The sequence below is a fragment of the Diuraphis noxia genome, unplaced genomic scaffold, assembly GCF_037042655.1.
Source record: "Diuraphis noxia isolate RWA-SAM2 unplaced genomic scaffold, SU_Dnox_SAM2 contig0002, whole genome shotgun sequence".
In the NCBI taxonomy this organism is placed as follows: domain Eukaryota; kingdom Metazoa; phylum Arthropoda; class Insecta; order Hemiptera; family Aphididae; genus Diuraphis; species Diuraphis noxia.
The window spans coordinates 9667748-9956105 of record NW_028301712.1 but is presented as its reverse complement, the minus strand read 5'-3'; the positions used below and the strand labels follow the sequence as shown (position 1 = coordinate 9956105).

Genomic DNA, 288358 nt, shown 5'->3' with positions numbered 1-288358 from the left:
ATGTCATAGACATAAAAATCACTCTTAAAACAAAAGAAAATTTTAATAAAACAATAAATTTCAGATATCAATTATAAAATTGCAATAATACCTGAGGATAATCACCAATAAATGATTGAACTTCATAAAATCTTCCTAAAACAAAAATTTGCTTTCGTTCCATGTCAATACATATCTTATGACATGACCGTGGACTTGGCCCACCCTATGTAAAAGTAAAATGTATTGGTTCAATAATTTAACACAAAATTCTCTAAAAAAAATTTACTTGTTCTTCAACATTGATTGAAATACAACGCCATATACCAGTGGCAATAGTAAAGCACCATAAATCGGACAAATCCTTATGTCCGTCCCATCCACCAAGCAAATATATCATTCCATCAGCTGAATCAATACACATTTGATGACCTCCACGCATACATGGCCTTCTTTTACCTGGATTATTATGTTCTTTAACTAAATTCCAAATAGGTTTGAAACTTTGACTTTTTAAAAAATCTTCTAAAAAACCATCTAAAAAAAAAAATTATAATAAATGTTTAAAATTTTAAATACTAGAGGGATAAAAAAATTAACCATTAATAGCTTGATCCATTGAAATTTCAGCCATCTCATAATTTCCCTGTGTAACTATTGTATCATATAGTTGTGATAAAAAAGGATGTTCTAATGTTATATTAGAACTCTGTAAGAGAACATTGGCAGCTTGGTCATAATGATTTTGACGAAAATGTTTGAGACACAGGCGAATTAATGTTTCTTCTCGAAGCTAATAATAACAACATATTTCATAACAATTTAATAACAAACTATTTAATAGTTTTAAATCATACTTGATAAAATCTAGTGATTTCATTGGATATAATATGAGGATCATCGATGCCATGCAACTCAACATACCAAAGACTATAATTAAAATTTGAACCCCAGGATTCAAGGGGTTCTAATTTAATATATCTTACAGGTATCATTGAACTATTATCAAGAGTATGACGTAAATTAAATGTTTCTAAGTCACTGTTATTGTTGAGGCCACTAAACAAAAACAATAAGAAAATATTCAAGGTATATGATACAAATATATAATATTAAGAAATTAAATAATTGTTAATACCTATAGAGCAATTCAATTTTTGTATCTTCTCCTAGTCCTCCGTAAACTTTGAATCTTTTTAAATTGCATACATGTGGTCGTTCATATTTTCCAAATTTTATGTTCTTTACAATGGAAGTATTTTGTAGTTTCAAGATTAAATACTGAAATTAAATAAATAATTAAATTATGTAAAATCACAAAATATACCTAAAACATATATGGTAAGTAATATTAATTGTACTTGAGGTGGACTATTGGACATTGAAGACCATCTAGAACTTTGATCTTCCTGATTATCATGTAAAATGTTTCTGTAAACATATAAAAACATACAATTTTAATTGAATATAAACTAATAAAATTAGATTAATAATTTAATAGCATTCTTTAAGTTTTTTTTATTAAAATTAATACTAGATTCTGCTAAAAATATACTGGTTTATCCAGCCAAACTAGATTTATAATACAGAGAAACTTCTTTATTACAGTCACATGGGTAAAACGAAAAAAAATAATATTACACAGAATTTTGTTAAACAGATTTAAATAAATGTGGATCTACTTTGGTTGTTCTCAAAAATGTATTGTTATACAGAAAATTGAATCAATCGGAAGTTTGTTTAATGGAATTTTCAATATATTAAGATTATAAGACACTATACCAGCATTGTCAACTTTATACAAACTTTATTGCCGTAAGGTTAAACAAGGTAAAATTGTTGGATCAGTACCAAGAATATTAATTTTTTAAGGTTGTAACATGTATTACAATGCAATAATTACAGTAATACTATCAAATCTTTGATTTAAGTAAAATAATAACCTTAACTAACAATAATTAATAAATAAATATTAAAAAAACTAAATTATATGTTTTTTAGAGATTTTTTTTCTTGTTTTATCAGATACCTGATAAAGAAAAAAATATTTTCTAGAATATCATATTTTAAATGACTAATTTAAAATTTTACTAATTATATAGTAATTTATAATTTACCTATTAAATTATTTCTACTATACACACAGACATATTTAAGGCTAATTAAATGTTGGCTATGTAGCTGTAAGGTCCATTATGAAACATTATGGTGTATCTAACTTTTTATTGAACCTACTATAAAAAATCTTGACATAGTTTGAAAATAATTATAATATTAATAATTTGTACATAAAAATACAGTAATTTAGAAGTAAATTCATAAAAAATAATTAAACCGTGAAAAATATTTTTGAATAACTCAACAATTAATTGATTTAATTAGTTTTTCTGGATTTAAAACAGTTAACAATTATACTAAAATGTATTAATTTTCAGTCAATTACTTTTTGTAATTCATATACAATCATCAGGTACACTACTCTACAATGTTTATTTAAATTGTGTTGAATTCATTGAAAATATAGTTGTGTTTCCTAGTTGAAACAAATTTCGAAATGACCATTTTCTGATGAGTGCACAAACAGATTTGTAGTGAAAAACGATAACATTAGAAATAAGTGATTGGATAATTTTAGATTAATAATAAAGAATAAGTGTAATTAAGTAAGCTGTCCTTACTCTGGTACATAAGTTGGCAAGAAACTCGAATAAGAATGAATTGAATACGATAGTTTCTTGCATAAATCGGAACTGGTAGAAGGTTCGCCCATTTTTTGAACACAAACGATGGCGGCGGATAGCGGATTAGACAAATTCGCAATATAGGTATCTGCTAACTGTTTCTACCCGGGAACACTAAACGAGATTTGAGAGTTTGTCAATTTGAGACGTGTAGACTATGTAGACGACCGTTATGCCCACAATTATTCTTTCATAATATAATATTACGACATCGTTTCATATTTATTATACATTAATAATAGACAGCCGAGTGTCTAAAATGGTATTCCCGATTCCGTCGTAATTTCCGAAAACAATAAATAAAATTGATTAAAATGTTATCTTATCGTTTTTTATGATAAAGGATCATCGTTATTCGTTATCGTATATTTTCATTTTGAGTTTTTGACGACAATCTACTAAGTTCATATTTTAAAATTTACAATAATATAGAATTTGTGGTACAAATAGTATTACAAAATAGAATTACGAATATAATAGGCCTAGAAAAGAAATGAAAGTGGTAGGTGTTTAATTGATGTTATCTATATTACTATATTAAATATTATTTTCCGTGGTCTGGCGTCCGTAGGTACAGTCGTGGCCGTGATAGACAGTGTAACAGAACAATAATAGTGGTGGAACTATCTATAATCGTGGTACCATTTGGTACCAACAACGTTTATCAGTAAAAATATTATTCACGTCGTTCGGGTTCAACCGGATAATGTTGATAATGAATTATGATTAATGTTTGATCTGTTGTAGGAGTGTTGTAGTGTAATGTACGTAAAAATAATCAAACAACGCTTATAACGACTAACAATTATTATTATTTGTTATTATTTAATTTCGTTTATTCGATTGTTTTCTTATTCCGAGTTAACTGTCCTACCTAGTTATTCAATTCGATCGCCGCCGACGATATGCTAGGTAGACTTCCACCATGCGTCATCGATGTGGGAACTGGGTGAGTACCGGTTGGCCCATCCTTCAGGCCATAATATTTTTTGTCATTTTATTGAAATATCCTGGTTGAATCGGCACCCTCACTCATACTTGACAATTTATTATTATTTGTTAATCATGGCCGATGTACAGGTATACAAAGTTAGGATTTGCTCCCAACAAAGAGCCGCAGATGATAATACCATCAGCGATTGCCATCAAGGAATCAGCAAAGGTGGGTGATCAGACGGTTCGACGACTTACAAAGGGCGTAGAAGATTTGGACTTCTACATAGGAGATGAGGCATTTGATGCCAAGGGCTATTCCATTAAAGTATTTACCTACAGTTTTAATGTTGCTCATAAAAGACAAAAAAAAAAATAAAACTAAATATTAATTGGTATAATTAAATTGTCTAGTACCCAGTGAGACATGGTTTGATTGAAGACTGGGATCTGATGGAAAGGTTTTTAGAACACTGCATTTTTAAATATTTAAGAGCCGAGCCTGAAGATCATCATTTTTTACTAACCGAACCACCATTAAATACACCAGAAAATCGTGAATATACTGCTGGTAAGTAAAATATGAAGCAAAACTAATAGTTATCAACTGTAATATTATTTTGTTTTATGATGAAATAATTATTGTTGGTTATTTAAGAATTAAAAATATTTATCAATATTAATAACAAATAATGTTTTATTAAATAATTAATTATAATACCTATTGTAACTATAATTTTTTTTTCATTTTAGAAATTATGTTTGAAACATTCAATGTTCCTGGTCTTTATATTGCTGTACAAGCTGTATTGGCATTGTCTGCTTCTTGGAAATCACGACCTCTTCATGAACGTATACTGACAGGTCTTGTAGTGGATAGCGGTGATGGTGTAACTCATATAATTCCAGTAGTAAGAATTCACACTATTTTTTTATTATCACATTAAAATTGAATAAGCATTGTTTTGTCTTTTATATTTGAAATACATTTAAAGTGTTTATTGTTTATTTTTTCTTTAATAATTCTATGAAAGCTTCATTTTATTAAACTAAAACGTTACATCTTATTTGATAGTTTTAGGAAAATTAAAATATGTTAAATTTTGTAGCGTGCTGCTTTGCCATTAGTTTCTAATAAGGTACAATCTTTAGAGTAAATATATGGATTTTGTTTACATATTTTTAAAAACATTTTGCATTGTGTGATTTATATTTTATTTTGATAGCTTGAATAACAATAAAACATCTTAAATTAAAATGTACATTAGCATTAACATTTTTTAAAGCCTTTATTTAAATAAAGTATTTAAAATGTTGTTTCCATCTTATAAATGAAAAACATAGTAACAATTTTTTTGCATGAGAAAGATTCGACAGTGTTACAATCATAACAATGGAAGACATTTTCATACTATAAAATTGAAAATATACCATAGTAAACGTTCTTTTATCTATAGTGTGAAAATTTCTGGATTATTTTCCGTGAAAGATAGCTTTTACGTGTTTTACATTTTCTTAATGTTTGGTTAAAGAAATATAATTGTGTAGACATTTTTCAAAGTTTTTTCCAACGGTAATAATTTTAATAGCAAGGAAACACAAACTGTTAATGAAAAGTTTTAGAATATTATATTCTTTAATGTTTCTAAATAAATATAATTCTTTGATTTTGATCTTTTGCTATATTGTCTTTAACTAAAAAAAATTTAAATTTGCTTAATATAAATGTACAGTAAATTTCTTGTTTAAATTTTTTAAACTTTAAATGATTTTACATTTCTATGGCACATTATCTCAAAAAAACTAGACCGTGGTTTTTTCTATTAAAAAAATTAATAATTTTAGTATATTTAAGTGGTAATTTACTATTTTAAGAAATATAAATAATAAGTTTCTTATTTAATGTAAACCTTATAATTTTTTGCTATACAACAAACAAGTTATCTTACAATTTTATATTTGAAGAAAAATATTATTTTTTATGTATGGTGTTTTCTATGCACTGAGATAATGTGAGTGTATATAAATTGTAACTTATTATTTCCTACCACAATACTGCAGAAAAATAATTTAAAATTTGCCATGCAATATTTGTATGAAATTGTATTGTTAATTATTACTTTTTATGAAATATCTATGATTTCAGGCTGAAGGCTACGTAATTGGTAGTTGCATCAAACACATACCAATAGCTGGTCGTAATATAACATATTTTATTCAGTCTTTGTTGAGAGAAAGAGAAATTGGTATTCCGCCAGAACAGAGTTTGGAGACAGCTAAAGCAATTAAAGAGCGTTACTCCTATATATGTCCTGATATTGCTAAAGAATTTGCCAAGTATGATTCAGAACCATCAAAATGGTTAAGAAAATATGATGGTATTAACAGCGTGACTAAGCAACCATTTTCTGTAGATGTTGGATATGAACGGTTCTTGGGACCAGAAATTTTCTTCCATCCTGAAGTTTGTACTGTTCTTCTTTTATATTAAGAGAGTTATAATTGTGTTATTTTATAGTTTTCAAATCCTGATTTTACCACTCCCATATCTGAAATGGTTGATACAGTTATACAAAATTGTCCAATTGATGTGCGGCGTCCATTGTATGATAATATTGTTTTATCTGGAGGTTCAACTATGTTTAAAGACTTTGGTAGACGTCTGCAGAGGGATATCAAACGTGTAGTTGATGCTAGATTGAAACGTAGTGAAAAAATAGCAGGAGATAATTTAAAAGTAATTCAAAGCAAAATAGAAATTTATGCGAATGGCTTATAATATCTTTTTATGTTTAGCCAAAACCTATCGACGTTCAAGTATATACTCACAACATGCAAAGATATGCTGTTTGGTTTGGTGGTAGTATGTTAGCTTCATCAGTACGTATAATTTTTTATCTTTTTCAGTTAATGTTTGATAAAAATAATAAAATGAATGTTTTTTATTAAATTAATTTTTTTAGCCCGAGTTTTATACAGTGTGCCATTCGAAAAAAGATTACGAAGAATATGGGCCGAGTATATGTCGACATAATCCTGTTTTTGGGACAATGATGTAACCTTTCTTCATGACTGGGTCACAATAATTTAAATTTATTAAAAAATCATATATTATTAATTATTATTTATTTATATATTTATATATATACATATAATTTTTTTTACTTTTAACAAATAAAAAATTATTATAATTTACTTATAATTATTTTCAATTTATGTTTACTCATTAATTTAATATCGGTGCTCGATACTTACTTTAACATTTTTTTTTTGTATTGTTATTTACAATGAACATTTAGGCTAAAATAATGCCATTTTATGGAATTTAGAATTAAATGTGTGTACAGAACTCAACATCGGATATTTATGTACATGTGAAAATTTCTCTTCCAAAAGCAATTCTAATGTTGAAATAAATTATGGATATTATTAATTAATATTCTTGTATTTTTATAATCTCACACTAGTTAATGTTTCATTAGGTACAAAAATCATCTCAAGTTAATGAAAACATTGAAAACGTATATTTTACTGGGCAAGAAAAATAATGATACAAATATTAAATTATACATAGTTTAATCGTATGATGAAAACAAAATATTTATCACCTAAGTTAAAATAATTAACAAATAATATAATAATGAATAAAGATAATAAAAAAAAATTATACAATAGATTTATAAGAATCAAAAGGAAATTTTTACAAATGTGTATAATAAACATTGCCTTTCATAATTTATAATTTATATTAAATAAAACAATATTACAATTTTTGTTATAGGCTGTTTTAAGATGAAAGGATGAATAAATAATAAACATTTTAGTTACACGCCAACAGAAGGCGGTAAATTATAACAGCTGATTTGTCAAGAGTCTGAAAACTGGGTCAATGCAGTTTTTACTTTGTCAAATAATAGTGAATCCGATGTTGTTATCAATTGCTGCAAGAGTTTAAAAATACCCATTTCCTTTAACTTGGCTTGTCTGTCAGCTGCACCACTATCTTCTTTCCATACAAGATTTGAAACGCAAAATATTGCTGCAGCTTGTAATTTTGCATTACAATTTGTCATGTATTCTTGAATTTTTTTCAGGATTTCGTTATTTCTCATAATGTAATCTTTGGCAATGTCACCATCAGCAATGTTGGCTAAAATACACAATGCTTGTTCTTTTACCTCGGGCAAATTATCACCTTCGAGAATCAGCATTACAGCTTGTATTATATCACCACCACAGAGGTTCATAATATAATCAATATGTGGTTTTGTTGAAAGCAAATTTCTTAACAGTCCTAATGTTTTCATTAGAATGTTGATATGAGAATCAGATAACAAATTGAATATCTGGTCAGTTCCCAAAGTACTTAGGATTTGCGATTTAATTTTTTGTTCGGCTTGGAAAGCCATATTCATTAACGCCCATATCCCATTAAGTCTCAATGAATGATCATCTCGTTTGGTTAAACTGCAAAATAACTCTATAGCTCCAGACTCTAAAATGGGTTCTTTAGATGGTGAAAATTCCAATAGAAGATTACACAATGTAGATGAGGTTACACTTAGAATTTCATCTGAAGCACCTTCTAATAAGGTCATTAAAGGTTTCCAAACAGAATGATCTTGAAAAGTTGTACGTAGTTGCTGGACAGAACGTGACAAAGAATGTAAACATCGAACAGCAGCCAATTGCACTTTAGGGCTTGGATCTTTCAATCCTAAAACAATGTGATCAATTAAATTGTCAGTTTCAATAATTCGCTTACGAATTTCTTCATCATTTGCTCCAAGAGATGCAAATACCTAGAACATACATGATTATATAATATATATAATAAAGAATTACAAAAACAAATATAATTTAATTTTACTTTAAAAGCAGCTTGTTTCATTTCTTTAGACCTATGTTCTCCAAAAGTACCACCGTATTCTCCCAGGGGGTGTGCTGGATAATTCACAAACTCTGCTAGTGTTTGTAACAGGTGATTTGATATGCTAGCTAATGACTGTAGTTCGGCATCATCCTCAATGAGTACAGCTAAAATTTCAGCTGCTTCTACGCGATGTTCCCATTTTTGATCGTTTTGACATAAACGCACAAGAGTTGGCAATGCTCCAAACATTACTTTAGAATCATTTACTTCTAATGCTCCAGCTCGATAAAGGCACGTAATGCATTTTGATGCCGCTAAACGCATACTAGTTGGTCGGTCACCACCTCGCATAGAGTCCAACATTTCTGGCATTGTCTTGCCATTATATTCAGTCTTTTCTAGAGCTGCAGAAATCATTGGGTTATCTTGGCAAACACAAGCAAAACATTTTAACGTGGCAATGGACAAATCATCCAGTTCAGTATTTAATAGATTAGCCAAAATAAAGCCAATTCCTTCTTCCCATAGTGTATTTTGATGAATTGTTGTACGGCAAGAATAAGATAGAATAGACATGGCACAAATACTGTTGCTAATAGAATCTTCAATTGTTTTAATTAGCTTTCTTATAATTGCTGCATCGCTAAACACTACAGAATAATCAGCAAATGGAAATTGTAGAATGGTACATATGCAACGAAGACATGCTTCTATAAATTTTGGTTCATCGTTCATAAGGAAAGCGTTGAATATATACGTCACAACATTGGCATCTACTAGTGATTTAACTTGGTCTTCAGTTCCTTTGGCTAATGAGCCGAGTATCACAACAGTTTCCAGACGGATATCTGGTGTTTTTGTTTGGTCCGGTAACACCTAGAAAACAATAATAAATATTGAATGATTAAATCAAGTATATTTGCCTAAGGTATTTTCATTTATCATTCATATTAAAAGTATTGGAAAAAAGCAATAAGTAACTTTATGACATACATTATATTGGGTAATTCGAGAATAAGAATGAAAAATACACAGTATAATACAATAGTAATTTTAATGTTCATACAGTCAAATGTGGCCTACTGAAGGAGAACTTATTTTACTCAATTTAATAAATGTTACATTGAAAATCTGATGTGAATATTATATTATACCCATCCATGCAAGGATTACGAGCCTACAGAAGTAAAACATTAACAGAAATTATTAAATAGGTAGTTCTAAGTTTGTTCTTGGCACTAACAAGCCAGAGGCAGTGTATTTATTTTTGCAGATAGTCAGCCAAACAATCCTGATCAACAATTTATGTAGAAAGGAGGAAATATTAATCACCTGCAAAAGCCTGGGCAGTATGCCGTTGGCAATGACTATGCCCTTCTGCCTGTTGCTGCCCATGATGGAGTTCTTGACGAAGTTGAGCGCCTGATAGCATTTTGCGTTGTCTTGCGTATACAGGTTGTCGATGTAGTAACGAGACGTTTCAGCGTTCATGACGAATATCGGATGGGGCACCATATTGACAATATTAAAGATAATAATAATTTACTAATATTGTAGTCGTTACTTTGTTGTCTGAATTCGCGTTTGGTCAGAGTGACAATTGTTAATGTATCGTCGCGAATGGGACCACCATCGGGAGTCTAAGAGCAGCAAGCTGGGTATGAGGACAAAAATATGATTCGCCTACCGAAAACAAATTGATGACTCCGAATAAGAATTGGATGATGATATTATATGGAAATTGGAAAAGTTCATGGATTTAGTTAAGTTAGAAGAGACGTAGAATACTAGAATAACAGAAATATGGAAAATAATAAAGACGATAACAGTTTTTGTTTTCCTTTTGTTATCAAAACAAACTTGAAATTATTTGCGTGACATTATGGTAACAACAACACTGAACAGTCTACATACGTGTGGTAATAACAACATATTACTAACATCTATTTTGAATTTTCCATGATTTATATATTATTATATTTTATCGTACTCTTAATATTAAATATACTTATATTATTAGTAATAAATAATAATCCATAATGTAAATTTAATATCTTGTAGAAATTTATTACTATAATATTATGATTAAAATAGTCAAGTTGTTATATAATAATAACTTATATGTTTAAGAACCACATTTTAAAAATCTTTAACGTACTTGTTCTGTGGTACGACGACTAGACCTCGGTTTGTTCTCAGAATAAATACAAATTTGTAAATTTTAGTCATATTAATATATTCTATTAAATGTCAGCAGCTTCAAAATAAAAACTGCATTAGTCCTATTCATATTGACAAATAAACTCAGTCAATGTATCTAAAAAATTACTTTATTAATTCTATATACTTAACTAGAGATTTATAAATGAATTAACGACTAAAATGTTTTTTTTTTTCATCAAATAGCTTCAAGTTCATAACTAATTTAACTCAAAAAATATTTATTGGACATAAATACATAGGTATGACGTGATTTTTATCCTTACAGTTGAAGTTGCTTAGCCCACCAATATAATATATTTGTGCACCAGTATAGCGACTAGCGAGTGATTGTGGACAAGAAGTAGCAGCAACACTGTTGGTTTGTGTGAAATGTATTAAAAGCAATCAAGCATCATAATATGAGGATCGTAAAATTGGCTGGTAATTTAAGACAAACTGCCTAGCAATTGTCATAGGCAGTTATTGGGAGTATGAGTTTATGGGGTCTCATGTCCTCATTTAAAAATAGAAAGCTTTTTAGATTTAAGGGAACAAATGTTCCCACTCATATCGATGTTAAAAATGTTATCCCTTCTAAAATTTTAACAGAAGCCACCATGGTATTGCTAACATAACATAGGGAATATCAGCGCACTATTATATTTACGTACCTACAATATGGACAAGTACACAACTCTTTTTGTTTATAAGAACATATCTTTTTCAAAACGATGTTTGACTTAAAATATAATGTGTGTTGAGTCTTCCAAAATAATCTACAAGTTCTAAGTTCTTTGCTTGATTTAAAACAAACTTCAGTATTTATCTTGAATTTCAGTTGTCGGAGAAACAGGTTTTAAAGAGAATATAAAATTGTATTAGTACCAATATACTACACACATGCAAATAACATATTATCACTGCTACAAAGTTATTTTATTTTAATCAACAGCATACAATTGTAAATCAGGTTAAATACATTTTTTATTAAATTATAAAAAAGAATAAATGTAAGATTTAAAAGTACAGGAATTCGTTAAATGTCATGTATACTAATACTTAATTTCATCTTTACAGTAAGTTAGGTACACCACCTGATATTGGGAACTCTCTATTTGTTGCTGGACATATGAGTATACCATTTATAATATCTACCTAAAGAAAATAAATAAAAGTGTTAGAACATCAATCAATAAACTATAGTAAAATATCAAATAAATAACATTTTCAAATGAAATCAACAGATATATTATTTTGATCTTGACATCAAGATTGGTTACCTATAAGATCTGATATGGAAATTAATTTGTAATAAGATAATCATTTTTGAAAGTAAATTCATACTTCAAATAAATTATAAAAATGTAATTAGTTTCCAACTTAAAATGTCAGTTAATAAAGCATCAAGTGTTGATAAATATTTGAAAGGAATATTTTTACAAGAATACTTTATGGATTATAGAAATGATTTGGCAAACGATAAGTTACTATTAGACCAATATATGAAACAAAATTATTCTATAAAGTGTGAAAGTGTCTTACATATTAGAAAAATTATAGTTTGATTTTAGTATTTAATAAATTCGGCCAGACTTACTTCCAAGAGTAAATGGTGAACTTTTTTGAGGAACTCTTCATCATTTCCAAAGTTATCAATTAACTTATCAGACAGGTCTTTGCCTAATCCAATCTGAAATGGAAATAAAAACAAAAACTTTGTGAAACCTGTATATATGAAAATCATGGTATCATTAAGAGGTTGTGATACCTGCATGTGTTGTCTCTGTCTTACAAGTGCGTGACATTGCAAATTTAGCGCTCAACAGATCACGTTTAGCTCTATTAGTTTAAAAATTTGAGTGAATTGTCCGTGTATAAAATTTAAAGTAGTCTTTAAAGAGTATTATTAAGACGACCTTTTTCACAAAATTTTAATTTTGAAGCAAGTTATAAGTATTTTAAAATTGTAAATTTACACATCTTAAAATACTTATAACTCGCTTCAAAATTAAAATATAAGAATAGGATAAAGCCCATGAATTTATCATATATTACTACAACCTTTAAAATTTAAAAGAGGTCAATTCACTCTAATTTTTAAACTAACAGAGCTAAACGTGATCTGTTGAGCGTAAAATTTGCATGTTACGCACTTGTTAGACGGAAACACATGGGAGTATTATGTCCTCTAATGTAAATTGCTGGCGTTACAAATCTGAAACAAGCACGTGATAAGTGATGATCTTACTTACTTGCTTAGCTGCGTTAACAAAAACTATCCAATTAATTTTCGGAATCAATCTCTGTAAAAAATTCTTGTTGAACTCAGAATGAGATATCCTGATGTCTTTAGCCTGCCGAAAATAATGAGTAGTACATGCAACATAAAAATAAGGAGACAACGACATTAAGTGGTTATCGACAACAGAGAACACAAACAATGAAATCACTCACGACAATGCGAAACGGATATCCCACAGTGCCTCCTTCTAGATTCTTGGACGATAGCATATTGTGCGTCAACAGTTTCATGGTTGGAGATCGCGTGATTGACTTAAGAGTGTCGTCAAAATTAATTAATTAACAATTATATCGACGGGCAAGCAAAAATTGAGGATAGACCACGTGTAACAGCACAACAGCAGAGAGATAGAGAATTAAGATGACAAGATTGTCTAAATGCAACTATAGTCTGTAAGACACGTGAATATGTGAGTAGTGAGTGCTGACTGTTGAAGTATTGAACTATTGACTATTGTGACTGAATATGAATAACGCCAAAACAAACAAGTAAAGACGCAACCGAACAAGTCTCGAAAACCGCGGCAATAGCCAATAGGAAATAGGTACGAAACCGATTGGTGTGTTCGGTCGCGGTACTATAAATAACTGTTTCTTATCTAATATTGTTCTAAGCAGCTCATGTCACGGAAATTTTAATCAACCATATGACTATATTTAGAATCACGATTATAAAGAACAGGTTATGACATGTGTCGGAACTTGAAAGGAATATTTTCGGTCAGATTTTGTTACAATTACAATGGCCAATGGTGTAGTATATAGTGTAGTACTGTAGTAGGGTCTAGGACTTTTCGGCGCTGCCATTTCGGCGCTGCCGTTTCGGCGCTGTCGTATCGGCGATAGATATTTTCGGCGCTGCCGTTTCGGCGACGCCGATTTGGCGATAATGACAATATTCACGTTATAGTGAACATTTTTTTAGTACAAAATTATGTTTAATTTATGGTCTCATGAAAAATATTAGAAAAAAAAATAACATAATAACAATAATATAATAGTCAAATTTTTTTAGTAAAAAATTATGTTTAATTTATGGTCTCATAAAAAATATTATTAGGAAAAAAAATAATATAGTCAATTAATATCAGTGTTAAAACTTATAATTTAGAATGAGACGGTATGACAAATTATCATCAATAACAATTTTATCATAGCTAGGCCTTTCCGTTTAAATTATTGCCATTACTATTGGCTAGGTATCTGTTATTATTATTTTTATTACACTATAGGTACATATATACATTACACATACATAGGTACAAATTATCTTCGATAACAATTTTATCATAGCTAGCAGTAATAGTAACCAATTAGTACGTCCAGAACTAAACAACTAATAAATATTATAGTAACAATACTGTAAAAATAAAATATAAATTTTTTTTCCAATTTTTTTGTTATTATAATAAATATAATTTAAATGCAATTTTATAGTGCATTTTTATTTTTTTATTTGTCTACTTATATAATATATATTTTGTCATTATCGCCGAATCGGCATCGCCAAAACGGCAGCGCCGAAAATATCTATCGCCGATATGGCAGCGCCAAAACGGCAGCGCCGAAATGGCAGCGCCGAAATGTCCCATTCCCAGTGTAGTACTGTAGTTTTTCAAACCACCGAGCGCTGCTATTCATCCGTGTTACGTATGAATATATTCCTATACAAACCATGTTAAAACTAATTTTTTAATTTTAAGTTAATACACTTTGGGTGTTTATGTTAGTATTAAATTCATAGGTAATTTATAGATTTACATTTTGACTATTTTGAGTGTATAAGTGTATAGCGGCCTACTGTATTTTTAGACCTTTCTTTTTTATTTAGGCCCTATTAATAAATATACCATAAAATTTTGATAACAAACACGTTCACGAATCACGACCGCATGTCAACTATTGTTTACATGGGGATCTTACAAAAAACCAATGTCAACTATAGTTGACATACAGCCTATTGAAGTATATAGGGTTTCCTGATACGTTGTTTCTTTTAACACCCATATACATTTTTGGTTTTTTTCAACACATTTTTCTTTATCATTCGGTATCATTGGTTTTTGAATGACTTCATTAGATCGTGTTTTACTTAATTTAACAAATTTTTATAAAATGAGGTTGGTTTTTTTTAAGGATACACAATTTGCACGTGGTTGTGAACGTGCTGAAGTATAAAATATAAATAACTTATTGAATTATTTTATTTTAATTCAAAAAGCATTAATATTTTAGTCTTTAGGTCTTTAGGCATTCATTTATATTTTTTCAAGAGATAGGCAATGGCATTTTAAAAATAATTTGATAAATTTTAAATTATTTAACATTTTTGTTTTTGTTTACCACGGCATAAAATATTATACGAAGTTTTACAGATATCAAAAATCCGGATTTCTTACGGAACCAGACATGAATCTTCTTTAGAATTTTGTTCATAGGTGTTTTTACAATAAAACCACTCGGTAACCTATATTTTTTGAACGTGTAAAGTATGTTTTATAAGAAAACCGTAGAAAGTTACGGTCTGCCATGACGGCGACTATATACAGAGTGTCCCAAAGAGATCTGACATTTTGACAAATGAAATAACTTTTGGTCTAATCAATATTTTTTAAAAAATTCTTTAAAATATTATCCATAGACACTTGCACTACATTTTTAGAATACATTTTTTATTTTTAATACTGAAAATAAAATTTTAAAAATTGATAAATTTTTTTTTCGAAATATTCAATATAGCCAATTTGTAAGTTTGATTTTTAGAAAAATGCATATGGTAAAAATACTTATTTAAGTCAAAAGGCTGAATTTTTACAATTTTTTTTAATATCAATATTTTCGTTAGGTAAATTATAATAATTTATAGTTTATACATCACATATTATTAAAATAGGGCGACGAGGTGGCCGAGCGGTCTAACGCGTCAGCTGTGGCTCAGCCGAACCGGGTTCGACCATCGGGCGACATTTTTCTCCGGGCAAGTCACGGTGTCCGGAGAACAAGTGCCGCCATCCCCCACTCTGGGGCATGGCAGAAACCTTCAAACCTACGGGTGCCCCAATAAAAGTTCTGCCAAAACTCACCCACGTGTAACACACCTTACCGTTCCATAAACCTACAGTACCACCCCCTTCCCAATGGCCTTAGTTGTCGCGGTATAATTGATAAAAAAAAAAAAAAATTATTAAAATAAATACAATAAAAAAAATAATTAGATTTTAACATGCACTTATTTAAAAATGTTCTTATAAACTATTTTTAAAAAACTTTATTATTATTTGAAATTACAAGGTTTCTAACATATACTAGATCGTAATTTACTTAACGAAAATATTGATATTTAAAAAAATTGTAAAAAATCAGCCATTTGACTTAAATAAGTGTTTTTACCATATACATTTTTCTAAAAATCAGATTTGCAAATTGGCTATATTGAATATTTCGAAAAATTTTTTTATCAATTTTTAAGTTTTTTATTTTCAGTATTAAAAAATAAAAAATGTATTCTAAAAATGTAGCGCGAGTGTTTATGAATTATACCTATTTAAAAATTTTTTTTTAAAAATATTGATTAGAACAAAAGATTTCATTTGTCAGAATGACAGATCTCCGTGGGACACCCTGTATAGTGTGAGTATAATATGATGGCTAACAACGCTATGTCACTATCTCTTGAGCGTTATATGTCTCCACGTATCCGTGCGACGTCCTCTTATAAAGACAAGTACACCTTAAAAATCGTAACATTTTACCATGCTATAAATAACATGAAAATATTTTCATTAGCAATCATTGGCGCAACTGTGGGAGAGTACTTTGGGTCTTAAGGACCATCTAAGTCATAATTAGTACCCTAAAAAATCGCTTAAAAAGTTAGTTCCCATTAAGTCACAAAATAACCTAGAGCTTAAGTCCCCTTTTTCAAATGTCTAGTAGCGCCGATGATATTAATAAACTAATTTAATCCCATAATATTAATATAGTTGCATTTATGTAGGTACCTACTAGGTAACAAGTGTACAACATTGGGTGATTAAAACTAATAAAAGTATTTCGGTGGTTCATAATTTCAACTATAAATGTCCCGGAGACGAAACAAATACAACCCATGCTAATTTATTTAATTAATTTAATTAATTATTCTTTTAGGACCTATCTAGATACATTTTTTTAACAATTCACAGAAAGGTAGAACACGATTGCGTACGTTTGTCCTTTTTGGCAACGCGATTGCGAATGTTTGTAGATGGGTTAAAAGTACGTTTAAGAAAAAATAAATAAACACGATTGCGTATGAAATTTTATGCAACGTTGTCAAATTTTCTAATTTCATCGTATATAAAATGAATAATAATATAATATAATATATAATAATAATAAATAATAAGTAAAATTAGGTTATCTTAATAATAAAAAGTAATAAGTAAATAAATAAAATCGTCAATTATTATTTAATAAAATTATCATAAATACATTTTTTAAATGCTTGAATTTAAATTTCTTGACATCTATATAGCCTACTAATTTTAAATATTGAATTACATTTTTATGGATTTTATACTCATCATAATCCTAAAATGTATTTTGAATTCTGTTTAAGTCTTTTTTGCCATTTTCTTTACTCTCCAATTAATAACCGATTGTATAATTTTGGACATCTGGTCTTTCAATATTTGAATAACAACATGTGTCTCGGATGAGTAGGTACCGTGAAATTGTCCATTATAAGTCTTATGAAATATTTCAGGTCCATTTGTGGTACTAAAAATACTTGATAATTCGATTGACAAAAAAAATATAATTTCATAAAATAAGATCGATTTTGATTCAAAAACAGGTAAAAATGCAAAAAGTCTCAAAAAATGGAATAATAAAATTTTTAATTTGAGTTCTCTGTATCGTGAAAAACATTTTTCTGCTATTTTTCAAGCATCTCATAAGAAATATGTAAATGCTATAAAATCTCAACCCTGGTTATATAATATATATAGTATATATACCAATATACCGGTATGAAAATTTGCAACAATACCTAAAACTTCGTACGCAATCGGGTAGGCGGAAAAAATGGCCACGGAAACCCCTCCCCCCCAAAAAAAAACCCTCACTACAAGTAATATTTGTCAATTGTCATGGTAAGAATACTAAGAACTAAGGACAGAGTACATTAAACATCTTCTTCGCCTTTGCCTTCCCCCCAACTATTTAGGGTCGGCCCCTAAGTTTTGATAGAGACTTCTCATCCTGTTTGACACTTATTTTACACCAGCTGTCAACTGAAGCAACCTCATTAGTCGTCTCTTTTAACTGGGTGAGGTACCGTGGGAGTATATTTTATTAATATTTAATATATTTGTTCTATCTATTTTCTACTATTAGTTGTCTTATAGATAGTTTTAAATACTATTGTAAATATATATGAATTCAAATGGCCGGCCACCGTGATGGGCTATTACGTCCAAAAATTAAATTCGAAGTCATGGTCTAATGGTATTGGTAGATTAATCTATCTATATGACTAGGTATATACATTTACGATGGTCACTAAATAATTTCAATGCTCTACTCAAATGCAATAATTGATTAATATAAACCGTGCATTATGGTAAATATGTAGGTACTACTACAGATATCGTCATAATAATATGTCAGGCCGAGGCGGCGAGGCCGTGGTTAATTTATTGTACATAAAATATGTATAGGTATGTAAAATCAATGGTTATGAATACTATATATCATTATAATTTATTACTCGAGACGAGCTCCATTTCACCCTAAAAGCTTTTAATAAGTTTCTTTGCAGCAACCCAGTACCATATTTTAATGTGAGTTATAATGGCGAGATCAAGGTATAAATTATATAAATTACCTGCCTAAATAAGTTCTATATTATATAAAAGATGTCACTAAATACGCTCACCATCTCACCGCCATGTATTTTATCTTCTAATAACAAATTTATTTAAATCTTGATTTTTGGAATTTTTAAATGGGTATTAAGATAGTCCTTAACAATTTGTTTTAAAAAACTATATAAAAGAAATGCAATATTGAATTCAGTAGATATAGGTAAGTACTTATATTCGTTATTATAGTCATTATACTCTGCAGTCTGCAGGCAATTTTTATAAAATATAAAATGTTGTTAGCTTGACATATATTAATTTAATTTTCAAATTATTCGGATGACCAATTTCTTAATAATTATATTTAATTAAAACTAGTTTAAACTTCGATTAGCACACATCGAAATTTACAAAATAATATCTACCTATAGTGAAAAATGTATAGGGAAAAAGGAAATTCTCGTATTATGAAAAAAAGTTAGTCATCACAGGCATCATAAATTACAAAATCTAAGTATCATTAATAAATGAAAACCAATTAATTATATAAACATTTATAATACATTATATTATACCATTGATTATAAATACTAGTATTTATAATCAATGATTATACTAATATATTTTAGTATTATCAAATTGATAGAATTATACTGTACCGTATTGTATTGAATTATATGTGTGTAATTTGTAAATACTGCAGTTATCTATACCTATACCTAATACGCTATATATATGCCTATTTATACAACAGCATATTTTCGTGGTTAATATAGTAACAAATTTTCAGTGGTGTTACTATATATGTAAACGGTGATATACTGATATATGAGGATATCATACAAAGGTGTTTTTTGCAGTTTCCTACAATTTATTAATTTGGTACCCGAACCAATATGTAAATATAAATCATATTATTGTACCTACATATCTACCCAGCTTTTTGGGTATAGTGATAAAGTTATATAAATAGGTCAGTATCAGTAGGTTAATTTTAATGTGGGTATAATATATATAATATATAATATTTGATTATATATTAAATTAAATTTGTTGTTTATATTTTTATTTATTTACTTATAGGTACTCGAATGCGGAATGAGCATCTCAGGTACATGAGTTTTAGGTGGAACGGTGAATTATTTTTAGACCTGTATCATTGATTATTAGGTATTAAGAATATTAGATGTACCTTAAATGTTGTTGTATAAAATAAAATAATTATTAATTTACATGCGACTCACTTTACATTGTATAGACAAATAGTATACCTACACATTTATCGGTGTCTGCACTCTGCAGTGTTTTAAACTCATCAATAAATTATTTCCTATTTTCCTCCACATTAAATGATTTAGCAATTTCTTGCTCAATAAATAGTCAGTAAGAGGCATCTAATCATTTTTGAGCTATTCACTATAGTACGGGACAACTTATAAACTTAACCATGTAAACTTAACCATATAGACTTATTAATATATGTACTGTGGCATTATGCGTACCTTATTCCCTACTTTAGGTAGCCAAGTGCAAAATTATTAGTAAGAGATTATACTATCATAGATATGTTAATACGTAAGTATAACGTATTTGAAAGAGATTATATTATATACATAATCATATTTAAAATTATTTGTTAAAAAAAAAACTCATATGAATAAATAAATAATAATTATGTACTTAGTATCATTATCTACTCGTATATCAAAAAATCAAACTATTATTCATACAAAAAAAAAAATATACATCGTTTGTCATAATGATTCAAATGAAAAATTCAATAATTATTAATTATAATGTTTATCTAGTAGTATGACTTATCAGTTTAATAACTAGCTGCCGTCAAAAAAAAAAATATAAAAAAAAAAAACAATAATAATGTTTATCTAGGACTTGTTCTGATATTATGGCCAACTTTAAAATTTTTTATTCGAGAGCAAACAACTAACCAACTAATAAAATGTCGAACCAATCTAACAAAATTTCGAACTATACTGACAAAAATTACAACTGTTCATTTATCCGCATATGTACCATATGATACGAGCAGGCCCGTCGCTAGGGTACAAGCCAGTTATGCGTTGCTTTAGGGCGGCATCACATTTTAAAAAAATGAGGCGGCAAATTGTAATATTAAATTTCCAAAAAAGACAGAAATTTAACTATTATTTTTTTTCGCTTTAGGGCGAAAAATATCTTACGACGGGCCTGGATACGAGTATGTACACGGTGGATATACCTGTTACCATAGATATCTCTATATCTTTATTAACTATATCAGATGTATAGCCTAACGAGTAAAACTCAACAATAACCAGATAAAAGAAATAGTAGACATTTAATTATTACATGCATCCAAAAAAGTTAAGCAGTATTCATTGTTTAAAAAAGTAGTTATTGGTTTACAAGATTGTTTATTCATTTTGTCAAGTAAATAATTTAGTTACAATTTATTTTAATACTAATTGAAAGATTGATTGTAGGTACTTTGTCACATCGTATTTTTAATTTTACTTAATTATATGTAGGTATATGGTAGGTACTTTTTCACCGTTGAGTATACCTTGGACTTTTTGGTAGTATACAAAAGAGATAGAGTAAAGCTTAAGAAAATTATAGTCTATGTATTATCTATGGTAGGTATTGAGTATTAATAGTGTTATACATTATATATAATATATGATGACGAATAGATAAATAATTATTCACTCAATAATGAACGACTGGTTTTCAGTTTTAAATATATGAATAATTTTTCAATCAAACATTTTAAGTAAGCACGCATGTTTGAAGCGTACCGTCTACGCAACTGCACACCTAGTGCGCACGTGTCTATGAAAATTATTGTGTATGAAAAACGATTCTGAGCGAAGAGTTAACTTATAATTTTATTAAATATATATTTTGTGATATTATTGTGATAAAAGATATTTATTTTAGGTTTGGAATTGTTATAACAGTTGATTAAATTAATTTTTACGAAGAAATTAGATTTGAAAATGTCATGTTTATAAATTATTATAATAGTACATTTTAAAAGTTTCCAGTATACTTAGTGGTGATATTTTTTAAATCAGAACAAAATAACTAAAATCGTTATTCTTGGTTCTATAATAGTAGGTAATTTCGTCAAAATTTGAACTTAAAACGTTGGTAAAGAGAACTCTGTTTATGTATTTTTTACATTAAAATAATAACCGTAAGTATTCTGTGCCTTTATATTAAAATTACGTGGCGAGCTTATTTCATTTATTTTGTTTTTGATTTCCTTAGGAGTTGTATTGTTCATAATCCAATTCTATATCTATTTTCTGAATATTTTAATCGTTTTCAAAGCTTGTTCTCCACTGTGTTTTAATTATCATAATTTAAAGTCCAAAGTATTAAGTGATGAAACAGTAAATACTAAAATCAGTGACCTGCCCGAGCCACGCTTCAAGCCTGCAACTTACTGGCTGCGCAGTCTGCCGCGCCCTTGTTGGTAAGCTGGTGAGAATGTTATCAATCACTATCGTTATCAGTCGTCTGCTATCAACTCGAATTATAAAGATATCGTGCTATCAGTCATCTTTATCAGTCATCCGTTATCAACCGGGACGACCGGCGGCCACTTTCTCAGTTGCAGATACCATCGTCTCACGCCGGATTGGCGCCATTCCGAAATCGGCAGCCAAACCTGGCTCTTTCGAATTTTCGGGAAACGACTTAACCGGTACTATGTCTGCGTCTATAGTCGTGTGCACGACGTTTGTGACAGTATTTGCTCTGGCTTTGGGATCGGTCGTCGATAACCGCAAGCCAGATACCGTATTCGTGGCCATACTCATAAGGAACAAGGCTCACACTCTTCCATACTTTTTCAGCGCTCTCGAATCTCTGGACTATCCCAAGGATCGGATGCATCTATGGTGAGTTATTGAGTTATTTGTTGGAAAACAAAACTTCCTTTTTGTTTTGTCTTCAAAGTGGTTTTACTTTTGACGCTTTGAAGTGATAACATTAGCCATAGCGTAGTGCTCCCAAAAATAGCATGGCATAATTCTAGTTGTTCCTATTTATTTATCAATACTTTGACCATTGATGTGTACATTAATTATTATGAACATATTGAGAAACCTGAAGTCTAAGAAAACTTATACTTCATTAGTAATGCATTACTCCTTAGTTTTCATACTCTACATTCTGTGATATAGGCTAAGTAATAATGTAATTATTACTATACCTATAATAAATATCAAGTGAATTTACAATTATAAAAAAAAAGTTTGGTGTGCAGGGTGAAACTACATTTATATAATCTTCTATTTAAATTAATTTTGATTTTATATTTAAGAGAGCAGTTATCAAAAATCAAATATTTAATTTAATTTAATTTTAAAATCATAAATAATTTCATTCGTGTATTAACATGGTTAATATAGAGTTCTCTTGTGCTTTTTAAATAAGAACTCAAAAACTTTTGTATTAAATTTAAGTTTTATTTAAAATAACTACCTACCTAGCCTATGTATAATGTATAATACATTATGTGGATATGGAATTTAAAAAAAAAAAAAATGTTTTCCTTCAGTTTTAGGAAAATTTGTATATTATAACTTGAATTATCTAACTTAAATCGATGGTTTCATTTTTTTCTGTTTCATATGAATATAGAGTATAAAACTAAATTGACATTGTCATATCTTAAAATGTTAAAGTGAATTGTTACATTTTATTACAAATATTTTTTTATTTTGTAGGATTAGGAGTGATCATAATATAGATAACTCAACTCAAATTTTAAATAAATGGTTAAAAACATCAGGAAAAGTTTACCGTTCAGTCGATGTTAAAATAGATAATAATTCAACAAAGTATGATGATGAAAGTGGTCCTGCGCATTGGCCTCATTCTAGATTTCAGCATATTGTTCAGTTAAGGGAAACTGCTTTGCGAACTGCACGAGATAGTTGGGCCGATTATATTTGGGTAAATAATAAATAATTTTATATTCTGTTCAAAATAAGATCGGTAAATGGTGGCGACCAGTTTTCTTTGCCTTCGAACAAAGCCATGCCCATGCGCAGTAGATGGCACTTGTGCCGTTCTCATTTTGAACAGGCTATAGTTTGATTAGTATATATATTTTTAAATGTTTGTACTCTCAATGAATTAATTTTTTTACTTATAGTTTTTAGACTGTGACGCTTTTATAATCAATAAGTCAACTTTAAGACATTTAATAAAGAAAAAATATCCAGTTGTTGCTCCTATGTTGAAGTCTGATGGATTATATTCAAATTTTTGGTGTGGTATGACTGATAATTATTATTACAAGAGAACTCCTGATTATGCACCTATAGTAGAGTGGAAAATCAAAGGGTGCTATCAAGTGCCAATGATTCACAGCTCAGTTTTAATAGATTTAAGATTCCAGATCACTGACTACTTAACATTTAACCATAGTTTATTGCCTAACTACATGGGACCAGTAGATGATATAATTATATTTGCGATGTCTGCAAATTTCTCTGGTAAGTTGTTAATGGTTTTAATTTATCAACATTTTGTAGAATATTATTATTTTAAATAGGTATTCCCTTATACATTTGCAATGATGAAATCTATGGTTTTATAACTATACCACTTGAAAAAGATAGTTCTTTAGAAATGGATATAAGTCAATTGACAAATATAAAGTTAGAAATAACAGGTAAGGATCAGCATTTTAATATTTTATTTGTGATAAAAAATATAATGTATTGACTAAATAGTAATATAGTATATATTTTACAAGTACATTGCTGTCTTTTAATATTTTCTAGTTGACAATGAACCCTTACATATTTCAAGTAATTTATCAGATCTTGATTTACCAAGTGCGCCCATAGACAATATGGGTTTGGATAATGTTTTTGTTATTAACTTAGCCCGAAGAACAGAAAGACGAAAACGTATGCATTACTGTCTTAATGAACTTGGTTTAAATGCAACGTTTATCGAAGCTACCGATGGAAGGTTAGTAATTTAATTTCAGAGTATTTCAAATAATATAATAAAAAGGTAAAATGTATAATAGTATAAACAGTTTTTTAAGAAATAAGTAATAATAGTCATTTATATAAGTTATAAACACAAAAATGTACATAAAAAGTGATAATAATAACCTTAGAGGTATGTAACCGTGTTAGGTGTTTCATTTTTTCTAGGACAACTACTAAAGTTTGTTAACTCATGATTAACATTAATATTATCCTGGTTGATTTCTGTTTGGTCTTCATCTTTATTTTGGTGAACTGATATCCTGCATATGACTGTTCTTCTGCTTTTTGCTGATGATCTACTGTATTTATATTGGTCAAATCCAGCAATATCCATTTCATTGTTACCACCATAAAGTTTTTGTTTTAATGTACAGTACATTTTACGTATTGCTACCTAATAAAAATATTAATACAAAAAAGCGGGTAAGTCGTGGATGTCGCTCTGCTGTAAAGTAGGTTACAAGTAAGTTACTGTAATGGATGGAATTAAATTTGAATCCAATGATATTATATCATTGTGTACGAAAAACGATTCTGAGCTGAGACGGTTTATCTGTCTAGGATATATTATAGATTATTAAAAATGTTTAAATCTAGTTCAATAGTTCAACTTAAGTCGACATTTTTTGAAAATTGCTTGGTGGATGGAATATACTTATATAAACATTCCGTGAAAATTTCATGTATCTATGGACTATGGTCATTTGTTTTAAAGTTACATCAAAAATCAAAATTGATTTTGTCGAAAATTGATTGTGCGTAAAAATTCCCGTTTTTTCCTTAATTTTTAGTTTGTTTGTTCTGATTATTCAGAAAAATATTAAGCAATTTTTACTTATGATCTCAAAAGTACCAACTAGATTCACTTTTTGATCTAACAAAGTACTGAAGTCGAATATCGAAGTATTTTTACTGCCTTAAAACGTGACGATAGACACAAAAAAAGACACACATCATGGTAAAATCAATACCTACCTACATTCCTCGCTCCGTTCAGAATCTAAAAATTAGAACAGTTAAATTATATTTTGAAATTTGACATTGGTTTCGACTTATAATTCAGTAATTAGTTTGTGGTCTTACAATTCAATAAAAAGTTCAATTTATATTATTAAAAAACTAAGAAAAACTAAATAATAAATTAAAAATAAATCTTTATAAGTGAAAATATTTACCTGAATTTCTTGCATTCTTGCTGCGTAAATATATGAGTTAACTGCTGATTTAAGAATTACAAGACAATTAGTTGCAAAGTATGTATAAAACCTCACAGTGAAACTAGCCCAATTTGGTCGAATTATACAATCAGTACATATCAGGTAGTATTGTAAACATGCTGGCATCCATCCAACTACAACACTTCCGACAATTAATAATGTAGTGTATAGTGCCTTTTCGTTTTTACTCTGTTGCGATTCCGTTTGTCTTCGTACCTACATCATTCATGTGATGTTGCGGACATTAGAGTATAATTTAGATATTAAAATAAATATATGTCTATAATATTTTACTTGATTTGGTTTATTGAAATGCACACTGCCACTCTGTTTGTACAAGAGACGAGAAGCTTGATGTTTTTTAACCAATATAAATATATGGTAGTACACTATTCCCATAATGGCAAGAGCAGCAAAAAGTACAGCCGAAAATGTACTTCTGAATTTAGATTCTTTTAAAAAACTGAAAAATACATGTCATACAAATTATGATAAGATTATGTATAATTTGATGAATAGTGGTGGATTCAGAGTTTGATTTTATTGGACGTATATGAATATAGTGTCTACTCCATTACGAATGAATGTACAGAAAAATCATAGAAACCATTACAAACACGTTACTCAGTAATTCTGCAATCAAATGTCTGCATCAGAAATAATTTGATCTCGTAAAGTTAGTAGCGCACCCACAAAAGAAACATATAAAATATATCAAATAGGTTTGTTTATACTTGATTATACGAATTTATTTTAGACAGTAGAGCTTTTTCATGTTTGTACTGCTAACAGTATCAGCGCGTAGATAAACCAACAATATTAAACAAGTTACCAACACATTTGGAGAATATGTTTCAAATGCGTCTTCTATGGTTGTGCTTCTAACATTATGAGGGTTACAATTTTTCCACATACAAGTTATACTTATTTTTGTTGGGCGTGAAGTGTTAGAGTTTTTAAAGCTTGTCGATAAACTTAATTCGTGAAAATGAGTCGAATAATGAACCACTATAGCATATTTTGTTTCTCGCGACATAAACAGATTTAAGAAACTTTGTCGAAGAAACATGTTGCAAAAAAAAATGGTTGCTTTTTTGTAACTTGCTGCAGTTCGGCGTGGACCGATGGCCTTGCTTAACATACTTACTCGTATAGCTGACACTGCGGCGATTGGAACGCCTGACAGGGTATCATGTTGAAGTAGGCGAACAGAAATGACGGCGGTAGCGTCCACAGGAAGAACATGAATACGGTGACGGTGCCGTGCGTTACGGTGGCCGGGTAGTGGAGCGGCCGCAGGATGCCGATGTAGTGGTTGAACGCCAACATGATGAGATGTCCCGCGGTGGTGACTATGGCCCCGAGCCGGAGCGCCTCCAGTCCCAGGCTGGTGCACGTGTCCATCAGGTACACCTGGAAGCCTTCGGGCAGCAGACTGTTGACGGTGAAGCTGAGGCCCAGCAAGAACGATGTGTAAAGATCGGTGCCGGCCAGGCTGAGGCTGATGTACAGGGTTGGCGACAGCGGCCGCCGGATCCACAACACCGACAGCAGCAGGATCACGTTGAATATTATAGAGAACACGCACAGCGATATCAGGATCGGCGTGAACGTGATGTACAAAAAGTGTGTGTAGTGCGGGTCCACCACGTCGTTTTCCCACGTATTGTTCGGCACCGGTCTCGTGTAGTTGCATCGATCGTTGATGCTGTCCACCGTGTTCATATTGCGCGCTCTGCAGCAGCTCTCTTGGACGTTGCCCGGATCAGTGACGACGTGTCTATATTTGATCTGTTCTCGACCTATGGGCAGACATTTGAATATTTTATCGGTGGTTGAATGGTCGGTGACAGGCCAAATTTAATTAAGAGGACGCCACAACCGTATGCGTTGTCTCCGTCTAACAAATGTACAATTAGGTATAGCAAATATTTTACGTTTTCTATAAACCATTTTACCCTGTTATTTTTAAAATTATAATGAATTGATTATGTAATCAAATGTGAAGGTAAGATTTGTATATAGAGCAGTAGAGCTGTAGAGCAACTCAACGCTGAGGATTTTTTTGATATTTTAATTTTAAAGAAAATTAAGCTCATTAAAAAATGTACAATTTTAAAATTTCTTTTTACTTGGTTTGTGATTAAAATATCAATAAAAGCCTTCGAAATTCTCCTGATAACAATCTTACCTTTTAAATTTTTATGATACATCAGTTAATTTTAATTTTAAAATAACAGAATAAAATGGATTATTGTGAACGTAAAATATGGTATGTTTAACATTTGTAAGACGGATACAACACATATAGGTGAAGCCTTTTAATATCATATCGTAACCGTTTGTTTATTGCTACGTACCTAATATATTTAGGTACACTTGTGCACAAGGGAAGTAGTATTTCCCAGTTTTTCCGCATCGTCGATATCTATTATAAACGATAGACGAATATAAGTATTAAATAATCTCAGTTTGATTAAAAATACGGCGCAGAGTTTGTTGTTAACCCTACGTGTTTTACATAAAGCAGTATTATAGTGACACAACTAAAAACTTGGGGTTACAGGCACTTAAGTCAATTAAAAAATAGGGTTCCTACTCAAAAATGGTTATGGTACTAAATAATTCAAGGTACCTCACTTCCTTCCCTCTCATCATGCAATCATATAATCCTTTGCATAATTATTATAATTTTAGAAAAATTAAAAATAATTCTATAAATAAGCCACAATAAGAATAATATTTATATAAAACATAAAAAACTTTTTTTTTAATTTTATAAATTTATAAATAATTAGAATAAGAGCAGTATTAATATAATACCAGATTCAAAAAAATAGTTTTTTATTTTATTAGAATTTATAGTAGTATTTCTATTTGCAGGGAAAGGGATAAGGAAAATTTGTTTTTAAATTTATTTTATATTTGGAATATTTTACGTGTTATAAATGAATGAACTTTAATAGCACGATTATATAATATAATTTGTATTGTTCTTTTTATGTAATTCGTACCTATTTAGGTACAGTAGAACCTCGATTATCCGAACCAATTGAAACTGCACCTAGTTCGGATACGTAAAAGCTTGGATATTGGAAATATAAAATTAAAAAAAATTATAATTATATACTAATTATTTTTATAATTAAATATTTATTATTATAATTAATATTTTATTAGAATTACATACATTAGATTATCAAAAATACATTATACTATTAGAAATCATCAAACGACATTTCCATTGCTTTGTTATTTAATTAAAATTATATGTTGCATAACATGTTATGAAATTAAATAGGTATAGAAAATTATTTAAAATGTAAAAATACCTATATATTAACATTATTTTTATATTAATATTATAATTAATAATTATTTACGAAAATTGTATAACATTACTTTATTATTTTAAGTTTATTATATACATTTTTGTTTTGATCGAAAACGGATTCGTCTTTAATAATAACTCATAAGCGAGAGTATGGATTTATGATACATTCAATAAATCGGTCGGTCTGTTGGCCAACAGTCCGACTGCCCGGATACGAGTTTTCACGTTCGGATACGCTAATTATAGTTCGAATAATATAGGGTTCGTATAACGGAGGTTCGGATAATCGAGGTTCTACAGTAATATGTTAACGTTTAATAGAAATATAACTTTAACTTAATTCCTAGCTTTCAACTGAAAAACTGATTTATTTATCTAAAAAAGGTCTAGTAAACGGTTTTTTGGGAATTACACATAAGACTTACCTAGTGAATAATTAAATAATATATGAAAAATTAATAAACTTGTATATCTAATAACATAAATTGTGATGATAACAAAATGAATTTAATATTAAGTATATGTATGTAAATGTACTAATATTATATGTATTCACATTGTATGGAATCAGTAGAGAACATAATATAACATATCATTAAATTACAAATCTCGTTCATATACATAGTCACATAGACGTCGTTATACTATAAAACAACATTCGAACTTTTTGGTTTTGACGAAAATCGGATCAAATGCAGTTACTGGCGTTAAATAAAGTTTTTAGTTAAATTAAAGATACTACACGAACATATTATTATTTTCATGGTGTATATTTTTCATCTTAGAGGAAAATTAGTTTTCTCACAAATGTGTTCCTACATGGGCGTTTGGTTGAAAATGGTTTTACTGTTATAATTTTATAAGCATTCATACATTCATAAATTATTATATTTATCAATTTGTATATTTTAAAACTGACTTTATAGTGAATTATTGTATACAAATATAAGTTACAAACACATACAATTGAATAGTTTAGTAGGGTTTTCTGGTTTATTTATTATAGTAACATCAAAATTTGATTAATCTTATACGAAGATGTTAATAAATCATATTATTATTAGTTCCTAATTAAATAAAGAATGAAATCACAAATTTAATTTAAAAAAAAAGTTCATTTATATAATACATATTTATAATTATATAAAACTTTAAACTTTAAGAAAATATTTCTTATTCTTAAAATAATAAAATACGCAATTGACTATAATTTCATGCATGTATATAGGATTATTAAAAGTTTTAGAATAATGCGAACTACATTTACACGAATTAATGTTTCCAGCTATCTACATAATATATTACCTTAACGGCTACTAGTTTTTTTGAAATTTTTTACAATTTTACGTTCTTGTTCTTTTTGATATGAGTGAGCGATATTCACGTGTCCTCCGCAAAATATGTTTGTAGACGTGATAAACGCATCCTTTCTAAACACTGCATTGACGTGTATTATTTATTACAGTTTTAAAATTAAATAAATATTAGTGAACGCGTAGGTTAATGAAGAGTGTAGGATATAAACTGCACCCTTTACTATAACATGAATCTAAATATCTACGTAACATTAAAAAAAATGTTGACATATAGGTATTTGATTTTTAAGATGGTTAATATTTTTCGTTTAAAAATACATAAGCGTAATACAAACAATACAAAACGAATGATATGTGTTAAGTTTATTTTGTATGTTATAATTATTTTGTTGGATTACTATCAAGCAATTTTATTTGTATTTTCTTAATTGCGTAGGTATGATAAAAATAAGGGAATAAATAGTCATAAAATCTTAAATGTTTTTATTATTAATAATTTTAAAGTTTAGCAAGTTATAAATATTTGTTATGGTTCCTCAGTAAATAAGTTTTATGGTATCAAGTGAAAATGAAATACCCCATTTTCAAGCGTGATGCTCTTCTAAATTGGTATAAATAAAGGTAATTGGAGTTTAAATTTTATTTTGTCTCTGATGGTCTTAATTTTGAGTAAAATTTGAAATAACTAATCTTGTAGCATTATATAAACTTCGATGTTTCTTAAATATTATATATGTTTACCTAGATAAATATTTGTTAGTTTAACAAAATCAATCTAGCCGCCGATCCATTTTACACGTATGACCATAATTATTTCAAAAATTGTCAACGTTATATTTTTTTGAAGTTTTTATTCTTTTGAATGACAACATAAGTATTATATTTTAAATTTTATATTATGAAGCAGAATAATATTTGGAGTATTTTGATCTATAAAAATTAAATTTTGGACTATTAGGCAGTTAAAATTAGTTATAAGTATTTCAATAATATTAAATGAAAATAGGGAACTATTGCAATATACAATATTATTATTTATTAGTAAATAATTATTTGATATATACCGTAACATCAATAATTACTACATGAGAAATCTGTGAATGGCCACTACACAATTTTTTCCAAAAGATTTTTTAATTTTTATATGTTTTAATTTATATCAATAATTTAATACCAACTGAATTTTTGACACTATTTTTTTTTAAATTTATGAGTACTTAATTTAAATTTTGTAGTTTTGCTTTGTAAAACTGGCGCCAGTTTATATAGCCAAGTCTGTTATATGCTATCTGTGTTAAATTAGTTGTCTTACAGTGCATCAGTGCATGGTATATTTGTACGTAATTTATAATAATTTTATACTTGATAGCTTAAGAAAATTCGTCGAGGGAAACGATATCAAGTTGCGTACGATTTCATTGAAAATGATACATCATCACTGAAAAAATATTGCTCTATAAAAGTTTAAAATGATATCGTGGCAATCACTTTACTAACCATTTGAAATTTTCAAAGCTATTTTGTTACGCGAATTAATTATATTAATTGACTAATATACCATCTAGTCAGAATATTCATACAACGATTTTTTTTCGGAATAGAATGCTTCTTCCTATATTTTTTACATAACGCAAAAGGCAGGAACAATGAAAAAAATAATGTTTAAAATACTTTAAAATTATTTTACCTAGAACTTATTAGGTATTGGTTGCTATGTTTTATTTTATTATTATACTATATATAATAGAATATTTTAATTAGTATTTTAATCAAGTGTGACTTTGTTAAGCTATCACTTATTTTAACTGAGATCGAGGTTTGTTGTTTATAATTTTTCTTGTGAATCTTAATTTATTTTTTAAATAAGAGTGATTTATACTGAGTGCTAAAAAAATATATATTAATTTAGTATCATATTACTTTTATTAACAGTTTAATAATGGCTAGCAGAGTCATATAATATAAAATTCTATAAAAATCCAATAAAGTCACACGTATATAAAAATACACAATGATACTGTCTACAAATTAAAAAGTATAGAAAACTTGAAAATGGTAGCAAAATTGAAAAAGACTTCCATTATTCTTAGACTCACTACTTAGTTCATATATATATGTAGCTACTGAAAATTAATACTGTTTTAATTTTATTTCCATTAGGTATATACTTATATTTTATATCATTGTGTTGCAGTTTTCATTCGTAGAATAGATGAAATGGGTACTTATAATAATATATATTTAGTAAGAACCTACTTGAATGGAAATTGTAATGTTTATATAGCCTAATATTAAGTGTGAAGTTTTAGCATTAAAGAAATCATTTTTTACCAAACATTGTTAAAATATGCACTAAGTATAGTATATTAATGTTTTAAACAGTACGAAATATGGAGTGTATAATATATGGATTTCAAAATATGATTTATAATATATATATAATATATATATAGCGTTGGATGATGATAATGAAACCAATTCTTATCATTTAATGTCATTATTAAATTTATCAAGAATAAAAAGTGTCGTAGTACCATACCATAAATGATATAGTGAGGACAATCTACTGATAGATTTTACATGGGCATGAATTCGCTACAGTTAAACATCCGGCACGTGTCTTGATTATAATAACTATCAAATTTTTTATAGTAATATTACAAATATTTTCAAACGATAATATGATTTAAAAACAGAATTACATCAAATCCTTTCGTATAAAATGGTTTAAAGGTAAGATTCATTAGCTGGTTCGATACGTGCAGCTCTAGCAGATCGTGATTTACTAGATTTTATGTGAACACTTTCACACCGATTTATTTGTACTTTTGATTTGTAAAGGCATTCAATTTTATATGTTCCATACATTTGATTGAAAGTTTAATTGTTCTTTTACCACTCATTTAATTTATATTTTACGATTGAGGCGTCTAAACTACTGGTGCAGTTTCACGTAATAACTAGTATTTTAGTTTATCGATCATAATAATAATGATATATGAGATATCGATTACCGGTTCAATCGAGATGTAATGAGAATAATTCGTACGCTAAGATTTAATTTGTAGTTTCAAATTTTCAATTGCTCAGATTTAAGGGATTTTCCGCAGTAATAGATGATATTGTATCTATCGGTCAGTAAGCTATATACGTAAGTCTCGAGACACGGCGATGACTCCGCCAACTCGTAAACTAATTCGCCTGGGAATTGTTAGAACAACGATTTAACCTTCTATCAGGGTCTATAAAGATGAGACGAATCGTAGCTCAAATGGCTTGAGACCAGTTAAACACAGTCAAACAAGTCTTGAGCACAAACGGTAAAGATACTCGAAAAATCCGATCGTATATCACACTGTTGTTTGTCAGATTATATCTGAGCTAATATAAAATAAAACTGTGTTCTCATATTCCGTAAATTAGAGTTTAAAATAGGGAAGAAATATGATATATATTTGCTCCTAATATGAAACTACTTTTCCCTCCCTATATGTTATGCATGATGATTGTTTACCTAATATTTTTATTCATTTTATTAAATAGATTCCTACTGGATGTTGTGAAAGTATCTGCTTTTACAATTATGTCCAATTAAATATTTTACAACTATACAATTTTCCAAAAGATTTATGCTTTTTTATTGAATTGAAAATTGCTTTAAGTTAGGTTTTATAGAATTGGAAAATTGCCACCTACAAAGTATAAAAAAATGGCGTAACTTAAATTACATTTAGGTACTTAATAATATGTGATGAAAATGTCTTTAAATTTCAATATGACATCCCATCCGTTTGCGAGACCACTAAAGTCTAAAAGTAATATAATTTGTTCTTTTTATGAATTTCACCATTTGATTATAATCTTTGATCGTCTGAAAGTTGTATTATAATTTATCGCTGTATTAGTTTTATATTTTATAGTATTAATATAAATTATATAAATGATGTATATTTTTTTATAATTACATTATTAAATAAGAAATAATTCTTTCTGTTACCATCATATACTGCAGTATTATATTTCATTCAAATCACTTTAAAAGCGAGTATTTTAAAGTGTTTAGAATACTGCATTTTTGAATGGATTGACTTTACAGCGGATGTGTGTTTTTTTTTGTTTTTATTAGAAATAATGAATATATTTATACTGAAAGGTGAAATTGTGATAACCCGTGATGACCTAATAGTGATTAATCTAGTTCGTATTTGTATAATATACAGTCTGTAAATGTGTTATATGCTACCTTTAAACATTTGATATTGATATCGCATATAAAAATACGTGTAACCAAGAGAATATCAGTATGTGTACAATTTACATAATATACCTATAATTATTGTTGTGGTTCATTGTTAAGATTTAAAACCTTATATTAAACATAAAACTATATTGTAAGCTAATATACAGTGTATAGTGTTTGTCAGGTTTTAAAATATTATTTCAAATGTTTACTTTATTGTGAGTGGATAGCGAAGAATATTATTTTTTTTATAAAAGTGCTTAAACTTAAAATAAGTGGGTATTTTTAGCAAAAAATGTAATCAAAGTTAGTTAATTGTAAAAAATATTATTGAGGCGGGACTAAAAAAAACCTAGTGTGTAGGTAGTCAAATTAATTGGGATGAATCACGGGATGATCACGAGATATGAACAAGGATGAACACCTCTGCCAAACGATATACACTAATAAAATTAATAATATATGTTTTTGTTGCTTACATAAATTGTGTGCTGTAACTTTTAACCCAAGTTTATTAAAATAGTTAAAATTGTAATTGAGTAAACCTTATACAATATATTCCATCTATGGTTTTATATTTAGAGTAATAGTATGGTTGATTAGTTTAAGTTTACGTTTGTGTGTGTATTTGTCTATACTGTATGTCCGCCTTACAAGGGAAGTAATACGTTTGTGATACATTAGTTGGTAATGGCATGATAAGATATACCGTGTGTCCGCGGAAACAGTGTACACTTTACCTGCACTGTACATATTTTTCAATTCTGTTTTCGGGACATTAAATTAGACTATTGGATCTTTAATTTCGATGACTTTCAATTTTTTTTACTCACGTATTTTACACATGCGCAATACAACTTCACGTTTTTCTAATGGCAACCCCTATTTTGAATATAATTTTCGGATTAATGGATTTTTTAAAGTAATTTTGATCTAACAACTACTATACTCTCAATCCAATATTGACCGAATGAGCGTTTTAAATAATGGAGGGACTTTCGAACAATTTATTGAGTAATTTATGTTAGTGATTTTTGTAAATTGAATTGTAAATAAAAAATGTGTAGTAGAGTTTAAAATAATAAAATTAAAATTAAAAAATAAATGTTAACAAAATAATTTTTTTAAATGTTTTTTTTTTTTAAATTTTAAATCGCTCTCATTCGGTCAATATTGGATTGAGAGTAGTAGTTGTAAGATCAAAATTACTTTAAAAAAATCCATTAATCCGAAAATGATATTCAAAATAGGGGTTGCCATTTAAAAAAAGTGAAGTTGTGTTGCGCATGCGTAAAATACGTGAGTAAAAAAAATTGTAAGTCATCGAAATTAAAGATCCAATAGTCTAATTTAATGTCCCGAAAACAGAATTGAAAAATATGTACAGGGTAATGAGTGGTAAAGTGTACCCTGTTTCCGCGGACACACGGTATAATATACCATTTCTAGTATTTTGACCTTAGTTTAATTATTTACTACTACTAGCTGTTTTTTTGTTTTTGAGTATGTAGAGATGCGTTGAATTACCGATAATCGTGTTCATAACGAATATACTAGAAAAATATTTTTAATTTGTTAGAAGACCCGCTAATTTCTAACCTCTCCTCCAAGACTCTCCCGGATAACCCTCCCCGTCGACTAAAACGTAATTGGCCTCGTGATTTACTTCGCTAAATAATAAAAATAAAATAAAAATAAAAATAAAAATAATAACCAGTTTGAAGTAGTGTCAATGGACGCTCCCTTCAGTCAAGCCTCCTAACCTTGTAAAAAAAAAAAAAATCTCACATTTACTTATTGTTTTATTTTTATTACAGATTGTAAATTTATATTATATTAAATAAAAAAAAAAAAAATTGTTAGAAGTTCGTTTAAGTTGGGAAATTTTCATTTTATCTCGGTAAAATACCAAGGTGGCTTTGCTGTGCCTATGTGATAATATTATAGCCATTTTAGTTATTAATATTACTTAATATATTGCATGCGGTTAAGTGGCGTACTCTGCTTGAAAAGTATATCAGAATTTGTTCCTTGATAAGTTACGCATATAGAGTTTAAAGCAATTAAAGGCCCACTTTTATTATATAATTTATGGTTTGCTATAAGAAAAAAATTATTGTGTAATTTCTTCCCTTAATATAGTTTATTATATTTGTTTTTTGGGAATTGTTTTAAGTGACAATGTATTATGCAACCAACTCTACTCATTCGAATAGTGGTTTATATTAGCATAACAGTAGTGGGATTACGGTCAGATAGTAGTTTTATCTAATTTCCGGTCTTGAATAATATATTATTTAACATAATACACCATATTTTTCTAAAAATTAAAGATTTTAATTATAATTTATAGCTGTTATAACGATATATGCCGTAATCATTTAAATTTAAAAGCGTTTTATTAAAAAAAAAAAATGGTCTTAGTATTAAAGCTTATTAGTTACGATTTTGTACTCGTTTAACATATTTTAAAAGTATTTTAATATTATTGATGTTTGAAATATAACACTGTATAACAATAATACATTTTTATATAAACAATAGATATTTTCGTTAATATATAAAAAAAAATAATTGATTTAGTACCTACATAATTATATTAAAATATACATGTTAAAAAGAAGTCTTCCAGTGGTAAACTTTCTCTTTTTATTTATTTTTATTGAAAGATTGGTATTTGATTTCTTTGAAGTTTAACTTCTTATACCTAAAATATTTTAAATATAACGTAGGTACTACACGATACTTAAATTTAAATTGTAATTGGTTGTTTTAAATTTGATATGGATTTTTTTTATGGATTTAATTTAATTTAATTTGCATTTTTAGGTATTCATTTTTGAAATATTAAGACAAGTTTAACTCTATGAAATTATTTATACACTCTGTGATATTCAATATTCATTTCAATATTCAATGGAGTTTGAAAATCTGTAATCGTACATTTTTTTCATGTACACTGCACTTAAAATGTTCGAAACGTATTATATATAAATATTATATGTATAGTAAACCGAAATCTGGTCAGTATTGTTTTTGGAATGCAATGATTTATTATTGCTTTCAAATATACAATAAATAATACCATCACTATCATGCGCAAAGGTGAGCGATATAAAACTATTGCCTAACACCACTAGAGTTTTATGTTTTTGTATTCGGTGCTGATTTAAAAAAAAACAATTTTTTTAACAATTCATAATTGCTGTTCACTTCTCTGTTTATAATATTATGTTGTTATTTGTTAATAATGTTAACGATAAGTTAATATGGACTCGTCTAAAGTTATTGATGAACATTAATTTACTCATAGATATTTACGTGTTTGTAGCTTTGTCGTAATAGTAAAATAACTTTTATTTGAGTTTTATAGTTCTTTATTTACATTAATTCATATTTAAGTGCTAACTAATTAAATTATAATAAGTATTTGTCTAGTTAGAAGTATTAAGTTAAAATTTGCGTTTTGTTAAAGTATAAATTATTTATTGTTTATGTATTTTGTCATGTTTGGGGTTTTATTAAGCTATTTGAGCATACGTGCAAATAAGAATTCATCGTTAGAAGTTATGTTCAACAATATGTACTGCATTATTTGCATACCAAACTAGATGCCTAATAACTAAGTCTTTGAATTGATCCACAGTGGATTTATATATTAAAATAAAAAAATATGTAATATGTATTGGTAGCTAATGAAATACGTGACTAAATTCTTAAAATATGTTAAAATTATATTATTATTATCGTTAAATAATTTAGAAAGTGTAGTATCAAATATTTTAAATCCTAAGAGTATAGTAATAATATAGTATCAATTTATAGAAAATAATTATATTTATTATAAAATTAAAAATCTATCAGTCTAATAAAATTATAGAAGAATTAAAAGAATTAGTGGTTTTAAAGGTTCAATAGATACATATAATAAAATATTCTTGACTGTCGAATTTTAGCTTGATCATTTCTATATTATAGTTGTTATTTTCGAAGTTTGATATTATATTCTTAGATCGTTTTTACCTATTTAGAAATTGCACATTTTCCTTTAAGTATAGCAGTATGTTAATAAACTGCAAGATATAATATCATACTACAACAATTCTGAAATTCGAATATGCATATTTTGCAAATTTAATTTAAAATTTTGTCGTTAAAGTGATTAAGTAATTTTTCGTTTTAATGCTTATGAAATGAGTTAATAAACGGCTTTAATTTTTGATATGATAAAAATGAATAACTATTCAAATAGGCATATTATAATATTCATATAGTTTATGAAAATAAATATTATATAACTGTATATTGCATATTTAGATATACCTACTAAAGATATTTCAAATAAAAGTTACGCATTTTAATTTATCTAATCCAAAGTTATAAATATTAATGTTAAAATACTGTTTAATATTAATTAAATAAGTGTTGGATAATGAAATATAAAATAAATAATGTAATAAATGTTTGGTAATTTTATTTTGATTACAGACAAAATAATATAAGTACTATCAAAACACAATTTGAAGTGTGACAAATAATTCTTTTGCATTTTGAAAAGTATTTAATTTTCAAATGCAAATATACATCTAAGATAATAGTACGTGCCCATTAAAAATACTTTCCAAAATATTATTAATTTTAAAAGTACCTATTCTAAATACTATAAAATAATTTTATTACATTTATTCAAATACTTTACAATACTGATATTTCATTACTGATTAGGCGTACGAACTATATTAAATATAAGTACTATAGTATATTGGTCATCATTACCAGTATATATTTAAATTTGACTGCCGGAGTGTTCCACAATTTATTGTTTATTGGCTCAGTTTGCCTTGGTTATCCGTCGTAATTTAATTTAATAATAATGATTTTTTTTAATCGGATTTTAAAATACGGATTTTGTATTAATCTTAAAACATTGTATAAATACTTGGTGTATTGACACAATTAAATAAAAAAGTATTATTAATTTCTGGTTTAAAGAACTTTAACTTTGGTTGGTTTATTATTTACTTATTTAATTTCATGATTTGTTATTGATTTATGGGTTTAGTTAATTTGTCATACTATATGAAATGGTATCTAAATTTATTATAACCTATACTCTAGATTTATTTTATTAACAACAAATAATATTTAATTTGTGGAAGGCGTTGGCTAATGAGTAATGACTATAGTTTGTTTGAATTTATTGTTATGTATAAATATATGTTATGCAATTTGAGAAAATTTAAATATTGATTATATTTTACACAATGGAGGTTACGAATAAGACATTACATTGCTTGTTTATTTTGTATGAATAATTTTAGTCATGAGACATTAAACGTTATAAATTATAAATTATGCATGCATGGACAAAACGTATTAATTCATATTGTATAATAAATAATAATATGTAAAGTTGGTTTATTTTACTAGTTTTTCTATAATTCTGAATCCATATTGTATGGGCAATTCGCCTGAAAATTTGTGATAGATACTTCTTTAATTTTTTTTAAAAAGCGAAGTTGTACTAAAAAAAAAAAATATAATAATAAACCAATCATAAATAGTTATTAATTTTTCAAAATTATATAATTTTGTTTGGTTTAAGAAATGTTATAGATTTTATTTCTGTATTATGAGCTGACTGATTTTATCTGATACAATTTGTATATTGATGATATTCCATCTATTTTTTATTGGATTAAAAATATTACTAGTCAAGTTGGTTGGGGTTTCGATTATCTCTTATACTAGTGTACACAAAACATGATATTGTCGATTAGTAAAACGTAATACGAATCGGTGTTGAGTTATCATTTTCTCGTTATGTTCGATCTCAAACGGAATTTCGTTCTTTAAACATTGTGATAATCTAATGCCGTGATGGATTTTTCTGTTATTGTTTTTAAATTTGTATAAATAACTATTTATTAGAAATGTTAGTAGAAACTTTGACTTACTCTAACTATAGGCAATATTCATATTTCGACTACTGTTATAAATATGTAAACATGTGGTTGAAATTATATATCAAACGAATTATGCATTCACAGTATTATCTCTGTAATTTTTCGCTAAAATATTCTATACTAAAAAGTGTTGTTCTAAAAAATAAAATAACACACATTTTTTTTTGAAACCTTAAATACAATTACTGTGTCAATTGACACTATGAACTAATATGAACTCAATTTAGTTTGTATTAGTGATAAAATCACGTGGCCATTTTAGTTTGAAGCGACGGGAAGGGTTATCAGGCAGTTTGATAACTATTAGGTTGGCAATGAGAGGATTAGTGTGGTTTAGAACGTTTTTGTGGAATTTATTATAAGTCGTAATGCCTGTATTGGTGGTTGGAATATTCAGGCCGTGATGCTGGGATTTATTTGTTTATTTTTATAGATAAATTAAAGCTAAAAATGTATAATAATTTGACCATAGAGGTACTGCTTTATTATTTATCACGGACATTCAGAACATATTTACAAAAATTATTTTCAGTCGGTTTCTGTTTCCCGCGTTTCTCGTATACATAGTTTATAATCTCACGTATGTTATCAGTTGATACGCGGCGTGTTGCACTAGATTAGAAATATTGGTGTGGTATTGAACGTAAATGTATTTGTATATACTTAAGTGATACATTTTAGTGGCGATTGATGTCTAGTGTATAAGTGTATTATATTCATTATATTCTGACTTTTGAAAATTAAAGCTTTAGTTGCTTCATTAAGATTTAAAATATCTGATATGGTAAATTATTTAAATGAGTTATTCATAATATTTACCAATTTTTTTCGCTTAAAATTTCCAGAAAATCTCATTTATCTCTCATAATGGTACCTTTAGTAAACAGTTGTTATATATTATATTTATTTAGTATCAAGTTAGATAATCTAACAAATTATTTAAATAAATATTTGAAATTTGAATTATTGTCTGCGTTTTTTTTTGAGCTGATAAAATCAAATAACGTAATTGAAAATCCTAGTACAACGTGCTCCAAGTTTATATCAATGTGAACATGTCAAATATCTTGTAACTTTGAAAAATAATATCATTTAACTAGATACTAGAATATTCGTTAAAACCAGAACTCAGAAAATAACATCATTGAATTTAATAATTCACTCAGAAATCCGATATAGTCATAATTTTCCAACATACAATCAATGGGCTGTTGAAGTAGGCTCAACAGCGATGTATCTTTCATAATCTCACCACGTTTATTTAGACCGCTTAGAAAAATCTCATTATATATTACATAGGTATCCTTGTTTATCTGCCAAACAATCTTAACCCAACAACTATATACATATGATTTTGGATACATATATTTACTATTTTAATTTATGTGTAAGATTGTATGTATGATACTCTTTATAATCTAGTGTTAATAATTTATATTACATGCAAGTTAAACATTGTCAAGAGTGTTACCATCTGTTATTTCATTAAAAATATGAGACTCTTGAACATTGTTAGTGAATAATAGTAACAACTATGTATGTAAAATAAATTTAAACACATAAAGTGACAGTACAATTAAATACGTAGGTATAGGTAGTAAAAATGCTTAAACATTATTTACACGTAAAACTCATGACGTGCAACAAAATTGTGATAGAATTTGTTTATATAAACATTAATCAATAATTAAAATAGTGTAAATAATTCTATTACTTCGTTTTACAACCAATAAAAAAATATTTTATTTAGTTTTAAATAAATTATCGAATTTATAATTTTACATTAAATTTTGTCGTCAACGTGGTATTATTTTCTTCAGTAAACGTATTTTTATTTTTATTCCGCACATTTTTTCTCCAGTCAAATTTCTAATGATAAGGAAAAATTATGTTTTATATGTATTGGATAGTTTTTTTTGTTTTCTTTCTTTGTATAACACTATTTTGTTGAAAAGTGTGTAAAAGAATAAAAAATAAAATGAAAATGCAAGCATAATTCTTCAGCTTGATGTTTTCAAGTGTTTAACGGAGAAAAAGTTTTTGGTTTTTAAAATAACTATATCTTTTTTCTATTTATTATAAAAGTTTTTACCGCAATAATGTCGTATGTTTTTTTTATAAGCAAATTACTATGAAAGTTCTTTGGTGATTTGAAGTTTTTAAAATATACTTATAAAACTTACACAAAAGTCTGTAACTAATTAACTGAAGGATGCATAAAAATGTCAGATGATCTATTTGTTTGTTAACTATTAATGACTGAATTATAGTAAACATATACTATGTTTATAACAATATATGCACTATACCAATGATAGTTATCTTTATTTATAGTGTCAAATAAACACTGTTTATATGTTTTTGAACAGTGCATTTTGCATAGAGCTTTTGTAGAAAATAATCGGCCTGTTAAAATCTGAATGTCCCTCAGTTTGGATCCGAGCCAATGACTCTGTGGAGAAATCTGTACGATTACATAGCTTTAAATAATCAAAAGAATTATGTTGATAAATAATGTTAAATTATTGTTTCCTTATTTTAAAATGTAACTATTAATGTGTATTATGTGAATTGTATACACATATATTTTATTATTATAATTATAAATAATTTCTATTATCTAAATAATATTTATTGAACCTATATTTTCACTCGGTATCCATATAAATTACAACCACGATAAAAAAGTTTATCAATTACCATATAATATGATAAACACGATTATATTTTAGAATAGTTGCATTTTATATATAAATTATTGTGTTTGCATTGAGGCGTTATTGTGTATTTGTAATAATATGTAAGCTTAATCCATTTAAATTATCTTATCTGCGATATCAATTGAATTCCGCAGAAAAAAAATTTTAAATTTAATTAGATTTTGGTTTAATTATATAGTATCGAGGAATAATATTTAAATAAATGTATTCATTAGAAGTACCTATCTAACTATAACATACATCTACACAATAAAATAATTTAAAAAACTCTCGGAGATTCGTTTGTGAGTTTTGTAAAACTTCATATGATATGATATATCAAAATATTTAATGAGCTCAGTTTTCAACGGACAATAAATATTTTAGAGAATATAGTTAAAACTTTTTGATTAAACGCGTTTATATGTTTTCACCAAACTGTTCTTGTCAAGTATGTAGTTTTGTGTATTTTAAGTTCAATAATTATGTAACACAGCGATTAAAACCAACAGATTTTCTGTGGTGATAATTCATAATTTCGCCAAGTTCAGTTTAAATGTTTACTACTTTAGTGTCAACTTTTCATTTTATACCTAGTTTTTTACATTCAATTTATCACGGCGCAATAGATAGGCAATTTAGCTACATCATTGTCGTGGGTGTTTTTCAGTAGCCCATCGTAAGAGTGGAAAATAATATAATATACCTAATACATTTATTTTAAAGACTTAATATAATTTAAGGTAACTGAGTATGGAGTAATACGCAATAGTTTTATTTTGTTATGATAAAATTGTAAGTTTATTTTATATTCATAAATAAATAATAGGTGAAAGAACAGTTTAATTAAAATTTATGTGTAGTAGGTACCTTACCGCTATTTTTTGTTCAGAACAACGCATTTATATTATGTGCATTCACTAAAAGGGTTCAAGGTCGTGGTTTTTTTATTGCATACCTATTTGTCTGTATTTAATGGATATATTTGGTTTGTACGCGTGATGTAGGTACCACCGAATAATAAGTGAGAAAAATAAAACTCAGTTTTTCGAAAAATAAACCCAAGTCGAAAAAAAAACATGAACGACTAAAACATATACGTCCGTAGTTCGTGAAGTTTAATTCACCATCGTGGGTCAGCTGAGACAAGGAATCAACCTATGGAAACGTTCCAAAACCATAAACGATTAGGTTAAGTTTTATATTCAACGTATATATCAAAATATAGCACCCGTTGTGTTTATTTAGAAATTACGTATCGTGAAATTGAACTCGACGATTAACTCGAATTCGTTTTAATGAATAAATTCGCACAGATGAGTCCCTGCAGTAGATGGTTATTTATGCGGTTTGAATAGACATTCATCCATATTATGAAGGTGACAGCGGGCAAGAAATAAAAAACAATTGAAAGCGATTTACTCCGCTCTGACAGGAGGTTTACTATACGTTCAAGTGTGCATGGGATTTATTTCATTTTCATTTCATGCAGTCTTTCGTGTATAATATATGGAGGTACACATTTATTTATTTGTATACACATATTGTTGTTTAATTCTCAAAAACGAAAAGTTGAATGCCATGTTCGCCCGCCAGATCGTGCGGCGCTGGGCCTTAGCTATATGAGAATGTTTTAAATAGGTCCCCGAAGTCATATCATGCATGCATATATATATATTATTGGTATATACATATTTGGCGAGGTGTGGTAATGCGTATAATATATTATATTATAATATACACCAGAAAAACGGTTTCAAAGACGTCAGTTGCGACTATGCCCTGTAATGTATGTTTATAACCAAAGTTTCGTACGCGACTAAACCGTGACCCTGGGATAAAAAACGATCAAGAATTTTTTCAAGATGTGGTATTGTTGTTATACGTTCTGAATACTGATTGGATAAACGGTGACACGTGACACTTACGAACGGATCACTACTAGTGCCTCATCGCGTCGGACGTTAAGAATCATCGGCATAGGAGTTCGGCTGAAATTGCTACGATATGTTTTAATCGTGGCGTTAAACGTGTTTTGGTGCGTGGGATTGTAAAGAGATAGTCTTTTGGCGTTTGGTTGATTTTTATTCGATGTTGTACATATACGATTTCTAAGGCATGCCAGTGGTTAGAGACCTGGCTAGAGACTACCATTATTATATGTACATGTTGTATATAAACTAAGTCCTACACGCGACAACACCTTGGCTCCGGGAAGAAAAATCACAGATACCGTTTTTTGAGACGTAGCTATTTACTGATGAAAGTTGTGATACGCGAGACTTATATACAACGAAACTCGTATTAAGCCACGGTGGACATCAAGAATCGTCGCAAAGATTCGGGAAAACAGCGACATGTTTTCATTGAGTTTTGTGGTGTGGTTCAAAGTAGATAGGGGGGGGGGGGGAGTTGCTAGTGGATTTTGGTGTTTGGTCGACTATTAATAATTATTATATATCGATAAGTCTGATGTCCGTCTTAATTTCTGTTGGCGTATCACAGCAGGACTAATGATTTTTAAGCTGTATAAATTGCAAGAAGTCTACAGGTAACATCTTATAACAAGGTCGTTTAAGAAAGGGTATTCATATTTTATGATGACTATGAAAATTTTAAAATTTATGAAAATTGTTAATATTATATGATAAGTAAATAATTTAAGAAATATACTCATATCAGAAAATTCTCAAAAATCATATTTTTTAAAAATGTATTACGTTCCAAATTAATTTAATCGAAAAATTCTAAAAAATAAACTACATGACTTAGATAAATTTCTTTACCATCAAAATTGTTCTTATAATCAGATTCACAAATAGGCTATTTTGAATTTATCTAGACATTTTTTTATAAAATTATTTTTTTTATCAGTAGGTACTAAATATAAACATAAAAAATGTATTATACATTTAGGGTCACTTAATGAACAAAAATAAAAATAAAAAATAAAAATATTAATTTGAACAAAAAATATTCCGAAAGTCAGTTCTATACTCGTATATTCCACCTTGTATACGGAGAACATGTCAACTTAAACATTTTAAATCATAATTCGTAATTTATGTTTTATAAATAAGTAGTTTTTTCAAATTATGTTTTCAACGGATTTAAATTTTAGTATCTTATTGTCAAAAATATTTTACCTTAAAGTTTAAGGTTTAAACAATCATCGTTTATTCTCTGTGAATAATAAAATATTATTTCAACCAAATGAAATCAAATTTTTAATTTTGTAAAATTACCATAGACTTAATTATCGTGTTCTACTATGAGTATTAATAATATAAATTTATTAATTGCATTTAATAAGTGGTTTCATGTACAAACTACAAAATTTTACTCGACGGTTGTACTGGTATTGAATTTATTGGTATATATTAGTATAATACTATAGGTATATTTAATTTTGTTTCAGTGTTTATCATTTTAAATTTTTAAGTAAAAACGAATTTATCTTTGATATTTTTATCAATATAAAAAATATGTTTTAATATAATTGTTGATTTGAATTCTCCTGTACTATTGTGTTAAATATTATTATAGTCGTAATATATAATATTTTCAATCTGGTATAGTTATGTGTGGGTTTTTTTTTGAATTTTAGTATATATATTATTTGAAAAACACAATACAATACAAAGTATTTAAATAAATAATAATAATTACCTACACCTTTAAGGTAGCTTGTGGTGGTGTAGGGAGTAACAGAACATATATTATGTGATTTAATTAATTAATTAATTTAACAAAACACTGTAAAATAATTAAGAGATAGCAAAAGTATGCATTTTTCTAATAGATATTGCCTTAGTTTACTAAATAAAAAATTATTTATACTTTTTTTTTAATATTATTTGACTATTAAAAATATTATTTTTTTACATCAATTGTCAAGGCATTAAAAATAACAGGACCCAGATAATTAATAAACTTTTGATTAAAACTTATATTAGTAAATAACATTTTAATATTACATAATTTATTTTCCTCACTAGGTTTGTCATTCTGTTTAATAAAGAAAAAGTTTGATTTTTTATATACAAACATTAGTGCGGATTTTTGTAGAGCAATTCAATCGGAAACACATTAAACTCTTTATAGTTTAACAAGGTAGACCCAATAAGATTGTCTTTTTTCAGACATAAACGAATTAAACTGTTTTGTTAAACCCTTAATGGTTTAAGAACATTTATGGAGGCACCACCCCAAATTACCATGTCATATTGCAATATAGATTGGTATAGAGAAAAATAAACTATTCTCACTGTATGAGATGATATTATATATTTTAATACATGACATTTAAACATTAAAGATCGCAATTTTACTATTAAACTATTAATGTGAACATTCCATTTGAGGTTATAATCGAATATTAGACCTAAGTATTTTATTCTTTTGACTATATTGATTTTTGGGCAGTTACTGTTTGATGCAATTGAACATTTATGTAACGTAATTTCTTCAAACGGTGGTTAAGTATAATTTATTTAAAAAACCATGAACATTGTTTTGTTGAAGTTTAAAGATAGTTTTTTAATATTTAACCTCTTTATTATTTTCTTGAAATTTAATTCCGTTTTTTGTCTAAGAGTTTCCCAATTACTACTTAAAAATAACAGACATGTATCATCCGCATATATAACTATTTTTCCATCAACATTCATATCACATAAACTATGAATATACATAATAAACAAAATTGGACCTGGAATACTACCTTGAGGTTCACCATACATTACTTCATTTACCTATCCCAAAAATCCATTAATATTTGTAATTTGTTTCCTCTTATTAAGATAGCTTTTAAACCAGCTTAAACAAATACCATTTATGCCATAACTACTGAAAACTTTAATTAATAAACTATGAACTACAGTATCGAAAGCTTTCGCTAAATCTAGAAATATACCTAATGCCTTATCACCTTTATCAAGTGCTTTAGATATAAATGTTGTGACAGCGAATAAAGAATCTTCGGTACTTCTCCTATGTCTGAATCCATATTGGTTTTTAGAAAGAAGACTATTATTTTCCAGATAATCTATCAAACGAGCTTTGATAATTTTTTCAACAATTTTTGAAAAACTACTCAACATAGATATTGGTCGGTAATTATTAATATTTTCTTTATCACCACTTTTATGTAGAGGTTTAATTATTGCTATTTTTAATTTATCTGGAAAAATACCAAGTTTCAGACTTAAATTGAATATATGTGCTAAAGAGTTTATTATATAAGGTGCTAAGTTTTTTAAAATGTTGACATTAATTTTATCAAAACTACAGGCCACATCGCATTTATTATATTCATGATTTCCATCGAGTTTATTTTTACCGAGAATAAATTCAAATTAGATTTAGAATTAAGTTTTCAAGACTTTTTGAAATATTTATAGCATCAAAAATACGTGTAGGTATATAACAAATCCATTGCCTCATTTACGTTAAAAATACTTTATAAATCCGTCCATTTAGCATAATTAAAATTATCAATTGACTTTTTAAAATTTATAAACTCTAATGTGGTTGATTTTCGTTTCTCTTTAATTACATTTAGATAAGATATAATGGTAGAATAATGATCAGAAAATACTGTTTGAAGTACACCAGCTTTAATGTTATAAAGGTTTTTTTTGTTGTTTGATTTGACAAATATATGATCGATACATGAGTCTTTTTACTAATACTTGCAGGAATTCTCGTATATACGTTTATAAGAGAACTAAAACCAATTGATGATAATAAGTCAGGGTAATTATTCTCAACATTATCATTACCTATTATATTTATGTTAATATCGCCTAATAAGATAGTCATGATGTTATCAACAATGTCCTTATCTGACATTAATATAGCTTCTAAACGAGTCAAAAATTCATTAATTATACCCGAAGGTGACCTGTATATACATATTACATTTAACGGTACAACAATATTATTGATAACTAACTTAATAATATTTGCTTCGCAAAAATTGAATTCATGAAAATCAATATCTAAATGTTATCTTGCAAAGACAATTATGCCATCATTCTGGTTTCTTTTTGTGGTGTAGTACAATTTTTTATACCCAGGTAAAGAATAATTACAATTTTTAGGATCGTGTTAGGTTTCCGTTAACACAATTACGTCTAAATTCAGCTATGAATCATTTTGTAAAAATAGTAGTACTTCATTTAAATTAGCATTTAAGCTCCTAATATTAACACATATTATTGAAATTTTTATAGCTGCTTAAGACAGCAACAATTTTTCCAATTTTATTTGGCACTTTAGACCGGTAGTGATATGCAGATAAACTGATACAGCTTCTCCTAATGCCAATGACATTTCTTCTACTATTTTGCAACAATCTTCATTTTCTTGTTCTGGAACACCGACTATTTCAATATGATTTTCAAATATTTTTTGTTCGATAAAATTAATTTTTTTATCGGCCACACATTTCATCTATATTAACTTTTGATTTTCTTATTTTAGCTGTTTATTTTCGAATCTAACATCATTATTTGACTTGATAATATCACTCAATTGCGATTTAAAATCGTCAAATTTCTCACTTATGAAATTAACCGAATCTTTCAGATCCGATAATATTTTATCAGAGTGAGAACAGTCTTTTACTTGACTTACTACATCACTTGATTCAGAATTAAGATCTTTATAATTTCCACAACACCATTTCATTTTGTTTGTAGCACTCATTTTCCTGAAATTGACTTCTCTAAAACTGGTGCATGCAAAATGAAAAAAACATTTTACATTTACTGCATTTGATATCTTTAGTATCGTATACATCAGCTTCATTACAAACGGAGCACACCAACATAATTTTAATTAATTAATATATCACTAGGTACTACGAAATTTAGATAAGCGAACAACACAAACGATCAACGTCCGTTTGCATCAACTGTTAACTGTACACTGAAGGTTTGGTTTATTTTAAAGTTTTTGTGATTTTAATGTTTTTTACGTTTTCCTGTTATAATTTGAAACTTATTGAAAAAATTTAATTTTAATGTTTCAAATAAAATTCTGAAAAAATACTCTTGCACGTTACTCTAGTAATAACAAAATATATAACTATAAGTCTACTGATAACTTAAATTGTTACCTTATTATATCGTATACTACGTAATTTTGTTGTCTTATCTAACCGGGGGATAATAATGATTTTTTTCAATTTAATATCCTCCAATAGTTTTCGTGTAGAAAAAGTGCTCAAAAGTTTAATTTTGATTTCACGATAATATGTTGAATGTCGTTCACAGATGGTACTTTACGCGGGTAATTGTTTTCATATCACAGTAGTTTTTCAGGAAATTGTAAAAATTATTGAAAACTTATATGCCGGAAGACCTGTAATTTTTCTTTTGAATAAAAAACTGTTTGATGTTTATTTACAATTTTTTTTGTTTATTTTTACTAGTTTACTTCTAAATGTCAAAAGTCCTTGAAAACACTCAGGCCTCTTTAATTTTATTCTTCATAGCTTTTAAATTAAAAAGTATAATACATTACAAACCAACATAAAAAAATAAAATATATTTAGTAAATGTTCGTAGAATAGATTCATCGATAAATGAGTTTAATCGTATTAAGTCGTTAACGGTGCTATAAAATAATGAAACCAGTGGTACTAAACTATCTTATGATATGTGATATACTAAACAGTTAAAGAAATGAGTTCATTTTACATTATGGAAATATATATATATATTTTTTATATTTATTTGAAAGAATTTACAAGAAATATGATTCTTGAAATAAATTATACTGCATTTTAAAATATTTTTGTACATAAAAAAATATTACCTATAATATGTAATTATAATACAAAAAATATATTTTCCAAAATTTGATTTATCGATGTGTTGTACGGACATAATAATTAATAAAACGTAGCAATAAATATCTCTTTGATGGATCGTACTTCCGTTTAATTTCACATTAAAAAAAAAAACGGGTTTTTAGTAATGTAGGTACTAAAAGGATATTAATTTGAAAGATCAATTAAGTATCTCATATGATTCACGTGCACGGAATATCGTCTAAATTAATTATATAAAATCCTTAGTATGATACTTAATGATATTCGAGGTTATTTGTAAAGAATAAAAGTGTAGAAGTAGTAAAATGTGGATCAACACGTATACTGAAAAAACGTCGAATAAATAATCTAATAATATTGAGAATGATATTATTTTTCATTTAATTTGCATAATATTTAATATAAATTCAAAATGCAAAAAATTAAAAAGTCGATTTTTACCAAACGTGGTATAGATGTATACAATGATAGCATTTGAAAGCTTCCAAATTTATCAAATAAAAAAAACTTTCGAAGAATAAACACATCCTTTTAGGATCTTGGGCTTGTTTGAAATTTAGAACAATAATTTAAGAACTGTGTAAGTTTTTACAAACACTTTCGTTTAGTTAAATATTCCTTTAATTGCTGAAATAAATGATTAAATATTTTTTCAGATTTTTTTCATGTATTGATTAAATATATGATTATAATATACTATTGAAAAATAAAAAGTTTTATGTTTGTAATAAATTCATAACGAGTACAATATATTATTGGTAAATTCTTGAAATATTATTAAAATGTAATCAAACGCATCTAATAATATTTTAAATTATTAATATTATTGTAACTTATTCTCTTAAAATATATTTGGTTCTTTTTGAATTTAATTTTTCGCATTAGGCGTGTGTATGTGGATACATTTTTATCTCAAAGTTTCATGAATTTGTTTAATTCTCATACATGGTTTCTAAAAGCGCGGGTTTATATAGCTGTGGATTGGGTATTATTTTATATTATGTTGTTATATCATATTACTGTATTAGTGTATTATACACATTTAATATTTGTTCTGTCAGAAATATGGTAGCATATAAATGTTTTAATCATTTTTAATACCTATTGTTTGCATAACATATTCTTATATTGGAGAAGACAATTCAATATGTATATACTATGTCATATACTTCCATTTACGTTTATTTAGTTTTAAAAATAAGGGGGATTTTATACTTTACATAGGATTGTGAATTAGTGAGTTTAAATTTACCACCCTTTATGTTACTAAAATCGTTTAGGTTTACTATTCGTTTGACGTCCTACATACCACACTCGTATAGTAAAAAATATAACGACCTTTAAACTTATATTTGTTCGTGAATTTTCAAAGTAAAACGGCTTTATTTATTTTTTTTTGCATTTACAAAAATAGTAAATTGAATGCATTCAATCTTATTGTGACATCGTTAGTCAATCTCAAAAGTGATACTTACCATCACGTCATCTTTAAGAAATTGATAAAATAATGTTAATTTTATTTTATCAATGATACTACCTATCAATAGGTAATGATTGTAAATGTCAGTAAAATTGTATGAACAATTCTATAAAATATTTCGAAAATAATACTGAATCCTATTTTTGTGAATTTTACATCTGACACAATTCCCCTCGAGACATGCCATGAGGAAAGAATTCAACTAGTTTATAGATTAAAGTGATTTACAAATCAATATTATTTTATTTTAAATTTACTTTGTCGACATTGTTTGAAGCTGCTCTTTTGATATTCAACTTTTCAACACCTTCGGTATCGTCTCTAGCTGATTTATTTACATTATCATAATATATCTTTGCTAATTTCCAATTATTTTGTAAAAATAAAATAAAATAGGTAGTAAACCTTTAGGTAAGCACGATTAATTATAATATAATATATAAATTATTATATCATCAAATATTGACAACGGAGTCTGCAGGCATAATAGGATGATAAGATTTTAAATAATTTAATAAAAATTTGTATTTGTTTTCTTTTAGTAAATTTTCTTTTAATATCGTATGATGGTTTGCCCTCTACTTTTTTTTATTATTGCTCTAAAAGCTTGTTCGATAATATTAATTACAATTATTAATTTAAGTCACTTGACGTTCAAAATTATGAGAAACTATTTAAAACCAGTTCCATATACTGGTACAGTTGTTGTGGCATTTGAATTATAGAAATTATTCATGTTTCAAAATTAAATCATATTAGAAGCTTTTGAGAAAATTGAATTACACTTTATTATATCGTAATATTTTCAGGTCAAGTGTCAACTAATCCATTCTCGATGAATGAAATAGGTCATGCAAGAAATGATTGTACATGATTTTGTTATAAGGTAAATAGAAAAGCTTTGTACAGTTGAGTCGTTGCTGATCTTGACGTCAATATTATAATATTGCTTAATATTGCAAATGATTAAACCATGGAATAATAATGTGTTGAAGAATTTATTTGAAATAGATATCAGGTTCTAAAAATATATAACGTAACATGAAAAAAATACGACGAAGAGGATAAAGAATAGAAAATTATTTCTGTAACGTTTAACAACTGCAATATATTATACCTGTAACCAAAGCTTTATAGATGCGAATGTCTATGCGGTCATCGTAAATTATTAAAATATTAAATGGGATATTGTATAATAGTATATCGATTTTGTTTTTATTTAACTCGCAGCTTAGAACCATAAGGCGGATCTGTGTTTGCTACAGATTATATAATAACATGTTTTAAGTATTTGTTTTATAAATAAAATATAAAACAAAAAAACAAAATTATTACTTAGCCAAATGCTTCTAGACGTTTTGAAATAATTCATACAAGAACAATAATTGGACATATCAACCTCACCCACATACACATGATAAAATATGAAGAACAACCTATCTGTATTCAATGCTACGAACTTCTCACAATAAGCAACCCTAGATTGCCCCTGTTTGCAGTCAACGCAAGAATCATCCTCAACCAACCTTTTTCAATGAAGGAAGCACTTGGAGAACACAACACCCACCTGATCCATAGCTTCTTCAATCCATTGGTATCGACACAAAAATTTAAATATTAATATTGTATCTACAACTGTAGGCTAATGACCTAACTGTTGAAACCTTATTCTCAATAATAATAATAATCATAAAAAAAAATTTAAAACATGCAGGTATATTCGTTCACATTCAAACACACGTGTACTGCAACTGTTTCATAAAATTGAACATTTAAAAAAGAAGGGGTGGTTTATGTTAAAGTTATTAATTAAACGTGTTAGGTATAAGTCTTAAAAATATTCAGACTGAATGATCGTACCTAATAATTGTAAGCTAAATTTTATTTTTATTTTATCAAACGTACCATGCTTGCTACAATGCATTAAGAAAAATAAAAGCAAAAATGATTTTCATACGTATTATGTATTTTAATCAAAATATTAAAATATTTACTGTGATACTCATTTTATTTTTAGTTTTACTTGAAAAGTAATTATTTAATATTTTAACAAAAATCTACATTAATGCGTTTTATATTATCTAGAACAATGATGATTTTTTTATAATAATTCTTTTGTTATAAACTATTAAATAGCGAAACTGTTCCCCAATTAATCTTATCTTGATATATATTTTTATTTTTTTTAATCATCCGTATTACATATATTAATACCTACGCATTATATAAATACAAACGAGATTTATTGAGACGGATGTTGTTATGAGAAATAAGCATAGTAGAACAGCAAACTGTCTGTTTCCAATGTTTATACGTATATAAAGGTACAACTGTCATTGTGCGTGACTGCATGGCATATATTTACAAATTACTCTTCTTCGTCACGGTACCCAAATGTTATCGCGTTGAGTTTGGTAAACTACAAGTGCGACTAAATTATGACCGTTTTGTATTATCAGTTCAGGTACTCTTTTGATAAGAGCGGCCCAAGTGTTGACAAGTTCCTTTCACAAAAAATACAAATTACCTATATCTACTATATATACTTTTAGATATTATCACGACCAACCTGTCCGTACTTGACTGGAGAGGCCAATATAATATAATCAATGAGAAGTTTGGTAGGTATATAAGTAGTTCCAAAATTTGCGATGAATATTTGATATGATCGTAATAATGAAAAAATAAGTTCAAGTAATATACCGTGATCGTGGTGAATATTATATTATAATTGCTATTGTTATTATGCACAATCATGCATAGTTTATTATAATATTGTGTTTTGTCGAATAAGCTGTAATTTTTTTATTGGGTTGATGTCAAAATATATTTTATCATTGACCCAAAAATTAATATAATTGTAGCATATCTATGTGTTAAGATAAAACCTAGGCAAAGCCCAGATATAACCCTATGCTTAGTTGATAATAATTACATAATTTTTCTGTTACATGCAAGTTGAAAACTTTATAATGTTGTTTAAAAAAGTAAGATGGGTTAAATAATAGTATTTTTTCGGTTTGGAACCTTTTCAGTCATTTTAATCACATTATTTATTTATAATATATATATATATATATATATTACAAAAACTTATTTATTACTATATTTTTTAACTTAATTGGTTGTTATACATTCCATTGTTTTCGAAGATACTTTTTTTCCTAACGAGATTATGTTTAAATTACCTTAGTGAAACGTTAAACGTTAAACATTAGATATATACTAATCTTATATTATTTAAACTATAATAATATGTTTATGCTTTAATTTTTAACAACAAACATTTAATGAGGCAATAAAATTTATTATTTAGAAGTGCAATTTATGAAAAATAAAGAGTATTAATTATTTTGTGTGCCAAAAATTGTTTTTTTTTTTTTGTAAATGATACAGCAATTCATAACTAACTATTAAATTAAAATGTTTCATAATTTCACGTAATTAAAGATTTTAGTATTAGAAAATATGTCAATAAATAAATAATAATAATTGATTTTAAATTTTTACTTTGGAGTATTAAGAAGAAATATTTATTTGAGCTTTATCGAATAATAACATCCTCTGTATTTTAAAGACCAACTGTCATTATTATCGAGAATTATCTAAATAAATAATATATATTTTATTCGATCTATTTATTATTTAAATATGTATTATTGTATTATTGTTTTTAAATACCAACAAACTGTTTTCACATATTAATTACTTTCATGATAAGTATTGACGAATATGATTTATATAGTTATATTTATAAATATTTTTATAAAAATAGTTGATACATTCAGTAACGATATAATATGTTGTTTAAAATGTAACATCATAAACTATTAATTATATTTCAGGTTATGAAAATAATTTAACTTTGTTAACTTTTATATATAACTCTGAATATATTAAAGTTAATTTTGGCGATTAGATATCATCATTCGTTTACTATATTGCTATAAACTATTGAAATTAAGGAGCTTAACAATATTTTATTATTTTAAATATTTGGTATGAAATATTTTATGATACATATTTTAAAGTTATATAGATATATTTTTTTGAAAAGAAATTCAAAAAATTAAACATTTAAAAATTGAATGTATCATAGCTTTGTATAAGATACTATTCATATAATTTATACTTACTTGAGTATTACGTACATATGGAATATAGATAATATGTCAAAATGTTAACACTTGTGAAGATGTTTCGATTAAGTTAAAAAGGAAAGATAATTGATATTTCAAGTTGAATATGGAATTAAAATAATTTAAACAATAATATTGCACATGACGTTTAAAACTTTTAAACGTAGTTCGCATAATTAATACGATAGTTAACCTTTTTATTAATTTTAATTGAACCATATTGGTATTATGTAAATATTTTAAATTCATTCAAATTGTTGAATATATAAATAGTCAATGTTAAATAATAATAATTTACTAGCATTTACTTCGCTAAATGATATGTTTATGTAATTTATATCACTAAAACTAGTTGTTATCGAAAATTCTATGATTATTATTTTTTTAAGTAGGTATAATAATAATTAATATTATCTATTTTTCTGAAAAAATGGGGGGCATGGCATAAGCTTGACTGGTTTTTCAATTTTCCTGTATTTTCACTTACTTTTAAGAAAAACTAATCAAAACTTCAAAAATAAACTCTTTAATTTATCCAATCGATAACCATCCCAATTGAAAATCTCACATAAAACTTTTAAAACCCTCCTTTTAGTAAAGATGATAGCATACAAAAAAAAAAAAAAAAAAATTAATCATTATAAAAAAATAATAATATTACCTTTAATTTAAAATCATTTCTAAAAGGTGCATTTTGTTTTTTTATCTAGAAAAATAATATTGGTCTTGCCAAATTTTAAGTTAAATATTAAACAATTTTAAATGTTAAATTTGGTTAGTTTAGGATGTTTCTATTAAATTTTCGGGGTATTACATAAAGCTATCGCTTTGTTTACTTTATGTTTATGGTTTGAAAAAAAAAAATAATTTGATAGGAAACTTTAATCGTAAATTATTTATTTTAAACTGTACGCAACAAAAATTAATTTGCAATTCAATTTTCAACTTTCATTGTTTTTTTTTCTTTTAAAATTATTGATGATTTTCAAATACGAGTTAGGATGGTTAGATATGTAGTTTTATTTAAATTATTGAATAAATCAGTATTTTATTTGAAATATAAAATTTAAATATGGTTGTTATTTATAGTTGAATTTGAAGATTTAACAAATATTTCATTTAAGTGTCTATTTTTAGATGGATGTTTTACTTTTATTGTATCGTATTTAGTGATTTGGATAATATGAGATTTTTGAGCTAAAGGTTTGAATAGGATAACAATATAATATTATACTAATTGAAGTTTAAAAATAATGTATTAAATATTGCAATTTTATGTATTCTTTTAAAATTATAAAAACAATGAGATATTAATTTTGGGAAGGAGGAACTTTATAATAATTTACTTTTAAATTATAATGTTAAATTGCTTTAGTTATCGAAGAAAAATAATAATTATAAAACTTAGTGTCAAGGAAATACATTTTTTAATTAAATAATCAAATTTTAAAACATACAAGTTATAAATATTTAAAATTTTTTTTATAGTACTTATTAGTTTTTAATCATAAAAAGTGATATGCCTGCATGGATCTTCATTATAGACAGTATAGTATCAGAATAATGTATTATTAACGCTTTTAAGAGAAAATTAAAAATAATTACTTGAATTTTTTTTACCTTGTTGTTTTTTTTTTAATGTTATTCTTTCGAAGAGCGTTGCATTGAATCGTTTGTTGTGAAATAATCTGATTGATTGAAAATAGATTCTTTTTGCTGTTTGTTTCTATTGCTAGTAAATAGACTAAAAAAATTGTGTTCTTACCTAAGTGTGATACGATTTGACTACGTTTGCCGACGCGGTGTTCTACCGTACTGTTACGAAATCTACTGTTGCGGCGGTTTTCCGTACCGATGCGCCCTCAAAAGTTAGTCATTTTTATGACGCGCTCTAATTTGCTAATAAAATATAAGAAATTACGTATACAATTTTTTATAGGTAGTTTTCCTGATTTTTGATTTTATTTATATAACGATTTATACGAGTCAATCGACTAATTTTTTTTTACTTATTGTTTGTGTATTGTTTTTCAATAGTAAAAAAATCCTTCATAATCTTAGAACGTTTATTCATTTAGTAACTTTTATTTTTTTATAGTTCTGTGACGTTTGGGTATCCACGAGAAAAACATTATATAGATTTGTAGATCAGTAGTAATTTAGACAGCAATAATACTTAGATTAAAGACAATTTTTAAAAGTTACCATGCATATGTATTATTTATTTCTAGGTAAACTATCAGGTTTATTATATGGTAAAATTCACTGTACCTGGTGTTTTTTTTTCCGAAATTGATTATAGTTTTGTTGTTAATTGCTTTAAATTATTAAAATATTAAAATCGTTAGTGAATTTGTTAAATTTAGTAATTTACTACTTATTTTACTATTATATAATTTTTTATTCTCGTAGTACTTTTTTTATGTAATATAATGTTGAAATACAAACTCAGTTCTAGTTATTGTATAGTCCTAGACTCTAGAGTTTAGACCGAACTCAGTTATTTTGCATAATTTTTTGTATTCGATGGTCTATCACTTTTTTCAAATTTTAAATCATTACTATTTATTCGGATAGTATGTTTTTAAAAATATTTTCCGGTATATCTTCGTGACGATTGTATTCATTTTCTATATGCTTTTTGTCTACAATTATTTTTTGATAATCCAAATGAAGCATTTATTTTTCTTTTATTTATATAATAACTTTGTGTATGTTGCTAAATATTATTTTGTATATTTTTATACCTGTTTAAGTCTGTTTAGAATTCAAAATAAAAAAAATACTTTGTTAGGTAGTAAGGTTTAGGGTGATTACATTCAGTTTTCATGTCATATAACTATATAATTCTCCGCTTAACGTTTATGTATCTATATAATAGACTATTTATTCAATATCGATTATCGTATGCTGATATATAAAAATATACTGGACTATTCAACTATTCAACGGTATGCAATTTTCTACAATAAACCGTAGTTATACTGCAGTTTGAAAATCAAAAGTTGATTTTAGTAGGAACCTTTTTTTTGGAAGTATGAAAGCTTTATAAAGATTTAAGTACCCTCTTATAAATTCATATTTATTATAAATTAAATAGCTGATGAAAAAATCAAAAAATCAATACATTTATTATTTACTATGTATAATGAGTTAATTGGTTTTAAAATAAACTCATGCGTATAAATACGCAAAAATTAACATCTAAAAAATATCTTTAAATGGATTTTCATTTAAGTTGTCTTACTTGATTAGTCACTTTGTTATATTATACTCCTGAGTGGTAATTAAAATTAATATAATATACTTAAATTGCATTTTCATATTATGTTTAAAATATCTCTTTAAGTAGTATTATTTTACTCAATGGTAGTATGTTAATGTGATTTTTAATATTATTTTAGTTGGACCAACACAGCATAATTAAATGTTTTTAACGTGAAATATTTTTTAACAAGCAATTGATGATAATGTATATTTAGCTGGTATGTTAAGCACTATGTAAATTTGAATTTTAGTAGTTGCACAACAAATTTTAAGCTACAATGTATTTAGAATGAAATCTCATATTATACCTACTCGTTTAATATGTAAAGAATACAGATTAACAACTATAACCTATAATTGTATATAACAATGTAAACCTACCGCAGGCTAATGACCTTGTTGTTGAAGCCTTATTATCAATAAAAATAAAAATAAAGTTTAAATCATTTGCGTACAGTGGTAGGTTTATATTTTTTTTTGATTTTCAATTTATTATAGGTTATATATGTATTTTATGCAGTTTACGGATATGTTGCGGTTGTAGTGCTTTTCATAAAATGACGATTATTATGATTTCGTAATTGTTATTTTTTCATTATTATTTTTATCTGTTTAGTTGAAAAACTTAATTATTCAATTAGTACTGTAATATTTACACGATTTTGGTCTGTTTGATCTCCATAATGCTTTATACAATTTGGCTTACGGAATATTGATAGCATTATATGTATTAACTCATCTGAGTGTTATATACAACTTAATTAGTAATGTCGTTTAAATTGAAAAAAAATAAGCTTTTTCTTAAACTACTAACCGTTATGCGTGGTCATTTTTTATTCAAGCCGGTACATCGTGTATGTACTGTTAACAAAAAGTAAAAAATATATATATGTAATTTAATATTGTATAATATTATTATTTATTGAGTTTGTTGAATTGATTTAATTAAAATCTATTAAGAGTATAATGATTTTGTTGTTTATTTAAAAAAAATATTTTCTTTCATCTTAATATATACATGTAATTCTAGGATCGGACTAAAGGTGTGATGTGATTGGTATGTCTGACTTACAAAAACGTTATGAATTCAATTAGTTAAAATAGGTTTGAATTATTTGAAAACAATACTTTTGTAGGGCGTACCATCATTGGTAAAACATAAACAGTTATGACTCTCGTACCATTTTGGGTCGTGTTAACTGCCTTAATTCTTATTAGGGTACATATTATTATTATAGTTATGTGGTCCGATGTGATCCATTTAACATGGTTATTTCGTAAATAATGACTGAGCATAGTGTGGAATTATCGACAGTTTCTTACTTGGCGCGTGTTGACGTGTTTATATAGGATAGCATGGACAGTATCTGGAAATTTATCACAATAAAAGGTTTCCCGCTTGGCCTTTAACACATTGAATTTTAACTCATACCTATTCACTGAATACAAAAACTAGTGTTGGTATATTTACTACATGTTCATTTGAATAGCTGCACTGTATAAATAGTAATTACCGCCTTGGATTAAAATTACATTTTGTTCTATTAAACAATTCCCGAGAGAAATTTTGAAATTCAAATTATATTATTTCATAAAGATCTCTTGTAATTCAATTTTATAACCATTATATTTATAAGTATTTGGTATACCCGTAGATAAATAAATAAATACAATTTTCAAACGATTTTTTTTATTTAACGAGTTATACAAATAATACTACGTACGTGTGCGTTTACAATGATTTAAGGTTGCGATGTACTTATATTATACAATTTGTTTTTAAACTTGGCATAAAGCACCAAGTCGTTATACAAAACGATAAATTATTTGTTCGATGTAATTTGTCGGCACCGAATGTAACACTACGTACAATTGTGTAGTTGTATACATTTTACGAATTTATAGTGGTTATATTATTCGTAATGATAATCGATACATATAGTATATACACACAATGTTGACATTTATTTATACATACGTGTTTTTTTTGGTTTTTCACTCATTGTTTAATTCTTTCACTCATCCTATCCTTTTTTCACTCATCAATCGTAGGGTTTGTTGAGATATCATTAATTTTGTGTGTTATAAATAAAACCTCACGAATAGATTATATAAATTAATGTTTACGAATTGTTTTTTACATGGTACCTACTTAAATGTTTTTATGTGACGATGATTTTCAATCATCTGATACGAACAATTTATTAGTGTAATTAATCGTTAATTTTTTTGTGCATACGTAATAAACGTCTGCAATATAATTTAAATATTGTGATTAAATGTATAGTAATATATAAATATGTTGTCTTTAATCTTTATAAAACAAAAGACGGGTAGTAGATGTCGTTCTGTTGTACAGTATAGTTTATAAGTGGGTTACTGTAATGGATGGTATTAAATTTGAATTCAATGATATTATAATATCATTGTATACGAAAAAAGATTCCGAGCGAAGACGGTTTGTCAGTTTAGGATATTTAATAGTTTTCTACTTCATTACTACATTGCTATAATTAAAAAAAAAAATAAATGTAAAATAAATTCCAAATTAATCAAAAATCAAATTCAGATACTCGACTCACTCAATCATCCATAGTAGGTATATACAATTTATTATAAAGTATTAATGTAAGTCATATTAACGATTTAAACTATTATAATTAGAATATAAAGTATACTCAAGATATTTTAAGTACCCTCGAATAATATGTTTAAATTATAATAATATAGCTAAAATTGTTATTCTTGGTTATTTAATTAGTAATTTCATCTAAATTTGAATTAAAAAAAACTAAGTTTGTATAGATTTTAGATTTTTTTTGGAGCAAAATTAACTACTTACAGGGAACTTTGTTTTTCATTTTAAATCCTTAGCTATAAAAGTTAAATGTTTTATACATTTTTAACAACCAAAGAATTTGTGAATTTTCAATTAAATAAATGTTGTTAAAATTTTAACTTTAAATAGTTATAAAAAAAAACACACCAATGTATTTTTAACATTTTCTACCTACATTTTTAAGTTTTTTGACCCAATGAATAAAATTTTATTGGCATTTATAGAATAAAAAATTTAAAAATGGAAAATTTTATCAAGTATAGGAATTGATAAAATAAACATTTGTAGTAAATTTCAAGTTCGGTACAAGATAAATTGAGTGAATATCCAATGTTATAATTCAGACGTACACAAAAATTTTAAATAAAAATAAAATTTTTTTATTTGATAAAAGTAGACTTACTAGACAAACTCATGAAGAATCTTCTATTAAATTGTTATGAATTTCTAACTCAAAATAAATTGAAAATTTTTGTGTTTTTTACGTATTTTGTCAAAATGTGAACTTTAAAAATTGTGGCTATGTATTTTTAATATTTTTTAACTTCTATTGTAACAATATTTTAGGAGTCTTGTATTAAATGTTGAAGCTTTTTTACCAAACGAATAAAATGTTATTATTATTTATAAAAAAATAACTAAAAAGATTGAAAATTTTAAAAAGACTTTAAATATTTTGAAAATTTCACGATGTCTAGAAAATTCCAGTGTAAACATCCAGTGAAAATTTCATGTGTCTACGGTAATTTGTTTTAATGTTATACCAATTTCTAAGATCGATTTTCTCAATACGCTTGATTTTGCGTAAAAATTCCCGTTTTTCCTTATTTTTTTCATTTTTCCCGGCGCTTTTGAAAAGTACTGGGAATTCCAAAATTTGATCTCTCTAGTGCACCATGCACCAAATAGATTCATTTCCCAGCCGGAAAAGCTACTGAAGTTGAAAATTGAAGCATTATTTCGACAACTTATCGTGTACACAGATATAAAAAAAACACTTTCTTTGTAAAATTAATACATTCATCGCTCTGTTTAAAACCTAAAATACTTTTTTAATATTACATTTTTATATTTTAAGTGAAAAGATTTTGTAGCTTTTTCAATTGTCCTAACGTTATTTGAATTAAAAATGCCTAAATTCCTTTTTTTTTAGAAAATGTTTGTTGTGTTTGAAAAAAAAGAAAAGAAAAGAAACTGTGATATATAGGTTACGCTCTATACAACATAATTCTCACTATGTATGTCTGTGCGCGCGTCATTTAATATTTCAGAGAGCCCTCGCATCCAAATTAGAGTTGTATTGTGTTTTACTGTTTTTTTTTTTATCATTTTATTATTATTTTTTTCTCCATCGTATACCTTCGCTCTTACATTATCTATTTTATAGATATAGCAATATTCCAGTAGTTTATTGTTGTTTATGGAAAAAAAAAATCAAAGGATGTAATTTATACAATATGAAGTTCACACATTCCATTCGATATTCTTATATCGAATAGTACTTGATACCTACATGGTGTTTTACCATGTCTGAATATCAAAAATTGTAATTGGTGATTTTAGAGGTATTCATTGCTGAACTTCTCTGCGTAGCATAATAATTAAGCTAGTCAAATTAAAAACTAGACATATTTAGTTTACATATTATATTCTATGTGCGTCTGTTAGATTGCCAGTACTTTTTTTTTTTCACCTTGTGGTGGTGTGGTGGAACGTAATTTTGTAGGATTAAAAAAAATATCAACTGTTGTTGGTTCTAAAAACACCAACACGGTATTATTATTATCTGGAAATTAAGCCCGGAGATTAAAATTGATAATAGTCGCTATACACGTTTCCTCGGTGCCAGGTGGTACGTGGTCTACGAGTATATCTATACTAACATTATAAAGTATAAACATACACTAACCAACTTATACATATACACACACACACACAGGTACACTCAAACTTGTAATGTTTAATATATTTATATATAGGTACCTACTAATCGTACTGGTACAAATTACTTACGCTGAGGAGAAAATTTCCTCTCACATATATATGGGGCCATCGCGCCGCCGCGGACAAACCCTTCGTTTGTCCCCTCTCTTCCACACCCCACCCCATCTTCGCTACAATTGTGTATATCACATTTATTATAACACACTAGAGTCACGGTACGCGAATAATAAGTAATGTAATTCATATCGTCACCTGCTGCCATTGTTTTCTTATAAAGAGTGTGAGAATATTTTTTTAAAAACAAACTATTTTTGTCGAAATGCTTGTTTATTTTTAAATCCTTCACAAATACGAAACGAATGTTCTAAAGAACGAGAGGATAAAGAGAACCGTGTATTCGGCTCATAAGAAAAATAGTCACTCGTCGCCGATTTTTTTCTCCTCCTTTCTACCGGTGAAATTGATTTATATATATAAATATATTACATTCATACAACGGACAGCGTTTGAGTATTGTGTTTTGTGGTTATATCGATATATATATTATATATATATATGAAACACATTTACGATATACTTTAACTCCACCTTATATACGTGAGTAGAACTTCACTTAACACCGCACTATATGTGTACGTCACGTTTTAAAAAAAAATCCATCATTTATATTTTGTACTTTTATTTTTCCTTTTTATTATTATTATTATTTTTTAAATTACTGTCTATGCATGTTACGCATGTATAATGTATTCATGGGTTTATGGTTAATGTATACACATTGAACATACGATGGATCATGAATGTAATATTTCGTATAATACTTACTTATTTCTCAGACAGTTTTACAAGTTATACAATCTGAATGAACATAGATAATATTAATAATTATAGTTTTCATATTGTCAAAGTCCACTGCACTTCTAAACTATTATTATCAAGGATTATTGAACCTAATTGAAGTTCAATTACTCGGAAAATCGTGCAAATTTTGATTTCGATGCAACTTTTTTCTTTTACTTTTATACGATAGGTACCAATCAATTGGGACGAACGGTTTTACTTGTGCTTCACACTACTTATCCATGCTGACTATCGTTTATCGAATATAAAAAACTATACATAACAACATTTCCAAGGTTTACAACAACGACTTTACAATGAATTGAAGAGACCCTATAATCTCCTAATCTTCGGATACACCATAACTGATTTAATTACAGTTACTGTTGGATGTGAACACAATACAATGCTATACACAACATTACAATTATCAATTATAACTGTACAATAAACAGAACCTGTTCTCATTTTTACTTCGATTACCATATTTCAGATTTAACTACGATTGATTGGTGGATTAAAGTATACCTTCAGGTCAGCATCGTATCAATGAATTTGACGCATTGGCGTAATAATATTTAAAAAATTCAAGTTCATCTCGTTGGAAAAAATAACATTTTATCTCCGAAATACGTTTGCAATACTATGTATTTGGAAATATTACCTTTAAGTATAGGTACGCCTAGTTAGTTATTCTTGCAAAAACCAGAATTCGAATAAACGCAATTTAGAGAGCAAAACAGGGTTGTGCGTTATGCTTGCTGAATCACTTTGAATACATTACATAATGCGACACCATTTTCCGACGTTAACAGTTGTTCAAATACCCAAAATGTTTTTACATATGAGCTATGAGCCGGTAAAAGATGAAACTAAGAACGCATTGAAAATAAAAAATACAAACTTCAATGTTATGTCTTAATTTGTAAAATAGAAAGCCGAAGGCTGAGATTTATTCTCCTCATCCTATACCGATGCGCGTGCAGCTAGTTGCTTCTACCGAGTCAAAAACTATTTGTTCGTTGTATAAAGTGAACTGCAATCTGAAAATGAGAATAATGCAATTTATATACACTCACGTTTGTTTTTTTAAAAATTATTTCTACTGCTTGCAACTCGCACACTATTTATTATCTTTGTTATCGTATTTTCTTTTCTTAAATTCGCTGGAATAACAATAATAAATTGTTAAGTGTATTTTACGTAACCAAACATCAGTACTTTAATCTTCTTACGTTAGTACAATAAGACATATTTAATGATAATTTTACCTTAACTTACTTTCAGCACACAAAGTTAAAAACAACATCTGTCATTGTTGCTGTAATTAACGTACCTATATATTTACAACTATACAAATATTCCTCTTGTACATTTTGCTTCATTTATTATGTCTCATTTTTATGTGTTTTTTTCGCACTTATTTTGTACTAATTATTTTTAAAAGAAACGATTCCTTACTGTTTTTCTACATGTTTGTTTTGATTTGATAATCAAACTTTAAATGTCGAATCATCTATAATAGACGAGTGAACGTCATTTTATTAAGCTCATATATTTTAAAATTTTTTTTAAATCTTGATAGTTCAATCACCGTACAACAGTGTAAATCTCAAATTATTTTAATCAAATTTATTTTTATATTGAGCTATTTTAACAGATCACAAATGGTCTTATTGTAGTATGTAGGTTAAATGTTACACCGACAAACGGTGATTTTTTTATAACATTTTTATTTTGGACAGTTATTTAAAATCATTTTTAATATTGGTATTAATAATATGTGTTATTCAATTTTAGTCTTTATACATTTTTATATAGTTTATAAAATGGTCATAGGTGCCTCTGTCTCTCTCAAATTGGTTACTAACAAAAATGTTCAGAAAAACATTGTATTTCAAAATTAAAATAATAATTAGAAAATTTATTTGTTTGTACAATCATCTTGCAATACTTAAGCATATAATAATTACCATTGAAAATTGCAATAATTATATTTAAGACTTATAAAAACAGGTGAGATAATCAGTTAGTAATTAATAATCTGTTCACCCTGTTAACCGGGTAGTTAATATTGTGGGTAAATATTATTATTATTAGTAATCATATAGTTACTATTCATATAATGTGAGATGTGAGTATTTGTTAAGGCTGTATGGTGCAGTACTATTAAAATGTTGTTTGGTTTTTTTTTGTTCGATAACTACTGGTGCAAATACGAATCGAATCTCGAAATTACTAGTGTAATTTTGGCTTTTGGTTTGGAGTTATGAATAATTCTGCAGAGTATTAAAAAAAATATGTTTTGAAAATTTAAAAGTAACAATCGACAAACAGTCTGAGTCTGTTAGTGCTTCCCATTTATATTCTAAACAAAAAAACATTGCTGTTTACTAGTATAAATTAACTTTTGTGGCTTTTAACATAAAATTGATGCAATTTTTTAACATTTTGAATCGCGCTAACGAGTGCCAGACACTCAAATAATATTCAGGTGTCGAGTGTATATTTTATAAGCTACTTCGCGGTTAAAATTTAGACAAATTAAATTATAACATTATTGATCGAAAAAGTTAATATTGTCGTACACATACGAACGAGTTGTTTACAATTTGTTTGTTTGAGTTGCGTTCAGTCGGGAAAACTTTAATTTGGGCGTACGGTAAGAGTCGTTTTAGAATCTTTTATAACATATGGTTTATGCGACGTTTGATTTGTATGAATGCAAACTACAATATTACACAAACCAAACATTGACCGCACTATGTGCAAAAATAATTTGTATTCACGCAAATACTTTTCTTTTTAATTTAAAAATGTCTTTCGCTAAACAAAATAAATTTTTAAAGTTTCTGTTTATTAATTCGTATGCTGTATATAATATGTATATACCTCTGTAATTATTTTTACATTTTAAAACTTAAAATGGATTTTGATATGATTTGTTTATAATAATACATAAAATCAAACTCATTTATGCTGATGTTTATGATCGGATTTCGAAAGTACCATTATGTGAAAACAATCTAAATTTAGGGCATGGTTTATAATATGATTTATATAACTTGTAAAATATTTATGCTAACTAACTGTATGAAACAAAACATTTCTACTGTAGTATTATTCAAAGTATTTCCGGGCAAGATGATGTTTTATGCTAAGCTTAATTATTTTTGATAGTCTATAGTGTTAGTGAATCAAAAGAATAACTGTGAATAGCTTTATGATATTATGTTCGTTGTGACATAACATTTTGCGCTGCGGACATCACTTTAAATTTAAACCTCCCCATTAGAGTGATAAATATACAACTTGAAACCATTTAGGATGCCAACTGGCCTATGATTAACGTTGTTCTATTATTTTATTATCATGTGGTACAATCTGTTTCCATGTAATATATTTGGTCTGCAGTGTAATATATTGAACCTTAAATATTTACCCAATACTCTTCCACTATTCAGTTTTATAATACTTGCCTAAACTATAATACATTTTTACATTTTTTGTCATTTTTTTCCGGTTGGTTATATATTTTTATAGCAACACTAATAAGTTATATATATGTAGGTACCTATAAAAACAATGTACTTATTTATCGTCAGTTTTATTTATATTGAAGGAATTCTTAAGTTTTTGTGTGTCACTTAGCTATGATTTAAAATAATATTTTATTAGATAAAACTTTCGTCTTTTTCAATAAATTTTCCGGTACTAAAAATTTGTTAATGTTTTATATATTATATGCTTATTAATATTTAAGAAATGTATACGTGATGATATTTTTATGTAAAAATATCTCAACTTTAATGGTTTTAAATTAAAAATATCCCACTAAAATATTTATTAAGACTAAAATTTTGTTGAATTTAAGATATATATAGGTACTTGATAAAATAGTTAATAGAAGTTTAAATCTATTTGAAATTTGGATCGTTTGTTTAAGAAACTTTAAACAATATAAATAACATTGTTTACAATTTTATAATAATTGTATTATTAAAGTAAAGTTTCTTGAATTTTTTGTTGATTTTTATTATTGTTTTTCTTTTTTATGATTTAACGGAAAATTAATTTTAAAGTTTCGTTAACAGTTTGATAAACATAAAAATAATTATAGTTATAATTTTATTCTTTTGTAATTATTAAAAGGAATTTGTTGGATATTTCATTTTTACCATTTATCCTTGTTCAATTTTCCCCTCGATATAAATCATTTTTTTCATCTTAAAATGAATTAAATAAATCTTGATTTCACATATTTAAAGCTCTTTCTTGTTTCTTTACATATTTTTTGAATTTGTAATTAATTTTTTATCTTAAGTATATACATTTTAAAGTTTTTTAAGTTTCTTATTGAAACAAGAAATCATTGAAATTTTATAATTTGATTAAGCTACGATTATATTATTCATATTATTTGACCAATGGTGAAAAATATAATCACAGATTTTATGAGTCACATATATAACCAGTTTGATCATAAAATGAAGACGTCACTACAAAATTTAACATTTTATTATATATTTAAATGATTTTTAGGGTACGTATAATAATTTTACATTTTTTTTATGCACATATTTATATTCGTTGAAATGTGCATCTTGACTTAGGAAGAATTAACCAAATTCTCCGATTATATTTTTTATACACTTGCAATAAGCAATAAGCAATAAGCAATAAGCAAAAAGCAATAATTATTGATTGTTGTTTGTTGTTAATTTTGAGTTCAGAAGAAGCTTGTTAATATTTATACCTAGTTTAGTGTGTGCGTAGAGGTCAAATGATTTAATGATAAATTTTGGATCAACCGTTTTTTGTTGTTTTGTGTAATTCTTATTCTATGTTAATGTGGGGATAAAATTAGACGTTTGTCGGATGTTATTCATTTATAATTAGTCTTTTGTGAATTGTGTGTTTGTAAACTATTAAATTGGAAATGTTCATTTATTAATGAATATCTTATGTGTATAGATTTAGTTTAGTTGGATACATTAACTTTAAAGCACCATTTTGTTTACAAATCGGTCAGATTACTTAAATTTGTCTGTTTTTTTTCAGTAGTGTTGATGGAAGTATACAATTGTTTTATCGTTTCGTCTTCTTGGTTTGAAATGAAGGTATTAATTAATGTTGGTTCATTAGAATCTTGGGAACAGCATCTTGTTTTGATTCAAAGCTAAATATAAAAGTGCGTTCAATTTATTTATTTATTTATTTTTATTTTATACATACCTACATATGAATACTATGCCCCACTGAGAGAACTCGTATAAGGACCGTTACATTAAAATTACAGTTAATTATATATGTAAAAAACAAGAAAAGTTGTAAAAATTTAGAAATTTTAAAAATAAAAATAGATAAAAATTTAATTTTACTGTTTTGACAAATTACTGTAATGAATTATAAAATTAATCGTCATTAGAGTCTAAAAGCCATTGCAAAGTTCTTCTCTTAAATAATTTATCTGGAGTGGTTATTATTTCGGATAGTAGTTTGTTACATAATTTGGTATCGATAACTTCAAAATGTCTGCTAGACGTGGTTTTTTAATTAAATAAGATTCAATTGTTAAAAAATTCTAAGGAAGCTGGAAGTTTTATTTTTAGAAGGAGATATTTGTACTATTATACGTGGTCCAATACTTTTAAAATGAGGCTGCTGTGTAATGTTTTTTAGTATTGAAAGTTGTCGATAATTTTATTCGAAAGTATACACGTATTTGGCATAGGTATGATTGGAATTATAAGGGTTGAGTTTCTACTTTAACCACCATATTGGTTAAGATTGTTTGATGTTTGTGCTTCTTAAATAACAAGATGGATTCGTTTAGGCACGAGTTTTTTTTATAGCATTTTTTTAGATTAGATAATATAAGTAAAATAATGAATTATAAACGGGTAAATTGTGTGTAACCTCCGAAGATTAAACAAATTCCTGCAATGCTTTAAAATAAAATAACCACAATTTTAAATAAATAAAAGTAAATGAATTGAACAATAATCTTATTCCAAATAGTTAATTGACATTCAATAGCTGATTTTAAAGAAATGTACAACTTGTAAAATAAATTGCTGGTAGTTTGAATGGTAGGTATTATATGCAGTTCAAGTTTCATGTTAAAAACAAATAAAGCGTAAATGTCAATAATCTGAAATGCACATTTATAGTACTTATCCTAAGCTCTTAAATTATTGAATGCGGTAACGACGATAACGCAGAGTGTAAATTAGTTGTGTTTTTATTTCCAGAGCTTTGACCGAAACAGATTTGGAGTTCATGGGCGTGAGGCTCATGCCTGGTTATAAAGATCCCTATTATAAACGGTAAATCAGTTTATTATTTTGCTTTGAAGAACGTTTTATATTTAATTATATTTTAATTGTCTTTTTTTATAGGCCAATTACTAAAGGAGAGATTGGGTGCTTCATGAGCCATTACAGAATTTGGGCAAAGGTAATATTGCTCTTCTAAACATTTATAGTTAAATGAAATAAAGTCATTATTGAGCGTGTTCCGTATATACGTATACTATGATAGACATAGTGATGGAACATTTAGTAATCATTATATAATAATTTGTTAGAGAATAGTTCGCTTATGAGGTGTAAAACCTTTAAAATCTTTCAATTGTTAATAGGATATTAATTTTTTTTTTTTGAGCGAAAATAAAGGATTCAAACATTTTTGGTACCTATAATATTTAGAAATTAAGCTCAATATATTGTATGGGTACGAAAATGTGACTTTAAAAGTATCGAATGGTATAATGGTATAACATTCTAAACTATAAATAAGGTTGGTTATAACATGAAAGAAATCATTGTTTCAGTGAGATTGTATTGTTTCTTGAATATATCGTTATATTGATCTACCTTCGAGTTCGGATTTTTAATATTAATATGATGCCGTCTTGAGAATTGCGCCAAGAAAACTTATCCTTTAGGTCCCTTCTTTTATTTCTGTATGCAAATTCAATATTATTATGGTGTTTTTTATGGAGTCTCGAATCAACTCGTGGTAAAATAAATATTAGTTACTACACACGATGTTTGTCGTAGGTTGGTGATAACGAAAATATTGTCGCCGCAGAGACTAAACAGAGCATAGCAGTCGTAAGTTTCTTTTCGATTTTTTTAACTGTCGTAAATCTATTATCTCGAATTGCGCTGTCGAAAACTAATGTCGTTCACAAGACGAATGAGAAAGACGTCCATTCGCGATGTATGGGTGTGCCTATTGGGCTGTTAAATAATGAAGTTAAAAAATTACTTAAAATGAAAATTTCAGGTATATATTCCTACGTATTTGGTGATAATTTCTCAGAATATTTTTTTTAGTAGTTTTATAGATAAAAATTGAATTTTGAATTAGTTTTTGATATGTTATAATGATGTATAAAGTTTTGATGAGTGGAGTAGTAGACCAATATTTTGTGAGGAAAAATATTATATTTTTAGATGTATATTAAATTAAAAATATACCTATACCAACTATCATTGAAAAAACTAAAATGTTTAAAAAAACGATAATAATAAAAAATAGTAAACCATATGTTTTGTAATTTATCTAAATTATGATCTTCTTCTTCACCTTGAGCTTTTCGGTCCTTTAAGGACTTTCGCTGCCTATACTACTTTTTTCCAACTATCTCGATCTATGATATCCCTAGGCAAACTTGCTTAAGTTTAAATTATGATAAAAAAGTATTTTTATAAACGTTTACATTTTTCAAGGTATTAAGTTCTACATATTATATATCGTTATAATAATTTCTAGTATCTTCTGTATTATTGTATTTTGATGATTAAAACTAAATAATAAACAATATTATAGTACTTACTTATGTGATTTTGTATAACTTAAAAAAAAGTTGAGAAAGAGATTCATTATTTCATACATCCACTAAACAATTTATTATGTAAGATCAGTGAGCATAGAGTTCACACCGTTAAAAATCACCACTGTGCATAATCTTCTATTAGACATTTGTATTACTAAATATTATTGTTTATGTATGTACATTAGTTTATAGTATAGTTTATAGCTACAAAATGCAGAATCGTCCCCAGGGCCGGCCGAGCGGGACCCACGCTTTTATAGATACAATATAAAATTAAAAGCTTTAGAGAAATATTGGTAAATTATTTATAATACTTGATGTTATAATTCTTATTTAGATTTAATTCATATCAGTAAAAATAATGTGTTTAAAATTCATTTCAAGTACAGTGTTTTCTTGATATAATAATTGTTCTTCTTCGTTGCTTGACTTCTTTCATGTGATATGCTTGAGAGGTTTGACGTTTATTATTGCTGTATATTTTTGTTAAATCGATTAAATTTAGGGAGATTAAACCATTGATATTTAACGTCATTCCAATCTTCACTAGTTTTACAAATTTAGTCCAATATCACGGAGAGAGAAACTATGGTGTTCACTCGAATAGAAGCTTCTGAGTGATAAAGAACCTTACATTTAAACACGAGAGAAAAATTTGTGATTTTATGATGATGAGGTCAAAGATTGTATCAGTTGTTTTGGCTTCAAGATTTTTATACAATATCAAACCCGATAAGCTTAATATCAATGGGTTAAATCTAACGTCCTAACCTAACCAGTAGCGCAGTTTATTTAAATATTCTTTTTCTAATTGTGCTATTGTAAAGTACTCTGATCACATCAAAGGTGCCAATCACACAAATCCCTATGTTCTTGTACTGCAACCTCAATGTAAGCAATGTGTGTGTACTATTAGGTGTTAAAAAACTTCGAATTGGTTATGTTAACGATATATTTATTTAACTTAACCTTTTGTTATTCAAGAAGCATGTTATATATTACAATGTAATACAATGTATACATATATGTATATATATATATATATATTTATAAACTCTTCTTCTTTTTTAGTATTTATTTACATAGTACAACTTTAATTATTTTAACGCAAGGACTTGAATACACTTAAAATGTTTTAAAGTTAAGAACATTATTTTTATTTCATACTAATTGTACTTTAAGCAACAATGCATTAAATAAAATGTGTTTTCAGTAATTTAATTTAAAATTAAAAAGTTGAATTTGAGAGGGGTTTAGGGGATGTGGAGGCTATGCCTCCAACGGGTCTTTGTATGAAATTTAGCATCTCTATAGGCTCGCGACTGGTTTCTTTGTCTTTGCTTCGGGCCACAAATCCTAAGGAAATTCCTGGGTTTGTAACATCTAGCTTTATGTTAATGAAAACAATAAGATTAATAATAATGAAATTAGTTTAATGGACTTTCCCCTATACGTCAATAGGTATTAACTTGTAAAATCTTATTTTATGTTTATGAAGAAAAATAATTTAGCAATATATATATATATATTATATTTATATGCGTGGTGGCTTACTAAGCCTACTCACCCCATTTTATTTTTTAATAATGTATTTATACTTAATCTGACCTCAATAATTTTGTAGTACACTTAAAGGCGATGTTTTTTTCAAAAATGTAATTTTTTTTTATACGACTATTGTGGCGATTAAAACTTTTTTTTCTTATGAAAACTACACTATTGTACATAAATTGTTTATCAGATGGTTTTTAGATGGTATTTTTTTGAAAATCTTATGTTGACGCATCTAAACTTATATTTAACAAAGTGGTTTTAGTGGTTAAGTACTAAAGATGATAATTCTTATAATAATGGTTATATATAAAATAGATATATTATTTAGTCTAATAAATAAATCCCTAGTTCCCTACTTATTATACTTAGAAAATTAAAAAAAATTATGAAATTTCGATAAATATATAAATAATTACTATAATTATTTTCAATTTATTATATCCCCTATATTTATTTTCTTCAGATTATTATCCTTGGTATTTTAACTAAAACTAAAACTAAAACCAAGTTTAGTGATTAATAACTTATTAACAAAGACTTTCTTTAAATTTGAAATGTTATATTAATGTACATCAATATTCATAAAAAAATTATTAAGCTCCTCGACAATTTCCTGTATTTCACCGGTACTTCATTAACGGAAATTCATATTTATTTTTAAAAAAAATTGCAGTTTGTATCACTATGTAATAATTTATAAAAAAGTATTTTGCTAATATGATTCTTAAGCTTCAAAATTCTAAGAATCAGAATTTGAATAAATAAATTAAGGAAAAAATAATGTTTAGCATGCTTAGAAAATCTGGTGTGCTGTAAAAGTTTAGGAATATTGTTATAGTCAATCATTATCATTGGACCGTTAACGAAATAAACAAACGTGAATAACTAGTAAATTTGACATTAAGCTATAAATTTATACATTATAATATACTGTGCGCTGTTTACATTACTTGTAGAGTAGTTTGTGACGTTTGTGTATAACACGATTGTTTAAAGCGGGTAGGTAACTGATCGGAAAGTGTTGTTTTGAGCATAAATTATCCAACGATAAGTTCAAAAATTTCAACTGAACCGTCTATGTGTGATGAAAAAATAAAATCGAAAAATACCAAAATCGTATTATGAATCGAGAATTTGTTGTGTGCTAACTACAAATAAATCTCTGAGAAGTAAACCACGTAATGTCAAACGGACAAGTGCACATTCACGTTGAATAGACAGGTTAGATTGGTTACACCACTATAGTGGAATACGACAACAGTCTTTTTGACGGTGTTAACCGGACGTCTATCGAAACCGAAGTCGATAGCGGTGTTTCTATAATACACTATATGACATGATATATAGAAGGAAACTAGAATAGAATTTATATAGGTGCGTATGTGTAGTATAAATGCTTGGATATTATATTACGGTGTTTTGTACGTTTTCCCAATTTTTTCGATTGAATGACCAAAGCGCATTTATCATATTTTTATAAACCTGCGTTATAAATATTATCACATAATAATACTTACAGTACGAAATTCCAATGTTTTCGTTATTAACCCTATCGCAAATTTTCCGGCCGTTGTTAGATTTCCAAAATAGTTTATTACACTATAGTAAAATAGTTTTCAATTACAACTGTTGTTTAATTATTTAAAATACCCACGCTCGCGATCAATTGAAATGTAACATCATATCGTACGCTTATATAGTGTGGTCATAATTTATTGGAAAACTTTTATTTATGAATTTTCGCTACAATGAGCGCGTGTTAATATTTTGCAGCCGAATCACTTTCAAATTTTCAATAAAAGATTAACAATAAATTTTCTTATTTACAAATGATTAAAATTAGTTTTTGGTATTTTTGTACCTTTATAAAATTGCTTAATATTACTTTAATCACATAGTTTAAAAATACAGGAATAGGTAAATTTTTTTTAATTATAGTAATTTTTATTATTATACTTTTTTGCTTTTTTAAATACTTAATGTTAAGTTCTCACTTATTCTTCGTACATATTCTTATTGTGTTCAAAGATACGGATTAAATATTTTTCTTAAAATTAAAAAAAAAATATTCTCTTAAAATATCTTTTTAATCCATTAGTTTTATATCTATTTTTGTTTTAACAAATTAAAAACATAACTTTTTTATTATTAAATACATTTCATTGTATAGAATAAATAGTTTAGTTATTGTAGAATTATCTGTCTTTGGTAGTAATATTTACTCTCATTCATAGTTTATTAGGAATTTTTGATTTTATATTTCGTAGCATCGTATTACTATTTACTACTATATGTATACATACAAATTTATTTATTATTTATTATTTATTTAAATCAACTGTTTATAACGAAAAAATAATTTAAAAATTAAATAGAACCCATATAGCGACAAAATACTTTCTTGTTTATGGATTTCGTATGAATGCGTATCCAAACCATATAATATAACTGAATGCTCGGTCGTATAAAATAGTGTTAAAATGTAGGAAATGGCTACAATATATCTGCAGCAGTTTGTAAGAAAAATCAAAATTATTGGTTATTGATTATAATTTTATAATAAGTCTGCTCTAATATATTATGTTACTTCAATATAGTATCATGCCATAATATTATGATTACATTTTGTATGAAATCCATATATTTTCTTATTCTAAATCATTGTGTTTTAAACCACAGTATAGTTCACGAAACTATACTAAACTATAAGGTTAAAGTTTATAGTAATTTATAAGGCTGTATGCTTAGCTGAGTACTATCGTATATAGTTCTAAAACTAAGAGCCGAACAATTCACGAATTTAACTGTATTTATCGGAGTCCAGTTCGTATAATACTGAGAAAAGCGCGTTCCGTGAATTTTTAATTTATAAATATGTAATATTATTAAATACTTATATTATTCGCTTTAGTTTTAGAGTAAAATAATGTTTTCAACAGCAGAGATAAATAGACGTTTTGAGGTTTACCGGCATATTCTTTAATCGTTTATCTTAAAGTAGGCATACTTTTTTTGTTTTAAAGCTACACACATTTTTATTTTATTTTCGTCGTTCTTATTTATTTTGTTTGATATTTTTTGAATTGTATAGTTTATTATTATCGAAGGGTTTTAATCAAGTGGCGTATGGTCATTATTATTACTAGTTACCAAGTAGTACCACACGAGGGCGGATACTTATTTTAATGAGAATATTCGTATGTTGAGTCTAGACTTGGATTCTGGTTGATTTAGGATTTGATTTTTCAGTTTAATTATATTTTTTTCTTTATATGCAAGGCCATATGGGGGGGGGGTGATAGGGGTTCACCCCCCCTGAAATATTTTACAACTACTAATAAATTTAATTTATAATATTGTATATATTGTATATAATATAAATTTACTTTAAAATAATTATAATACATTAACATACCTAGTAAAATGTAATTTTTTTAAATAAATGTTTTTTTAATTACTTATAATGAAAATATTATTTGATTTAAACCTAACCCCTCCAGTTGTAAACTGCAAAACAAATATATCAAAGAAAATACTGTGTGTTAATATTTATAAGAAATCAATAATCGTGATTCAGTTATGATGAAAAATACGTTATGGCACAATAATCTTTTAACAAAGTCAGAAATAACTCGAAAAAGCTTTGCAAGTGACGTATGAACTGTGATATGTTCGAAATCTTTGTTCGAATGTACTAATTTATACTTATTTTGATGCGCATTGTGATAATATACGTGTTGTACACATTTCGATGAAACGATTTTAGATGATTGGACAAGATTTACTTATTTTATCCTTATTAATATGGTTGACATTTAAAAACTTGTGTTAGCTTTATGTTTTACGCGATGTGTTAGTGTTGCTTAAAATATTAGCGTTCATTTTTAAAATATAAGTGCTCTGACTCTGTTCACATTTATATAAACGATTTTTCCGATAGTTATTTTGATAAAACGAATTATAGTAGCATTGTATACAATATTTTATAAAATTAGCCGGGTAGAGTTTATCCATGATCAGTTATAATAACTTGACTGATGACATTGGTATATGTTAAAATTAATTAAATTATAGTTGTAATAAGATTTAGAATTTCAAACATCTAACGCTGGGGTATATGAATTATGCATGTATTGTTATATTATCGCTGATATCAATTCAATCAAATCTTCAATTGGTGGAATTGATTATCGAAATGAAAAATGCCCGAGAAGAACAAAAAATTTAATTTCAATGGGCCGAAAATGTGTGTAAACAATAGACGACAAACGACTGTTTTCAAAGAATTCCGTATAGTTGTTGAAATTCCGTCCTTCTCTATCTATTTTAAGCTCGGTTAATTATTAATTGTACTGAATTTAAACAAAAACCCAGGGTAAATGGGCAACACTTTGCTCCGTTACATTAGAAGAACATTGTATCGTAAATCAAGTAATTTATTTTAGGTTCTGAACGGGGTGATGAATGTATTGATTTTACAATGATGTGTGTGTGTGTTTTTTTTTTTTGTGTCTGTGTACAGCATAACTAGTCGAAATAATGCTTCAATTTCAAACTTTGAGGGTGGTTTATGATGTAAAAGTGAATATCCTTGGTTCATTATAGTGGTCAAAAGTAAACATTTTCCAACAGTTTTCAAAAAAATCGAGAAAAACAAAAAAAAAAAATGACAGAAAAATGGGAATTTTTACGCAAAACCAGTTTTCGAGCAGATTGATTTTTTTATATGATTGTAATTCAAAAACTAATCACTGTAAATACATGAAATTTTCACCAAATGTGTATGTCAGTGTTATCTATATACAGTTAAATTTTAAAAATTTTGACTTACCTAGCTATAGTTAATTAAACCATTTGTTATGTGCATAATCAATAATCATTTTACAATGAGTTGGTAAAATATTTTTAATAAAAATATTTAATATTACGTAATAATTTGAAATTTTCGATTTTTATGAGAATTTTTTTTGAAGTGTCGGTAAAAAAATGTTGGATGACCAAAAAAACTTGAAAATTTAATACAAGATTCCTTATGAGTTGTTCTTATTGTAGCTAAAAAAAAAATTAAAAATCGTTAGTCACAATTATTTTTTGAAAGCGTTTATAGTTCAAATTTTTACGAAATCTGTCGAAAACGTGAAAATTAGCAAGTATAATTTTGAAGTTGAAAAATCATAACATTTTTTGTGTTTATAACTAAGGTTATGAAGTTCAACACGAAATTTTCCATAAGTTATGCTTCAAATAGCTATAGTGAAAATTTGAAGCGGCATTATAACAAAAAATTTTACAACATTGGATTTTCACTGGATTTCACATTTAGTAATTTTCTTATTTTGGTGTAGTTCTAAAAGAAATGACCGCAGATACTTGAAATTTTCACTGAATATTTATATAGGCATTTTTTATATTTGATCCAATTTTGAAAATATTTCGATTTGTTTTGAGTAGTTAACTGACATTTTAATTTTTCAACTTTTTAGTTTTTTTTTCTATAAATATCCATAAAAATGTATTTGTTGGGTAGAAAAGCTTGAAAATTTAATACAAGGCTTCTAACACATTGTAACAGTAGCAGTTGAAAAATATTAAAAATACATAGGTACGATTTTTTTTTATAAGCATTTAAAGTTCAAATTTTGAATAAATACCTACGTAAAAATTACGGTAATGTTCAAATTATCTTAGTTAGAAATTCATAAAAGTTTTTCTTATTAAATCTAAGATTTGAGAATTAAATACAAGGCTCCTAACATATTTTTACAATAGCAGTTGAAAAATAAAAGAAATACATACTCACAATTTTTTTTACTAGCATTCAAATTTTAATTTTGACTATACTTACGTAAATATCACGGACATTCGTAAATTATTTTAAGCTAGAAATTCATAAAAAATTTTCTTTTTAATATAAAATTTAAAATTTTTTAATAATCTATATTCTATAATATATCCTAGACCAGCGTTTCCCAAAGTGTGTTCCGTGGAACCCTAGAACCCGCGAATCCGAAACCCGAACCCGCCGGACTATCTCAAGGGTTCCGTTAGATGTATGTGATGTCTGAAACATTTTTTGTAGTACTGTTTTTTTTTTAGAAAAAATTGAGTTGAGTTGGAAGTAAAGACATTAGGGTTCCGCAATACACAAACTATTTCCCAAGAGTTCCGTGATCCTACAAGTTTGGGAACCTCTGTCCTAGACAGATTAACCGTCTCCGCTCAGAATCGTTTTTCGTATACAATGATATAATATCATTGGATTCAAATTTAAATCCATCCATTACAGTGACCCACTTGTAACCTACTGTATAGCAGAGTGACATCCACGACTTACCCGCTTTAAAAAAAAATTAATTATTACTGTAACTGCATCGATATTCTTGGTTTTATGTAATTTCAACAAAATTTGAACTTAAATAAGAAAATCAATATAATATGAGATTTGTACATTATGCATCGGGTATATATACGATGTCTACCTTCGAACGCTCGTAAAAAAATAATTTGACTTTTCGGTAAACTTTTTTGTGATTTTTATACGAACTTTATCAAAATTCAAAATTTTATTGTTCATAAAATATTATAGTGGATGTACTCTGAACTTTTTTTTTACAATTTCCTTTAATAAAAAGTTACGAGGGTCCTTGTATTACATTTTAAAGGGTTTTGACTGGGTGAAAAATTCTTTATCAACATTTATATATATATAAAAAAAAAACTACTGATAATCGAAAATTTCATATGTATATAAATAGTTTAAAGCGAATATAAATACTTTGAAAATGGTATGGGGTGTAGAAAATGCGTATATTAACATTCAGTAAAAATTCCAAGTATTTACGGTACACTTCAGTAATATTAAAAACTAATTTCGCGTAACGATTTCAGTTTTTCCTACCAAAAAAGATGCTATTAAAGAAAATTGAAGCATTCTTACTGGCACATAAGGTGATTATAGGCACAAAACACACACACAAATATAAAATATAATATATTATATTAGTTCTATTATTTATTTCACTTAGATCATTTTTTTTTATTATAAATGTTTATATAGGTTATAGTATTATTAATTACTAAAATGTTCAAATCACCATATCGTTTAGATGTATTGTCATAACCTATTATTCTTAGAGCATTTAGTTGAATAAGACGAACGAAATTTCGATTTTAATAGGTAGGTACCAACGACAATGTTTTTACTTTTCAGAAAATGTCTACGCTAAATAATTTACAGTAGAATTAGTAGTATTGAAAGTTTTTATTAAAAAAAAAAAAACAACAGAAGCTTATATCTCAACATGTTACTCTTTAAGTAGTACCAAAAATCTTAAAAATTTCAAAATACGGTCTCTAAGTATACCGAAATTTTAAATTGATTTTCAGAAATGCCATCTCAACATTGAATTTTTACATTAGTAACAAACATCAAGTCTTACTACTCAATATCGTGTAATATTGTGATATTCATAAATTGCAGCAATCGGTTGTTGTTACATAATCTTTTTTTGACGTATACTTGTATACACTTTTACAATAAACATAAAATGTTATATAAATATATTATAAAATTAGTTATACAACCAATCGCCATTGAGAGAAGAACTATTTTATATTTTTAATCCAATGAATATAGGTTTTAATAGACATTATAGGATTTTTTAATATAATTACAATTTTAAATTCGATTACTTCCGTAATGCGATATTTATTGAAATCATTATTTAACTTACTTGTATTGTTCAATGTTGTATATATGATAATTACATACTCGTCTTTACACGAATTAAATTATTTTGCTGCTTAACCTATAATTTATATTTTCATATGCTATTCATCTTTCATAAAGATAACCCGGTCCGGATTTGTATATTTTAACATATATTTCCCGAGTTACTCGCTGTTCGACGAGGATAAAAATGTTGACAAGTGTTGTTACATAGTTTTTATAAAAAAGTTTATTTTGCATACAAAGCTTATTTTACTATAATATGCAGTCCATATATTGTGTAAAGATGTTTAAGGAAATCCTATTTTATCCTTTTATTTCTCAGTTTTTTAAAGGGAAATAATAAAACTATTGAGTATTTAAAAAATGATGGTAATTTTTACTATTTTTCTTGTAATTTATTGACTATTATTTACAAATAATATGATGATGGCTTTAAATTTTAAGTTTTAATTTTAATTTTTAACGTTTATTCTTAATAGTTTAAAATAAATATACCTATGTTAATACCTAAATTAATATAAAAACATATTTTTTAGTGTTCTATATTGTATTAATCAATCGTCATGATCTATTTTAATTAAAAGGAAAATAATTTCGCATTCTATAAATTAATGGTTATTTTGTTTAGTGTTTTGATTGTGTGAATAAAAAAAAAAAATAAAGTGCATACTAAAAGTTTTTTATTTTAAAGTGTAACTCAATTAAATATTTGCTTAGGTATTTTTACATAAGTGCGAATTCTTTTAATTCTGAATAATTAAATGTCGCTTTTAATCAAATATTATGCTCTGTTGAATATTTAACGAACGATGAAAAAGTAATTTTTCTAGTAACGTTGTAAATTGTGATTAAAAAAAACTGTTTCTTTTTATCTTTAGATGTTTTAAATAAATTAATACAATTATTTTTATGTATTTAACTTTTTGGTTTTGGTGAAATTGGGTTGGTCGAATCCGATTGATGTATTGATCGATTATTAAAAATTAAAATTCTTCTTTGGGTATATTCCTGCCTCAAGTATTGATCTATCTATATGTAAATATACGTCATAATGTAATAACTGTTTAAATTTATTATGAATATATTATATAATTTTATTTATTTAAATATAATGAATTGGCGTTAAACTAATGCTTGCGCCTGATTTTATAAGTTTTAAAAGTTTTTTCTTCTTTAGACATTACAACTCGCTTTGGGTGCACTGAAATGAGTTGGTGTGATAATCTGTGTCTACAACAATGGTCGTCCGCCCGTAGACAAACATTTTACGAGCAAATTAGTGGCAAGGATGCTACCGTAATCACAGTTTCATCGCGATCATAGTAGTAGTGAGAGTGACAATACAATTGTAACCAAAGGTGGTTCAGAGTTAGTTGTAACTACTATCATACGCAATATTTGATTTTTGAATTTTTAAATATTTATTGATTAATTTAATAATATATAGTCAGGCGTCCAATTTTAGAACTGTGATATTTTATTGATGTCTGTGAAGTTGGCCCTTACACTTTTTCAAAACATGTTTTTCAAAGTGCCATTATTTTGCAAGTAATTAGCAAGAATTTGCAAGTTCAATCCCGAAATTTGCAAGTCAAAAACAAAGAAGTTATAAGGGGTGGAATCATGTAAGGGCCAACTTCACGCAGCCCTTACTTGTTGTCAGAAAATTTCGAAACTAGTGTCAAAACACTTGTTATAATTTGCAAGAATTTGCAAGTCAAAATTCCCACCCCTACGAATTTTCAAAGTTTTCACCCCAGCCTTTACTTATTGTCAGCAAATTTCGAAACTAGTGTCAAAACACTCGTTATAATTTGCAAGAATTTGCAAGTCCACTCCCGCAATTTGCAAGTCAAAATTCCCATCTCTACGAAAAAGTGGGTAAATAAGTGGATGTCACTCTGCTGTACAGTAGTTTACAAGTAGGTTACTGCAATGGATGGTATTAAATTTGAATTCAATGACATGATATCATTGTATACAAAAAACGATTCTAATCGGAGACGAGTTTTCAGTCTTGGATATTTTATACAATATGAGTTATATTATTATTTTTTTAAATGTAGTCACCAATAAAACAAATTCCAAATTAATCAAATTAGTTTCATTATGTTACGCGGAACCTTGTATCAAATTGTCAACCCTTAGCTGTAAAAGTCTTGGATATTTTATACAATACTATCTTCCTCTGGAAGAAATTATATTTTTATAATTTAATTTAAAAACAAATAATATAATATAATTACATATTGTAGTTATTGTTATTGTTGATAATATGCGCATGCGTATTAGAAACATTATTATTATTTTGTATAGCTTTGTAAATTATTATAGAGTAATGATTATAAAATTTAAAAAAAAAAGAAAAAAAAGAAACAGACGTCGTTATCGGTGAATATACGAAAAATTATTATTATTATTATTATTATGAGGGTTCAATACCGGTTTCCTTCGTCTCCAAAATCAAGCTAGATTATTAGATATGCAATAAATTAATTAAATTCATTTAAAAAAAAATGTAGGTACCCATAAAATAAATTCCAAATTAATCAAATTAGATTCATTATATTACGTGGAACCTTGTTTTAAATTTTCAATCCTTAACTATAAAAGTTAAACATTTTATAAATTTTCAATTAAACAAATTTTGTCAAAATTTGAACTTTAAATGGTTATAAAAAAAAAATCGTGCATATGTATTTTTAATATTTTTTGTCTGCTATTATATTAACTTATGTGGAATCTTGTATTAAATTTTCAAGTTTTTTGTCCCAACGAATAAAATTTTATTGACATTTGTAGGTAGAATAAAAAACTAAAAATATTGAAAAATTCAAATGTCTATAAATAACTTAATAAGATTTGAAAATTTTATCATGTATAGAAAATGCCTGTATAAACATTTTGTGAAAAATTTCATGTTTCTACGGTAATAAGTTTTAGAGTTACACCAATATCTAAAATCGATTTTTTCAAAATTTGATTTTGCGTAAAAATTCCCGTTTTTCGTTAATTATTTCTTGGTTTTTCCCGATGCTTTTGAAAACTTTTGGGAATTTCAAAAAATCACCTGCTCAATAAAACAACTAGATTCACTTTCGAACCCAAAAAGCTACTGAAGTTGAAAATCGAAGCATTATTTCGACAAGTTCTCGTGTACGAAAAGACACATAAAAAAAAAAAAAACACACACACAACATAGTAAATCAATACATTATTCGCTCCACTCAGAATCTAAAATAATAATTTTTTTACTCAAATTTTAATTTTTCAATGTTTTTCATGTTTTTAATTTTATATTCTGAGAAAGCGATGAATCTATTGATTTTACAATATTGTGTTGTTTTTTAAAAATTATTTTTAGATTCTGAGCGGAGGTTATGTTCAGTAAATTTTCCGGTTCAAAAGTGAATCTAGTTGATGCAATTGGGGGGGGGGATCATTTTTTAAAATTTCCAATATTTTTCAATAGCACCGGGAAACACAAAAAAAAAAAAATTAAGGAAAAACGTGAATGTTTACATTATTGGTGTAATTTATAAAATTTCTATACAAACTAATTACCGTAGAAACAAGAAATTTTCACTGAATGTAAACTAATGAACAATGAAATCATATTATAATATGAAAATATACATATATGTATATGCATACATACACAATCAATTGTTAAAAAATATAATGGTTAAAATGATTAAAAAAATATGTATTATTCCTACTGCTATGTTATATTAATATACTTATATATTACCTATTAATTGTTACCATGGTTGTTTATTTTTGACATTTGAACATATTTATTTAAATTTATATTTTATAATATATTATTTAATGTTAGTACAATAGAACATAAAAAAAAATAGGGATGTATCAACGTGTATCATACAGCGGTCCTTAGGATGGGTCTGTCAGTCTATGATTTTAATTAGTAATTTAGTTTATTTGATGATACCTATTATCGTGATTAAAATAATTTATTTTATAAGTAAGCATTAATACTATAATATGTAGTAGATTAATTTCATTTTTACCAAAAAAACATGTTGGATAAAAAATTAAAATTTATAAGACACACCATATTGAATAAAAAATCGAAAATAATTAAAATATCTAAAAATCTAACTTAAAACTAAAATCAAAATTCTAATTTTAATAAAAAATATCTAAAATATAATAATCCAATTTGAATAAAAATCTTATTTGATAAAAAGAAACCGTGTTGAAAAAGACAAGTTCTATCAAAATTATAAAATTTTAAATTTATACATCTTAAAATTAAATTTTTTTTTTAAAGATGTATAAAAAATAAAAATAGAAATATGAAAAATCTAAATTGATAAGAAAAGAAAATATTTAATAAAAAATTTAAAATGATAGAAAAATCAAGTTAAAAAAATGTTTTTATCTTCATAATTCATATACATCTTAATTATAAAAATATAATATAACAAAATCTAGTTATAAGAAAATAACACGTTAAATTAAATATTTTGAATGATAAAAAATAAAAAATAAAAAAGTCTTTATTGAGAAGAAAAAACAAGTATGTTGAAGTAAGTTGAATACAAAATAAAACGATAAAAAATTAGAATAAAATATAATATGTAAAAATCATACATTAAAAAAAATATATTGATAATGCAGAAACATGTTGGATAAAAAATCTAAATTTATGAAAATATCAAAAAAATCTAAAATCAAAATTATAATTTTAATAAAAAATATCTAAAATAAAATATTGTAATATGAATAAAAATTTAATTTCCTAAAACGAATAAAAAAACACTAGTTTTATCAAAATCAGATTTATATTCAATTTTCATTTTTTTATTTTTTTTTAATAAGGCTTCAATTTATCAATTAAAATTCTCATTAATATTAGATATTTTTTTTATAATTTGATTTGATTTGTATTATCAATATATATTTTTAATTTTAAATTTTTATTTCAACATACCTTTTACTATCAATTTAGATTTTTTCATTATTATATTTTTAATTTTTAGATAATTATATATATATATTTTTTTTTTCACAAATATACCTTTTTATTTTATTCTTTTAATTGAATAGATTTTTTACAAATATTTTATATTTAGATTGTTTAATGAAAAACAGATTTTTTTACATAAAAAATTTTTTAAACAAAAATTATATTTTAATAAAAAATCGTAAAGCATTAAAATATTCTTAAATCTATTGTTCAATTTTGATAAAAAAAAAAATTAAATGTAATTTAATACAAATTTTCCGTGATACTACGTTAGAACTACCTTTTATAAAATCCAATTTATGTAAAAAAATAAAAAAATCGCATTTATATAAAAACGTCATTTTAATTAAAAGAAGTGTATTTCATTTACCAAATAATTGAACAGCATTAAAAAATTAAGATTACTATCGTTATAAATTAATAACTAATAAGCTATTTTAGATAGTTAATAACGTATTAGAAAAAATTTTTTAATAAAATCTAAAAACTTTGAAAATTCGTAGGGGTGGGAATTTTGACTTGCAAATTCTTGCAAATTATAACGTGTGTTTTGACACTAGTTTCGAAATTTTCTGACAACAAGTAAGGGTTGGGTTTAAAACTATGAAAATTCGTAGGGGTGAGAATTTTGACTTGCAAATTGCGGGAGTGGACTTGCGAATTCTTGCAAATTATAGCGAGTGTTTTGACACTAGTTTCCAAATTTTCTGACAACAAATAAGAGCTGCGTGAAGTTGGCCCTTACTTGATTCCATCCCTTATAACTTCTTTGTTTTTGACTTCTTGAATTCTTGCTAATTACTTGCAAAATAATGGCACTTTGAAAAATATGTTTTGAAAAAGTGTAAGGGCAAACTTCACATACATATTTTATTGTAACGAAAATACGATAGAAATGAACCCACGACAGTGGTGTACCTATTTTGCCTATTTGTATCGCCGTGCTTGATCAAAATATTTATTTCGAAATGCTCCGAAAAAATATTTCAATTTTAAGGGTAAATTGTCTGTCGGTTTTTATATTAAAAATTAATTTATCCTTGTTTCGTTATTATACTTTTGTTAAAAATGTAGTGTTTTATAGCCGGAAATGGAATTTCAGAGGGATCATTACGCCTCTGCACGAACCTAATAATTTTCAACAATTCTTCAATATAATACCTACACGCGTACTCAAGAATACTGTATCTCAATCACTGTAAAATTATAGCCGCGTAGGACCATCAAAGAGTAAAACGTTTGATACGTATACACATTTTTGTAACCCCACTAAAACTTAATTCTAATTTGATTTACTGAGTTTATACTAAGAAATATATGTCTTGAATATATTGTCTATAGTTATAATTGTAAGAGGTTAAAACTTTGAAGTGCGAAGAACACATTTTTGTTCACTAAAACATAATCATATATTCATATATACATGTAACCGCACATGTGTATGCTTAATTTTAATCTAGAAGGTGAGGGGAAGGATGAGCTGATAAAAAAATGAATATATTATGATAAAACTCCAAGACACAAACTCAGCCGCCCAAGCCTTGTTTTAAGACACTGTTTGGCAAATTAAACGCCATACATATAGCTTTTGCGAAAATATATGATTTTTTTTTCTTTTATACTCACCGAAAACGGAGATAGCAATAATATGATTTATCTGAATTATATATAAAAACTGTGACTGCTTATGCATAAATTATTGACAGAATAGATACTTTACATTTTATAAATTATGTCGTAATTTTTTTGTTGGGGTCTGCAGTGTTGTGGTCTCCGCTACTTTCTATGTTCATTAAGAAGTTTATGTTCACAATTTGGTGGCGCCGTGCTGGTTAATGAATATTGGTAAATTTTATTTCTCGACTGTGAAATATTGTGTGTGCCAAGAAGTACAGTACACAATGCGTTGCTATAAAATAACACATGTTCAGCTAAGCTATTGACGGAGGACCCATTATCGAAACATGTTTACAGTCAACAAACAAAAATACGATTTACAGTTATTTGATAATTATTTTACTATACGACCAGGGCATACATTATATAATGTTATACATTTCATAATTTTTGAAAGTATCAAATATTGAACCTATTTTAATAAGAAAACAAGTTTAGTAACATTGGTAATTTTTATGCACATTTACATTTGTACGAGAATATACATAATATATTTAGGTATGTATAATATGAAATTTAGTAATGAAAAATTTTAATTAAAAAAATAAACCGTCTAATAAAAGAACCGACGATTACCCAACAGATGTTTATGTTATTATTAGTTACGTTACGTTTCTGTCGTAGACAACAACTGAAATGGTTTCCGAACGTGACATTACATGTTTAGTGTAATAAGTTACTAGTAAAATAACTGCAATGTTGCAAGTGACCCGACTACTATTTTGTCGTTTCAAATTGTGTTTTTTTTTTTAGTTTTAGAATTAATTTTTTTTTTCTGGTAAATTAAGCGGAAAATTGTGTAGTTATTTTATTTTATGTGTTCCTCTTTTGCACCACTTTTCCGGCCATGTAGATATATTGCTTTATGTGTTACTCCACCCGGATAAACGATCATCTATTACGACGGAATACGATTGTAAGCGTTGACTGGATAAAGTGTTTATTGATTCGTTCGTATTTGACACATTGACTGATATTGATAAGGCAACTATCCAAAACTCATTAATATATGCTATTTTATATTGGTGTATTTTGTATCGATTTGTAGTTATATAAATTCAAAAATATATGAGTTACATGCCCAGAATTGATTGAATGATTCTCATCTGAGTACCTTAAACAAAAATTAAAACTTCAGTTATTTTCACAGAATATGTATTATATATACTTTAAAGTATTTGTATTTTTAACTTCGTATATATATATATATATATATATATATTTACCATAATATATTGAGCCATTTAGATAAAACTTAAAAAAATACATCTGTGTAATCTAATATTTTATGAATACTAGGTAGGTACTAAGTATATTTTTATTTTGCAATTTTACAATTTTGTTTGTTGTTAAAATTTTAAAACTTATGAAAATGCTTTTATAAAATATATCATATTGAAAAGAGTTAGGGATACAATATTGTAATGTGGTATAAAAAAAAAATGTTATATTACAAAAATTAGAGTTTTAAATAAAAATATTTAAATTTCATTTATAAAGCTAAAAACTTTGACATTTTTTTGTCGTTTTTTTTCAGACAACTTATGAAGGTTTAGACGAAGTGTTGGTTTTAGAAGACGACGCGAGATTTGAACCGTATTTCCGTTTCAAATTAAAAATGGTTTTGAACGAATTGAGGCGCTTAAAAGTTTCTTGGGATTTAGTGTACGTATAATATAATTTGTTATTAAAAATCTCGTACGTACTGTTTTATGTAAGTTATTATGATTATACTATTGTTGCTTGTCGAAATAGTTACATTGGCCGAAAATCGTTAAACGACAACAACGAAAGCTGGTTGGAGAACTCGAAACTGCTAGTGCGGCCTGGCTATTCGTATTGGACACTTGGATATTTGTTAAGCGGGCGTGGTGCGAAGAAACTGTTAGACGCCAACCCGTTAAAGAAATTGCTGCCAGTGGACGAATTTCTCCCAATTATGTTTAACCAACATCCCCAGTAAGTTCTGCATAGCGTATGCGTGTGTGCGTGTGTGTGTTTGTTATTATTATTATTATTATTATTGTGAGTGTGAATGAATAATGACGTTCGAATATCATATCAAAACCTTTAAATAATATACAATAAAACCTAATAAAGTAATAAGTATTCCGAAAATTCGAATGGAACTAAGTCGTACCAATTATTATAGGTAATACCTACCGAAATATTCAAGTATTGAAAAGAGAATCGTTGTATTTCCATAACGACTTGCGTGGACTCAGGACTATGTAACGTAGGGTACGATCGATATATAAATATTTCTCTGAGCAAATGTTCTTTTACTACGAACAAACGTTTTTTTGTAATTAATTTATACCAATATCTAGGTATTGAGTACTACTAAATATTATTTGTTGTGTCTGTGTACTCGATAAGTTGTTGAAATATTGCTTAGATTTTCAACTTCAGCAGCTTCCCTGGTTGGAAAGTGATTCTAGTTGGTGCATTATAGAGGTAAAATTTTGAAATTCTCAGTAATTGTCAAAAGCACCGGTTAAAACTAAAAAATTGTTGAGAAAATCGATTTTGGAAATTGATTTAACTTAAAAACAAATTACGCTAGACACATGCAATTTTCACTGAATTTTTATATTGGCATTTTCTATACTTAATAAAATTTTCAAAATATTTCAAATCTTTTGAAGTTATAAATAGACATTGAAATTTTCCATTTTAAATTCTGAGCGGAGCGAGGAATGCTGCATTGATTTTACCATGCGTGTGTGTTTTTTTTTTGTGTCTGTCATCACGTTTTGGGGCAGTAAAAGTGCTTTGATTTTCGACTTCAGTACCTCGTTCAATCAGAAAGTGAATCTAGTTGGTACTTTGGGAGGTCAAAAGTAAAATATTCTTAATGTTTTTCTAAATAATCGTGATAAACTAACTAAAAATTAAGGGAAAAACGGCAAATCTTACGCACAATTAGTTTTCGATAAATTCGAATTTAGTTTTTGATGAAACTTTAAAACAAATGACAATTATCTGAAAATGATATATAATGAAAAATAATATTAAAACTGATAGGCAAACCCAGCATTACGTATTTACATTGTTCATGTGAGCGGTTAATATCTCCTCTAAAGTAGAGAAGAAAAAGTCAACTCTTGTCGAAAGTTTATTGCATAGAGCTATAGCCCTGGCCCTGGGAATGGGTGAGTTTTTTAAATAATATGTGCTATATACTGGAATGTAAAACTACAATTTGGAACGGTTATTGTAGGCTGGAATAGCAATTAGGATGAAATTTTTAAGATCAGGATTATCAGTGATACCATTATTAAATTATAAATAAAATATATATCTGCTATTTCATGTCTGGAGGATAAGGCTGGAATGTTAAGAAAAGATCTGATTTGTGTATAATCTTGATTATCGATGGTCAAATTAAATTTAAAGGCTACGAATTTTAAAAACCTATTTTGAACGCGTTCAATGAAATCCATATCAGTTTTGGTGTATGGATTCCATATAGGAGCTCCGTATTCGAGAATAGATCTGACTAACGTATAATACAGAAATTTGAATGATCTAAGGACTTTAAATTCATGTGGTTAATGTTACACGTAAGTGTGTAATTTAAGAGACTGATCAAAGTTGGACATCATTTATGGAGTACGTATAGGACAGGGATGGCAAACTTTTTGAACACTGTGTGCCCAAAATTACCTTTTCTTTTTTTTTTTTTTTTTTTTTTTTTTTTAGGGCGCGCCATGAAATTTTTTTTTAAAATATTAAATATTAAAAGTATTTATATTTTTTTATGTTATAATTTGATTGTATAATTAATATATTAATATAAAAAGGTTAGTTTAGGTACATAATAATAATAATATATAATAAATAATAATTATAATGATTATTGCTTTGTTAATTATTTATTTTGATGTGATTTATGTTGTTGAATACTTGATGCCAATTCGTTGATATTTGGTTTACAATGAGTAACTTTTAATAAAGTATATGCGGCACTGCATTCATCAGTTAGTCGGTTTCTTAAATTAGATTTTATAAAATTAATTTCTGAAAATAACGACTCACGTGAATAAGTTGAAGAAAAAATAGACAAATCAGCATATGTTACTATTTTTAAAGTGGAATAATCTTTTAGAATTTCATTCTACACTTTCAAAATCTTGTCCCATATGTTAACGATCAATTTTCTTATCGCCCTACACGCTGAATTTCTTCTAATTCATTTCTCAGTATAACGAATTTTTCTTTCCGTATGGTACTCGTCTGAGTACCATATGTAATTTTTTTCTATTATATTAATATATAATAGTAACAATTTTCGAGTGCCCACAAAATCTTTTCGCGTGCCATGGATTTGCCATCCCTGGTATAGGTTATATGTACACGGGATCTGTAAAAACACATTGAGTAACACTATCAGTATTGATACACATGCCCCAGTTACGACACCATATATATAATAGATTTAATTCATCTTGTAGAACTAGGCAATCCTCCAACGAGGACATATGAGTAAATATTTTTAAATCGTCTGCAAAGAACAGGATTTTTCATTTTTTAATAACAAAAGATATTCCGTTTATAAATAAATTAAATAGTCTAGGAGATAAGTGACCCCCTTGGGGAGACCAGATGGGGCCGGGACCGTATTTGAATAGAAACCGTGTACTTGGTTAAACTGAGACCTGTTAGTGAGATAAGATTTAAACCAGGATATTAATGGATGACTAAACCCTATTTTGCCCAATATCATAATTAATAATTCATGATCGACACGGTTTAAGGCTTTCGCGAAATCGGTGTAAATTACATCCACTTGACAACTATCCTTAAAAGCGTTGAGTATGAAATTTTGCAGTGATAAATTACAACTTAAAGTGGACCTCCCCGGTCTAAAACCATGCTGAGAATATTAATAATTAATGTCGTTAATGGCTTATATCAATACTTTATAATAAACTATAACTGTACATAACTTCTTTAAATGACTTAGTGATACGGGTACATAACGAATCTGATTTGATTAATTTGGAATTTATAGTTCCCGACATTTTTATTTATTTATTTTTTTTTTGATATAATAGTAATATAATTAATATAGTTTAAGACTATAAAATATCCTAAACTGACCAACCGTCTCCGCTCAGAATCATTTTTCGTGAAATGATATTATATCATTGAATTCAAATTTAATACCATCCATTATAGTAACCCATTTGTTTTTTCTTACTATTTTACGTTTTAGGAGACCCAACGAGGTCATTGGTTCTTAATTGTCTCCCAAACAATTTTTTTTAAATTTTAATTTAAAAATATTTTTATCATTATAAATGTTATGAAATAAAACAAAAATTAAAATACAGTGGCCGCCGCTTATTGGACTCACGGTTAATTGGCTCATTCGGCTATTAGACTCAAAACGGCTAGTCCGTATACTAACACACGGCAAAAAATTTGTTTATTCGACTTACACGCTGGTTAATAGGGTCATTTAAAAATTAGGTAAATAAAGAAAATATGTACATACATAGAACGAACGTGTTATAAATAAGTCGGTACCTTTTATCTATTTTATGATTATGAAGTTGGCCCAAGAAGGGAAAAGCCAATCAACATTAGATGGATTTTTATCAAAAAATAAATTTATTTTATTTTTAATTGCGTATAACTAGATTTTTATTTTCATACATACCTCGAATCTCAATACATATTTTTAAGTAAATACGTTTTCAAATTTCAGTATTTTTACAATTTTTTTGAGTTATTTACCTTATTGACTCATTCGGTTAATCGATTCAAATTGTCGGGTCTCAAAATGAGTCCAATAAGCGGTGACCACTGTATTATTAAATGCTATTACATAAAAATCTATGAAATTGTCAATTTTGCCTTGCTGAATTTTTTGTAATGCTTAGGATAACAGTACGAGTATTACTTTACGTGTTATTATTATTTTTTTTACTTTAAAGCCTCAACAACTAAGGTTATTAGCCCACATATTTAAATATTACTTCTACATTAATAGGTACAATTTATAATACATTTTACAATATTACAATATAATTATTTTTGGTATGTGCAATGTAGAAAAGGAAAAAAGATCAAAGAAAAATATAAAATTATATAAAGTTATACAGTTTGGTTATTTTTAGAAAGGATACGTGTTATTGTCAATTTTATTTACCCAGACGTGTCTTGTTTATGTGTACTCAAACTTCTCTAAATTTTCTCGTAAAGTTATGGTTATGTTCTCAAATGCATTTTATTCTGTGTGTTCACTGTTCATACGTTATATCTATTTTTACTCAAATGTTGGATTTTGTATAAATGTGTCCAAACGTTTACCGCCTTAAAATATGTTATAGTCTTCTGCCTCTACACGAGTGGCACATACATAACTTTTATATAAGGGATCATTGGAAAAAAAAACCCAATCTGTTTATTACATTACTAAATTTTATTTTTTTTCTTACAACTATTCGTCCATATTACTTCTTCAGTAGTTTTAGAAATACCGTGTTTTACTATCTCCGTGTAGACTCAGTTTAATAAAACATTTTGTTATTAGATCAGAAATTTGATTTATTGTTTATACAATACAGTATAATACTATACAGCAGGAAGATTTACCAACCATGTCCTTTTTTTCCTTCAATAATGCGGTTATAAAAATCTAATTTTTGTAGTTGTTAAATACACACTTGCTCAAAGGCTATACTAACTTCTTTAAGATTTTAAATAGAACGATGAATATATTGATTTAATGATTTTACAATTATATGTGTTTTTTTCTTTGTTTTTCTTTGTGTCTGTTTACACGATAAATATAGTCGAAATAATGTTTCAATCTTAAACTTAAGTATATTTTCCGGTTGGGAATTAAATCTATAGTTGGTGCATATGGTAGGTAAAAATTTAAAATATCCTGTAGTTTTCAAAAGCACTGGGGAATAAAAATTAAGGAAAAACGTGAATTTTTACACAAAATCAGTTAACTACAAATTATTATTATATATACTCAATATTTCATATGATAGTGACCTCATTCATTTCAGGAACACACTTTATATTAAAATCAACTATTAAAATTTTTTATATGCCTATGATTTATGAACAACAATATCATAATTTTAATTTTTATGCTGCTTCTAAAAAAAAAAATATTATTTCGTTGAAAAAAATGGCGATATCCTCGTGTATATCTATCCTGCTTTACACTGATTACTACAGTTTTTTCGACCACAACCATCGTAAAAAAATGACGAGGTTAGATTTTATTGTGATTTAATAAATAAAATATAATTTAAAACTATAAATAATTAAAACTAATATTTATTTCGTTTTCGAATACAATGATCAATATTAGTTAAAAATTCTTCCACCGATATTTCATCAATGGTCATTCTAGCACATAAGTTTTATAAACGTTCATCGGTGTTACCAAACTTCCATTTTTTTTTTTCTGGTGATGGAATCCCTTCACCACCTAATTCTTGTAACGCTATTTCAGCTCTATCTACTCTCAAATCTTCACGCATTTTAGAAATTAACTTCCAGATGGTTATGTTAGGTATAGTTGGTGTGCGACCAAATGCGTATAAAACTGTTGTTCCAACTCTCGCAAATATTATTTATACGATGTTTACTATTTATCGTTCCCTCATGAACGTTCTATATTTCTAATGAAAATAACGGTTTATTTTAATTTTATATTCATACATATTTCTGACTTTCTATATGTACCATTGACGTATATGAAATCGAAATAATTAAGAACTTCTGTAGTTTCTACTGTACGAACCGTTTTTCAATAATTAATTTCGTCGTAAACTTTATTTATTGGAACAAATGTTAAACCGCCTAATATAGCAAAAAAAAAATACTTAATGTATTATCTGTTTTATATTTTGCTTTTAATTCAACTTCTGGTATCTTGCGATACATATTTTTCAACACTGAGCGGCATTTATAGTACCTAGCTTGTTCAAAATCTGAATGTGTAATTAGTGGATCTGGGTATGTCGATATGTTGGGAATTTAATATTTAATAATACAGATTAATTGTCTTATCTTAAGTACTTCTAATTTAAATAATTTTTTAATACTAATTTCCCTCCCTTTTTTTGTGGAAGAAAATGGACAGTGGAAGAAAACGGTATCTCGTTTTTGGAGGAAAATGGAACCGCCCGGGTTTTCTATCTACCTTACCTTTTATTTTTGTAGATTGTATAACAGGACTTTTTTCAGCATAATAATTTTCTGGTTGGACTTTTTTTTCGGGGATTCAATTTCATTATAATTAAATTCTACCAGTACGCACTAACTTATTCATAAACCGTTTTGCGAAATAACAACAATTTTATTACAATAATGAAAATAATTGTATGTTATTCACATTTATTAGTTTAGAGTATTTTACTATTTTCAGTTTTAGTAGGTATAATAAAAAATAATAGATATCCTGCATACATCGTAGGTGGGGATGGGAGTCTTCCCTCTTTCAACTGTTACTTGGGAATGTTTTACCATAATATATAACAGGTAACAATACTGATTGTATTTAAGTCATCTAAATTACTAAATATTGGTAATTGATAATCATCAGTAGCTTTTAAATGCGCCGGGAAAATCCAATGATAAATTAGAAATTTTTTTCAGAACACATCATGTGGACCGTCGTCGACGGACGAACGTTAATCTTAAATCACGGATGTAATGCAATTTTTAAAAGTTTAGTTAACTAAATTATTATCATATGATTTGTAGTATACTAATATGTTATTTTTACTAAAAATTTGTAAATATTTGAGATAATTCTTTCTTATTGTGTTATTTTTTCTGGGAATCCGTTCTCTTTATTTAAAATATATACGCATTAAAAAACTGCGGCTATATGAAAATCTGATGATCCCTATAGTATGAAATCCGAAGAGTGATTTTTCTAGAAAATATTCAATTTCTGAAAGAGTATTATCGTGTATAATGTAATATCAATATTAAATGTTACGATTCTACTGAACTCTTCTCCAAATGAATACAATAAAACTGTAAATTATTAAAGCTTTCAAGGAATATATTTTTTTTTTTTTTTTTTTTTTTATCCTTTTGTATCAAGAGCCAGAGAAGGAACCGCGTTAGCATTACTTCTCCTCTGACTCCCATCGTTTATTGATAACAATAACAACGACAATTATTAGTGGTGGGACAATCCCCCACTCGCTAATATTACAACAATCTTTTTACATCAACAATATTTACAACAACAATTTTTACAACAACAATTTTTACAATAACAATTTTTACAACAACAATTTTTACAACAACAATTTTTACAACAACAATTTTTACAACAACAATTTTAACAACAACAATTTTTATAACAACATTTTTGCAACAACATTTCTTATCGCCGCACATTCAAGGAATATATTGATCTTATTAATAATGTTATAGACATAATGAACCGAGTTAATAGTTTTATATACGAATTATTTTTCACTTCTCCATATTTTAAGAATATTCAATCACATATTCATACAATAATCAAACTAATTACATAACTTGTATGTTTTTAATTACATTACAATCTCTAAAAAAAACAACACCAAATTAAATGTGTGTTAAATATAATGCGATTATTTAACTGAACACCCACATCGCATCATGTATTATATAATATATATTATATGATTCAAGTGTCAAACGTTAAAGAAATGATGGATTCGATTACGATGAGATCACTTTATGTAACGAATTTCATACTTCAGTCATTGAAGATAAATTAAATAACATAGCCTAAAATTATTTCCCAACAGCTTTTCCCCCTCTTTTTTAAAACTTCGAATGAATCGAATATTTTTTCAATATGCGTTGTTTGTTTTAATATATCATAATTTATAATGCATAATTATATATATATATTAGTATATTAGTATTGATGTTAATACTCATAATATCTTAGTTCCTAACTACCATTATACTACCTAAGTATCTGTTGATACTTGTTTGTTTTGCTGTATCTAAATCGTTATGTAACTTTTATAACGAGCAAATAATATATAATATACAGACCAACATTATAATAATAATTTATAATTACTATATATCACAGTGTCGTTATACTAATAATATTAAACAATTTAGATATAGAGCGGCCCACAGCGGTTTCATTTGTTCTCGTTCAAAATACCCTATACGTACTCGAGAAACGGGAGAACACGGTACCATCCTGTATGCTCGTATAAACGAGTAATCTCATGTATTATGTGTGTATATACCTATTATATTTACCGCAACTGTTACGATGATGTAATATAATATATTATTTATTGACAATACCCTCAGAGTGGTGTGAAAAGCGTGAGCGCGATTTATTCACCCGCATGCTCGACGTTTGTTATATGGTCTCGTTTAATGGGGGGGGGGGGGGAGGGGGGGGAGGAGAAAAAAAAAGGAAAACCATTTCAGATGAGAAGGTTGCAGAATAATAAATAATAATCTATTATTGTTACAGGGTCGAATGGTTGGAACAGTTCGACGAACGTAACTTAATCGCGTTGTCTGCGTCTCCTCTGCTCATCTATCCCATCCGTTATACGTCTGACGAAGGTTACATTAGCGACACCGAAGACTCCGTGACCGTGCAGGTGACGAACGACGAGTCTGCGTCCGAACGAAAAGAAATCAAAGAAGATTTATGATCTGCGTGCTATTATTTTTTTTTTAAATTATTACTATCATAAATATTGAATAACCTGTTATCAAAATCTGTTACGTGTCATATCATATTTTTATATTCGTTAAGATTTTTATTTTTATACTTTTAACCATTAATCGTTATGATTTATAATATTACAACATCGTTAGGTATATTATAATATAATATGTATATTGTATGTTATCATTTGGAAACGAATTCGGCAAACACATTATCATATGTAGGTGAAAACCGCAATAATATTCCCATCGTTCATTCGCAATTTAGCACTGACGCGTTCCTGTAGAAAACTTACTTTCACTGAAGTTGTGGCTCCAGCGTAGTTTTAGTAAGAGTGAGAAAGGGAACTATGCCGAGATGCTTTATAAGACCAAAACAAAAAAGAAACGTGTAAACCAAAAGTAAACTTAAAGGTACTTTGAACTTTTCGCACGAACCTTTGAATACAGCCACAGTTGGAGAAGACGGGAGGTGAAAAAGTTTTTTTTTTAAAGAAAGTTATCAACGTTGTTGATTCGATCATAATGGCCAAAACATATTTTACTCGTTTTATTTGATTTAGACACGATAGCCATTCCATTACTTTATGAATTATGATTGATTAAAAATGTATTTTTATACTATGTTAGGTACATTTATAGAAAGATAATAATATATAATATAATATATAGGTATATTTTTATTTTGGGAATTGATGATATTTATTAACAATTTTCAATAAAAAAAAAAAATGTTTCTTATACCTCAATAGACTGATCGATTCGTTTTTATAAGACTTACATAGGCACCGAAGATAATGTTGTATTTATGTGTTTTGAACTAAAACTGGAAAGTAAATGATGTACATTTTCCAAAGAGTTGGTTTTTTGTTACCAAAGACTAGCTATTTATGTGACGAATATTTAAATATACTTAGTATTTTAGTTATACGCGTTTGATATTACTATAAACTCATAAATTATTATTTTAAATAATAAATGCCATATTTATTTAAATTAATGAGTTGTACTTTTATGCATTAATTTTATTATTTTACACTTGGATTATATTTGAACGCTCAATCAAATTGTTCACGTCGTGACACAAATGTGTGTCTTCTACCAGAAACGGGACATAATGTACCTGGTGTTATATTATTGACAACCGACGAATAATAAAAATGTTTAAAAATCTATTACGATAATAACCGATTACGAGTTATTACGTATTTAATAACACCTACCAAATAACTAACAGTGAAGGCGTATTGATTATATTATAATATATTGTATTATACCGTGATGCACAGGCAGTTGTAGTGACCGAATTTCCACTGATTGAATCTCTCGAAGAGGAATATTATGACGTTAACCGTGTGTTTTGGTGATCCTGATGTTGCCACAATTATAGTTTTCGAGTGACGTTTAAATTAATCCAGATTAATCTCTTTTATACCCACATGATACGATGGATACACGTTTTTTGGAATTACGGTTGATCGGACACACGTTAATGACAGTTTTCAAACGTTCGTAGGATATTCAGTTCTCAATCACACGATAAAACGTTATGTCGATAAAATATGGTTATGACTTAAGATGGCTGTTAATACCTACAAAGCCAGAGCGCTGTCAGTTTTAAACTTATTTCTATGTTATTGAATGTGCCACGACCCCTACGCCACTATGCCAACGGCAATATTAAAATGTTAAAAATAAAAATTTTGCCATACAGCAATGGTGTTGTCAACGGATACGTCGTTGGTCGCGATCGAGTGCGTACGAACGACGTCCAATTAAATATTATCGAATTATCACCGTATAACACACACATCACAACGTCCATAAAATGTCTTTTGAATAAACGTCAATAATATTTTCTCTTTGAAAATACGGCTTTAGCAAACGTTTTAATAAAAAATAACGACATTAATTTCCATTCATAACCTACATGAAAACATTTATGCCGGTAAATTCATTATTTTCTTTACAAATAAGAGAGATACATGTCATCATATACCTAACTAAAATGCGATTAATAATGATACGTTTATGTTTATATACAAAATATATAGTGAATGGTTTATTAAGATTATTAACTATGGGTTAAGTATATCTTCGTATATTTTATACTGATGTGACATTATATATTTAGAATTAAACATTAGTATAATATATTATAAATAGGTTGTTTAATTTATATTGATTCTTAAAACCTAACATGATTTATTTAATGAGAATAATAATATAAAAAAAAATCCAATCACTATTATCTAGTATATTATCGTTTCATAGATTGATTTTTTTTTATTGAATTTAAGCATCTAAGGCCAACTATAGAATTTTTTAGGGTGGTTACGGTTGGTTTAGAAATATGTTAGTATGTGTGGTGTGTTTTCTTCTCTAAAAAGAAAAAAAACGCGTGAGGTTATCCATCCATGTACCTTATTATTTTAACTTATTTAATACATTTTGTTTTATCAACAATTTTATAACGGATGACAGTCCCCCCAAATTTGACTAATTGTTGATATTCAAATCATTAAAGTTATATGATTACCAGATTATTCATAATTTTATAAGGTGTTAAGTTAATTTTTATTCACATTGATTTAGGTATTTAGAAAATCAGTTACAAAAAAAATTCACACTCCTCGTGCGGCACTCATCGTAACAGGTAGTGCTTACACGTATCCCGCTCGCTTATCTTTACTGTCGCGCGTGTTTATAAATCAAAGTTCAGTGTATGGTGCAATCATGCCAAAATCCAATACTTCCCAACATTCGGGCCATAAACGTACCAGCAGCGCGGCCCTGTCTCCGCGGCTAACCAACAAGAATAGATTCACCCCAATCGCAAACTATGAAGATCAAAATGATGATAACTTTGAAGAAGAGGACACGGATCTCGAAGAGGTAAAACAAAAAATTCCTCCACTGTATATATATGACATCGACGATTACATTGCGTTTCTAGATAAGATCACTCCTATGATAGTAGAAAATTTTAACATTAATAATAAAAATGTATTTTTAAAATTGAATTTATCAACTGTTAACGACTATCGTACAATTACCAAATACCTATCTGAAATTAAAATAAAATACCACACCTACCAACTTCCCGAAGAAAGAAATCTATCAGTAATAATCAGAAACATGCCAACTTCTATTCCTGAAGAAACAATATTCAAGGCCCTGGTCGAGCTAAAATACAATGTCACATCGGTCACTCGTCTCCAAAACCGTCACAAATCTCCCATCCCAATAGTCGCAGTCTTACTTGACAAATCGGAAAAAAATATTTTTTCACTTGATCGCCTCCTGCATTGCGTTATCACAGTTGAGAGTCGCAAAAGCGATTCGTCCATACCACAATGCAAAAACTGCCAACGCTTCCAACACACAAAAAATTTTTGTAATCTTCCCCCAAGATGCGTCAAATGTCTAGAAAACCACCATTATTCCGATTGCACCAAAGACATAAACACCCCACCTATTTGCGTCAATTGCAATGAAAATCATCCTGCTAATTACAGAGGTTGTAAGATATACAAGCAAATTAAAACTAAAAATACATCCAATCGTTTCAGGAACGCTCCCAAACACATAACGCAATCGTGCAATTTAAACGATAACAATAATATCAAAACCCTAGCCTATACTGTTGATCACATAATTCCCCAAAATCAAGATCCAATTCATATAACTCCAAACTCAAGCAACGCTCCAACCTATGCCGAAAAACTTAAAAAAAAAAACATTCATCATCAAAAAGAAGAAATTAACAACTCTAATATCACCAATGAGCTTATAAAGTCATTAATGCCATTAATTAGCTCACTCATCTCACAGATTATTAAAAAAGTTATCGAAAATCTACCTGCTCTACTAAACAATATTAATGTCGTCTAATATTATAAATAATTCTAAGCTAGTCATCATAAATTGGAATGCCAATGGAATTAAACATAATCGTAACACATTCGCAGCGTTCTTATCAGCACATAATGTCGATATCGCGTGTGTAAGCGAAACACACCTAATTACTAGTGATAAAATTAAATTTAATGGGTACACCACTTATCGCAAAGATAGGCTAGCAGTACGTCCTTCAGGCGGTGTCGCTATAATAATTAAAACTAAAATTAAACATCAACAATCATATCTACCCTCATTACAAACTCTTGAAGCAGTAGCAATATCTATTTCAATTAATCACTCAATCACAACAATAATTAGCGCATACCAATCGCCGAGCTTTCAAATGTACACTAATGACTTTGAAAAAATTTTAAATAGCTGTCAAAGAATTTTGTTAATAGGCGACTTAAACTGCAAACACACAACGTGGAACTGCAAAGCTACAAATGCAAACGGACGTAAATTATTCAAATATCTCTCAAATAGCTCCACGATCATGTGTGCTCCAGATACACCTACCTACTTCCCATATGATCAAAACAGAAGTTCTGATATTTTAGACGTAATTTTACAAAAATCGATCCGTTTTTCTATTAACCAAAAACCACTATTTGAACTCGATTCAGACCATTTACCTGTAAAAATTACAATAGATGCGTCTGTATCATTTTCAATACCAACCCGCAAACTCATCACTGGGAAACCAAATTGGGAAAAATTCAAACAACATATTACTCAAAACCTAATTATTCCTAAAAACATTTTAAACATTTCCAACGCAGATAATGCAGTAAAACATCTTCGCGAAATCATCTGTCAAGCGGCCAATACATGCTCAGCAAAACCAAACACGGAAACCAATTATAGCCCTAATCAACTTCCCCATTCAATATTAAAATTAATCAAATCAAAACATCAAACGAGGAGACTCTGGCAACTACATAGACTACCACAAGATCGAGTAAAATTAAATTACCTAACAAAAAAGGTCAAAAACTCACTCGAAGAACACAGAATTAACTGTTATCAACAATATTTATCTACTATACACCCAGCAGACTCCAACTTATGGATTGCAACCAAAAGATTAATAAAACCGAATTCCAATGAAATCCCCCCCTTGAAAGCGGGAGATGCTTATCTAAATACAGAAGCCGATAAATGCGAATTGTTTGCTCATACTCTTGAAAATTCTTTTACATTAAACAGCTCACTAGATAACTCTACAAACTATCTAGTTCAACAAAAACTAAGCGAGCACGATATTCATCCCCAAAATATGCTGCCATACTCAAGCCCCAATGAAATCTTAGATATAATAAAAAAATTACCAAAAAGAAAAACACCCGGACACGATTTAATCACTAATACTATTCTAAAAAATCTACCCAGAAAAGCAATAACATACTTATCCATCTTATTCAATTCCCTAATAAAAATCGGGTACTTTCCTGCTGAATGGAAATTGGCTACAATAATATTGTTCAAAAAACCAGGTAAAGATAACTCAAACCCCATAAATTACAGACCTATAAGCCTTCTGTCCTCAGTATCAAAAATATTTGAAAAAATTATTCACTCAAGGCTTACCAGTTATTTAAATGCAATAAATGCTATTCCGCATTTCCAATTTGGATTTAAATCTCACCACTCCACTACCCAACAACTTTTACGACTAACGGAGCATATAAATGATGGATTTGAAAAAAAACTACACACAGGTGCTGCCTTCTTAGACGTAGCCCAAGCCTTTGATCGCGTATGGCATGACGGACTCTTATATAAATTAAAAACATTAAACACTCCCACTGCAATATATTATCTAATTAAATCCTACCTCTCTGATCGCTACTTCAAAGTTCGAATCAATGATACTACTTCGGAAACAAAACAAATCAACGCAGGTGTACCACAAGGTTCAAAAATTTCACCATTACTTTTTAATCTATACGTTTCGGACTTCCCTACAACGAATAATACTGAAGTAGCACTATACGCTGATGATAGTGCTATATACTCAAGCGCTAAGGACGTTGAAACATTAACACAAAATATTCAAGCCCACTTGGATGAAATCCAAAAATGGGGAGAAAAATGGAAAATTGCATTAAACCCTCAAAAGAGTACAGCGGTACTCTTCTCCAACCGGCGCCCCAAAACTCCTGAAAATTTGAAATTGAACGGTAATAGTATTCCTTGGTCACCAAATATCAAATACCTCGGTGTAATCTTGGACAGGAAATTAACCTGGAATCCTCATATCACCTCCAAATTACAACAAGGCTACCAAAGACTAAAAGTTCTATACCCGTTGATTAACCGTCAAACTGCATTAAGCTGGAGATGCTCTCTTATGCTATATAAGCAAATACTACGACCATTACTTCTTTACGCATCCCCTGTGTGGGGAAATTGTGCAAAAACCCACATACATAAAATACAAATCTTTCAATCAAAAGTTCTGAGAACCATTTCTAATGCCCCATGGTTTGTACGCAACGATGCACTTCATCAAGACTTCCAGCTACCCACAATAGTTGAGTTCATAAAAAAATCAGCAATCAACTTCTTCGGCCACATCAACTCTGCTCACAGTGCGAAATATTACAAACTAAGTGTCCCTCCTTCTGTACGCCGACTCAAGCGTGGACGTCCCCACGACTTGTTGCTATAACGCCTATAACTAATTTATTTAATTTAATTTAATAAGAAATTATAATATTATTATAATATTACATATATGTAGTCATTTGTATCTTATATCACTAATGTATTTTTTTTTTTAATTGTTATTTATTTTCTAAATGTTAAAAAAAATAATGTTATTAACAGTAAGTTAAGATGACATTCGTCAGTAAAACTTTATGAATAAAAAAAAAAAAAAAAACAAAAACAAAAAAAATTAAAATTAATGAAATATTAAATATAAACAATTATCTGAAATGACTACAGTTTTTAATTTTTAATGTGTACCTAGTACTACCTACTATACAAAAAAATTTTTTCTGTATTGGAATAGATTAAGGTTGATGGGTAGTTATGTCGTTATGTGTGTGTTTTTCTTAAATATCATACCTATATACATTATACACTGTATAAATGTTGAAAACGACAAACCAAAAAAAAATTAGATATTTCGTTTACAAGCGAAAACAACTATAATATTGATTCGATTGACTTTTAAATAAATAAGCAAAAATGTTAGCTATGGTCACGGATAATATCTATATAATATCTATATATATATATATCTATTATCAGTGAGCTATAGTTACCTCTTACCTGCATGAAGTAAAATCGTCTCATAATGGTAAAATGATTTTTCCATACCATATATAACCATATATGTTTTAAATTTCAGTAAGTCCTCAAAATATTGTGATTACACTGAACCACACACATAATAGTCGATTACTGTTTAGCGTTGAACTTTAAATGTTTGGTTGGTATGCAATGCATTTTAATGTAGTTATACTCAGTGCTATACATTGTTCACAAATAATTTTTTTTATATACTCAACCGGTATGTCCTTATTAATATGAAGGCTGCAGATACCTTAAAATTATGATATTAAAAAAAATCTTGTTTGTTTTAATCGTTAATACAATCGCTCTGCAGGAGACCCAATTAAACATGTAATTATCAGTTTGGCATAGCATATAATATTGCAAATGATGTTTGTAATGCCAGTAAGCTAAAGTATACATATACATTATATATTCCTAGTACCAACATGCAGGAAAATACCTACCAAAGCGGAAACGTAATTAAGATGAATAGCACGGTTTAAATAATACGATTAATCAACGATCTGCGTATTCGTGTTTGTAAGTATACGGGAAAGTTTCATTAATATACTCGGGAATTATATTATATTTAAAATAAATAAGTGTGAATAAGACAAATTATAACCTTGTTTATCGTTTTATAATTATTATGAAAAATATATTAAAAATAGACACTTTAAACGATCTAGTATTTGCCTAAATTATAATTGTCTATACACAATGAATTTCAAAAATTAAGACTAAGTGTCAGTTGTTAAATCTTCCAATTTTATATTTTTTGGTTTGTTTTTTAAGTATCGATAAAATTGTCGGGCTCTTTAAAAACCTTAAAATATAATAAAAAATTCTGTAAATTATGTTTTTCTTATAGACATTTAAAAATATTAAAGACAGATGTTTTTTTTTCTGTAAACGTTTGATTATTGTAAATTTTGGAAAAATTGGCAAATTATTTTGTAGTAAAAAATTAATACACAAAAATATTTAAGAGACCTATTTTTTAAAGAAAGACACTTAACTTCAGTTGCAGATAGAGTCCCGTGCATTTAGAATGTACAGATAACGTACAACTAATGCATTTGACAGGAATATCCAGTTCTGCGAATTGAATATTACAGATGTTACAAAAAACTCCAGTCATGATGAAAATAATTAGAAACAAACTAAATAATGCAAAGAGTGAAACAGATAAATTAGAAAAAGATAACGCACAGAGTAAAGTACAGCGAAACCATACAGCTCAACAGTCTGATGATAACCGAATATTGTCGGCATTGCTACCGATTGTGCACCTTCTATGGCTGGCACAAAAAAAGGACTGATTGGACTATTAAATACTGACACATAATTTCTTGATTTCCTACCTGTACATTGTATTATTCATAGGGAACATCTAGCAGAAAAATATTTTCAATATTCGCAAATTATGCCGGTAGTTCTAAAAATTGTGAACTGCATTCTTCAAGTTCCAAAACACACCGACAGTTCAAATCTTTTATAGAAGATATGGACAATTATGAGTTACCTGCTGATGTATCTTGGTACTGCTTAGTGAGATGGCTATCAATAAGTAATGTTCTTAACAGATTTTTTGAATTACTTGATCCAATAAAAGAATTTATGGAAGAAAAGGGAAAATCTTTACCTGAACTTAATGAATCTCAATGGTTGTTAGATTTGGCTCCTGTTACAAATGTGCAGTGTTAGGAACAGATAATAAAAAAATCATCTGGATAAAGATAAAGATAACAACACTAAATTTTATCTAAGATACAAATAAAAGATAAACAAATTTAATTCATCTAACAAAAAGATAAAAGATAAAAATATTTTATCCAGATAAATAACAGATAATTCTAGAAATTAAAATTAAAACAACTAATTTAAAAAAAACATATATAATGTCATGTAAGTACATGCCTATATAATATGTTTATTTTCGACTTAACTTATTATATCATGATGTGTATCACCAAACATTAACTTCAACACATATAATTATATAAGGAACCAATAAGATCCAAGGGGCTCTAGGGAGTAACAAAGTATAAATAAAAATTTGGGAAGTCACCCTGCTGAAGAAGTTGTCGGGTGGACCAAAAACAAAATTCACATAGTTAATAATATTTTTGGTACAGATCTATCTCATTTTCACTTAAAAAATTTATCTTTTAAATTTATCTAGATAAGTCAAATATTTATCTAAAATAAATACTTAGATAACTTATATTTATTTATCTAGATAAGATAAAAGATAAAATAATTATTATCTGGATAATTTATCTAGATAAGTCCTAACACTGCAAATGTGGTTCAACATTTACAAGCTCTTAAAATATCTTTACTAGGAGAGGAATTACTTCTTTCTGATTTGGCCCAAACTGTATTTAGTTTTCATAACAAGTTAAGGCCTTCAGACTAAAACATTTGCTCGCTTCAAATGTTTGAAGAAAATTAGTGAAAGCCTTCCCGATATTCCTTTGAAAACTGAAGAATACTTGTATAAAACGTTAGGCCTTGCTGAAGAAATGAATCGCAGATTTAATGACTTGAGGTCACTTAACGTTCATTTTCATTCCTGGAAAATCCATTTGTTGTTGATGCTGTGAGCGATGGCTGTCCTGTTTCATCACCAATAACAAAGGGTACAGCAGCTGTAGAGTTGGAGCTACTAGAACTGCAAGAGGATGAAGGACTAAAAGGACTTAAACTAAGTGGCGTTTCTACCATGGAATTTCAGAAAAATGTATCAGGTGAAAAATATCCACGAACAAAAGAGTGTGCTATAAGACTTATTTCAATCTTTGGAACTACTTATGAATGGAATCATTGTATTCTACTCTAAAATTCATTAAATCTAAACATCGATCTAAACTAACTGATGAACATTTAAGTGAACTTGTATGAACTGTAACTTACAAATGATCAGCCAGATTTCAAAAAAATGAACACTCGGAAAAGCACTTCTCATAAGTAAAACAACAATAATATTAATACAAATGTAAATATTCAATAATAATAATGTTTTTTGTAGTATAAAAAATAAATGTTCCCTTCATTTGATTTAAAATGAAAAATGTATCTTCATTTTATAAGCATTACTTTAAAATGTGGCTCACCTCGAATTAACTTTATACATTTGCGGCTCCCAAAGTTAAGGTTAGTGAATAGTGGCCACCCCTGCTCTATACGGTATGTCAGTATTGACTTGGGTATACAAGTTAATAACAACTGTAATATTAAAATACGAAATAATTTTACTATAGTTTAGGTTATTTGAATAAGAAATATTTATTTGACAATATATGTTCAATTTATAGTATCCAAAAGTATCTACTTTTTTCAAAATATTTTTTTACATAGTTTCATGTTGTTAATAAAAACCCAACGTTTTTATTAAAAAATTATATTTTTAAATATTTTTTATCCTTATAATTGTTTTAAGTTTTTTACTTTTTTGAATGACAACATAGAGTTTTTAATTTCATATTCCAAAGCAGAATATTTTTCTAAGTATTTTGATTCATAAAAATCGAATTTAGGGCTAGTAGTATATGAGTTATAAGTATTTAAAGTATTGATTGGCAGAATGGAGCGGTATGGGGTTACCCCGCAAAATGTCTGTCCACTACTCTGCTTGACTAAACTTTAAATACATATAACTCATAAACTACTCGTCGTTAATACGATTTTCATGAATCAAAATACTTAGAAAAATATTCTGATTTGGAATAAGAAATTAAAAACTCTATGTTGTCATTCAAAAAAGTAAAAAACTTAAAAAATTATAAGGATAAAAAATATTTAAAAATATAATTTTTTAATAAAAAAGTTGGTTTTTTAACAACTTGAAACTATCTAAAAAAATATTTTGAAAAAGTCAATACTTTTTTAAATAACGAGTAATATTTGATAAAAGAATCACCCTGTATATAATAACGTTATTATGTCCGCATGTATTATATTAGATTTATTCTTAGAGTTGTGTTGATAAAATAGTTTAATACCTACATTGAAATACACTTATTGTGAGAATTGTAAGACTATTCAATACAACACCATTATACACGAAATAACCTAAATTTATTTTAAAAACTCACATTGATAGAAATTCATAAAAATAAATTTGTATGAACAGGAAAAAAATGTACGATTTCGTTGTTTTTTTTATCGTATAATACTAATATCACAATTTATAATTACTGATTATTATTTTAATTGAAAGCAATATTAATTAAACCAAGTATAAATAATATTATTTTCGATGTGTTGAAGTTTATTTGTATTCAGTTCAATATTGACTATTAAGGTAATAATTTAAATGTTTGTTAGAGTTAGAATGCGAAAATGAATAAGTATTGTGAAAATGTTATTGAATATAACATTATAATAAAACCACAATATTTTTAGTTTATGTTTTGTGGCTTTTAAGTTCAGAAATGCTTTAAAAATATATGATTATTTAATGGCTTAAAATAATGCTTTTCACAAAGATGAAATACGCATGAAAATTGAACGTGAAAAGTCACAGTGCGTGAATAAACACTATTCATCATCGATACTTTTTTGAATTTGAAATAGGTTTTGCGCATTTATGTTAAAAAAGTTAAAACTTAAAATAAAAGTCAACATTCAAAGAAGATAATATAGTTTATCAAGGTAAAATTTAATCACAGCAAAATCAAAAGCTCTAAGACCCGCATTTTCTGCGGTTTAAACAGCCAATATAAAAGTTTATAAAAGTAATAGCTAGTTGACATAACATTTTTGTTTTTGAATTTAAAAACTATGGCGTAAACATTACAATACGCGATCGTTCGGGTTAATATCTCGACAAAAGGATGATAATTTATATATGTATATCTATATTGATTCTTAAGTGTCTTTGGTAAAATATTCCAAATATGTATGAAGATTATAAACTGTCATTATGTAAAATAGTACATTTTGAAATTAGTTTTTTTTTCAACAGGTTCATTATGTTTGAACTATCAAGTTTCAATAACATTGATCAACACAAATAGTCAGATAGTTCATCTTATTTTCAAAAACAATTAAATATCAATTTATACTTATAATGTATTTTTATTTTTAACGATAAATATGAATAAAAAAATAATACGAAATCCATTGGTATGCCAACCAATAAAATATTGTATTATTTTTTAGAGTATTGGTTATATTTTATTTTATTCTAAGGTTACTCAAACTCATAAATAAAGACTTTTTTATGAATACGTGTTTTCTATGTTGTAAGTTGTATGTGGGCTGGATAAAAAAAAAACAAACAGTACGCTGAAATCTTATTTTGAAGAATTTAATTTGTATTGTCTCGTATTTTGTTTTTTAATGTGAATTCGAAGAAAAAATATCCATTTTCAAATAAGGTATAATTGTGGCTGCCACTTACTTTACAGAATACCGAACACTGAGACTAAAACTCAAACTTTTAAATTTTGCAATATGTATTCAAGAAATAACAATAAAAATATAAAAAATACACAGTCACAATATTTTATTTTGAAGTATTAGTAAAAATGTTTAAGCTCGGTCAGAAATTTTGAAAATGTAATATTTAATCCCACATAATTACGTGTTTATAGATCTGTAAATTTCATCACTAATTTGTTTAGTCTGTTTTTTAGCGGCAGTTTTTCTGTTATTGCGAGAATGCTTTTAATTGGAATGATTTTTTATTCGTCCGTGGATAATATTTAACTTGCTTGATATATTTTATCTAAGGGTTTGGAATTTGCTCTTTTACCTATACAGAGTTATATTGAACCGTAATCAAACTCTGCTCTTATTATTGAGTTGTGGATTTGTACTAATATTCCAATGTCTGCACTCCTTATTCGCGTTTGCTAAAACTTTTATCATGTCAAGTCTTTATTTTGGTTTTCTTTTCAACAGTTTATGTGTAGCTTTTATCATTTCCTATATCTCTATATTTTTTTCGTCGAAAGTTAGTTTTTATATTATTTTCATTATTTTTATGTATTGCGAATTTGTTTGGCACCTAATATATATTGGATTTTGATAATATGTTTTTGCTGTTTAAAATATTTCGTATTTTGATTTTTATGAATATGGATCTGTTGTTCATATTTTGTTTGTTTTGCTTGTAATGAATAATGTGTGGATTTTTGTCACTACTAGATTCGTAAAACTGTTTCTCTAAAATATTACTGATTTCGATATAGTCGATTATTGTTTGGTCATTCAATTTTAATACTTTATATGTGATGATTTTTGGTATCCTTTTATTGATTTTATTTTATTTTCGATATAATTATTGGGTTTTCGATTTTGGTTAGATTTTTATAGATTTTCTACCTATCTGGTTTTTCTGTATTTGTTGAGTGCTTTGTTTTTTTTTTTTTATTGTGGTTTAATATTCTTCCTTCCACCAAGGCACAATACTTTTTTCCGAACTTGTTGTTATTGTTAATAGTGCTATTTGGGAGACGATGTTTGTGAAAATGTTTACTTCCTCTTAAACGTTGGTTATTAATTTTTATTGCTTAATAACTTATCTATTTGTATGGTTCAATTAGTCGAGTAAATAGTTCCCAGTTTGGGTCTTTTAAGTTTCTATTTTTCTTTTGCCACGAATGTTTTAAAGATATGTTTCAGTATTCGAGCGATGTATCATATACGCCTATTGTATAGTTCTAATTCAACGGTTTATTTTAAGACGATAGTGATGTTGAATACGTAGTTTTTTTTCATTATTATTAATGAGATTTTTAATGAGATTATTAAAACGATCCTGAGTGGAGATGGGTTGTCAGTCTAGGATATGTTATACTATATTATTTATATTGTTATTGTTTCAAAAAATTAATCAAATCATATTCATTATGTACTCGACTCACTGATATTTATAGTAGGTATATACAGTTTATTATAAAGCGTGAATACTGAATGTAAGTCATTAAGGACATTAGCTATTAATATTAGAATATAAAATAGGTATACTCAAGGAATTTTAAGTATCTATAAATACGAGTAATATTTTTAAATTACAATAATGTAACTAATATTCTTGTTTAATTAATAAGTAATTTCATCCAAATTTAAACTATGTAAAAAAAAAACTATGTATTTATAGTTTTTAGATTTTTTCGGAGCAGAATTAATTACTTACGTGGAACCTTATTTTAAATTTTCAATCTTTAGCTGTAAAATGTAAACGTTTTATAAGTTTTTAACAACTAAAGAATTTGTAAATTTAAATTTGATACATTTTGTCAAAATTTGAACGTTAAATGGTTGTATAAAAAAAAAATGTGCACATGTATTTTTAATATTTTCCAGCTATTATTATATAAATTTATGAAGGACCTATTATTAAATTTTCAAGTTTTATTACCCGATAAATAAAATTTTATTGAACTACATTTATAGAATAAAAAACTAAAAAATGGAAAATTTTAGAAGTCAATACATAACTTAAAAATTGTTGAATTATATTGAAAATTTTATCAAGTAATAAATTGATAAAATAAACATATTATGTAGATTTCGAGTTTTTCAGTAATTCGATTTTTAATAACAAAAATTAAGAATATCGGTACAAGAGAAATTGAGTGAATATTCAATGTTTTTTTTTTTTTATTTATTAATGGAAACTATGTTTACACAACTATGTTTCAACAATTATAGTATTACATAGATACTACGTAAAAGTATATACCCAATGTTATAATTCAAATGTTCATAAAAATTTCATTTGACTTTCCGGTAGATATTTTTCATTTGATAAAAGTAGACAAACTCATTGAACAAATTATCCAAACTAAAATAAAATGAAAATTAATAAACCTAATTAATATCAATTATATAATATTATTATAATTTATGAGTAATAACTGTTAAGTTAAATAACTTTTTACAGAAACCTCATAAAAAAATGTGTTTATATTATATCATTTTATTATGTATGTAATATCAAAAATGACCAAGTTAAACTCGTGGATCAATCCACACTGCACACATACATACATTCATTAATATGAATATAATTGATTTAAGTGAATCACAAAGTCCAAAATGTGGGTGTTAATTTCACAGATACAGCTGGTGGAATAAAAATTGCACAGTGTATACAACTGGATACTATAGAATCACAAATCAATAGATCATAAATCAAAAATTGAAGCATTATTGCGTGTAATCTCTATTACTATTCCAAATTTCTTATAAGTCATTGCTAATTTTATAAAAAAAATAGTGTGAAATCTATCCCTAAGTACTTAATTGTTTTATTTTATATTTTAACTTTTATAATTATAAGTCAAAGATGATGTTATATTTTTTTACACAAGATTTAAAGTTATTCACCAATTATTGACTTATTATGTTTTTATAATATAACAATGTAGGCATAACTAGACGTTGCTAGTTTATAACTATAGTTCGTGATCAACTAGTTCAAGCTACTCAGTTCTTTTACTTAGATGCAGTGTCGGCCTGGCCAGGGCAGCGAGGCCCTCACCTTTTTTTTTTTTATTCTACCATAGGCACCTCAAAATGATAAAATAGTGATGGACGGGGACATAATAGCCCAGTTAGGGTGCTAAGTATTGTTAAAGGCTCTTTAGGTCATTACATACATGTGCGATTAAATTTTGGTAATTGTGTCTCGCACAAAAATATACAATTAATAAGCAAAAAGAGTTTAAAGGATAAAAAAATATTAACATTGAATACTTTCAGTTTATTGGGATAATATTGTATTATTGTTTTTATAATGCAAGTATTCCCTGGGTGTTTTGTTGTCATGCAACGATAAATTCTATTATCGCATCATAATGTTCTATAAATACGAGTATTAATTATTTTTCGTAAATTATTTTAGTTTTATTTTTGGATACTACATGTTTTTCATAATGTTATCGCTCGTACAGTATAACGATAGGATATGGTGTATATATATATATACAAAAGTATCCATGTATAACGTATATATTTTATAATATGTATGTAAGATATCACAATACATGACTTTCACAATTTAAACTCAATCTTAGGTAAATTGTAATGCTATATTTATACTCATAAATAGGACCTGGAAATGTATGCATTTGCATATTTTTATTTATTAAATTAAAAGTAAATAGATAAGACACAAATTTGAATCTTAACCTAATGTGATGGTATGTAAAATTAAATGTTGCATATATTTTTTAATTTTTATGTATATTTTACCATTTCTCCAAAATATAATTCATATTTATGAAAAAATAGGGTTAAGGAGAAAACATTGCCGGCCCCACATAATATTGGTATGGTACTGACAAAACCGGCGTCTCCTGCAGTGGCGTTTCCGTCGGACATTCTGACGGCGTCTCAAACTGCCTTTCAGATGGCCTTTCATGCTGTCTTTCCACCTGCGTGCCACACTACAAGGATAATTACACATTATTTTTTTTTCATAATAAAAATGTATTACACCATATTATATTCAGTCCTGTAAAAAGTACTTGTTTCAAAGTTTATAAATTATCAAATAGCTAGAACATATTTTTCCACTGTGGACCAAAGTATTTAATTAAATTTATTTTTTTACATTTAGTAATATAAATATACCGATTGAAAATGTGGTTTATTAAATGAGGTTTAGTAGTAAGCCATTACCCCCTCCATTGAGGGCTGCAGTATCACATTGTTATATGCCCATCACTATAGAGACTATAGAGACGCTTGTTTTACAGAATATAATAACGCCTGTATGTAGGCGTCTTATCTTAGATATTTTGCTTATGCGCGACAAGACTATTTAATATCGGTCCTGTCGGCAATTTAGTCTTGAACCCGACCCATTCGAGTTAAGTAGTGTGCTTGTAGTATAAATTACATTTTTAAAACTAATAAAGTATAATATTATCATTCAAGTCTAAAACGTGTATTCTTTTTATTAATAAACAATTAAACAACATTTGATTATCACCCGCTACACAGAGAACGGTTTCAACAAATTGTCGTCTTCGGATACAACCAGAGACACAATATAAAATATAACAGAACATCACAGGTATCCACGGTGATGTTCATAACAATATTGTTAATATAATAATTTAATATATATTGTAATTTTTAGTAGCGCTTTGTCGAGTGGCTTGTCCATTTGTGATTTATTTTCTATTTCAACACTTATTTTTCCGCAGCTCATTATCGGAGTATATATGTTGATTAGTTCTTTAATATTGAATAACGCATACAGAATAACGATAATTCTACACATCCTCATCGCCTCAGCTTTCAAAAGAAATCAACACCTCATTCTTGTCTCATTGGACTTACAAAAGGCGTATGACATGGTCTGGAGGGACAGAGTATTATCAATTCTCATGAATTGGGGCATTAACGGCCACATGTTTAAGTTTCTAACAAACTTTTTAACTAACCGTTCTATCAGAGTAAAAACTCAAAACACACTATCTAGCCAACATCACATTGAGAATGGTCTACCTCAAGGCTCTGCTCTCAGCGTCACTCTATTCCTGGTTGCAATAAATGACATTGGCAAAAATCTGCCTTTTCCGGTTAAATACAAACTCTTCGCGGATGATTGCAACATTTACTGCAGCGGGTCAAATCTAACAACCCAACACAACTGATACAAGAATCGCTTAACATATTAACTCAGTGGTCCACAAGAACTGGCTTCACGTTCTCCCCTTCCAAAACGCAAAGCATCATTTTCAAAAAAAAAAAATAACTCCCCATTGCCGCAAATCACCTTAGACGAGACACCCCTACTTTTCGCCAATAATTTACGTATTCTAGGGGTTATCTTCGACCACAAACTATCTTGGAAAAAACATATAAGAAATCCTAAAACTTCCTGCAGTACCAGATTGAACATCATCAACATTTTGTCAAACCTTTCATGGGGATCAGATCAGAACAGCCTCATCTTAATTTACAAATCACTTACTCTCTCTCTCATTAATTATGGTTCTGTTATTTATGGCACTACCAAAAGGAATTTGCTTAACACATCGTTATGGATTGCCCCACATTTTCAACCGCACGTTTTACTCTCAATAATCCAAGGTCAATCGAAGAAGCTCTCATATCAACATAACTCCGGCAAGGAGTTAAGTTTTTCAAACAAATAGATAAAGATAAAAAACTGTAAATATTAGGATATTTTACATTGTATAATAATAATAATAATAATAAGATAATCTATAAAGACAATGTCAACTTTTATATTGTATAACTATAATTTTGTAATTATAGGCTAATAATCCTAGTAATTGAAGCCTTTATGTAAATAATAAAAAAAAGAACGATAATTTTTTGAAGTTATAATAAGTCTGTGGTAATGAATAACGGACGTCTGCAATGTAAGCTTGTTGAATATATAATGACCAATAACTTTAGATAATTTAAGGCAAATTTTTTTAATTATACAGTTGTTAGTTGATATTCGTTGTTATTTCAACTAACTGAAGCCAGCATATTGAAAATATTGTTTATTTTTTATATCATATTTAACAACCCAGCTGTATATCGGTGGTTTAGCGGCTCGTTTAAAATTATATATAATATAATATACGAGTATATATATATGCTTTTTGAATAATATCAAAAACTTACTAGGTATCACTGAGAAAAAATCGTATGGAGGCCCAGGGAAAGGTTATTATGATATTATTCCATGGATCCGGGCTTGCGAATATCAATTATACGAGATATATATATAATATATAATATATATTATATATATTATATGAAATATATTTAGTACTCTATACCAGGTAGACAAACCATATGCATAAAATATAACTAAACACACAATAAAATTGTACTATTATATTATAAACATATTTTTATATATTTACAATTTATATAAATATTGTATTAAAATTATACAGGTAATATTTGAACTTTATTTTTGTTACTTTAATTTTTACAATATATTCATCATCAATGATAGTTTTCTAATTTTTCTAGACTTCTAATGTTAATTTATTTATTTTGTTATACCTAGGTTAATGAATCATGATCAAAATATATTATTCAATAGCAATATTTATCTGCGGATATTATGTAGCTAAATTGCCTAGCTAGGACGCCGTTTGATCGTAATATATAATTATTTTTAATATTCTATTGAAATTCTTGGTAAAATAGTAAAAACTATCAATCTAACGGAAACACCAAAATAAATGTATGAAAAGATACAACAGTAGTTAAGTTGTAGTTTGTCAATTATAGTAATCGTTCACTTAGTATGCCTGAGTTATTTTAACAAGAAAACAGACAAATTATTTAATTATTTCGGTGCTTGTGAGTAGGTGTTCTCGTATTATTATAATTTATATGCACTTTCGAATTCTTTAGTTTGATAGCGCATACATTTCAATAAAAATACATTTTTAATAAACTTATAATATCTTACCATGTGCTAGTTAGACTTTGGGACTTATATATTATCGTCTCTAAAAACAATACACATTTAGAACTGTGCACCAACTATCTACTAAAAATATCAATTACTTTTTCATTAAAACAAAAAAACGTCACGGTGACAAGACATACAAAACCGTATTCCCTGAAAATCATGCAATATATGTCTCAATATAGAAATTATAGTTTTTTAAATTCAATTGTTATGATTTATGAATAAACATTTACATCATTGTTATTATTTTTTTTTGAAAAATTTCTTATTTAAAAAAGAAAGTAAAAAAAAATCTAATAAGATAGATTATGTGTAAATATTAGTTCTATAATATTTATCGAAAATATGCAAAAATTAGACTTCAGATTCAGGAAAGAACTTTGTTTGCATGCAAAACAGCACGTAAAAAAAAAAATAGTGTTACTCTAATCTCCATGATATTTTGTCCTGCGAAACAAATCATTAAATTCGGTTATTTGTTTCAAAAATCAATAAATTTCTATGACTTATCTATATATGATGTAATTATTTCCTTTTTTGTCTCTTGTTAAGATTAGTAAACTATAACTATATATAAATATTTCTTATATTTATTTTCATTGAATTCTTCTAGTTTTTAAATAAAAATAGCTCCAACGTTGAGGGTTCTGGTTTATTTTAGTTTTAACTATAGTCATATCAGTTTTGACGAAAAAAGGTTGTTAAAATTAATATTGTTGTTTAGATAAATCTTGGTTTGACGGATTTCAGGGTTTAACTGTAACATGTATTACTATACAATGTGTTAGTAAATAAGAATCGAAATAGAAAAACAAACGGAAATATTATGTACGATTGTATTATAATATAAATAATGCGTTTATATTGTATTCAAACAAATATCAACGGATCTCTGTCGACTTTCGAAACGGAACGTTCAACTGAGGCATCTCTGCTAGCAGTCGGCCAGCGAACACTTTCAGGTAGCTCCGCTCGGTGTTGCTGTGTTTGGCCAGTACGACCGTAACTGTGTTGTGCACTGCGTCCAGCACGTCGTGATGAGACATCTCGCCGGTCAAGTATAAACCGGCGTCGACACCGCGCAATACGGACGCACCTGAACCGGCCACCGCCGCGGCTGAACCGATCGTCGAATTTGTAAATCACGCAAATAATTATACATATTATTCTAATATAATACAATGTGAAAATATAATGCATTAGTGCTTCGATTTAGATGCAATTAAAAACAAGAATAAAATAGTTATTATTTTATCAATATTGAAAACTTATTGATCTATAGACAATTTTTAAACAAATCGTCTTAATTAAGCACTTTCACTTTGATTTTTAGACATTCATCAAAATCGTTTATTTAAATCATATGCTAAATATAAAATATTTTACTCACGCTGATATAAAATGAACTTTATAAGTCGTATTGTCCATTGTAAATGTCAGATGCAACTGCGGAATATGCCGTCGATTATCATATGAGAGGGAGCCTCAATTAACGTTGTTTCAAGTATATCAATTTTTTCGATAAAAAATAATCGAATGAGGTAGAGGAAGCGAGAAACGCCCATTTAACTTATACATCGGAAAATTACCTCTCTGGGTCATATATTGCATAGTTGTGTTACCATCCTACCACTTACCAGTACCGGGAAGTATATATACCATATTGTACTCTATCAAGTATACGCTACATACAGCAATAGCCGAATAGAATTAATCGTAAATTATTTTAGTTTTATTTTTGGATACTACATGTTTTTCATAATGTTATCGCTCGTACAGTATAACGATAGGATATGGTATATAGGTACATATATATATATATGTTACCGGCAAAGACGTAAATTAAGGAATTAATGTTAATGACTAGTCAATAACGATATTTCCGATCAAATTAGGCAGTACACGATATTGACTAGTAAATATCGTTAATGTCTATTATAATCAGTCAATGATGCAATTAGAAATATCTCCTAGGTAATGACAATAACTCCGGGATTTTTCAGGCATAATTGACAAAAATATAAAATATTCTTGCGTTGTAAAATCGATTTATCTAGATATAATAAGTACGTACGATAAAGCTGATAAATCTAATCCTTTTTACATTTTTGGATTTTTGTAATATCTTAGATTCGAACAAAGATCAAATTAATAATCATAGACAAAGGGCCATAACTAACCTTTAAAAGCAAGCACAAAAAATGATGAAGTATTCTAATACTAAGTTAACAGAACTTCAAGTAGGAATTACTGTAAGAGTACTTATACCTGACGTGGATAGAGCACATGGCTCACCCCTTAATCTTTTGGCGGTCATTGTTTCATATGAAGCTGATATGTATAAATTATGTAAGTACAATAAAAATTAATTGTTAAAATAAATTAATAACAATATTAAAATAAATTACTATGTAGGTACGGAGTATGGCATGCTAAAAAATAGGTTCACTAGAGCACAACTCGTTCCGTGTCCTGAAAATATATTGAATTATGAAAAAACAATCGCGACTGCCGGAGTAAAAGAAATTACGGTTCGTGAGGCTGCTGGAGATTGTGAAAATAAATAATTATTAATTATGTATAATTTATCTTGTATTTTTACATTTCTGACCTAATTAAAATATTTCGTTAAACATAATTATCAACATTGCCTATCAGTATTAGACATTAAAGTAAGTTCCTAGTCATAGTTCTAAATGTGTTAACAAAATATTTAAATTTTACAACCTTGCCTATGTTGTCAGTTAATTCCTAGGCATTGACAATATCGACTACTAATGTTAGGAATTTATAATATTGGCTAGGCATTTACGTTATTAACTAATTTACATCATTGACGGTAACATATATATGCAAAAGTATCCATGAATAACGTATATATTTTATATGTATGTAAGATATCACAATACATGACTTTCACAATTTAAACTCAATCTTAAGTAAATTTTGACAAACAATTGAGACCCTAAAAAAAAAAACCTGCCTAGGCTTTTCATATCCCAGGCCGACACTGCCTAGATGTATTGCAGTATATTATAGGTAATTTTCAGGTTTTGAGAATAAATATTTTTAAGGTACAGAATTATACCAATCTTCTTGGAAGAAAAATTTGAAGTATGCTGATAAAATTAAAATTATTTTGAAAAATATTCAATTTTAGTTTGACAATTTTATCATTAATGTGGTAAGTATTAATTTCGAACCTGTAGGTTAATTTTATTATTCAAAAAAAATTTAATATAAAATATCTTGACTTTATACTGTTATTGATTGATCAGAATATTATCGATGGCATATTATAAATAGGTAGTACCAAGGTTAATACATTATATTTATATATTATATATTATAATTATATATTATTATATATTACACAGATATCCACCTTGGGTAGTACATAAAATATAAACTCTATATAGTTCGTGTTATGACAATAATTGTAATTTTAATAAAAATTAATAAAAACTTTAAAAAAATGTGATTTATTTATTCATATAAATTGATTTTCATATTATTCATAAAGTAAATTCTAAATTACGGACAATATTATATAATATAAATAATATTATTTAGGTAATAAAAAATTACGGACAATATTTGGTATGCCATCTATGAATAAAAACTAATAACGATGTTTCCAAAGTGTATCACTAGAGTTCGTTCAAACACTATTATACTATTAAGTAATCTATTTCGATACAAAGTAATCGCCGGTTGTTGTTTGCGCATCACAAGTTGTGCATTGTTCGATTTATTTAATTTATTTAATCGTCTACGCATTGACTGTTTAAAAGGTCCTACATAATTTGTACATCAATATAATTCAACAATAGAAATGAAAAAAGGAGTATCTAAACCTCAAATGCAAGATATTTTCTAACTTTGGTCTAAAAATTTGCCCATATCTAAATTTACCCGCGTAATATTATATTTCCAAATATACTATATATATAATATGCTATATAATACACCAATCAAAAATGTAATTTTGTAACTTAAATTTTCGAGTTTTTAATGAATTTTGTCAACATTTTTAAAAATGTTTATGTATATTAATTATTTTTAAGTTTGAAAAATTTATGTATTATCTACATATATCATATTATACATCATGTAATACAATTTTCTATACCCTTCTATTTTTTAGAATATTGATGCACATTTTATCTACGATAATTTGTTGCAGGTAAACAGACAACGTGCAAACAATAATCAATCGCTGATGCGCAAACAACGTTTGATATTTTGGGACAGGTAAGCAGACAATGCGCAAATGATATACGGCTAAATCAATGTTACTTTGCCCGTAATATAGACTCAAAAACTACTGGACAGTTTTCGATGAAAATTGTATTTATAGATTTCTGAAGACTCGGAGAGTGTTTATAATATTATGTTATAGCTTTTTTTTTGAACCCCTAAAGGGTAGTACAGGGCGACTCTCTTAGTTTTGGCTATCAAAAATCAAAGATTTTGTTGTTTATTTAAATTTTAGGTAAATGATTGCTATTGGTTACAGGTTATATTCATGTTATAATATATAATAGAAATATGGTATTTAAAGTGAGTAGTGACTTAAAAAAATTGGTATAATAAAACCTAAATGTTTATGAATAAAATTACAATGGTGACTTTAATGATTTGTTTTCCTAATTCAAATTTTTGAACATTTTTTGACGTAAACACATAAAGGTGAACATTGGCGTAGATAGGATTTCAATTAGAGGGGGAGGGGGTAAATTTTAACAAGATTATAAAAATTATGATAGTTATAATTATATTAATAATTTAAAGTAAAATAAAAAGAAAAAAGAAAAAAAATGTAAGATAATTGAATAAATACACAAAATCTACTTAGAATTTGCTGTTGTAGCTCTTCCTTTTTTTCATCTAGCACCTTTCTATGCATGCATGCAGAGACCTAAAATAATTTACATTGTATATAACTAACATCATTTTTATTGATATGAAAAAACTATTTTAATTTACCATTTAGACGATTTTCCGTCATCGTTGAACGCAACCTAGAACCAAGTCTTACCCTTCTTAAGGTGCTGAATGATCTCTCAATAGAGCAATAGTACATGGCTGAGTTAAAGAAATATGCAGGACTCGCTTTATTTTAGGAAAGAAAATATCTGTTTCTTCCACTATTTCACACATTTCCATGTCTGATAGTTTACTTTTTATTCCAGACTTTGTACCATAATAAATTCTGCTTCACTATCCAAGTCTTTAATTTGGTAATAATCAGCAAAATCATTTATTTTAAATTTAAATTCTTTCGTGTTAATATCTAACATATTTGAAAGGTGTAGTAAAAAAATAGAAAAAGCTGGTAGGTTTTCATCAGAAAATCTCCGTTTCAAGGAGGATATCAATGAATTCATGTATGGAATTAGCAATGATTTCTTCCAGAATATTTAGCTGCATGTGATACTGGATGATTTTAACGATGTTGTTATCATCTGACAATCCTAGAAAGATTGATTTATGTTCTCAGAAATTATCAGCTATTATGTTTGCAGCAGTTAAAAGTTTTTTAATTTCCATGTTAGCGTGATCTTTCACTATGTCCAATATTCTTTTTGATATAATTTGAGCATTCCAGTAAATCTAAATTTTTCAATTGCAAGGTATTCGCGACTGGCTCTCATCATTTAGAGTATTTCGCTATGACGATAACACTCATTAATCAACTCAAAAACCGCCAACACATCATACACACGTTAATTATAATAATTTTAACCGTACATGATTGCCTGTTCAGTTAAACGGTGCATGGTTAACAAAAACAGTTGAAATAAAATAATTTTGATTTTTGCCCGATTCGTGTTTTACCTTAACTAAAAATGACCTATAACTGATAAACAGATACAGGTAAATTTTTTAAGAACAATAGTTTTATGTTATGCTTTTATTATTATGATTAATCATATATACTATGTAAAAGACTCCATTATACTTGTATTATTTATTATTATAATATAAGATATGCACTTAACACTAAAAAACATTCTTATGTAGATATAATATAATATTCAATTAAAACGTTATTCGTTAGGGTTTATTTTATTTATGCTAACACAGAACGGTATGCACTGTTGAACTATATTATAACAAGTATGCATTATGAAAAAGTGATTGGTATAAAATTCTTTAATATCAAAATTATCACTGTCAGTTTGATTAAAAGCTTATATTTATGTATAAAGTACAAAGCGATTAGCGTTAAACTTGTAATTCAAATAATCTACCCATAGGTAGAAAATAGAAAACAATATCCCACTAAACTATTTTTAGACTTCATGTTCATATGTATATCTTATTTAATATTTTGATTTTAATCTAAGACTTAACTATTTAATTTTTAAAATAAAAAAATTGTTTTAATTCAATTTGATGTGCAGGGGCCCCTAGTCCCTACCCACCTTCGCTAAGCCTATGAAAGTGAATACTATTTACCAATCTTAAATAAAATCACGTTGGCTATTTTAGTTATTCATTAAATTTGACTCAAGGTTTTGTATATAATTACATAAAAATATGTTCAGATTTAGATGTGAAAATCAAAATAATAATTGTTGTAATTATTTATTTATTATATATTTCAATAGATGCAAAATGTAATACGATATAAAATATAGACCCGGGCGAATTTAGGTTAGTTATATTTAAGATATAGTAATTAATTACCATACTTAAATTATTATTTGAATAGTAAATATTTTATATTATTTTTATATTTTGATGATTTTTATTCAATGATTGTTTATTAGTCCATTTTCAAGTTACTACTATAATTTTATAAGCATAACTACGATGATCATTATCAACAAATTAATTTATTAAATTTAAAAGTGTTATTACACTCAGTATTGTCCTGTAATGTAAAATAATATTATTTAAGGGTATTTTTTTAATTTGTTATCAATTAAGTTTCTGGCCATAGTCTTATCAAATATCGTTATATCCTTTATATCTTATGTATGTTAAATTAAAGATATAATTGCAGAAATAGACTCCGCTACAATCCAAAGATTAATTAGATCTGTCGTAGGTGTTAAAAATTGTATAAAAATCAAACAAGACATATCTGAAAAAAATAAAAATAGAAGAATTTACCATTATTCCCATTAAATAGCTGTTAAGGAAGTTTTACTGTTTTGCTCGCTGTGCTTCAATAAATTATACGTGATGTTTTAAAACTAAACATTTAGTGACGAAACCTGAAGCCTAAGATTCAATTAAAATTTAAATTAAATTCATGAAACTAAAAATAACATTTGAAGAGAAATGAAAAAGATGAGTTTAATTTATATTTTAAGAGGCGTGATACATAAAAAAATAACACTTTTATACTTGGTCCGGACGTGGAGACGGGAAAATTGGATGATGTCGATACGCAAAACAAAAACCTTGGAATCGGATATTGTTTAAAATATTTTTTGCTGTGTTATCTTATATATAAATGGTAATATAACGATAATTTTAATTAAGAATTTTGAAAATATAATTTAATAGATAAGTAGGATCAATATGAATATTAGTTAATTAAAACTATTTTGAAATATTAATTAATTCACATTTAGATACTCGAGTTAGAATGTTTATACGAGATTTGATTAGTGTAAAATCGTGGTGATCAATAATGATATTTAACTTTAAGGCTGCAAGGTCAAGAAATCGGTTTTCACGTTCAATTAAATCAATATCAGATCAAGACGATGGGGTAAAAATAAGTGGTGTATATTTCTTTATTCTTAGATAGATCTAACTAAACCACAGTTAGGCCGGTATTTAACGTATCAGATCTTCGAATTCTGATAAATAACGCTAAAAATACATAAAATGTACATATGTGTTAGTGCTTTTTTATACCATTATTTTTACTTATGGTCATTATCTAGTAGTTATACTTTTTCCAATGAATGAACTTCTTGCATTTTCATGAATGGTACAGGTGTTATTGATCTCAAATGGAAGAGTTAGGAACGATAAGACATTGTGATCATTTCCATCAATTTTCAGAGAGATTGAACATTTTCAGAAGTAATACTTATAAGTTAGGTATAGAGTTTTAAAACATTGCAAATGTATCCTAATTTTAAACGAATTGTCATGTCAAAACACTATCAGCTAGTTGTTACCAATAAAGTTGATCACGAATTTATATTTTTGACACGAAAATTGTAAACGCAGTTGACTTGGCAATTCATACATTAATTCATACTTCAATCCAAACCGACCTAACCCAATAGTGCGCTACCCTATGAGTACTTTATCACTTCTGAGATTGGGGTCTTATTATATGAGTATATGACTATATTAGTCAGGGGTGAACGCAGCAAAAATTCGGGAGGGGGGGGGGGTTGAAAAAATTTAAAGTAGGTATTCATAAATATCATATTATTCATACTGTATTACACTTTTCCCGTAGACGGTAATTACACTCGTCGTCTGTCTACATTACGTACATCATCAAATTGACAGCCACCGATATCGATCAGTTATTAATAAGTTATAACATATTATATTTATCATACATTTTAATGGTAATTTTACTGTATACATTTATAGTTTACAAACCACAGGAGAAGGGAAACTTTTTAATAACTAATAATTTTTTTGAAATTTTATTAGTAATACAGGTCAGATAATTTATTTTTTGTACCTGCTATTTCGGAGGGGGTTTAAACCCCCCCGCGTTCGTCCCTGATATTAGTTCATCCACAAATAACACTAGCATAAATAATATATATATATTTATTACAATTTATATTGTTTGATCGAATACAAATCGATTAGGTACTTTTGAGTTATAAAAATTACAATTAAATTTATAATGTGTAGCAAGTCTTTATTGAAATTTGATAGTGTTTCTGACTAGTCTCAAATATATTATACTCAATATAATCACTGGTGCATGTTGTGATTATCCTTTTCCTAAAAGGTCGATTGCTGCTTAATTTATTTAACGTGCACCAGTATTCTGCCAAAGTCGTCCACGTTGGCAATTTCAGATGGCGACTACCTACCTGTAAACGATCAGTGGCAACATTTTTTTTTATGCATTGGAAAATCATGATAACAACCTCGCATGTAAGTCAAAAGTAATGTTCATAGTGACCAATAATTATTTACGAAATCATCGAAGTGTACGGAGCGTATTCGTGAACCAAAAATAAAAATGTTTATACCATAAACATTTTTATTTATATTGATAAATATACACAAGATCAATTTCGTGAACTATGTCATAATACTATGATGCAACGTTATATAAATATTTTACATTTATACTGTTATTGTTTGTGGTTTTTGCGTGCGGTATGTTACGTGATGGTTTCTTTAAATCACTAAAAATTAAACGCTTTGTGTATGATCTATCTGTGATTCAATTTGTTGAATTCAATGTATATATTTATATAGGTTACGAGGAAATTTATCTGTTCGACCGACCGAGAGAGTGCGACACACTGCGCGAACAGGTGCAGAAAATGCGCTGACCGAATCAACAAGTATATCTTCGGGGCGGGGTGCTTGTTGCGCGGAAAACGCGCCGGTCCCGTTGTCGTCGTCGTCTTCGCCGCCGCCGCCGCCGCTGCTGCTTCTGTTGACGTCGCGGCTGGCCGAACCGCTCCAGTTGTCGAAGCGCGGCCCCGCTGTTCGTGTGTTTCGGATTTTGTGCGTCACCATGCGCTTGGTGGTGAAGATCAACTGCTGCAAGGTGCCCAAGTACAGCGGTGAGAGACTGTTCAAATTAGAGTTCAGAGGTAAGCTGTAGGATAATGATCAACACGTCTCTTATCACGGAAACGTTTTATATATTTGAAAAAATATTAATAATAATAATTACAATTTACCGCATGAATTACAGTTTTAGTGTGCGAATATTTTACAATGCATTATCGTTATTATCATAATCATCTGTTAAGACGTCATGTTTATGTATTGTATAATGTACCTATATTATATACAGTAGTAGACAGTGCTTGATTTGGAAAAAAAATAGAAGGGGGACTCAGCGGATGTTTGATGAACAAGCGTTCCACACAAAATTAACCGCCACATTACCGTGGGGAGGGGGCAAAGCCCCCACATCCAGCTTCAGCCACTCATAATCCCAAAATAATAAATGCATTTTACAAACATATTTTAAAAGAAAAAAAACACTTGTTTATTAATTATTTTTTAAAGATATTAAATGTTAAATTATCAATTAATAATTCTATAAAAAATTATATTATCTTCTATTATAGTAGTATCTATGAACGTTGTTTTCACAAACCCACGAACCATGGTATTAATAAATATACTTTGGTAATTGGAGATACGACGAGTTATCACATCAACCAATATTCCAATGACAATATAATTATTTAGATTACGATTTACGATTTATAAAGATTTAATTCATAAAATGTATCTATGGTATAATCACAAATATATGCTTATATTTATGTGGACATAATACAATGAATTAGCAATTTAACAATCAATTTTTTTTTTCATTTTCGATTCAAATGTACAAATATTATGGCTATAGGTTATAGCCTATAGGTATATTTTGCATCAGAAAAACTGATGATTTACAAATTCTCTATTGCAGTAAATGTTGCGTTCCGTTTCAAATAAATAGAAAGGGTACGCTAAAAAAATTTAAAGAGAAGGGGGGACTCCCCCACGCCCCAACCCCAAATCAATCACTAGTAGTAGATTGATCTCCTTTCCCGTGATTTCTGAATGAGTTATTAAAAATAGAAAACCGGAAAAGAGAAACCATGGGGGTATCTTGTGTGGTATTAGTAAGTATAGGTAAACACGATTGATGCGTCACCATAATAATATTTCATCATTGCTGGATGGAGGATTTTTAGCCTACCACAATATTTTAAATATGGCCACTATATAAAAAAAAAGCTATTAAGGAATCATTGCGTTAAACGATAAAACTGCCCAGTTTCCCAAATACGAAGAGGGACTTTACTGCCAGTAGCTTATTGTATTATAATTCTGTTATTCAAAGTTAGGTTATTTTTTAATTCTGGGAAAAACATAATGATTTGAAATAAAACTTAATAGATTTAAAAATTAAATACATATTATTTATATTTAAAAATACTGTCTATGTTTTTATAATAAGCATCTGTTTTCAATCTATGCTTTACAAATATACAATATGTATAATGAACTTAGCTATGTTTTAATAAAATATTTCACTGGTAGAAATTTTTCACATTGAGTGAATTTTAGATGAACTCTTATTTGTATGTTGTTTCCATCTTATAATCCTACAAGATACGCATTATGAGAAATTTGCGTTCAGCATATTCAATCTTATAAATTAAATATTAAAAATCTATAATTAAACTTTGATATAGGAAAATAATATGTGTTTATACGTTGGTTTTTTACGATATTATAATTTTCAAGCAAATTATGAGTTTAACATATTTTAAGATATTACAAAATCGACGAAAAAAAATAAAATGAATAATAATAAAATGTTTAATTTGTAAATTGCTTTTGTGATTCGTAATTATTTATAGATTTTACAAAATCTAATTTAAAGATACATGTATTTATATTTCATATTTATTTATAAAAATATTAGATTTATTTTTTGTGATTGGACATATATATTTTTTCTGCACACTATTCATAGTACTTGTTTGAACTTCTTTAGGGACATTTATAATAATGAAAATATTCGAATGTGAACTGCTGCTTAAGTTTATTCAAAGTGACAAAATATCTTACATACTAACATACATCGGTAGTCTTTATGAATTCATAACACAAATAAATCGGGAAAGTCGAACTTGAGAAAATATATCTGACAACCGAATGGTTAGTAAACTTTTTTTTCTGATGAAGACTGATTTGAAATCGGGTCTTCAATAAAATAACTGTCTACTTTACAAGATGTTTAGTATTGGAAAACCGATGGCTAAGTTAAACTATTGTACATTTTCTGAATTAGGATCCATATTAGTCATGCTTCAATATTAAATCTCGTATTTTTTTCGCCATACTTGGTGAGACGAAATTTGTATACCTTCATTTAAATGAATGGCCAAACGAATTTGGAAGCTACTTGAATATTTTGATAAAAAATCAAATACACAATTGACGGATTATATTCAAGTTGTTGATAATTGCACTTTAATTTAAATGTTCATTTAACACCACTTCGTGTTATTTGATCTCAATAAAAGTGTAATTATTCAAATCTAATAACATTTTGCCTTTTTCACTTAATACTCGCGTAAGATTTTTCATCATGTTAGGGAAGTTTTAGAGATTTAACAAAGTATAAAATAATAAACTTTTAACAATAATAATAATAATAATAATAATAATAATCAAAATGCCTCGGGTAGATAACTAAAGCTTCTTTTTATGTATGGAATGATACTCCCCATAGAGACCTACTGATTCCAATGGTAAAAAACGTTGCTAAAATTCTATACAAACGTTTTAATCTTAAGCTATTAAATCACCGAAATTCCCTCATCCAAAACCTTTCTTCCGAACAATTCCAGATGACCCTTGCCAACGTTTAAAGTGCAGACGGTGCCGTGACTTATTAATCGATTAGTCAACTAACCACTACTACCTATGCCATGAAGTAGGTTCTATTATTGAATAGTTTCTTCAGTCAAGCCAACCAAGTCTTTTAATGTATCTCTCTATCTATTAGGTTCATAGTAAAAATATTTTATACCAACATTTAAAAAAAAAATTATAATCGCGATCTATATAGGTATTTCATTTTAGGTTATGTTTTGAAGTATTTAATTTTTTCGTTTATCTTTTCAGTTTTAAAAACGTTTAACAATTTAAATCATTTTTCTTGTACAAATTATAATAATAACGTTATTTTAACTTTGAATTCCCTGCTTCTAACAAATATAAGATAATTATATAAAATTTATGTTTGATAATTGTAAATTCAATTTCATTAAATCTGACGAAGCTAAATAGAACTACTGAACGTACATTAGCTGGTAAGACGTGTTCTTAAAAGTAGTTTCTTGAACATTATTAAAGTATAGACAATATATTATGATATAATATAATATGGATAAATATAACTTTAATTATTTTAAAAGAATAAATTAATAATGCATTTATATTTATGAAAAAGTTATTTAATACTTAAGTTTTGAAATATTTTAATTAATTAATATTCGGTAGTTATGCATAGTCATTATAAATGCTACGAATTGGTATTATAGCCATTGTTCAATAATACATTTAAAATTAATAAAGTTAAAAATTAAAATTAAAATCTCTAATTATTTATTATTTAGCTATTTTTAGTATGACCTATTGTAATTGTATATAATATCGTTTCATAAAACAATATATTTGGATAAATAAATAAAATGTGAATTCTATACAGCAAAATAATCTACTTTTAATAATAATATTAAAATAATAGCTCTAAATAATAATGTCGTATATATGTATACAATACATACCAACATTTAACATTTAGATTTATTGTATTATTTGTATTCAAATGATTCCTTTATTAGATGAAATAATGAGGTGAGTTGAAAATATGAAGTTACTATATATCTCTTTTTAATATTATTTTCATGGTACTAAAAAGATTATAACTAATGTTTGTCTTCCGAAAAAATATAATACTTAACAACTTTAAGGATCTTGGTTGTGGATAGTGCAATGTAAGTAAATGATCATACTTATTCTTTAGAATTCACGAGAATTAATAATATATAAAGCTCTTCTAAAACCCATCTGGACCTACGAGCTCCAGCTCTGGGGTAGTGCAAAAAAATCAAATTTACAAAAAATTCAAGCTTTTGAAAACATTGCCCTAAGAAAAATCACAAATGCCCCTACCTTTGTATCCACTATCCAATGTTACACTCCATAATGATCTAAGAATAACAACAGTACTTGACGAAGAAAAATGCTACTACAAAAGATTTCACATCAAACTACTTCTTCATCCTTATCCTCTTATTAAAAAGCTATCTACCTTGTCCATTCCAAGTAATCCACCCAGACGGCTTAAGCAAAGATGGTGTCGGGACCTTCTGTCTCAAAATTCAAATTAGCTTTACTTAAAAATTTAAGAATACAAAATAGGTAGTGTCACCAATGGGTGGTTTCTTCCCTCAAAAAAATCATATGTAAATACCATATGCACATTTGCTTATTGTTCTAGTTAAGAACAGATTGTAAATTTCTTATTAAAAAAAAAGAATTCATGAGTTTTGTCATTATTTATTAAATCCTAAAACATATAAATAACATACTTGAAAAGTTGAAACATTGTGTAATTGTATTAAAGTTTATACTAAATTGTCAAGTAATAAGTTAAAAATGTATTGTTTTTTTTTTTTATTATTATTATTATTGTTCAGGTTGATAAAAATCACAAATCTAAAATTCTATCAGTTTTATTTTTATTTTTTTCTAAGAAAATAAGAACTCTTGCAACGGAACCGTAGAGAATCGATTATATGGTATATTATTACATACAATTTTAGAACATTATTACATTTTTAGATGACTTTTTTATTGAGTGGATATACTTTGGAATACCTAGTCTTACATGAATCAAATAAAAATATTATTGATGCATTTAATAAAATTAATATTTGTATTGCTGAAAATTAATTAATTAAATTCCAATTTCTAAAGAAATAATAAAATACTCTATAGTTTAACAGTTTGGTTTTTGTAAATATCTTCATGGCATGGATGTCACATTCAGTATAAGTATCCTTGGTATATAGGACTAAGGAGAATACAGCATTTTGTTAAAATGTATTTATTATATTATGTGACTTAAAAAATGAAGTTTCATATTGTTTGTATTAAAGTTTGTATTTAGTTATTATTGTTTGTATGTGGTTCGTTTGTTGTAAAGACATTGTATTATATTATTAGTTAATCTTAAATTTTCAAGAAATCTCGTATATTTTGCTGATGATACATTAGTATTAATCGAGCATAAAAATATTGATGGATTATATAACTTAACGAATCGTTTTACTAATGATATCAAAACTATCAAATTACAATAATTTTCTCGAACTTAATATAAAAAAAATCTAAATAAATGTATTTTAGTTTAAACAAATCCAAAATTCAATTATGAAATATTATCGTTCATAATTTTAAATAAATTATTTATTTAGAAATTTGTGATTGCTATACTATTAAAAAGATCTCAAAATTAAAATACTTAGACATCATTTTTGATCATAACTTTAAATAGAATGATCATACCATTATTATATACCATGTCTCGGACTTAATTTGAAAGTTATTTTATGAATTCAAAATATTATAAAAGATTTTGAACTTAAAAAATATTAGAATAACTTATTTCGTACATGCCCAATCTGTAATTCTTATGGAATTTGTGTTTGAAGGTGTGCTTATAAACAACATCTTTATTATCTTAATATTACAATTAATAACTTGTTCAGGATAATTTTAGAGAAACCTAGCCTATACCCGGTTAGATTACTTTATTCTGATTTTACTATCGATAATCTTAATTCTATTTACATAAAAATATTTTGTATTAAATATACTACCATGATTTTGAATTTATAAAGCTTAATCATTATTACAATACTAGGTCTAAAAATAGTTCTAATATAAGATATGTTTTATGTGCTACCACATTTGGTCATCGTAGCCCTGTTAATATCGGTAATAAAAATTATGTATTAAATATTAATATTATGTAAAAAAGTTTAAATCATTTAAACAGTTTAAAATTCATTAAAATTATTTTTAATTTAATAACTTTTTAATATAATATTGTCTTCTGCAGAATATATTGTGTTCACAACAACAAATTAAACTTAAAGTATATTTAAAAATGTTTTATCTGTCTATCTACATTAGATATTACATACGAATTGCTTCTATGATTCAAATTTTCAATGAAATTGTTTCCATAAAACTTACTTAAAGTTAAATAACTTAACTAATGTATTGTACATTTTTAATTATTATTTAATTCGTACCTAGTTAAACTTTTTATTTTTTTTTCCATTAAAAAAAAAAAAAAAAAACGGTAAGTGGATATTTTACTGCTGTACAATAGGTTAAAAGTAGGTCACCGTTATGAACATTAAATTTGAATTCAACGATGTAATATAATTGTATACGAAAAACGATTTTTAGTGGAGATGGCTTGTCAGCCTAGGATATTTTAATTAAATAATATAATTTGTATATTTGAACTTTAAATTATCATAAAAAAAAAAAAAAAACATGCCCATGTATTTTTAATATTTTTCCAATTGCTTTTATATAATATAAGTAATATATAAACTCATGGTGAACCTAAAAATTTAATTTATTTTTTAATCATATTGTCACATATGACTTATTAGTTATTTTTTAAGTATGGCCATCATTTTAAGAGAATTTGAGTGCAGTACTACGATATCGTTCAAATCTTGTTTTTCAAAGTTTTCAAGTTAAAAGAAAAAAAAAAGTTTGGTTGGATCGATCATAACTAGACAGAATGTGTAAAAATTAAAACACCTGTTGTATATAACAGAAAAGAAGGCGGGTAAGTCGTGGATGTCGCTCTGCAGTACAGTAGGTTACAAGTGGGTTACTGTAATGTATGGAATTAAATTTTAATCCAATGATATTATATCATTTTATACGAAAAACGATTCTGAGCGAAGACGGTTTATCTGTCTAGGATAAATTATAGATTATTAAAAATTTTCGAATCTTAGATTTAAAAAAAAAAATTTTATGAATTTCTAGTTTAAAATAATTTGCGAATTTTCGTGACTTTCATGATTATTACGTATGTTGTCAAAATTCAAAATTTGAATGCTTGTAAATAAAAATTGTGACTATATTTTTATTTTATTTTTCACCTGCAATTGTAAAAATATGTTAGGAGTCTTATATTAAATTTTAAAATTTTAGATATAAAAGGAACATTTTTTATGAATTGTCGTGATTTGTACGTATGTTGTCAAAATTCAAACTTTGAATGCTTGTAAAAAAAAATTGTGACTATGTATTTCTTTTATTTTTCAATTGCTATTGTAAAAATATATAATGAGCCTTGTATTAAATTTTCAAATCTTAGATATAAAAGGAAAATTTTTTATGAATTTCTAGCATAAAATAATTTACGAATTTTCGTGATTTTTACATAATGTGTTGTAAAAATTCAAACTTTGAATGCTTATAAAAAAAAATTGTGACTATTTATTTCTTTTATTTTTCAACTTCTATTGTAAAAATATGTTAGGAGCCTTGTATTAAATTTTCAAATTTTAGATATAAAAGGAACATTTTTTATGAATTGTCGTGATTTGTACGTATGTTGTCAAAATTCAAACTTTGAATGCTTGTAAAAAAAATTGTGACTATGAATTTATTTTATTTTTCAACTGCTATAGTTAAAATGTGTTAGAAGCCTTGTATTAAATTTTCAAGCTTTTCTACCGAACAAATAAATTTTTATCGATATTTATAGAAAAAAAAAAACTAAAAAAGTTGAAAAATTAAAATGTCAGTAAACAGCTCAAAACAAATATAAATATTTTGAAAATTTTGTCAAATATAAAAAAGGCCTATATAAACATTCAGTGAAAATTTCAAATATCTGCGGTCATTTGTTTTAGACTTTTAGAGTTACGCCAAAATAAGAAAATCGCTAAATGTGGAATCCAGTGAAAATCCAATGTTGTAAAAATTTAAATTTCAAATGCTCATAAAAATTTAATTTGAATTTCCGGTGAACTTTTAATTTGTGATAAAGATTGAAAAATGTTTAAGGAATCTTGTATTAAATTTTTAAATCTTAGATTTAAAAGAAAACTTTTTATGAATTTCTAGCTTAAAATAATTTGTGAATTTTCGTGATTTTTACGTATTTTGTCGAAATTCAAACTTTGAATGCTTATAAAAAAAAATTGTGACTATGAATTTCTTTTATTTTTCAACTGCTATACTAAAAATAATATGTTAAGAGCCTTGTATTAAATGTTCAATACCTATCGATATTAATTTTAAAAAAACTAATAATGATCGAAAATTTCAAATGCCTATGAATAGTTCAACTTCAGTCGAAAATTTTTGAAAATTGCATGGTGGATAGAATATACTTATACAAACATTCGGTGAAAATTTCATGTATCTGTGGTCATTTGTTTTAAAGTTACATCAAAAACTTAAATCTGTCTAGTCGAAAAATGAGTGTGCATTAAATTTCCCGTTTTTCCCTTAATTTTTAGTTTGTTTTTCTCGATTATTTAGAAAAGTATTAGGAATTTTTTATTTTTGACCCCTCAAAGTACCAACTAGATTCACTTTCTAATCAAACAAAGTACTGAAGTCAAAAATTGAAAATTTTTTACTGCCCCAAAACGTGATGACAGACACACAAAAAAAAACACACATCATGGTAAAATCAATACATTCATCGCTCCGCTCAGAATCTAAAATTAAAAAAAAAAACATGAAATATTGTAACTATTTTAACATAATAATTTTATGGAAATGTATTAGAATTTAAATAGTATCAATGTGGTAAAAAAAAAGAAAAATTATTATATTTTTATTTCATTTTAGAAAGTACCTAATAAGTGTTAATATTTTTATTTTTAATCAAAAATGTTTAACGCATATTTACGAAAATCTTTACTTTCAATATCATTACAAATGAGTGATGAGTAGGGTAAAAATAAATTTCAAGTGTATGTTAGTATTTTAATTTAAAATAAATCATAAATCACTCATCAAGGAAATTATATTCTGAACTTAAATTATGCTGAGTACCCAAATATCCATAATACCTATGTATTAAACGTCACATTAAGTGTCCTAAAAATGATGTAAATTTAAGTGTATAAAATGTCAAGGTTTAAACTTTCAATATTTATTTAGCATGTTATCAATCAAAAAAATTTAATATATTTAAAAAAATATATAAATTACAGTTATGTAATACAATAGCGTATAGCATATCTATGTCTCTATTCTGCATATTATAGATAAATTAGAAACATGAAAAATCGTTGAAAGCCAAAAAGTACTTACAATACAATGCACTGAATCATAACAATCAAAAATACCCACACGTAGGAAAAAAAAACGAACAAAAAGTAACTTTTCAGAACCTAATTTATTGTTAAATTCCTGTTACAGAAATTAAAATGTATTAAACATGCTTAAAAAGAGTCTTAAAGATTTGCATAATAATTTTTAATTAAGCTTTAAGCCCAAGGCCTATGTTGTCGAGGGTATACGTATGTACAATGAAAACATTTTTTTTTTTATTAACACTAAAAAATATATTTATGTATTTAAAAGTAAAAAAAAAAATGATAATTTAATAAATTAGATGTATACACATAGATCAAATTTGGTATTTATTTAAAAATATTACATACTATTTTTGTCATAACAATTAACCTAGACAAAAATAATTATACGTTGTCAATAATATCAAAACGTTTTGTTAAAATGGAAAACAATTGGCTATCTCACTATTTTTTATTCTTCATAAATCTTTTAAAATAGAAAGTATCTATAAAAGAAAAACATACATTCCTTTTTCTTAAGTTGATAAAATTTAGATCTTAAATTTTAGTTTTTAAACTCATCATTATTAAGAATTACAATTTTAACTTGGTCTGCTTTAAACGTAGTGCATATTGAAAAATACTTAGCTCTTACCACCTTTATGCCCTAATTTAATTATATTATACCATACATACATAGTGTATATAAATGAACTGTAATAAAAAAAAAATAAATATTATATATACACCAATTAATTCATAATATTAAAACTATGACACACTCGATTTTAAAACATTCATTTTAATGCACACCCGTACAATACTTGTAAACACCATATTAATGTTTATATTTTCATAACAATTTGAAACAACAAGTTTACATTTGCATGGAAAAAATACTTTAAAGTGAATTGATGCATACATCAATAGTTCTAGTCAGAATTATGTTTTATAGCCAATGGTGGAATAGTCAGTTATATATTATATATATATATATATATTAGTATTTATATAAATATTCATTAGGTAGACATCATTAATACCATTAAATTTAAAAAAATTTAATATAACTTATACCATATCAAAAACAAATATAATTATCTTTTCATTAAAGCATATTATTATTATATCTATTCACAAAACTTTTGTTCATCAATACTAAATACATTCTTTAAAATGCTTTACCTATAATTAATATTTATGGTGTGCGTGGCTAGTATACAATTAACTTAAATCAAAATAAATAAAATAGAAGGTTCCTTCAATTATTTAAAAGTCATTAAGCATGAAACCTACGTGTATTTAATTTTTATTTTGAACTTTTGAACTAGGTATATTATATTATTACATTTTACGTCTTAAAAGTTGAGTTTGGATCTATCTAATTTCCAAGAAAAACCTTTTTCTTCAACGCTATAAGATAATTCTAATTGAAAAGAAATAGTTTAAAAAAAAAAATTCATAAAATAATGATATATTACAATCTACATTTCAAATCGATTTTTTATATTTTTTAAATTTTCGTAATATTTATTTTAAGTATTCGTTTATATATTATCATTAGGCAAAGTGGAAGTGTATTGAAACAGTTAAGTTTTCATCATTGTCACTCAGATGTACGGAGTACCTAATTTTTTGACAATTTTAATACAAATGACTATGCGATTTGAAAAATTACTTGTCGAGACTTATCAGTATTCAATATTTCTAATTTGATGATTGATTACAACTACATGACACTTTCAGAAAATGCCGTATGTCAAAAGCAATAAAATACAAATAATTGTAAAATATATATTTATTAGTTTTTGCCTATATTAATGTGAAACTGTGATTAAAATATTGGGTTTAATCATTTCTGTTTATTTACAAAGACATCTAATGAGGATAGAAACTTAGAAAAATAAAACCGTAAGTACAGGGTAATTATATTCACCATAGCATCCACTTAATTACTTACTCACTTCACTTTATCACATTTTTTAGATGGCTATGCGTGAGTTCGAATTGCGTTCATCCTACATAAAATCGAATACATATCATTCAATGATTAGAAGAATAACATATTTTAATATTAAATGTTTATTGTTTGTATTTTAATTATTAAATGTAATATCACTACGATTTAAGCATAGTGCCTAAAGATTTGTTTTTTAAAAATAACAATTAAAATAATAAAAGATTAAATGCATATATTTTAAGTTAATTTTTAAATAATAAGTTACGACATGTAATAATGTTGTTATAATACTTAATAATAAGTAATAATCGATCAACGTGCAACGGCGAAACGTAAAAAATAATCATTTATACATAAGTAAACATTATGTATGAAGATTGAATGCAATTTGAAATGGGAATATAAATTTTAAATCACTCATTGGATACATATTAATAATATGTATAAATAATGTGGATGTTGTTGCACTAAAAATGTTATAAAATTAATTGCATTATTGCTGTGAAAAAACCCCAAAATTGCACTTACAAATTGCAATAAAAAAATATTTTGTACCAAATAATAAAATAATATATATTAACAAATTATTTTATGAAATGGATTAAGTCATTTTATTAAGTAATATTATAAAGTTTTATTAAATAGGTTTTAAACGAGTAGATAATAAAAAAAGATTCAAATTTAAATTCTCGTTAGTTGTCATTAAAAATCTGGTAAATTGTGTGGTCTTCTAATTTTTTTAGAACTCTACAAATAGTTTTATCAAAATTTATAACTTTTTATATAAACTATGTTTGATTTGTTTTTTTAAAAAAACCTTACCTTACCTTAAAAATTATTGCACTGTATAATCTAAAAAAAAAGTGAAAACATAAAAAAATATACAGGGTGATTCTTTTATCAAACAACACTCATTATTTCAAAAACTATTGACTTTTTTCAAATTTTTTTTTTTTCAAAATTTTAGAACCATCTTGTTCTAGAACTATATATTTTTTAAATATTTTCACCCTTATATTTATCAGGTTAACCATTATCAACTTTTGATTTTCAAATGACAACCTATACTTAAAATTTCATAAATTAAAAAGGCTATTTTTCAATGAATTTTCACGTTTAAATTTTCATTTTTCGTTAATCCGTTTACAAGATATAGCCTCCCAAAGTTGGGTGGTTTTGGGTAGTGTTTGTGTGTTATAGGTGTATGTTAGGTGGTATTTACACACAGACACCATATAAGTGTTGTTTGATAAAAGAATCACCCTGTATACAATTGTATTGAAAATGACAACAATCAACGAAATTGCAATAAAATTGAAAAAAGGTAAAAAATTTCAAAAAGTTGCACTTTAAATTTTTATATTTTAATTGGTACTCGTTTGAAATAAATTTATAACTTACTTAGCAACGAATCCGAACAATAGAAAAAAAATTGCAAATGCAACAACATCCAAGCCCTCATAATATTATATTAAGATCTGTCTTGCTTGTGCTTTTGTAACTTATATGTTTACAGAATCAAAATATAATTTTGAGTCGGCCTACAGTATTGTATAGTATAGTATATAGTGAGTTATTGCTTCAAACAATAAATATTTTTTTGTTATTATAAAAATTTAAAACTTGACGTGAATATCCCAAATGCTATAATAATATACATCTCGATGATCTGATACACAATTTACTCTAGTAGAACAAAACTCGTGTTACGACGAAATACTCATGACCGTAAAATCATAACGTTATGCCGCTCGAATTGTTTGTGTATAGAACACAGCTGAATCATTGAATTGATGTTTATATTTTCACGCTTATAAATAAATAAGTGTACGTACTATGAAATTTATATTTATTTATTTTTTGTTTTGTCATTCTTAAAATCAATATTAGGAATTCAATGTTGTAGATTTATTGGTCCTTAAAAACATTGAATTATTGTACTTCTATAAACTATGCTATAACCACTATAACGTGCATAACTTTAAACCTAAAAACATGGGCGATTGTAAACTCTCCCGATTTTAATGTCATGTAAACTCTCCCGATGGTAAACTCTCCCGGATTTAGTCCAATACTACCTGACGGGAACATTTAAACTCTCCCGGGTCTAGTTCAGTACTACCCGAAGAGAACATGTAAACTCTCCCGGGTCTACTTCAGTACTACTAAGCCAGCTGGGGAGCATGGGGTATTATTCGTTTTACACAGTTAGAATTGGTTGAGCCATTATAGTCGATATCGTTTTAAATATTTAAATTAAAAATACTCTAACGGTGATTAAATATTTAAATGACAAATACAGGTTAACACAAGATAAATACATATTAAATACGGTAATAAAATTCATAATAAAAATTATAATCACAATCTCTGCAGTGTAGCCAATTCATAGAGTAGCAATAACATTTAAAATAACTCGGGAGAGTTTGCTCATTTCTTTCAGGTAAACATAATATTGACCCGGGAGAGTTTACACATTTCTTTCAGGTAAACATAATATTTACCTGGGAGAGTTTACCACCGGGAGAGTTTACTAGTTTTAAAAATCGAGAGACTTTACCATACAATCGGGAGAGTTTACCACCGCCCAAAAACATACCTACCTATAGATTTTTTCCGATTTTGATGTTTTTGGTTCTATAATTAGACATAATATTATAAGTGTATATAATATCTATTTATCTTTTTATCTATTCAATAGATCAGTTCTTCAGTATTCTTTTTTTTTTTTTTTAAAGGCATTAAGTTTAAATATGTATAAATTATAATAATTATCTATACATTATATTTTATTTGAAATTTAATATTGTAATGATATGTACATAATTATTCATTTATTATATTCTTTTATTGTGATAATCCTAAAAGGATAATTGCATTTAGGTCATTGTCTGATAATGGTTTACTATTTATGTTTTGTTTTACTTATTTGATATTATAATTCTAGTTACCTAGTTTGTTATTATGATTAAAATATATTATCCTTAGCCTCGAAGGTAGGTAATTTTTTAGTTTCTCATCACATTATAATCATTATAAACTTAAATAAGGATATAAAAATAAGACAGTACTTATTTAAACACAGGTTGTTTAAAAGTATTTTTCTTTTCAGAAGTATTAAAAATATTTAAGTAAGCGGAAACTTTTAAAATGACAGAAATAAGAAAATACTTTTACAAAAAAAAACTATTTTTTAATTTTCAATTTTTAGCTATTTTTTTTCAAAACTTCATGTTTATGTAATAATTTGTTCAAACACATGGAAAATATATATCCGTACTACTTATTCTTTGTTAGAAGATGAAATTATTGAATAAATAGGTACTATATTGTTTTGTAATTTTCAAAAAATACTTTGTGATTTTTAGTTAGTTCAACTTTCAATAATAATTTATAATAACATTTTCAATAATTCAAGTGTTTTTAATAAGTTTTTTTAAGAGGTTATACGTATAAGTCAGTTATCTTATATTATTTATTTATTTAATTTTATTTCATGTACATATGAGTACTGCAATGGTTCTCTCAGTGAGGGTACAAGAATTAAAATTATAATTACATAAAACAACAAGTAGATATCTAATTAAAGTATAATATGATGATCTTAAATTTTTAAATTTAAATTATTAGGATACATTGATTACAATTAAATGAATGCAGTAACATCATTAAATAATTAATTCGTTAGGATACTCCAATAGCAATTGCTGAATTATTGTTTTGAATAAATTAATTGAAAGATTTTTTTTTATATAGGACGGTGCTTTGTTATATAATATTTTGGTATCAATTATCTAAAATTTTCTACCAGATGTCCAGATTGTAATAATTTATGACTTTTTATAAATACAGCAGTTATTTTTAAATATATTTTCTTAGCAGGAAGCACATATTTTAGTTCCATATATACAGCACATTAATTCTTTATTGATCAATAATCTAACAATTATTAATTTGATTTTGGCAAATTTGCAGCTGAGATATTAAAGTGTTTTCGAAAATATCACCCCAGCTTATTAAACAACTTAGGGTTACACTTAATAATATAATAATAATAACATTATAACATCATTTATATTTTATAACTTCTTTTTTAATCAACAAATATGTTAAAACCTAAAATTATCAGATTTATCTTATTACACTTTATGTTGAACTACTAATAAATATATGATGTTACAAATTATTTTGACTGCATTATTAAGTAATAATTTGAAACATTTAAGTGTATTTATTCAAATGTTTGTCTTTATCAATGCTAATACCAAGTTTTTAAATCAAAATACTTGTAAATGCATCAATTATCTAAGACTTTTTATTTTACTTAGATAATAATTCATATAAGATTATGTTTAAAAAAACTGTCAGACTTGTAGGTGATTAAATAAGATTACTTAGAAATATATCTAAAAATTGGTTTGATTCGGATCTTTATATATTATTGATTATACATATATATAAATATATCTAGCTTAAAGGAACAATTATTATTATAGTTGATCTGTTAACGTACATTTTTCAAATATCTAATATTATTTTAATTCTATTAACATTTATTTTAAAGATTCTGACGATTCCAATCATCTTATATATCTATCTAAGCTTCAAATATATTATAGTTAATAACATTTGATAATCGCTATGTAAAATTTAGTTGTATAGTAGCTACTTGTAATTGAGAATGTTCTTGGTTTCTATGATATGGTATCCCGTAAATGAGAGTGTGGTATTGAACTATGTTTGTTGTTTTCTATAATTAATATTATTACATGGCTATCCCCTAACAAGTGTCCATAAAAATTCAAATCTAAGTCTGGAACTGCGAGATAGAAACGTTCTACAAAATATTATTCAATGTCAGTATAGACATTAAGTTTTTTATCATTACTATATTATGCCTATAACTCTAGGTAGTATTACAATATTTTTGAACAGTCAATTCGCATTTATTTTATATATGCCTTTTTTTGTCAGTTCTGTAATTTTAATGTCCAAATTTTAAACTTTAAAATCAATTTAATGATAATATAACTGTAGGCTGAATTAGATGAATATTCTCAGGACAAAAGTTTTAACTTATTTAGTTAACTCAAAATATGTTTATCGTTATCTACTGTACTCGTATAGTAATTAACATAGAGTTTACGAGGTCATTTACGGTCAAATGGTCACAAATGAAGCTGTGCAGAATCAACTGAACGAACAAGGCAAGTAAAGTCGGACATGATATCGATTTTAACTTAATGTTACTACCTATTTTCTTATTGTGGTATTCACTAGGTTAGAATGAAGTAATTTGTGACGTTCATGTTAGTTATATGCATTTGTTGTCGATTAACGTATTTTAGAAATCAATAAATTCAATTTACGTTAACAACACAATTTATTGATTTAATGCATTAAGAAATTTTATAGTATATTCATTTAAAAAATGTAGATAATCAAATGGTTAATATTAATGCAAAAATGACCAAAGATTTTCAGACAATTACTATATATGTATGTATAGTTAAATTTAAAAAATCACCGTTTTTCATAAAATCCCAAAATAAATCTGGTTACACTTTAAGTTATTAGTTGTTTTGTTCAAAGAAGGTAAAATGCAGTGCACATTAAGAAGAATTTTCTTTTTTTATGATTTTAATTTCAAATAGTCATGTATGCTGAATGGAGGATTAAATGTAAAATATTTTCATAAAACTATAAGAAATAATATACATTTTATTTAATAGTGGATGAATATTTTGAAAAAAAAAAACTATAGTTTTTAAATTCAATTAACAAATAATTAAGAATTTAATTATAATACTAAAATGCATAGTTAAAATTAAAAATATATAGTTTTTTGGTCGTTCAATATTTAAAACAGCATTAAATAATAATAACTAAGCTGTATAATTTATGAAATTAGGTACTTACTTATCACCCATTATTTAATAATTTATACGTCTTAATCTTGTTAGATGCTTTTTTCTGTATTGTTTTATGTTATTTGAAAAATTCGATTAATATTAACTACAACAGACACCGTTTTTCAATTTCTTAGATCAGCAGGTTTTGTTAAGCATTTCAAGTTACCTAAAATATAATATTGTACACTGCAGATGCTTTTGGTTGGATTTAATAAATGAAGAACACTGTTTTTAATTTCGTAAAATTCATTAGCTCTATAGTATTATCTAGTAGTACCTAGTTTATTCTATTTTTCTCAGAACTTTTTCAGTTGATCTAATTAAGTCAAAAATGTGTATATTACTGGATTTGTTTCGTGTTCTTTAGTGGATTTATCGTTTTGTACATATTATTCTGATAGCTGAACATTTATGAGTATGTAGATATTTTTCATTTTTAGCTTCAATCGTAATTTATTTGGAAGTTAAATTTTAATTCAATTGTACTTCAATATAGTTATAAGGTGAGTATATTGTATCAAAATGTTATTGGTATTTCAAACAAGTATACTTAATGATGATATTTAAATAATTTTTTTTTATTACTATTATTAATTGACCCACGGTAACATAGGCTATTTGGTGGTCATTTTTGTAGGGTTTTTAATTTTTTATTGTTGGTTTGGAACACATCATCTATGTGCGATAAGGTGAATGGTTACCCGGGAACTTGTGGTAGAGGGCTAATGCTGCATGAATGATTGCAGCAACCATACCACACCAAGTCACAATAATTTATTTATTTTTATTAATTTGAGACCTTCAGTAACATAGACTATTGGACTTCACGAAAAATTAAACTATTGACAAATATAACATGAACTTATTCCAAATTTGCAGTTAGTCTTCTGATGAGGATATACTTTGAAAAATGAAGTTTGGCTAATTGTTGAATTTAGCTTTAATGCTGCGATCAGTTTATAAGGGCTTCATATTTTATTAATATTCAATATTATAATAATATATTATCAAATAATAAATTCATACTTGAAATACTATTATTATTATTTTATAGTATCATACAAGACAAAGAAACTAGAAAGTATTGAATTATTGAATATAAAACATTTTTGTACAATAGTGTGCAAAAAAAAAACGAAACAAAGTGTTACAAAAGTATTCGTTTCATATTTGTGAAAATGATACGATTCTAAAAGTAGTTGTTTCCAAACATGGTATATTTTAATAGAAATAATTTTCTAATTATCACTGTTGACATCATTTTTCTGCGAAATTTAAAATATATAGAAATATAATATAGTGCAGTTCGGACTCGAATAGGTAATGTGGTTATGCATATTATAGATATTTCGTTTTATTTAGTTAATTATTTAACTCGTAGAAGCTTTGATGTGTAGTATCAAATTTATAAGCAATAATTTATGTACAATAATTGATTTGTAACCATAAATATGTTAAATACAATGTATAAATATAATAGCCGATAACACCAAAGCTAAAGATGAATTAAAAAGAACTATATATTATTATAATAATTAAATATTAACATCCAGAATATTTATTTTCTACATTTAAATGTCATGTGCAGTATTTTTCAGTGCTTTGTGTAACAATAATAAAATCAACATGACTTTTCAGCTTATTTTGTGATCAATCAGGTTTGTCACTGATTATTAAAGTTGTTACAATATCAGTTATTCAAAAATAAATTATCTTTAATAGTTTAATACTCTAGAATTTGTATGGTTTTTACGGTTATAAGATATGATTTTGTGTTAACTCAATAATATTAACGTTGATGATACTATATTGTTAATTTTTTTTACAAAATGATTGCTATCCATAAGATAAATTATAGTGGATAAATATCGCAGCTATTTTTATTTTTTCAATTCAAATATTGTATCCAATATACTTTGACGATTGCTATTCACATTATAAAAAGTGATATATAATTTATTTAATTATTAATTGATAGGTATTAAACATTTTAATTTCATTAAAAAATAATAGAATCGTGTGTACTTATAAGTATACTAAGCATAAAGCATTCATTGCATAATCACGTGTAGTAGCTTTCGAAAAGCTTTCCATTTTTTTCTACAAGAAATAATAGGTAACTATATATTCTGACTTAAAGTCCTTACATATAGATGTGTATTTATAACTTATAATTATTATCATCATTTTTTTCATTAGAAATAAGCCTCGCACTGTAGGCCATTGGCTGAAAATCGCCATTTATTTTTACATAATAATCTTATATAATTATTAGAAATGTTGACATACATTATTCATGATAACGATTATTCAATAATCATTGAGAAATACGAAAGTAATGAATATTTAGCACCAAAACTAACCATTACGAGTAATTTAGTTTAAAAAGCTAAAATTTGTCACGTACAAAAACCAACGAAAATTTAATTTAGAAAATTTATATTACACAAAAAAACCATAATAGGAAATATGTTTATTGATTTTTCGTTTTCATTTATTCCCTAATGACATTATTATTTTTTTTTATTAGAGAAAAATGCAAAAATGTCTATAGAATCATAATATTTACTTTCTTTCTAATTAAATATATAATATCATACTTTTATATTGATCCATTTATTTACCAAGCATAAATAAACAATGTTAAATACAAAATGTTGAAAATACATTTTCAAAATATTATTGTTTTTGTTTTGAATTAAACATATAATTAAACAAATAATGATAAATAAAAAAATGAAAAATATAAAATATGAATTGATGATTCTAAAACTTTAAAATGTAAATTGATATTATTTTATGTTGTTAGGTACAAATTATTATTTAAAACTATACGATATATCGTATATAATACGAATAATATATTATAAATTATATGTATTTTCTCTAACATTATAGATTTGATAGTTTAATATAACAACGGCCAAGCAAATTTAAAACGGATTCATCTAAAAAATTGAAAAGTTCAATTATGTATAATAAATTATAGTAATAGATTCATTAATTTTCAATGTTTAATTTACAAAATAAATTAATTTCGCAGGTATTTACTTTATAATTTGTCACTAAGCTACAGGGTTATGAACTGTATATTGTGTGTATGGCACCCATGCATACAGCGTAGTAATTTATATGTGGCTGATGTTGTTGTCATTATTTCTTTCATTAGTTTAATTAAAGTGGGTTCCAGGTGGTGACCCACTCGTTTGAGAGGCTCACACAGTTGTATCACAACTATCACATGGTTAAAGTAGGTCATTCGTGTTCGAGAAAATCAAGAAAATAAACCCTACGAATTCCCCTGAGTATGAATGATCCTCCCCCCTTGAACTGTTAAAAGAGACATTTTGATGCGAAACCCATTGTTATGTCACTACAAAAACCTACACACAAAAACAGAATGAATTGGTACTTTTTGTAGATTGCGCTGAATACAATAGCATGTTAGTGTTCTATCACGTCTATACAGTACACTGTCCACCAGATGCTATATTCATATTATTTGTAGACAATTTTAAAATATCGCCGTAAGATGCTTCAATGTTATAATTATTAACAAGTCACGGCGCCGCGGCCTCAGTGAACCATTTTACCTTATTGAAGTTTTTATTTATTTTTGTTTTTTTTTTGCCTTACGGTATAATAATTATAATCATGTAAAATAATTAATAACAGTTAGTAATAATGGTATCGCAGCACTTGCCTATTCGTTTATAGATTTTTTGCTAACATTTTAACTGCAGGCTGAGACTTATAGGTGTATATAATATGCTACTAATTAAAACTTAGGTAGATACTTGTTTGACTTGGCACACGCTAAGTAGTTATCTTTTCATTTTTTTTTTTTACTACATTCTTCAATTATATTTAAAAAAAAAAAAAACCACTTATGTGATAAAATACGAGTATAGTATTTTATCTGTATAAGGATAAATTATATTGGTATATTATTATAATGTTTATAATGTTATATATATATATATATATAGTTTTAAAATATATCATTATTGCATACAGCCAGCCTTAAGTTTATTAATATACCATATAATTAATTTATTGTAAATAATATAATTTAATTAATTTTCAACAAGTTACGAAAAGATACTATACAATTAAATGTTTATTTTAAAATATAATGATTTAATATAGGTACAAGATAAAATAAAATAATTAATTTTCTTTGGAACAAAACGTACATTTTAAAATATTGTATATATTTTATTTTAGAAAATGATTTATTTTAAATTAATGAGTTGAAAACTTGAAAACATTTATTTAATGACTATTTGTTTTATTATTACAGAACAGATGTTATACATTTTAAGTTCAAATTTAAACTTTTAAAACTTTAAAAAATCAAAATCTTTTAGTTATCTTTCAGTTCGTAAATTTCATTATTTTAAGTTGAGTTTATTTAGTGTATAAGTTTTTTTTAACAACTATTGAAAGCCAACACATTTTAAATATATTAAAAATTATTATTAATATGCTGGACTAGCTGCAAGGAATCACTCATGTACTTTTGACTTAAATTGATTAACTTGGTATATGTATTATTTCGTTTTTTTATTAGAACAAACAAGACTATATAATATAATATATAATATCAATTATAAAAAAGCGGGTAAGTCGTGGATGTCGCTCTGCTGTACAGTATAGGTTGCATTAAGTAGGTAATGGATTAAATTAAACTTGAATCCAATGATGTTATATCATTGTTGTATTTGAAAAACGATTCTTAGCGGAGACGGTTTATCTATCTAGGTTATGTTATAAATTATTAAACATTTTTAAATCTTAGTTGTAAAAAGAAAAACTTTTATGAATTTCTAACTAAGATAATTTGAAAATTGCGGTAAGTTTTAAGTATTTAGTCAAACTTTGAACTTTAAATGCTTATAAAAAAAAATCATGGTTTTGTATTTTTAATATTTTTCAACTTCTATTGTAACAATATGTTAGGAGCCATGTATTAAATTTTCAAGCTTTTCTACACAAGACATAAATTTTTGTCGATATTAATAGAAAAAAAAAACTAAAGATGTTAAAAAATTAAAATGTCAGTAAATAGTTTAAAACTAATCGAACAATTTTTAAAATCTTATAAAATGTAGAAAATGCTTATATAAAAATTCAGTAAAAATCTCAAGTATCTGCACTCATTTGTTTTAGAGTTACACCACAATAAGGAAATCGCTAAATGAGAAATCCAGTGTTGTAAAAATTGAAATTTCAAACGTTCATAAAAATTTAATTTGAATTTCTGATGGACTTTTTATTTGTGATAAAGATTGAAAAATTTGTAAGGATTCTTGTATTAAATTTTCAAATTTTCGATTTAAAAATAAAATTTTTTATGAATTTTTAGCTTAAAATAATTTGCGAATTTTCTTGATTTTTATGTATTTTGTCAAAATTCAAACTTTGAATGCTTATAAAAAATTCGTGCCTATGTGTTTTTAATATTTTTCAACTGCTATTGTAACAATATGTTAGGTGTCTTGAATTAAATTTTCAAGCTTTTCTACGCAACAAATAAATATTTATCGATATCGATTTAAAAAAACTAATAATCATCCAGAATTGCATACGACTAGCTATAATGCGTTCAAATTAAATTGAACATTTTTGAAAATTGCACGGTGGATAGAATATATTTAAATAAACATTCAGTGAAAATTTAATGTATCTATGGTCATTTGTTTTAAAGTTTCATCAAAAACTAAAATTGATTTTGTCGGAAACTGATTGTGCCTAAAATTTCCCGTCTTTCCTTAATTTTTAGTTTGTTTATCCCAATTATTAAGAAAGAAATTGGGATTTTTTTACTTATGACCCCCCCCCCCCTCCCAAAGTATCACTTTCTGGTCGAACGAGGTACTGAAGTCGAAAATTGAAGCACTTTTACTGCCCCAAAACGTGATGACAGACACCAAAAAAAAAAAACACACATCATGGTAAAATCAATACATTCCTCGCTCCGCTCAGAATTTAAAATGTAAACGATACCTGAGTGGGTAAAAGTATACATGAATGGATAGATTGATGGAATGGAAGCTTCATAATTTTAGGTTTTTTTTTAATATTGAGAAGCCTATTAGTTAATTTCGCTGTAGGTGGTGGGTTATTAGGTAGTGTAAGGGTGATGAGAATTGAAATTAGGGAATTTGAATTGTTGAATGTGTTTCGTTGTTGTTTCACAATGGTTATTAGTGAATGAATGGTTTTGATTTGAAGCCAGAGTAATGGAAGGGATTATTGACATACCCGGGCATTTGTAATGAGCTGAAGAAATGATTGGAATATTACAATATTGGATGTATTGGATGTATTGGATGTTCCCGATAGAGGTATATTGGTAAAATTATTTTTCAACTCATATGTAATTTAAAAATAAAAATAAACTATCCAAACACAATTTTATATAAACCTACTAGCAATTTTTCAAAATTAAGATAATATGTTTGCTATTCAAGCATTCACTCAGAAATCATATTGAATGAAACCAATCTATTAACTATTGGAATTTAAGTTAATTGTTAAATCCATTAATTGATTTGTATCAAATATAAAATATTTGATTGATTTAAGTTACTTAAATTTTATACCAATAATTACTATAATTATTCCTGAACCTTAAAATTAATTTGTATTGATTGGAATTTAATTATAATGAGTCTATAATATAGTTTACAATATAAACCTACATATATAAAATAAATAAATCCAAGAAAACATTTATTTACGATCAGTTTTTGTCAAAAATAACCTCATACTATTATTATTATACTTATTTAAGTAATTTGTCTTGTCTTGCTACGGTAATTTAATTAGCTGCTTAATTTTTTAATTTGTATAGTAATTAGTTTTTTTTACAAGTTTCATACAGCCATACGTTGAATTTTTAATTGAAAACATTACTGACATAAAAATCAATATAATATTTTATGGTCTGTGAAAAATGTGTGTCTTTGACGTTGATAAGCAAAATATTTCCCCTCAAAGGAAAATTAAAAAACCATTTAGTTAGCTGCAAGTTAAATGATAAATCTTTTAATGTAGGAGTTGGATTTTAAGACCATATAGGGAATAATTTGACATTCTGATTTTCATTTTCGTAAAGGGTTAAGTGGACGGGTCAATGATTTGTTGTATCTATATAAGAAATAAATTGATAAACAACTGTTTTTTAAATACTTTTATACACCAATTTGTGTTAAATATTGTACGTTAATAGTCTGAATCCGTTTTTGTAATCATGATTATAAAAGAAAAAAGTTGAGTGTAAATCTTCAATAATTTTCCATGAATTTATAAACAAAATTCATCATAATCACGAAAATTGGCATTATATTTCGAATTAGAAAAACATTCATTTTATGTATATCTAACATTTGAAATTACTATATAATATCCCCCTTCAGTCTTCTTGACTTTAACAAAAAAGCTTCGACCGGAGAGTTAAATTAATTTTTTATATTAATAATTCTCCTTAATTTTATCAAGCACCTTCGACCGGTTAAAAATAATACGGTTCGTCGGTTAATTAATTTACATTTACCACCACTAGTAATTTATATCATAAGTTACCTATGTGAGTTAAATTTTAAGTTATAAATTATATAGTATAAAGTATATGAGTTATTGATTTAATGTTGAATGGAGTGAGCAACTATGTATACCATTTTACCGCGAAATAGTTATGAAAACAGACTTTGCAGAAGCGAATTCTCAAACGATAGTACCTAACTTAATACCAAACGTGGTTGTAAACTAAACATTTGAACAAGCTTACAGAGTATAGTAGTAATGTGTATAATAATGTCCAATTTCTACATATTAGTGCTATCAAAATACATGTGGCCTAAGTCGAATGTGTACATTCTATTTTATCAAGATAAATCAAAGCAGTATTATTGTAGTAAATATAATAATAATAATATATAGTCAAAAACGTTTTGTTATTTTATTATACGGTCACGTATAATTGTAATTGATTGATTTTGACACCCTCATAGATCACTGAGATAAACTAACAATATTGAATATACAGGGCGATTTTTTTATCATGAACCACTCATTATTTCAAAAAGTATCAATGTTTTTGAAAATATTTTTTTACAAAGTTTCATGTTGTTAAAAAAACAACGTTTTTATGAAAAAATTATATTTTTTAATATTTTTTATCCTTATAATTTTTTAAGTTTTTTACTTTTTTGAATGGCAACCTAGAGTTTTAATTTCATATCCCAAAGCAGAATATTTTTCTAAGTATTTTGATACGTAAAAGTCGAATTTTGGACGAGTAGTTTATGAGTTATAAGTATTTAAAGTTTAGATTGGCGGAGTGGAGTGGTACGGGGTTACCCCGCAAAATGTTTGTCCACTACTCCGCTTGTCTAAACTTTAAATACTTATAACTCATGAACTACTCGTCCAAAATTCGATTTTTACGTATCAAAATACTTAGAAAAATATTCTGCTTTGGAATATGAAATTAAAACTCTATGTTGCCATTCAAAAAAGTAAAAAACTTAAAAAATTATAAGGATAAAAAATATTAAAAAATATAATTTTTTCATAAAAACGTTGTTTTTTTAACAATATGAAACTTTGTAAAAAAATATTTTAAAAAACATTGATACTTTTTGAAATAATGAGTGGTTCATGATAAAAAAATCACCCTGTATATATATATATATATATATATATATATATATATATATATTACGGTGTAATATGGAGCCCGAACATACTTGAGAATAAAACAAAAGTTGCTCTGAAAGCTTCTCATATATATAATTCAAAGTATTGAGGCCCCAGAGTCATAATAACTATTTCCATAATATTTTCCGAGTTTTGGTTTTTCTACTCTACTGTGTCGGCTGTCGCAAATAAGTTAATAACTAATTAAAAGTATTTTAAATGGAAATCTGGTTTTTAAGAGTATTGTTAGGTGTTTCAATATTTGTATTGTTTATGACTTATAAGTTATACTCGCTCACATTGGCTTAAGAAAATCGTAATTTATTTTGTTATTATAAATTTTAAATCGATAATTATTCGTCATATGTATAAATTTAATTTGACCCACTCTTCACAATATAGAATCGTAATTTACTTCATTTCTTAAAAAATGTTTTCATTTTTCCGTAGTTTTTGAAAATATTATTTTAATAATTGTTATTTTGTTGCATCGATGTTAAACCCAAATTAAAAATAAGCTTTTAAATTCCGAATAGTATAACACATTATACATTATATGGATGATGTTTAACTGTACAATACTGTTGTGGTGGTGGACGAGGTGGCCGAGTGGTCTACCGCGTCGGCTGTGGCTCAGCCAGACCGGGTTCGATCCTCGACCATCGGGCGGCCTTTTTCTCCGGGCAAGTTACGGTGTCCGGAGAACAAGTGCCGCCATCCCCCTTTCCGGGGCAAATACTGTTGTAAAAATAATCTTAATTTTAAATGTTTTAATAATTCACAAGTGAACAAATTTTCGACCACAATATTTTGTCACCTCCATAATACTAGCGCTCGATACAGTTGTAACCAGTACTTTTCTTCAATACAGAGACAGACTTGTATGTAGTTCAAACTGGCCAGCCTATTAAGCCTATTATACAATTAAGGTTTATGAACCGTCAAACATCCTTTCGGTGATTGCCGACAAACAGCAATAACTTCCAGGAATTAAAACAATGTCCCAGTATTTCTCTATCAGTCACCAGGCCAAGCCTAGACAACCACTAATCAAATCTTAAAACTCATTAAAGAAATTACTAATTAGCGTAGATGATGGCTATTATTATTTAATTCAAATAACATATTTTTTTTTTTTTTATTTTAAGAACTTTTATTGATAACTATTATACCTAGTTCAACAATTACAGATTGATACATGCAAATATATACAGCTCGAAAATTAAATAGTGAAAAATTTGAGTGTAACCATAAAAACAACAGACGAATTACATAATATAATGTTGAAACACATAATAAAATAATAATATGAAAATTAATGATTAAAAATAGTCTAAAAGTAGTAACAATGATTAGGGAGTAGATAAGATTAAATTTAAACTGTTTAAAACAGTCATTAATGACTTAATTAGTGGATGCAAAATAATTGAGATTTCACTAATTATAGGTTTATTTAAATTAACAGATAATTCGGCTGGTGGTTTGTTGATTGTGGCATCGGCGTAGGTACGAGTTTGTTTGGAGCTGCAGGGGTTCTCAGACTGCATGAGTTTGGTAGGCCTGGAAGAACAGGTTATACGTCTTCCCTCTTTTTGTTTTAGGAGAGAAGCAGCGTATTTTTTGTAGACTGGGCATCCTTTATATGATGAGGTATGAGCACCTGCGCAGAGAGCACATTTGGCTGGTAGATTGATATCTTTGGAACACATTTTGAAGATATGCTCGTCTCCGCATTTGACGCAGCGAGCTTTGTGTGAGAAATAAGTTTTAGTGTGATCGTAGGCCTGACATTTATGGCATTGAGGTGAACCGATTTTAGATTTATGTGGTTTTTCGACCACGACTGAGGTATGCAATAACCTTGTGGTTTTGAAGATGTTAGAATTGATGATATTATGATTTAGGTCTACAAAAAATAACGGTAGAGATATTTTGTTCTTTTTGATATTTACAACATGTCTAACCGAGTATCTGAGTTCATTTAAGGCATCGGAGATATCAGAACTAAGAGTTGATTGATGAAGATTTCTGATTACGATCCTGAAAGGTCGAGAGCTAGGTGTGCAAAATGTGTGGAAATCCGTGTCGGAATTCCTTAAGTGATCGAGAATTAAAATAGCATTGTCCGGCCCTCTAGGTCGAACGATGAGATAGGATGACGTAGCCTTGCAAGTGAAACCATTAATACCCGTGAGTTGTATTAATTTATTTTTGATTAAGGTGAAATTGGTTATATTTTTGATGTAGATAGGTTGAGAACAGATTGCGTTTTTGTTGATAACGGGTAGAGACTGAGTCTCACGTACTGCAGTATGATCACTAGGAGGGAAAAAAGCACACTCACTTGAATCATCATCACTTTGTAGAACCTCGAACCGGTTTGGGGAAACGAATGGTTTTGATTTTTTGTCCGCAGGCCTAGGGGAGGTAGACGAAGAGGATAGATTGTGTTTGCCATAAACGTGAACGATTTTGCCTTCCGGTACAGTATTTTGGAAGGGAATTACGTTACCTTTGATATCATAAGCTGTTGACAATTTTTTGGCTATGTCGTGTGTAATTTGCGACTTGCGTACCGAATTTGTTATAGTATATAGGTACAACGTCCATAACGCGAGTGCGCGTAATGACGCTGACCTGTCGCTTTAACTGATAACGAAGTGTATAACCGGCATACGTGCGCACTTGACGGGATACGAAACCGAACTGAAATAACATATTTATATCGTATTATTCGAAACTAACATCACAGTCATTATTATTATTTTGACATTAATATTATATTGTGTATATTAAATAGCTAAAAGATTATCATCCAATGTCCTAGATGTCAAGGTTTATATTAATTATAATAATACAAATAATTTAAGCTGATATATAAAAACGACATATATAACATATAGCATAGTGCAAAGCTTTATGTTGGTAAATATTGATATTTTTATCTATACGCATTCATTATACATACATACATACATATATAGAATGTATACACCTACAAATAAATAAAATTGAAATGTGTGATTGTTTTTCCGGGAAAATCTTCAAAACGGTTGAACTGATTTTGACGGGATTTTCACATGCAGGTAGAGCCCATTGCAAAGATTTATCTTGTACCTATACTTTTTAACCAGGAATTCAACCACAAATACTTATACATGTGCTTTGTTCTTTAAATATAAAAATTGGATTATATGTTTATTTATAGCAGCTATTTCAGTCACACGTAGGAAAACAAAACAGTTAGTTACGTATTTTTATTTAAGTTATAGTCGTCAGAAGCAAGAAAGTATCCTCCTTTTATATCATTCGTGAAATACAACAAACACAGATATACCGCTGCAATAGTGCCAAATAACTGAAATAACTGACAATCGCTTTATCGGTTGGATTTATCACAAACCGAGATACATAGCCTCAGATTTGACCACGAATTGAGATATACTAGAACCGAAATGCACTGAGCTCTGTATAATGTTTTTATATTTGTTCATTTTTCTTCGGTTGAATTCGTATAATACATTATTTCGATGTATGTGAACGTTTTGATAAATAAAAATGAGGAAAGAGGAAAAGTAGGTAAGTGCTCTAGCTGATCTATAGTAAGTGTCAAGTTTACCTCATAATTTAATTAGTCTCTGTAATGCATGTGCTGAATTTTAATTCAATGATAAAATATCATTGCATTCAAAAAAGTATTTTGTACGAAACCAATTTATTTGCCTATATATTTCTCAATATATTTTATTATATTATTTACTTTAAAGTAATTTATTTTACTATAAGTGATACAGTACCTAGCTATAATTAGTTTTTGCAAAAAATGTAATTTGATATGTTTTTGATCACTTTTTTATTTTAAATTTCTAAACATCGTATTTATACTACTATTTATTTTTTATCATTATGATATAATTTATAAAATTAATTTTTATTATTTAATGTTGAATCAATATACAACCTTATCATATAACAGTGTGATTTGTTTCATGGATTCGTGGTATAAATAAACTAAATCATAAATGCATGTTATTAATCTAAATATTTTGAAAATATCATTGTGTAAATGAAATATAATAATATAGTAAAAGTTTCAAGTTCCAACGTATGACGTGGTTTGGATTACAGAAAAATAATTAAAACTGTTGTTCTTCGTTTAAATATCTAATTTCGTTCAAATTTAAACATTAAATGCAATTAATGTAAATTAAAAAAAAAAAGTAATGCCAGCTAATAACCTCGTTGTTAATGTCGTAAACAATTAATAATATTAAAAAAAAACTTCAAATTTCTATAAAAAGAATATTGTGATTGTTGTATGTATTAATTTTAGGTTTTGTGGTTTCAAATGTACCATTTATTATAAGAACGGTGTGCATTTTGTAAAGTTTGTGATTTTGATAAATTTTGCGAAAACTTTAACTGCAAATAATTAAAAAATAAAAATTCATATTTATAGTAGGTATACATAGATATAAAAATAAAATATCGTGCCCATGTATTATCAATACAATCTCGTGGGGATTCGTTATTACATTTTCAAGCTTTTTGACGGAGTAAATATTTAAAAAAAAATAGAAACGAAAAAGGTCTTAAAATTACTCAAAACATTTTGAAAATTTTACCATGCATAGAGAATGCTAAAACTATTACTTAGGTACCGAAACAATTGGCGAAATGGTATCTAAATAAGTGGTTTTTACAGTTATTTTATTTATTTATTTATTATTATTATTATTATTTTAGAATAGGTATAACAAAATAAGAAAAGTGGTGTTGTCCAAAAACTGGGTTTGCCTGTTTTTTCCAATTATTAAGAAAAAAAAAGTTTAAGTTGTACATTTTGACCTGTATAGAGTAATAATTAAATTAATTTTTCCGTAAGAAAATATATTTAAGTTAAACATCAAATCATTTTTTGTTCTAAAAATAGTCTAAGCATATAATATAATAATAATAATAAAACATATCATTATAAAAACAAAATATTTATTGCTCCACTCAGAATCTAAAAGTGTTTAATATATATATTTATATTTAAATACAGTTAATAACATCATAATATTATTTTTAGCCTATAATTTTCGAGCTCTATGTATTACTTAATTGCATGCTATTGTATACATAAAAAAAATGTATGTGATATGATTGATGAAAAAAATCATTCATTGAAGTTAAGTACTTGAAGTGTGCAATGCATTCTATAGACCTTTAGTTTGAAGTGTGAAATATACAAAAGATGCTGCTTAATAATTTAACTGAACCCGGACTTAAATGGTGGTTAAATTTTACATCATCCTAATAATTGTTTTGAACACTATTCTACATTATATATATGTATATTAAATTAAAGGGTAAGCTATATGGTTAAATAAGGTATCATGGTAGAACACCCTTTCCTGTATGTATCAATGTATGTAATATGTTAACTCTATCCTAATTTGAATAAACACTTTGCACATACGTAATACCTTACTTCATGATGTTATTTCTTGTAATGAAATGTCTTAATATATTACAGGTACCTGATGCTACAAATAATATGATTTGGTATCTATACATGAGTCATGACACACTTAATGAAAATTCCTGGTTGATTTAATTTAACATTTTAAATGAATTTGATGAAGTTCATTAAATAATTTTATATAGGTTTTGATAATATAGCTACTAAACCAGTTACAAAATAAATACCTAACCTAGCCTATGATTTAGAAAATAATTAATGGCATACATATTAAAAAGATGAAATTCTGATTTTTAAATTCATAATAATGATTGGTGTGTCAAACTGTTATATGTATAAAACTATATGCATTATACAGTGATAATATAGTCTAACCTGTAACTGTGGTATAATTAATCTATCTCTTTACTTTTTTATTTGTGTTGTAATTTTCCTGGTTTACATTTAAAATATTTTTATTATACCTAGTAATGATTAGGTTCTTATCATTAATTAAATTATGTTACTACATAATATTAGTGTCTTTGACTTAATATTAAACTAAATTACATTACATGTATAAAATTTGAAAATACCATGACGTTCATAAATAACTAAAATTATAATATTTTTAAGTAATATTGATGTATGTTATACATCAACAAACTACTGTATATCTGTGTAACGGTGTGTATATTAATTTGGATTCCTAAGTAAAATACAGCTATTGTTTAATATATGCACATTTATAAACGTTTACTTAAACTAATAATATAATTGATTCATGCAGTATTTATCTCAACTTAATGTCAAGTATATTATGTAATTATATCATGATGTCTTTTGTAAAATCTTAATACCTAATGCAATAAGATGAGTTTATTAGCATGTTTTCTATGATGGTAATTTGTAATTTGTGTTGATTAACAAGCATATTAACAAAAACCAGAATTATAATAATATTACAAACAACATATAGAAAAATATTTTTTCTATCAGTTGTCCATTTGATCTTTTTGTGTTCTAGGAAGATAACCTGAGGTTAGGTTAAATTAGGTTTCTAAAATAGAGACCTCCTTCAGTTTTAGTCTTTGTTTTAAATTGATTTTTTGATACACGTAGATCGATAAGGATACTCCTATATCGTCGGGAAGCTAATTTACACGAACCAAGGGACTTTTAGTGTTATTCTCTAGAATTCATTTTGTAGAATTTCGTGATTTTTGTTTGAGATGCAGTATCAAGCGTAAGCGTAAATGAAGCAGTCTTATTATGGCCATATTTAGCAATAGAAAAATGTCATCTGCAGGGCTGAGCTGTGATTTTGTAAGAATATAAGATTTATATTCATGTGTAATTTTTTTGTTTATGTGGATTCTCCAGGTTAACTTAGATTTTTCATTTAGATGTATCCCTAAATATTTTATTGTGTCACCCTTGATATTCCAATTAATTAATTAAATGCTAATTTTAACTTAAGTTGGTTTTATGTATTTTTTTAAGCTAAATATCTTTGCTTCCATTTTGGTATGATTTACTTGTTTAATGTAAATTTACATTTTGAGAATTACAGGGATAGTTCATCAAAAATTTTTCGTAAATATTTTATTGAGTCATCTACAATTTTATTTTGTGTTAAAATAAATTTATATGGTGTTTGCAAACATTGGCCACTGAAAAATATGCTGTATACTTATGGTGTTAGTACCAAACAGAACAATTGGCAGTAAATGGCAGTAAATGTTAAATATTGTTAGCCAATGACATATATTATTGAGTCAACTCTTTAGAATCTACCCGACTCTTATATCTGAAAGGCGTGATTTATAATTTCGGCAGGAGTGTGTTATACATGTTTGTTGGGAGTCTTAGCTTTTAGGGTTCACTGTTTTTAATAGACAGTCATTCATTGATTATACCACTTTATCACAGCCATGTGATATATTGGGGAAGACTCACATTGAAATATTTTTTGTTATTACTTGGTAGTATTTTTAAGTGAAAGACTTTAAATTTAATTGACAGAGTGTATCTCACTTTTTAAGAACGATTTCCTCCTATTATATAGCTATATGGTGGTTCGTAAATCAATGCCGTATTATTTGTGTGATGAGAAGCGTAAAATAATAATGTTAATAGTAAAATAAAAATAACACATATGCTTATGACAAGTATACACTTCTTAATTGTGACCACAGAAATATTATATACTGATTTATCTGTTGTCTAAAATTTAGTGAAACGTTTTCAATCATTGAAAATAATATTTTTAAATTATGACAAAATAAATTTAGAAAAATGTCTATTGGTGATATTTTAAAGTTAGGCATTTACTATCCATGCTTATTTGTTTTTGAGTTACACTTAAAAAAATAAAATCAATTTTTTCCAAAATTGGTTTTTATTTTTGACTCTCTCCGAAAAAATACCAACTTTTTTTACTTTCCTAGCAGAAAAGATGCCGAAGTAGAAAATTGAAACATTTATACTGTCAGGAATGGGATGACAGAGAAAAAAAAATAATCACACATAATTGTAAAATCAACTCATCTATATATCAACTTATCCAATAACAACTTTAAAATATAAACGTTTTTATTTTATAGCTTCATAAACACAGACATTCAATTATTTTATTTAAATAATTGTTTACAGCTAGATACTTCCAAATTTAAGGTATCAAAATGTATGCGGGTTATTATCTTAATATGACTTCTCTCACAGACAATACATTTGAATGACTGAAACTTTATACAAATACAATTTTACTTCGATTAAAAAAGATAATATTCTTAGACGTTTTAATAAAGTAATCTAAAAATTGTATTGATAATAATATATTAAGTTCAAGTATTTTACTGGTAAAACTATGATGCATATTATTTTAATATCTCATATTTTTCCAACAACCACTCAAGACATTTTCTGTATCTATATTTTGTTTCGATTTAACAACATTTTGTAAGTAATTTAGTTTAAATTTAGTGTTAATTTTCCGTTTTCTGAGATTTAATATCATATATTTTCTGATATAAAAATAAACAGCATTTCTCTATACAACAAATTACCTCTTCTGAATACTTTTTGTCCCTTTATTGATGTTCACATTTGCAAAAATATACATACTTTTTATTCATTAAAGCGTGCATCATCCTATGATTTTTTTTTTAAATACAACAATAGCTTGAACATTTTAAGTAAGGATGAATTCTGCACTTTAATTGTACATAAAAAGGATTTCAATCATTAAAATAAAATTGAATACCAAAAACTTTTGAAATTTTACGATTAATAAGTTTACACTTTTTGAAATATTAAGTACCTATCCAATGTTAAAATAAAACCATGAATAACAATACCATATATAAAATACTTAAATAATAACACAAGACAAAATTTGTTTTCATAGTAAATAAATTCGGTAGTAATAATATTAAGTTGTAAAAATCTGATATAATATACCTTTATGTGTTTTATTTTTATATGTGCTAATAATCTGAGAATTGAACAAATCCTATAGGAGGAATACTTTAGAGTCTAAGAGGTTACACCCTTTAACTTTGTTTCGTTAGATGACACGACTTATGACTAGTTCCCATATTCCACATACACATATCGTTTGTCTTATGCATAGTCTTAGATTATTATAATAGTAAAATTTTCAAAACAAGTGATTCAGGAGCCATCATAGTTTAAAATTGTCATTTTTTATGGAATCCATTTGAAGAAAATATTTATAAATTAAATATTGAATACACTATGCAGAAAAAAAAATTACCTAAAATAAAATCCTATTTGTTTGGAAATAATTATTATAATAAAAAATATAAAAATTAGTGTAGGTGGTAATATTTTTATTAGTTACTTATATTATAACTGTAGAGTTAAACCAAAAAACCAATTGAAGAAACGTACAGTATACTTGGTACTTAATTAAGTAGTATAATATACGTACATAGTTGGGATATCCTGAGTGCGTCTCGTTTAAAATTTTTACCTTTTTTATAGCCCGAGTGCATCATATAAGTGCATCTATAATCAAAACATTATGTTGGATGACCCGAGTGCATTTGCAGTCTTATCGACAAATTGTAATGAATAACCCGAGTGTGTCTTAGGTCCTAAGACAATATAGGTACTTATTATAGGTAAAATAATCAAAAAAATACATTAAAAATAATCTACAACTATAGTAATTTATAGGTACCTACGTAATTTTTACAGCTATGATTGTGAAGCACTGGAAACTGTGGTAAAAATTGATAAGAATGGCATTTAAACACCAGCCTATATAGATATACTAAAAGATAAATAAATTCAATTTTTCTTAAATAAATAAAAACCGTTTAATATAATTAGTACGCTAACCCAAATTCAAGGGTGAAAGCTAAAATATAATTTATTATCACGAATAAGCATCACAAAATATTGTAGTACACCCTGGGTAACTCAAAATAAACTGAGACGCACCATTGCTATGTAAAAAAAATAACCTTTTTTTGAGAAGCACTCGGGTGTTACCTTATTTTGGACGCACTCGGAACATTTAAAAAAGGTGATTTCGGGACGCACTCGGGAAACCCCCTACATAGTTACATAGTTTTAAAAATACTCATTCGATAATTTTGAACAACCATTGATTTTCCAATAATTTACCAAATATTTTCAATAAAATTATAATGAATTATGTTTATATTATTATCTATTGTTTATTTAACCAGTATCTTTGCTCAATGCTATACCTATGTTTGTCTATGAAACTTCTGTGTTTTCTTACTATGAAACAATGAGGTTCTACGAAAATTAATAGGATAGTGACTTCTCATTATTTTTCTGGTAAATTAACTATAACTATATTATATATGTAGTTTAAATAAAATCATTAAAAACATATCAACTCTAATCTCCCCAGTCATCATTACATCATCATTACCTTGATTTAGATTTTTAAACAACACATTCTGACTTTTATGTAAAAATAATATATCTTATACGAATAATAATAATAATAAAATACAATGTTTACTGCCGTACACGTTGCTTACCTATCTTATCGATCAACCAGTCATCCAATTATTTATTGAAATGTACGTATGTTGGTTTTATAAAAACAAACTATTCCAATATAAATTATTTTTTCTTCTTTTTCTTCTTCTTCTCCTTCGGTAAATTCGGCCACTAGGACCATCCCGAGTCCCGACGTACATCCTTGCCTCCAATTTCCTCTATTCGCTGCCTGTATTCTCCAGTCTGTCCCTCCTCCTAACGCTTTCGCTTTTATTATTGGTACAAAATCAATTCAACAACATTTATCGGAACTAGATTTGCCGAATAAAGTTGTGGTTTGCATTACGAGTTTTAATTGGATTTTGGTAGGAACTACTCGTACATCTTAACGATTATTATCATATACCTACGATTGAAAACAATCAAATTTTTGAAAAGCGAAAGGAACATAGAGAGCAATGGCATATTCTTATATTATTTAAATCTCAATATTAATGTATACAATATGTACTTGAGTTTCTGTTTTTGTTTTCTAAGCGTTTGGATATTAATGAGTTTCTTTGAAGAAAAAAAAATCCCGTCGTATTTTTACTTTTACGTGATTTTCTTTTTAATATAATATTTCAATTTTAAAATTACTGTTAGTGTAGATTGAAGTTTTTATTTTTAATCTGAAATTAAGTGATAAACACCTCGTTAAAAAAAAAAATAATAGTCTCTTAAACATTTTTACATTTCTTCATTTTTCACCAAATCCATGGGTTTACAATATATAGACGACTGCGAAATCGATGATATAAATTATCTATATAATAATTACTTAGCTATATTATAAGATTAATAGGTATATTACTTCAAAAATAACATGCCTTATTATACGTGTCTTATAGGCTATATATAATTAAATTAAACTAAAGTTTTGTCTGGGTCTACAATAATGTGATAATTACAATTCATAGTAATGGATTGATATAATATCATTCATACTTAATTAATCATCTATTATATTTTTATGAATTACTATTCTGTGTTTATTTTCAAGAAACTATTTTAAACTTGATTTTGACCTAATTTACGCATGGTATTTAAACGTTTGCAAACGCATTGGTTATTTAAAAACATTTTAACATCAAACAAATTCTAGTTAGCGAGTTTTTGGAAAACTTCAAGTATTTATTAAATCTTAACGAATTTATTTCTCATACACTTAAATACATTAAGTTATTACAGCAAATCGGTAAATATTTTTGACAAAAATTATTTGATTAGGTACCGAAAACCACTTTACCTCTGTTAAAGTTAGTAACTTTTAATCTATCTATTCCATCGTCACCTATGTACAGTAATAATTATTAGGTATTTAGGAATTGATATGTTTTAAACACGTTATTATTTATAAATATTAAATACTTGATAATTTATATATTTTACAATCGTACAAGTAAGGTATAGTGAAAGCCAAAAATGTTTGTATAATTTTATGCGAATTCATATTAAATGTAAATTGGATTGTTAAGATGAACCAAATTTCAACTTACGTTGAAGACTAAATATACTTATTTTCAATTAATTCAATTTTCATAATAATATATAATATACATTTAACACATTTAATACGCTTTAGTAATGTTACGAATTTATTTGTTTATAGGTATTGAGCAGCATTCAGAAATTATTGATTCTACGTTGGTGAATCAAGTGAGTATCTATTTAATATTATAATTTAACTTAGTTTGTTCACTAATGACTTCAAAATGTATTAATATTATCTAATAGATAATAGCGATACGGTAAAGTAAAATCGTTCATTATCATTTAATAATATTGACACAACGTCTGAAGAATGATACGTAGTACAATTTTAGTTTTTAGGAGGTACCTTTATAACTCAGAACTTGTACTTAAATTAAATTCTGATGCACTTAGATCAAAAAGAGGACCATTACACATAAAAACCAAAGTTGGGATGTTCTAATTCTCCTTTGGGCATTATAAATGTCGCGTTTGCTTTTAAAAGCTCTTTATAGTATATAACTTAGGTACTTAAAAATAACAAACTTTAAATGCAAGTGTCATGTAATGGAAATAAACTTGATGTAATTATAAACAAAAAAACATTATTTTTTATTATTATATTTGAAGCTTTGATGAATGAATTTTCTGTTTAACATTCGATGATAAAATATTTTAGTTAATTTTATTTGTTAAGACCATTAAGTTTTTAACACACACACATATATATATATATATATACGATAACGTCTTGATCGTTAAGGTTTCAAGATATATTATATTAATTTCTACAGATTATGATAAAATCCACCGTAATATCTATTCATTCTATGATAGAAGCTATCCCACTTTGTTGTATTGCTCGTATGTCAGTTAACTCAGCGTTAGTCTAAATAGTAATAGTTCTGCATTTATGAGTTTATTAATGCTGGTGGTATTTTTAACGGGATAAAAGCTTGGTACAAATTTCAATAATTATAAAGAACATCATCTACTAACTTAGAATAAACATCACCTGGCCTGAGTTTAAACAAAAGTTTCACATTATAGTTTTATTATATAATGAATGGTTATTGTTTTCGAATCCAATATCATAAAGGAAAATAATATCTACATAGGTTTTTTTTTAAACTTTTTTTGTCAGAATAAGACTATTTATTTAAATTTTGTATAAACAATATACGGGTAGACAAAAGTGGTCCTTTGTCAACGGTAATTGGATTTTCCACTATTTTGTACCATATTATGATTACCTAGCTCAAATTTAAATAGCCATAAATATTAATACTCGTAATATTAGATTTTAAATATTATGTTATCGTATGTAAAAATGTCAAAGAAGTATTAAAATAGCTATTTAATTTAAAATCATTTAAAAATATTAGTATACAATATTATAAATAATTAATTTTTGAATATTTACCTACCTTAATATAAATATGATTGAAAAGGAATTTAAACAGTAATTTAATATCCATCAACTATAATCACAGGGTGATTTACCAAGCGTGATCATCCACTTTTTCTTTTTCAACAATCCAGTTATTCAAAATCTTGTTCATACAATTTTTGAAAGTATTTAATTTCATATATTGGAATTATATTCCATATAATATTATTATTCTTAAGTATTGAGAAAACGGGATGAGCATACTTGGTAAATCACACAGTAATTTTTTTTTCTGATCTCAGATTACCATTCAAAATATAAATACTAAATCTTGATCATCCAATTTTTTATTCCATATATTTTTTATATTTTCTAAACTCGCAAAATCATCACACGGCGGCCATTCAGTAGATTAATATGATGGGGAATCGTAAGTTCCAACACGAGAGTAACACGTATAGAATTACATACGTTAATTCCTACATATGGGATATTTAAGTTCCTATACGGCGGAAGATAGGTACGTACGTTAATTCCTACATGGTAAAAAAAAGTATATATTATGTAAGTTCTAACATGGGTGAAGACAAGTATTATATATATAAATATACTATATTTTATACAGTATAATAAGTTTTACTATACATTTTAATAGAAAAAAGTGAGCAAGTGTGAAGTGGGTATCGCTCTGTTGTATAGTAGAGATGGAGAGTAAGTCACTAAATGCATGGATTAAATTTGAATGCATTGGCAGGTATCATTGTATACGAAAAACGATTCAGAATGGAGATGATTTGTCAGTCTATCGGTTATAGCAGTGGTGGCCAAACTACGGCCCGCCATCATTTAATATCTGGCCCGCGAAAGAAGTATAATATTTTACATTATCGTAAAAAAAAAAAAAAAAAAATACAGTATACATTCTTCATATTTAATCCCGTATCACCATATCGTAGCGTTTTTGTTGTTACAATGTCATTTAACAATATAAATAGTATTACAATTAAATAGTATTAATAGTAATTTTCGTACTATCACTATGGCTGTAGAAACTAGTATTATATTAGTAGTATAGCAATATATAGTAATACAACATGTCGTAATATTACTGTGCTATATGCATATAGCTATACCTAAAAGTCTGATGACTTAAAAGTAAAAAAAAAATTTATGGCCCGTGGTAAAAAATTCTTTTTTTATGGCCCTAGGTAAAAAAAGTTTGGCCACCTCTGGGTTATAGTATATTACCTATATTTAAATTATAATATATTTTTATACGCTCACAAAATGTTTTCTATATTGACTCGGGAGTTTTTTTTACAGTTATTTGAAGACAAAGTTATGGAGAACCTTGTGTTGGGTTTATTTTAACCTTAGATATGAATTAAAACAATTCTATGAATTTTTAACTTAATAATTCCATGCACATTTCACGATTTTGATATATTTCTTAAACATTTGAACTTTAAATGCTTAAAAACAAAAATTGTAACAAACGATTTTTTATTTTTTTTTCTATGATAATTAAAACTTTTAATACATTTTATAGATTTTTTGGACGGCCAATTTTTTTTATAGTTATTTCAATAAAAAAAAACTTTGAAAAATCGATAATTTCAATTATCTATAAATAGCTTAAAAAAGTCAAAATATTTTGAAAATTTAATCGTAAACAGATAACGTTAATATCAAAATTTGGTGAAAATTTCAAATATTTACAATGATTCGTTTTTGAGTTATAGCAAAATAAAAAAATCGATTTTATCGAAAGCTGATTATGCGAAAAAAATTCCCGCTTTTTCGTTACTTTTTATGGTTTTTTCTGACGCATTTGAAAACTATTGGAGAATTACCAACTAGATGAATTTTCCTTTTCAAAGAGAGGCTAAAGTCAAAATCGAAGCATTATTTCTACTCTAAAACGTAATGACGGACACAAAAAAAAACATACATCATTGAAAAATCAATACATTCCTCACTTCGTTCAAAATCTAAAATATTTTTATGTACTACATTTTTATAATATTATAACTGTATAATAAGTTATCAAATTAATGATGTTAAAATTATATTTAAAAGAATATATTGTGTGGAGTAAGTGATGAAATGTACGTTTCAATCGCTATACATAGTGCCTATTATACTATAGAATCTATGAAGATAAATTATAATTTATAACGATCAACTTATACATTTGATGTTTCGACACATCAAATATTTATGTTTTTTCATTACTGATAATTAATATAAAATTACTTAACTAATATTTTGCGATTAGAGCCTTAACAATCATATTAAAATGTATTACAGCATTATCATATGATATAACCGATTTTAGATTTATAATTTATAAATTATTTATAATAATATATTCAGTATAGGAACTTACATGTGTACCAATTTTTTCTGTGTAGAAACTAACATACCTATGTATTTTTTTTTACCTGCTAGTTCTCATGTAGGAACTTACATTCGCCCAATATAATATAACAATAATAATAATAAAACAATAAATTATGGTTTTAACTTTTAAGTATTCCCGTATTAGTATTCATAATTTGGGACAAATCCACAATAATATGCATGCAAATAGGCGTGGGAGCACTTAGTTGAATTTTGGAAGATTTATTTTTCGAAAATCATTATCGCCAGTGTTTGAGATTTACTATCAGGAGATTTTTATCTATATTATCACTATTTGTAATTTACTAATGAATACCTACTGATGAATTAAATGCTGGCCTAAAATAATCCTACCTTTAGAAGATCGTTAGAGGAAAAAAAACTATACTGCGAGTATAAAACACAAGGATTAGTAAAAAAAAACTCGTATACGGTCATGATGTGAGTCAGTTACTTGGGACGTGCCGATTATGTAAGCGAGATGGTTTGATGTATCAGCCACGTACTACGTAGTAGTAGTAAATAATTTATTTTTCACGACATTTTAACAACGGAAGATTATGTAGGTTATTTCAGTAAAACAATATTATCACTGAGTGATCGCTGCAGTGAATGCATTAGTTTTATTTATCAGGTAGTGTTCATTTAAATTTACAGTACCTGCTAAAAAAAGAAAAATCGTAATATGACTAATCACTACTTAATAAAAATATTTTTGATGTATGATATTATGAATGTATTTTTTTTTTTAATCATCAATATTTTGGCCTGCTGCCCCAAAGCATATTACATTATTCTGAAATACTCGTATAATGATAATAATATACAAAATTACGAATATCGATCGAATTTTTATATAGATATACCTATAGCTTATTATTATAGTACTTTAAGCACTCTAAGTTTAGTGAACTGGATGGAATTGTAATAAAAATTCATGGCATATAAAATTATGAAACTGACTCAGGGTTCAGGATGTTGTCTTATTTTTACTCTATATATATTATATAAATATATATATATAAAAAATAATAAATAAATAAAATATGTAATAATAATGTAATACATACTTATACAGTATAATATCGACCAAGAAAATGATGGGCATAACTTGTACAATATGATATAGAATGTCAAAATAATATTAGTGTGGTACTCCCGTACATTTAAAATATATACTACATTATATACAGTAATAGGTATCTATGTACATACATGTGTGACAAACTGACTGAGAGTTGGGAGTTTTTAAAAACGAGATAGTCGAATATTGCACTTTTTTCCTAAATTAAATGGTCGAACCGTGAACTTGAATTCAAAAAAAGGTATTGAAATAAAGTGTTCAAAAATAAAGTTAATTTAATTGTTTGTAAAACAATAACTTCTCTTTCTGCTTTAAACGCAATAATCAGCATACTAATAATTATTTTTATACTTTTTAATTGTATAATATATTATTATATACTATAATTTATAAATATTGTAAATATTTAACTATTTTTTTTTTTTTTTATAAATAAATATGTTATATAATATAATATAATATGTTAACATGCAAAGACCAATTTTTAACCACGCCAATGATTAAAATCATTGTTAGTTCTAAGCCTGTAGGTGGGAAGGGAAATGAGCTTTTTGAACATGAATGCAGTTCAAACATTATCTGCTTATAACTTAAGTGCAGTTCAGTTATTACCTATTTTTTACTCAAGTGCAGTTCATCTATCACCTTTTTTTTAAATTTGAGTGGAATTCCGCCTTACTCTTTAAAAGGTATTTCGTGTCTTCCGCGTGAAAAAAAGCAACAACGCTGTTAGTGTTGGAAAGCGAAAAAAAGGTTGATATCTCGGTTGTTATACGTACACCTTCCTACCTACCTACAATATGCGGTCACGTTGAACTGTAACGTTCATGTCCGGTATAGCTGAAATGGGATGATAAATCGTGTAAGGGACGTCATCCGCTCGAAAATTCACGGCCTGCAGTTGTGTTGTTGTGTTTGGAAATCGAAACGCACTATAAATTATTATTACAAATCATCGGTAGACGATTTACGTGTAAACTTAAGCCGCACCACCTCCACGTATTGTTCAAAATAACCGAAGCAAAATGCCACGTTTTAGTGTTTCATAGAACGATTTTGGAAAATTCATTCAGCTGCTACTAAAATACGAGACTTATACGATACGTGTTAAATATTAATTATTTAGACCGCTTAGAATTATTTCACTCTAATGAGGATTATAATAATATCTATGGCTAAATTTTACGTTATATAATAATTCGGAGAACATGATCATGTTGTGACAACCTTAGAGCGCATTAAATTTAACGTTTGAAATGTATTATTTTGCATGTTGAAAATAATTCTTGCCAATAATAATATTGTTAAACCATGCGAATGGCATTAAACTTAAAATAAATAACAACCTTCTAATGTCTTTGAATTTAATTTAGAAGAAATGGTATTTAAATATATATTATAAAATATGTTAGTTAACAATTTTCAAATAAATGCGCTTATAAGTATCATACTCGATTTTAATAATACTTTGTATTAAATATTAAATATTAACATTAAAAAATATACCAAAATTATAAATAAAATAGATTTGATCAATAAAGAGTAAATACACTATAGTTTTTTAAAATATTTGTATAATATAACTAATGTTACCATATATTTTATTGAGAATAAATTCACAGTGTAATAGAAGTAGTTTTAATTTGTTAAAACAATAATAAAACTAAATTAAAATATCTAAGATTCACATTTTGGAACACCTAAAACTAATTATTTTTATCATACACATTTTTAACATTTTAACTATAAAACACTATGAAAAAAATAATTTGTATAGGATGTACATTTTCAACCTTTCAACTAGAATTTAAGATCTATTTCCTAAACATGAGTTGTCTGATAAATATTTTAATTTAATTTTTATCATTGAAATCTATGTATGGTTAAAATTGTTAAAAAATAATGTTTTTATGTTTAATTTTCATTCTCGTTAGTTATTACCAGGGTTAATGACTAAGCTAAAATCGTGAAAGTAAAAGCACTTAAAAACATTAAAGTAATAATAAAAATATATAAAAAATGGTAACCCAACTCAACTTGAAAAAAATAACGAAAATCGGGTCTTTTCTCAAAATAGTTCATGATTTTCCTCTTATACTATTATGTAATATTAGATATTTGTACTTGTGCTGAGTATATTTTTTTGAGACTGACTAAAAAAAAATTTTGTTTTTTTTTAATAGTTACTTGATGTCAGTTCATCTCAATGTTAAGATAGAAAAAAAAAAAACTAACAATATCCAAAAATATAAACATAAAAATAAATAATAAAGATACTTATAAATGTCATATATTTTCAAATATCTTTGTAGCATGACATTAATGCACTCCATCGCACTATATGTCAGATTTTATCATAAGCTAAAAAATCAAGCAATTGCTTTAAATCTCAAACCCTAGTTATTAGTTATTAAATACGTCTGATGATCGAAAATAATATTTCAACCATACCCATTATACATTTAATCTCATTATTATTTACAATATGCAAAATTTAAATTCTAAAATGAAATAATGATTAATTTCTAATTTTGTCTGTCATACCCTTAAATATTAGTTTATAAATGTTTTCAATAGGACATCTTTATTATTAACTGAGTTGACATATTGTATGCTAAATATTCAATATAAATTATATTAGTAGTGATACCAAATGTACTTTATAATCAATTTAAATTGGATATAACTGATATAAGATAAAACATGTTAAAATAACATATAACTAGATAGACACACATATTATACAGTTGTTAGTAAGTTCTTGTCATTTATGGTTTATTCTTTGTTTATTTTCGATTTAATTGAGTAATTAAAACAACTAGAATATAGGACATGCATTGAATTCCATGGTTGATTATTTAAAAATAATTATTCATCGTATGTATTAATAAGTTTATAGATCCATATTTGTTAAATATCGAATTGGAACGAATATTAAATTTACTTTTATTATGTTTATATTGTTGTGTACAGCAACCTTTTCATTATTTTATGTTTACATGATGTAATCTAATATTATTATGCGATTAATTTAAATACACAGTAGGGTACAGTTAATTCGGCTATTGGATTTTTTAATCACAAAAAAAATTTAAAAAAAACACAATCGTTTATTTTATTTATTATATTCAAACCTTTATTTAAGAAAATCAACTGACGTACTAAATAAATAAATATATATATATACATATAATATATATATATTTAATGAAAAACTAATCAGAAACATTGAATTCGCTTTATCCTGAACTCGTTATTATTAATTGTTCCAATGTCTGGTATAAATATATAAAATTAAAAAAATTTAATCTAAACAATATTCATGATTATAATATATCAATTACTTGGAGTTAGAAATATCGATGTTATATTAATGTAGTAAATGTTATTGTAATTTAATCGTAATTCATTATTTTAAAACATTTGTTTGGTGTTATAGGAAAACCATTTATGAATAATTATACTTGTATACCTTTGTTAGTTTATAAATTATCAAATACCGTGAAAATGGAATAAAAAACATTTCATTGTAATAAATCCAGTTTTTACTTTTTAGTTTATAGAGCAGTGTTTCAAAAAGTAGTGCTTCGAGAATTCAAACTTTTTTTCGGACACGCAAAAATAATATAAAATTAAAAATAATAACTATTTCTCAAGAAATAGTAATAAAGCTACGTAGTAAAATAACAACTTGGAAAAAACAATACAAGTTTTTACTGTAATATTCTGTTGTAAATAGTTCGTAATGTCCGTTTGACTTTAGAGGTATATATCTAATTGTTATTGAGAAGTACAAAATATTATTGTTCGCAGAAAGTATACTGCAAGCTTACATCAACATACAGCTAATATAATATTTGGGCTACGAGAAAAAAGTATCAAAACCACTGGCAAAGAGTATAGACTTTATATGAAATATACAAAACTATGTATAAATAATAATATAATGTACAAACGTACAGCGAATAACGATACAAAATGTACATGTTACAAACTTACAAATGATAACCAATTTCCAATAACTCTGTCCTTTTTCTATGATTCGTTTGTTGTTCGTCTCGTGTGCAACTCATACTATTAACGATACAATCTCTTTGATGTTCTGTATCGAAAACTTCCGTATAATACCTATATAACGTCAGCGCATAGACGTATGAATACAGCAAATCGATGCGTTCTTTATTTTATTATTTTTATGATTTTTTTTTAGTTATGTGTATTTTTTAGAAACACATAAAACAAAATACAAAATTACTCGTTCTTTCACGCGTGAAAATGGAAAATGAAAATAAATGCACCATTTTATTTTCATAGTATTTTGTGTTTAGAGATGAGAGAAGTTTTAAAGAATATCCTTAAACTATATAGTTCATAAGGTAGACTCGTATCAAAAACCATATTTTAAATGCACCGTTTATTTTTGTGTGGTTCATTTACACAACACGATAATTCAAGAAAAGTAATTGTTTTAAAATGGATAACATTTTATACACGCCTAGATATTTTTTTATTCAGTGTACTCATCTATATTTTAGATAACCTTAATTTTATAAATACTTTGCGTTAGTACAGTTTTTGAAGAATTTCAAAATGTATACATTTAGTGCTCCATGAAAAAAGATATCGTGATAAAATACAAAATACAGTATTTGTAAAATTTTAATTTTATACCTACCTACCTTTATAATATTATTTGTGGCAATCTCCTTTGCCCTGGACCTCATTAAAACAACACACACACATAAAGCAGTAATCCTAAGCGACTCACTAAGCACGTTAAGAAGTATCGATAACCCCATCACCCCAAATGAGATCACCAGGAAAATACATAACCAACTCAACGATCTTACACAGTCAGGCCACTCAATCACTCTGATTTGGATTCCTAGCCACAATCAAATCTCGGGTAATGAAAGAGCTGACGAAAAAGCTCGTCAAGCATTAACCTCCCCTGACGCTATTAAACTCAACTGTTTTACCTTAAACGACGCCAGATCCTTATCAAAAACAATTGCAAACAATTTATGGCTACGGGAATGGAAACAAGGCGCCTCTAAACTTAACCAAATCAAAAACACCATTCACACATGGCATTCCCCACCTGATTTTTCAAGAAAGATGGAAGTCTCCATAAATAGAATGCGCATAGGACACACGCAGCTAACTCACCAGTACTTGATGAAGAAAGAAGACCCACCCATTTGCGCCAGTTGTGGTACACCTCTATCTATCAAACACATCGTATCTGAATGCCGTTCCTTCGAATCGGACAAACGAGAAGCTGGAGTATCAAATATTATATCGGAAGCCCTCCACCCAGACAACATTAGCCGCATGATGTCCTTTTTAATCAAGACCAACCTAATTAATAAACTATAATCTATTATGTTGTAATATGTGTAATATGTGTAATGTTTTTGTAAATAATGTAAATAGTGTATACAACAATTATCATTAACAATGTAAACTATGTCAGCCAATGGCCTCCGCAGCCGAGGCTTATTTCTAATAAAAAAAAAAAAATATTATTTGTAAATTAGTTTTTCATATTCATCATCAAGAATTATCGTTACCTTAGTCTTTAATACTATATTACTATATTATGCATTATAATAATAGAGTTTATTTTGTATAAACTGAGAATCTAGATTAATTATAGTTCTTGAAATGCCATTTAAAGCAACCAGAAATAATATTTAACAATTATATATAATATTACTTTGTCTTTAATAGTTTAAGAGGATGCTACACCCGCATGTGTTGTCTCCGTCTTACAAGTGCGTAACATTGCAAAAACTGTTTCGCGCGGGAAAGAACCGAGAAAGATACAGTTATAACTAAGAAATGAAATTTTCACCACGTAAAAAGGAGATTTTTTTCTGTGAAATATCGTTTTTATTTTTTCGATATCACTTATACAAAAAAAAAATTCTTTTTTATAGTATATTAATTTTTGTGTTTTTTAAACATGAATAACTTTTTTTGTAGTTCTAATATCGAAAAAATAAAAACGATATTTCACACACAAAATTCTCCTTTTTATGTGGTGAAAATTTCGTTTCTTAGTTATAACTGTATCTTTCTCGGTTCTTTCCCGCGCGAAACAGTTTTTGTAATGTTACGCACTTGTAAGACGGAGACAACACATGCGGGTGTAGCGTCCTCTTAATACAAGTTAATATTAACATAAAATATACAGTGAAACATCTATTAATGGACACCTCTCAATAGTGGGCCCTTCCCATTAGTATACACTTTTAAATTCCCCGTCAAAAATGTATACACTTAATAGGAGTTATAACCTCTTAATAGTGGACCCTTCTTATAGTGGACGTGGACACTAAAAACTGGTACCAAAATTAAGAATTGCAACTCATAAATGGACACAATATATGTACATATCATTGCAAAGAGCTGAACAAATTTATACCATACAGATTAAAGATATTTATAAATGTAGGCACATAAATACTATACATTTTTATGAACATTTATATACCAATTTTTAAATACATAATACATACACATTGTGTATATCAGCGTTTCTCAACCCATTGGCCGGAGTCCAGTCGTGGGCCGTGAAAAATGTGGTACTAAGACTCGGACGTTGATTGATTTCAAGGGTCAGAAAATTTTAATTGGAATTAACCCTGAGATTTTAGTATGATTTGATATAGGTACGTCTATATTTCTTCTATCGTCTAATTTGTGCATGTTTGTATTTTATACCTGTATAGTGTATATTACGTAAATGGGCCTCAATATTTTTTTTTATATTATTGGTTGTCCGCAAAACTAAAAAAGTTGGGAACCGTTGGCATATGTAATAAATTAATAAATAATACATAAATATATACCAAATTCAATGAATGTATATGTAAATGTATTACTAATTTTTTATAGCTCCTCTATAGCGGATATTTAGTAATTTCTCACAAATTTCCACTATACAGAGGTTTTCTTAATAATGGACAACTAATTCCTATATAGTGGACATTTTTTAATTCCCCATGGCTGTCCACTATATAGAGATTTGACTGTATATACATATACAATAGGTAAATAGTAAAAAAACGACATTTTATTAATAATACAGTAAAAATGATATTTATTAAAATATATACAGGCATTGCGTCCAATTACAGTATATAGTTCTAAGACTAAACATACAATGAAGACAGAAAAAAAATATAAACCACACAAGTGCGAAAATATGTTGCTGCTGTGGCCCTGTGGAGTATCAAAATATCAAATAATATAACCATTCTTGAATATGAGAGTGTGTCTAAAAGCACAGCAAGTCAGTAATCTGCACCTAATGACGAACACCTGATATAATACCACCGAATATAACCATAATTATTTGTTTGTACTCAATATATTACCTATGAGTAGGTATACCAAATGGCAAATGTATTAATTAGTCTTTAAGATAGTAGATTGGGTTCCATGGATAACGTCAGAGTTTATTAGAACACTTTATACGTAATAGTAACTTTCATTTTGGATTTTGGCTCACAGGCGTTTTCGATGACGGCCCGAACCGAATTGTTGGAGTACATATTTTGTCGAAACCAAGACGTAAATTTGGTCATGGTATTTATGTTATATTATCAATTATTTTAACTATTATCATTGAGTATAAATAGTATCTATATATATATATACTCAATGCTATTATTTTATTAATGTCAGGGTGTAATATTGTAATAATAAAGATGGCGAACTTATTGCGAATCTTGAGTCGTGGTTGCAGAAGCGGAGGGAGGGACGGAGAATTCGTCAAATACCAGGCGAATTTTCATGGATATAATATTATGTTATAATATGATGTCGAGTTCTAATAAGTCTCACCGCTAGTGTACCGGGTGTTAACAACTCATCAGTTTATCACAATTTCTCATAACTCGCGACTACTTAAAATAAACTGTAGTCACGGTATAATATGCAGCGTAAACTTGCAGGATGTAGTATAATATTATTCACAAACGTATTGATTTAGGACGTAACCCGAAACCCGTCGCCGTAACCTCCTTCAAAGTCAACACTGCACGTCTTTGTATGATATTATCATTTAGTTACGAGGCCTACATATTGAAGTGCACATATCTTGTTAAGATGTAAGTACTATAGGTAGCACTAAACAGCAATTTTCTTGATAAAGCTATGTATTTTTATGTTTTACTGTTTACAATGTACGTTTATGATTTGCACTGAATCTACCTAGATGTTTTTATTTTGTCTTAAGTCACATTTTACTTTTTAGTTTGAAAAAACGCTTAGATGTTACGCAGAGAAAGTTTTTTGGTAGATAATTTGATAAAGAGTGTATTTTGAAATGTAAAAAATACTTAATTTTTTTTTATATTTGGAGAAAGTAATAGAAAAATAGAAAAAAGAAATATCAATTATTTTTGAAAAAACTAAGAACTGTAGCTACTAGATATTTACATAAAATATTCCACGAAAATATATACAAAATTTGAAACTTTCTACTATTACTTTAGTTAGACTTTTTTTTATATAAAATTAGGTTATTTAAAAAATATTTAGTTTAATTTTAAGCCAATTATAAAAGCGATTGAATTTTTTTTAAGAATGTTGATAAAAATTTGTTTGTTCGAACATACTAAGGGCGAATATCCATCAGTTTGGATAGGTATTAAACAAAAATTAACTATTTTGCTGTAATTTGAAAAATATTATCCATATAGGAGCTTGAAACTTTTTCCAACATTACCTACCTTATTTCATACCTACTGTAAATAAACACATTTTTAAAGTATTTAGATAACTAAATAATTTTAAACTACTTATAACAATAAACCACCATGGTCCTTTTCACACTTATTTACTTATTTTGTTACAAGTTAAGACAGTACATTATTTTGTATTGGTTTCGAGAATTCACATTATTTTTTAACGAGCGCATCAAAAGAATTCCTATTTAGCCACAAACAAAATATTAGACAATTTAGCCCAAACAAAATATATCCTTCTACTCTTGATATTTTCGTTGTTATCTTTTAAAACGTTTGTGGCACAGTACATTTATACTGTCGAAACTCTCTTGCAACATTTGAAATAACATTTTCATAAAATTGTGGTCATTAAACTAAAGCATTATCTACGTATACCTATCGTAATACATCTATTTTTATTCTTTACGGGTTGTTCATTTAGCATTAATACGACGTCTATAATATAAATATCTATAATATTTTTCTTTTAATACGATGTTGTTTTCCGCTCACAGTCGATTTCGGGTAAAAAAAGATTGCGTACGTTCATTATCAGCGATACCTTTTTTAGCAACACGATTCCGTACGATTATGCATGGTTTTTAACTATACGATTGCGTACGAAGATTTAAGCGTTGTTGCCAATTCTTATACCGGTATATATTCAACATATGACCAGGGTTCAGATTTTATAACATTTGCATATTTCTTATATGAGATACTTAAAAAATAGCAGAGTTAGCTAAAAATGTATTACATGATAAGGAGAACTCAAATTAAAAATTTGTCTTTGTTTTTTTTTTGCATATTTTGTGATTTTTAAATTTCAGTGCTTTTTTGGACTTTTAAGCATGTTTATAGCTGTTTTTGAATCAAAATCAGTCTTATTTTATGAAATTAAATTTTTTTGTCATTCGAATTATCAAGTATGTTTAGTACCAATAGTACCACAAATGGTCCTGAAAGCATTCATAGGACTTATAATGGACGTGTTGTTATTCAAATATTGAAAGAAAATCAAATGTAAACCAGATCGATTATACAATCGGTTAATAATTAGAAAGTGGCAAAAGAAAACTTAAAGAGAATTCAAAATACAATAAAGGATTATGATGAGTATAAAATCCATAAAAATTTAATTCAATATTTAATATTTTTTTTATAGTAGGTAGGTTATTAGATGTCAAGAAATCCAAATTCAAGTTTAAAAAAAAAATTTATTTATGATAATTTTACTAAAATAATGATTGACGATATTATTTATTTATTAATTATTTTTTATTATTTAGTTAAACTTATTTTATTATTAATTTTTTTATAACTTAAAAATTATTCGATATTTATTTTATTTTTATTGTTATATATTATATTATATCATTATTTCTTTTATATACGATGAAAATGACAACGTTGCATACAATTTCATTGCCAAAAAGGATAAACGTGTGCAATCGTGTTCTACCCTCGGTTTTTAATACCTATACTATTTTTATACTGTAAATAGTTATGAGTTACATTGTTGTACTAATAGACAAAAATCACTCAATAGTAATAGAGATTAAATATCCAAAACAATTTTGAGAAAGCAAACCTTAAATATTGATACCATTCATTAAATCCATTACATTTGATATATCTAGGTTAAATAAAATAAATAAATGATTTAAATCAAAATATTGTGTAAGACTATGAATTTGTGGAAAAATTCATTCGTTTTAACTTAATGTGCAATTATCTAATTTAACATTAAGTTTGAATTAGATACTCACAAACTCACTTTAGAATATTTTTTAAGAATATTATAACCCTTCGTTTAACATTTATTGGTTAATTTTTATTCTTTATTTTTTTTTCACAAATCCTTTTTACTACACATTTTTTACTCATATTATTTAATTATCGTTTTATATATATTTGTAAATGGTTAAAGATAGTTAAATATCCTGCAGTTTTCTTTTTCTTAGTACAGCTTGATAGATTTGTACTTATTCGTTAATATTTTAAACTCTATTTTCAGGATAAATAATGCATATATATATATTATTGATATTTTAAATGTATCTTTAAAGATTTTTCACTGCATTAAACTCATAGCCATAATTATAAAGATTTACCTATGTGAATCAAATAATGTTTTTTTTTTTGTTTTTTTTGTGGCATCTTAGAAAACAAAAAATAAATTTGTAGGTACCATAGAGAATTTAGTAAAATTAAATTAAAAATGTGGTTTTCAAAAATCCCACGGTAATTATAATAAAAATATGTGATTATAGTGGGCATTTATTAAGAATTACCTATCCCTATCTCTTTCTATGTGGATTATTTAAAATGTCCAATATTATTATTATTATTTTTTTTTTTTTGACCCATGCCCATTTTTGGCACATTAATTATTATTTAAGACGATCACGAAATTTGGGGTGTTGGCATTAAAATTCACGGTGCTAAGTACTATTAGCACCCTCAGTGATTTGTGCCAATGGTCGTTTCTTTATAAAATAGTGTTTGCACGAGATATATGACAAGTATTTATAATAATTAAAATAATATATTATGCTCTTCACCACGGCATCACTAAGTTTTTGTTTTTTTTTAAAAAGTCTTTTACCTACATCTGTAGAATATTAATGGTGGAATTATGGACAGAAAAAACTAGCCCATTTAATTGTGTTCTAAAAATATTTTTTTATGCACCAGAAAAATTATGAGAATGACTTAACCTGCAAAGATACTTAGGTATATATAACTACAAGTTATGCTTTCCTTGTAAATTTTCTTTCTTATTGCGGGTTAAGTTGACTGCATTTTAAACTGTAAGGTGTGTTGTTAAAGTTATGCTATAAAAATTAAAACCTACATATTGGTTAGGGCCTTAAAAAAAATATTAATTTTTATTATTATGAAAAACAAAATTGTTCAGTAGGTACTTATGACTTATGTATTTGAGTATTTCTGATACTAATGTATATATATATCAAAAATGATTTGTTATTTTTGAGTAACTGATGTAGTTTAATATTTTACTAACATAATTAAACACCAATTTGGAGGTATATTTTTGGAGGTCCATGAATATTAAGGACCATAATATGAGATTGAAATAACCTATTGATTATTCTAATTTTTTTTCTAAATTTTATCAAATTTTTTCAATTTAATAAAAATATCAGATAGGTGTTTCATAATTTTCATTTTAAATAATATACCGTAATTTTTGGTGAATCTGGATGATGAATTGGGTGACAGTACACCGTTCAAATGTGTATTGTATATATATGTTACATACAATGTCCGGAATTGTACATTTCGCAATTTGTACAGTGATTTTTGTACACATCGCAAATTGTACAATTTTGCTGTACAATGTAACTAGATTTTACAAGTTTCATTATACAATTCGCGATAATAATCACTGTACAAATTGCGAAATTTATTAAACCTAACCTACTACGTTGTGACATGCCTATATTGGCTATTGTTGTGTTGTGTCAAATGATTCGATACATTTCCTAAATGAGTGAACATATTATATTACTATAATGATATAAGTGAAATATTTTCCCTAAAATTAAATAAACATTATAATGGTGAATCATGAATATAACGCTTAAAATTATTAGCGATCAACATTAAAATGAATGTCACTAGAACACGAATAGGATACTTTTCATCAGTATATTAATCTTATCTTAGCGATTTATTTATAAAATTTTAAAATGAATATTCATCTACAACGTAGGTACAGTATTCACATTGTACATTTACTTATAATAATGTCAATATGTTTAATGCATTGGACCATTTGTGTAATATTAACGCCATCGCTTTCTCACCGGGTTGTCAGACATAACGATTATTCTGATTGGTCAATTAGTATAGTGCCATTAAAATGGTTAATAAACACACTCGTTAATGGTTTCAAGCTCACGCACACTTTCAAACTTGCCTCGTTATTCAATTTCACGATACATATTATGATAAAAGTCTAAATGAAAATATAAATTTGTTGTTGTAAATTTATTTACTTATATACATAATTCTACTTACATCAGAAAATGCATAAACTTTTACACCGATAGTTAAGGCTCGACGAATAAGGTACTTCATAACATGTTACCTATTAGTTGTACAAGGTATATAATGTGATAATGGTATAAAATTATAGATCTTACCTTAAAAATTGTATTAGTATTAGAACTTCGTATTTAATAATATGATGATAAAAATAATATAGTTATATATAGTAATAAATGGATAATTTTAACAGTATTCAAGATTTGTTAGCTAATAACTTCAGATTTCAGATTAGTTGTCTTGAAGTCAAAAAATAAGTATTGTTTCCACTTACCGTTAAAAGTTGAATACCGTACGTCAATTCTAAAATTTAAAATTATTTTATCATCTAAAGAAGCATTATACAATAATGTATTATGTTATACACGGATATCATCATAGAAAGAATAATAGGAATGCTTGGGATTACATTTAATTTATTCGGGCGAATTACTTCAATCCTGAAGTTTACGCGTCCATTACTCTTAGCTGTTAAGGTATTATATTCTTCCTTCAGACAAAAAAAATTATTTTCGTAATCCATCGTGATATAGCATCACAAATCTTTGTTAATAAGTCAAAAATCTTCATATTTCTTGCAACCAGGACAATTATACATTACCTACGGAGAATTGGTGGTTACAATTGGTGGTACAGAGTATTTGGCCTTTGAAGAGATTAATCTTATTTAATTTGGTAGTTGGTATTTTACTTCACATATTATCCGATTCAACTTTATTTCGAATTCAAAAACATCTAAAACAATCGCAGAACTATTTAAACTTCACTTGTTTATAAAAACATTATATTACAGAAAAAAATAATATTAGTCAAATATGTTACGTTCGTATTAACAGATTAAGAATCGTTATTATTTTCAATAAATATTCTTATCTAATGAATAAAATAAAATTTTATTTATGGGTACTTAACAGTATTTTGTTTCCATACAGATGTTTAAAAATAGTTTTAATTTGTAGTTGTGACTCAGGGGTATGCATTCTGCTGAAATCTCTCACCAACCCTCCGGTGAATAAAATAAAATTATTATAAGCAATAAGCATCTATGTTTTATTGTTTTGTCTACAATTTTTATTAAATATCAAACGATATAAAACTTTCAATTATTTTGGATACGTATCATGTTCAAAGAGTTAAACATTTTCGTGTTGACAGCAAGTATTTTTAGATCACCCTTTTTATTTTTAAAAGACAGAGTTTAACAAATATATAAATATAAATTTACATTTACTTTTATATTACCAATATCTATAAGTATACTCATCTCTTTATTCTTTCTCTAATTTATTTTGGTTTCTTTGATTTCATATCTAGATACACTTTGGGTTTTATTTTATTATTTTCAATACATTTTACATATTGTGCTTTTTTTTGGAATACACGCTTTGAATCTGATATCTGAAGCATATTCTATCTATTCATCTTAAAACATACAAAAGAACTTTAATATTGCAGGTTGGTATGGAAATAATTTAACAAAAATGTTTTTTAAAATTTTCTTGTATATATTATTGAAAGATTATACTTTTAATCTTATTATTTTACCTTCGTATTCGTACTTTTTTTTTTACCTATCTTTATTTGAAAATCATACATATTTTAAAATTCTTAATATATCCAGTACGACTGTATGAGATTAGGTTACAAGTGTTCTGTAGGGATACAAATTTTCGTTTTTTGAATGAGAATCCTTTCTTCTTTTTTCTGTGAATTTTTTTGTGGGTATTTTTTGTTTTTAAATAATTATTGATGTAAAAAATAAAAATTTAATTATTATTTATTCAGTTATTTTAATGCTTATATTAAGAATAAAAGCTCTTAAAAATGGTTTTTTAGAAATGTAAAATAAATTAAATACTGCAATGGAACCAGTGTTGGTTATAGTTGGACCATTTTTAAAATTACAAATGTTTAAAGATTAATTATTAAAATTTTGAATTCACCATTACAATCCTGATATATTCTGATCCAATGATAATAGATCTATCATTCTTGGTTAGTCTAAAAATTGAATAACGCCAAAAATACTCGTTTGAATTTCATTTTAATATCAACATGTATAAAAAAAAATATCAACAAAATAATTTTTAAAAGAAATCGTATATTTGAAAAATAAGGACTAGGTCATCTTAAAATACTTTTTAAAATTCAAAACATTTCGAAAATTTTAAAATATTACCTTTAGGTGAATATATTTTTAATTTTTAATGATTAAAGAAAAAAAAGGATGAATATAATTGGTGATTTACTCTGTATATGTATATTTAAGCGTACAAGATGATATTTTTTGTTATTTTTAAGTGTATATATATAAAAAAAAAATTAACATTTCCAACAATGTATGCGTGGAGTGGGGAGGTTGCTGACCAAACCCATTTCAATACAGACATGCATCTTACAGTATATCATATTAATAATTAATAATAAATTGATATTATACATCATTTTCGGTGCTAAAAATTCGATGGTACTAATCGTTTTTTCCGGATACGTGCACTTTAGTCTATAACCGTTAACGATTAATAACAAATTACCCGAAACGTCCAACCATCATCGTCGACCACAAATTCTACCTTGTACTCGTATATGGTATATCTATGTATCTACATAGCGATAGTAGTATAGTAACTATAATAGCAACAATAATAATATCGATATATTGCATATAGAGGGATAATTAATAATGCTGGATGATTATGAGCGGCGATGTCGCAACCACGCGAGTATAAACAATAACACATAATGTACACAATAATAGCGTATACTGTTCAGCTGCAGATATCGCAAGCAAAGGTGCTATATAGACGCTAACCGTATACCTATATACGGTGTGGTATACTGGTATCGACGGTTACAGAACATTATTATTGTTATTACTATTATTGACCGTGCATACTCTGTTGTATATTTATAACCATGTAATGTATCTATTCGTATTATTTGCAAGTTTGTTAAATAATTAATCCGGTAATCGTAATATCTGGTTATTATTTATCATTCACTAGGTACAGTCGGCATATAGCCATATAGGTACGTGTCGAGACGGTGGAATAAATATTGTCCTATTCAGCGATCGATTTCCGCGCGCGCAACCTACACTCACACACACAAAATCATCTGTAGGTTTTACCGTGGTATATAATACTCGAACGCGTCACGTTTTAGAATATAATAGACCGAGAAAACCTCGATTTCCATTGTATTTTCGCTTTTGATTTTGGTCTCGACATTTTAAATCATCGCTGCCCTAGTCGAGTGCAAGTAAAGTATTTTATTTTATATATTAATAAGAGGTGACGTCATTCATGTACTTCATGATTGAATAACTGTCGAGTGTTATTGAATTAACACGGTTTTTATATTATAATTTATTTAAATCCTAACGATGATGCACTAACTATTAACTATCTACATAAAAAAATAAATACATTATTATGATAGAAAAAATATTGAAAACAATTTACATATTTTCTATAATTTTAAATACGGAACGGTCTCTGTAGAAAACTTATAATCCGTATTGATACTTGTGTTCATCAGTTAATATCGTCAACGATTGTGGTGATGATGTAGAGCAGATACAGGTACCTACGTACCATATATGCATGTTTCATTCGTAAACCCGTTAGGTTTCATACTCATATCAACTTTACCGGATGCCGAGTAGAAACAATAGTTGCCACTTGACCAAAAAAAAATCTTAAACTAATTGTACACGATATAAATAGAATTACGTTGAACAAAAACTTTTTCCGATTCCAAGACTACATAATAATATGAATAAATGAATAATGATGTCTAATGTACCAACTACGTATAGTGGTACGTATGTATGGGAAATCACAACAAAAAAAAGCAATTATTCTGTATAGAGCCTATAGAGCCTAAAGACTCATATATGTGTCAAAAATAAACATAGGTTCAAAGGTCATATATTGTAACGTAGGTACGAGCTTTAATTATAAATGTGTTACTGCAGCGGTGGGTGAGGGATAATGAACGTACAAAACAATTCGCGTTTAACTCGGCAAACGTAAAAAAAACGAATGTCAGACGAAAACCAACTGCAATAATGCGTTTTGGACTATGACGCAGAAAACAAGAATGTATAATATTATATACCCTATTCGTTGGTCGCGAGAGCATAAAACACAAAATAGGGCTCGGAGTGGCTTCGTCCTGTACCTGTATGGCTCCGAAGGGATTATGAAAATGTGGAAAATTCCTGCAGCGCTGTGCGATTTTAGACGGGAAAATATCGTCATAACAATATCGCCCTCTTCCCCACGGGGTTACTATTTAATTTATTATTATTGTTTTTGTTATTTCCATAAAATAAACATTATATATATTTTATATTACCAAAAAATATTTAGGCACAATTTTTTTATTTTTAATCCATGCGTCACCGACGTCTATATGGCGAGCGGGCGTTCGTTTTTTACTCTTACTATTATTATGAGCCGACACGCATTCGCGTGTTTAGTGACAAACTTTTTTTTTTGTCGCATACTCGTGTGTGTATTAAATGCAAAATCAATGACTGTAACAAAAGTAGGTTCTCCTCGGAAATATGTGTACCCCCTAATGAATGAGTACTAGCAAAATAATTTTAAATATTACATTTTAGGTGCACAGAATAAGCTTTTTGTTTTTTCCTCTAGATATGAACTATGTTATTTATGTATTTAAATTTTAAGTGCAAAAAAAATTATGTGTTTTTATCGAATAGACAATATTTTTTTAGGGTTGAGCTGGTTTTGTTTTTAAATGTTAAATACTTATTCTACAACTTAATATCAAACAACTATATTTATTTTATTTTTTTATCTAAAATATTCTGGCACAGCATCATAACGTGTTTCATTTTATACAACAATAAGTTTTTGAAAAATAATAACTGTACGTAAAATGACAACTTGGGCTGTAATAGATAAACTTTTATTTTGTTCAGACGTCACTAAATGATAATTGATTTCAATTGATTCAAAGTTTGTGTTGTACGCTGTAGACGTATTGTAAAAACTTAAAAATATGACATTGTGTTCCACCTCATACAAGTGTGAAAATAACCCATAACAGGTTATTGGCCTGAAAATCTGTTTTCACGAACTTATCATACTAATTTAATTTCCTCTATTGAAAATGACTTATAAATTTATTCAGTTTATACAGATTTCAGTAAAGCTTTTAACAACGAATCATATTCAAGCTACAGAGATTTGGACAATAAGGTAATTTTTTTAATCGGTTAAATACATATTTTACTGATAAAAGTTAGTCGATTAAATTGTCATGTTCAATTTCCAAAATTAATTTTGTAAGCTCTGATGTACCTCAGGGTTCACACGTAGAGTTTTTGTTGTTTAATATTTACATAACGATAATCTACCGTCGATTTCTAATTCCTTAGTCAATGTGTTAATGTTAACCGCCTAACCAGTGACATTAAATTATATTAAATTATTTAAATCAAGTTGATGTCGTAAATTCCCTCCATGAAAATGAATATAGGTTTAATCACCGGTCCACGTAGTCCACCGGGTTGCTATCCTTTTGACAATATTAAATTTGGTGTTTTGTTGGTTCCGTATAAAATTTAAAATAGTATTCATCAGTTATTTGAAACCTTTGTTATGAAACATAATATGTACATATATTATCGACGTATATTAAATTTAAATATTAATTACGTTTTTTTTATTTTAAATAAATACTTACAATCTGTAGATTGTGTAAAATAAGCAAGTGTGATAAAGCAGCATGACAGTACCTATAGACATTGTTTATGGCGTATATATCTATTATGTATAGCTTTTAACTAAGTTAAGATATTAGATATGTTGCTCTTGAGTCTTAAACGACGGAATAATTTTCATTTTCATTAGTAAATCAAATTAAAGAGTATAATATTATACTACTATCATTAATAAACAACTCGAGGAATGCGCGTGATCTTACTAATTAGTGCTATTGTTCACAAATAATTATCATCTACGTTTGGATGATAAAGCAGCTCCTAATTGTCTACCCTTGGTATAGTGCAAAAATTAATCAAAATCAGGCATTCATTAAAACACTATATTATTCTAATATAATATGTGATAACTTATATTAAATTATTATATAACTCTATAGATTTTTATTCAATATAACTTTGAAAATATACAAACTAAAATATTATAATATTTACCTATATTTCATAATATAAAGTTGTATTGAAGTATATTATAGTAAAACTATAAATAATAAGATATTCTGATACTAGAATCTACAATAATTTTAGCTTAAATCATTATACGAGTATTATTATGATATTTTGTGAAAATATTTATTTCAATTATGATTTTATTTTAGTATGTGATTTTTACGAAATTGTATGCTGGTCAGTCTATTTTTAGTTAAAATTTATTATGTCTCAATTTTTAAATATTTCCGACAGCCGTGAAAACTAATTTCTTTGAAAAGATTGTTGTTTAAAATACGTCTTTTCATTTAAAATTTAAAAAAATTATTAACTTTCGGAAGTTAAATAAATATTATCGTGCTTATACATGAGACAAAAATAATTTATAGTTACCTAGATAATATTCTAAAAAGTAAAATGTTTACAAAACTGATTTTTTGTTTTAAAGTCTTAAGTAACATTTATCACATGTCGAGAATTATTTTGTGTCTATGATTTTGTGAATTATTTCCTGTCACAGGATCGGAAAAGTAAGAAGATATAGCTCTTATTATTGTACGAGTAGTTCAAAAATGTATAGTGTCATTATAAGTTACACTCGTCATTAAAAATATTATAAAGTGTTTAAAAAATTAAAAAGAAAAATACAGAAACATAACAGCGTCTATTTTATGACCATTCAAAGAAAAAATATTTTCTGTAATTTTATTATATATTTCTGTCAGTTAAGTTAAAAATAGAAATAAATCTCAAAGTAATATTGAATGTGATAAAAATTCGAAAACTATTTGAATCATATCTTAACAATAATAATATGGTTATTTTGTGTATTAGGGATTTTTTTTATAACTATTCACTCATTTTATATAATTTATATTAAATTGAAAAAAAAAATAGTTATTATATGAAGTTGTTATATGAAAACTAAGTTGCTTATAATTGTTTTTATAATATATAGGTGTTTATATTATATATAAAAATGAAATGTATTATACATAATTATGTAAATTCTGGAGCTCAATAAAAAAACTTATTTCATAAAGACAAATTTTTATCTAGATATACTGTTATTTGAAAAATATAAATGTAAGGTTTAAGATTGAGTTATTCGTCATTTTGTACATACAATTGTGTAGCTACTATAATTAAAGCGTTGAAAAGAATATAATAATTAATACGTTTTTGTTGTTTAAATGAAATCTCCATTGAAAATATTTAGCACTCTAATATTAATTTACCTTTTTTTTTTTTTAAGGAAAAAAATCCTCGATGACCATTGGCTTGTTTTACATAAGTGTTTAAACAATTTTGTATATATAATTTAATATTTTTCAATTAATTTAACTAATGCTTAAGGTAACCATTAAAATTAATAATTATTATTTTCACTATAGAAAAAATTAAAGAAATATTGTATGTACAAAACTACAAACAAATAGTAATAATATATTTCAACGTTTTAGAGTCTACTTAAAAGTTTAAAATTGTATGCACAATAGATTGTTTAATAGTGTATCATTTCAGTAAAATAATTTACATAATAATGTAATTTTTCAAATTATCATATATATGTACGTTTAATTACTGAAAATCATGTCATACATATATTAAATACCTACCTAAGGTTGTTGTTTAATTTACAAGTAGCTTAAACTTTTGTGTTAAATTGTAAATTATTTTTATTTTGAAGTTTAAATAAATTTAAATGTTAGTTTTAATGATATTTATTAATTCTTTGATAACACGAAAATGCACGATTTTATAAAATGGAATCTAGATTGAATTTTTCTGGAATATCTGGTGTTTAAATTAAAAATAACAAGATTAACTATTATTATTATTAATAATAGTTAATAAATAAAAATAATAAATATAACTATAGGGGGTGGAGTGGCCGAGTGGTTTTAGGCGTCAGTGGCGACGCGCACCATTACTGGTTCGAATTCCGGTCATGAGCGGCATTGCTTTCCGGGCAGTTCACGTTGTCTGGAGAGAGAAACCGCCGCCCCCAACACGGCATGGCAGAAACCTGCGGACGCCCACTAGAAATTCTGCCAAAAACACACACACGTGCACCGAAAACCTACCCAACTTAAAACCCTACAATACCATCCCTACACCCAATGACATATAATGTTGCCACTGGTTAACTAAATAAAAAATATAACTATACTGTAAAAAAATACAATATCATAACAATATATTATTTAAACAAAACAAAACAAAATATTTTATACACCTTAATTCGATTTATTATTTTATTTTTTAGTCATTTGATGAATTGTGTTTTTATTTCAATATTAATTATAGTTTTGATATAATATTTAAACCGATTAAATATGAAAAGATATATAGCATAATACACTTTAGGTAGTTATTATATGTAGTTGTGTATATTATTTAACATTTTTTTTTAAATTATAAATCCCAAATAAAATGTGTTTGAAATTTTTATCACAATTATCATGTATTTATATGGTTTTAATTTTAATTTTTTTTTTTAATAAACACTTTTTTGACAGTCAGATCAACAATTCTAATACAGAGCATTTATTTGCCTATAAAGTTTTTTTTTTTTTCAAAAAAATGTGTTACAAAGTTTTAGATTGTTCACAACATGCACAATAGTCATACGAGAGAAAAATGTTTATTTTTATTTTTCAAAGACTTACACAGTATTGAATATTCTATTTTACTCTAGAATACACCACACACTGATCGTCTAACATGTGATAATATAATACAAATATGACGATGAATTTCTTGATAGACAAAACGACACATTGGTGACACTAATAATGTTTGCTTTTTATTTCACTTTGATTCAACACCATGAGAATACAATTTGTCAATAAAAAAAAAATAAGAAAGAAAAAGTTCTCAAGATCTCGGTCTCAGTTATATCAATACGAATCTCAAAAAAAGTTTATTCCAGATCCTTCTTCGGTTTAAAAGTTTAATTCAAATAAAAATCCGAACCGAGTTTCTTGATTTATATCTTTAAAAAAAAAAAATGATAAAAAAAATAAAACTCCACCCAAAAGCAGTTACGCCGTCCTCCCAATTCTCACATTTGTATTTTATTTTTTTATATATGTGTTTTTAAATATTTGAGTACACGAGATTATAGTTGTACATACATTTTAAAATGACTAAATTGGCGATATAAATCGAGCATATATCTTCACCCCGTACACGTTTTATCGTATCACGTACTACGAAAAGCCGCGTGCGAGTATATTTACAGACGGTTTTTGGGTATAATTTATTTTTCAGAAGTTAACTTTCAAAAGGAAAAATAGTTTTTACGTGTTTGGCAATAATAATATCATAATATCATAATATCATTCAAAATGCAAGATAATCACAAAACGTTGAAATAATACACACAATATGCAGGTGCTTATGCCTTAATTCTATAATATAGGTACATAAATATATAATATTAAATTGTAAAAACAGGGACAGTACTTACAACGGTATAGTAGGTATACATATATTGGGTGTAAATGACATGTATGTGTATAATAATGACAACGAAGAAAATCATAATATACGCGTCACATCGTACACTGCCGTTTACCTACCTATACTTGTTAAAAATTATAATACTGCAAAATGGTACAAGCACAATATGTTTCACCTTGACGTATGTGCTCGGTGGTCGAGGGCATTTTTCATGTGGTCTGGTACATTACTTTTCCGGCGCCATCTTGAGCTGTGAAACTAAACAGCAGCAAACTAAATGTTTCGATGTCATATCATTTTCGGCAAAAAGTTGCGATCAATCAACACTAAAACGATTATACGCGTATACACATACGTAACTCACTCGCCTTTTTTCGTAATTCGTTTACCAGCGTTTGCGCGTGAAAAGTAAAATAATATCATACTCACTTAATATGTTTTGTGTGCCTACCACACTGTTTCTAAAATTATATACAATAATACCTACGTCAACATGTGTTACTGTCAAATTAACACGTTGATATTTGGGCCTGCAGCGCAAACGACAGCACAATTCACTCGTATTAATTATTATAAAAATATGCCTAGCTGTTGGCGATGAATAAAATAAAATAATAATTATAATAAATAACAATAATAATAGGCGTATAACAGAATTAATAATTTTGTAACATCGTTTTAGCATTGTAAGGACATGGCCATAATATTAGCGTTTATATAGCTGCGTCAGTTTACGTTTTTGCTGATGCAACACTTTTTTAGTGTTTGGTTATAAGATTAATTGAGTTGGGCACATTAGGCCGATGTGTGAGAAATATTATGATAATTCGTCGAGAAATAGTAGAATAAAAAAATGATTTAGTATTTACCTTCTCGACTCTGATCAGTCATATTCTGATTGTATAGATCGCCTATCAAAAATTGTAGACATTGTAGGATATTTTGTATTTCTTATTTTATATCCAATAGACAGTTTTTTGATTGCTTGTAATTATATAGCCTTTTTAGTTTGTTTTTAGTTATTTTACTTATAATTAATATCGTACATCATAAATTCGGCTGGAAAAGGTGGAGAACTACTAAGACCCAATCACCTACTTCGTGAGTCAAATTCAATAAATCTATTTACTAAAATAAATTATAAATCATCGACTTAAAACTATGCATATAGACATTAAGCGTCGACGGTCCAGTGAGTTGCAATCTGGTGGAAACTCAGGACAGAATATAATTTACGAAAGATATGAACGTCTAAACAGTAAAAATATAATAATATAAAATGTCTGAATAATTATTTATGTTATAATTTTTTTTTTTTTAATTATTGATGTATTTTATTTGCGCCAACAGGGGGAAAACTATATTATTACATCAATAAATTCAACTGTGCGTATAATTTAAAAATATTTATATGTGGTTTCTAGCTTTGAAAATACATATATATAAAAATGTTTATTATATTCGAATTTGAATATAATTTATAATTTTGAAACGGTTTGTATTTTGTTTGTATAGTAGCGAAATCGTTTCATATTATGACGCTTTTCCACCAAATCCCATCAGTGTGGTACTCTTTTATTTAAACCGCAGTGGAAATAGTTTTAAACCTTGATATAAAATTTTATATTTTTAATATTCTGCCGAAATATTTACCCTATCAAAGCAAACATCAAAGTAAAAAGTTCGAAGTATGACTTGGCGACGGTTATCCTTTCTGGACCAGCGAATAATTTATTTTTTACAGGTTTTTTATTATTAGAAAATCTAGCAACAAAAAAATGGTTTAAAAAAAATCTTCGACAGTAGATTAAACGATATGATGTTTAAGCTTTGATTTTTTTATATTTCTATTAAATTTAGTCAGCTTTAAGAAAAAATAATTATGTACATGCCGTTCAATAGAAACCAACAAAAGAATGTTGTTTTGGGTAAAATTAACCTATGTACAGTAAATTCGGTTTTGTCGGATATAAAAAAAAGAGCTTGGTTGAAAAAAATTATTCGCTTTAACATATTATAAAAAAAAAAAATCATCTTCTATATATACTAGCAGATAGTTAGATCTTGTTTAGAAACTTTTATACCATTGGATTTAGTGATTATGAAGCATGCAAAGTATATCAATTATATAAAATGAGACAAATAATTTTGAATAAATAAAATGAAAAAAAAAAAAACAATATTTCAAACCATTACAGTAAACGCTCATCAAAAAATTATACAAAATTACGTCACACTGTATAGAAACTTACTATATTTAAATTTAAATTTGTAAACATTTCAATGTATACTGCAGGTAAATTACTTGCAATAATTTATAAAAAAATAAAATAAATTGTAGGTGTTTGTTCAAGTGGAAGTTTGATCTATTTTTATAGAACACTTAAAGTCCTTAAAATGCCATTTAATATGTATTATGGTGAATTCTGTATCATCCATTAAGTTTGACTATCGGAAAAATAAACGGTTTGAAGGTCATCAGCATTATAATTTGTAATACAAAACATCAAGAATATCTATACAATTTAAGTTTGTTATTATTTTTAACATATTTTCAAAAGAACTTAGAATAATATATTATAAACATATTTCACTTGATAATTCAATTGAATTTAAAATAAATAAATGTTGGCTTTATAAGAAGCTAAGCTTAAAAACACTGCACTATAGTCACCACTCTTAGGTGTTAATCTTAAGTTATGACAGAAATCTATTTTTATTTTAATAGGTATAAATAAAAGGTTGCCATTGGATACAGATTATTAAAATGAATTGCAATAGTAGAAATTATATAGTATTTTTTGTTCACAAATAGTTGCCATTGATGATTATTCCACGGGCAGATGAAGTAAAAGTATCAAATCGACATGTTTATGGCCTCGAAGAAACAAATTATATATCAGGATGTCAAGTCAGCGCGTTGTTTGTTTTCTGGCTTACGCAATTACATGCAACATAAACAAAACGCCTTTACATTTTTCCGGAATCAATTTTTTTTTTTTTTGTATTTGAATAATCTTAGAGTAAATTCACCTATTAGAAAATTGTTTGAGATTAGGTAACTAAATATTGTCTCGAAAACTATTTAAACATAATTTAAATATATAATTTATTTTCATTTTTAATGTTAAATACAATTTCAAATAATAACAAAATATAAAACTGATATAATGTTATACCCTCAAAATATATTTATTTTTTCTAAATTTTTTATAGCATGCAATTTTACTACACGTTAGTCAAAAATAATAAAATTGATTTTAGGTGTTGCGCATGGTTCTAAGAGATATAAAAATATTGCTCAGACTTCCTCTTTATATTATTAATATGTAAGTTTGTTTATAAAATGATTTATTTATTTTATGTTTGTCGACTGTAGATTCAAAAATGACCAATTTTGACGAAAATGTCAGGGATTGTTCTTAGAACAATCCAGGAAAGTTTAGAGCAGTGGTTCTCAAACTTTTACGATCATGATACCGTTATGAAATAGTTTGTGTTTCATAGAACCCTATAATGTCTCTAACTTCAACAGTACCTCGATTTTAAATAATTTATTGAAGAACCAATACTTCAAAAATTGTTTTAAAGATAATGTTCATGATTATTGTTTATGAAAATAAGTTTAAAAATAATAACAATTTTCAATCATTGTTATTTTTATTTATCAAAATAACTATTATTATTTATATTATTTAACTATTGATTTTTATTCAAGTTTAATATCAAATCAATTTATCAATATACATCTGGAGGACGCGTATCCCTCTAGATTGTCCCACATTCAGATTGAACACACATTGGGAATTACTCAGAAATATACAAAGAACCATAATATCTGAGATAATTGGTAGATACCTACCACTTAATCCGAGATACACCGATGTATCACCTTTTTAATTTTAATTGATCATTTTTTTTCCTGAAAATGTGTTACGGGCACAGCTAGTCTTTATCTATACATATTATAATCAAACGTCTCCTGACTGACTGATTCACTCACTCACTCACTAATTGATCAACATAGATCCTAAACTGTGATAGCTGTAGACTTGACATTTTGACAGATTTTCCGAAATTCGCTTTCTTAATGCGTGCTCACTGTTAATACAATTTACACAAGGATTTTGAAATTCACGATGGAAATTGAAATTCTTTTTATATAAATCATTGATAAAATTTCTGTAATGATTATGATTGAATATCATTTGAACCTGTACATAATATTTTTTCATAACAATTTTTATCCTTATGAAATTTTAATAATGACCGCATATTTGTTTATTTCTGCTAACAATTGGTTACAATATGTATGAAAAAAGTTATTTATTACAACCATCTTCAAATTTAAAAATAAATACTTTCTTTTCTATTTTCTTTTTTTTTAATATTTAAACGCCATAACATATTGAGTATCAAATTACGAATTGAACAAAATTTGAATCATAATATATGAGATGATAGTTTTTACTCGAAATGAAGTTCACAGAGTCAGCTATAGTATAATATTTTGTATTAACAGTTTTGTGTAAACACACAATGTTTGTATTTAGGTACGTCAATAACTTTGAAACGTGGGTTAACAAAAGGTAGCACTTGCAATCACAATAAGTCAATAACACTGCTACATAACATGAAATATCATATTTTGTACAATTTTATTGTTTTTATTAATATTAATCGAAAAGCTATTCGTATAATAGTTCAAACAACTATAGATATAATAGACACAATCAACTTTAGCCAGTTCATTATACAGATTAATAAATGCGAATCAAACGGTTGATTTATAATTTGACTACAAAATGATAATTTTCATGCTAATTTTTTTTTTCAATTCAACGTCTTTATATGACCAGTTATTATTAGATAATGAAAAATAATTTGACATTTATTCTAGAAAAACCAGTGTTGTTGCTATGCCATTTTTTTTCGATTTTACCTGAATAAAATTGATTTTACAGATATTTATTATTATTTTGAAAAAAAAAATCATTTCAGTTTTTATGTAGGTAAAGGCTTGAAAAAAAGCAAAATTTTATGTCACCTATAGGCTACAATAAATAATTTTGTGTAACAACATGTTTAATAATACAGTAAATATTGTTGTGTGTGTGAGACAAATAGACGGTTAAATACTGTATTATCTCTTTTTGATGTTCATACGGTTTTGAGTGTGAAATTCCTACTTGCTCATGGTGTAATCACCACAATGAAAAATGGGTACCAGTGAACATATAAATAAATACTAATTTAGTACTTACATCGTATATATAGGTATAGTAACTTCGATTAAATTAATGGATATAGATTACTCCAAAGTAACAGCAGTTCAATGTAATTTTCCTTTTCACCATCAATGCTGAAAATTAAAGCATTTTTACGACTCCAAACGTTGTCGACTGAAGATTATATTATACATATCGTTGTAAAACTTATCATCGAACTTTGTGTAAAAAAAATCATGAGAATCCACTCAGAATCTAAAATATAAACTGAATAATAATATTTAGAATATAATAGGTAGATATGTTTCGATCGGTATTTAATACATATTATTTTATGTTAGGTATATTAGGGTCATTAAAATTAAATTCCAAAGATAATCAATTAAATATTGTTACAACCATAATCTGTTGAAACAAAAAACGGAAAAACGTATTATTATGTGAATATATTATATAACTTCTAAGTACACGTGACTTGCATACTGAAAACTAGTTTTCGAAAAGTATAGTAGGTAGTATAAACAACCCTCAAGTATTCCCGTAAGGCCAAACGTTGGTTGATAGTTATAGTTATAGGCTACTTACATCAAGAATATTGTAGACTCAATAATACAATATGCATTATTCGTTTCACAGTAACCTAGTTACCATGGTTAAGACGTATTTATAATACTAATAAATATTAAATGAAACTGTTACTATATATAACTATAACATATGATGTTTAATTACCTTAACTTAAACCATTGCGTATATTATAGGTATACTCTTTGCTGATATATAATCAACCCAAAGTGATTACTGATTAATTATCAGAATGAAACAATAATAACCAAATAAACCATGGCTTAAGACTATGGACCAAGGTCAAAGGCTTACAACTATACTATAATTTATAAGCAATAATACCTACCTACATAATAATTAATAATAATATATATGCATGTAAAGAAAACTATAGTCTCCTTATTCATTTGTATATTTTGATAATAAAGATTAAATCATATGTTCTTTTCTTATCACATCGAATATGCCTATGTGATAAGAAAAGAAAGGTTAAAACTACTAAGACACTTTAAAAGTGCATTGTAACTTATTGTAATATTAATTGTAATTTTGTATACCTAGTAAGTTGTAAGGAAGGCATTAATAACGTTAAATGTCGTTTCGCTAATTACAGGTAATATAATCAAATGTAAATATAATAAAATAATAACATCGTATAATTAATGAATTATGAAACTCTAATTATAGAAACACACTCTCGTTATTTTTGAAAACCTGAGTTTCCTTAAAGAAACAACATCATATTATATTATGCATATAAAATATAATTTAAAAGACTATATTTTGTAATAAAAAAAATATATCATATATGATACACCCACCATCGTTACTATTTCAAATGTTTGGACCTCATTATATGTTTTTTTTAAACTAAATTTTTAACAATAAACACTCATTTAATAATGTGATCTGTGGCATGGTGTGGCGTCGTCGCGCCGTTGTCTGTCGACTGTCTTCAGTCACTGAGGTGTGCTGAAAGTCAGCACCAGCTGGTTCTACTAATTTTCAGAAGATTGACCACCCGAGTTCATAGTGATAAATCCTTGCCACACATAAACGTATTTGTACCAACCGAAACCACTAAAATAGAAAATAGTTGCCGGGTTCAATTTTAATAAAAAAAAAAAAATGTCATTATTCATCATAAATAAAATTTTATTTAACACTTATAATTATTAGATTTGCTTTTTTGCTAAAACACTATTCAAATCTTAGCTGATTGGAATTAGAGTTATTATTTTTTTACATGTTTAATATGTGATTTTACTAGAAAAATAACAGTGCACATAAACAAATAAATCCTCGGCTATCGAGTGTAATATGACTAGTTATATTTTCAATATAACTTAAAATTATATTTTCGTCGCGATATAAAGTAGACTCGACATTGATAAATCATTAACATATCGATTTGCTATGTGAGTAGATTTTAATGATAATATGTAAATACAGTAATATAATATTAAGTCTCATTACGAGGAATAGGTACCTCTGGTACTTATTATATTATAATTTATAAGAATGGATTTCACGTAAACTGAAAGATAATAGATAACATTGTGGATTATATTCGTAAGTCATATTATCATACAAGTCGTTTATTTAAACTAATTACCTTCATACATAGTTAACCTAACCTAACCTAACCTAACATCTTTAGTTCAGGAAAATTAAACAAAAACATTAAACCGTAGTTCTCATTATACTATTAAAAACATAAATTTGAATTTTTTATAGCTAGAATTATTTTTATGTAGTTATACCTTTTTATCATACTCATTATTGGAAGTATTTTCCTTGGTTTGTCTTATAGTGAATATAAAATTACTAGTCAATCTTCTTTTTTGAATATTTTGTAACTCTTATTTTCAAGGTATATATTTTTTGGACCCTGTGACGTACAGCTATAGAAAGAACATTACGTCTGCAGTATCTAATTAACGCCTAGCTGATTCCTCTTTAGTTTTCAGTATATTTTTTATATCTCCATTGTTGAAGGTGAGGCATAAGATTGCTATTTCTAATCATTTTCTATTATTTCATCTCAACATACATAAGAAATAAAGTGATGGAGATTTTTGAATAGGTAAATTTTGCTGCAATTTATTTACTGTTAAAATATAAAATATTCTTATAATATTATATTTTGATTTCGGATGGGCTATTATTTTCTTTCTGATCACGCATACAAACTTGGCTTTAATAACTCCCCTCTTTGTACAATGCACATAACTGAAAACGTCTGTGATCTCTCTCATTTACTATTTGAGTGTCCATCTTTAAATTTTCAGCGTTTGTCTCTGATCAATCATCTAAATTCTCTTAATATCCCCCCTAATCTCCCACCTATGCTAAATATTAAATCTGAAACGGCTGTTAAAATAATAATTAACTTAATATTGGAAGCTGGTTTCGGATTTAATCTTGTTAATATTATTTTTGTACATTTTTTCCTCTTTTTACTATTTTAATTTAATATGTATTGTTTTTTTCTTCCAGTGTTTGTTATAAACTTGTTTAGTATATTTGTATATTGTAGATTTTTATAATTGTTGAGCTGTCAAAGTCTCTGACTAAAATCTAATACAAAAAAAAAATTATATTTTAAAGGAAAAAAAATATAAATTTAAAATTGTAATAATAATATTATCAAAATATAAATTATTCCCAACATCATTGTCTATTTAATTTTAAAACGTATCATGAGTGTTTTTGAGTTTTCACATGATTTAAGCGTATATTAAAGTTTTTAATCAATATTTAGAAGTTTTGTAACAAATAAAGCGTCATTTTAACTTACATAGTTTTAATGTATATGTAGTAATACGTTATATGTATATATATATATATATATATAATATTATAACAATATACAATTAACTAATTAATTATAATAACCACCTTATAAAGTTTAAACAAGAGGAAAGGAGCAGATGCACAGATAGATAATAATACATTTTAGAATTTTCTCCCCACCTTAGAATGTTCGTGAACTTTAAATTGATATAATCACTCGGTGATAATTAATTAGGTACTAAAGAGTTTACATGATATTCGATTTATATAAAAATAATAAGTCATAACTGATGTTAATTATTTTTCTATCTCCTATAGTTATAATTTATAATTAACGTAATTCAGCATTAAAATGAATTGTATCTGTCCAATTAAATGGAAAAACCATTTAACCAGAGAAAAATAAGAATATTTTATAATTAAGGAACATGATCACAGCACTGGCAAGGGACAATAATTTTTATCCGTCGTTACACAGTTGGTGCGTTAGTAAAAACCCATGGATTACATTAAAACACAATTTAAATATCTGTTATAAAAATATATAAAAGAAGCACATCCATTTAAAAAAGTGACAAATTGGGTAAAAAATACACACCTAGTCAACATCTATTTTTTTATACCATTTTATCTTCATATTTTTTTTTTCATATACATATAAAAACCAAAGACTTTTGGTACCTCGTGACTATTTTATCAGAGTTTTATTTAAATTTTAAAAATCTATGTATCCATACACAATACACATAACATCATAATGTGCAAGCAGCAAGTAATCACAATAAATTCTAAATAACAGTCGTAGGGTCGTTTTAGAGGAATCTGCTTATATATCATATAAATAGGTAACCAAAACCAACGCCCTCAATTCGTAATCTTAGGCAAATGAAAACGTTTATCATCGTTTAGGTAAAGGGGGGAATTAACCTAGCTGAATGTAACATAATATAAGTAAATGAAACTAGCTTCGAAGTGCACTACACGACTTTCTACACTCTCAAACAGCGACTACAAAAAGGTTCGATCTTGAATCGTTGGTAACATATGTGCAGATCAGCGGCTATTATTTTCCTCTAAGAGCGACTAACGGAAAATATTAAGGTTGCCAGATCGTAATCAACGTAAATCCACGTGAATGGTGATCGGCTTATCACATATCGACCTTGGTATAAACTTTAAAGTTCCATCCAAAGTAGCTTAGGGGAATGGTGATGAAATTTTTTTCATCCGTGAGTCCGTGTTAACACTGTAGTGTCTACTAGTGTGGCGAAACTTCAGCAGAAAAATCGCTATATACACGCGTATCATGAATATTTTTTTCATCATAATTTCCCGCCCTAATAAACGAGTTGGTCGTTTCCAAAAGGGTGTCGATTACCACCTGAGGGCGAGGGCCTTGCTTCAAGATAAGATGCAAATAACTTTGTTTATATTATTCATAATATACTTCCTTTAGCGATGGACACTTAATCCTGTGACCGTCGCTGGCATTATTAAAAATGTATCATATTTTGTAGGTAAACGTATACATGACTTACTAAATAATATGAAACATTAGCCTTCTGGGCTGTTTTGTTGAAAGTGAATGACAACGATCTGGTTAATTATATCACTTTCTCTGTTTATTTTCACATAAATATTTATAATTATATACAGTATATGGGACCGATTCGCTAACGCGGCAGCCAGGCTTGAGAGCGGGCTGCCGGATACGACGAGCTGGAAAGCTCTGCCCTATCCACAGGTTAGGATCATATATTATATACATGCAACATACAATCAGGGTATGGGGCCGACCACGGTCAGTGTCTAGCTATGAAGTGACTGCTATCGTGAATATGACCCGGTAAGGCAAGCTCTCAAAAGCGGCCGTGGGTGAATCGGGGAGAACAACCGTGCATTGCGTTGCCTGTGGTTCGTGAACCGTCTGATGATTTTATCTGGCCCGTTGACTGTGTCGTCGACTCGTACGGAAAGAGTGTGGCGATGCCCGTATGGGTTGCTCACGGTCCGTACGAGGAATGTTCGTTCGGTGTTCTTGCCGACATTTCTTCGGACTCGGGCTGGTCGTCGTGTCGCTTCGGTGTTCCTTCTTCTCTTCTTTTCTTCGTACTGGCTGACAATATGTTCCGGTAGAAGAAATTATGTTGATTGAAGAAGAAAAGTGACTATAGTCGGAAAACGACCGGTATATAACCCGTGCGCCGTACCGACTAGTAAACTATCGTGTGTGCCGGCGTGATGTTTGTGTTTCCCGTCGGTACGGATTTGTGTGCTGTTAACTGGGTTTTCCGGTTATAGTCATGGGGAGGGTCTCATTATATTAGTCCTGATCTTCCCTATCCATGGCAGTATTTGTAAAGTTGTTAGCGTAGTTGAAGAAACTTATATTTTGTAATATAGCTCTGATTACTGTGATTTCTTGAATGGCGTGTTCTAATTGGTTGATATTGTGTAATCCTGATAAGGACTGTTTTAGTGAATGATGTACTGTTACAAATAGTATAATATATCATATTATATAAGGTATATGATAATAGTATATAAAACGTACAACCATTCGAGATCGAGCACTATGCCAAACTCTATAATATACTATAGACATAGGTAGTTTTATGTATGTTAATAAAATGTACTTGAAGCGCATAATCTGCCTTTACTAGCTGGCTTAATTATTTTATCGAGTTCAATGCAATTATAACATTTAATATCATGTTTTATTGATAAATCCACTATTAATCATAATTTATAAAATATAGTTAGCTACAAAAAATGTCCAATCCTACGAGTATAGCAGCTTAACTCATCAACCGATAAATAATTCCCGTGTGAAAACCCGTTGAACATAAATTTGAAAATCTGTGAATGCAGTTCATCGGAAAATATTTCAGAAATCCTTATTACGAGCTTAGCCATGTTAGATTATATTATAATTATGTGTAGGTATATTTTTTTCTACCTTATTTTTTTCTCACTTTATTTCACGTATTTACAATGTACGATGACACTCTGGATCTTTCTACAAAATTCTATAACTTTCTTTTCCAGAATCATTGCAATAAAAAAATATCGGGGGACTTCATTGAGATAAAAACTAACCTATCCTTTAAGTTGGACCAAATAACACACAGTGTAAAAAATTTATTTAAGATCAGTGCAGTAGTTTCAGAGTTCATCCCAAACAAACATTGTGACACGAGATTTTTATATATAGGGTGTTTCATTAAGAACGCGGGATTTAACCTTATTATAACTTAAATAAAAAAAATTATATCAACATGTAGTATATATATTCTCCGATTTAAGTGTGGAATATGATATCTGGCATATGTGCACCTCGGCTTCGCTGACAAGCTTTTGGGCGGATCACGAAATTTGATATCACTTGCTGACATATCTCCGGATCGCATCATGGTCACCCCATGGTCACAGAATATAATTATTTTGTCCCATGGTTACAGACAGAGCCGGAGAGTTCAATATAACAATTATAAAAGAAACAAGTCAGCCAATACACAACACAAAAATGCCAGACAAATTATATCCGACGTTCTAAATGAAACACCCTATAATATAAGAATGATCTATCATAAATATTTACTTATAATAAAATTATAAAGGCATATAAATTTGCAAATCAAAATATAATCAATAAATTAGGTTTTAGTATGGGAATTTATTGAAATAAATCATTAATTTATCTTTGAACTAAATATTCCACTATTCCATTATTCAACGCGTTAACAAAAAAAATGTCAAACTCGTTGGAGAATAAAAATAATATCCCGTTTTACATTTTAGTCATTTGTTATAATCCATAGTTTAGAGGTACAAAATAAAGCTACTATAACTCCATGCACTTTATATTATAATCTACTGTTTATAAAAAACTGACATGAATATAATGTTTTCATCGTGAAAACCCATTTATCTTTTTGTCGCATTAGTTAAATTTGAGCATAGCAAAGTAATGAAGCAATTATTGGCTTTGCTATTTATTTTTTCGTAAACATCATATTTTTGTGAAAAGCTTATAACATGATTTAAATATTCACCACGTAGTGAAATAAAATGAACCAGAAATTAAACGTTTGTTTTTCTGTTAAAATGACAAAATAAGAATTACCAAATTAGTTCTTGAAAAAAAAAAACATTAAAATGTTACAATAATTGTGACTACAAACATTTAAACATAAATATTGAAATACATATGAATAAATAATAATTCGTTCAATATTTTCAAATAAACTTGTACTTAAACTTTTCTGCTTTAAATTATGAAATGTTGAGTACAGTTTCTAACTAAAAACTTTAAACTTGATAATGTTATCCACTAAAGAAATAAAACAAGCCGATCTCTGACTGAAACGAAAAAATCTGTTTATTCGTTAGTGAAGTTTCTCAAGTATTTTAACTATAAAATGTTTTATAGAAGAACAGACTTAATATTGCAAACAACCATAAAAAAACCCAGCTCTAACATGCAATCATGAAAAGTAATTGATTATATTTTTTTAAGATTTGTAAACAATTATTTACATAATATTATGTGAAAAAAAAACATCAATACAAATAGCAAAAGTTATTTGATTGTGAAGTTTGAGTGTTTAACTAAATTATTTTGTTAAATGAAAACATTTGGGTATAAAATGGTGGTATAAAACATTATCATAATATACCTTTTTATGTACTTGATAAATAATAAGTAAGAAGTAAGTATTTTAAATAAAATATTTATAATAATATTAATAACTAGTGCAGTTAAAAAAAAATTAGAAATAAAACAAATTAAGTTAAATAAAAAACACGATATAGCTATATATATGGATAATACACTTAAAAATAGATCTAAAAATTAGCTAAATTATATAGTGATAAACCATGGTTAATAAATATATTAACATAGTATATTTCTTCTAGAACGTTGGAAGCAATGTTTAAATAAAACTATAACTGTGGCTTGGCATGGCGAAATTATTGCAATCTTCTACAAAACGTAATTTGAGTGTATAGCAGATGCTACTAGTTCCCTGACGGGTGACCAGCCGAGTTTTAAATGGTAAAAACCTTGCCACACATACCTACACGTGTTCGAAACCAACCTTCCCATAACTGCCAAAAATAATATATTTTAAAACTATGTTCAATTATTGATAAACAAAGATGTATTATAGTGTTTATAATTTATATACGCGTATGGTATCAATAAAATAAGAAAAGTTTTATGATCACGTTTTCCTAAATATTTAATTTCTTTTTTAAAATTCACTTTTACTGTTGTTAGTTTCAGTTATATTTTGATGACGGTAAATTTATTGATGTGATTACAAAACATGACATACACTCAGAATATTAGTTTACATTACATTTAAAAACTATAAATTACAACTATATTTAAAATATAGTTTGAAGTAGGATTTATGTGGTTATAAATAATAAAACTTCACATGAAAATTACGAAGTGTAAAATCCCATTGTTTATTTTGCCCTTTGCTATTAGGTCCCAACGCAATATAGTACCTAACTACAAGGAATATGTTTGTATTAGGCAATGTTACAATGTTATTTGGTATGTAATTTTATTAAGATATTTAAAAACCAAATATAATTTATGTACGGTCTCTTATTACAAAAAGCTTGAGAAATGTTTCCATTTCTATATAACAATAATCGTTAAAAAGTACATACCTAGCCTATTTATTCCTATAAAGTATTTATATTATTTTTCTTAATTTTCAAAACTCGTAGAAAATTAAAACACTCAAGTATTCAAATATAAGAACTTTTCTTTGTAAAACGTTTGAACAAAGAACTGAAACAACTCCTTATTTTAATTTTTTTAGTATGCTATATTTTAGACTTCAGTCTTTTTAAAATCCGTACTAAACATAGGTACATGAAACTTCTTATAATAACGTTTTATAGGTTAATTAGACTGTTTCAGTAGAATTCCTAAACATTTCAAGTGAAACGTATCTGTTAGAATAGAAATTGGCTTAGAAAAACCTATTTTTGTTTTTAGAAAGTTGTAAAAAAAACAACTTTATCCAGTATCGCATATAAATGCTTTCAAACTATATGTAATTCGGCAACAGGACCCTGAGGGCCAGGTCACTAGTTTAAGTGATTGATCCAAAAGATTTTCCCGAGGCACAAAATACCACCTCACACGTGTAAAGTTTAAGCCTTTATACTTGTTCAGATCTATTTTCTTTTATTTTAGATTCCGACTTGAAATTCACAATTGATTTTTTTTCTAAAAACCCTTTTTTTGCGTCGGTATAAAAATAAACTACTCTATAGATTGAAAATTAAACATAAATTGTATTTTAAAGTGCTATTTTTTATATTTCTCTGTTTTTCAAAAAAAAAATTTAGAGAAATTATAATTGTTAAAACAGTTATTTTATTGCAATTGTTATCTAAAAACTAGGCATTGTGATAAATATGAATAATATTGAGTTATAACATTTATCGTTTTCCTCTATAACTTTTAAAGCCAAAACATATAAAAAGAATATACGTACCTATCATCATAATAAATAATATTGACTTCAAAGAAAAATACAGCTATTGCTATAAAACATGTATGTTGAAAAATATAACGTTGAAATGTATTTAAGATTCAATACATTTCCAGCCTCCAAGTTATGTTCTATTTTTAGTAAAGCACCTCCTGAATGCTCACATTCATTATGATGGACATATGTCCAAAATGTTAATATTATAAATGTGTAAGAACTATACTGTAAATAGGTACTACAAATTTTTTTCGTATAGTTTTATTTCCATATTTCATACACACTCAAACGATAATATTTTACATTTTTACACGTATAATGTGTATAACCATATATGCATATTTTTTATACTCATCTCTCAGAAATATAAAATAAATCCAACGCAATTTTATAACACAATATAAACTTTATGCTTTTGTGAGATTTTGCAAAAGCTTATTAAAATGTTCGATTTAACAATAAGTAGTTTTATTCAAATATTTTAAATATTGTTTTTAATAATTATATTTTCATAAAACAAAATTAGATTTTTTTTTAAATTAGATTTACATGTATTGAATATGTATGTGCATAGGTAGGTAGGTATTTTGAATAATTAACAAACAACATTTTTGCAGCGAGTAGTACATTTGAACTTTAAATACAAATATATTCTCTGATTAAGGGGGTGTAGTGGCCGGGCGGATTAAGACGTCGATTACGACTCACGTTTTCCCCCCAATGACCTATGTTGCCGCAAGTTAACAAATAAAAAAAAATTCTCTGATTAACTGCTTTAAAAATATACAAAATAAAAAAAGATATGGACATTAATCATGCATTAACTCATACTCTATGTTGGCTACTACTTTTATCGAGTATTTACAGTCAACCCGATTATACAGTGCTTGCATAATTTTCGATACAATATTATATATTATGGAGGTATGTTTACGGGACAACAGACCTTTAATTTGAATTGTTTAACCACACAAATGTTTGTATTGATGCCATGCATTTAAAATTGTCTAACTTGAAATCCACGGTGAATATTTTTATTGTCAATCCTGATTGGTACAAAATAATGTATTTTAGAGTACCATTTAACATATATTACTAATAGTGACTATTGAAGCTATTTATTCAAAATATAAATAAAAAATATTATTAATTATACATGTTTATATTTAATTGAATCTAAAAACATAAATATTAATTTTCGTTTACTTGCTAAGGATTATTAAAGTAAGTCTTTTATAATTTTAAGAACAAAATCTATTATCAATAAAACTATGACATAGTACGAAAATCTAAAGATCTGAAAACTCGATTTTTAACAAAAAAGCATTAATTTCAAAATAAATCTCATATATCGTACAACGCATTTTTGACCAAACATCAGAACTGTCCATTTTGAAAGCTAACCCTCGGCTTATAAATGGATACTGATATATCTTACAGTTTTCAAAAATAATGTACCGTGGTAATCTCATGTTCATCAATGATTATCTAAGGACTACCACACTACCGTATGATTTAAACATTAAATACCACGTTTGGTTATCTTATATTATATATATATTTCTAAAATAAAGCCAAGAGAATATAATTATTATATCTTCTAGTGATTTGAAAAACTATTCACTGTTATAAACAAAAAATTCACACAGAGTTGAGTTTATATACGTGACAAATTATAAATCCCTTAGAATCCAAATTCGTACCTTCAGTTTACTTATCAGGGAATTTTTCGTCATTACAACGAAAAACTCAACAACACACACCTGAAAGTTGCTATAAATAGTTACCATTCTTATAAAACATTCATCCATTTTTTATTTTACTCTCGTCAATAATTTTTATTTTATGTAACAAACTTTAAAATAAATAACCTAACTTTTAATGCCTTATAAAATTTGTGTTATGTTATGAAATATCTAACAGTTTATTTACTATAAGTATTAAAGGTAACGAATTCATATATATTAATATTTCACTGCAATTCGATAGGTTCTGAACAAAGTAATAAATGTATGTGTGTATTGATATTACAATGACTCATGTTGTTGTTTTTTTGTGTTTGTCATCGCATTCATCACATTTAGAAAGAGTAAAAATGGATTTTATATAGCAGCATTTTATTTTGGTTGGAAAGTTAATTTAGTTGTTACTTTGGGGAGGGGGGAGGGGCTAATAATTCTTTACTGTATTTTGATAATCTTTGAGTTATTTAATGGTAGGTATAACGAAGTTTCGATTTTTAATTTTTAATTTTTTAAACTAATGTTGATTGCTTGAAAAAAAATTGATTCTCCACAAGTTTTCCTACATTTAACAGAAAAAAAGTTTACGGAAAGTCAAATAAATTTGCTGTAGATATTAGTTCAAACTTGAACGAAAATAGATATTAAATGAAGAATAACGATTAAAACTATTTTTTATAATTTCAAAATATTATTTGTAGGTACATGAAACTTTTAAAGTAGCTATATTATTATATTTTATATAGATAGTGACATTTTTAAATGCAACTTTTTTAGAAAAAATTAATTCAACCTTAAGTAGTCTATAGTACTAATGCCTAAAATTAAAATTAGTATTAGCTTAATCACAATAATAATATCATAAAACATACTTGGTTATCACTAAATATTAAGGTTTTTTTAGGCTTGCTGTATAACTTAGCTCAGAATTGTTATTTATATACAACGATTTTGTATCATTGAATTCAAATTTAACAAATCCATTACGCTCTAGATACTTAATGTATGGAAGAACGTTACTTACACAGTTTTCCACTTGTTTGACATTTGTTACATCATTAATTAGGTAAAAAAAAAAACGCCTCAGTATGAATTCTTCTTCAACTAGGTAATTGAAAAAATATTATTGAACTTAAATGTTGACACCATAATTTATATATTTCATATAGTTATGTACTAATGTGTCAGTAACGAGTGAAACCTATTCTAAAGAAAGATTACACGTAAAAATGTAAAAACAAAAAAAAATGTTCATAGAATATAATATGCATATATTATTATATTATACAGTTACGATACAGTTTAAAAATCATTATTGTTTATGACATATCTCCATTATAACTTTAAATATTTGACATTGTCTTCATATTAAATCAGCGATTCGGAATATCATTTAGAAAATAATGAACTTGAAGTAATATTTGTTTTAATAACTCATTGATCTATATTTTATAAAATAAATAGATAAAAATACAACCACATCCACATGAGTTGTAAGGTAATTTCAAGTTTCTATTACAATTTATTATTCAAATAAATAAATACAATTATTTTTTTTTTTTTTTTTATTTATTGCATTAAAGTTGAAGCTTCGATAGTTAAATAGGAATATTGACTTGTACACAGTTGTACTACATACTTAAATTTCTTAAACTAAATCGTGCAATTTAATAAATTTCATAAATATTAAATATTTTAAATAGAATCTCCGTTGGTGTCAAGAGAAATATTATTTATTTCAAAAATACAATTTGCATTTTACTTAACATATACCTATGTATACATTTAATATTATTTTTATTGTATAAACCTTTTTTTTTCTGAACAAACAAAGAAAACATGATAAAATAAAACATTTTTGTGAGAGAATTATTTTTTTCAAACATGCTATATTATGATAATTGTTGCTGTTGTTATTTTACAAAAAAAAGATAATTATAATATAATATACTAAAATAAAACTAATTTAAAATATATATATATATATATATACGTATATACATATATACATATCTCTTAATGTATGTTATAAAATCTTTTATTTAAATATTATTATAAATTAATGTCTATATAAATATTTAATTTAATAGGAGGTTATTATAAAGTTTAGGTAGATTTAAAGATTAATATTAACAAACAATTATTCTGGACGATTATACAATTTCTAAAGTTAATTTGACTTCAAAATTAATTTTTCAAAAACTCAAGGCCATTTGATAAACAATATAAACAACCAAACAATAAACACACATTTTCATGCCACTTAACTTAAATTCGTAAAAATAGAATATATTAATTATATTATTAATTTTTATTGGATGTGAATATTTTCTATTAATATTGATGTGCTATAAACTTATAACAGCCAGATTGAAAATATATGGCATTTATTATTTTAATATATATATATATATATTTATTTTTTTTTTGTCACTGAAATAGATAGGTACAATTATTATAATTATTAGATACCAATTAATAATTATTTCATTTGAAACTAATGTAAATTTATATAATTAACGCAGTTGAAGTACCTCCGATGGGAGGCCTCTTCCAACAGCCTCTTCTGTCTGTTTTGTACTAATTTATCAATTAAGCTTATTGCTCAATAATGTAACAGATAGCATAATATAGAATTTTGTTTAAAAAAAAATAAAAAATAAATATAATTAATGGAGATTTCAAACAAAATTTATGAAAATAACTGACTATTTATTTTGTTACCTCCACTTGTAAAAAAACTTGTGGAATGAATTCAGTCAATTCTACCAAAATCACGGTATCTAAGTTTGTTTACAAAATATTTTATTATGTACGTAAAATGAAAAATACTATTCAGATGATCATTAAATTATTACATAGAACAAGTATTTAAAAAAAATAAATGAATATGTGTTTTTTTTTTCTAGAATTTTGAATGGCCGATATCAAAACGCTTAGAAAACGACGATGTGCTCATCGTGCAACTACTCAGCCATCAACGACACCAGTGCGACAAAACTTTAGGGTATTACACTTTGCAAATGGACAAGGTGGTGGTCGAAGAGCACGTTCATTTAGTAGATTCGTTCTCAGATATAAACGACCGAGCTCTTCCGGTAAGTCTAAAAGCGTTAGTTTTAATATCCAGGTATAATACATTAATACCTATGTGTATATAGAATATATAGATACTTTATTATAATTATTGTAAATAATTTAAGTTTTGATCTTATGGTAATTTCCGGTTTTACAATGACATATTTTACCCACCACCATTTGACAATTCTCTCATAAATGTGTGGCCGGATATGAGGTTATGACGTGTAGCATAAATCCCATTTTACTTTTTATCCATATTTATATCTTATACAGTTTTTAACAGTCATTACAAATTTTAATTTTCGAGTACCAATCCGTATTGATGAACTTTGTTTCTGCCTTCTTCATTATATAAATCATCACTATAAAATGTTATTTTTATTATTCATCGGCACGAAATGAATTCATTCAAGTACTATTCATACAATAGTAATTTCTTATTTAAATCCCTGGAATATGCGTCTTTGTCTCTGACACGAGTGCTTTAACTATTCCATCTATTGTCATGTTATACTTAGAGTTATAATGTACATGCATACATTTTACACGGCATGCTGAAATTTAAAACGATTGCGCGTAATAATGACTTTCTTTGTCAATGTAATTCATTTTTAATCGATATTTACATATCCAATTATAAGTACTTTCATTATTCTATCGATTTTTATTGAGTAAAAAAAGTGAAAAAAAAATGTATTTTAATGCACATATAAGCTATATTCAACAATGATATAATATTTTGATATCCATTTATAAACTTGTATTTTATTCTATTTTTAAAAATATATCAAGTCTACGTTTATATTATTATAATAATGTACGAGTACATATCTATTAATTTAATGTGTTTATAATTAATGTAGTTTGTTCATTTTAATCATACATAATATAATGGCATGCCCCTCATTGGGATGGTATATTTTTTTGTTATGAAAATCAATTTTTCTATACATATTTTACGTAGCAGTGTATACTCCCTATTCACTGATAGATTATTAAAATCTTTTATGACGTCGCCTGCCAAATCAATAAATATTAACTATTCATTTAACATTTAAGAAAGTTACACGTTTAATATTTTAAATTCAGCGTTTTAGATCGTTCTCAATCCAAGCAACTAGATTTTGTGAATTCGACACCTTTCAGTTTCTATACCATCAAATAAATTATGAATTTAAATTTTCTAACGTCAGATAAATAGTAACATGTCAATTTTTGTCTGCTCAAGTACTCAAGATAGATTTAATGCGTATTATAAATTATATTCAACATTCTATATTAAATTAATAATTTATATTTTTAATTTTACATTATTTAAATGTTTTCATACAATTTCAATTGAAATAATATAAATTTAACTATATGGAAATATATAGAAAATATTCTCCAAACAATGTTACTTTACATTTTTTTTTTTCGTATGGCACCATGTCCGGGACTTTACGTTGATAAGTAAATATTATTTTAACATTATGACTTAGTTAAAAATTGAATATTACAAAAAAAAACTAAATCGCAATATTAAAAAAATGTTTAAAAAATAATATGACAATTTTAAACTCAATAAAACATAATATAAAGGTAAAAATGATAATATTTGAAATGTAATCTAGATTTAATGTTATTGAAACATAAATTTTATGAAAATGCTATTTGGGAACATTATAAAAATAATATGACAAAAAAAAAATGGAACTATAAACAATCTTAATGTTTATAATATTTTAATACATTCAGGTATTTGGCTGATGATGATACGGTTAGGTTAATAGTGTAATGAAAATGTGTACAGTTTCACATTAAAATATACGATTATATAAGTCTTAAATTGTATAAATGCATTTACAGAGTAAAACACATCGGTAATTGTTTTGTAATGTGATATATGTGTTGATATATTATACACTTAAGTTTAACTAATTATGATTTATGTCTTGTGAAACCTATGATGATTAAAAATTTTAAAATAAATACAAATTAATTAATATTTACACATTTGTATAAATAGAATAAAATAAAAACAATATGAAGTTAACTATTATCAGCACGCGTCACGCACATTATTTATGAACAGAAATAACATAAGAATTACTAAATATGATCAGAAAGTACCTCAAATAAATGGATACACAAAGATAAGTTTAAAACAAAGTTTATTTAATCCAATTATTAGAGAAATTTGTCTTCTTGCATTTTTAATAGGTGATAATGAATATGTGTTGTTAAAATCATAGCAAAATTTATTAACACTTAAAAAATATGTCTGTGGACATATTATAATGAAAAAATTTAACGATAACTGTTAAATTATTATTTTGTTATATTTTTACTGTGCATAATCTTTAAGAAAAGACTTTAATTTGTCAGTAGATATTATGTTGCGTGAATTATGAGTATTATTCATTTTTACAGTGTATCATATACCTCGAGATTAAAACTAACTACGTGGCTTATCATCGTTCTAAGAACATGATTTAAACAAACATTAACTTTGTAAACGATTATTCAACATTTTAAGTAAAATATTGTATATAAACAGCTATAATTAAAAAATTAGACATAAAATAGTATAGTTACATGGCAATAACAAATTCAATCCTATAATATTGATACGTCTGAATGGCGCCTCAAAATTAAAATTTTGAAATCAAACAATACTAAAAATTTAGTAACCAATTTATAATAATTTGTAACCTTAGTCTTAAACCAAAATTTTAGGTTTCTTTTTTCGAGCAATGGGCTAACCTTACCATGGTTTGACTTTAAAATTTTGATTTCATGGTGTCAAGCAGACGAACTTATTTAATACTCGTAGTTTAATCATGATAAATTATACAAACAGCAATACTATATACAATGCTCAATTAAAATATAAATATTTAAAAGATAATAGTAGAAATCATGACATATTATACTTTTATTAAAACATTTGAAACTTAAATTGTAAAAATAAAAACAAAAATGGCAGTTAAATAATAAATAGTATTTCAGTGAGCTCTGTCGTGGTAACAGTAGTTGTACAAGAAGTGACTAGACGTTATAACAATGGTAGTATTAATTCTTCATTCAGAGTGTAGTTTGAATTATGGCTTTCACGATGTTATGAAAAAAAAAAATCACTTTTGACGTTAAAATATTTGATATTTCATTTAATTTTTTGTGGGATGCAGTATTCGACTAATATAAAACCAGAAAAATAAATATAATGAAATATGTTACATATATATGAAGAAGAGTAACATTGTTTTTCTCTATTATTAATCATTCAAGTGTTTTGGGAAAGGACTGTGAAAAGTTATAACAAAAATCCTGTACAATGAAAACTAGGCATTGTTGTAAACCAATGGGTGTCAAAAGATAATAAAACTATATCCATATTTAGGATTTTTAACATAATTATTGTGACCACTACTCAATCCTTCAGCAAATAAAATTAACACTTTTTGCTAATAAAAAAAAATATATGTAGACATTTTCATATTTGTCGATATTTCTTTACTTAAAATTCATAATATATTCAAATTATGAAAAAAAAAAAAAAAAAAACATTATTTAGTTGTATTTAATATAAATTATATAATATAATTGTATATAGCTAATGATAATATGCAATTTTTTGAATCAGTTAAAGTTGTCCACTCTTTTAAGAGAATCAATAGAAGCGACATGTTACTGTTAACTCTTCAAAATTTGGACATGGACAAAACAATTAAAAAGATTTGACCTAGAAAATTTGAATCTCTTCTTCTTGCCTTATAATATGCATATACTTACCTATGAATACACTATAAGGTATTCATAAGTCTAAAACACACACCGGCGAGTGTGTGGGCAGACACAGAAACTGCATATTACATGTAATTGCATGCAGTAAATTCGTTAAAATAACTAATACTTATTTTTATCGTCGTTTTAGTTCAAAAGAAAAGTGGATGAAATGTGGTTATTTTGTATACCAGATTATTATATTACTATAGTTCTAAAAATCGTGGAAAAAAAATCAAAAACCAAATGTCAATATTAATGAATTTATTAGTACGACATATTAGATATTTCTAGAAATATAAATTCATAATAAACTAAGTTAAAAAAATAAATGATTAATTTTTTTTATTGATCATATTCGATATCAGCAGCAAAGGCCTTTACCTAGTCACAATTGGTACACATTATTTTTTAGATTTTTTTTTATAGATTGAATTTTTCTAATTAATTATTTATTTCCATTTATAATGTAATTTTGTCGTCGTTTATTATCCTTGTGTTCTATATTGTAGCTAACAAATTTTATTGAAGGTCAAATAATTCAACATTTTTACCTATCATTTTTATGATTATTCATTATTAGGTACCTTTCAATACTTAATTGAAAGAAAATTATTCCACATACAATAATTTTTTTTCGCATCAAATAGTAAAAAAAAAAAAAAAAACAATTAGTCTAATTCATCGTTTGTCCAATTTGTATAATACGAGTATATATTATTATACAACGTATGTGAATAATAAATTCGTTATTGTTATTTCATGGTAATAGTAGTTATCGCCGATGAAATGCGTTTGGTTATTGACACATACGCGATGACGTTGAATTATTACTACATTTTGTTGAATAACTATTTTTTTTTTCATTGCATTGATCTATGGAATTTATATATTTATGTAAGCAGCAGTGGTAGCCGGTAGGTATACTTGATGATCGATTACCATTAAGGTATTTGAGTTAGTACATTCTGTGGCATTACATCTAAACCAACGAAGTTTTTCTCATTTTATTTATGCAGTTTATCTCGTTTTTTCTACCTGTTAAATGTTTATACACGATCGAGAGAGGAAATGAGAAAGAGAAAAATACATTTTTTTTTCATCATCAACTGGGCTACCGTATTACCACCGCTCGTTTCGCTCTCTGTAAATAATTTATTGTTTACTCTTTTATTACATCGACGCGATCTTAACGCCACACCATCTCCTTTATCCTGTGAACCACGAGCCTATAATATTGCAACGCACTATCGGGTCACGTTTCTTTATTTTTTTTTTTGAAAAATTTCTACCGCAACGCCATTTTTAATAGCAGTAACTTCTTCATAACGGGTCGTCTTCGAGTCCTGTAGCCTACCACATATTTGGTATACACCGTTAAGTTATAATCATATTATAACGTTAAAATAATAATCTATACATTAAATTACCCTCGTGAGTGTCATTAAAGGATAACTTCTAACAGTTCTAACATCCAGCATTTCATGTAAATAATATCATATTTATTATCATGACTACGTACATATTAACGTGTTTGTTATAAATTAATATACTTTTATATATATGTAATTCTTCCTTATATAACAGGGGTGGCCAGTGGCCACAACGAGGCTCGCGACCCGCATGCGGCTCTTAAATTAATTTCGTGAGGCTCTTGAACCAAACTTTTGCTAAAATTAAAAGTAAATAAATGTTCCTTCATTTGTTTTAAAATGAAAAATATATCTTTAATTTATAAACATTGCTTTACAATGTGTGGCTCACTTCGAATAAACTTTATAAATTTGCGGCTCCCAAAGTTAAGGTTAATGACCCCTGTTATATAACATAAAATCATTGTGTCTGTAGGTAAATATTGTGCAACAAATTATATAAAGAAAAAAAATATACTTATGTTATCTATTTGCTTGCCGTACTTACATTTTCGACAGCACAAAATTATTAAACGTGACCAAAATTGTCGATTTAATCATTGTAGCAATATATAACTGTATCATAACCACATTTAATCATATTTCACTGTTATGAGATTGCTTGCGATGGCTTTATTGTTTCTTTTGATAATTTACTCCTGGACCTGCGTGGATATTATAATATATACGCCCGAATTCTCTGAAATATCTGTAAAAATGTTAATTAAAACCACCACAGCCACCACCACCAACATAAGCATCACAAGCATTATGCAACTTCTAAAAATCCAATTAAATTTTTAAGCACCAAGCAGTACAAACAAACACCGAGCCGTGTCGGACATAATTGTCGGGAACTTTGAATATTATTTTGTTTTATATTGTTAAAAATATTATTATAACATTGTACCTGTAAGGTACATTTTCGCCGTTGCATGCGGTTTATTTATAATACTTGGGATTTTGTTCGTTTGTCTAAGTATATAATACCAACGGAAGTTGTTTGTCAGTACGCGAGTTTTCGTTGTTACCTCCGAATTTTGTGGTTTTGGGTCTGTTATTAGATTATTATTTTCACTATTTTTTATATCGTTCTTTAGCTCCGAGAACTATGATACGTGCTTGTTGATGTATTTTTTGTCGTGCGTATTCAACCATACAACCCATCGAAACCTATTTGAGTGGACCACTAATGATAAAAATAATAAGAATAAGAATAATAATAATTAACTTAGACCTACCTATGTTAATATAACTTTCAAAGTTTCCAATATCTCGGGTTTTATGTGACCTGTATCTTAAATTTATTGTTCACGTCATCTCTCATAAATATACATAGCCGTAGTGTTTGAAAATTTCATGAAATTTAAAAAAATGAAATATTTCGTGAGTTGTCATTGACATTGTCATTGACACACATTTTTTCTCAGTTTCAATGTATAATAATATGTTGTATTTTTTTGCTGTATACCTATTATTTAATGTAAAAATGTAAAATAAATAAGGAATAGGTAAGTATCATATATTGTATATGTACTTATATGTTAAAAATCAGATCAGAGTTTTCTTGATCATGAATCTTTATGACATATATTTGTATAGGAAACCAGCACTTAAGTATATATTATAAAGATCATAGTTTTCTTACCAATAATCAACATGTAATTACATAATTAAATACCTATAACAAAAAAAAATAATAATAAAAATATTAAATATAATAATTAATAAATATTAAAAAGAAACATTAAAGACCTGATTTTTAGAAACCAGTACTTAGGTATATTAGTATGTATTATAAAGATCATAATTTTTTTGCTAATGAACTTGAAATAATATAAATTATGATTACTGTAATCTAGTTATCTCCTAAATTGGCGGGAAGATAGAATTGATAATGCAGTAGGGCCAAATAGTGAAATAATTAATAAAAATCCAATATTTCACAAAACATTGAAAATATTTCTCATACTTCAAACACTATACATAGGTATATAGCCATGTGATATAATAGGTCAGACATTACAATGTACCTATACATTATATGACTACCTACAAATACAAGCAAGAAAACGGTCGGATTGAACTGCGAAATACAGTACTTATATTAAATGTATAATATCGCGTATATAAACATAATACTCGAGTTGTAGTGGATCGTATTGGTAACTTCTCGATCTTGGGGATTCTCCCCGTCGGCCATCACCCTGTTTATATGGAGATATATGAAATGCGTTTTATGTCCTTGCCCACCCTAACGATTAAGTTTTCAATCAAAATGTTATTGATAATACTATCGATCATCGTTTAATTTGAATAGGTTATAATATCTTCCATCATTCAATAAATACCAGTGAAAGTTTCAGATCAAACACAACGTGCCTTTGTGCACTGAATAATAAGAACAGTGTTCGTGTTTTAAACCGTTCGACATCGTACCATATTATCATACAATATTCATAAAGCATCTAAAATAGTACCTTTTGTCTTGAATATTAAACTGCTGACAAGATACGCACGAACAACAGTTCAGTTTATCATACTTGAACAATTTTACTTAACCTTACAATTGTGACGTACTGACGTGTCGTTAATACCACCCTATTAATACTTATACAATAACGTTCAAATAACATTATTTCAATACAAAAATTCATGGTAACGTAACTTTCAATAAGATATATATACTATTTAATTAAATTTTTAACTTCATTGACATAATTTCTATATATAAAAATGAACCCCTATTTCCCTTGGTCAAAACATCACGCGTGAACGGCTGGACCAATTTGGCTCATTCTTTTTTTGTTGAGTTCGTAATTGTCAGGAGAAGGATCTTATGGATGAAAAATTTGAGAAAGTTACTGAGTTAGAGAAATATAAATTGGTGGTTATGAAATTACAGTGGCGCCATCTATCCGGTAAAAAATAAAATAAGTAATAATAATATGGTGCCATCTGTCTAGCAAAAAGTAAACTAAATAATAATAATATTTTTTGGTATTCAATGGCAACCATTTAAAAAAATACAACAGAAAATAAATCATTTATTCAAAGGTTGTTTTTAAAAATGCCAGCAATTAGACATACAAACCTGAGTCACGGAACTAGATTAGCTACAATACAAAGATATACAAGATCATATGAAATTGACAATCAACGTGAAACGTAGTATGAACGAAATCAAAATCAACATTAAATTAATGTTATGTCCCATCCATATCGAGCTGCATTTAATTATAACGTTGAAATCGCTTACAGTTTAAAGTAAGTTGCTATTGGACCAATGAGCGTTGTGTGCCAATATTGCAAGGCAATTAAGATTTAAAATGAAGCCCCTGGATTGTGTTGCTCTAGTGGTAAAGCCAAATTGACGCCATTTATGCCACGTGATTTGGAAACCTGGTAAAAAGGGATTCATTTAGGTACATAGAAATCGGTGTGCATCGAAGTGGACGCTTGGACCAATTTTACTAATTCTTTTTTTGTTGTGTTCGTAATTGTCAAGAGAAAATTATCATGTTAGGAAAAATTGGGAAAGTTACCGGATAAGAAGAATATGACGAGGTGGTGATGAAATCACAGTGGTGCCACCTGTCCAGCAAAAAATAAGATAAATAATAATAATAATATTTTTTTGCCATCAATGACAACCATTAAAATAAATTATTTTTAATAACTACAATATTTATAAAATTAAAGCAAAAATTTTATCAACAATAATTTCAAAAGCATCATCATATTATGTTTCCATTTTTTTTTTTTTTTTTAGACATGTCACAAAAATCCGTTTTGTACTGAATACATTTTATGCGAATGATCCTTGAGCTATTTAAGGTTTTATATCTTATTGCTTCTCCATATTTATTATATTAAGATCTTATGTAAATTAGAACGTTTAGTATTCGATCCGTCAAACATCAAAAAAAGGATTAGTTGGGTAGTAAAATGTGAAATATTCAAACGTTTAATGTGTTAGGGCATTTGGTTAAATTATGTTTTGGATATAGGTACTTGTGAATTATGATATTTTGTTTTATTATTGTTATTATTTTATGTTACTTTTACTATTGACATAATATTTGTTATGGTATTTACTTTTGAAATAAATGAAAACAAAAATTTTATTTCTCTCATAATATTTTTTTGATCTACGTGTGAGCCTTAGAAGAAAGGTGAGAGCTATATAAATCACAAAATGTGTAGGATAGGTTAGGTTAGGTTATCCCTTAGGTTAGTTTTGTTGGCCATCTAGATTATTTACGATCACACATTAAAAACTTCTGGAAATCGAAATTTACTATCATGCTCCTAAATTATAATGGTTCAAAAAACAAAACAAGATGTGTTTATTTTTATAATTTATTATATTAAATAAAGATATAAATATTTGTCTTGTTTTAATATATTATAGTACTCAACAGATTATTGTGTTGATTCTTTTAGTCAAAAATAATATTCAAATATTGAAATTTCGAATTAAACTAATTGATTTATATATGCCATTTATATATATATTACACATTTTTCATGAATTAATTCATACATTGCACAATAGTAAAATAATAGTAAATTATTTAACATGACATTGTAGTATAGCTGTATTATAACTGATAAACTACTCGTCCTAAATTCGATTTTTATGAATCAAAGTACTTAAAAAAATATTCTGCTTTGGAATATGAAATTAAAATTCTATGTTGTCATTCAAAAAAGTAAAAACTTAAAAAATTATAAGGATAAAAAATATTTTCAAATACAATTTTATAGTAAAAATTTTGGTTTTTGAACAACTTGAAACTATGTAAAAAAATATTTTTAAAAACATCAGTAATTTTTGAAATAATGATTGTTCAATGATACAAGAATCACCCGGTATATACATAAAAAACTATAAAATATTAAAATAGCGATTATAAACGAAGAAGAAGTCAATCAAACCGAGTCATCCAAATTACGACTACATAAGGCGGATGCATCATGTCTGCGACGGGAGCGTGGCTATTGGAGTCATTATACTTATTGTCGTATAGCTAACGACCAGTATTTTACCTTTCTTTTTATTATTTGTTTTTTGATATATTTTATTACATTTAATTCATTTCTTTTAACCAAGTGTTACTTGTTTTTCTTTACTCCTATTTTAGAGTTTTATTTCTAGGTGTTCGAGGTGAATAACACTTTTGGAAAAGATAGTAAGACACTGTGGTACTTACTTTTTCCTCCAGTACTCGTTATCATAGTCTGTCGAGAAAGAGTAAGACTTTGCTTAGGTTAAAGATATCTCACCCCCAAACATCCAGTACTCGTTATTGTGGACAGTTGTTCGAGGGTAAAGTAATCTTAGAGTTGTATAGTGTAAATCCTGTTAGACCTAGTTTAATTAGATATCCTTTTGTGCAGTACTCATTATCATGGTCACCAAAAGGAGAACTTAAATAAATTCATGCATTAAGTATCAATAATTCATTCATTTGAAGGTTTGGGAATCAGAAACCGAAATATATCCGTTATATACGTCAAGCTTTTGAGTGGCGTATACAACATTACTTCTGATCGTTCTGAGTTTGAAGGAATAGATTTGTATTTATTTTATTTAGTAGTTAATAGTTTAAGCAACATTATTGAATACTTTATTATACTCATTCGTTAAATACGAATCACGGTATTAAACCATGCATTCATCATAGTAATTTGAAGTAATGAATTATATGCTCTAAGTAATTTGAAAATTCACAAATTATAAAAATTATAAAAAAATATGTATTTTTAACCATGGAAAATAAAAATAAACAACTGTTGATTTAAATATTTTTGTATAAATTTACTTGGATTTTAATTGTGTGATATTACTCCATGCATTTATTAATTTAAAACATTTCCTCAAACCAATTATTTAAGTTCATACCTATAATAAAAATAAGTAAACATTTTAAAGTTACAATATTATTTAGAACAAAAATGTAAAAAGATCGTTATGGTTGGTGCCCTCGTAGTTTCCTTAGTTACCATCCGAACGTGTAGATGGTTAATGTGTTTTCTCGGGCTTGCTAGTTGTTCACGAACTAAAACTTCTTTTTAAATGTTTAAATGACGATAATTAGTGACATCCTCCAAACTTTGACAGATCAACATAAACACAGTAAAAATAATAATTTTTCAAAAATACAAACTTTTTCAATATTAGTTTAATTAATTATTATAATATAATGATTTTCATAAATTAAGGTTCTAAAGTTTAGTAGTACAAATGTACACATTTTAATATTATGTAGTAAAATATAATTTGTACAAAGTACATATTATCTAATCATTAATTTAATATTAATCTGGATTCAATATGAAAAGTTGATTCAACTAAAATATGCATAAAATAAAACACACTTAAATACAAAATAAATAATGAAACAATACAAATTTGTTCTATGGTAAGCATCTGCTAAATTTATTATATATTAATATATAATTTTACCTACAAAATTATATTATCATCAGATTTTTTTTTACATTATTAAGTTTAAAAATATATAAGCTGTACGATGGCATACTTATCCGTTCATATTGTTAGAAGTTACAATGGTGAAACATGTTATGCAACGAAACATTTATTATACATTACACGATCCACTACTATAATATTCTACAGCTTTACAATATCAATTATAATTATAATTATAATTATAATTATATGTATAATTGTTTTAAAATTTACTTATATAGATTTATCTAATATTTACTTTCCGTGAACTGTTGAAAAATTATATTTATGTACAATTTGTCGGTAAAATGTGATGATATAAAAGATAATAAGATACTGTAAAATATACATAGATTAATGTTACAAGTATTAAAGGTAGGTACCATAATACTTGTGGTACATTTCTTAAAACCATTAATAATTACTAAATAACCCGTTTGATTATGAGTTCTTATAACTCTATACAGTTATTAGTTTATTACATTGTTTTTGGGTAGGTAATTCATTATTGATTCATTATTCAGTATTGATCATTACTTATGTTATGATGGTACAATTATTAAGTTTATGCTAGGAATTCAACTTTATAATATCAAATAATTAAGTACGAATTTTCAGGCTAATTATTATTTTTTTACTTTTAACTTTAGTAAGCTATTAAAAAAAATTAAAACACCTTATTTACATTAAAATTTCCATGTTTTTACCTTTTATATTCTTAATGTATCTACTCTTTCGCATAATTTCAGACAAGGTTCATTTTTAACGTGTTCGCCACATTGTTGTTTATTTCAAGTTCACATATAAAAATAAAATACAATACATAATATTATATATCTTTTAAATAAAATATGTGTGACGAAGTCGTAGGATTTATCTAAATATCTAAAAATGAATTATCTATATTTGAAAGATTAAATTAAGGAGACGATGCAGTTTGTCATAATTTAAATTGATATACATAATTCAACTATAAATTTGAATTATTAAAAAATCTCCGTAAAGTTTTGTTTCTAAAAACTACGCAAAAACTTTAAATGGCAATTTCATTTTTTATTTATTAATTTAATATCACATCTCACCAGAATGTTATAGATGGCCCTAGAGCTAAATTAAACTCGATTTTGTAATCGAATTTGATCTGAAATCCCGGAAGTGAACGTGAAAGTCATCAATAGAGAAACAATTTTTAAAATCTCTTAATATTATACTTTGATGCACAAAATCTATAATACTTAAGTGAAATAATTATTTATGTTTTTTTTAACATCTATCATTGATTATATTTACTGTTCGTATGTACTATTATAATTAATATCTGATGTATTAAACTCATGTATACTCATTTATAAGAGCACAGAATATATTACTTTACTAAAAACTGTCATTGTTTACCATATTATTGGGTAAATGTGTCATATTATATCATAACTATATTTTTTTTTTTTTTTTATTGATCAAATAAAAACTCGGCAACTACATGGCCATTAGTTACAGTTGTGGTATGTTTACATGGTTTAAGATTTTTACAACATTTTTTTTTTTAAAGGGGATTACAATATTAAAGATAAGTTATAACAGTATGGTTTCTAAGTATTTATACAAAAAAGAAAAAAAACAAATGTGAATCATTAAATTAAATTGTAAAGACCTGTTGACTTCAAAAAAAGGATCATCTTGTTGTTCTCCACAGCATTGGGTCCCAATGCGATGTCGAGGGTCTTGTCCAATCCGGTATTTTGACGTTCTTGCTGGTATTTTAGGCATTCTGTTATTATGTGTTTCACTGATATTTGGACACCACATACTTCGCATAATGGTGGTTCTTCCTTAGCCATTAGGTGTCCGTGTGTAAGTCGCGTGTGTCCTATTCTCAATCTGTTGAGTACCGATTCTTCTTTTCTGTTTAAAGAGCTGTTTAACCACCTAAATGTACTGCTTTTAATTCTGTTAAGCTTGGTGTTTTGTTGTTTCCAAGTATTGAGCCATCTGGTGTTAGTTATGTCATTTATGTATTTTTTGAGATCGTTGTAGGTGGATCCAAGAATAATTTTACATACGGAGCTTGTGACTGCGAGCTTAGCGTGTTTATCAGCTAGTTCATTTCCTTCGATGCCGATGTGCCCGGGGACCCACATGAGAGTGATTTGTTTGTTTTTATGCAAGGCTTCATTTAATTTGTTCAGTATTTTTGTCGCTATTTCGCCGGGTTTGAACTGGTTTTTTATGCTATTAAGGGCACCCAAGGAGTCACTGAATATTATGTGGTTGGGGTGTTCATCATCTAAGGTTGTTTTGATCGCCTCAAGTATCGCTATTGCCTCGGCCGTATATATGGAGCAGGTGTTCGGCAGCTTCAATGTTACGTTTTGGTTCCTTAGTATTATTGAAATTCCTACTTGGTCTTGTGTCTTGGATGCGTCCGTGTAAACTTCTTGATAATCTCGGTAATTTTCTAATATGCTTTGAAAGTGTCTTCTGTAAATTTCTGGTGGAGTTTGTTGTTTTAGAAAGGAGCTGAGTTCCGTATTTATGTCGAAAGAGGAAGTCCATGCGGGTGGGGACAATTGTTCTCTCGTCATTGATTGATCTATAATAATGCCGTTTTTCCCTAGTTCATCATATAAATCGGAGTTTTCTCATAACTATATTATCTTTGTTTCAATGTTTCAAATAGCGTTAAACTGAATATATGTATTGTGTTCTCAATTGGACTGTAGCTGAGGAGTACCCGCTTACCTATAGCCTATACATATTATAGATTATTCTGATTATGTAAATTGTAAAATACGTGATGAATCGAGGACCAATACACACGCACATTATATATAATTATAGACGTAAATACACTGATTCATGCATAATGTAAACATGACGTCATGATTTGTTCAGGTCTCGTCAGGATCGTTAGTAAACACAATATATGGGTCACTTATGTGATTTGTCATTGCAATAACTCAGTTACATCTAATGATTCGCATATTATAATAAGAGTTATAAGAAAAAAGTTCTTCTGCTATAATAATAATATTAAAAAATATTTTTTGAATAATGGATTATCTTACAGCTGTAGTTTTTCTGGTTTTAATTCTAGACGATATACCTAATATAGTAAATCATAATATGTAGTTAAAATATATTATAACAATAAAATATAACTAAAATCAATTCATATTATCTTATCACTGTTCAGTGTTCATTGGCTAACTTTAAAACAACACCGAAAATTAATTAGGTATCTATCTAATATTTATAATAAAATTTCGAAAGTTGTATTTTTGACGTAACAAATGTTAGGTCCATTTTTGCTTTTATTTCGTAATAATAAAGTGTGTATATATGAATAAGAAAATACCCATTAGGTCTCTGAGACCTTTTATGAAAACCTATTAAAAGCATATTATTGTCAATCTTCCTGCTAATGAAAAAACAAAAAATATACACATCATAGAGTTAAGCACACTTATATATAGATGTGCGTAAATAAATTGATGATTCTGAAAAAAATGATCCGTTCAAACTTTATCTAAATGTATTGGTTTCCATCGCTGAATGTTCAACAACACGAGAAAAAAATATAAAATTTGTATACTCTCCGTCAAATTCTCTCATTTATTGTGCAACACGTCGATCATAAATAATTAGGTAACAAAAAACATAATATGTGTACCTTTATGACTAAATCGATATAAAAACCATTCAACGTAGTGTGCGTGCACTACATACACATTCTGACATTCATATATTACATTATATCTTTATATGATATTATGCACATTGAACTAAACCACTCGTGGTAATACATGGAGGTACTATATTATGTATACCTTCACAAAAAAAGGTTCGATAAAATTATTCCATCGTATAATCACACGCCGCGTACGCAAAGAACCTGTAACTCAGTTTTTTTTTCGATCAGCGAATGTACATAATATACCGTATGTTCTCGTATATTATTGAATCTGATGACTGCTCGACGAAAAACCAACGCCCAAAATGTAAAATTAATTAATTAAAAAAAAAAAAAAAAAACACTACCTGAAATATCGTTTTATCGTTAGTGGCGGTTGTATTACTAGTAAGTTATTACCGTATATATAGTAGTATCTAATACCTCCCACGAAATATCCATCACACGAATCACGTGACGTGTATATCAACATACTAATTGTAGGTATTAAAATTTAAAATTATACGAAAAGCCGTTTTAAAATCGTCCGCCATTGGGATGAAAAGCACTCAGAAATCACGTGTATCTGCAGAGCATGCAGTCGGTCAATATCCCTGCCCTCTAGTGGGAATACTTATATATAAGTATTACATATACATTACACGCAAATAATAAGCTAGTCTCGTTAATATTTCATACATCAGCAGAGCCATCATCCCGAAGCCGCCGACCCCTGTGCGCGTTTATATGATGCGAACACGAACTCAACACATATTATCATCTCGTTAAGTAGCATATAAGTTGAGTACTTATTTTGTTTTTCACCGGAACAATAAACACGAAGGTAGGTATTTATTCGGACGACAAGTGTCAGTGACACTCAGTGCTTTCAGTAACACTCATCTCGGGGCCCGACACAGACAAACGAATTGCGTTCGCAATTCATACAACGTTATGTATATAAATAAGTATTACGCTATTATTATAGGTGACTATCTGAGTCGGATGTCAAGTGGTTTCTCGACTGATTTCCCCGAAGTAGTGATTTCACTCTTTCACCAACACTATGAACACTATGAAACTGAAGCCCTTTTTCTCCAATAATGAGATGCCACATTTTCCCCTAAAATAAAATAAAAATAAATCTTGATCATTTTCTTCCAATAAGGAGTATATAATAAATATTTTACTTTTGAGTTATTTATTTAGAAAAAAAATGTATATAATATTAGTTCAGGAAACTAAAAAAGTGATTAGACCAAAATTGACAGTGGACTCAGTGAAGAGAAGCGACATCACATTTTTGGAGAAAAGTGAACCCACTACTCAGTGCATATATATACTAAAAAGTGACAAAAAAAAAGTATAATACCTTCACAAATTATTATATTTATTGTGATATCGTCGCCTACAGGTGTCAGTAACCAAGGGTGATGAATAAGGTCATGTGCAATCACTCGAACAGAGGTTTAAGTTATAATATATGTACTTTTATTCATTGACACAATTGTATTTTATTCAAAACAAGATACTTAAATAATTCGATCAGTCAAAATATTCTAAGTTTCTAGAAAATATTCGGTTTGACTCGTTTATTTTCTAAGTTCAAATATTATGCTGTACGAATTATTCTAAGTCCAAATTAATTAATCAGAAAACAAACTACTGTGAAGGTGCTCTGGTGCTCTTGGTCAATTCTCATCTGAATACAGGCCGTTGCGGCGTCTCTTATATGGTACTACCCTCTACTCCTCATAGCCCATGCGATATCATTTCTGTTCCTTCGAATGCTGTTAACCACTAATTATCGACGCTCGAGGCAAGTGCGGATCCCGCGAAGCTGCATTATCAATAGTCACATTACTACTTTTGAATCATTATGTCAAAATATTCATATTCTAACCACTGTTTCCCGGAACTTTTGTCTATTAATAGTGCATGGTCCCGCGTCGTGTGTATGCACAGCGAATATCAATAAAACCAGTTGGCAGTGGTTGACCTAGGATTTTGTTTGGGGGGAGGGGGGCAATATTTGTTTACATCAGTACCAGATAAGATGTTACATTATAGCAGCTTTCATGGTTGACTTATAAATATAGAGTATAATATACAATTAAATATTAAGTATCAAAACAAAATTAGAAACCTGAATTTTTCGTGAATCGTGATTATAAATTTTACGTCACAGTTATATTCTTCCACATCTTATAGGCAAGGGGTAGGAGAGCCCAACTACCAAATGGAAGAGTACAGAGCCTACCGCATAGTAATAATAAACTTCACCCAACAACTAATACAACAGAAATTAGCAGAGCCTTAGTAGAAATTGGTTTTCAAGTACAAAAAATCATGAATGTTTTGAAAAACACAAAAATAAAATTACCTATTTTCTTCGTCACTCTTGAACCCTCTGCAGAGTTAAACAAAGACATATTCCATATAAGACACATACTCTATACCAAGGTAAAAATCGAAGAACCATATAAAAAACGCAACCTAGTTCCATATCTTAATTGCCAGGAATATAGCCACTCAAAAACTTACTAAAAAATTTAGGTATTTATAAATAACTGTAACTAATGGCCTTTGTCGCCAATGTGTATAAGAACAATAAAAAAAAAACTTACTGTGCGCAATGTGCACATGTACCAAGATGCGTTCGATATGCTGAACGTCGCATCACCTCTGAATGTCAAAATCATAGTAATCTTTCTACCAAATGCGTGCTACGTCAAGACGACCATCCTACAAACTATAAAGGATTAAAAATTCACAAAGAGCTCCAAAACAATTTTCAATATATCATATAAATAATTAATCTTCAAATATGAAAACAGTTTGTTTTAATCTATTATAATTAGCATTAATATCATTACTTTCAGCTTTTTATACCTAGGTACATCATTTAAAAAAAACATAATATGTATTGCCTACATGAAATCATATTTAATAACTATTAAAATTTAAAGTAGGTACTAAACTTTATAATATGGACAGTATTATGTTATACTATAATATGGAATGTAATTCATAATTTAGATAGAATTATGGAAACTCACTTATTATTTATTATGGGTATTATACTCGTAAAATATTAATATAAAACGTTAAAGTTTATAATATATACAATATGGCTTTAATTTTATGGAAAAAAGTTTAAAAATAGTTTGTAGGATGTGTAAAATTAGTCAGTATCCATAATGTGTAAGTGTAATATTAAAATATACGTTTAAAAAACTAAAAAGAGAATAATATTTAAATCGTTTGTTAGCATACAATTTTAACATATTAATTTTTTTTTATTTTAAAGCATTTTCGTACGATAAACCTAATGAATTTAATATAGTGAATACAGATGTAACTATTGTAACTGTTTGTATAAAATAATGTAATTCATTCATTGAAGGTTAATTTTTGTTGATTATTTTCTTGTAACCAAATTAATTTATTAATTATACATTATATTTTATTTTAATATTTAACATTTTATTTGATGCTTTAACGTTTGTCATTATATTTCTGCATGTTATACAAAGTCCTTATACTTTAGAATCGTTTATACTTGTTATTTTACGTTTTCTAAAAAAAGATTTAAAACAATTATTTTATATAAAAAGTTCTCTATATTTTATCAAAATAATCAGTATCTTAATTTATTATATTACCGTTAACGGCTAATGTATCTTATCAGTGTTAATCTATAAACATGTCAGAATCTAATTTTTTAAGATTATGTTGTATGCCATTTTTTAGCATGAATCAATGAAATATTTTACCTGGTGGAAAAAGCGGTTTTATGCATTTGTAATTCAGATGCAAATGCATATAATCCGTGGTCTAATAACTATTCAGATATACGTTATGCAAAGTTGGGTTTATATGAATACAATTCTCTGTGGATGTATATTGAAATTTTGTTTTTATAAATAAATTGTATAATAGATGTCATTATAATTATGTATTTTTTAAAATTAGTTTTATATTATAATAACACAAAGATCCCACCTGGTAAGTCTAACACATGTTATATAGAACTATAGAAGTATTGGGTCAATTATTCATATGGATACCGAATAAAAAAAAAAATTCTCAGCTAGAAACGGAGCTTATAAAAAAATAGATTCTAAACACAACACCTCTTTGTGCCCAGCCAGAGGTAATCTTAAATCCAGTCCAGCCGAAGCTTTTACAATATATAGCTAATAATTCCCCCCCCCTAGATCTGAAGAATAAAAATTACTTTGTACTTCACCACAATAATACTTAGAAACAACTTCAAAAAATGAATACCAGACCACATCGAATACATTATTACAAAAAACAAATTCAATTTTTTAAATATACTAAAAAAACATAATTACGAAACCTCTCAACCCAATGATCAACCAAAACTAACATTATTACAGAACTTAGAACGAATAAAGTAAATGAAACTCAGTAATTTTCAATAACTTATTCTATGAACTCAAAAATAGTTATTTTGACCAAATTATTTATACTGACGATGACACTTCCAAAAGTAAACAAGGAGTAGAAATAACCAATAATATTTGACACAGAAATAATAACACATAGATACATTCCAAAATAAATACTCAATCTATACCACCGAATCCATCATTATAAATCAAATATATTCACTGACTCTCTAGGCAGTAGTCAATCATTAACATCACCCAAAATATATTCTGAACGAATGAAATTACCACCAACATCATAAATTAAGTCACAAATTTAAAAAACCAAAAGAAGAATGATAAATTTATTTGGATACCAAAACATTTTAAAATATACGTAAACGATTTTGCCAACTAACACACAAAAATACAATAGTAGTACCAAATAAGCCGCCATACAAAAATACAGTTTAATATTCGACACAAAAAAATACATACCTAGGTAAGAATAAGCACATAAGCTATTTGCTGAAATAACTGATCAAACAAAAATATTGATTTATGAGAGATAAAACAAAGCATAAATCCCTGGCCACAAACTAGTACTTAAAAAAAAAAAAAAAACAGTAACAATAGAAAACCTACTGAGCATCAGCCACGTCCATCACACATGAACAATTCATGAAAAACCAACCATCAGGCATAAGCGAAATATACTTCATGTGAATTTACACTTAAAGTAAAACATCTGATGACAGAATACAGATCAATATTTGAAGGAGAGAGAGAGAGAAAACATAATATACTAATGAACCTATAAAATAATCAGACCCAACTTGTAAGCCAGAAAGGTTAGAATCTAATCGTTGATTACTCATTAGTCATCAGTTAAAATTAAATTGCTATAAGTTAAAATCACTTATTTTTTATTATTAAATTATAATAACCAAGTTTCCATTTTAAATTTTAAATTTCAAATTGCTAAAAAATCCACTGTACTTTACACTCTATATTTCTAGAGCTAATTACTCTGTTTAAATTATTTAATATTGAACAGTGGTAAGGTAAACAGTGAGGTTAACAGACATTCTTCTCTGTAATAGTTATGAATTTAAGTATTTAATTTCTGAGATAAAATGTACATACGCATAAAAATACTTTTCCTTCAATTCGGACTACTTGTAAAAGTAATCAATTATAACTGGGATTAATACAATTTTTTCAAATATATATAATAATTATTAATTAACGCTTAGATACAAACATTTACAGGAAATTGTATACATATGATAATTTAAAATATCGACATAATATCATAACGTTCACTATTTAAAACTAACGAGGTTATTTCATTTTATTTTTCAACATATTAAAATATATAAGCTTTTTAAAATTAAATTCATTCAATGCATAATTAAATCACCTCTGTAATAATATATACACTCGAGTATGTAAATATAATATTATACAAGAATGTTTTTTTGCAAAGTTCATATGGGTTTTTTTTTTTGGTGGAGCTACTGTGGCCTGGGGGACTGTAAATAAATTATTAGTTTTCGATTTAAATTAATCTTCAAAAGACCTAGGGTATTTACATCATCTGCACATGTGGTACCACAGAGAGTGGCATGAGACAAGGTTTATATTCCGCTACACCATAGGTCAAATAGGGGTTGTTCTAAAAATGATATGATGACATAAACAGTTTTGTATTATACACTTTCATCTGTTTAGACGTATATTTTTTGGATCAAAGTAGAATATAAAGTAGGTATGGCCTGGTACTTCTAATAGCCGTAACTCAACCCAAGTAGCCAAGTTGAATGTTTATTATTATTGTTAACATTTTTATTTTTCAGATTATATAAAATAATAATATGTATCTATATAAGAATCATGAACAATAAATTTGAATGTTGTATTTTTTTTTTTTTCTGATAACAACTCTTGTAATAATATTATAATTAGATTGTATATGAGTTATGTACAACCGTCCACAAATATCAATTTAATTTCAATATTGAACTTACTAATAATATAGCTATATATTATATACTATTATACTTACAACATCGGTTATTTATTATAATCAATTTTCTATCATAGTTTATTGGTAACTTTGTTCATAATTGTATTGAAATATAATTAGTTATATTTATTTATTTTCCCCCAGGGGGGTGCTAAGTAATTAGCACTACGGGTTTGGTGAACCCGGAGCCCCGAGCTACGAGCTGGCTTTAGCTAGCTGGCTCGATCTGGTCCTCCAGGTTGGGGGTTTGGCGACGGGCTAACAACCCGTCACTGTAAAAAATCTAATTGTTAAGAAACCAAAACTAAAGCCTCGGGACAGAGATCTGGACAAAACACAACGGAAACGGCCTGGACTACAAGGATTTAGGATTGGCACTTGGAATGTAAGAACGTTATATAAAGCAGGAGCGCTTAATACACTAATCAATACAATAGATAGATATAAGGCAAATATAGTAGCGTTACAAGAAACGAGATGGCAAGGCGAAGGATGTATAGCAACATGTAACATGACATTATTCTATGGTGGTGTAACAACAAATAGACATGAAAATGGTGTGGGTTTCCTTGTACACAATAGCCTAATACCATGGGTTAAACAATTCAAGGCTATTAATGACCGAATATGTTACATCCGGATTAATATGAACCACCGAGACATGATTATTATTTGCGCATACGCACCAACCGAATCAGGAAATAAAGAAGCGAAAGATGCCTTCTATGAAGAGCTGGAACAAGTATATGACACTATACCAAGTCATTGCATTAAAGTATTATTGGGAGATATGAACGCTCAAGTGGGTAAAGAAAATACATACAAAACGACGATTGGAGAACATAGTTTACATGACCGAAGCAACGATAACGGAGTAAGATTAATTAACTTTGCAATAAGTAAAAATATGGTAGTAAGCAGTACAAGATTCCCGCGGAAAAATATCCATAAAGAAACGTGGCTATCCCCGGGAGGCAGGTATAGTAGTCAAATTGATCATGTCCTCATAGAAAATAAACATAAAACGATTATAAAAAATGTCAGAAGCTACAGAGGAGCAGACGCAGACACAGACCATTACTTAATCCTAATTGACTTCAGAGTAAAGATGTCAATGGAATGGAAAAAGAAGCAAAAAATACTTGAAAAATATGATGTGGATAAATTAAAAAACAAGGAAACATTACAGACATATCAAGAAACAGTGACAAATCTCTTAGGAAGAAGAGAGGGCTTCGACACAGAACAGATTGAAGAATCATGGATAGCAATTAAGACCTCAATAACGGAATCAGCAGAAAAAGTTATCCAACTTACACAAAGAAAAAAAACAAAGAAATGGTTTAATGATAATTGCAAGCAAGTAATCAGGGAACGTAATGAAGCTAGAATCAAAGCAATACACACACCAACTCCAGAAAACATAAGGGACTTCGAAAACAAAAGAAGAGAAGTGAATACACTGGTAAGAAAAGAAAAGAGGATAGCAGAAAAAGAACGATTGGAAGACATCGAAAACCTTAAACACAACCCCAGAGAATTCTTCAAACGTTGCAAAACATTTAAAAATGGATTTGTACCTAATATACGGATGATAGAAGATAATAATGGTACCCTAATTACAAAACCGGAAAATATTGCCGAGGAATTTAGATCGTACTTTGAAAAAATCCTTAACAGAGACTCAACAACAGGAATAGGTGAACAAGACGACACCTTATACTACACAGCGGAACAAGAAGTACCTAGTCCTAGTCTAGAAGAGATACAGTATGCGATACAAACTCTAAAAAATAATAAGTCTCCAGGAGATGATAAAATTGCCGCTGAGTTACTGAAGTTAGGAGGACAAAACTTAACAAAAAACTTACATGACCTAATCCAACAGATATGGATAAAGGAAAAGATACCAAAAGAATGGAATGAGTCATTGATATGTCCAATTTTCAAAAAAGGTAACCGAAATAAAGTCGAGAATTATAGAGGCATAACACTACTGAACTCTGGATATAAAATACTATCATTAATTATACTCAAAAGATTGCAAGTATACACAGATGAGATAGTAGGTGATTACCAAAGTGGATTCAGAAAAAACAAATCAACTACTGACCACATATTTGTCTTAAGACAAGTTATGGAAAGAAGCTACGAATACGCGAAAGATCTACATATGGTTTTTATAGACTACAAACAAGCCTATGATAGTATAGATAGAGAAATATTATGGAAAATCCTTAAAAACTTTGGCTTACCAACTAAATTAATCAACATGATAAAACTATGTAACACAAACATCAGCAGCCGAGTCAAGGTGAACAACGAAATATCGTCTCCGTTTACAATAAATAGTGGTCTGAAGCAAGGGGATGCGATGTCACCAGCACTCTTCAATATGGCATTGGAGAGCGTAATAAGAAAGATACCACGAACTGAGACACTAAACCTTGATGAAGGAAATATCCTACTAGCATATGCAGACGATATAGTGGTTATTGGGAATTCGCAAGAGAATATCCAGAGTACTGTTGAAGAACTGATGAAGATAGGAAAATATATTGGCTTAACAATTAACAGTGGAAAAACTAAATGCATGATGTTAAAACGAGGAGGGGGTGATCATAATAACCTCCAAGTGGGAAATAACATCTTCGAACAAGTACAAGAGTTTAAGTACCTGGGGTCTACTCTAAATAACCAAAACAACATGCACGGAGAGATAAATATCAGATTGGACGCTGCTAATCGATGCCTTTATGCACTATCGACACTCTTTAAATCTAAGTTGTTGTCAAGAAAAACAAAAGAACATCTATATATTAGTTACATTCGCCCTGTATTGACATATGCATGTGCCACATGGGCAACGACAAAGGGCGACGATGAAAAACTACGTCTATTTGAGAGAAAAATTCTTAGAAAAATTTACGGACCTGTATTCAACAATGCGGAACAAAAATGGGAAATAAGAACCAACACCCAACTATACCAGCTTTACAAAAAAGAAGATGTGGTCCAATTTATCAAAGGGACAAGGATAGAATGTGCATGCCATGTGTGGCGAGCTGATGGAAGTGTATTGAAAGGAGCACTGACATATATGATAAGAGGAAAGAGACCAAGGGGAAGGCCACGGAAAAGATGGAAGGATAGCGTCAAGGAAGTATAAGAAGAAATTGGAGGAGACTGGGAACAGGCATACAATAGAGAACAATGGAAGGAATTAGTTTTGGCGGCCAAGAGTCTAAATGGCTCGTAAAAAGCCTAAAAAAAAAATATTTATTTATTTACATAAACACATCTTTGTCAGTTATATAATTTCATAATTTTATTTTGAGCGTGACTATTTTAAAAATATTTAATTTATAATTCATAATGTTTTTTTAAAAATATTTAGCCATGCTATATGTATATTATTATTATTGTAACAATAATAATTTACGGAAATATATGGTATAGAGATTAAAGGTGGTTAAAAGATATATGGTAACAATATTATTACGATTTAAATATTTAGGAATTTTGCAATTACTTCAATGATGATAGCATAGTTGGTGGTAACACATATAATTGTTGTTTTATCTTGGAAATTATATAACTAAAAAAAATTATGGTATGGATATTTTTTTGTTGAAAAATTAGTCTAAATTGTGTATTGGCTGTAATTGGCTTGTATACCACAACAACTTTTAAGTATCCATATTTTATGAAATATTAATAAATATAACATTACTATACACTGTATAGTATATAGATTAGATACTATCGGCATGATAATATATTTTCTGTTTGTAGGTCAGTCGATTTATGGTGCCAAATATATAATGTAATACTGATTTGATCTAACAAAGTAACAAATGTCATCACAATGTACAAATGGTGCAGCGCTTTACTAAAATTATCTGAACAATCGTAAAACATTTATTACTTTGAATCGGCCAGAGTATTGGACATTTTTTACTATCATTTGTATTTTTGCTGTTCTCATCACATAAACATAATATATATTTAAATGATAAATAGATTCGTTCATAGAATTTATGTTAATATCGAATATAGTGATATTATTACAACTAACAATAAGATTGAATATTATGCAGGCAATAGCTATGTTTTTTTTTTAGTTTTTACAAGCCATTTAGGCTCTTTGGTTCTAAATCCAATTCCCCCATACTTCTCTTGAGTTGGTTTCCATTCCATTCCGAATTTAACTCATCTATATTTCTTCTAACTGCATCTAGCCATGTTTGCCATCAGCGTCCCCTTGGTCTTTTCCGATCTATTTGATTCACCATAACCATCTTCATAAGTATATAGCTATGTTACATAAAAATAAAACTCAGGAATAAAGTACACCTTTATTGTTTAATGAAAATTTATAATAAATAAATCAAGTATATTATATATTAATGTTATTGTACTTACCCACATATTTCGTAGCCAAATTAGTAATTACTAAGACATTTTATTTACAATGTAAATATTACATTAAGATATTATGTTAACATAGTTTGTGAAATACATCGTTTTAAAATGAAATATACAACAAGATTCTAATTCGTAACAAGTTTTATAATCCACCCAAAAATATGTAAATATATGCAAGCGAACCTCAGTTCATAACTCTACAGCGAAACTTATAAAAATCTCATATTAACATTTAAATGTATATTTTATGTTTTCTTAAGAAAAGGATATATTTTAGAACGACACATCAGCTTATTTAACAATTGTTTGAAAGTTATAACAGTATAACATAAAAGAGAGTAGTAATTTAGATTTTAGTAATAACGTCGAGTACCTACTCTATATTATGAAATATTCTAAATTTTTTGAAGTTGAGTAAAAGTAGAGTATTTAATTATAACAAAAAATATTGTTCATACACATCATTTTTTTTTTTTTTTTTTTTTTTGACAACTTTATATCGTGTACAGTAGGTTACAAGTGGGTTACTGTAATGGATGGAATTAAATTTGAATCCAATGATATCATATCATTATTATACGAAAAACGATTCTGAGCGGTTTATCTGTCTAGGATATATTATAGATTATTTAAAATTTTCAAATCTTATATTTAAAAAGAAAAATTTTATGAATTTTCTAGCTTAAAATAATTTGCGAATTTTCGTGATTTTTACGTACGTTGTCAAAATTAAAATTTAAATGCTTGTAAAAAAAAAATTGTGACCATGTAATTCTTTTATTTTTCAATTGCTATTGTAAAAATATTTTAGGAGCCTTGTATCAAATTTTCAAGCTTTTCTACCCAACAAATAAATTTTTATCGATATTAATTTTAAAAAAAAACTAATAATGATCGAAAATTTCAAATACCTATGAATAGTTCAACTTAAGTCGAAAATTTTATGGTGGATAGAATATACATATATAAACATTCGGTGAAAATTGCATGTATGGTTATTTGTTTTAAAGTTACATTAAACACCAAAATCGATTTTGTCGAAAACTGATTATGCGTAAAATATCCCGTTTTCACCTTAATTTTTATTCTGTTTATCCCAATTATTTAGAAAAATATTATTAATATTTTTTATTTTTGACCCCCCAAAGTACCAACAACTAGGATTCACTTTCTAATCGAACAAAGTACTGAAGTCAAAAAAATCGAAGATTTTTTAATGCCCCAAAACGTGATGACAGACACAAAAAAAAACACACATCATGATTGTAAAATCAATACATTCATCGCTCCGCTCAGAATCTAAAATATGATAATTTAAAAGAACAAAATATGCTAAAATCATTTTTAAAATAAAAAACAATATCAAAATAATACATAACTTAGGATACTAATTGTTAACCATTTGGTTATACTCTATATATTTTTATAGTGATAAACACAATTCAAAAATGCATTAACTCAAAATAATATATGTAAATTTCAAGCTTTTTAGTGTACCTTAAATTTAAAAACAAAATATATGATAAATATAGAGCTAATTGTCTACCACGTCTTTGTTTAAAATATTAATCAGGACATTGAATTATACATCAAACGTTTTAATTATAACCAGATAATTCTCTTTCATAAATATTATTTTTCTTTATTTTCATTATAATGTAAATAATATAAGTTATAATCAAAAATCTAAATGTCATTGTTTATCGGGCCTTTTGTAGAATTCCAAAATAATACTTCAATGGGTTCCTTCGATAAATATTTTCGTTGTTTGAAATTAAGTACTTGTACTATTCGCCTTTAAGGATAAACCAACAAACTATGCTTATTTTATCTTAATCTGACTCATATGAAACAATGTTGTATTAATCATTTGGTTAAAATACACTGTGAAACCTAGGTTCTTCAAAAATAACCTATACATTTTCTTGAAATAATAATAATTTATTTTTACTTGTATTATGATATAAATAATATAATATCAGTTAATTACGATATGGCATGAAGTAATTATTCAAGAATCTTAATCTTGGACTTAATTAAAGATTTCATTCAAATTATTATAATAAAACGCTATCTAAGGATACTCCTTTTATATGAATCACCTCGATATAATATAATTAGCCAGTATTTTGTTATTATTGTGATTTATCTGAATACATCCTTATGAATAATATCATTTCTGGAAAATATTGCTGTGAGTAGATATAAACTTACAATTTTAAAGAATTTACATATCACGAATGCATTATTTAAGTAACTGGGACATTAAAAATGACTTCTTTGAAGTAAAATATGTGAATTTTCCACAAAAAAAAAAAACCACTCAAAACAAATATGACCCCATCTTTGATCAAATTCCACGCACATAAGTTCATCGTTTAATCGAATTTTCCGTTTATCATCAGTATTATAATAATATATATTTCCATTTTCCACCAACATAAATTTTAGTTTTTATATTTTTGTATACCCTTGTTGTAAGTATTGAAATATTATATTTAGGAAAACATTTTAAATTATTTTAAGTTATTACCTATACATTTATATTATTATTTAAAATGTTATTATAAGTAATTAATAATACGTACTATAAATACAATAATGGATATTATATATTATATTATAGAGATTCAATACAAGCTGGTAGTAGGTATATTGATACACTATTATTTAAAAACAATAGTATTATGATATTATAAATAAGTGTATACTTTTTTTTAAATTTTAAGCACGTTTATTAATTTAGAATTTAATTTTTTATTATTGTTTAACTACTACCTATTCCTGAACAATTTAAGTTAAATATTTGAAAAGCAACCATTTTTTTCTCTGCGTAACGATATAATTAATATTCATGAGTTTTTCGAACAAAAGTGAGTTATAAAAAATAAATTCGTTTTAAAAATCAATAGTTATATTCTACTACTTTTGAATAATAAATAAATAGTTATTGGTATTTGTAGAGGTCCAAATTCTGATAAAATTGTATAACGATATTACAACAAGATATAGAATAATGTTTGAAGTTCATCAAATCATATCTATTTTGTTTCATAACGATTTCGATGTTAATAGATTTTATAATTAGTTATATAAATACAAAAACATTAAGATCTGATGAGTTATAATTATTAATTCATCTATAAGCCAATAAAGTTAAAATCTATTCAGAATACATTATAAGAATCATTTAAATTTTAAATCTGTTTACTTTTGTCTGTTTTACCATGCCATAAGATTTTAAGATGACATTATTTCATTATTATTACTATTAATAAATAATAAAACATAAAAATAGTCACTCAGTCAAAACAGTTATTTACTTTCAGCTACCATCAAGTTCATCACAGAGGCAGAACTACAAAATAAAATATAAAAATTGTAAATAATATAGTTAAAGAAAGACAATATAACAATATTCTACAGTGGCACTACTAATCGAAAACATGAAAATGGAGTAGGTTTTTTAGTACACGACAGGACCCTACCGAATGTCAAGACCTTTTTATCCTTTTATGATAGAATTTGCTTTATTCGTTTAGCGGGAAAGATATTTGACCTAATTATCATAAACTGCTATGCCCCAACAGAGGAAAAAGATGAAGACATAAAGGACAAATTCTATGAAGAACTAGACATGGTATATGACACTTTATCGTTGCACTGTATAAAGATAGTAGTAGGTGATATGGACGCGAAGGTTGGAAGGGAAAATACGAGTATATATAGGCCGGTCATAGGACCTAACAGTTTACACGAAATTAGTAACGGAAATGGGACAAAACTGATAAATTTTTCACATTCAAAAAATTGTATAATAAGCAGTTCATAAAAAGTTCATTCCAGAAAAAGTATACACAAATTCACTTGGAAATCCCCTGATGGAAGAACATTTAATCAAATTGACCACATACTTATCGACAGGAGATTTAAGGGATGCATAAGGAATGTGAGAACGTATAGAGGAGCTGATGCAGACTCAGACCACTACCTAGTGTATACAAAATTTTACCTGAGACTGGCAACAAAATGGAACTTGGATAAAAGGAAACCTACAATAAAGTACGACATACAGAAATTAAATCTTATTGAAATAAATCATAATTACATTGAGAGAATCGCACATGAATTGAAAAATACTAATATAAATCAAATAAACCATAGAACAGTAATTGATACGATTTGGAACAGAACAAAGGAAGCGGTGGTTAGTAGTGCAATGGAGATTCTAGGAATGAAACCAAAAGAAAATAAGAAAAACTGGTTCAACGATTTATGTAAGAATTCAATCTTCAGAAGAAACGAATTGAGGAAAAAAGCACTACAAAATACATCAGACGAGTGCATAAGAGAATATAAAGAACAAAGAAAATTGACAAATAAAGTGTTAAGGAGAGAAAAACGTCTACACAAAAAGAAGAAAATAGAAGAAATAGAAATCAATAGATACAACGCAAAAAAGTTTTTCAAAATGTCCGGGGAATTAAAGTTGGCTTCTAACCACAAACAAGGATCTTAGTGGACGGTACGGGGACTATGATCACAGAAGAAAGACAAGTAATTCAAGGAACATTTTGAAGACCTACTGAACCGACCCTTAATAGGGCATGATTTAAATCCAAGCGAAGAATGGTAAACTGCAATTATATGCCAAATATTTAAAAAAGGCAACCCCACTAAAACTGAGAACTATAGAGAAATTTCGCTACTGGACACATGCTATAAAATTCTGACAACACTGATATTAGAAAGGTTAAGCCCGTATGTTGAAGAAATAGTTGGGAATTACCAATGCGGGTTTAAGAGAGGAAAATCCACAACAGACCATGTTTTCGCGCTAAGACAGATAATGTCAGAAAAAAAACGAATTTGGAAACGACTTGCATCTAGTCTTTGTGGATTACAAGCAGGCGTATGATAGTGTAGACAGAGAAGAGCTTTGGAAAGCATTGGTAATATTAGGAATACCCAAAAAGTATGTGAATGTAATAAAAGCATGTTATGAAAAAACACTATGCAGAGTGTGTTATATACAAGGCATCTCACATCCTTTTGAAGTTCAATCTGGCTTTAAACAAGCGGACGCGTTGTCACCTGCACTATTTAACTTAGCCCTCGAAAAAATAATTAGAGACACAAACGATGACACAAGGATGGAGATAAGCAATGAACAAGTTATGTTAGCCTACGCAGATGACATTGTGCTGATGGGTGAAACAAAAGAGGAAATCATCAACTCAACATCTAAACTCATAAATGTAAGTAAAGGAATAGGATAACATGTAAACGAGGGGAAAACTAAGTACATGGTCATATCGAGAAGACCGCCAAATATAGATTCCATAGTAGTGGATAATTATAAATTTGAAAAAGTTGATAATTTTAAGTACTTAGGCGTAAACATCAATAACAAAAATGATATTCATATAGAAAAAATGAACGGATCACTAATGGAAATAGATGTTATTTCAGTATTATCAAACTCCTGTAGTCTAAGCTGTTATCGAGAGGATCAAAGATACTACTACCTATATCTAGCTACCTTCGACCTGTGATAACATACGCCTGTAAAACCTGGTCGTTGACTAAAGGTGATAGCAAAAGACTTATCACGTTCGAAAGGAAAGTGTTACGAACCATTTATGGACCAATCTTCAACCCAGAAACATGGACATACGAAAGAAGAAGCAACGAAAATATAAAGTCTCTTTATAATAAGCCAGACATACTCTATTTTATCAGGAAAAAACGACTAGAATGGTTCGGATATGCATGGAGCCATGGAGGGCAGATGGACAGCTAATTAAAAATGTACTTATCAATAAAATAAATAAAACGAGACCCCTAGGATGGCCCAAAACCCGATGGATTGACGTAGTTGCCAAAGATATAGAAATGATAGACCAAGACACAACGTTAGAAACAGCATATCTGAGAGAGAGAGAGAGAGGTGGAGAGGGATTTTGTTGGCAGCGATGGTCCTGAATGGACCTCTAAGCTGATGAAGAAGAAGAAGAAATAATATAGTTGTTAATAATGGAATCTTACCCCAATGAAATAAAAATTTTGTAACCCAATGGCCTATGTCGCCGAGGGTATATTTCGTTTAATAAAAAAAATAAATAAAAAATAAAAATGTAGGATACGATAAGTGTTAATAAGAAAGATAACAAAAATATCATTAACAGTTTTTAATGTTTTATAAATTACCTTAAATATAATAATATTATATATGTGTACCTATATATTTTATTATGTTATAGATATATGTTGTTAACATGCAAATAACTTATTTCTGTTTCATTGTAGACTCTTAGAAGTGACAACAATATTTTACCGTATCTGAAATTACATTCTTTATCAATATTATAATCAAGATGTACAATTTTCTGTCATAACCTTATAGTTATTTTAATTTTTTCTTTTTATTAAGAACTTTCGAGTGACTGCTCGAATATGAGCATTTTAAACTATATTTCTGAAACAATCATTGTTCAATAAATTAAGAAACAATCATATTATCTATTGTAATTTCATCATACAATTTATTCGTAAAATACGTGTTGAAAATCTGCAGGTTTTTAATGCTGTGAATGGTGTTGTGTATAATAGATAAATTAAGTTAGATAAATAGTTTATTTACACATCTCATATTCATATACATATACATATATACATTTGATAATTTAATTTATTTTAAATTCATATAATATTAATTATTAATGATTTAAATTAAACTAATATGATGATTATTCGTATTTGGTAAGAAAAATACATGTAACTAAATTAAAAAAATTATCTGTACTTATTATATAGCCCTGCTTGTGAGGCTGTAGAATGTATAAATTACGATCCTCGAACATTTGCCTTATCTTTCCGTTGTAATAGTTGTGAATGTGGGAATCACTCGATAAAATCATATTATATGTTATGACTGTTTACAGATCACGATCGATTTGGACATTGAATACTCGACGAATGACAGCCGGAACCGGACGCCGTCGGTGTTCAGCTCGCGACCAGAGTCACCGACCGAGTCGACGGACGAGCGTCAGATGCTTTTGGACGTTGAACAAAATATCGCCAACCTGGAGAGGACATTCACCGATAGCCGACGGTTGGGCGAACGGCAGCAGGACATTGAAAACAACGGAGGAAAGGAAGTTGTAGGAGGTGGCGGCGGTGGTGGAAGTCGGACGCACAAGAAAGGACTGTTCCGGTACAGCTCGTTTAGTTCGGACAAGGATGTCGGAGGTGGAAACGATCGGAAAAGGTGAGCCATTCCATTCCCCATATTTTGTTATAGATCAGTATAAGTGTGATGCAAGGCATAATCGTTTATAATATTACTATGGCAAAAAAAAGAAAATAAGTTTTTGGAGACCACGACTACTTTTTTTAAACGTCTATGAAACGTTTATAGGTAGCCTATCATTATTAACACCGTTTCATTATTATTGATAAAAATAAAAATGATAATATTATGTTTCCACCATTTCGACTTCTGAGAGAGGAATACGTATACGTACCGGTCATTTACTACTTAATCTGGCTTTAACGGGTCATTAGGATCTGGTGTTCGCAGGATTTTTATCCAGTTTTAAAAGATAAAAAAGCTATTTTGATAAAAAAAAGAAAAAAGAAAATCATGCCGTATAAATGTATATTGCGATAATACGATACATAATACGAGTACAACGGGTTTTTTTATTACTCTGCTATATGTCTATACTATCTGAGAATGCTCGAGGTATTTTAAATTGTTTGTTTTTATGTAAAAATTATACAACATTATCGGTTAAAAGTAGGAGATAACTAAGACGTTACTGGAAATAAACCACTGTGAACACATTATATAACTTTTTACAGTTATCAATGTATTCGTACGGTTTAGACTTAATTAGAATTGCATTCACATTTATTTTATTTGGATTGGTGATTTACTAAATTTTTACCAGTTAGTACTATATATTTTATTTTACAGAATTGATATTCAATGCAATATAAATATTTTTGGTTTTGATAAGCGGTTAACTATATTCAGGCTTGCATTATTAAAGGTCACAGCTTGCAGGCGTACACTAACATCAAAAGTTATAGTTCGTTTTTTTTCTTTTCTTAACTTTTTAATTGCATCGAGTGAGAACTTCTTAATGATATCAAATTACATAAAAGAAACCTTTTGGAAATATGGTAATCCATTTAGGTTATATACGTCGTTCCGAATAAAAATATAGTGACGTAGCAGTAAACAACGCGTCTGCTAATAATTTATTCATTATATTTCAAATTTATTCTATATCGTAAGTTTTTCATTAAATAATAAAAACGTTTCCATTCAAAAAAACTTAAAGTACAGCTTATATCCCATCCATCGAATATCATACAATGGAAATTAATCATATTTACCACACAAATATCGTAGAGCTTATGGACACAATGAAATAAAATATCAATAAAAAAGTGTTTTATTTATTTATTATATATGAGCCCAATGAATGTGTCTCAACTATTCTTTGTATCAAAAATAAATTCCAATTTTTTTTAAATAAGTTTACTTACTTTTTCGAACATTTTATATCAACTAAGTAGTTTTTGCAGCAAATGAAATGTATACTAATGTATTCATATATACCTATATTTTGATTAGATGCAAGTCTTGATGGACAAAGCAAACACTTATATTGTACACATGATCATAACACCTGTAACAGCGTATTTAGAATTTTGAGATAAGTGAGAAACCACTCACATTTATATGTTGTATACATACTATTTTTTTTTGTGTTATCAATATTTTCAAGTCCTTTTCATATCTGTAAAGCTCAAGTTTTATTCAACTGTTCTACGATATAAAATGTTATATAGGTTCATTAATTTTATGATATTTTACTTATTTATAATTTTTAAAGTTAATAGTTTCATTATACATGATAAGTAGATGAAATAATCCTTCAATTTTCAACTTGAGTATATTTTCTATGGAAAAATGAATCTAGTTGGTACTTTAAAATGGTCTCAAAATGAAAAATTTTCACTCGATTTAAATTATCTTTTAATTTTAAATTTATAAAATAATAAATAGTAAAAATCAGAAAAATATTACAAATACAATTTGTATAGAATACTAATATAAGAATTTTTTTCTTGAGCATTTAAAGTTTAATTCTTTAACAACATTAAGTGAAAAAAATTTGAAAAGTATCTATAGGTACAATTTTTTTATAGATATTTTAAGTTCAAATTTGTTTTAAATTAATATATAAACTATATAAACGAAGAATAAAGATTTATTATTGGTCCTTCATTTGTTATTTTTTTATAACTACAAAAATACTTTTCTTGGTTACTTGAAATTTTTAAAGTTTAGTATTAAATTTAATTTCAAATTAGACTTATATAGAAAATTGGGTTTAAAGTGATGAGACGCATTTGAAGTACCTAGTGTTTATGTATTCACCATACGGTGAATTCAGTACGTGACGTATTTATTACTTAGAACTTGTTTTTATATTTTATACACACAATGACATTTGTAAATTTAATTTTTTCGGCAAAAATTAATTTAACCTACTGCATTATTCACGAGTAATAACTAATATCTAATAAATATTAAAATAAATTACTTTATTTAAAAAAATAATTGCATAAAAATATACTTAGGTACTATAAGTACTTAATCATTTCAGCTGATTCCGTCGTTCTATATAGAATGGTTTTTGTATAAAATGATTTTATATTATTTAATTTATATTTAATACATCCATTACAGTAACCCTTTCTGAACCTTCTAGACGCCGACTGTATAGCACAGTGTGAACCACTTGCTTAACTTTTTCATCCATAGTATTTAATATTTAATAATTGATATATAATGCCAATTTTATTATAATGGTATACACCGTGGGTAACATTGAATGAAGTAAACAACTTTATGAAAATTTGGATTTAGATACTCTTCAGTATTTGTATATTTTACATTAATTAATGGTTTAAGGTTAAATATGATATATTGTATAATATTAAAATATAATATTATAAATATTAATAGATAGATAGATAAATTTAATAAATGCATAAATATTTAAAAATAGTTGTAACTTACCTATATATACGTCAATAATATTTTAAGAAAACTTGTAAATAGTTATCAAAGTATAACTGAATAAGATTGATGAGTTAAAGTTTTACGAAATTATTCCTTTTATTTTACTAATTTATTTCCTTTTATGAAGTCCAAGTCTGGGGTTCTATATAATAAAATATGTTGTACGTAAATAGAAACAATTTTATTAATGATCCCTATAATTTTATATAGTAATAGTGCGTTTAATATTTTGAAATAAACGAAAAATTAACAATGCACAGGTTGATTAACTATTATCTTCTAACGTTCAAATTGAATTGAAAAATAATTATATTTTGTATAATTAGTACCTATATAGGTACTGCTTTTAGCAATAATTTTATTATTATTGTATAATTTAATAATCTTATGGACTTTGGACTAAAATGTTGTTTAAATTTAACGCAAAAATTACAAAATTTGTAACTTATTGTTTACTTATTGTTTTTGTCTTGATTTATAATTTGTATTCTTATTTGATAGTTTTTATTTTTAATTATAAAACAACAATAATGTGTATATAGTACTTACCTATACATATGCTATTAGTTATTATCATTTATACTTTGTTCTAAATAATTTTCATGAAAACTGAATAACAATGTAAATTACAATTAACAGTCTCGTTGTATCTGTCATTCTGTTTTCAAAATAATTAAATATTTTAATTTATAAATAGTTTATTAAAAAAAAAAAAAACAAAAATAAATTCCTTAATGGATATTATATACAAGGCATAACAAATAGAATTGACTTTTGGAATAACTTTTGTTAAAATTAATATTTTTTTTTTTTTTTTTGTTCCTTAAGTGGCCTAGCGCCATTTTATGTCTTTAACGACACCCTCTACTCTGGTCTCAAAATGCAGTTTGTCTCTGTAATAGCAAAAACTTACTACAAATGTTTCAATAGCCGCCTAGCACATTATAAGAATCCCCTAATATCCAAACATTCATCTGCTTCTATATGCCAGGCAAAGTGATTAAAAGACTTAAAAGACAGCGGTGTCGTGATCTGCTAGCCTAACAAAATTCTTTAGTATGTCGCAGTACCTCCGCTGGGAGGCTTCTGCAGTCTGTCTAATCTGTATTTTTATTTATTTCAGCTTTACCATCAATTGTTCTTATTATTCTTTTTTTTTTTTTTTGAAACAGATTGAATAAAAAACTTATTTAACACAAAAAAAAATGTATTAAAAATTGTTTGGATAAATTCAAAATAGCCTATTTGTGAATCTGATTTTAAGAACAATTTTTATGTTAAAAATATTTATCTAAGTCAAGAAGTTTATGTTCTAGAATTTTTTTTAAAATTCAATATATTTTTTGGGTAAATTAATTTTAAACGTAATAACCTTTTAAAAAATAGGATTTTTGAGAATTTTCTGACATTATAAGTATATTTCTTTAATTCTTTACTTATCATATAATGTTAAACAAAATTTTTCATACGTTTAAATAGTAATTTTTTTTTTTTATGATAGATCTTTCTGTTACACTTAGTATACTTTTAAATTTCAATGCTTTCACTGTCATGAAGCGCTGTCCTGTGAATAAAGTAAACTTTTTTTAGTTATTTGTTATCACTATGTTTTATTTGTGTCAACTATAGTTTATTTCTATTAGTCACATTTGTAATTTTTTAAATTTTAAATTTAAAAAAACTTAAGAACATCAACATAATTTACTTGCCCCCCGCAACAAGTTTGGATTGACTGGTTTGAAGTATCAATAATATTTCCAGTGATATGAATATGCTATAGGTTATTCCGTTCGATCCTCTATCCTTGTCTTAATTGTAAAGAAAATCAATGATAGTTTTTTTTATATGGAGGGCTGGTCGCGCGCCTACCTTCTTCTGATTCAGGGTCAGTTTCGTATTTATGGTGCCATTATCATATTTTGATGACTTACAGTTATTAATATTAAACGTATTTGAATACTACTATCCAATAAGTTTATATTATTTTACACTACTACTTATAATATTATGCGTATTTCATACGAATATAACTTATACCATACGCATAAGGATATAATAAGTGGTATGGATTTTTACTGTATTATAATTTTGCAGTCGTGGTACAATTTTTAAAAAAGGCGTGAAGAGCTTAATGAGAATGGGCAAACAGAAACTCCCGCAAGATAAGGAGGCATTGGTGGACAGTGACGACAGTGCACAAATGACTGCAATCCCTCATCAACGGGGTCACATGACGGAGACAAGTGACCTATCTTCTGACAACGAATCTATAAATTCTCTCAATGTCGAATACTCACCAAAGCCTAAAAAGTAAATTGCCATAAGAAACGTGGTGTGGTTTTTTTTTAAATGAAAACTAATGTTTTCTTTTATTTATACAATTTTTTTCAGACCATTGAAACATAAAGATCAATTAAATGCAACCCAAAATGCACTTAAATCTCAAGACTTTCAAGTATGTGTAACCATCATTGAGGCAAGACAACTAGCAGGTCTGAATATGGACCCTGTTGTATGCGTACAAGTTGGCGAAGTAAAGAAATATACGAGTGTGAAGGAAAGCACAAACTGTCCTTACTACAATGAAGTAAATATCATTAGTTTTATACTACTTAGTATATAACGTACAATTAGAATGCCATAATATTTTCATGACATGGCCATTAAACTTTCTAATACTCTCAAAGTATTATTTTCATATAATATAATGTTACAGGCATAGAGTTTGAAGTGATGGTTAGTTATCAATCATTAATTTTTAAGTCAATGAGTTTTTGGCAATCATTTATTTGATATTAATACAATGAGTGACACGGTTGACATATATTATTACTATAATATTAGGTTTTATTTAGGCAAACTTGTGTTCCAATAAACTTTAATGAATACAAGCTAAAACATTTGTATAGGTTGTTTCCTTTCAACATCCAGTTAACCAATCGGTGTGTTTTTCATAAATAAATGTTTTTTGTAGGTCACAACTTAAAGTGTTTAAATGTCATCGTATCGTGTCTATTCAATTGATACTTGTATGATTTGTTTGAAATATTTCCATTCGCTTTGTTGAATTTATACTTTATAGAAAATTAATTTTAATCACTTTGCCATAAAATTGTTTAAGTTCAATTCATATATTGTTAGCATAAAAAAATCTATTATTTTTTTTTTTATCATATGAAAAAAAATAGGTGTTTGTTATGTGCTTGTCTTAGTTGTTCATTTTTAAAATCTAAGATATACGCAGTATTTAAAGTTTTAATAAACAGACTTATCAGTTTTGATGCTTGTTGTTATAAGTTGTGGATGGTATTAGGAAAAAATCCAAAATTAAACACACTATACACTAGCCCAATCAGGTTACTTTTTATCAAAATAGAAAAATATCTTTTATAGGTAAAACTTTCATTCTTCTAGTACATTTGGAATCGTCTTCAAATTTTGAAATCGTTGATATTTTGAAATATTTAAAATATTTCACAGTATTAAAAATAGCTAAATTGGTCATATACTAAATTATGATTCTCATCGCCTTTAAAATGCCATTGTACATGACACAAATATGAAAGTTTAGATACATTATCAGGTATCAGTTCAACTTTATCAGTCATCATAAATTAACACTTGATTCTTGGCCTTCTCATTTTGTGTCATTAACAGTAAAATTTTGATGGTGGTGGGAATAATGTTGGACACAATTTAATATTGGAGGCAAAATAAACGCACATAGCCACATACATAGTATTTGATCTAAATAGTTGTACTATATGTATGGTCTACGGCTTATTTAAATAATGTTTTTATGAAGATACACATCTCCAGGATTTTCTGCTTGAATAATAAATTCAAACTATTAACATGCTGATTTTGGCGGTTTCAACCAATACCCTTACTATGTTATGGTTTCCAACAGCAACATAAACTATTTTCAAAACCTCCTCATAATAAATTGAAATAACATTTACGTAAAGTTATTCACATGGAATATTATGTTTGTCATATTTTAATAAAAAAAAAGGTTTAAAAATGTCAATGGTTAATCTACTAATCGAAATATTTTTTACGATGAAAATATACCCATGTTTACATTAAAGATCGCAATTATAATAAAATTTAAAACCCTTTTGATAAAAAGAACCGAAAAGGTTATACATTTATGATTTTTCCTAACATGTATAATGCTTATCAGCTTATCTTTCTCCTAAATATTTCTATACGTTGCATTTTTAATATCTCTACTTTGCCGTCACATCTTACTGTAAATGATTGATCGAATGTTTGACAAATCATTTAAATACATGTTTTTCAAACCGTGTAACGTATTATCTAATTTATATTTTTTTTTTAACTTCAGTTTTTCAATTTTTTAAGCTGTTACCATATCAAAATAACAGAAAATTTGAGTAGTCAAAATAAGAACTACGTTAAACCAATTGGATGACGTATCTATGACTGACACATGGTGTACAATTTATCTATCATTAACACATTATACTTTAACTTTTTAGAAACTTTAATAGATGCTTATAATATACCACAAAAAATAGGGTGGGTAGGAATAGGATAAGGGTAGTAAAAAGGTGGTGTGGTAGGGGTGAAGGGGGAGGGGAAGAGATAACTCGTGATTATTTGAAAAACCAAATAGTGTTATTGGGTTTCATTTTTAAAGTTGATAAAATTTTCCTGTGGACAAATATCTTGAGGTCAGTATATTATAATCGTTTTCACTTTTTCAGTAAATAATTACGTATAATAGAACTTTAGTATTATTACGTATAATAGAACTTTAGTATTATTACTAAACATACATATTATTTTATAAATATTATAATAGTGAATTTTAACCAGTACAGAAAAACAATGCACCACCTATGAAAATTGTTTTAATAATAAAATATAAAAATTCCTTCTTTGTTAATTTATTTTTAAGATCATGGCCAAAAATATAACATTTTGAATAATTGTCGCATTTTTGTACTGACATGGGTTATTCGAGTAAGCACTCATGAAATGATTGAAAGACTATTGTAAAGCCCACCAAAAGTATTTTGAAAGCAGTGTGATAACTATTTGCAGGCGTAGAGTTAATATAAACCCATAACCTTACAAAGCTAAGTGTGAACATTTTGTATCCATTTTATTATTTAGTTACATCAAATTATATAAACACTACTTTTGTCCTAAATATATAAAACCATTAATGAATTATAACCGTTTCAAAATATAAACCTACCTTAACCCTAGCTTTCATATTGAATAAACCACTTAAAACACATACTATTTAAATTTATATTCACCTTTTCGTATTTATTATAAACTTAAAAATTCCAGATACCCTATTGTTTTCCATATGTTATATGGTTGTTAACGGAGTTTTGTTCTTAACGCTCGCCAACGATGTAACTTTTTTATTTATCCATTCGATTTCATTACCTACAGCATTACTTTAAAAAGCTTTAGATATAAAAGTACCAACTGATTTAAAATATATACATTAAAAAATAAAACGAATTCTATTTCATAAACTATTATCTTGTTGGCCTACTTTATCGATTCGTTTTAATGCATTACACGATGTTTTAAATTGTGGTCAATGTTCCAACTAGTTAATTACTATCAAATTGACATTTTTGTTGGTTATAGTGAGGAATTGCTTCCAATAACTTAAATTTGCATGTAGGAACTTTAAATTTCTATGACATAATATTTTGCATCGTTCTATCAACAAAATATAATGTAGGTATTTTAACAAGAACATGATGCCCATGATATTATTTAAAAATTTGATAAATCGATGACATTGAATATTAATTAATTATAGTATACCATTAAATATTATTGTCAATTTTATTTTCCTGGAGGATTCATGTGTAAATATTAGTCGTAACGCAATTTTTCTATTGTTGATTATGATAATATGTTATTTCTATAGGTACCAATGTGTTGTTTATGCTAAACAAATATATTATATATTATGCAAATGTGAAGCAATTTCTTGTTACGAACATAATCCAATTATAGTATTCACATTGTCGTGATCAATTCAATTAATATTTAACATGCATTAATGCACTATAGTTGAATTCATGTATGCAAAATCAAAAAGTGTGTTAAAAGATTTGTTTTCCTTAAGTTTGTAATAGTGAAATATTAGAGTGCAGAGGTGTAACTATATTATAATTTAATTGTTGTTTCAAAGATTCATTTTAATCGCTATTCTTACAGCCTACATATTATTGCCTAGTTTTTTAGAGTATGAACGTAAGAATATAGTTTCTTAGTTTTTACTTCAATTTATCAACGTGTAGAGGGTTAATACTTTTCGTTTGTTAGAATACATTATTATATGCGCTGAAAAATATTCTAAATATTTATATTGAATAATATTAAATAATATGTTTGATTTCATAAACCATATAATATATGCAGTTAATATTTCAAGCCATTGTATTGCAAACAAAGTTTTTTAATACTACATTATTCATTTAATTATACTTTCGTATCTACATCATACCAGTCGTCAGTTATACAATCTAAAAGTTCGAGGAATGTGTCGGTTGTTAAATGCCCACCACTACTTTAAGTCTATACTATAGAGTATGTAGACGCATATATGTAGGCGTCTTATCGTTTTTTCATTATTCGCGACATACTGGCGATATATCGGTCTGTCGACAAGTTAGTCTAAGAGTTAGTAGTGTGCTCTAACGCAGTGTAGAATATTACTTAAGTTAAATAAACAAATAAAGTACAATTATTATTTAATATATAAACGTGTATTCCTTTCTTTTAACTAAATCGAACCTTCAAGGTATAATTAAACATCACATACTACAGATACGGTTTGACAAATTGTCGTCTTTGTATGCAACTAAAGACACGATTTAAAATATAATTGAACATCACAGTCCATACACCGTTGCGTTCATAACATTGGTGGCAGCGGTTGCCGTATTCATTTTCTTTTCTTTTGAAAGAAATTCTGTCTAGTGAGTGATATATTCAAATAATTATTCATATAAATAAAAGTGAACATCGGTGCAAATTCATACGGAGGCGCTTTTACCTATATTTTGGTGAGAACACTATTCTATACTTCCCGATATTTACGTCACGCGCAGCTGCAAACACATCGTATGAGGTGCTATTTATCTTATACCACCTACATGCAACACGGAATCACCATTTATCGTTCGGAATAAATACACAATCTAAGCTTATTTTTCAATAACAATACACATAACTGTATGATAAGCTACACTACATCTCGTCTACATCGATTAATTAGTAAAATAAAAAATTAATTAATCGTTCAAATTTTACAAAACCCACCATTGTGGTCTTCGCGCATACCAGTTTCGGAGCGTAGAACTTCAAACGAAATAACTTGAAGACTACGTGGGAATGACACCAAGTGAAGTAAAGAAAAATTCAACAAGAGATTCAGATAATCAATCAAAGGGTCAATCATTATGCAGTGTATGGTAATAATGAAAACATAAAATATATATATACAGTATACACTATTATAATATTATTATCACTAACTTGGGTAACCTAATTACTGTATTTTTTTTTCATTCAACCTACTGACATAATTGTTATTTTTTTTTTTTTTAATAATATTATTATTAGTTGTTTTGTTCCATTATTATTATACATTTTAATAACAAACTAACACTATTAATGTGTATGTCTACTCAATCAAGTAGTGGTAATAGTAGTAGTGATAGGAGCCCAGATACATCTAAAGTAGATAAAGATTGTAATACTCCTATATCAAATAACTTTGACAATAATTTAAAATATTCTGGCCCTAATACTAGGTCACGAACACACCGAAATAAAAAATACCTTAGGAAATCAAGAAGCGTACCTAGAATCATTATCTTCTTACACAAGGGGTGATACATCAACTTCAGTACCTTCGGATCAAATAGGTGACTATAATACACCAAAACCATTAAATAAAAATACCGAAGTACTCGGTTTAAATTTTTCGGGGGTGGAAATTTCGTGTACCAGTTCTAAAATGAACAATACAGTTCTTTCTTTAGAAACAGCCATTAAATTGGTTCCTTTTTTCGATGGTGAAGATTCAGCAGATATTTATCCTTATCTTAGTGCATGTGATTTCGTAATGCCTAATGTTAGTGACAACACAAAGCCAGTTTTGTTACAAGCTATCCGTACAAAACTAAGCAAAAAAGCATTTGCGATAACTCAACATCGTGAAGTAGTTGATTGGACAGGACTTAGGCTTTTACTCGAAACAAATTTTTGTGCTAAACGTACACCGGGATATCTTCAGCTCGAACTTACATCAACAAGACAGTCTCAAGGAGAGTCAGTACATGACTACTCTGCTAAAGTTGAGAACCTACTCAATGAATTGTGTAATGTGAGCACAAATGGAAAATTAACCACGGATGCCAAAGCAATACGTACATATATAAAGGAAATTACTTTAACGACGTACGTAGAGTCCTTTTTACCTCATTTAAGAACAGTTATTAAATCAAGCAATTTTGAAACACTAGAAGATGCAATGAAGGCAAGTCTAGAAGAACAAAAAATGTATCAATCATCAAAAGAGACTCAACGAATACTTAAAGAAGTAAACCAAGGCAAAAATAATAATCAAAAATATCTGTCATCACAATAATTATTCTACTCATCAATGTAGATTGTAGATATGCAAATCGCAGTTAAGATACTGGTCAGCAAAATGCTCAATCCAAAGTATATACAAATCCAAATTATAAGCATATTAAAAGGATAACGTGTACTTATTGTAAAAAACCGGGACACTCCGAAGAAGAATGTTACAAAAAGAAAAAAACAAATACACATAAATCCAATGGACAGTTTTCAGGAAACGGGCCAAGACCGAGTGGCTCGGGCAACCAATCGGTTAAAACGTTAAAAACGATAGCCTTAAACCTTCAAGAAACTTGTCGTTCAGAATCAAATTAATTGATAACCATGCTTTATATATAATTCCACAATGTACAAATGAGATCGTAAATAACAGTGCATTTTGTTTTAATATATTTTGCTGAGAAAACTTTTTGGTCGATAGAATAATTAATTTTCTTAAAACCCCTCCGTAAATTATATCATTATTATTTCACGTACTTTAAGTTTCTACTTTACATATTATATATTTATATCGGACATATATGTGCGATATGAACTACAACAGTACAACATGCAACATTTTCTAGACAGGTGACTAATATCAACCATAAAAGCTTCAAGGTTACAATCATAATATAATTTTTCTATAAGACATATCGTAATAATAAAAACCAATTGTTACACAGTACGTGTTTGACCTCCGTCCAAGACACATATATAGTAACGTGTGTTACGTATTTATTAGCTTCCGATAGCAGTATTTATCATAACAATCGAGCAGGTATGTAACTCCTTATCTTGAACCGTATTAATGCCTAATAATTAAGCCACCCGCACTCCCTAGTGCAATTAACCGATAAATTGCTACGAAAATTACATCAATCATGGATTCCCAAGAACAAAATATGCAATCTACATCTTAATTAAAACCCTTTACAGAAACCACGGCCAACACAAAATTTCTAAAAAAAGAACAAGCCATTATTTTAAACACTATTAATGATATAACTACCTCATATATAAAATCTCTCGTCAATATTACATCAACCAAAAAATATCTTTTGCATCTCGTATCTCCAATAATCGATTCTGCGTTTATTTTTCGGACAAATGTACTGTTAATGAACTAATTCAAAATTATTCATGTATAATATAACAATAAACGAATACCAAATACCTTTTCGTCGCTTGATTAACCCAGCAAAAAGATAGATTTATTATTTTTAATGCCCATCCAATAATCCCACACGACGTAATCAACGAATATTTAATATTAGCCTGCATCAGACCATTATAGGAAATCACCTTTCTGAAAGCCGGTTTTCATGATGAACTAACACACATCAGCAGTTTTCGTCGTCAGGTACATACACCCAGATTATATTGAAAATGTTCCCAGATCAATAAAAATTAAATATGATAACCCCAATTTCAAAATCTTTTTAACCGACAACACGCTTACTTGTTACATATGTAAAAAAACTGGGCATACCTCTAACTCCTGCAAAAAAATCTGGAAAAAACGAGGAAATTCAGTTTAATTTCTAAATACATATAATACATAAATATAAAATACTCTAAGAAGTGTAAAATTAAATATTAAAAATATTTTTAAGTGATTTTTGGGTATTTGTTCCACATTTTTTCAGTCTCGTGACGTGTATAATATGTTTTCAATGCCTTTTTTTTTAGTGTGTAACCACTACATGAGAGCCGTACTGTTTGCACATTGCTTGACCCTCAAGTAGCTACATGAGGGTCAAGCAATATGTTTTAAACGCTTTGGTCTTTGGAAATAACATTCGATCACACGGCGCTTTATATAGGCAAAATAGGTACACTACTGTCATGGTTTCATTTTTCTTGCATCATAAATCATAATATTATTATAAATTTCAAATCTGTAACCTTATAATTTATACGATATCATAATATTTCAAAACCTTTAATATAAGATTTTATGTAAACCGTTGAATCAGAATAATTATAGTTTATATATTATAGTATTATACAACTATATAAAGGGTAAAATGAAAAAGAAAAATCTGTACAAAATTGATGCTAGTTAAACATGTGACAAAAATTGTGAAAATTACATAGATGATAAAATAATTTAAAAAATAATCTACTTTATTTAGATAAATTTATTTTATCGTAAAAATTGTTCTATTAATCAGATTTAGAAAGAGCTATCATACAATTTTTCAAAACTTGATACAATTTTTTACATTTTTATTTTCTCTTTAAGAAATAAAAATAAAAATATTTTTAAAACATTGTTAATAATAAAAGTTTTTCATTATTCAATTCTTTTTATTATATACTGTATCTATTTAAGGTCGTATGCCGTATTTAATAATTTTTATTCTTATAACTATACGTTAATTTTTTCATTTATGATTAACAATAACCATAGTAATAATAATAATAATATATAACATCTTAATTCAAAATTAATATCTAAGATATTCAAAATTAATTAATTACATTATATTATTCACTTTATTAATGTTTCATTTTGTAGATAATGACCAAATTAAATGTATGTAAATACCGTGAATGAGTTATTAAAATTTAGTTTTTATATGTATACGTTGTTCCATAAAAATAATGTATTATTTATTACTAACTATAATGGATTTAAAATTTAATAAGAATACTATTAATATTTCTATCCTCGCGGATCTTATGGCATTGATGTCCAATCCCACGAATGCGGTTACCATGTTTACTGTTTAAGTACGTCTTTAATGGTGAGTCGACAAGACTGATTAACGTACAGTTGGTTTCAACCAAAGAAACTGCCACTTATAAGATCTCATTTAACTGTCATGCAAACCGTAGTATGTGTGAATAATAGATTTGCTGCACCAATCTGGTACTTGAATTTATCGCCGACTAACATAGATTTCATTTTTGCGAGAAAAATCCATAATGATCATTGATCGGTCACTATTGTATTAAAAAACTATAAGCTCCAAACTGATCGATTAAATTATTTATCTATGTGGTTTTAATAAAGCATATTTAGCATTAACATATGTAAGTCGATCTTTTTTAATACTTATAATAAAAAAAAAATATGTCAAGACTTGTATTATTTTTAATACAAGTTTCTAATATACCTACTATACTATGTTGTATATTTATATGCATATCTAATAGATATTAAATATCTATATATTATGACATATGTATATCGATTTTAATAAATTTCTGCAATTTCTTTTTTTCAGTATTTTGTATTCGATTTTCATATGCCAACTGTAATGTTATTTGATAAAATCATTACACTATCGGTAAGTAATTCTTGTTTATATCAACATAATTCAATTGTATCTATGTGTATAGTATGGGCTGTTATAGTGTTTAACTATAACTAACGGTAAATTTTAACAAACATATAGAATTATGACGGGTAATTATTACGCTAACCTACCTGACTACCTGTATACAGGTGTATGTATATATATTTTTTATGAGTGCCTATATAATATAAACTTACTTGTTTCGAAAAATCTAAACCAAGTATATTTATTTAACAATGAAACTTCTGTAATTACTATCATAAAATTACATAAATAACAAAAATAAAAAATCATCTCTAAACGTCTAAGACATCACTTAAAATAAAATATGATGTATATTATAAATTATTTTATACTTTGAGCTTTATAGTACCCTAATAATTGTTGGTACTTCACATTCGATTAGTTCATAACAACTAATTTCACAGTACTCTGACCAGAAATGTAAAAATTAATCTAAGTAGAATAAATTAGTACATTTCTAACATAAAATTCACATGCTTGAGCTATAATTTATTCATTATATACATATACTTTTTACGATTAGTAAAACATTAAAATTCATGTTTAATATCAAATATTAAAAGTACATACAGATAACATCATTTTTTTAGAAACTGTTAGGTATCATTACATATTATATTATATGTTATCACTTTCTGATATCATACTATAAAAAAATATAATATGTTATCATCAAAACTGAAATGTTTCATTTATATTCCTATAAAATCGTTGGTCATGTTTCATAACAATATTAGTTTCAAAATTAAACATAAAATATGAAAGATATTAACATTAAACATAATATTTAAATAAAATAATGTATATTACGCTCAATATTTGTAACCTTTATTTTCACATAATATAACGAATAATATTATGTAATAAAACATTAACTAGCGGTTTTTTCATAAAACATATTCAAGTTATTGGGGATATATTCTTAACACAAGTTCTACAAAATTTTGCTTTAAATTGTACCTATAGGGGTGCGTAAATAAGGGGAGATAGATTCCTTTTTAGAGCCTTCATAATTGTATTTATAATGTATCATCAGCTACCATATACAATGTATTTGAAAATTAAGTCATTTGTGTGTAAAAAATGTCTATCCTCAGCCCCACGAAAAATTTCTAATTAAGTTTTTTTTTATCTATTTAACAATAGTTTATAGATAAATTAAAATTTTCGTATAGTATTAACAATGCGAGTTTATTTTCTAAATAATATATGTATTTCAATTATCTAAAACTCTTTGCTCAAGGTATTTCAATTTTCAACATGAACAATTTTTATTTTACTATCATAATATTTTATTTTTATAGTTGTTACGTTTTATTAGAATTTATTACATTCTTTCTTTACTCTTAATGAAAACCCGAATATATTTGAATAATATGTTTTTTCAGTCTTATACCATAAAACTGTTTACCTATAATGCACCTAATACCTATATAGTATATACTCATTACATAGATAATTTTTTTTTTAATGTGAATCTTGAAGCAATCCATATTAATATCAATTATAATGAAAGATCTACTTTCAATATTCCACATAGTCAATAATGGTATATTAATCATTTGATTTATTTAAGATGCAAACATTATTAGATTTTGAAATTTCAATTTTTAATAATGAGACATCATTACCTATCTAAAAATATAGCTGATATTATTCCAAAAACTTCCTTGTAAGTACCTATATAGTTATATGATTAAATAAAAAACGTTATTGAATTCAGTTATACCTTATACCTATTAAAAAGAGTATGAAGTATAATCAATAGAGTTTTACTAACTGTAGTCTTTCAGCCCTAAAGTGATTATTGTAATATTATAAAGTTATTCCACGACATTAATAATCAGTATAATTATTCGTTTATAAAATATTGAGTGCGAATAATAAATGAGAATATATTGAAATATGCCTCTAAGATCAAAGGGATTATACACAGTTGTATTTGAGATTGTAAATGCTTAAAACTTTTGAAAGTAGCTAACATATCCAAATTTATTTTTCGAGCATACAGATATGATACCTAATATGTATTTATTTGATTATACACTATATATTTACTGTACATTTTAAAAATATAAAAACTAAACAAAATATATTTTAAAACGCCATTGCAATTTTATGAAGTCAATAATGGTTTATGTGTTTTCTTTAAATAATATCTTTATGAAAAATCTTCAGGTTTTGCATTCTAAAAAAATCCTAAGGTCAGGCACGGTGGTTGGATCATTCAAGATCGACTTACACACCGTCTATGACACGCCCGGTACATTGCATTTTCTTTTTCATAATTTGTTTATTATTGTTTTTTTATTATCTTCTTTGTACACTTTGTACTATATCTACCAAACATATTATTATATGATGCAACGTACACACGCACATGCACACATACACTCACGCGCGCTCGCGCGAGCACACACACACACACACACACACACCCACACACACATACACACGCACAAGCATTATCACTCTTTATACACGAATTAATACTCACGTAATTTTGCTTTTTTACCATGTTTTGTCTTATTGTAATTTATTCAACAATACATCCCATTATGTTGTCTGCAATATTTACAAAATAGTCCGCATATTATTCCGTTAAAAATATTTCTACATGGTTATTGGTATTTTGTACACCAGGGATTCGGTCGGATTGGGATTGCGAAATAATTTCACTTAAAAAATAATGATATTATGATTTCATTGGGTGGATTTGATATAAAAAAATGTTTTCTTTTAGATATTGTTATTTAAAAAATAAGTCTAAGTAATTATACTTATTCCGCGTTTGAATATCCAATATGAGCAATAATATCCATGATTGATTCAAAAATGTTAATTTTTACAGTAATACATGTGCAATAAAGTTTCACCGAAACCTTGGTCGTTCAAAATGCTCCGTTAGCAGTATTTTTAGACCATAACTATTTAAACAGTCTATGTTGTTATATTTATCGAATACTTTCTGATTTTTCGGAATGCTTTATTAAACCTAATATAATATTTTTGGCTTTATTTTTAATTTTAAAAATGACTATTTTTTCTTATCAACTTTATTTAGTCAGTGAATATTTTATATAATTCATAAAAAAAGTGATTTACAAAACAATACAATGTTGTTACCAAAACTTAATCAAACATTAATCATTATTCACTTTTTTCTCCAAATATACAATTGAACATATTATATTTAGTTTTCTTATGATTTCGAACATCTATTAATATTCGATTTTATTAAAAACTCTATATTTTATAACATTTATTTTATTTTATTATATTAATAAATCTAAATAAATCAATCAGGAGTATATAATTAATTAGGAAATGATTAATAATTGTCTTATTGACTAGGTGCTCTATCAAAAAAGTTCTTAAACGATTTTTGTAATTCAGTTAAAAATGTATAATATTTAAAACAATAATTGTAAAAAATAATCTATTTGCTCTATTCCAAGCTAAAATATTAGAAATTAAAAATACTTTAATTATGATTAACAGTATTACATTAAAGATTTTAGATTAATAATAATTATGTTTATAATAATGTTACAAAATTAAATTCTTTATTACCTCAAGGATTAATAATATAATAATAAGATACAAAATCAAATCAATGTTCCCAATTCTTTTATAAATATTTGATATTTTTCGTTAAAGAATTCATTGGTATTAGTGACCATTGAGTAATTAATCTAATAATTAATTTAAGTCCAATAATTAATTTAAGACCAATAATTGATAAACCATTTCATCTTAAACAATCGAATTGACAAAAACCCTATTTTGTGTAGAGGATAAATCAAATTACACCAATTAAATGAAAGTTTTAATTCGTTAAATATTAAAATTTAATTGAAATTGAAACAGGTTACACTTTTTTCAAACTCATGTGTGTTATAAAACTGTCTTAAATGATTTAAAATAATTGAATTCAACTATAGATACAGTAGAACCTCGATTAACCGTCAGTCTCTGGACCAGAGCTTTGACGGATAATCGAAAAGACAGTTAAGCGAGCAACAAAAATTTAAACATACATACATACATATTATTATTTATTGTTTTTCTTTAGTAATTATGACATACATATTGATATAATTAGGTAATAATTTATTGGTGCATTATTATAATTATTTTTTAATTTATTAAAAAGTTTTATTATTATTAACAATAATTACATACATACTTAACAATCAATATTATAAAAATTGATTAATTTTTGTTGTTTTAACATATTACGTGCTTTTTTGGCTGCCATATCTATATAAGTGGCCAGACGGTTAACCAAGAAAGACGGTTAATCGGGGGACAGAGAATCGAAGTTCTACTGTAATATACATTAATACGTATTACGGTTTTATTTTACATTATTAAACCTCCAATAGAATAAATAATATATGTTAATGTTAATTAATGTTAATCCAATACAAAATGATAATATATTAACTATAGTTTTTATAATATATTATTATAGGTACAAAAACAATTGATATCATTGGTTTAATCTATACTCTTAATTAAAAACAAATTTATTTTCTAATTTTCGAATTTATGTTTCACATAATTAACTTTTACTGACACGTTGATGTCAGTAATGCAAATTGTGTCTATAACTATAATTCATTATTATATTAAAAAATAATCATATTATGGCAATATCGATAAAAAAAATTAATTTAATCCACATACCTATTATTTTCATCAATCTTAAATGTTGAATTTATAAATGATATGATGAAATTATTTTGAAAAATTACAATTTGCACTTTTATTGAGACATGTCTGCGTTAGTTCAACTGGATTTAACACCGGGCATGTGTCGAGTTCATATTATTTTATTATTTAGATTGACACGTATTTGTATTTTTCTACCTACACGAATTGTTGGACTTGTATTTTGTTTTTGTTTTCTGTCTGTCCAAACGCTCAAAAAGGTCTTACAATCCAGACACATATTAAAAGCGTCAAAACTGTGGGGCAGCTTTAAATTAGACGTTGGCACCGTCTGGTACCAGCCAGGTACATTATGGAGTTAACACTATAAACATTGTATAGAAAAAAAATTAATAATTGTTAATCATGTACAAAGTAGATAAACATCAAGTAATGAGTGTACAGAAATCGATACATATATATATAGGAATGTTTTAGTATTATTTTTTTTATTGTTTACAACAATATTCTCCCATTCGACATTAATATAATATCTATATATTGATAATCATTTAACATCGTATCCCGCAATAGACATCATTGTATTTTACCACATAACATGTCATATTTAATTCATTTTTTTTTTCATCGCATGAAGTAATTGCTCTCTGATATGATATAATACATACATAGTATACTGTTTGGCTCGGTTACTTTATTTTCGTTGAAATTTTTTCCACAAGCATGTTTTTTTTATAAGTATATTTTATTAAAATTTTAAAATACCTAGAATTCAACAACACATATTCTTCTGAAAAAAACGCACTTTAATACTTTTATATTACATACCTACCTATAGAACTTTGCTATCGACGACAAAAACCTACATTTCCTTTTGCTTCTTTTACATCTGACTTGATATGCATGGTTTTCTACGCACTGCCGTTTTCGATTAAATCAAAACCTCGGTCGGGCTAATTGCAATGATTTTTTTTTTGTCTGTGTAACCAATTTGTATTACTACCGATATACTTGTTGCACACTAAAATTAGAAAGAAAAAAAAACATTGCAATTTTATTAACATCAGAACATAAAAATGTATAGTACTAAAAAGAAATATATAAAGTCGAAAGGATTAATCATATTAACATTTCATTTATAATACAATTCAAATTCATAATCAAAAATATAATTTGTTTGTTCTTTGAAAATTATAATTTATGTTTCGTTCGTATGAAATTTACCATGATGTAACTAGTTATACACTTTACGGAAAAATCTTGAAATCGCTGTGATTTTTAAGTATATGCTTGAGTAGCAAATTTTGTTATAAATGCATTTCATCAATATTTAATACAGGACAGTGGTCGTATTCTAAAAATCCAAAAAAAACTCGTTTTGTAACATGCTAACGTTAAATTATTTTTCACAATATTTAAATTTAAACTTAAAATCTTTAATTGCAACGTTAGCGTTTAAAATATGTTTAGAAGATAAATACTGAAATCCAACTTAATTATATTTAATAAGAACTTACATAATTATGATTTTGCGTTTAAATGTACTATATCACCACAACAAGGTAAATAAATTACAATTTTCATAATTAGTCATGAAATATTTAATAACACACTAACGACTAACGAGAAATAGCAATAATTACAATTAAGTGTATAAATCATTAAAACTGCAGGTGATATATTATTTTTTTTTTTTTTAACACACAATTGTTAATGACTTATATTATATATCATTATAAATTATACCCACAAAAGTTTTTGGTATTAGTTATTTAGATTATAATATTATAATTTCAGATGCGAGAAATATCTAAGAGGTTAATAAGTTGATACATATTAATAATATGTTTGAAAATATCAACATCTTCTTTTTAGTTTTACATATTTTTAAATAGATGATTTTCATAGTTGTAAATTATTAAGATAGTGATTACGGTTTACAAAAGTCTTACCAGTTACTTGTTAATTTATACTTTATCGTTTATTTATCCTTCATGCATAGCTTATTATTTTTGTTTTGGTAGATATAAAATGATATAATAACTTACAGTTTAATTCAGTACAAACAAACTACACGAAAAAAGTACCTGTATATTAAATATTAATTATTAACATAAAAATAATAGGTAATGACAAAATAAACAAAACAAATATTATTTTTTCGACTTTTTATATATATTTTTTTTATTTAACCTCGGTGAATTTTTAACAGTAGCCAAAGTGATTGTAAACAAAATTACTAATACAGACAACAGTTGTACGTAAATAAATATCAAACAGCAATTAAAAATATTTGGGTATTTAATGAAACCTGGTTGGTACTCTAAACTTTTAAGAAATAATAAAAAAGGTTCTGAAATCGAAAACGGTTTTGTTTATTTTTTTACCATGCTATTTTTCAATTATTTATTTTTTCGATTTATTTTTAGTAATTAAAAAAACAGACTTAAACGAATCTTTTTTTTCTTATTATATAATTCCAATATAAAAATCATTATAACGTTGGTGTGCCGTGACATTTCAGAGCATCAATTTTATCACAAATGGGCTCTTCTCACGGACCCCGACGACATAGCTGGTGGACCCAAGGGATATTTAAAATGTGACATCAGCGTAATCGGAAAAGGAGACACTATTAAAATACCACCGAAAACGGAAAAAGACGAAGATGACATTGAAGCGTAAGTTGTTCATAATACTTTATTGTTTAAGGAGGTATATTACAAATTTAATTGTTATATTTTCGCTTATAAGTTATTAAACAAAACTAAAATCTATGCTGTTTGCTGAGTATAATGGGGTGTGGAGCTCGACAATGAAAAAATCTACGAGCCCATGCTAACCTGGCATAATATACTTATACGTTTCATTATACTTTATGCATTATTTTATAATATACATGCAGAGAAGCAATCCCGTTGTTAATATCGGAAGCAGCTAATTTCTGGGGACCGCTAGGTATTTACTAGGTATCTGTTTGCATTAAGCGTAATTATTAACCGAAATCAGTTGCTCCCAACATTAATAATATGATGTCTGTTTTGTAAATTATAAAAGAAATGCTATAAAATATATTTTTACTTATGTATATCTATAATATAGCATACGAATTTGATTCATGTGATATTTTTCAAATATATGCAAATACAAACTAACGTTTCGATGACGTTAAACTGTAATTTAAAGTTGAAAGCAACCGATAAAACTTCAAGGAATCACTTCCTACATGTTTACTACCCACTCGTGGCATCTCACTGTTAGAAAAAAATGTGTCAGCTTTATGTACCGAACGACGTGTGGTAGGAACAGTAATGTTATTACTAAAACGCGTGAAATTCATCCTAATATTCCATGGATGAACTGCAATATCCATAGGAAAGCATTAGTATTGAATACTTTTGTCAGATGATTTCAGACGTGGCTTAAACTCGCCTGTCAAAATAGTTAATTTCATAAACGTAAGGCCATTATATACCTATTTATTTGAGAAGTTTTTCTAAGAAATGGGTAGTATTTACAATTCACTTCTTCTTTATAACGAGGTATGTTGGTTTACGAGGGGAAAAGTTCATCAAGACTTGTCTAGTCGAAATTCGGGAAGAAGTTACGTATTACTTAGACGAGATAAATGATTACGTAAAAATCTTAAGTGATGATAATTTTATTTTAAAACTTACGTACTTTGCAAATATATTTTCAGTTCACTACAAAGTTTGAGAATTATTGGATAGAACTTTTGCTGTGGAAAAATAAAATTGAAAAAAAATGTTTGCCTGCTTAGAATCATTTTTATAGCTTCATAATTTAAAATAAAATAAAAGTTGATGATGCATCTATTGTTGATGATGACATCTATTTCTGATAATTTAAATATATTGAAAGACAATTTTGATTTATATTTTTTAAGCGGATTGTAGAACTATCGATAGACAAAATCGATTTCAAATAATTTTCAATAATATGCCATGAAAAAATGAGTTATCAATAAGAGCTAAGATGAATAAATCGAACTATTTAAAGATAGGTAGTCTAATTTAAAATGAATTTCAATTGAAAAAAAAAAGAATGATTTTCTGGTTGTATGTTCAATCTATCTATTTCTAATGAAGCTGTAAAGATGATATTAATTTCATCTTATAATTTTGAAGTGGGATTTTTGCCAATGATTTCTATAATCATAAATAACTGATTCACGAAATAACAAAAATGTTATTGATACTATTGTGGGTTACAAAATTTTGAACAATAAAACTGACTCTATAGCTATTTTAGCCCATAATCTTTTAGAAGTTCCATATAACATTAAGGTTAATTCTGTTAATTGCACATTTCTTGATCTGCTCTACTCATTATGAAGACCATGCAATTTTTAATATATTTCGTTAGTAAATTTTGACCTCTCGTTCTCTTATTCTGAGTCATTTTTTATACGAAATTCTTATAATTAATACAATTTTATACATTGTACTACTACTATAATCAAATTATTATAATACTATTCATATTATTGTATTATTATTGGCTACCAAACCATAATTTTTTTGCTTGAATGTATTAAAATTATTTAATAAAATATTCTTTGAAATATTCATTAACTCACTCTAAAAATCGTTTTCATATTCAATAGCTAATAATTAAAATACAATTTAACACAGAAATTACAGAAATCTACTCAGTAACAAAAATATTATGTCCGTTATCAAAATAATTTGGTAAGATTGTGGTAACATTATCCATGTACAATAATATGATAAATTTATAACTGTATTCACCATTTTTATTGTAAATACTTAAGTGGGCTTACACAAAATTATACTACGAAACAAATCCTCAAATTTTTAAATCGTCAATAGCATATTTTATGTTAGGTACTCAGGGAATATATCCCTCAACTTTGGATTAAAAATGTTCCAAAAAAAAGTAGTAGAAAGTTTATAAATTTTATAAACGTTTTACTATTTAATAAAATATTATTATGTTCGTGAACTGCAAGTTTTGATGTTTATATTTTGTGTTTGTATTTAATTTTTTTTTTTTTTTGCGACAGCAAGCCATACCTATATTATTTTTAATTTTCGAACATTTAAATCCATAATAATCAAATATTTTGACCTTATAGTTTTATTAAATGTTCGTGGTTTACCCTACCACTCCACTCCAGCTGTTATATAGAAACTTTTAGCGTTTATAAATAATATACTACTGTTGGTTTAATATTTGTTCGAAGTCTGCCATAGTTTAAAATAAATTAAATTTTCTATAAATCACAAAAATAAAAATAGTTAACATTATTATCTTAGTTTTAATATCGTATTTTGAGTATTTTTAAGATATAAAAAAAAATAGATAATAAAACGGTTGTTTTGTGTGTGAAAATATATTTCATAGTATAATATTATAGCTAAAAAAAATGGAGGAAAATTCTATACACGCATTTCCCGGCGGGATACTGTAGGTAGATAATTGTAGGGTAATTGAGTGACTGGTACAGGCGATTCACTGGGCTACAGAATACATGTATAGTGCTGGGAAAATAATCTGGTCTTATCACGATACTATAATAATTTTCATTATTTTATTCTACGATTATTTTTATTTAAACCGATGAAATATTATAATTATTATTATCGTTGATCGACCACACTCTTGCAGGTTGTCTATGACACGTTGCTGCTCTAACCTTAATATTAAATTATTACAGCAACCTGCTGTTACCGGACGGCGTCCCGGTGGACCGGCAGAGGGCCAAGTACGTGGTGCGGATATACAGGGCTGACGGTTTGCCAAAAATGAACAGCACGCTAGTGGCGAACGTGAAAAAAGCATTTACCGGCGAGAACCGAGACCTGGTCGACCCATTCGTACAAGTATCGTTCGCCGGTTTAACCGTAAGTCGTCGGTCACATTTATATGGATAACGTAATTTTATAATCGTCACCGAAATATTTATCACTTCTGTCGCTAAATTGTATATCTACGAGTATAATATTATGGACATTTAATACATTTTTACAATGCTTTTCCTAGATTTATTGGTAGGAATTCGGATAAGATGGATAAATGTGTTGGGGAATCTTGTACTATTAAAAACGAATGATGTTATCTTCGTAATAATATTATTAAAACCATTTAATGATGTTGGTATCAATTAAAGTACAGTAACGGAAATATAATGATTAAATAATTTTCTGTTTAGACTTCAATCAATATTTAAACATGTAAGGTTCTGATGAAGTGATGAATAAAAGCTCTTCATTTTCAGAGATCTGATTACATGAAATATTGAAATTTTAATAATTTTTAAGTCTTATTGTCTCATTTTTCACAAAATATTAAGTTGTATGTGTACCTACTGATATTGTTGAACTTTATGATGAGAGAAAAACATACTAAAAATACTGAGTTGGTTGTTAGTCAAACTTAGAGCTGTTTTCTAATAGGTAGTATGTCTAATAGTAAGTCATGACTAAAAAATCCTTAAAATTCAATATCAAACTCACAAAATGCTAGTTAAAATGTTACATATAGTTTATCTCGAATAATTTATCCTTGTAAAAATGTCTGCAAAAAAAAAGTTTTAAAAACCAATAAACGATTCCCTTTTATTGAAATATTATATTTTAATACCAGCACAAAGTCATTGCGTTTCGGAGTTAAACTAACATAAATTGAATTAAATAAAAGATATTATATAACTATACATAATTGTATCATAATGAAATCGATATTAAATAATTAAAAACTATTACAAAACCTCTACAGTGCTTATCGTAACCATAATAATAATAATTTTTGTTTAATAAAAAGCATTTTATAATGCATTATTAATGGTTTATTGAAAAGCATCGATTTGCTTCATTAATTCTACCTTAATATATCTGAAAATAATAAAACTCATCTCAAAAATGACATCATATATATCTTTGATGGTATTAAAAAGAATATCTTATATAGACTTAGGTATATGTATAATTTGTTCAAGTATCTTTTTTATGAAAAAGTTGAAACTTAATTATTAATTAATTTATTCTGTGAATTAAATGTTCATTTTATATTTTGACACACAAATACACCGTAAAGTTTAATTTCAGATAAATTACAGTTTAATATTGATGTAAGATAGGTACAAGACATTTATATATAAATGAATATAAGAAATTTATTTCCGAAACGCGTTCAGGACTTTATTTTTTTGTTTAATTTATAATGAGTAATTAACATTTTTCATAATAATTAAAGTTCAGTGATTAAATAAGCGGATATCAGGATAAAAAACAAAAATTAATTTCATCTATAATGTATCTCCGGTAGAATATAAAATGTATTCGTACGCACTGATTCTGTTTAGGTAACAAAGTAAATAAGCATAAGTACAACTGCCCCAAAAATTCAAATAATCGATGAAATTATGCATTTGATTTGTATATAGCGTGTGGTGTGAATACAAAAAAATAATGATAATGATAATAATATTATAATCTAACTATTTTACGATGCTGAAGGCACCATTATTACCTATATCTATACGAAGCCTAAATCTTCTACTCGACATATGATGCTAATAGTGAATTTATGTATAATATATTTAGCACTAAAATATCTTCGTTGTAATCTTGTTATTGGCGTTCTAAGGAAACAGTGTAACTCACGTTTTCATAATTTCACGGAGAGTTTAATTAAACGTTCAAAGCATTCTATCGATTTAGGACATAGGTTAACGTTTAGAAGCCATAGCTCGTAGATATATTAATATTATGTACGTTACAATAAACCGTTATTCAATTAATTCGTCGTTAGTGCGTTTATTTCTTGCCTGAAACAAAGATTTAGATTTCGATGGTATGCTATCATAAACGATAAATTAATATCGTGACTGTATTAGTATTATTTCAATACAAAATAGAGATAGAATTTTCTAAATTTGGAAAAAAATGATGTGAATACAAAATAATACGTTTGAGAATTCAGCAATTTAATTTTTACTATTAATATTAGATATAAGTATATTTGTCTACGTGAATAAATTTTTTGGCTTAAGGGCAAAACGAGCGTAAGAAAACACAGCTATTCACCGGTGTGGAATGAGCAAATTGTTTTCTCCGAGATGTTTCCTCCACTATGCCAGCGGATAAAAATTCAACTGAGGGACAATGATCCAGTAAACACGATTATTGGCACACATTTTATCGACCTGAAGACTATATCAAACGACGGCGAAAGAGGTTTTTAGATATACTTACATTTTGTATTATTACAGTCGGATAATATCTATAAGAAAATTAGAAGCCATACATTTTTTTTTTTTAATATGTGTTTTAACACGTCCATCATTCTATTTTACACCACTGGAAGCTAAATAAAAAAAACAAACATCGATGCTTCAAAATATTATAATTTCTGTATTTCTAAAATCTAAATGGAATTCAATATCTGGTACTCATAAATAATTTTTCTTGGCGTTTATATATAAGTATGTGGGCAACATATTTACATTTATACAGTTTTGTTTAAGATTCAATAACAAATTGATACATTTGGTTAATTATTAAACATATATAACCAGTCTAATATAGTCGAATCTAATATATCTAACTCATAAGTAGCAACTATACCGTCTAAACCTATAATTCTAGTATGAAATAAAAATACTATTAAATCAATAATGTAGTACTAATATTATAGTTTTATAATATCTCATTCAAAATCAGAATACATGTACTGAATTAACATAAAACAAGAACTTATTTTTTAATTATAATTTAATTTAATTAAAAATTGACTTAAATCATTTGCATTTAAAATGATAAACTGTTGAACCTTTGAATAACAAAAAATTTTTAGTAAGTAATATGATACTTTAAATATTTATATTTTTCTGTAGTTTAAACTTATTTTTGATAGCTTATGTCTAAATAAATTCTATACAATACAGAAATGTTCAATTGTTATCATAGGATTTCCCCCAACATTCGGCCCCACGTTCATACACATGTACGGATCAACAAGGGATTACAGTATTTTAGACAAGCACGCGACGCTCAATACTGGCCTTGGAGAAGGTGTTTCATACAGGGCAAGAGTATTAGTTGCGATTCGAACTGAAATCACAGAAAACACGGAATTTATGAACTCTGGTGTAGATGTCGAACCTACCTATCCCATCACAGAGGTAAAAAATATTATTTTTTAATATATATTATGGACTTATACATTGAATTTTTTTCTTATTTCCAGACATCGTACTGTAAAAACGAAGAGTTCTTTTTATTCATGACCATTTTAGATGCATCTATGATTGACAAGAAACTTGGAGAGAAGCCTATATTTTTCGAACTGAGTATAGGGAATGCTGGAAATATGATTGATGGCCATAACGAATCTAGCTCTCAAGAAGATCACGATAAAGTCAACGTGCTTGGTAAATCTTCGTTTACTTTAGGAATAACTGATACAATCCGATGGATGTCTATATTATACGAATCACAATATTTTAGAGAGCGTTATTTCGGAATCGTGGCAAAGCACAACGGCAGCTATAAAGCCAATATCCAACGATAAGGTGTATTATTATTTACCACTACGTGAAGACAAGCCCTGTTTACATGTCAAGTCAATATGGCCAGATTACAGGCGAAGAATGTACAACTCAAATATTATAAATAAAATATCGGACAAACTGGTATGGCATAATACAGGTTTATAAACACTTAATATTTTTAAGTTGTTTTCTGTTATATTTTATGCGTGAACAGGAAGAAGGTCTGAATGAAGTATCATTTTTGCTTGACGATGATGACCCTGATAAGGAAGAAAAACTAAAATCTGTCTTAGACGAACTATCTACTAGTTGCAACCGATACGTGAATTTCACAAAGGGTGTAGGATGTGGTCAGGGCTTAGGAAAAACTAAGTTGGACAAAGAACGAATGAAGCTATGCCTTAGAGAGATTGTAATTATTATAAAAAATTTTTGTTATTCTTGAATAATTAATCAAAATTATTACTTTAAAATACAGGAACATATTGGAAAAATGTCAAGAACTTTGAAAGCTATAGTTACCAAAAATTCATTCAAAGAACGTTATAGAACGGCGTTAAGCTACTTACAAAAAATCAAAGCTCTAATCGAAGATGTTTGTATAATTTCAATACTGTTTTAAACTGTTTTTGATTATTCTTTGGTTTTTAGCCACAACACGCATTGCCTGATATTTTCCTGTGGATGGTAAGCAATGGCAAAAGAGTAGCTTATCAACGAATCATGACTAGGCACTTAATATATTCGGTTGCTGACGAAGAATGCGGAAAATTTTGTTCAAAAGTACACAGCATGTTCTTAAAGGTATTTTAATTAAAATATTAAGTCGAACACAATGAACACGATATTTTAAATTGCAGCATTTAATCTAATTATCATGATTTTAGTTACCGGGAAAGAAAAATTACGGTTCGTCCGGTTGGGCAGTACCAGCTAAACTGCAAGTGTACACATGGTTGGGCCAGATGAAACACAAAAAGTACCTCTCAAACGGTCTACCAAAAGGTTATAATACCACGCCTGAATTGTACAGTTCGGAAAATCCTAGATTGCCACCGCCGGCCTACATTCATTATTGCGAAAAATATGTAAGTCTCATATATTTTTACTATGCAGCACAGCAGTCTTGTATATCATTAAATATTTTAATATTATATTATGTATTCAAAAACAGTACATTTTGAATATGTAGATTTTATATGAGTTATTACTATTCATATTCTAAATATCATATTTATTAATTTTAAAAACACTTAAAATCTTGACACAAGCAATAATAAAAAAACAAAAATGATTCACAATCTCAATTTAACATTTATAACTGATGTATTTATTTTAGACATTTCAACTAAGGGCGTACATGTATCAAGCCCGTTCGCTAATAGGTTCCGATGCATCCGGCTTATCCGATCCGTACGCACAAATTATATTCGGTGAAAACTCGACCAAAACACAAGTACACATATACTACATTATATTCCTATAACATAATATCCAATCAAAACGTTGGACAGCATAGGCTATTAGATTATGACGTTTGTTTATTTGCTTTAATGAGTTTTAATTATCGTCTTATAGGTAATCGATGAAACTTTGAGTCCCACCTGGGATGAACTGTTGATCATCAACGAAGTGATACTGTATGGGACAAAAGACGATATTAAAAAGGATCCACCGACAATCGTGGTGGAAATATTCGATCAAGACAAAGTGGTAACTGTTCTGTTTTGTATGGAAAACGTAAACTGTCTGTTTTTGTATGTTGCGTAGGGAAAGTCTGAATTCATCGGAAGAACCGTGGCTAAACCACATGTGAAACTTTTGGAAGACGACTATGTAAGACCAGAATTTCCACCGTCATTGGAATGGTATGATGTCCATAGAGGCATGGAACACGCTGGAGAGCTTTTAGCAACGTTTGAATTATTACAAGTTCGATTTTTAAAAATATATTTTTTTTATTTATATTATATATAACCTATATGTGTTGTACGAAACACATATTATTTCATTTGATATATTTTTGTTTAGCTTCCTAACGCACTAATTGGCGAAAGTGCAATATTACCACCATTGCCAAATCCTAAAGAAATTTATTCAATAGTAGACGGACAACACTGTGAACCAATTTTACCGATTCCAAAAGATATTAGACCAACGTTAGCAAAATATAGGTAATAATAATATTTAATCGCAATAAATTATTTATTTTTAATTTCTCACTATTGTGTATATTTAATATTACTTGTGGTACGATCGTAATAAGTTTGATCAAAATGTATATTAAATACAAATATATAAACGGCTAAATAGAATCTCACTTTAGATTTACCCAGCATGCTTAGTGCTGATTCTTACTATTTCCATTGATAATGAATTAATTAAAATTTGAATTTTGTTTTGTATATTTCCTTATACTTGTTCAACCATTTTAAGAGTATTGTGGAATTATAAAAAAAAAAACATAGACGTTCTGATAATTAATCATAATTGCCTTTTTTTTTTTAGGATTGAAGTATTGTTTTGGGGACTACGAGATCTGAAACGTGTTCACTTGATGACTGTAGACAAACCTCGTGTAGATATTGAGTGCGCCGGTCATATACTTTACTCGTCTATTATACAAAATGCACGAAAAAATCCAAATTTTAGTACTCCAGTTAAATTTTTAGAGCTAGTAAGAGTCATACATTATTGAAAATTATTATAATTTATTGGTATTTCATCAATATGATTTAAAAAATAATTTCAATAGGTTTGTAACGATTTCCTAGGTTGGTTAAATTACATTATTATTAATCTATTTTATAGGAGCTTCCGGAACAAGAGCTTTATCGCCCACCGCTCACAATACGTGCTGTTGACTGCCGGAGTTTTGGCAGATTTACCTTAGTAGGTACACATCTTATAAACTCAATCCATAGATATATGTATGTACCAACCACTAAGAAGGAGAAAGAAGCAATTGAACGAAATAGATCGCTACAACAACTACAACGTAAGAATACATAATCTTTTTTTTTACTTTGTATTTACATCTCATTACATTTTATTATATTCTATCAATAATTTAACATTTTTTCGGGTGTTGTGGTGATGTTCATTATGAGGTATATTGGTCAGAATTATTATTGGAATCTTTGACGTAATCACTGTGAGCGATGCAGATAGAGTGAAGTGAAACTTATGTTTCGATAATATACTTTCTTAAGCCTATCACATGCAATAATTAAGTCCCAAAACAACCATAATGGAGTCGGTGACAAAACCTATGTAATCAAATTAAAAATTAAGCATGAAGTGGTTGTATTTTATTTGCCATGCAATTTTCTTCAAAATGACTACTCCAGAATGAAAATATTATCACGAAAAATATAAATTTATAACCATGTAGTGACTATAATTATCATTGTATATTTACCACATAATATTATTATTTTAATACCCAAGTTTAAACACACAACTACAACTGCTTAATTTATTGAACCATTTGCTGTGTGTGTAAAATGTATACTGTGTTATGACAATGTTTGTCACTAATTGTGCATTCGGCGTCACATTCGGTTCTTTAGTTTTACTTATTGTCTGTACTATAGTTATTGGTCAAACTGAGACTTATATTAGCTCTACAATAAAATATCTACGATCTCGTATAGTTTTAATCATAACACGGTTTGTTTACTGAACTCGTTTTCCTTCCAATAGCAGTTTCTTGACTTTGTCACAAAAATGCATATTGCAATACGTTGGTAATTGATAACGGTGGACAGAGTTTTATAAATTTGGAATTACCAAATATACTTGGATTATTAATATATTTATTTTTATATTCATATTATATTTACATCGTCTCCGTACTTCCTACATACTGCTATATTTACTGTTATTTAAATATCACAATTTTGTCATGATTTAAATTTTCAAATTTTAAATTTCATAATAAATTCTGTTACTTATAATATTTTGTAATATTTTTATTACCATGGTAATATTATACCATTATGTGATGGTATACCATTTAATGGTAATGACTGAAAACGTTTATTAGATTTCACGTATTTCTTTCCAATAAGAAAAATGTCTAATATTTTTAAAAGATATACTATCCAAAATATTTTATAATATTATATGTTTGCAGAAATCAATTCAAAAAAAAATCAAATAAACACAAGTCGATTTACCAAAAGTGAACAAAATACTAATAATAACAATAATTTACAGTTTAATGGAAAGGCCAATATTTTAGACAATAAAGATGATGTGATCAACATTAGTTATGTAAGTTGTGACCTATGTAACTTAACATGATTTACCCTCTGTTTATTTTATTAAAGGGTTCTAGTCATTTGACTCAAAAGGATATAAAGACACAATTAAATAGATTAAGTAGGAAACAAAGTGTCGAGGAAATAATAGAATTGAAAAATGATGATAGCCGTGATTGGTGGACAAAATATTTTGCTTCTGTTGAAAGCGCTATTATCGAAGTTTGTACACAGTAAATAGAAAATAAAGTTCATCGTTAATTTAAACAATTCTTACTTATTTTAGGAAAATCGAAAAATTGTATATGGAGACACCAACGGGCTATTACCGATTCAAATGGAACCTAACCAAAATGAAGTGAAACCGCCCAAAAAAAGTTCAAAAGCGTCACGTTTTGTAGCAAAACTAAGTCCAAAAAAATTTCAAAGAAAACGAGAAATTACTAAAATTGCTACCATGAAGGTAAATAAAAACTACACATATGCCTACTCGTACTTCATAAATCCAATCCACGTTATTTCATTAAATTGCACTACTATTTAAATTAAATAGATATATTCAAACGAACTTGAGGCACAGCCCGAATTCAATGGTTTTCGAGAATGGCTATTACCATTTGATTTGTATCGGGGTAAAAAAACAGGCGATGATGTCGAAGATGAGGCTCGAGTCGTGGGAACGTTTAAAGTAATATGCATACAATAATTTAATTACAAAATTGTAACTAACATCAATTTTAATGAATTTCAGGGTTCTATAAAAGTATATAAATGGCCTTTACCTAAAGACATCGAAGATCATACTATAATGGGATTTGATCCACAATATGGTTTTTTTCAAGGCTTACCTTCAAATGATCCAATCCATGTGTTGGTTAGAGTGTACATTGTTAAAGCAAATGATCTCCATCCTATGGACATCAATGGAAAAGCTGATCCATATGTAGTATTACAATTAGGCTCAAAAAAAATTAGTGACAAAGATAACTACATTTCAAAACAGCTCAATCCGGTTTTTGGAAAGTATGTTTTACTTAAATATAAAAAAAATAATAAATTCCAATTGAAGCGTTAAATATATAATATAAAATGTTATGTATATATGAATATGTACATATATTAATTTATTTTCGAATTAGATGTTTTGAAATTGAAGCGACATTCCCACAAGACTCGATGTTAACTGTGCAAATACTAGATTGGGATCTATTGGGATCAGATGATTTAATAGGAGAGACCAGGATAGACTTAGAAAATCGATTTTATAGTAGACATAGAGCGACATGTGGTATTCCTAAAACTTATGAACTGTAAGTAGTGTGAAATTCCTTTTGTCTATACAGCTATAGGTAATTATTCATACATTTCGTTCAAACATTTAGGTCGGGATACAATCGGTGGAGAGATTCAATGAAGCCAACCCAAATATTAGCCAAATTATGTAAAGAGGCTAAATTAGACCCACCGGTCTATTTAAACGGAACGGTTAAAATTGGTACTAAGACATTTTGTCTTCAGAATAATATAGACGACACAATCGAATGGTATTGTTCTAAAGGCAAGTGAAACACTTAGAATATAAAATTAAATACAATTTATTACAGCCGTTTAATAAGTATTGTCTTAGGTACGGAAGAGCACATGGCGTTAGCCGTCTTGCATAATTGGCACGAAATACCTCGAAGGGGATGTCACCTTGTACCCGAACATATTGAGACTAGGCCGCTGTTTATTGCAGACAAAGCAGGAATCGAAAGAGTAAGTCAAAATAAAAATGTTTTGATGAAAGGAAAACCTGTACAGTATATTGTAACAATAATTGCACTGATTGCGTGTTAGGGCAAACTAGAAATGTGGGTGGACATGTTTCCGATGGACATGCCACTTCCAGGCCCGGCGTTAGACATATCGCCAAGGAAACCAAAATCATACCAATTGCGTGTGATCATTTGGAACACGGACGACGTAGTGTTAGAAGACGATGCATTTTTCACTGGCGAAAAAATGAGTGATATTTACGTAAAAGGGTGATTGCGATTGTCATATACCATAGTGTTATATCAGTGATTCCAAATCTGTGGGTAATTACGCCTCGAGGAGTAAAATAAGATTTTGGAGGGGTAAAGACTAGACTAATTTTTTTTTAGTTTATGTAATTTATACCTGTTAATATTATCATTATTATTACCATTATTATATTACCTTAGAATAATATTTGTAGATACAATGTACTTTTGATTATCTATGGTCTTCTACAGAACGAACCAGGTAATATTATGTACAGTTAAAAACATAAAAGCACAATGTTTCTGTACATAATACATCATATTATAAACATCATCACGGTTCCACGAATCGGCATAATTTGTTTTTAATATCCGATAACTCGATAACGTATGTTCTTTAGGCCTGGTACATTTTCTGATTTTCACCTTTTTTAAGGGGGGGGGGGAGTGGTATTTTCTAATATCCAATCCAATTCATGGGTAGTTAAACTATGAATTTCAAAAAGGTTTGGAACCGCTGTGCTATATCATAGAAATAAATAATTATGATATAATATATTAACAATATTACTGTGCACAGGTGGTTGAAGGGCCCGGAAGACTGCCAGAGCACAGACATACATTACAGGTCATTGACTGGAGAGGGAAACTTCAACTGGAGATTTTTATTTCCGTTCGACTATTTAGTGGCGGAAGAGAAAATCGTTATTTCGAAAAAAGAATCACTATTCTCGTGGGATGAAACGGAAAGTAAAATACCGGCTAGGCTCGAGCTCCAAGTGTGGGATGCTGATCATTTTTCAGCTGATGATTTTTTGGGTAAATGCGATAACTGATTGTTTTAGTATAATTAAAGATACACAGATAGTTGATGAATTATGAATTTCAGAGCTCGGAAATAATGACATTACAATTTTAATTATGAGTGTTTTTTACGTTACTTTCAAAATACTTAAATAAACATTATAAATTATAATAAAGACAAATAAAATTAGTTAAAAATTTTAAATTTAACACTTTTTATATTGGCACTTTGAAATTTATTAAGTATAAAACTAAATATACTGTACTAAAATGTGCAATCACACCAATAAAAAAAAAATGTATGACGTCTTTTTCAATGCTAAATTTGGAACTATGAATTTATTATAAAAATACGTATAATAATTGGTTTATTCGGAAATGGAGGTTTGGGATTCACTTCCAAATATACTTTTTTGTAGCATTTTGTTTTAAGTATTTTTTTCGAGATTCGCTCTACGAAGTTTTTCATAGCAAATTGAATTATATTTTTGACTTGCGGAACGTAGACAAGCGAGTACCAAACACGTTGTCTACTTTTTATTGGAAAATGTACTTTACCTTAAACCCAGAGTTGTTGAAGTTTTTTGTATCATAACTAGTTAATAATGGTTTCCGCGAAAAATCAAAAAATTTTAAAATCAACGCAGTTTAAAAGTTTCATAAAATAGTACTAGAAACTTTATATTAGAAAAATAGCATTGATAGCCTTATTTTACTTCATTGACTTTAAAAACATGTGTGTCCTACTCGAACTATTGTAAAAAATACAAAGATAATATGTGAGATTAATAAATTACAGTATTTTACTTATGACAAATTGCTAAATTTTCCTCAATTCAAACCAATTAAATGTTTAGGAGCCTTAACATTGGACTTGAACAATTTTCCGCGAGGGGCCAAATCTTCAAAGTTGTGCACGTTGGAAATGCTCAAGTCAGATGGATCAGTTCCGATGGTTAATATATTCAAGCAAAAACGCGTTAAAGGCTGGTGGCCGTTTTATGTGAAAAAAGAAAACGAGGAAATGGAATTAACGGTTTGTAAACCATAGTCATATAACACTGTAATACAATTGTAGTTTTCGGGACACTTCATTTTACAGGGTAAGGTTGAGGCCGAGTTACACTTGCTTACCACCGACGAAGCGGAAAAAATTCCTGCGGGTATTGGACGCAACGAACCAGATCCATTAGATAAACCCAAGTAATATATATATATATATATATATATATATATATATATATTGAATTAAACTCTTGAAATTTACATCATGTACAACATAATGTTAAATGGTTTTTATTTTATTTTTTCAGCCGACCAGACGCTTCATTTATGTGGTTCCTAAATCCATTTAAATCTATACGTTACATAATTTGGCACAATTATAAATGGAAAATTTTGAAAGGGATCATCGTACTGGCTATATTCCTCATGATAATATTGTTTTTCTATTCCATTCCCGGTTACTCAGTTAAAAAAATGCTAGGAGCCTAACCGTTTTGTTTTGTTTTTTTTTTAAGACTTAGCCAATTATTTGAATATAATATACGTATACTTTTTATTTTTAATCGTAATTTTTATTTTACATATCAGTACCATAACTTTATAATATTCTAAAAATAGATGTGGTTAGATTATCAGTAGATATCAAAATAACTCTATTAGTAAAGCAATTTTTATCATAACTTTATTAAACATTATCACTCTCTAAATAATCATCCAAGTCCTTCCAAAAGTCTGTGTTCACAAAAAACCTAAAATCACAATATTATGTTCTTGATCATATAATTTCAATTTCCATTTTATTTTTGATACGACTCACATCATATAGGAATTGATCAAAATAAAGTGAACACCATATTTATATAAATAAAAGGGCTAAAATTATTAATTTAATCATATTTCTATAAACGCCCAATTATTTTTAATAATATATAGGTACAGTTATTATTACCAACATTAAAAATTATAATTGTAAGTTGTATTTTACATTTAATATTAAGATAAGACAACAGCAATAATATATAATTATTAATATTATAAATTGTATTTTATTAAATCGTATACAATTTAAAATAATAAATATTGTAATCATTGATTCTTCATACAGAATGCTTGTTTTAAAAAACAATTAAGAAACAAATAATTTAATAAGTAAAATAGCCTAAATATTATTGTTAAATATTTTTTTTTGTTTCATAAATGTTTATATTTTATGGATTATTATATAGAAGTGAAATCTGAAACATTTTTTTTTTTTAATTGATCGTTTATCTAAAAAAATTAAAAAATACAGATTAATAATATAAAAATAATAAATATATTATTTATACTATTATATTATAGGAACTTAAAATAATAGACAAAGACCTTAATAAATAAAATAATAATATGCATTGTATAATATACGACTATACAAATAAGATACCACACTACACAAGTCAACAAAAATAATTATACTATTATTTATTTTTAAATTTTATCCTTTAGTTAAAATTGTTATTGAATCTTTTGGAAGAAAATTATTTAAGAAAGCAGTTTATTATAAAATATTAAGCATGACAATAATATTTGTATGTAAAACAATTTTGTAGAATATTTAATTCATCATAATATTATTAGTAATCAATAATGTACGTAGTTATTTATTTATTTTAATTTATATACCTACTTTATAGTTAAAAGATAATAAAGTTGTTTTCCATGTTAATATAATGCAGAGTACAATCATTACCATATAAACTTATGCTGTCAAAGGCAAATCGTTTCTTATGAAAAATAATATTTATAATGAAAATGTTACCATATATTAGTGAATTAGGTACCTAGAGACAGATTCATTTTTTCAAATACATAGGAAAAGCTTTTTTATCATTTATGTTTCTGTTCAAATGATAATAACTTTTATAAGCTTATAAATTCATCAATAATTAATCATGTCTATAGTTTATCAATAGTGTTACACCTTGTGGGTTTGAATTAAATAAAAAATTGTTCAATTCTTTTCCAAGGCGATATCATATAATATATTGTACCTACGACCTACCTATTGAAATTGTCCATCTCTATCTGAAAAAAACTAAGGCTTTTAGTCGTTGTGAATACCTATTAGTATTATTAATATTAATTGTTACTTATAATATAACATTGTAATTCAATAAGAATAATATAATCGAATCGAAATCAAGATTATTCCACATTTTGTTTTTTAAATGTAAATAAATTAACAAAATATTGTATTTAGTAAAAGAAAACCCAAATTGTAAAACTTGTAAACAGAATCAATAGATTGTAAATTATAAAACTATTCATAATTATTATTGAGTTTCAACAATGTATAGCAATATCTTATCACTGAATACCGCTAATAAGTATCGATGATCTTATAAGTTTGATTAGTTATATTGTATACGAGTACGTACACAATAATAATATGTCTAAATGATACCTGGTGTCCATCATAGACATGAAATATATAGGTACTACCTATATTATTATATTTTAATCCAATATATGAGAAATCATATCCCCGTTGAATATGCTCCTTTTTTATTATCTATATACCTACTGGTTGTACCGTGTCGTATATGTACAACGTGACATTGTCGGCAGCTGTTTAATTTTGAGTGAACGGACGTGATTGTTTACCATTGAGCTTTCAAGGGGATTCGACGCCGATCGTTTTTAAGGAGCTGAATACAGATGAGCTTGTATTTGTGTTTGTATGTTAAACAATAATTAATGTGAGTGCCTCCACCGGCTCATAATATAACTATTACAGCCCGCTGCATAATGGTA

General features: G+C 27.2%; 9 protein-coding genes and 1 pseudogene across 16 annotated transcripts in view; 4 read left to right on the top strand and 6 right to left on the bottom strand.

Moving 5' to 3' along the window:
- muskelin (muskelin 1) overlaps window positions 1–3077 on the bottom strand; it is an 8315-nt gene extending 5238 nt beyond the window's left edge. The window contains exons 1-9 of one of the 2 annotated variants that reach the window (XM_015515609.2): window positions 2658–3076; window positions 2097–2213; window positions 1341–1410; window positions 1118–1260; window positions 837–1038; window positions 580–772; window positions 269–516; window positions 92–205; window positions 1–23 (exon numbers count right to left, since the gene is read on the bottom strand). The exon at window positions 1–23 is cut by the window's left edge and continues 144 nt beyond it. In XM_015515609.2, the coding sequence (XP_015371095.2) occupies window positions 1–23; window positions 92–205; window positions 269–516; window positions 580–772; window positions 837–1038; window positions 1118–1260; window positions 1341–1361 (944 nt within the window). In that variant the 5' untranslated portion in view covers window positions 1362–1410; window positions 2097–2213; window positions 2658–3076. Of the gene's footprint in view, window positions 24–91; window positions 206–268; window positions 517–579; window positions 773–836; window positions 1039–1117; window positions 1261–1340; window positions 1411–2096; window positions 2214–2657 lie in introns of both variants that reach the window. The other variant, XM_015515608.2, reaches the window with a different exon arrangement.
- Window positions 3078–3410: 333 nt separating this feature from the next.
- On the top strand, window positions 3411–7090 carry Arp3 (Actin-related protein 3). The gene is made up of 8 exons (XM_015515610.2): window positions 3411–3669; window positions 3801–3981; window positions 4068–4224; window positions 4407–4564; window positions 5800–6117; window positions 6172–6390; window positions 6450–6533; window positions 6617–7090. Exons 1-8 carry the CDS (start codon window positions 3626–3628, stop codon window positions 6710–6712), a joined length of 1257 nt encoding a protein of 418 aa, XP_015371096.1. The 5' UTR covers window positions 3411–3625; the 3' UTR covers window positions 6713–7090.
- A 68-nt stretch (window positions 7091–7158) lies between these two features.
- LOC107166802 (armadillo repeat-containing protein 8-like) lies at window positions 7159–10338 on the bottom strand. Its single transcript, XM_015515607.2, has 3 exons — window positions 9859–10338; window positions 8524–9402; window positions 7159–8455 (listed from the first exon to the last, which is right to left on the bottom strand). The coding sequence occupies exons 1-3, from the start codon at window positions 10039–10041 to the stop codon at window positions 7520–7522; spliced, it is 1998 nt and encodes a 665-aa protein (XP_015371093.1). The 5' UTR covers window positions 10042–10338; the 3' UTR covers window positions 7159–7519.
- A 1304-nt stretch (window positions 10339–11642) lies between these two features.
- On the bottom strand, window positions 11643–13577 carry LOC107166812 (multifunctional methyltransferase subunit TRM112-like protein). The gene is made up of 4 exons (XM_015515620.2): window positions 13183–13577; window positions 12981–13082; window positions 12326–12418; window positions 11643–11883 (listed from the first exon to the last, which is right to left on the bottom strand). The coding sequence occupies exons 1-4, from the start codon at window positions 13258–13260 to the stop codon at window positions 11800–11802; spliced, it is 357 nt and encodes a 118-aa protein (XP_015371106.2). The 5' UTR covers window positions 13261–13577; the 3' UTR covers window positions 11643–11799.
- Window positions 13578–22467: 8890 nt separating this feature from the next.
- LOC107166801 (glycosyltransferase 25 family member) lies at window positions 22468–101513 on the top strand. The gene is made up of 10 exons (XM_089219566.1): window positions 22468–22783; window positions 23615–23843; window positions 24046–24388; window positions 24448–24567; window positions 24680–24872; window positions 72274–72348; window positions 72421–72478; window positions 91359–91486; window positions 91577–91780; window positions 100311–101513. The coding sequence occupies exons 1-10, from the start codon at window positions 22593–22595 to the stop codon at window positions 100495–100497; spliced, it is 1728 nt and encodes a 575-aa protein (XP_089075692.1). The 5' UTR covers window positions 22468–22592; the 3' UTR covers window positions 100498–101513.
- Window positions 24906–58931, bottom strand: LOC107166806 (melanocyte-stimulating hormone receptor-like). Of its 5 annotated transcripts, XM_089219570.1 has the most exons (8): window positions 58750–58930; window positions 30755–30886; window positions 28476–28543; window positions 27263–27917; window positions 26410–26578; window positions 26074–26331; window positions 25874–25898; window positions 25145–25292 (listed from the first exon to the last, which is right to left on the bottom strand). In XM_089219570.1, the coding sequence occupies exons 4-8, from the start codon at window positions 27838–27840 to the stop codon at window positions 25279–25281; spliced, it is 1044 nt and encodes a 347-aa protein (XP_089075696.1). In that variant the 5' UTR covers window positions 27841–27917; window positions 28476–28543; window positions 30755–30886; window positions 58750–58930; the 3' UTR covers window positions 25145–25278. The 5 variants fall into 5 exon arrangements, with proteins under 5 accessions (XP_089075693.1, XP_089075695.1, XP_089075694.1 ...); XM_089219567.1 differs by lacking the exon at window positions 25874–25898 and having other exon boundaries at window positions 24906–25292; XM_089219569.1 differs by lacking the exons at window positions 25874–25898; window positions 28476–28543; window positions 30755–30886 and having other exon boundaries at window positions 24906–25292; window positions 58750–58817; window positions 58895–58931.
- LOC149058084 (uncharacterized) lies at window positions 53810–54939 on the top strand. The gene is made up of 2 exons (XM_089219571.1): window positions 53810–53876; window positions 54344–54939. Exons 1-2 carry the CDS (start codon window positions 53842–53844, stop codon window positions 54609–54611), a joined length of 303 nt encoding a protein of 100 aa, XP_089075697.1. The 5' UTR covers window positions 53810–53841; the 3' UTR covers window positions 54612–54939.
- A 22221-nt stretch (window positions 101514–123734) lies between the features above and the next one.
- LOC149058083 (uncharacterized) lies at window positions 123735–125817 on the bottom strand (annotated as a pseudogene).
- Window positions 125818–129763: 3946 nt separating this feature from the next.
- Window positions 129764–287877, top strand: LOC107170636 (ferlin family C2 domain-containing myoferlin misfire). 3 transcript variants are annotated; one of them, XM_089220312.1, is made up of 37 exons: window positions 129764–129901; window positions 167872–167918; window positions 214843–215031; window positions 248138–248466; window positions 253396–253611; window positions 253693–253888; window positions 263175–263237; window positions 268208–268292; window positions 270472–270628; window positions 273649–273835; window positions 275986–276169; window positions 276902–277116; window positions 277182–277365; window positions 277442–277626; window positions 277700–277897; window positions 277964–278080; window positions 278137–278289; window positions 278373–278573; window positions 278825–278941; window positions 279064–279195; window positions 279256–279417; window positions 279517–279659; window positions 279994–280162; window positions 280297–280483; window positions 281624–281763; window positions 281820–281972; window positions 282037–282213; window positions 282304–282438; window positions 282502–282773; window positions 282890–283060; window positions 283133–283308; window positions 283378–283508; window positions 283590–283777; window positions 284337–284575; window positions 285418–285596; window positions 285663–285763; window positions 285874–287877. In XM_089220312.1, the coding sequence occupies exons 1-37, from the start codon at window positions 129823–129825 to the stop codon at window positions 286052–286054; spliced, it is 6138 nt and encodes a 2045-aa protein (XP_089076438.1). In that variant the 5' UTR covers window positions 129764–129822; the 3' UTR covers window positions 286055–287877. The 3 variants fall into 3 exon arrangements, with proteins under 3 accessions (XP_089076438.1, XP_089076436.1, XP_089076437.1); XM_089220310.1 differs by having other exon boundaries at window positions 279064–279198; XM_089220311.1 differs by lacking the exon at window positions 268208–268292 and adding an exon at window positions 265449–265533 and having other exon boundaries at window positions 279064–279198.
- On the bottom strand, window positions 156851–159261 carry LOC149058082 (uncharacterized). The gene is made up of 3 exons (XM_089220516.1): window positions 159171–159261; window positions 159019–159106; window positions 156851–158404 (listed from the first exon to the last, which is right to left on the bottom strand). Exons 1-3 carry the CDS (start codon window positions 159259–159261, stop codon window positions 157120–157122), a joined length of 1464 nt encoding a protein of 487 aa, XP_089076642.1. The 3' UTR covers window positions 156851–157119.
- Window positions 287878–288358: the final 481 nt, after the last annotated feature.

Bases quoted from the DNA above. Each gene is read 5' to 3' on its own strand.
- Arp3 (XM_015515610.2), top strand. From the start codon at position 3,626: ATGCTAGGTAGACTTCCACCATGCGTCATCGATGTGGGAACTGG. The intron at 3,670-3,800 runs GTGAGTACCGGT...GCCGATGTACAG, and splicing joins GTCATCGATGTGGGAACTGG to GTATACAAAGTTAGGATTTG. The intron at 4,565-5,799 runs GTAAGAATTCAC...CTATGATTTCAG, and splicing joins TAACTCATATAATTCCAGTA to GCTGAAGGCTACGTAATTGG.
- LOC107166802 (XM_015515607.2), bottom strand. From the start codon at position 10,041: ATGGTGCCCCATCCGATATTCGTCATGAACGCTGAAACGTCTCGTTAC. The intron at 9,403-9,858 runs GTGATTAATATT...ATTGTTTTCTAG, and splicing joins TACTGCCCAGGCTTTTGCAG to GTGTTACCGGACCAAACAAA. The intron at 8,456-8,523 runs GTAAAATTAAAT...TGTATGTTCTAG, and splicing joins TGAAACAAGCTGCTTTTAAA to GTATTTGCATCTCTTGGAGC.
- LOC107166812 (XM_015515620.2), bottom strand. From the start codon at position 13,260: ATGAAACTGTTGACGCACAATATGCTATCGTCCAAGAATCTAGAAGGA. The intron at 13,083-13,182 runs GTGAGTGATTTC...TATTTTCGGCAG, and splicing joins GATATCCGTTTCGCATTGTC to GCTAAAGACATCAGGATATC. The intron at 12,419-12,980 runs GTAAGTAAGATC...TTTCCATTTCAG, and splicing joins TTGTTAACGCAGCTAAGCAA to ATTGGATTAGGCAAAGACCT.
- LOC107166801 (XM_089219566.1), top strand. From the start codon at position 22,593: ATGTCTGCGTCTATAGTCGTGTGCACGACGTTTGTGACAGTATTTGCT. The intron at 23,844-24,045 runs GTAAATAATAAA...TTTTACTTATAG, and splicing joins GTTGGGCCGATTATATTTGG to TTTTTAGACTGTGACGCTTT. The intron at 72,479-91,358 runs GTAATATTGCTC...GTTTTTTTTCAG, and splicing joins ATTACAGAATTTGGGCAAAG to ACAACTTATGAAGGTTTAGA.
- LOC107166806 (XM_089219569.1), bottom strand. From the start codon at position 27,840: ATGAACACGGTGGACAGCATCAACGATCGATGCAACTACACGAGACCG. The intron at 26,332-26,409 runs GTAAAATATTAT...TGAATGATGTAG, and splicing joins ATTTCAATAAACCAAATCAA to GTACGAAGACAAACGGAATC. The intron at 25,293-26,073 runs GTAAATATTTTC...TATTTTTATTAG, and splicing joins CAAGAATGCAAGAAATTCAG to GTAGCAATACGTAAAATGTA.
- LOC149058084 (XM_089219571.1), top strand. From the start codon at position 53,842: ATGCAAGAAATGATTGTACATGATTTTGTTATAAG. The intron at 53,877-54,343 runs GTAAATAGAAAA...AAATGCTTCTAG, and splicing joins GTACATGATTTTGTTATAAG to ACGTTTTGAAATAATTCATA.
- LOC107170636 (XM_089220310.1), top strand. From the start codon at position 129,823: ATGCGCTTGGTGGTGAAGATCAACTGCTGCAAGGTGCCCAAGTACAGC. The intron at 129,902-167,871 runs GTAAGCTGTAGG...ATTTGTTTATAG, and splicing joins GTTCAAATTAGAGTTCAGAG to GTATTGAGCAGCATTCAGAA. The intron at 281,973-282,036 runs GTTTGTACACAG...TACTTATTTTAG, and splicing joins TTGAAAGCGCTATTATCGAA to GAAAATCGAAAAATTGTATA.
- LOC149058082 (XM_089220516.1), bottom strand. From the start codon at position 159,261: ATGAACAAATATAAAAACATTATACAGAGCTCAGTGCATTTCGGTTCT. The intron at 159,107-159,170 runs GTTTGTGATAAA...GCACTATTGCAG, and splicing joins ATCTGAGGCTATGTATCTCG to CGGTATATCTGTGTTTGTTG. The intron at 158,405-159,018 runs GTAACTAACTGT...TTAAAGCGACAG, and splicing joins TATAACTTAAATAAAAATAC to GTCAGCGTCATTACGCGCAC.